This window comes from Prunus mume, linkage group LG6, assembly GCF_029339155.1.
Source record: "Prunus mume cultivar Tortuosa linkage group LG6, ASM2933915v1, whole genome shotgun sequence".
NCBI lineage: Eukaryota > Viridiplantae > Streptophyta > Magnoliopsida > Rosales > Rosaceae > Prunus > Prunus mume.
Genome location: NC_142703.1, coordinates 15,714,890 through 15,998,346, shown reverse-complemented (window position 1 = coordinate 15,998,346; position 283,457 = coordinate 15,714,890). Strand labels below are relative to the sequence as shown.

Sequence of the window (283,457 nt, the reverse complement as noted above, 5' to 3'; positions counted from 1 at the left end):
AGCATTACCTGGATTGACAGGAGGCAGCACAGCAAGAATTTTTCTGGTCACTACAAGTCTCCCAACGTCGGTGGCCGTGATGACTTTCTTCACACCGTGTGCAAGCTCCATCGATATCCTCACTCCCTCTTTACAAATGAATTCAGTACCGAACTACAAAATGTTCACTTAACTTACTCGGATACTATTATATAAAGAGAAATCTGATAGCAGGGTAACCACTTTTAGGAAATGATTTTGGAGTGGCCGTCTTAAAAGATGTAATACTTGTCAAAGATGTGGCCCAGGGAAATGGTAGTTGAGGTTCCATCTCTCTCGTGGGGACTCTCTCTCTCTGATTCTAACATTTGCTTTTGCCTTTTGGGGTTCTGATTCTAACATTTCTCTGTCTCTCATTCTAACATTTGCTTTTGCCTTTTGGGGTTTTCTGCACATTTCTCTCTCTCTCTCTCATTCTAACATTTTGGGGTGCAGATTTTGAGGTTTTCTGCACATTCTGCACATTTCTCTCTCTCTCATTCTGGTTGTCGAAAACTCTGATCGGGACATCCTGAGCTGGATCGGCATGGGGTAGCATCGGAAGCATTGTTCTGGTCACTACAAGTCTTTTAACATCTGAGGCCTTTAACACTTTCTCAAAACGATCAAGCTCCATGGAACTCTCTCTCTCTCTCTCTCTGTGTGACAAAATGATAACCAAAAAGCTTTCAACTTTGATCGTTATATACCCTGCTCTAGTCGGTTGCACGAGTGAATACACTCTAAGAGAGTGAGAGAGGGTGATGAATGGAAAGTAGGACAACCAAAACCTTGCTTTACAGGTTAGACTTTTAGTGTCAGGGCTTGGCGTTTAATGCGGGTTCCATCTCTACTTTTGTTCAAACCACTTTCCTTTCATGCCTTGTTTCTGTCATTTTAACTAGCACTAATTATTTCGATATAAGTTGAAATGTAGAAATATTATTATCATGAGAAATATAGCATTAATAAGATCTGAAGGAGATGTTTAAAATGAGCCTAATATCAGACATATTTTACAACATATACTACTTACTAGTCACCAAAGTAAATTAATCATGCTCGTTTTTTACAACATATACTATTTACTTGAGATATGTTGGGTTCAGAAGTTGAAAACCCAAGCGAAACAGGAAGAGAGAAAATGACAATTCAAGGCATTTACTATCATATTTTATTCGATTGTCTTCATTTTGAGGGTTTGCGTAGCATGCACAATGCACTAGATGCCAAATGCAGAAAATAGAAAGATTTTCCCAGACCAGAGGTTTACCTTTCGGTTTGGTAATCGAGCTCACATATGTTAGTAGGGACACATGCGCACATTAGAAGGTGTTTCTTCCATTCACATCTCGCACGATGACTCATCTCCTCACCTCCTCCTATTGTCTCTTAAAGGCAAAAGGAAATTTTTAAAATTTTAATTTAATACGTACTCTTGCCGTCTCCAAAATGAATTCGGTAACACTCAATATATATATATATATAGATGTATATATTTTGTTACTTTAAAGATAAATTTGGTAACACTCAATATAATGAATTTCCTACAAACAGGTTTTTGACAGAAAATTAGTATCAGCTTGTTGATTAATGTATGGGATTGATCTCAATAATTAAATTTTAACTGTCTGTTGTTAATGCCATTTTCAATAAAAATGGAAACCATAGTGAAGCTCATATCTAAAAGCCAATGATCGATTGGTCATGTACAGAAGAAACAACAGGCCCCACAAGTTCAATTATGATACCCAACAGTGGTTGAGCGCAATTTTGAGCCCCCTTTGGAAATGCTTTAATTTCATGGGGCGAGTTTTTATCTTCTTCAACTTCAACCTCAAAATCACAAAACTTTCTCCTATTTTGCATAATGGCTCAAATTGAGATGAATTATGCCATTCATACATTTACAAATTTACAACATGAATTAACTAATACGGAAGTAAGACCTAGAAAATAATGATTTTTTTTTTTAATACAAACAATAATCTACTTTAAATTCATCTAACATATGGGGAGGGGAATTCGAACTTAAGTTTAACACGATGGACTCAGTGTCCTAGCCCATTCTTCAAATGGATTAATCCACGTTTGATTATATCATTATTTTTTATTACGCTAATATAGGATATGAAAAATAGAAATAAGAATAATTGTAATAGAGTAAAAACATGTGTTTACTAGTGTAAGTTTTAGGATGTGTTGTGGAGGGTAGGTTGTTAAGTCAACGCGCTAAAGCGAGAGTAGGAAGAATTTTCAACTCCTTGAATATTGAGAAATAAATAATAAAATAATGTTGCATGATTGGGAGATGAGAACAAAAATAGAGGACGTGTTGGAAAGAGAGAGGGCTTGGGTTTGGTTTGGTTCATGGTCTAAAATATCGATGATATCGGAAATATTTGTAGTCTAAAAACATGGAAATTTCTATGGAAATATTGGGATATTATCGATATCGATAAAAATTGAATAAAAACCACGAAAATTGTAAGAAAAACTTGGAAATTTTTATTGAAACTTTGGGGAATGTTTATTTAGTCAATTATCTATTATTTTATCAATGAAAATTATAAGGAAATGCATTACGTGATAGATTTAACTGATTTAACTTGATTATACTGCGAGTTGGCAAACATTGTGAGTGTAGAAAATATGTACTAATTAATGAAAAAAATATTAAACACACCATAATTATTTATATATAATGATTTACTACAATATTTTACACTTTATACATTACATGGTAAGATACATGAGTGAATTAGTACCATATAAAGTTCCTATGAGGTTCAAATTTTTCACTATCTTCATCATCTCTATGTGTAGAGTAAGTATATTGTAAAGAGTATTCATCAAATGATAAATCCCCAAAATAGTTTTGCATGTAATTGTTAACATGTCACCCATATAAATATAAATATTTTAGCATATTATCACTAAAACATAAGTAATATATGGTGGTTAAGGTATTGGAGGAGTCTAATGGGAGGGGTTCAAATCCTCTTTGTGTTTTTTTTTATCCCCTTTTTCCCTTCTTTTTTTCTTCTTTTTCCGTTTTTTTTTCCTTATACATCGATATTTTAGCGATATTACACCGATATTTTGACAAAATATTGCTAAAGTGTGAGCGAAATTATCAACATCGATATTTTCCGATATTATCGTCGATATTGTCAATATTTATACGATATGTACATGAATATATTCCGAAATATCCGTGATTCGAAAAACCGAAATATCATCGATATTTCGTCGATATTATCGATATTTCAGACTATTTGGTTGGCTTATCTTGACGATGACGAAAGTGTTGCTCACGCGTTTTGTGTACAACTAATATGATATGCCTAATTGGGAAAGTCGTTTCTGCATTGGCTTTGCGGCGACATTTTCCACACTCACTTATAGTACTGTGCTTGTATTGCTGCTGCTTTCAAAGGTCCATACTTCCCCTTTACATGCCAAATCTAGAAGAGGGAGAAATTGAGAAATCACAAAAGAAATCTTATTATTTTGGTATAAGTTTAAACATAGAAATCTTATTATTATGAGAAATGTACCATTAATAAGATCTTTAAAATGATCCTAAAAATAATTTTTTTTTTTTTTTTTGGTTCATGTGTAGTTATTGTTTTTGAAGATGAAGATTTGAGTATAATTTTGTAAACCAAAATAATTCCTTTTTTTTTTTCCCCATGGACAAATACATGTGTGCGCAAAAGCTTGGCGGCGCACGAATGGACGCTCAAAAGGGAATGATGGATATGGTTCAATCCAAGGTAACATGCGATTGTCTTGAGAATTCGGTAGCAAATGGCATTTTCCTTGTGGTTAAGCGAGATCATTCTTTTGTTTTGTAGATCACGTGGGCAGAAGCATACAAGGTGGTCCTCACTAAAAAGACAAAATGGTCACACATGTTAGAAAATGGTCAGCCTTTTTTCAATAAACAGCTGAAAGGCAAAGGACACAAGTAGACAAACAACATCACAGGGAGCCACCAGGGCATAAAAGAAAAACAAAAGCCACAGGGGTAACGGAAGAAAAAAAACAAGAAAAACCAAAGCAGAAAGTGTTGGAAAAAATGGGTACAATTGCTATATTTTACACAGAAATTCAGAAATAATCATTCAATTCATGCTTAAAAAATTATGTTTACAAACATACACAATGAAAAATCACATAACTTGGATTAGAAGAACCTGAATAATTGAATTGAGGTAAGTGTTGGACACTCTGACCTTAAGACGAATTATACCCCACACAGATGCTTATGGTTACTAGCGCTTGCCTCCCAATATACAACGACTTATGTCCTTTTGAAAGAAGCACTACAATTCACAAGTACTCTTTGAACCAGATTATGTAGGAAACCCTTTCACAGACCATAATCATTGACTATACAAAGACTCTCTGTATTCAAATGGATAAACATTGACTGAATCAATTACCTTATTAATTTGAGGAAGACTACTCTATTTATAGATGATAAAGAACCCTTCCCAAAACGTTGGTTTGAAATTTCATTCACAAAAACTATTTTTCTTTGTATGATTATCTTAGAATGTAAGATATTTTTGTAAATTTTTAATTATGTAAAATTTTGTTTGAATGCTTACGTATTACAAAATTAATTCTTATAATAAAAAATAAATTTAGTCGTTTAAAAATTTAGACACAGAGAGAGTGTGTGTGTGAGAGAGAGAGAATGAGTATGTTTTAGTCTTTTAAAAATTTAGATAACAGAAAATAAATTTAAGAGTGTAAAGGTAAGTTTGATTTACTGGATGATTTTAATCCACACAAACACAATCTCAATTCCCAATCACAAGGACAATTAATCCTTCGTTCAATTGCCCTAATTATTACTTAGAAATGTGAACCCTTTACAATAAGGCAGAAATACAATACGCTTTCAGGGAGGACCCTACAGGACGACCAATTTGGATACTCCTTTTGGATAGTAGTAGTACAACAATGCATATTAACAAGATATATATATATATATATATACTCCTTTTTCTTTTAAATAAGATCAAAGATTTAAAAATTAAAAAAACTAAAAGAAATGAAAGAAAGAGGGTGCAGCCGATCATATTACATCTGTTTTGTGACGCCAAAAGATGTTTTTATGGACCAACTTGATCTTGTAGTATTATTAGTTATTACTGATATAAAATGAAATTTTTATGTTCGAATTCTCCTTCTTGACCAATTTAAAAAGAAAAATGCTTCATGGGCAGTTAAGGTTTTGCAATTTTACATTGGTCAAGAAGAGAGCACCATATTTTACATATTAATCCGCATAAAGAGGGAGAAATATACCACGATTGCTTTTGAAGAAGACGTTCTTTCTTTATACAAATCACAATTTACAAAAATCTTTCATTACAAATATAAGAAAAATTTATGCTCACATGTTAAATTGTGATTGGCCTGAAACATAATAAGTTTCTAAGAGGCAAGCATTTTCTCACTTTTTGTTTCAACTTGAGCTAAAAAAATCTCTAATGGACCCAAGGGTTCTAAATGTCCAAGCCCAGCTGTAGGGATTGAGCAAAGTCCACAGCTGGTTTCAGTCCATGGAACCGAAACAAAGCTAAGCCTGAAATTGAAAGATCCACAAGAAAAAAATATTTTTTTTTATTAATATATAAACCATCCCACTTTGACTCTCTTGTAATTTCGTCTTCTCGGTTCTACTTCCCACTGTGCTTCTAATAAACCTCTAACTTCTTCAATTCTGGAAATGCCCCAAGTTATTATTAGTGAGTCAATTTTGTAAGAAATTGGTAAAGTTTCTCGTTGTTTTATATGTTACATCAATTTAAATAAGAATTTATTTTATTTATTATTAGTAGTTCCAATTTGACACTCTAAGCACAATAATTGGTATCAGAGCTTTTATTGGTTTTGATTGACGAATGATAAATCGGAATTCGAAAGTGTGCATCTTTTATCGGAATCACAAGTTTCACATTGCATCGGTAATAATTTGGTTGCTAATGTTTGCTTTGATGTTCCATGACTTTTTCTATGGAATTAGATGTGTTGTAAAAGTACTGACTGGATTTTGAAGAGTTCTGTGCCGCTGCATTAAGTGTTCATCAGCTCGAGGCACTTGATCATTGCGAACAACATGCTCGATGTGTATAGTTCACTCTTCCATCACAGTAATGATTTACTAGTTTGCTCCACATCCAGAGAAAAAGAAGAATTTGAACTACTGCAGTTAGTAATGTTCGCAATCCTGATTTTAGTTGAGCTCACTGTATGCAATTTCAATGCTCAAATTCGGAAAAATGGACTTGTTATATCATATGTAGGACTATAATATAGGTGTAGTGTAGGTGGCAGGAAAGCTGCATGGCATATGCCCTATACTGACCTTTGACGCCATATTAGTAAACACCATCTGTGACATGTTGATTTGCCTTCTCTTTTAATCCCTTCTTACTTTTACCATTCGAGAAACAAAAAAGAGTTTTAAGGCTCGGTACAATTTGGAATGTAGCAAACTGAGACTATTTTTATTTACGCTCTCTTCAAAATGTGTTTCAGGAACTTGGATTTGGTCCCTCAATCCCGCTTCTTGTGGTTCTCCATGACTGGATTAGGCACACTGATGGGAACTTGGATTTGTTGCATGGCGTGTCCAGCCAGATGTTCGTGAAAGCACAGTGAAGATATAGAGCATTATTTGTGTATGCGTTTTAGCCAAACGAGATGTGCTATGTGTTGATAGACATGGTGCTTGTGCCCGATGATTGAATTTCAAGATTTGGAGATCTGGCAAGATGGCCAATTTACAATCTGCTTTGGCACACAATGAAATGAGGCTTCCCTGCCAATTGGTGGAGAGGGGTTTGAGCTTCCCATACACTACAGGTGCAAGCTTGGTTACCAGTTTGAATTCTGTGTTGTTGATACTCTGAGTGTAAAGCTGTAGTTAGTTTGCCTAAATGGGTAATTACATATTCTTCAATTCGTTAGATGCATTGTACACGTTAAATTAACCTCGTCTCCAACATCTGTCTAGTTACTGTGAAACATGCTTGAATTGCCTCAGTGTTGTAAAACTCCTCTGGGACTTCAACTGAAAACTTGCTTACTTTTCAGAGCGATGCATCTAACTCAGACAAGCCCAAAAGTTATTTTTTCTTAATGTCTTTTTGCTTTCATTTTTGATTGATACGGCTCTAACTACTTGTTTCGACGACTCACCCTACGTTGTCATTTCATGATTAGAATTGTTCATTTTTAAGTAACATTCAAGGATTACTTTTGCAAATGACCTCAAATGCAGGGCAACTAATGAGATTGACCCTATGAAAAACCAAAAACCTAGAGGTGCTAAATTGGATTCCAGCAAAGACACCCACTATACTTTTACCAGCCATCTTTATGCTGCTTTAGCTCAAAGAAAATCAAAACCTACATAGACGACATACTTGAGAGAGGAGAGCAAATTTGCACCTGCCCTTTTTGAAGCAATTGGGACATCAAAGCTTTCGGTGATCATTTTCTCGAAAAACTATGCTTCATCCACATGGTGTTTGGATGAACTAGTGCATATACTGCGATGCAAGGCAAGAGGGGACAGTTTGTTCTACCGATTTTTTACTGCATCGACCCATCACATGTTCGAAATCAGCAGGGAAGTTATGCATATGCATTTGCTCAACTTGGAACAAGTTTCAAGGACAGCACGGAGGGAGTTATGAAGGTGCGCAAGTGGAGAGATGCTTTGAAGGCCGCAGCCAGTATGGCTGGGTTTGATAATTCAAACAAAAGGGGGTAACTAACTCTGCTATTTCTACTTGTGACCATTTAATTCAAACAAGATTCCTTAAGGCTAACTAATTGTTTGTCCTCATAATCATATTTGCCAGGACAGAGGCCAATTTCATTGAGAATATTGTCTGTTGGTGTGTAATCCTTCAGCCGAGTTTTTGGAGCTAAAGGAATTGTGTCTGCTCTGTTTTCATTTCTTTTAGTTGTTTAATTTTTTTTTTCTTCAGCTTTATTGTGCACTCTTGGATCACAGTCCAAGTGTTTTAATCTCTAGCATAGGATTAAGTGACATGTGTAAGCATCTAATAGGATGCTAGAACTTGAGCTTATTGTAAATATGGTACAGGGAAGAATCTCTCTTTTTTTCTTCTCTCTGCCTAACGATTATAACCAAACAGTGGAACAGATATGAAATATACAGAAGCATTTTTCATTCTCTAGAGCAACGCTCTCTCTCAATTTTTCTGTGATTTTCTTCTTTGCTCCCAAAATATCCAAAATATGAAATGCTGAAACAAAGAATTCTAACATGGTATTGCGAGCCAGGTTCGATTGCTTGAGCTGGGCGTGAATCTGTGATTGAATCGAAGAAATTGGGTTTTGTTTGAGCTAAACTTGAGCTCATCTGAAGATCGCGATTTCTCAAATCCAATGTCTAATATGGCAGGATCGAATACCTCTGAGCTGCGAACTCCAATTTTCAATGGAGAAAATTATGAGTTCTGGAGTATCGAATGAAAACTATTCAAATCTCATGGTTTATGGGATCAGTGAGAATGGGTTAAGTGACCTAGATCGAAGAAGGAGAAAGAGGAGGTGAGACACCGAGAAGTCTATGGTGGTTCGGACTACGATGAAGGATGCTCGTGCACTTGGATTGATCCAAAGTCTTTGTTTGAATCGGCTATTTCCAAGGATTGTGAATGAGGAAACTTGAGGAGCTTGGGATATTCAAGTGAATTGGAGGAGATAAGCAGTACGAAATGTCAAATTGCAAGGGCTGCGTAGGGAATTTGAATATACCCGCATGAAGGATAGTGAATCTTTATCTATATATCTAGTTAGGTTGTTTGATATAGTAAATCATATGAAGAGTTATGGTGAGGAACTATATAGAGAGAGAATTGTCCAGAAGCTATTGTTTAGTTTGCCTAAATCTTATGATTCTATCTGCTCTGTAATTGAACACTCTAAGGACCTTGAAACTCTTGAGGTTCAAGAGGTTGTTGCTTCACTGAAGAGCTTTGAGCTCAGATTGGATAGACACACTGAGAATTCTACAGAAAAAGCCTTCTCTAGTCTGAATGTTGGTAGGAAAAACCCTGAAAATGGAATTGCTTCTGCAGATCAAATACCTCAGAAAAATTGGAAATGCAATGATGGAAACAAAATGGCCTGCAAACATTGTGACAGATTTCATTATGGCAAATGTTGGTATGAAGGGAAACCTAAATGCCATGGTTGTGGGAAGCCTGGACATATGATCGAGATTGCTATGGACACAAGAATGTGCAGAGAGTGAATTATGCAAATCGGAGGAAGATTGTGGCACTTTGTTTTATGTGTGTAATGCTGCAACTGATGTGAAGGTTAATCACTTTTGGTATATTGACAGTGGTTGTAGTAACCACATGACAGGAGATGAGGGACTTTTGGTCAATATTCAAAGGAATTTGAGCTCTAAGGTGAAGATGGGAACTGGAGAAGTGGTCCCAATTGCTGGAAAAGGGATTTTGGTGATAAAAACTAAGTTAGGCAAGAAGCACATTCATGAAGTAATGCTTGTACCTGCCTTGAAGAAAATCTGCTTAGTGTTGGGCAAATGATGGAACATGGCTATCACCTTGTGTTTGGAGGAAATGTGGTGAGTGTTTATGACAATCAGTCACTAGAAAATCTGATTGTGAACGTGCAGATGACAAATAACAGATGCTTTCCATTGACAATAATGTCTGCGAGTGAGTTGGTCCTAAAAGCAAGTGTCACACATTGCTTGCAGACATGGCATAAGAGGCTGGGGCATTTAAATGAAAGAAGTATAAAATTGCTTGAGAATCAAGGGATGGTTCATGGCTTACCTCACTTGGAGCAGAAGTCAGTTGTATGTGATGGTTGTATGCTTGGAAAACAGCATAGGGATTCTTTCCCTTTGGAATCCACTTGGAGAGCTTCAAACCCTTTGGAATTGATTCACACAGACATCTGTGGACCAATGAAAACAGAATCACTATCTGGAAACAGGTACTTTCTAGTGTTTACAGATGATTTTACTAGAATGTCATGGGTGTACTTCATCAGAAATAAGTCAAGTGCATTGGAATGTTTTAGAAAATTCAAAGCTATGACTGAGCTGCAAAGTGGGTATAAGATAAAGGCTTGAGAAGTGACAGGCGTGGAGAGTTTCTATCTGGAGAATTCAACAAGTTTTGTGAGGAATCAGTATTCAAAGGCAGCTAACTATGACATATTCTCCACAGCAAAATGGAGTGGCCGAGAGGAAGAACAGGACAGTAGTGGAAATGGCCAAGTCCATGTTGCATGAGAATGTGTTCCCTATGAGTTTTGGGCAGAAGCTGTAAATACAGCAGTCTATTTGCTGAATAGATGTCCTACCAAGGCTCTTAACAAGATAACACCATTTGAACCTTATACTGGCAGAAAACCAGGAATTGCCCATTTAAAAATATTTGGATCTCCTTGTCATGTGCTTATTCCTTCAGCATTGAGGCATAAGCTTGAAGAAAACAGTCACAAGTGTATTTTTGTAGGCTATGGTCTCTATGAAAAGGGATATAGGTTGTTTGATCCAAGTACTAGGAAGATAATTCTGTCCAGAGATGTGCAATTTGATGAAAATGGCTTATGGAAGTGGGAAAATACAAATGAAGAAGAGATGGTAGTCATTTTGCCTACTGAGAATCAAAGCTGTGAACCAAGTCAAAGCTTGGATACATCACTGCAAATGGATGAAGAAGTCACATTACAAGCTAAACCAAGTCAAAGCTTGGATACACAAACTCAAATAGTTGAAGATACCACTCTGCAAGATGAAGGCATAGGTGAAAGTTCTCATTTCTTTGATCACACACCAAAGAAATGGAGAAGTGTAAGTGAAATCATGGCTAAGTGTAATGTGTGTATTGTGGAACCTGAAAATTATGAAGATGCAGCTCAAGATGAGTCATGGAGAAAGGCAATGGAAGCTGAACTGGAAATGATAGAAAAAAATGACACTTGGAAACTTGTCGAGAGACCATTTGCTAAACCTGTGATTGGTGTTAAGTGGGTCTACAAGACTAAACTGAATATAGATGGTACTGTGCAGAAAAACAAGGCTCGTTTAGTGGCTAAAGGCTACTCACAAAAGCCCGGTATTGATTACAGTGAGACTTTTGCCCCTGTGGCAAGGCTAGACACCATTAGGACTTTGATTGTTCTTGCTGCACATAAGGAATGGAGCTTGTATCAACTAGATGTGAAATCTGCATTTCTTAATGGAGTTTTAAAGGAGGAAGTATATGTGGAGCAACCACAAGGATTTGTAAAGAAGGATGAGGAAACAAAGGTATACAAGTTACACAAAGCTTTGTATGGTTTGAAGCAAGCACCAAGAGCTTGGTATGACGAGATTGATGCCTATTTCAACAAGGCTGGTTTCAAGAAAAGTCCAAGTGAGGCAACTTTATATGTTAAGGCAAAAGGTTCAGATGTTCTTATTGTTTCTCTATATGTTGATGACATAGTGTACACGGGTAGCAGCTCTCAAATGATTGAAGAATTTAGGAGAGATATGATAGAACACTATGAGATGACAGATTTGGGAGTATTACACCATTTTCTTGGAATGGGGGTGATACAGTCTAAACAAAGCATTTTCTTGCATCAGAAGAAGTATGGACAGAAGCTGGTTAAAAAATTTGGTTTGAAAGATTGCAAAATAGTGGCTATACCACTTGCAATGAATGAGAAGTTAAGTAAGAATAATGGAAGTGAGGCTGCAGATGAAGGAGAATATAGACAGATTGTGGGCAGTTTGCTCTACTTGACTGCAACTAGGCCTGACATAATGTTTGCAGCTAGCCTCTTGGCAAGATTCATGCACAATCCCACCAAGAAACACATGGGAACTGCAAAAAGGGTATTGAGATACATTCAAGGAACAATAGACTTTGGAATTGTATTTGAGAAAGGAAAAGAAACTACTCTTATTGGCTATTGTGATAGTGACTGGGCAGGAAGTGAAGATGACATGAGGAGTACCTCAGGGTATGCTTTTACTATGGGATCGGGAGTGTTTTCGTGGGCTTCAATTAAGCAAAATACAGTTGCTTTGTCTACAGCAGAGGCAGAATATATAAGTGCTGCAGAGGCTACTTCTCAAGCAAAGTGGCTGAGATTTGTACTTGAAGATTTTGGAGAAGAACAGATTGAAGGAACACAGATAATGTGTGATAACACATCAGCAATTGCTATGGCAAAGAACCCTGTTTTCCGCCAAAGTCAAGGCACATTAACAGAAAGTTTCATTTCATTCGAGAAGCAATTCAAGCCAAGAAGATAGAACTTGTCTCTGCAAAACTGAGGAGCAAATTACAGATATTCTGACTAAAGCTTTGCCTAAGGACAGGTTTGCATACTTAAGGGAATTACTTGGTGTTAAGTCGGCTAAAGGATTAGAATGGAATGTTGGTGTGTAATCCTTCAGCCGAGTTTTTGGAGCTAAAGGAATTGTGTCTGCTCTGTTTTCATTTCTTTTAGTTGTTTTTTTTTCTTTAGCTTTATTGTGCACCCTTGGATCACAGTCCAAGTGTTTTAATCTCTAGCATAGGATTAAGTGACATGTGTAAGCATCTAATAGGATGCTAGAACTTGAGCTTATTGTAAATATGGTACAGGGAAGAATCTCTCTTTTTTTCTTCTCTCTGCCTAACGATTATAACCAAACAGTGGAACAGATATGAAATATACATAAGCATTTTTCATTCTCTAGAGCAACGCTCTCTCTCAATTTTTCTGTGATTTTCTTCTTTGCTCCCAAAATATCCAAAATATGAAATGCTGAAACAAAGAATTCTAACATTGTCGAAGATTTTTTGACCAAATTGAATTGCAAAACGTCAAGTGATTTAAAGGGCCATTATGCTTTAATTCACCAGATGTTTTCACTGTAGGTATTTGGGGCATGGGTGGTATTGGCAAGACCACTCTCGCTGATGCTGTGTATCACCGACTTTCTTCTAAATTTGAAGCTTCTTGTTTTCTTGCAAATGTTAGGGAGGAGTCGGAAAAACATGGACTAAAGCACTTGCGAAATGTCCTGCGTGAGATATTAAACGAAAAAGATTTACGAGGTTGAGAGATTATATTATTTTGAAGCTATCGAGCTCATTCATTTGCATGATTTGAAACATAACTGTACTGAAACATGTTATACAGAGGTATTCAGAATGGTGGTCGATTATGCCGGAGGCATGCCATTAGCTCTTAAGATTTTGGGTTCCATATTCCTTCACTGCGACAACAATGAAGACTAGAAAGATGAATGGAATAAGTTGAAAAAATTTCCCAACCAAGATATTGAGAATATGTTGAGACTAAGTTTTGATGGATTAAACAAAAATGCAAAGGAGATATTTCTTGATATAGCATGTTTCTATAAAGGGATGACAATAGATTTTGCAAAGGAAATGATAGATATAAGTGGTTTATTTGCGGATGGAATTAAAGTTCTCGTTGATAAGTCTATCGTATCAATTTCAAGATGGAACGGCCTAGAGATGCATGATTTGGTTCAGGAAATGGGTAGGGCAATAGTTTACGAACAAGGTATTTAAGAGCCTAGAAAACGTAGTAGGTTGTTCATTAATGAGGATATATGTCACGTTACACGTATTGAGAAATAATACAGTAAGAGCCAAATGCATTCACTTTCTTTAAAAAGAAAATTAACATTTTTGTGAATTTTCTATGATAAGACACCTAGGAACAAACTCATGTCAGATACATACAAATGTAGTTTTGATTAAACTTTGTTGTATATTGCATTATCATTTATACTTTGCTCTTATGGTCGGGGAACTGAAACCGTTCGAGGCATATTCTTTAACAGATCTAAGATTGGAGAACCACACTTGGATTGTGCAGACTTCAAAAAGATGTCTAATCTATGTTTACTCAATCTCGGCGATTCTAGCTTTGGCAACTATTGCCAATTAAAAGTTTCTCTGCCCAATTCTCTTTGTTTATCTTTCCTGGTAAGAATATCCTTTGAAATCTATGCCATCAAATTTTTTTCCAGAAAATCTTGTTGAGCTTCGAATGCACGGCAGCAAAGTTGAGCAACTTTGGAATAAAGACCAGGTATATGCTTATTTCGCTTATTATATAAAATTTAGTGTGATTATTTCTTCTGTCTAAGTTATTAAGTCTTGTCATTTCTCCCTCCCATCATTTGTAAATTGAACTGACAAATTGCAAAAGGTTAGTGCATCTCCCTCCCACCATTTGTAAATTGAAATCTCTTCCCGAACTTGATCTCACTGGTTGCTCTGAATTTGAAGACTTCCCAGAAATTTTGGAGCCGACATGAAGTTTCTTTCATTAAAAGGAACAGCAGTTAAAGAGCTACTCTCAGCAATTGAATGTCTCTTCGGTCTCATTAAAATTGAACTGACAAATTGCAAAAGGCTTGCGAGTCTCCCAACCAGCATTTGTAAGTTGAAATCTCATCAAGAACTTGATCTTACTGGTTGCTCTGAATTTGAAGACTACTCAGAAATTTTGGAGCCTATGTACGAATTTTCTTTCATTAAAAGGAACAGCTGTTAAAGAGCTACCCTCATCAATTGGAAATCTAACTTGGCATAAAAAGTTAGATCTTCTTCATTGCGAGAACCTTGAGTTTGTCCCAAAGAGCATCTACAATTTAAACCGTCTAGTTACTCTGAGGTTTGATGGTTGTTTGAAACTTTATAAATTGCCTCCCTTCTCAGTCGGTTTGCACTCTTTGGAAGTATTAAACCTCAGTTACTGCAGTACATTACAGATCCCTTCTTTGCTTGACCTCATTACGAGATTTAAAGCCAAGTGGAACCATGATTGAGAGCATACCTGCAAACATCAAACAAGTTTCTTGGCTATTTTGGCTGTCCCTGATCAATTGCAAGAGCCTTCAATCTTTACCAGAGCTCCCCTTAAAGCTATATTCTCTTAAAGCGCTGCACATTGCTTAACACAGTGTCAAGCCCAAGGACTGCACTCACACATGGGTTGGATGCACAACTTAGAATTATGCGTTTGGCATTTGCCTCATCAAAGTTTGACAAATTTGAAGTAGCTTCATATGCAGTACTTTCCAAAGAAATTGAAGTAGCAGCAGATGTAGAACTTGAAGCAGAATTTGAAGACGCATCAGATGTAGAATTTTCCGAAGAAATTGAAGTAGCATCAGATGTAGGAGAAATTCCAAATTGGTTCAGCTATCGAAACGAGGGATCTTCAATAAATATCAAGCTTCCTCCAGATTGGTTTTCTTTGGTTTCGCTCTGTCTCTTGTTGTTGGATTCGACAACTATAATGTTAAAGGGAGTTTAGGGTTTGGATGTAAATTCAATTTCAAAGCAAATAATGGAAATAGATGAATTTTTGGCCTAGGATTGAAAAATGAGAAGAAAAGAGAGAGTTGCTTTGCTTTGCGTCAGACACAACGGCGTATAATATCACAAACTATGATCAATTAACCATTGCGGGCAATACCACCACTACCATTAATTATCACAACTGGAATAGTGTTGAATTTGTCCACCCAAATAATCATGGGTAGGGTCCACCTCTTGGCTTGAGGCAGCGAGGTCGGTGGTGGGGTTTTCGTTTTTGCCCATGAATGGAACAAGTTCTGATACCAGAATTGGTAGACTGCACAGAATTAAAAGGGAATATGCGGAAGGAATTGCATTTATTCATTGACTGGTCCAAAGGATGACTTAGAGGACTTGAATCTAAGTTAAGTTGATTCTTCTGTTGCATTTATTCGTTGATAAGCTTGTTGGCCTACAAGAAAACTGAGTTGTAATGATTGAAAGCTTCCTCTATACACACACGCATGCTCACTCACTTGACCATGTTATAATGATTGGAAGTCTTTTCTTTAATATTGCTTTATTGCTTATGTTTGGTCCGAGTAGAAACCCAAAAATTAAAGAAAGAGTTAGGAACCAAAACATTGGCTTGAAATTTCATTCACAAAAAATATTTTTCTTTGTATGATTATCTTATAATGTAAGATATTTTTGTAAATTTTTGTTTGAATGCGTACGTATTACAAAATTGATTCTTATAATAAAAAATAAATTGTCTTTTAAAAATTTAGATAGAGTGTGCGTGCGCATGTGAATGAGTATGTTTTAGTCTTTTAAATTTAGATAACAAAAAATAAATTTAAGAGTGTAAAGGTAAGCTTGATTTACTGGACTCTAGTACTTTATGTGAACCTGCATGTATTAAAGAGGTGGCTAATAATGGCGTCAATGCGTCATATGTGTACAAATAGCAGTATGGAGAGGAAAAGAGAGAGGAGCTAAGGAAGATCGAAGATAGAAAGGCATGGTTATAAAAATAAAATAAAAAAACTTAAAGTGAATAATCAATAGAATATAGGTTAATTAACCAACCAAAATCATACTATCTTTTTTTCAGGACAAAGTTATCTCATTACAGCGACAAGACTGACAGGAATGATTAGGAAAGGAATCAATGTTCAAAGAAATGGTGCTTTTGGAATTTTTAAAAAAGACTTAAATAGAATCAATCCATCAAATTACGCCCTAATGCCAAGTGGTCCAGACAAAATCTCAATTTAATGATTCACAGCTTTCTCTTCTCCTTTTCTTTCTCATTCAGGTTGTGCTTTTTTCTTTTTCTTTTTCTTTTTTCCAAAAGATGGAAACCAATGTTTACATCAGCAGCCAATAAATAAAATAATGCATCCAAGAATTAAGAAGATATATATACTCTTTTTCTTTTTATGCACCAACTTGATCTTGTAGTATTATTAGTTATTACCGATATTAAACGAAAGTTTTATGCACTGATATTAAATGTACAAGTATACGCATTTGGCGTTTTAATCTTCATACTAAGTTTTATTTAATTTTGATCTAATTAAAATTGTTGAGTGCTGAGCTGAGCAAGCTGCATCATCTTCCTTAACACTTTCTTTTTTAATTTTTTCATTTTGTGCTCTTTGACTAACAGAGTTGAATTGATAGTTTTGGATGGTTTTGGGGATTGAAAGTTCATTCATCGCCTACAAATGAAAACTGGGTTTTTGGTCTGGAATTAATGGGAGTTGGTGCAAAAATATGTGGATTGACTGCAATTTGGTTGAATTTGATGGATCAGTTTGCTAATCCAGACCAATCTTTCAGCCGTTGAGGGGACATTGGTCATGTTCGGAGGAAATAACGGGCCCCACATGTATCCAGAACGACGACTCAGAATCTTCTCTCTCTCTCTCTCTCTCTCTCTCTCTCTCTCTCTTCTTCTTGGACTGAGTGCATCAAAGTGAAACTGAAACTTATATCAAGATCTAACCATGAAGCTTGCAACTTTGATCGCTATATGCCCTGCTCTGCTCTGCTAGGTGGCAGGTTATATAGGTGCCAAGAATATTGGCCACCACCAGGGAAAAAACTTACATGGACTAGATGCCAAATGCCGGAAATAGAAAGATTTTGTCAGACCAGAGGTTTGTCCTTTCGGTTTGGTAATGATGACCTTTAGTCATTTGCCTCTTCTCTTGAAAATGCTCGCCATGAATTAAAAAAAGTTAATCAATTAATAATATATAATCACCAGTTGCATGGGAATATAAAAACAAAAGATTGAAGATAATAATATGAAACCCTAACCCCTATCCCATCACTCGCCAGTCATCGCCACTTCTCTCTCTCACCGACCCCAATTTATTTTTCGTCAGTACACTTACAAATCCTAAACTTTGCTTCTCCTTCCAGACCAAGAGGACCATACAAGATAAATACCTATTATGGGTGACAACACCTGATTGGAATTATTAAGGATGAGGGAAAAGATTTGGCTTGTACAGTGCAATGCGATATTGAGTTCCATGTAATAGGCATTCCTCCGCCCAGAAATAGAGCTCATCCCCAGCTTCAATGCCTCTGTCAATGACAAACGCTGTCCATCCACTAGACTGGAAAACTGGCTTTCTACCCCCTTGTCTGCAGGATAATTTGAACTCGTAAACGTTGTGCGTCTGTTTGTCGACAACTCTGATGGGGATATCACGATCTGGATCCACCGGCGGCAGCATTTCAAGCATGGCGGTGGTCACCACAAGTCTTTTAACATCGCTGGCCGTCAACTTTTTCTTAAAACGGTCATGCTCCATCTCCATGTATTAATAATCTGCTCTATAATCCCCTTCTATATATAGAAAAAGAGAGTGTTGATTGCAAGCTTCTTCTCCACACGTGCATCGGGACATTGTCATAATGATTTGAAGTTTTTCTTTAATATTGCTTTATTGCTCACATGTTGTGTTGGTTCGAGCCTCCTCAACAGCAAACTCCAACTACTTTAAACTCCCAGACCCTTGCTTATAATAAACCAGTGATTCCATCTCTAGTTTTGTTCATTTCCTTATCATGCCTCGTCTTTTTTTAATTTTAACTAGTACTAATTATTTTGATATAAGTTGAAATGTAGAAATATTATTATCATGAGAAATATAGCATTAATAAGATCTGAAGGAGATGTTTAAAATGAGCCTAATATCAGACATATTTTACAAGACATACTATTTACTAGTCACCAAAGTAAATTTAATCATGCTCCTTTTTTACAACATATGTTATTTACTTGAGATCTGTTGGGTTCAGAAGTTGAAAAAACAAGCGAAACAGGAAGAGAGAAAATGACAATTCAAGGCATTTACTATCATGTTTTATGCGATTGTCTTCATTTTGAGGGTTTGTGTAGCATGCACTAGAAGCAGGAAATAGAAAGATTTTGCCAGACCGGAGGTTTGTCCTTTCGGTTTGGTAATCGAGCTCTTTTTATTACCGATCTTTCAGCCCTTTGGAGTTTGGATGGGGTTTTTAATACTCATTCTGGCTTTTACGACCAAAATAAAAAATAAAAACTTATTCTGGCTTATAATATATTGATATATTCATATATAATTAATAATAAAGGGGTAGTATAATGAAGTCTTTTATTTTAATCTTATATATAGATGTATGCCTGCTTCATACAGCCGACATATCTCAGACCCCACTTGGAATCTTGAACCGCTACTACTAATTCTTCAAAGTTTCAATTTAAACTCAAAGAATGTCTTAAGTGGCAAGAAACATGATATATCCTTAAAGGTAAGTACAAGAATAGTTTACCAGGGTCGTTTTCAGTGCACACTTTCCACGTAGTAATTATCACATGAGATCTAAAGGAATTATAGGTTGTCCGGCATTTGGGTAACGCTAACTTCATCATTACTTTGTCATGGAACTGTTTTGGTCCCGGGCCCCCTCGTCATTTTAAAGAACTTTGTTCAAATTCTCCTAAAAAACATAAATGTTTGTTGGTTGATGAAGTTATAATTCTATTCAAGGTTTAGGGTTTAAAGAACTTGGTTCAATTTCATTTATACAAAGGGATATTGGGAGAGGAGGGAATCGTCTTTGATACAAGAGTAAATGTTCTTAACCAGATGAACTACAAACTATCATGCCCTTCTTTACAACTTAAGTACCGTCAAAGCTTGTGCTGCGAATTTGATGTTATGGGTTTTCTTTTCGATTTGATCTTGTGAGGTTTCTGCTTTTTTCCTTGGCTCATTCAATAACTGGGATTATTATTTTTACTCAATTGATCAACAATGGCAGCTCTTGTATTGGGTCAGTCCAGTAGTTGAAAACGAAAGCCAAGAGAGAGAGAGAGAGAGAGAGAGAGAGAGAGAGTGTGTGTGTGTGTGTGTGTGTGTGTGTGTGTGTGTGTGTGTGAATGAGAGTGTGTGTGTGTGTGTGTGTGTGTGAACGAGTGAGTGAGTGAGAGGTGTGCATATGCATGTCCAACTAACTAGTTATATGATTGGTGATAATTAACAAGCATGCATATATACTTTTCCCAATGGTATAACAGTGTTAAGGTAAGTTTGATTTACTGGATGATTTTAATCCACACAAACACAATCTCAATTCCCAATCACAAGGACAATTAATGCTTCGTTCAATTACCTAATTATTACTTAGAAATGTGAACCCTTGACAATAGGGCAAAAATACAATACGCTTTCAGGGAGGAAGTACCTAATCTAGCTAGCAAAAGGGTTTGAAAATTCATTCATTTCATAAGTTTGATGATACATTTTCTTAATAACAATAGTATATATTGGTTAATAGTGCCACGATGCCCTTAGATCACACATTGTGACAAAGGGCATGCTAGTAGTGTTCATGCCCCCTACAGAACCAAACCATGATATCTCAATAAAAGTGTTGGACGATGAAAGGCGTAAGGTATGCTAAAACCAGGCGCGGAGGAGAACTGAGTGATAAAACCTGAGCACTAGTGGGTGCATGTCGGCTTCACTCTCTCTCTCTCTCTCTCTCGGGATACATACAAACAAGGCATGTTTCCATAGGATACTAACAGCCGCTCCAAAAGCGACGTTTGGCAGGCAGATCAGGCTTTCAATAATTATGTTAGTCTTTTTAATAAAAAGTAAAAAAGTATAGCCTGAGCATTAGTACTTCAAATTGGTCCATGAGATCCTTAAACAAAAAAGAGTCTTGAGTTGAGTTGATAATATTGGCATTAGATGCTTAAAGAGAGACAGACAGACAGACAGACAGACAGAAAGTTTTCATCTTCACTTTCTCTCTCTCTCTCTCTCTCTCTCTCTCTCTCTCTCTCTCTCGGGATACATACAAACAAGGCATGTTTCCATAGGATACTAACAGCCGCTCCAAAAGCTTTGGCAGGCAGATGAAAAAGTCTTTTAATAAAAAAGTAAAAGGTATAGCCTGAGCATTAGTACTTCAAATTGGTCCATGAGATCCTTGAACAAAAAAGAGTCTTGAGTTGATAATATTGGCATTAGATGCTTAAAGAGAGACAAGTTTTCATACCCAAACCATTTGGGTATGAACTCAAGACTCTTTTTTGTTCAAGGATCTTTAAGCATCTAATGCCAATATTATCAACTCAAGACTCTGTTTTGTTCAAGGATCTCATGGACCAAACCAAAAAAATGTTAATTACTCCAATGTTATGACAATTTAGTATTTCCATGCTTGCGAATTCATAAACAATTAATTCAACTAATAAGAATACGGCCAATATGCTATATGAGTTTGAATCTAAAATTACTGATATACAAGTTAATATCCTTTTTCACTCAGTGAGACTCCGTTATAATTATTCACTTGAAACTTTTATCTGACTAGCCGGTCTACATGCAACCCTCACCACAAAAATAAAGTAGAAGGGCGAGGATAAATTCCCAGGTGCGCTGGGTGAGTGGAGAGCTGCAGTTTGGACATAAGCAAGTGGGCTTCAGCTTTCTTCCAAATGGGGCCCACTTGGTTTCAGGGCATCAAGTTCAACTATGAAACCCAACAGTGGTTGAGCCCAATTTAGAGCCCCCTTTAGAAATGTTTTCATGGGGCGAGTTTTCAACACCTTCAACTTCAAGCTCAAAATCACAAAACTTCCTCCTATTTTGCATAATGGCTCAAATTGAGATGAATTTTGCCATTCATACATTTACAAATTTACAACATGAATTAACTAATACGGAAGCAAAAACCAGAAAATAATGATTTCTTTTTTATATAAGCGATAATCTATTTTAAATTAATCTAAACTATGGAGAGGGGGATTCGAACTCGGGTGTAGAGTGGGAAGCATATCTACTCTAACTAACTTAGCTAAAGCAGTGTCTGCCAAAAAAATAAGGCTTAAATGCAAAAATGATCCCTATGTTTTACTACCTTAGTTAATTTAGTCTTTGTGTTTCAATTTGGCCAATTCGGTCTCTGTGTTTAGGACCGTTAGCCAATATTGTCCATTCCGTTAAATTTGTTGTTAAATACACATAATAAACATTTTTGTGTCTTTTAAAAACCTATAAAACTTTTTAAAATTAATCTAAAGATATTAAAAATTCATGAAAAGTAAATCATAACATGAGAAAACAAGAAACTTGAAGAAAAAAAATGTTGTCGGGGAGGGGATGGTTTGCCCAACGAATGGAGAGGTGGGAAGGAGAGTGATAAGAGGAGGGGCAAGACCAAGAGGGAGAGAAACAAACGAAACCAAAAACTAATACAAGGAAATCCCCACAGGAGACTACCTACTGAAACATTCAGAAACTGAAGGTAAGGATTGTTCTTGAGAGAGAGAGAGAGAGAGAGAGATATATATATATATATATATAGTGAGGTTTGATCGGAGTTGGTGTGGTGGGTTGTTGTTGGGAGAGAGAGAGAAGAGAGAAGGGTGGTGAATTGTGGCTGGGATTTGGAGATGGTGGCTGGTGGGTGAGATTGAAGGTGGTGGCGGTGGTTGGGATTAGAGTTGGTGTCTTTCTTTTTTTGATTTTTTTGTTTTACATTTTTATTTTTTAGTTTTGCTCTTATTTATTGAACTTTAATTTGTATTCAAATAGTTATTTTTTAAAATTAATATTTAAATAGTTTTTAATTCTTTCAAAAAAATTTAACGGAAGGGATAACATTGGCTAACGGTCCTAAACATGGGTACCAAATTGGCCAAATTAAAAATACATAGACTAAATTGGCCAACATGATAAAACACATAGACCATTTTTGCATTTAAGCCAAAAAATAATGAATTTAAGTGATGGAAGTGTAGCATTTATGAAACAAAATAAAACAAAAAAGAGAAAGAGAAACAGACACATTTCACTGAAGACATAAGGCGAGGAGGCATAAGTCTTTCGAGTATTGGATAATTATACACAAAATAATTATAACCACGCAATTCAAGCAAACTAATCAATCCTGAAACTCTTTTTATGTTTTCTTCCCCATATCATCTTTCTAATGATAGTGCGTGTTGAATTGCTTTTCCTCACATATTTGCTGCAATTCGAGCACGGTGATTTTCGAATTGGTGAAGTCACATGAACTTCATTGATAAGGCTATGAACTTTGTTAATTTAGCCAAAGTTTGATGGATTTATGCCTGTTGTGCTGTCATATAACGCAATTTTAGATGCAATAATTAGCATCAATTGTCTGCTACCGAAGAAGCACAAAAGGCAAACAAGGACCCGAAGAAGCATTAGGTTCTATCTTCCTTGTAGAGAAACTGCACATAATCTTTCTCTGCCCTACCATGTTCACTTGGCGGTGTTTTCAGAAGCTGGCATCTCGTGTTGCCTTAATGTATCTTGGGAAGCCAAGGATGTGGATTTGAAGCTGCGTCCGATGAGATTTGAAGGATGAAATGCTGTATATAACATGCCAGTTCTGTGATCAATCGTGAGAGGGAGGTTGTATACAACAGTTGTATACTCTCATATCTCAATTAGATCAAATAGACTGCGCAAGTCTTAACCTATAGACCAAACTAGGTCTGGGATAAACGCTGGCTTGGTTACCTTTGCAGAGCTTCTGTATCCTCACCAGAATTCTGATTGTATTCTTCTCTCAATAATTTGTCTCAGCTGTCCTTCTAATTTCTATTGATGGAAACATGAAAACTTCCAGGAACCTCAAGTCTATGGAATTTGCCATCAATCACGTGCCAAACAGTTCTCCGCGCTCTCTAGCAAACTCCATCATCCAGATTCTCATAAAAGAACACCAGTCTTAACAATGTCACCCATCTTGGAACTTAGACCTTGAACTCTCCTCCTGTTAAGGATAGAAGGCTATGTTTCACTAGCTCAACCAATTATTAGCATTTACTTTGGATTTAAGGAACATCACTGTATAAAGAGTAGTTTAGTTGTTGTTTCAGTATAAGCCTATTTTCGATCAGCATCTTAACTGCTACTTTGTTTCTGCTGTGAGTCATGGAAGAATAAAATCTCAGAAGGGTACTGTTGCTGGCAATGGCATTCCTTCCATTAGTGCTTCTCTACATAACTGGCCACATTGCCAGTGAAACTGTACAAGGGACAAGCACGAAACATATACTGTTATCTGAGAGTTCTGCAAGACCTGAACCCTGAGAGGAAGAGAGTCTACAGACACCAAGAACACAACCATGAAACTATTGAGCCTGGAACTTTCTTGGACAATCAATTTAGCTGATTTAAGCCAGAATAACATTTTAAAAAAGAAAAAATTTCATAAGAAAATGCAAGCAACTAACCCATTATAGTGGATCAAAATTCAAAATGCACCAAAGAAGTACTCTCATCAATCAATATGATACTTTTCAATAGTAATATTGCAATGTTAAGAAGTACACGATTGTAGGTAGACAGATTTCCTGCCAAATAGACATAAAACCACACCGGCTACTAATCCCCTCACCAGGCCCTGCTAAATACAGAGATGAGAAAGCAATGCTAGATAAAACACTAGTGAATTTCCACTTTTTCTACCAATCTTGTAATTTTCATTACCAAGTCAGTTGGTCCCAGCAACTATATGACAGTCATTACATATTAGCTTAATCCAAGTTCTACACCCTACACCTAAACTAAAAGGAAGAACAAAGATAACAAACAGGACATCCTTGCATAGAAATAAAGAAGGGTTAAGAAGCCATCCCTTTACTGAGGAAACATGTCCTATCTCGATGAAAGCCTCTGATGCAAATCATCAGCCAATGCTTGCCTCAAGCTTTCCCCAAAGTAGAAAAACGACTTCTCACTGTCAAGCACCCTCGGTGGCGACCCACTCTCATCAGGGTCCTTCCAGAGCTCCGGTTCAGGCTCTCTCGCAATCTGGCACAAATTATGCAACACACAACAAGCAACAATTGTCTGGGGCACATGATTAAGACCCACATTGAGGTCCTGCAGAATCTTCCACCTCCCTTTCAGCAATCCAATTGCTTCAACCACAACAGACCTTCCCTTCATAAGCATTCCATCGAACAGGTTCTGTGCAGGAGTTCCCATCCCATTTGGGGAAAAGGGTGTCAACAAAAAAGATAGCAAGGGATAGCACCAGTCCCCAACAATGTAAGGCCTCACATGGTGACCCCTCACATTGATCACCTTATCCCAAACAATATCACCAGAAGTCAGCCTATTATACAAAAGACTATCTCTAAAATGGGTTGCGTCGTCTGTGCCTCCTGGAGCTTTACACACACATCCCAGAAGATTTTCTTGTGATCAGCCACAACTTCGAGCAAAACCGAAGGGTACCCATATTTGCATTTGTAGTTTCCAGGCAAGTTGTGCTTGTGGAGCTTGATTGGGCTTCCGTCAATGGCGCCACACATGTTGGGAAGCGATGTGAGCTCCTCGAAAGCCTGGGTGGTCTCGATGAGTCTGCGGCGGGAGACCGGGATCTTGATGAACTCCGGGTAGAGCTTGGTGGCGAGGAGGCGGGTGACCATGTTGGTGATCTTGGAGACGAGGTAAGGGTCGAGGGAGTAGCGGGAGGCGAGGGTTTGCGCGGAGAAGCCATGGGAGAGGCGGGAGAGGACCATGGCGACGGCGTAGTCGGAAGGGAGGGAGAGGTTGGAGAGGGCGATGTGAGGCCGGAGCTTCTCGACGACGGTGGTGAACGGGGTAGGAGAGGCCGTAGAGGGAACGCCACTGGGCGTCGCGGAGAGGGGCTTCGAGGGACCAGATGTGCTCGGTGGCGAGGGCTCGGAAGGCGGAGACGGACATGGCGGAGGCGGTGGCCGAGGAGGTGCCGCCGGAGGTTGAGGCGGTGGCGGGGGAGGGTTTGGGGCGGGAGGTGGCGATGAAGGAGAGGACGGAGGCGATGGTGAAGAAGAGGAGAGGGGCGGCAGAGGAAGAGGTGAGGAGAGAGGTTGGGGTGGAGGAGGAGGAAGAGGAGGTGGGCGAGGGGGAGGAGGTGGTGGTGGTAGAGAGGAGGGAGGTTGTTGGGTCGATGGAGTTGTGGAGGTGGAGGAGATTCGAGAGCATTAGCAAAAACGATTCATCCATTTTTCCTTTTTCTTGGTTCTTGGGTTCAGGGTTTGTGTTTCTTCTCCTGTTCTTGGGTTCTCTCACAAGCTTCTTGGACTGAAGAAAGAAGAGGATCTGCTGCAGAAGGAAGAGAAGAAATGGAGAATTGGGGTTTTGAACTTCGGAGTTGGAGTCAAATTAGATCATTTTCAACTGAACTGGTGAATTTGAGCAAAATCATTGTTTGAGAATTTTTAATTTAGTATTTTGTTTTTTCATGTTTGGTCAGGTCGAGTTATTGAGTTTGAGCCCAAATGCAGATATTTAATGTCAGCTCAATCCCGGCTGACTTGTTTTAATGGACTGGGCTGAAGCTCATAGGCAAAGGTTAGAAAAAGGGCCGGAGTGAACTTATACCAAAACTACCCATTTTGCAATTTTTGTTAAACCAGAACCCATTTTCCATTTTCATCCTGAATTTCAATAATAATTGATGTCGTCCTCTAATTAGGTCCTTATAAATGTGATATTTATGATTGTATTAACAATGATTTTATGTTTAGGTTCATGTTTAGATTAATTGACCAAGGCAAGTATGCTTGTTCTTATGTACCGTAAATTCATCTCCTTTCATATAGATTATAATATTTTATACTCAAAAGACTATCGTTTGTATAAATAAAAAGTGGTTCCCTTTCAAGGTTATGGAGAAGAGAGATGTTGGATAGGCTTGCAAAATTGGACTAAGCTTGGTGGCAAGCCCAAGCCTAACTCTGTCTTCTGGGCTACGGACTGGCCCAGTCTGATATTATGGTCAAGCTCAACCCAGTATGTTGTGTAAATGGTAGAGCTTGGACTTAAACTTTTAAGCCCATAAGTAGAGCGGTCCGACCATTAAGTTAATAAATAATATATTTATAAAATAAGTTAATATTAATTATAGAAAATTAGTTAAATACTCATTCCTAAACATAGTTGTATAAAGAAACCTTATACCATTCAATATATATAAACACACCTAAAATAAACCCAAAAATAGACAACTGTCGATTTTTAGATTCAGTGTCTATGTTGGATTATGGTTTTGCCCTTTTGGTTTGAATTTTGAGAAACCAAAACTCGCAAGCTAGGATAACATGTTTGGCTGCGATGGGCTTAGAAGAATTTTGCTGGTTTAAATAAAAGAAAATATTATAAACAACTATTCCTACAAAAATAGTAAAGGCCCAATAAGAATAATTGGCCTAGTGGGCCTGTAAAATAATGACCGACTCAAAACGTCGTCGGAGTTACAAAACCCGGGAAACCGAATTTCCGTGTCCGCTCCGCGAGATAGAGATACCCTTTTAATTTTATTTTGGGCGCAGAATTTCTTCACACAGTTTTCATAGCTGCAAAGCTCCGATCTTTGCCCTAACGGTCTGATTTTGGGGTTGCCTCCCATCAGCAGCAGAACCACAAATTCGCCACCATGACTGAGGTATCGTCCGCCTGAACTTCTGTAGTTTCATTCAATTTTGATAATCACTTGCAAAAACGATAGCTCTTCTTGATTTTATTGCTTTTTGTTCTTTTATAATTTGGAAGGCTTAATTGCATTGTATGTATGAGTGTATGAATATGGGAATGCAAGAACTGACCTGGGTTCATGACTAATTAGTAAAACCCAACTACATAAGTGACAAGATGTCACCGGGCTTCTTGTTCTTGCCATGATTATAGTTATGGCTCCATTGAGACCCATTTGATGCTAATAGCAAATACTCTCTGTTGCTCATGATGCGATCCCAGCACGTTGTTGGGATTTGGGAAAGAAAGAAGGCAATTTTTGTTTTGTTTCAATTTTACAGAAGAGATAATCCCTGCTTATTTATATCCGAAGGCTTTGGAAGTTTGTTTGATTTTCACAAACATGGTGTTAGTGTAGTTTCTGACTTTCTTCTAAAAAGGACTCTCTTTTTCTCAATCTTCATTACTTTGGAAGATAGTTTTCTTCTCTTTAAATTTTGCATACAATTCGTTTTGATTTCAGTGATTTTCCTGTCTGCTGACCCGACTGATGCCTTTTACATTAGTCTTTGTAACTTTTTCTTTTTCTTTATTTGCAGTATTGGGTTAGCCAGGGCAACAAATGGTGTGACTTCTGCAAAATCTACATATCAAACAACCCTTCTAGCATTAGAAATCATGAGCTTGGTCAACGTCACAAGGATAATGTTGCTAAGAAGCTTGCTGATATGCGAAAAGAGAAAGTTGCAAAAGAGAAGGAAGAAAAAGAAGCAGAACGTGCCCTTCTGCAAATTGAAGCAGTGAGTATTCGAAGGTCATTTCGAAGTTATAAATAGCTTACAACAGTAGTGCATTTACTCCACTAATGGAGGTTCAGTTTATTATTGTAATTCTTTGATGGTAGTTCCTCTCCCATTTAATACAACAGTTAAGTTTACTCCTTGCCTTGTTCTCATCAATACTGCCACTTTGTTAGCAACCCGAGAGTAACTGTTAACTATTCAAAATTTCAAGCCTAATTATATTTACAAAAGACATTAGAATTTAGAATGGCCAATCGGAATTTAAAAAGAAATTGAGCACAGAAATTTGCCTCACTCTATCATTTTATGGATTCCAATTTATTGTTCACAATTTACAGATTTAGGTTTATTGAAAGAGAAAGTCTTCTCTCCTATGAGACACTGACATAAGCAATTTTCCCTAAATGTTTACAGAAAGCTAAGCGCAGCTATCAAAAGGATGTGGCAAGCTTTCAGGAGGCTAGAGATGCCCGGGCATTCGATGTTGAAGATGATGGTCAAGAGAGTAAGTACTGGAAATTTGCGTTTCCAGCATTATTTCAATGTTAGAGCTGCACCATACTTGCAAGCTTTGCAATAAAGCCTATATAATTACACCTCAAGCACGTTGCAGCACATTTTGTTGTTTGCACTCACTTTGGAGAACCCCATCCTAAAATTAAATTTTGACAATCTGTTGCCTTTTTTTTCCTGGTCAAGAGTGTAGTTTTTTCACCTTAGCCATATGGCTTCTAGCCCAAAAATATATTGTAGGTGGGAGTAGGGCTGTTAACTAGGTGAGAACCTTACTTACAGCTCAACTACTTGGGCGACTCATTAAGGACATTTTTTAGTCTTTTTAAGTTGAAGACAATAGAACAATCAGGCTACGTTTATAAACTTTATTCCTCACCACTCTAAGCTTGAAAAACTCTGCTGACTTAGGTTCCTTACAGCTGATGTAAGCGTCAATATGATAATGCCATAAAGCCTTTTACCAAAGAAAGCAGTCTACAATGGAGAAAGAAGAAAGGCAGACATGGTTCATTACAAAGCTAATAAGATTATCTTTTTCCCTTTCTTCTTTTTAATTCTTTTTTTCTAATGAGCGGAAACCCAAATTGCATTTTCAAATTTGGGATTTTGATCAGGAGAGGAAGACATTATGCTAGTAAGTTCTGAAAATGGGTTAGAATGAACTAGACATGTTACGAGAAATGTGTTTTCAGGTTTGATCTCTTGCCACACTTGTCTGGTTTGTTAGTTGGCCGACAATCGATGAGCAAATCAGATTCTTCCAAAAATTAAAATTCTAAAGAAGTATGCCTTTAGGGGAGGTGGTTTATGAATATTATTTGTTAGTTAATGAATGGGCCCTTTATTGCTATTTGAAGAGGCATGCCTTTTTGGTGATTGATGAGTATTTCTTATTTCAACTCCATTATTTACTTTTAAAACTGATTCAGCTCTGATTGATGACAGAATGGCAGTATAACAGTACCTCTGGTTATTACTACAATCAAAGTAACGGCTTTTACTATGATGCGAATTCAGGCTTCTACTATTCTGACGCTATAGGTATTGACTCACTGCACTTCTATTTTAATTATTGTGTTGGCTTAATAATTCTTTCAGAATATATGTTGTAGTTGGTATATTTACATGAAGAAACACAACAGGAAAATGGGTGGCACAGGAAGAGGCATATGCGAACCCGCAGTTTTTATCAAATGCTGGATATAAAGAAACCATTTTGAAAAAGCCAGGGTCAACTTCAGGGGCAGGACCAGCTACAGAAAACAAAGGTGCTGATAAATCTCAAAATGGGCCTCCACCTGGGCCAGTGGTCTCAGCTTCTTTAAACCCTATGAGATCTGTTAAAGGTGCTCGTTCGTCAGTTTCTGTTGGAAAGAGAAAGAGGCAAGAGGAGAAGCCAAGGGCTATATCCGCACAAGAAGCAGCTGCACTTAAAGCGAGGGAGGCTGCAAGGAAGAGAGTTGAAGAGAGAGAGAAACCATTACTTGGTCTTTACCGGCCGCAGTGATTTGGCCGCTCAAGCAAGTTCATATCCTTAAGGACCTTAACACAAAGGGTATGCTTTGAGTTTTTCTTCTTTCTTAATTATTCAATTATTTTAGTCTAAGTTCTAGCGTATAAGTATGCTACTGGGTATGCTGCCTTGAGTGGTTGCTTTATTGAGCTAAAATCTTTCTCCCATCCCCTTCTTTCCCTTTCTTTCCCTTGTCATTCTATTCTGTATGGTCCCCTGCATGTTCTGATTTTCATGATGAAGGGTGTGGGAATTAGGATACTGTTGATGTATTCTAGCGTGTTTATTAATTTGGTCAGTGTTTTTAAAGGTGTTTCTAATGCATGCCTCATAGGGAGGTGAGAGTCGCGAGACCTAACTGCCTGAGGGGTTTAGGTGTTCAGTGATCTGCCAGATAGGCTATCGTTATATTCCAGAGGTGTATGCCTCAGGAACAAGGCACACTATTGTAAATTACAATTGTGCAAAACCTATTTACCCCCAAATCAACCCATCCCCACCTCCACCCCTGGTGGCAATTGTCTTTTTGTCAGAAACCGTTTCGTCAGCAGTATTGTTGATTTACCTACTGTGAGAAGAATCATTGGCATACCTGCAATTTTTTTTCTCTTTTATATCCAATCACATTGCATATACATTATGTGCATGATTCTTCTAATTTTTAGTTTTAAAACTTCTCAACGTTGGTTGCACAGTTGATGTTTTTCGCCTTTTGGCACTGAGAAAAAGTTCGACCAATTTTTTTAAACAGTACAGTTATTGTAGAGAGGGAATGTAAAAGAGTAGTAATGAAATGCCAGGCTGTCATTTCATTAGATCAGCAAGTGCCATTAAAATTTCCAAGTAGGACAAGTGGATGGGAAAAGGGATGCACAGAGGCACAAAAAATTGGCTCACAAAGTCACTCTAGACATAGATGAGATAGCAAGAGGTTAAATGAGGTAACAAGCATGCAATAGTGTGTCCCAATAAATGAGGTAACAAGCACGCAAATAGTGTGTCCTATTGCTTATCAATCAATGATGGAGTTAGTGGTGTCACAATCTCATAGTCTGCAGATATTTCAGGATTGAGGGTACTGATAATTGCACAGTTTGGATTTTGGAGCCACATGTTGTGGGATGTGTGAATTTTCTAAATATCCAACTTCTTAATGTTGAAATCATTGCAGGAAATAAAATGACATACTGCATAACTTAAATGGGGAAAAATTATTTATCCATATATTGTTATTAGAAAGGAAAGCTGGTTTATGGACTTTAATTAATATATCTTGTATTTTGATGCATGTAATTGGAATTATTTTGCAGAAGTCACGAAGCCTTTTGAATACAACTACTCATTTTATGCAATGGCTGGTCCTAAGTTGTTGGTTATATGATCTCGCATTACATTTCAATTGCCAAAAATTGCTTGCTGGCATTGCAAATTTGGTGAGTAGCAGTACCTGATATGTTAATTTGTACAATTTGTTGCGAGCTTATTGAATGGTGGGTTTCATTATGAAAGATGTTAATTATTAGGTTCTTCAAATGATGGGTGTCTGAGCCTTCTTCAATGTGCAACTGCTGGACAATTAGGGTGAAAGTAATCTCATATCCCTAGTACTTCTATTTTTCTTTTACTTCCAACATATGAATATGGCCGATGCAATTCTAGTTACATTTTTCAACAAGGAGGAACGTCATCATAACAAAGAATTTATGAGCTGATATCGGCTCGCAGGTGTGTAGTGTGGTAGTTAAATGTTAGTTTTTGTTAAGCTCTTGTATGACGTTTTGTGTATAGAAATATTAATGAATGTTGTAACTGAGCATGAAATACGGATACCAAGTACATGACTACGTAGTCTTTGTTATTGAGTTCTGATGTTGAGCACATGATTTTATGAGGTTATGATGGGTACGTAGAGCACCCATTTGGTAAAGTTGGTAAAAATGCAATACTGTCAAATCTGCTGCGTTTTATGGTCTTTAACTCCGAACTCCTAAACCATATATCTCTTTTCATTTTTTTTCAGGTGCCTCTTGGAACCACATTAATATGTTGTTTATTGAAAATGCTCTATTGTTAGGCGTGCAAACCATCAATTTGAGTTATTGATAATGTGTGTTCTTGTTTGAACCTGGGGTCCAAATTGATAGTTTGGTAATACAGTTTGATCAGAGAACATCGCCTAACGTTCACATTCTTGGGATGTAAGATGTCTTAACGTTATTCAGCCCAGCTAATTCGAATATTCTGGCTTCACTTCGGGCATTTGTAAGGGAGTTTTTGTTATGTTTCCAAGTGATGCCCATTATTTCTTGGAAAGAGATGATGTTCTAGACATCTGTTTCTCAACGCCTTTACATGTCCAGAGCAGGAAGTGAATATTGTCCTAGAACCTAATGGCCAGAAAATTACCAATTTATGTTTCTCTTTCCTTGTAATTTGACTGAGGCATGAACTTTTTACGTTCAACAAAATTTCAACTCAGTTATACCACTTTTGCATCAATGTTATTGGAGCTAGAACCCGTGGACGACGGGTCTCGAGTCAATGACCCTTCCGAATGCAACGTGTGTCCATTTCTGTTTGTCCTCGCTATAAATCATGATAAATGCCAGAATGTGAACCGTCTCCCATTGTTGTTGAACGTACAACTCATTTCCCATGTCGATTCACAAACCCTTTACCACATCAAAAGATGAATAAATAAAACTCTGTACAGATACATTTCTCAACCACCAGACTCAATACGTACATGTTGAAGCAAATCGGGTTGGATTCTTTGAATTGCCTGAGAGAGAGAGACAGCCATTTAATATATGAAGGAATTTAGGGTTCCAACTACCACTTTGCCGTTCGCACGTGGTGTTTTATTTTCTCTGTGTGACTTGGTCGTCCCTGTGACTTGTAAAAAGGTCATAGATTTCGGCCAAGAATACAAAGACTAAAAACACGAGGGCAATGAAAATAATAATAAGTTAATAAATACTAAACCTATTGAGGGGTTTTGAGGACTTTAAGTCAACAAGGTGGTTCGAAGCCCGTGTTGGGCTTTCTTTGGACATCTGGGGCTTCTGGTTCGTAGTACATACACAAACTGTCAGATCAAACGGGGGGTTAGAGCTTGACACTTCACAATCACAACTCCTTTTTAACGTGTCTGGCTTTCGTTGGACCTCAAGGTTTTCTTATATTTGGCTATACTCGATCAATAAAACATTGACACGTTGTGTTTTAACATTATTGGTCGATGATAGCAATACAATACTATCTTTGTTACAAGAAAGGTTTTTTCGCATCTTTAGGGCATCAACTTGTCTCTATATAAGGAAGCTTAAATACAAACAAAACCAAAACCTAGACCTCTAACTATCTAGGGATGTAATTTCTCATAAGTAGGTTAGGCCAATTATTTATGACTGTAAGTTTGTTTATTTACATTCGAATTCGAATTTTCCTCTCTTTAAATCAAATAAATTAAAACTAATTTAGACTATTGTTTGTATTAAAATATATATATATATATATACACCCAATCACATTTTATCAGTTTAATAAGCTAAACATTTTTGTTACATGCTGATTACTTTTTTAATTTCGTTTTCTATATAATATAAAGGACTAAACCAACAGAGAGGAGGTGGCTTCTTTTTCTCTACTTCATTCACAAAGTAACTTTTGACTCTTTTCAACTTTTTTCAATACTTTATGCTTCATTCCAAATGCTTTTTACTCGACCACAGCCATGCTCACTCACTCACTCTTGGAATTTGAATATAATATATTTCTTCTTTCTACGAAGAAAAAATTCAACAGAGTCCAAACCCTGTGTCCTTTTTTTCCAAGTTATAATATATCAAAATATATATATATAAAGAAGCACGGGTTAGACACGAAAACCATATATGAGTAAATAAAACAAAGAGTTCCTCTCTTTTTTACCAAAGATGTCGTGCCCCATCTTACCAATTCCAAGTATGACGAAGCAGAAACGGAAAATTTCATTCATAACTATAATTATTGGCGACAATAATGCAGTGCGGCCATGGATGATAAACAAAAATTGTCACCAACCAACCACCATGTATACTTGGTACCTTCAAGATCATCATATCATGATCTAGATATTTATCACTTTTGTCATCATCAACAGATATAATATGAGACAATCTCTTAATCTTTTTCTGGGTGTAAAGATTAGGGTATAATGTACATGAAGCATCATCCCATTATCGCATCAACCCCATGCTCCTCCTTTTCCTCACTTTTTCTTTCACTCTGCAAACCAAAGTAACCATAATTATAGGATTTTATGTGGGTCTCCCTTCGTAATAGACAAAACTATTCTTTCAATAAAGCTAGGTTATGCATGCATGGCTTGTTGCCCTTCTTTAACCAACAAGAGCATTGGGAATCTATAAAAAGCAGAGTTCTACAATGAAGAACGATATAGATAGTTACTCACGCGCGCATTATATCAATGGTCTAAACTTGAGACTTTTTCATAAAATGCTTAATGGCTCTTGTTTACATTGCACACCTCATCCAATGTGTATCCTCTTTGACTTATAATTAGGTGATGCATAGTTGATAGAGACATTAGCTAGCTTAGAGTTCGTTTGATAAAGTTTTTATCTTTTCTTTTCCTTTTTCTATTATTAAATTGAGAGAGAAAAGAGGTGGGCAAGGGAGGAAGGAGAAGAGATAGAACGATTTTCTTAAATAGAAATTAGAAATCAATTCCAATGATCATAATTGTTTCATCTAATTCTTGATTCCAATATAGTAAAGGGTGAATGAGTAACCATTAGGATGTGAGCCAATACTATATTGTATTATATTCTAATATTCCTCCTCAACCCTCATGTAGGATTGGTCTTCAAATATATAAATTGTGCCTAATACTATAATATGCAGAAAGAAAAAAAATTGTTAATTAGTGCAGGGATCTTGTGGAGTTGCATCACTACAAGTGATCACTTGTACTGCATTATAGGGTTTTTTTAATAAAGAATTTATAGTTTTTTCCCAATAAAAGATGACAGCCGGAATTTGAACTTCCTTTTCTAACATTAGAAAGAACAGTACCATTAAACTATAACCTTTTCTAATATTAGAAAGAACAGTGCCATTAAACTATAAGTTAGTCGACAAGATTCTCATAACCTTAACTTTTGATTGTAATTAAGTTTGTTAATTTATCAATATTCTTATAAATTTAAAATATATGAGTCTAACAATTAGAACCTTTCTAAGGAAAAAGTAGCCAAAATTACGTGCTGAAATATAAAATTCTTACACAAGTGATCATATTTTCTCATTGTTTGAAACTTCAAGTACAGTAGTACACTAGTGACACCTAATTCATTTTGTTGGATTGCTTAGGCAAAGCACATGCATGGGCCTAACACATTAAACATGGAACCCCCCTTGTTCATCATTGCAGGTTGTGTGGTGATTACGAATTTATGGTTGAAATTCGACAGGAATATCGAAAAGGAAAAGGATTTTTTATGTCCCAGTTTTGTTTTATTTTTAAATAATTGAATGATTCTCCACCTTTTGCTTGATTATTGGTGGCAAAACCGAATTAGACAACTTTACACTGTAAAACATTACTGCTATAATGATTACACATCCCAACAATGATTACGGTGTGGAAAATCTTTTTCTTTGATCTACCCATGTGTCTGTGTGCTGCTGATATCCATCCACCGTCCTTCTTCATCTATTTTCTTATGTAAGTTTATTACTAAATAGAAGATTGGGATTTACCACATTGTCCTATCATTTGCCAATGTTACTAGCTTATAAGTGAAGGGACACTGCTTGACTCATTCCTGCAAGGAGATATTCCTCATTTATATGAATCATAGTTTGGCGCATAAGTAAAAAGAAAAATTTATGCACACATGTAACATTGCTATTGGCAGGAATGTAAGAGCTCCTACTAACATGATAAGGAGGGAAGTGTTTTCCTAAATAAAGAAGGGTTAGTCAAATTTATATAATATTGTTCCGTCTTTTAACTTAGGATTATGATATTGGGAAGTGAAATATCACGAGACTAAGAGTTAGCAATTAATGGTTTATTACGAAGGTAAATGTTTATATAAATCTTAAGGAACTACTCCTTATATATAAATCTTAGGAATGGCGTTTCCTATTTTAATTTTGTGTTGTTCTGCAAGAGGAAAATTAGGTGGTTTTCATGCATCATGCGTTCAAATAGAAAGTGAAAGGGCATGGACAATGAAAAAAGGAAAGTGGGATGGTGACATCTTTAGTTTCTGTTTTCTTCTTTTTCCTTCCCTTTAATTCAAACTAGACAAATACTCTTCAATAACGTTAGATGTGCTCTTTCCTATATCATATATGTCGGTAAATCATTCATTGCCATTCCAAGAGCTCTCATAAGATATATTTTTTTGTAACTGAAAAAACAGATATATTATCTATGAATGAACTCAAATGTAATTTGACATGATTAAGGAGAGGAGAGAAAAAAAAATTAGTTTCATAATTGGTCCCAACCAAACACAAAACGTTGCTTGTAATTTAATCTCTTGTATATATATGTTTCATACTATTCGATTTCATTTCTTGTGATAGAGACACCACACACATGCCCCAACAATCAAATAATCCAACCAAGATCATCAAGTTGATCATCAACCATATGAGCAAAACTCAAACATCCGCATCCCACAACAAAGAAATTTGAACAGAAAAAAATTATATCTACGGCTACAGATCGAGTCATGGTCTGCACCCTCCGCCACGTGTCAAAGACCCAAAAGCCCCTCTGGAAATCTCATGCAACCCGGGGTTGAACCCCAAGCAACCCAAGAGGCCATGCTTGTACGGCAAGAAGGTCTTCCTCCTCATCTCCTCCGTAACCGCCCGGTTCGCGGTGTAATGCAACTCGTGAGGCGAAATCGGCCCTCTCCTCCTCGAGCTCACTGACCCCACGCTGTCGGTGGACCGAAAACTCGAGTTCTTCACATCCTCCGCAATATTACTGCTACTTTTCTTGGGGGACAGCATCGCGTACTTTCTCAACGGGTCTTTTCCAGTTGTGGCTCGGCCTTCTGATGCGCTTCGAAACAACAAAAGATCTTTCAATTTCCACTTTCTACTTACTTTCGATGAAGAGAACGAGATCGCTGACAAAAATGAAGAATATGCTGAAGATGTGGAGGCCTTGTTGGAGTTGGTTGTTGATGAAGAAGCTGTCTTGTCTTCTTCGATGTCGAACATGACGTCCGACACGCGCAGGGGAGACAAAGATCTGGTTCCCTTTTTACGCACGGAAGGAGATCTTTCTCTCCCCCGCCTTTCTTCTTGATTTCCATATTCATACTCGTTCTTTCGGGTCTCATTCATTGCGGCAGCGAAAGGATCATCATGAGCCTGATGGTCCTTTCGGTGATGCCGCGGGGATAGTACTCCCTGAACCAATTTCTTTCCTTGGGAAAGTCTCGACGCTCTTGGAGACGGTGACCTCGGGGAAAAACCGGAGGGACCTGGCTCATCAGCTCCATTGCTCCCAACTTGTAAGCGAGGAGGGGGTTTCAGAGGCCTGATCTTGCCGCCGTCGAAGAGCTCGTCTGCTGGCAAGGAAGCCTTCTCCAACTGCCCACTAAAATCAAACTCAAAATCCTCCTCCAGATGATGACTATGATCACCATTAATGGTAGCTCTGGACTTGGGAATTCCGGGCTTCTCTTCCCACTTGAAAGGGATCGAGGAGGCTGAAAGTCTTGGACCGTTTTCGCCGGAGAGGTCGTTGAAGTGGCTGTAGAAGGAAGAGGCCCGGGTGGGGCTGGTGGGTGCGCTGAAGAAATAGTTGCCAAATCGAGTGGGGCTTGAAGGAGCAGTCATGTAGGGGGAGGAGCAGGCGCTGCTGTCGAAGTTGAAGTCCACAGGGGGCACTGGGTGAGCCACTTGTATCTCCATGACTGGTTGAGCTGAAGAGCTTAAGCTCTGGTTTTTGGGGGTTGGGGATTTAAGGTTAGAGAAACAGTGAGAGAGTATTGAGATATATAGGAGGTTTTAGAGAAAGAAAGAGGAGAGAGGATGAGAGGAAAGGGAGGGGAAAGAGGATAGTGGGAGAAGATTGACTAAATGACTAGAGTTGAGTCTAGAGAGAAGATTGGTCATAGACGCCAACTTTATATTTAAATCAACTCGCTCTTCCATCTGTAGCATTTATTATTCTATTTTCTCTGGTCCATCTCCGTGTGTGGGTGGTTTTGCCTTGCTTGGTTTGTTTTCCCACTCATTTAGTACTCTCTCTCTCTCTCTCTCTCTCTCTCTCTCTCTCACTGTGTTGGATTTAACTAACTTTTGTTTCCGATTTAGAAAAAGGAAAGAAAAATCGATGTCAATAAATAAAAGGAAATATGTTGTTTGGAATTGAGCATCAACTTACAATACTTGGGATATTGTGGATATTTTGTAATACGAATAAAATATCAATAATGTATTAGGTATTGTAAATTGATATTTTATACTAACCAAATACTTTTATCAATGAAATTGTTAATATTTAGCGCACATTAAGATTGTTTAGTTTAGACCATGATAAGTGGCAAATAGCGTAACAATCAGAAAGTGTTGAGTTCTTTAAAAAAATTAGGATATTTTTTTTTTCACAATATTTAATTTATGTGATACGAACAGATCACATGAAGTGAAGTATACGTATGATTTTCGTGAAATAGATTATGTAACTAATTCGATGGTTTCTATAGACAATTCCATTAAAACAACTGGAATATGCTCATTTTATATGCCTTTTTAATGATTTCAGTATGGTCATTGTAGATATGTTTTGTTGGCATAATTTGTGACTTTCCTTGCACACTATGAATTCTCATATTAATTGTAATTGATTTCCTTTTATTTCTGATTTCCTATTGTGAATAGAATTAGTAGTTATTACTTTCATTGGCCTACAATGCTTTCTTGTATTATAAACATGATGTAGTATAAGAAGAAAAATATATAGAATATTCCCACAAACAATATTCTCTCATATTTTAGTATGTTTGTCTTCTCTTTACGCATTTTTTGAGTTAGAAAGAAGTCATCTCTAAAAACTAAATCTGTGTCTTAGCAGGCCAGAGGTTTTGAGAACGATAAGTTGTCAGCATACATTATCCTACAAAGAAATGTGATTATTAATTTAGTGCATGCATAAGGGCGGCCAATTACGTGGCCTCTTGTTTTTGGATCATTTCGTTGAAGGTCTTTAGGAAGCTTTAAAGGGCATGTTGCTTATAAAATTGACAGATGACGGTGATTTTTGAGAAGGTCAGCCACATACATTGCCCTCAGCTGAGATCATAATATTGACAGAGAGATGAGAGATGGCGTTGAGTATTGGACTTAGTGGCAAATAAGGTTTAATCTGGGGCAGATTGCTTGTTTTGGCATGAAAAAAAAACTATGTAATTTTGGGGTAGCCAACTTCGTAACTTAGGCACCACATTCATTGTCATTAGGCAAAACTCTTAAGCTGACAAGTAAACAAGTCCTATAGCTAGTATATTTTTTATAATTTGCAAAATGTCAAAAGAATGCGTATTCACAACAAACCAACTATCTTGCAAGTATGGTATAACTCAGTTGGTTGAGCTCTTTCACCTCCACCCACATGAACAAAAGTTCGAAACCTCCAAACGTCCCCCCTCCCTCAATCGCTCATCTTATCAAATTATATTATAAAATAAAATCATATTTTCAAATTAAAAGGATATTAATAATGTTACTCTCTATTGAGCAAATAAATTTTCAATACAATTTTTTTAAGAATAAAATGTAAATTCAATTAGTACTAGATTATAATATTTCTATCAAATTTTGGTACCATTATGTTTTATTTCCAATTTATAATTTTTCACGTAGCCTTTTACGTTTGTAGATTTTGGGTAGATTAGAGGAGATGTCCTTTTTTCGAACAAGATTTCCCCACTAGGGGTAAAGATGTTGACTTTTTCGACCTCCTTCTCCGGTGCTTGGATTATTCACTTAGATTTTCGACCATTTTGCATCAAATCAACAAAACATGTCGGGGCACACATTTATATGATGAAATTTTTTTAATTAAAAAAAACTCGAAATTCATATTAATAAGTGAATTTCTTACGCACATAGATTGCCCTATCCCAAAAAATATATATATACATATAAGTTTAATAGATTTGGCACAATAATTACTTGTGAAATATTTATCCAGTGAAATAATATTTTCACTTCCAACTAGTTGCCAATTGGCAATCAGTGATGGGATCGGATGCTGTCACAATCACATTAACATGATAGGATTTTATCCGTTTTGACATGCGTATAAGGTGGGATTATTTATTCACGCCAACCGTCCAAATAAAATATACAAACCTCAACGCCTTGTTAAGAAAAGAAAAAAAAAACATTCTTTATTGTTAGATTATCTTGAAATAGTTGATAAACACGAATAATTTTTTAAATTCTAATTATACGTATAATAAGATAAATAAAGTATATAGATTATTGTCGGCCGTGAATATAAGTAGATTTCAAAATACATCAACGATCCTATATGAGCCGCTATAGCATAACTCTATATAATAATCATATAATTTTCACTTGTAGCACACACGTTTTAACAACCTCATCATCTAGAACATAAGAATACATCAAATACGATGGCTACGATTACATCACTGCTTTGTATTGTAAGCATAAAATCCATAATAGTTGCTTGCTTGCAGAAGTTGAAGATTTTGCAATGCCAATTGTTATGTCATAGTCAATAGGCTCATCATCACGGACAAGGATTTACAAGCACCCATTGGGAAGAGTGTTAAAAAAAAAAAACACTCTAACGTTCGCAATGCCACTGCCTCTTGTTTATTTTGATATTTGAAAATCGCTCTCAATGACATGTGGGTTGTGCCCAAAGTCTTAAACACTCTTTTGTCCTATTAAGGATTAGCCCATCTAGTCCACTAGGGGCTAAAAGAAATATAAGATTATTGTTAATTATCTCTTGTACTTCTTTGCATTTGCATGTTGAGATCGGTTGTCTACATATTGAACTAGTTTACAATATGATACCACATATAAATTTGTAATCTAACAGAAGTCATCCAATTTGACCAAGGACATATATATATATAGTTATTTTTTTAATTTGGATGTCCGCACGTTATTATCATGCTGATTCTATTCTAAGCAGTCATGAAAGCCAAAGAGAGATAATACAAAATACATGACGTCAAAGATAATAATGTCTGAATGTCCATATAATAGAATTCTATATATATAAGCGAGAAAATTCATTTAAGGCATGTCAATGCACCTCCACCAATTAAATTATATTAAATGTGTGTATATATATATATATATATATAGTCAATGATTAATCTTTGATATTTGGTTTGTTTTCCTACTCATTTAGTACCCTTCTCTTTTCTCTCTCTCTCTCTAAAAAATTGTTTCTGAACAAGAAAAAGAAAAAGAAAAAGAAAATTGATGCCGATAAATAAAAGGAAAATGTTGTTTGGAATTGAGCACCAATTTACATAACGTGGGATTGTGGATATTTTGCAATGTGCTGTTATATTTTGTAACACAAACACAATACTGAAAAATATCAATAATGTATTGTGTATTGTGAGTTGATATTTTGTACCAGCCAGCCAATTACTTTTGTCAATGAAATTGTGTTTAGACCTAGATTATTTTGACCCTTGGGTGGGCCCAGTTTTAAAACAGAAGGAGTGGGGCCTTCAGGAGTATTTAAAAATGAGTTTTACTAAAACATCCAAATGGGGGCTGAAATTATATAAAAAACTCAACACCAAAAACATTTTATAAACACACCCAAAACCCATCATTACACACACTCAAAACCCATTTATAAACACACACAAAAAATATACAATTGTTGATTTTGAGTGTGTTTCTATGTTTAAATAGTGTTTGAGTTTTTTTATAAGTATATGTCTAGAATTGGTTTATTTATAAATTTGTATATTTAAAATTAGTGGATTAGGCCTAGTCTGTGTCATGCGGAGGAGCAGGCCCAGTTACATAAAGGTTTAAAGAATTGGCCCACACATAACAGGAGGATGAAGACATTGCCCAAGGTGCTACTGACACTTCAAAAAAGGCGCTGATCGAGCAAGCATCATTACCAATTACGTTATACTTAAGGGGGTGTATTCAATTAGGATTCTAGAGCGTTTAAAAAGATTTTGTTTAAGTGCTAGATTTCATAGAACTTGATGGAACTTTAGATTTCGTATAAAACTTGATAGACTTTCAGAATACTTTTATATAATTTTGTAATAAACTTTCTTAAGATTTGTATGATTTTTATTCCAGGCTTCTCTAATTTCTTTAACATAATTTTTTTTTTAAACGAATGCTAAGAGCCAACTAATTAGTCACACCTACAACTAATTAGTCATTAATAGCCAACTGGTAATCTCGATAATATTGACAACCACATGAATAGTATTCAGCAAAGAAGGTAAGAAAATGAGATATGCATACAAAAATTCAACTTCGTCCTCCAAAAGATAAGCAGGCGTGCATGAATGCCACAACAAAACAATCGATCCTCAATGAATTTAAATATAAAACATTATGCACTGATGTTGAGATGTTCTGATACTTGATTTGTACCAAGATGACACTGGTGTTAGTTGAACAACATGAAATAAAAAGCCAATTTCATAACATCTTTTCCTTGAACAACATGAAATAAATTTTTTTTTTAAAAATTATGTTTAACGAAAAGCAACATTTATAAGAAATATAGTGACAAATGTATTACAAATTTGAAAGAAAAGTTTAAGGAAAATATTTAACTTTCATTCATTATCCTTGATTCTCATAGTTTTTATTGTGCCCAGCATCTCTCCACATATCCAAAGCTATACCAACTCTTCATTCATTAGCATTCTGTCGTTGTTTTTCTTGTGTTTAGAAAACTAGTTTAGAATCCCCTTCATTAGCCGGTAACAATGAGTGGCCTGAAAGGGTAATGATGATGAAGAATGTCCGAGTGGTGGATCTTGGTGTGGTGGTTCATTATGATTTGGTATAAAAAGCCTGACTTTCATCATCAAAAACAAAATCTTCTATTCCAACATGTCTATCTTCCACCCTAAATGTTCTTGCATCAGTATCATCACCCAATCCTAATGAGTTTCTTCCAATAGTTGCACTAGTATCATCACCCAACCCTAAAAGTTCTTCATAATGAGTTTGTTCGATCCCTATCGCGTTAAATGGAAGACAAAACTAAGTTATGCTGGGAAGCTTGGTTGACCAGTTCATTGGTTGGGTGTTACTGTTGCAATACATAAGTCAAGCTTGGCGTGGGTCCATATCGGCTAGTTTAGTGGCCCGGCATGAGCCCAATTTAGTTTGATGTGAGTTAGGGCCGTAGACTCGGACCCCGTTTGACGCATCTATATGTACTTCTATCTTGGAATACACATCTTATCCCTAACTAGTAAATTTTTTATTAGTTTAGATTTTTTTTTTTTTAAAAAAAGAAAGGATTTGAAATGAATTTCCAAATTTACCTATGAACTTAAAAGAAACCTTGATTGAATTAACGAAAAGGACCACTAGTGCAACGCCAAACATAATTAAAATATTTGTAAGAAAATAGTGACTCCTTTAATATTAATATTAATATTAATTATTATTGTATTTAATATTTATAAAAGTAAACTAGTATAATAATGATTGCATTTAACATACTTATAAAAGTAAATTAATAGTAATTATAGTTACATTTAATTCATCATGATTGCATTTAATTTATTATCAGAGGCTGATGCGATAGGGACATATAATAAGCTCATTGGCCCGCTAATGAGCTCGTAAGTTCTTGTACTCGGTGGGGCTTAAGCTTAGCCTATTCAAGATAGGACGGGCCTGGCCTAGTTCAACTCTCAGGGCCCAAAAAGCTCATGATTGGTTAAGGTCTGAACTAGCCAACCTATCTCAAGGATTTTCCAGGCCTATTCTATGGTATGCTTTACACCTTTGTATTCTTCGTCCCGATTAATTGAGTTTTAAGTTCTTGTAACCATAATTGTTAGATTACAATAGTTTTGTCCCATATTATATTCCAACATGGGGAAGACCCAACGTCGTAGCTTTTACATTCTTCAACCTTCTGACTGACATGAAGGCCCTTGGATCTTCGACCATGGAAACTAATCAACCAGTCATCAAATAAGTGAGAAGGCCATCCCACCGACAATGAACAAAACTCAACTGCAAAAGCCATAGTTTTGTGGGCTATTGATTCCCATTGAAAGAAAATGAGTGATTGGTTCCTTCAATTTTCATTGCCGGAAAATTCCTTCCTCTAACTCGGACGACGACAACTCGTCTCAACTCGCAGCCATCAACTCGCTTCACCGCGCCGTTCTCTACCCGCCCAACTCGCTCCTCGTTACTCACTCCGCCACTTTTCTCGCAGCTTCTCTCCGACAAGTAAAGCCTCCTCAATTTCACTTTCATTTCCTCTTTCTTTAGAATTGTAATTTGTTTTTTTTCCCTTCGCATTGTTTAGACAAATCCTGCTTGTTGTGTTTGGTTTCTATGGTTGTAAGGAAATTTGGGTGGTTGGAATGGATTGGGGATTTATGGAAGTGTTCGAATCTTTTGGCAGAAATATTTTGTGAAAGGTTTTCCACAATTTACGCCCTTGCATTTGTTATTTTATTTCGAAGTTTGGAACTGGACAATACTACCGAACCAATGGGAACTGGAAGAATGACCTCCTTTCAAGTTCATGGAGTTTTAAAAACTAATCTCCAATTATTATCCTTGCAAAAGTTTGGCCTTCTCCCATTATCTGTGCAGAAAATATTGCAATTTGATGCTCCAATATCTCAGCTGCGTTTGCATCCTAATCACCTTGTAACTGGCAGTTCGGCTGCCACTTATATTTTCTTTCTTCAACAAGTACTGACATCATGTAAGTATGATAGGGTCTTCTGGTGCTCATTTTGTGAACAATGCGGTTACTATTCAATTTCGTTGAGGCACTGAAGAAAAATGTATATAATGCATATGAGGGATCTGCTATTTTACTGTCTGCTACTCATTCTAGTTCCTTACTATTTCGAGCCAACAATAAAGTTTGTGAGGAGTGATTTTCTCGTATATGTAAGCTAATGATGAATTCTGGATTAGCTCTACAATGCCATGATGCTACAATTCAGTATTGTGCTCTGCGTTTACAGGAGCTCAGGAATCTTGTGGCTTCAGCTTTGAATGCAAAGTCTAGGTCACAAGTAACTGAGAACCTCCATAATATCAGGGGCAGATTTTTGGCAGACATCTTGAGGGTTTTACGGCACATGGCATTGACTCTGTGTAAGACTCACGAATCAGAGGCTTGACTTGGCCTGGAAAAATGGGTTTCAATGACACTCTCTCCCTTTCTTGTGGAGGGAAACCAGTCCCTCAGTAACAGTAGGACGTTGGGACCCTTTACTTGGGTCACTGGCTTGTATATCAGGCAGAAGGTAAATAGGAAAGGCTGCTGTGCACTTTATTCACTTGCTACAGACTGAGGAGTTGTTGAGTTCCTTGGGTTCTGATGGTGTACAGCTTGTCATTGCACGCATCATTGAGTGTTATACTTCTGTTTGTGATTGGTAGAATCCTGGTTATCAGAGTTGCAAACACTTCATGCTAAGCATGCTGGGAAGAGTTATTGTGGTGCTCTGACAACAACGGGTAATGAAATTAATGCAATTCATTCCTTGGCATGGTATGATGAGCGTGAATTTCAGGCAGCATGGGCATGCCTTGGTTTGACACCTAAAAGTAGCAGTGAGGTCACACTTGATCCGAAATTGGCCTTGCAAAGAAGCGAGCAGATGCTTTTACAACCCCTGCTTCTTCAGAATGAGGGAAAGGAAAATAAGATGCCACATGAATTAAAGAAGGCCAAGTCAATGCTGGAGGAAACATTGTCTATTTCGCCACTTGATAGGTTTAGAAGAAGCAGCAGCATATGCTATGCAGTTGCACTGCATCATTGCATATGAAGAATTTTACAAGATTAAAGGCAACCAAGATAAACCACGGCAACTTCAGTCAATATTAAGTTCATATGTCTGACTTATGCGTCCACAAATGGGTAGAGTCCTTCAAGATTGTAACACTTGGTTAAAAGTTCTGCTAGTTTATCAAACCATTTCCCCAATTTCTCCTGCTACTCTAAAGCTTTCTATGAATTTGTTGAGCTTGACCTGCAAACAACGAAAACCTACTGTTGGCAAACCTCTGAACTATCTCAAAGATCACACATTGAGATGCTCTGGGGAAAGCCACCGTGACTTTCTCACCTCAAATTGCAGTATGAGGGCATCCTGCTAATGCATGCTGAAAACAAGTTTGAAGACGCTATGACGAACCTTTGGTCTTTTGTGTGTCCTTTGCAGGTTTTCTTCTCCGTCTATAGTTTCTGATGCTGAAAATAGTATTCTGAAGGCCAAGGCATGCTTGAAACTCTCAAATTGGCTTAAACAGAACTATTCAGAATTGAGGCTAGATGACGTTGTTCTTAATATGCGGTCAGACTTTGCGATGGCTGATTCCTCTTCTCCTGGAAGAGGTAGACCCTCATTTGGCGATGAGAGCTTAAGTTCTAAACCACCTTTGGGACCTATCATTGAGGAAATTGTGGGCACAGCTACAAAATTGTCTAATTATCTCTGCTCAATTTTGGGGAAAATCCTGGATTTCTTATGCCTCTTGGTGTTTTAGTATGGCCCGGGACTCTCTCTTAACCCCAAATGAAAATACCCTTCACTCATGCTCCTTTTTACCCATCCTTGTTCATGAAGTTCTGCCTAAGAGATTCAAGCTAACTGAAGATGAGATCATAAAAGTTGAATATTTGATTTTACAGCTTGTCCAGAATAAGGATGACGATGGTTGTAGAGCTGAACTGGGAGAGTCGAACTACTCTCTTGATTCTGCTGAACTGAGAAATGCAACCCTGTGATGGCTTTGGTGCAGCAAGTAGTGAATATTATTGAAGCTGTTTCTGGGGCACCTGGTGCAGAAGATTGCAGTGACAATTGCCTTTCTGCTACTCTAGCTTCTCAGTTGAAGATCTGCTTTCTTTGTGCAAATTTTGGCCTAAATGAAACTGACATAATTTCTGTAGTTGATCATTTGGTTGCTGTTTGGTGGTCTTTGAGGAGGAGAAGAGTGTCACACTTTGGGCATACAACTCATGGCTTTATAAAGTATATTTTGTATTCATCTGCAAAAATTTGCAATCATGGCTTGGCTGACTCTGATTTTGAGCCTATGACGCAAAAAGCTGGCATCTATATTCTGAGGGCTACATTGTATGTCCTACATATTCTTCTCATATATGGAGCAGAGTTGAAATATATGCTTGAACCTGCTCTTTCAACAAATCTTTTGTCACCAACCATGGCAGGTAAGGGGCTCTTCCTTGGTTTGTTTCCTATGTGTTATTTTTATTTTTATTATTTATTGTTTAGTGTGGCTGACTTGATTTCATTCTGATTATAATGTTCATTTCTAGGAAGTAACTCCCGAATTGTTTGCTCGGTTAAGTTCTCATCCCGAGCAAGTGGTTCGGAAGCAGTTGGAGGGCTCACTAATGATGCTGGCCAAGCAATCTCCTTGGTCCGTTGTCTACCCATCACTAGTTGATGTGGATGCTCATGAAGAGAAGCCTTAAGAGGAGCTTCCACACATTTGGTTGTTTGGTAAGGAAATTTCTTTCATTATTTTTATTATTAATTTTTTTTTTTCAGGATGTTGTGCATTTAGTGCAATAAAATTAGACTCAAACAGAATTGACGGAAAGGACAAGCGGTGTAACGCGAGATCTACTTGGTGGGAGGATGTAGCTATTTTTGGAGATTAGGGACGAATCTGTAACTTGGGGTATAATTCAAGGACTGTTGCTACATTTGAGTCATATATTTATGACTGGGATCACATATGATGTAGTATGACAAGGATTGTTTTCAGTCTATAATGATGTTGAATTCTATGATTTTCTACTTTTTTCTTTTGTTGTACTCTGTAAGTGGTTTCATGTCTTGAACAAATTATTTCCATACATCAGTTTTCAACATTGAACTATTTATAGCGTGAAGTTGCTTATGGACAACCATTTTATAACAGTAGCTTATTTTGCTTCTACATTTCATCTGAATTATTTTGTTTTAAGTTCTAGAGATGATAACCCAAGGCTGGGTTTGAGGTTCCTATTAGATATATTTAGCCTTTGCTTCTTTTACATTACGTTTGGTAATGGAAGATAATAGATTCGAGAGAAAATAGGAGATATTTACTTTCCCTTATGTTTGATGTTTGAATAGGTAGAAGAGAATCAGAGAGATTTTAAATAGACATTTTTGAAAAACCAAGCAACACACAAATCTCATATTCTTTCCAAAGCTCTCTCTCTCTCTCTCTCTCTCTCAATGATCAGCCCAGTTAATTCAGTTGTCTGATGCTTTTTAATTTTTATCCACTATAGAATGTTTTTCTTGCACCTTGTTTATGTGGAAAGCTTCGTTTGGAGTTTTCTTACATGTCTTTGGCATATTTCTGTTTTTGCTGTGACATTCCCCACATATAGATGGATGCTTATACCAGCAGACCAACTTTGTGCAGTTTCTCTAGGAACACACTTTCACTAACACCTTACTAACCAAAATCATTTTTCTTGTTTCTTCTCCCCTTATTTGAAAAGAATTGAAAAGAAATAGAATCTGAAGAAATAGATTCTGTTTTGGCTTTAGGATCTAGAAAGTAGTTTCAGTTTTCTCTGTTTTCTTTAATGCCCATGATAATTGAGGGAATTTCCAGTAGGCAGACTCTTGGATTATTGAGGCCCCAAAGTACCAGGTGAAGTACTTGGTGACCAAAACATGAATAGCAAATAGGCTGACGCTTGTTTTGAAGGGTTGCTTTCTGTCCATCCATCTCCACAATGCATGAAAGCAGCAGCAACACAAAGATGAGAGGAAACATTCATTTTATGCTGTCGTCCGATGCATAAAGTTGGCTCTCGCTCCACACCTGCGGCCGAGGAAACTCGCATATTGATCGGTAACTTAATGTTTTACTGACAGATTAACCGTACATACGAACAAAATTAACTGTCTAATGAGAAGTTAATGCTTTTCAAATATCCTTTATCTTGAATGTATCTAACATACACAGAATGAGTGAATAATAAGAAGGCACCAAGTGAGGCCAACCCTTGTTTCTTCTTTTGGTGCAACCATGGCATGAGTTTTTACCACCAAAAGGCGAACCTTCAAAAGATGTTTCGAATATAAAATCTCATTCGCATACATGATGTTCCAAGCCTCAAAATTTTTGGGACCTCGACCCTGATTATAAACTGATAATGTACTGAACAATTGGGAGATTCACTATTATACCTAATATAGGGGATCAAATTATAAAAAAATTCTATATAAAATGGACTTTAGAAACACATTCAAAGCTCATGTATAATATAACAAAAAGACTTTTAACTTCTTATAAATTAAAAAATTGCCATTAATTTCATAAAATAAGCCCAATCCAAAAACCTCATAAAAAAAAACACAAAACACTCAATAGAGCATTAAAATGAGTTAATAATCAAAATTAAATTCAATAAGGTCAGTTTTTTTTTTTTTTTTGAGTTTGTTTATTGAAATTAAATGATGTAGGGTTTATCCATATCATTAGTGCTAAGAATAAATATCTGACTAAATATCTCTAAAAAATTCCCGTTTGTTCTAAGATTGTCAGACAACTCTAGATAAAATACTAAACTCTTTCTCCGAATCCACCTAAAACGTTGCTTGAGAATATACTAATAATATGATTTTCTTACAAAATTTGAAGTTTTAGATACCTTTAGTGCGTCACTATTTTATTTATTCCTATTTATTTTTCAGTACATTAAGTTATCATCAAAGCACTTGATATCTAACGTCTGTAAAACCTTTATCATTTAAATGAAAAGGTCAAACAAGCTTTTCTGTTCACAACAAAGTCAAACTAATTAATTGGCCACACGATTAGATAATTGAAAGTTACTTTTGCTTTTCTCCGTAACTAGAATTCACTTTATAAAGGGACATCACTTTCACTCATATGAGGTGAGGATGAACAAATGTGTATTCTAAGCAAAAACAAAGTCGGCCAAAACCAAAAGGCAAAAACAGAGATTTCAAGAAACAAAAAGTGAGGTTAGTGAAAAAAGGGCATTGACTTATAGATTAGAGATTTCAAATACGAACTTTTATGGCATCGTAGTTGTGGAGTCATTCTATAGTGAGGGCCTTATATATAACATTTAGGTGATATTTTATCTCTTAACCGTTACTAACTAATTTGATCAACCGACTAACTAATATGATCCAGCAGTTAAGAGAAAGGGCATCACCTAAAGACCATTCTCACTATAAAATTCTTGTATAATTGTGTTTGTGCGAGAAATTCTCTAATTATCGTTTGTATTGAAATAAAATAAAAAACGTGAAGCCTATTGACAAATAGTGCATGTGTGGGCTTTAAATAAACCAAACTCATTTCATTTATTTTTGTTTTTAATTTTAATAAATCAAACTTTTAAAAATTTATTCTTAATATCTCACTCCAATAATAAAAAGCATTTTCCGGTCGGGAAACAGCACCAACTACTTGGGAAATCGTCAAACTATAATGTCGTTCCTTCCTTAATTAATGGGTGTGGAAGATTTCGTCCCAAAAAGAAAAGGGTGTTGAAGATCACTCAAACGACGCCGTCACAGCAAAATATTGTAACAAGTCGAGAGAATACGGAAAATCTCTGCGAAAATTCGAAAGGGAAAAAACACACACACACAAAAAGCAAGAGGGAAGAGAGCGTGCAACGGGGCTCAAAGGGGCATCTAAATCCTACTGTTCTTCTTCACGAGAAAAAGCTCAAAACCCATCAAATTTATATTAAACTATCTATACTTCTCTCTCTTGCTTTTCCATTTTTTCATTTGTTTTTGGGTTTTCGAAATTAATGGCTATTATGAGGCATAAAGCTCGACAAAGCTAAAAGCACAAGGAAGAAGAGGAAGAGGAGGAGGAATATTTTGTTGAGTTGCCCAATGCTTTCTTTTTGAGCTTCCATACAATGGCTGATGATCTCTGTTCTTTCAAGGTTTGCTGTTTCGTGCTTTTCCTTTTAGCTCTTCACTCACCATTTTTTTTTCCCATTTAAGACTGTTTTCTGTCTTTTCCTCTTTCTAGTTTTGGTATTTCTAAAATTATATTTGGGTATCAGATTCTGACCCTTTTTTTTAATTTGTGGATTATTTTTATTGTTTGCATGTGAAATGCCCGATCTGGGTGTTGAAATATTTTACATTTTGATTCCCTGAATCCTCGGGTGCTTTTTGTCTATGTATTCAAGCTGAAGCAAACCCAGATTTCCTTTTCATTAGGTTTTGATAGAGAGGGGTCTTAATCATACAGTTGTCATATTACTTAATAACTAGATGTGTTAATAGCTTAATCAAATGAATATATGAACCCTGGTCGTTTGTTTGGATAATTGCAATGAAACCAACGTCATTTATTCTTCAATTCGACTTGAAAGTTTATGAACTTTTGGATAGCTGATCAGTTTGTCTTATAAAGTTTGAACCTTTGTTAGGACTAAATACCACTCATGTCATTCTTATTATGTGTTATTCACCCTTCATTTTGCATTGCCTAATTCATGGTTTACAGGATATATTTCTTATAAAGGCGCCCAAGAAATCTCCGTTGGTGCTGAGGATGATTGTCTTGTTGTTTGCAATGGTCTGTGGTGTCTATATTTGCTCAATTTGTTTAAAGCAAGTCAGCAACCGCACCAACGTTGCCGGGTTTTTAAATGTTCCGGTGATTCAAAAGCCATGCCCACGACCTGATGTTGAGCCTGAGGAAGTTCCTTATGTGCACTACCCAAAGCCCATAACTTATAGCCGGTAGCTACTAATTTACTTGTAGTTTCAAGTTTGGTTTTGTTTGAAAAATGAAATGATATATTTTTCTTTGCATCATTAGGGCTGAATGTGCATGCAATCCTGTGCGATATTTTGCAATTTTGTCGATGCAAAGGTCTGGGAGTGGGTGGTTTGAGACGCTATTGAATAATCATACTAACATAAGCTCAAATGGGGAGATTTTCTCTGTTAAAGTTAGAAGAAGTAATGCCTCAACAATTGTTGAGACTTTGGACAGACTTTATAATCTAGATTGGTTCAGTAGTGCCTCAAAGAATGAGTGCACAGCTGCAGTTGGCTTAAAGTGGATGCTTAATCAGGTGAGTGCTTTTTCATGCATTTTTCCTTTTTTTTTAATTCTTAATTTCTGTTATTTAGCTATCCGCTGGTTTTATGGTGCAAGAGACAATGGCATTGCATTTCAGTACATTTCTTATTTTTCAGCAGATTGTCATATCATATAAAGACAGGAATCTTCTTCCTAGCTTGTTTCTTTTAGATAGCCAGTTATTATTGGTAACAATTACATCATTGGCTCATTTTTCGTGTCGTCTACTGATTTATGAATTACTGAGATTTTATTATACTGTATAGTTTCAAGTCCTGTCAAAAAGCTTGTCTTATAGTTTCTGAGATAAATGCTTACCCTTGGAGAGTGACGGAGGATCTGTAGGATTGGATTGGGTAATTCCTTTATGATCTTGTAGGGTGGTGGGACTGGTTCAGAGATGTCTGGAAATAGGCAGTGTAATACAATTGTTCTGGGCAACGGCTAAGTTTGAAGTTTATATGTTAAACTGTATACCCCATAAGAGTTCAGATTCTTCTACAAAAATTTAAACCTTGAAAAAAGAATTAGTAATAATAATAATATTCAATGTCTTGTTTAGCATTACAAATAGATGTATGGCTGCTTCATTTTGGGCAGCTAGTTATTATTATGATTTGCTTGTCCTCGATGAAACAGAATAACCTATTCTGTCTTGGAAGCCTTCCTTCAAGTAAAGTAATTTGGGGATCCAAGAGCTAAAACAACTTAATTTAGCAAAAATCATATAGATTCCATCACTACTGATGGAATCTGTTCATCAAATTGTTCTATATGAATGAGAGTTGCACGCTCTCTAAGTTTGGTAACCTTATGCTTTGAAGTATAGGACCATCTCACCACAACTAATGAGTTTTTAACAAAGGGGTCGAGTTGACTGAACTTTCAAACTCACTTGGTGTGACCCTTACGTGGATGTCTTGGTCAGAAAGGAATTCATTGCAAACTCGAATTTGGGTTAAATTAGAATGTCCATCCAGTACCTTAATTTGGGTCTGTCCATCTAAATTTTCACCCAGATTTATTTCTCAAGACAGTTGGTCTTAGATTCATTTGCTATCTTTGCTTTCCTGTTGGATTCCTTGTTCTTGGTGGCATTTGGCCAGGTAGGCAATAGTTTGATAACCTTATGAGGATTTTCTGTTGTGCATTTTGGCATTTGGTCTTAAATTCTTAAATGCTATTCTGGTGTGCATTTTTTTTGTTTCATGCATGGAACAGCCACTGAACCATTTTTTGCAACAACTTGTGCAGGGCTTGATGCAGCACCATGAAGAAATAGTGGATTACTTCAAAACTCGAGGTGTTGCTGCTATCTTTCTCTTTCGAAGAAATCTGTTGCGCAGGATGATCTCTGTGCTTGCAAATTCTTACGATCGAGATGCTAAGCCGCTGAACGGGACCCATAAGTCTCACGTGCATTCTCCTCATGAGGTCTCTCCCTCTCTCACATGCAAGATATTTACATGGAAGTCAATTGGTTGTTTACCTTAAAACACTAAAAACTAGTAATTGTTTGATTTGCAAACTTATTAAATGTCATGGTTGCAGGCAGAGATACTTGCAAAATACAAGCCTACAATCAATGCAACTTTACTGATACCTAACCTGAAGCAAGTAGAGGATACAACTACGAAAGCTTTGGAGTATTTCAAGAGCACCCGGCATATTATCCTATACTATGAGGATATTGTTAAAAACCGAACTGTAAGAGAAACTATATGAGCACTGAACTGATCAGTATATTTGTTTTTAAAAAAAAAAAGAAGCACCAACCTCTGAAATTTTCAATTGTGTGTGTTTGCAGAAATTGCTAGATGTTCAAGATTTTCTTAAGGTTCCACAAAGGGATTTAAAGAGTCGTCAGGTGAAGATACACAAAGGCACCTTGTCTAATCAGATTGAGAATTGGGGTGATGTTGAAAAGACACTTACAGGAACACAGTATGAAAACTTCCTCCATGCAGATTATCGATGAAGGTAAACAGCACCGGGGCGATGTACATACCATGCTTTGTTCTTTAACATTTTTTTTTCTTTTCTTTTCCTTAACCTCAGAAGCCAACAGGAGGTTACAGGTCACCTCCCTGTTGAAATTTTGGCGGCAGCTTCTGAATTTCAATTATAGCTTCCTTGTTATTACTCAATTTTTGTTTCTTGGCCACTCTCAATTAATATTCAATTGATTCTTTCATCTCTCTTGCTCTACAAGAAACTTTTGTTGTGGTATTTAAACTAAGTCAATAGAGAAAGTTGATGTTTCACTTGCAATTCTTTAATCTTTGAACAAATTTCAAATGCAACTTGTTATTAGCCATCAATTAGATTCTAATCTCTTACTAATTTAAGGGTTAAATTGAGTAGGTTTTTTTTCTTCTTTGATTTGAGTGTGAACATTTAAAGAGAGAGGAAATTGCGGTTTACTTGTTTTGTCTGGTGAGCTCTCTAGTATAGAACATACGGGATCTTTGACCCGCTTGTATAGGCTGGTCAAAGATTTACAATCCACAGCGGAACGCGTACGGCGTGCTTCCATCAATCTACATCGGCTGCGCTATTAAGGACCGTTGGATAGAACTCACGTATTTTATGGGACCCACGATGGGTATTTTCCTACTTTGGCTAAAATAAGAAAAAAAACTCTCTTGTAATTGCTATTCTGATCAATAACACAACGATACATGGGATCCGATGAATGAGAGCTTCCTAAAATAGAGACAAAGTTTAGAATCCCTCTCCATTCTCCAAAATCTCACTTTTTAACTCCACAAAACTTGAATCTCTACATCTCATGTTATATAAGGAAAATGGTCCACCCCATTTTTGTTTTTGGGGTACAAGATCCAACCTTCCTTTTAAGTGATGACAATGAATTTTTATAATTATTATGGGCAGATATTTGTTTTTATGTATTTATTTAACCAAAAAAGGAAAAAAGAAAAAGAAAAAAGAGATTTCCTTTCGGTTGCCAAAAGTAGCATTTGGATTATCATAAAAAACCTAAAATTAATTAAATTCTGTAAAAACATTGAATATTAAAAACAAAATGACAAGTGCAGGTCAATTAATTAGCATCATGCCAACCCATTGACTTACTAGAGTTACCTTAATTAGCTTTGGTTAATAAAAAAAAAAAAGACAATAATTGTAACCAAGAAAAAAAGAAAAAAGAAAAGAAAAAGAAAGCAGCAATACAATAATTTAGAAATTTTTTTTGTTAACATGCAATCCAGCTCACGGAAGCACCAGTCAGTCTGCATCCAGTCCATGTACATCGGACGAGGCTTAGACCAAAACACTGCTATGGGTCCTACACGTCACGGACGGCAAACGTGACTTAACGGACGTAGCAAACGAGGTCTCATCTCATCTCATTTATATATAAAAAATTAAAAATTAAAAAGAAAAAAAAAAGGAAAAATCTATCGCAACACGGTCTCCTTTAAAACCCCATTTCGTCACTTCAAACCCTCCCTCTTTGCTCTGCGCAGCCTCCGTTGCTCTCTTTTTCTCTCTCTAAGCATCAGACCACTCTCTCTGCTCTCTCTCTTGAAATCCCAGAAGAGAAGTACAAAGAAGACGAAGTAGAGAGAGGTGCAGAGAGAAGAAGAGAGTAAAAAACTCAGACCCCACCACAAGTCCAATATGGCCCAGCAATCCAACGGCGGCGATCTGGGCACTCAGCAACAGCAGCAGCAGCAACAACAGCAGCAGCAGCAACAGCAGCAGTGGATGCATCAGCATCAGCATCAGCAGCAATGGATGGCCATGCAGTACCCAGCAGCGGCGATGGCGATGATGCAGCAGCAGATGATGGTGTATCCGCAGCATTACATGCCTTACGCTGCTGCAGCTGGCCATCCTCATCATCCTCATCACAATCCCTACCAGCAGCAGCCTCAGGGCGTGCCTTATCAGCAGCAGCAGCAGCAGCCGCCGAAGCAGCTGCAGCAGTCTCCCTCTCAGAAACAGGGGCCCACCGATGAGATCAGGACCATCTGGGTGGGCGACCTTCACCACTGGATGGACGAGACTTACCTTCATGGATGCTTTGCTCACACTGGGCAGGTCAGCTCTTTAATGAAAATGGACTTGTATTTGAACCCGTTTCGGTTTTGGTTTGTTTAGAGCATTGAAGTTTTTATGAATATGGATTTAAAATGTTAGTTGATACTGTGGGTTTTAGTTTATTTGACATGATAACAGCTCTATGATTGATTTAAGGTTAACAGTATGGGATTTACTCTATAGTTGTATGTTGGGTGAAGTCATAAGCATTCTAGCTTACCTTGGCAGTTTTTTCCTTTATTCAGAAGTAAAATACTGATTGAAAGAGTAAGGTAAATGCCAACTACCTACTTCTAAAATTGTTCTTGGTATATCAAGATGCCTTACCTGGATAAGGGAAATGATTCAGGTTTTGGTTAGTTGATTGAACTTGTTCAGTGAACAAATTTGCCTCTTTAGTGGCTAAGTTGGGTCAACTCTGTTGATTGTAGATTGGCGGCTGGTTTCCAACCTCTAGCTAGGAACTCATTTTTTCCCTACAGCAGCCTGTCTTCTATTCATCGTGTTGACAATTAGTGATTTTCAGAAAGTTTCTTGCTGCATATGATGACCTTTAACTTAGAAAATTAAATGCATCCTCTTGTGGATGGCCACCATCTTGTTGAGGGTTTGAGTTATTACTGTGTTTTTCCGATAGAGAGTAATAGCAGTTGATCAACTTCCCAATCTGTATTAGTATCATTGCAATGGCCATTCAATGCAAACCATTCATGTGATGTTAAAATCCTCTTCAGCCTGTCTTCTATTCATCGTGTTGACAATTAGTGATTTTCAGAAAGTTTCTTGCTGCATATGATGACCTTTAACTTAGAAAATTAAATGCATCCTCTTGTGGATGGCCACCATCTTGTTGAGGGTTTGAGTTATTACTGTGTTTTTCCGATAGAGAGTAATAGCAGTTGATCAACTTCCCAATCTGTATTAGTATCATTGCAATGGCCATTCAATGCAAACCATTCATGTGATGTTAAAATCCTCTTCCATGTTTTGAAAATTTGTCTTTACTTTAGATGGTTTATAGGTGAGGTCAATTATTGCAAGGCCTAATCCTTTTGTTGATAACTATTTTGGACATACAATTATTTGGTAGTTGTAATTGATTTACGGAAGAGTGAATTGTCTTTTGCCAGCCTGTTATCCTTTCCTGCTAAAGTGCATCAAGTAAATGATACTGAATATTTGGCACTAGTATGTTACCAAGTTGTGTAGTTAAAAGTAGTTATCTCTTGTTTAATTTGTAGATCCTCTTGTTTAGTGTTGCCAATATGTGATGAAATGCTATTGCAATATATTGGCCTCACTTTTATTTTTCTAGTTAGGTTACTTCTTTTTTGGGTTGTTTGACGATATGGAGCCTAATGATTTCCATGTCTTAAAAATAATAAGAGCAACAATAGTGATTTAGAAAGGCAGTAGTTGAGGAACTATTTGCATGGGTCTGTTCTTCCGTATTTGCTTTTAGCAACTATGAGTTATAAAATGCAACTTAACACTGGACACCAATGTACCCCTTATGTGCATGCCCACACATCTCAACCAAACTGGGCCTTACATGTGTAGAACAAAAAAGGTTATGCCACAACTTGAACTGGGTTCACAGTCAACATAAACATGTTACCATATTTATTTCGCCAGTGTGATGGACTCAACAATGTACATCAAGCACAATTTAAGAAGACCCCCTATCTTATTAAAAAAATTGTCTCTTTTATGTATTTTATTGGATATAAACTTTAAATTGCTCCTAACTATGTGCTTTTGGTGTCACAAACATTGCAGGTTTCCACAGTAAAGGTTATACGCAATAAACAAACTGCTCAGTCTGAGGGATATGGATTTGTCGAGTTCTTTTCACGTGAAGCAGCTGAAGAAGTTCTGCAGAGCTATAATGGTGCTGCAATGCCGAATACAGAGCAGCCTTTTCGTTTGAACTGGGCAACCTTCAGTGCTGGGGATAGACGAGCAGACACTAGTTCTGATCTATCTATCTTTGTAGGAGATTTGGCTACAGATGTGACTGATACTATGTTGCAGGAGACCTTTGGTAGTAGATATTCATCTGTCAAGGGAGCGAAAGTTGTTCTAGATGCAAATACTGGTCGTTCAAAAGGTTATGGTTTTGTTAGGTTTGGTGATGAAAATGAGAGGTCAAGGGCCATCACTGAAATGAATGGTGCGTATTGTTCGAGCAGGCCCATGCGCATAGGTGTTGCAACACCCAAAAAATCACCTGCTTATCAGCAACAGTATTCTTCACAAGGTATGATATCATGCTCCTGATTTTTTGTATGATTACTCATGTCCATCATAAGTCCACTCATTTTTGTTCAACAAGCAAAATTGCCTATGCACATTTGATAATTAAAGGTTCTTTTCTTATGTTTGTACTTGTCATTTACACAATTGTGATTTCTCCGTTCCCTTCTTAAAAATATGAGCATACAACAAACCAAGTCTTACTTTTTGGTCAACTCAATTGTATCTTCGACTACTGTGCCTGCTCCTCATTTCCTTTAATTTTTTTTTTCTCTATAATTCATTTAGTTATATATCTACTTCCTTCTCCAGTTACATGTTTTCCTTTACTTACATTGTATTTCTATTTTACATCAAGAAAAATTTAGGCTAGTTAGTGATGCTTGCTTCTTCTCTTGCAATGTAAGGTGTAAGTATTAGGTGGTTTTTGATGTTGTTTTCTATTATTTTTCCCCTGGAAACTTTCATTTTCAAACAGCACAGGAATCTCATCAGATTATGTTCGTCCATTAATATTTATCCCTCTTCAACATCGCTCTTAACTGCTTTGGTGAAAGCAATAAATGATGCAATTGCTGAGCCAGGAATGCGTATACTTAGAATGGAGCAACTTCCCCATTGCGATCTTGAAAAGTTTTTAGTGTTGGTTTTATATATTTGGTAGTTTTTCAAATATTGGGAAATTATCTTCACTACGTTGTGGTATAGAAATTTTAAAATTTTAAAATAGTTGTCAATGTATAAAATTGAGTGGTTCGATTCAAAGTGAGAAGTAAAGCTAATGCCATCACACATGAGTTAGTTTTTCCTTTTTGTTCGAAAGAGTAGGTCTTCACCTAGCTAGTTGAATTTTGACTCAAGTTGTCATTTGGATTCTAACTTAAGTTGTAATTGATGATCATGGAATGGATTCGGTTCTCGGACACATTTGGCCATGCAGGTGGCTTTCATGTAGTAAGCATATTACTAAGTGAGAGAAACATGTTGAGAAATCAGGAGCTAGAATAAGATTTAAATTAAGAAACAGAGACATAAAGTTCTAAAATCTATACTGCTATAGGACTCTTTTGGCCAAACAGATACACTGTTAAATTTATCCCTATCTGAAAGGAAAAGGAAAAATCTGCTCCTAAAACCTATCAAAATAACTAACTACTAACATTACTGTTGAAAATGCAGTGGTCTATTTTGGCATCTTCATAATTTTGAAAGCGATTTTTTAGTAAATGTATTACTTTATTCCCTTTAATTAGCATTGGTATTAGCTGGTGGTGGACATGCATCAAATGGCGCTGTTGCTCAAGGTTCCCAGTTTGATAGTGAGACCAATAACACAACTGTAAGTTCAACTCTTTTTTCTTTTTCCTGTTTCCAGTATCTTTAACCCTAGATAGCTCTTTAATCTATGACTTATTGCAGATATTTGTTGGAGGGCTTGATTCGGATGTCAATGATGAAGACCTCAGGCAGCCTTTTTCTCAATTTGGTGAAGTTGTCTCGGTGAAAATACCAGTCGGAAAAGCATGCGGTTTTGTTCAGTTTGCTAATAGGTACTCTTGTCATTTAACATATATGGGTCCTGTCCTGTCATGTAGAAATAAAGCTGCAATCAGGAATATTCCTGTCATTACAGCTTTAGGAGTAATGGTACTCTCAGTATCAGTGTTTAAAAGAAGTATAATGAAAGCATTTATTAGATATTAAACTGTATATAAGAAGTATAATGAAAAATTGTTGAAGACTGAAGGAGGTACATAGTACCACTATAATCTTATTCTGTGGTGCCCCGTAATGGACTCCTTCACATTGTTTCGGTTTGTAGGAAGGATGCTGAGAATGCAATGCAGATGCTGAATGGAACGGTTATTGGAAAGCAAACAGTTCGTCTTTCTTGGGGCCGCAGTCAGGGGAACAAGCAGGTAATACTTTGTCAACTATGTCATGTTAATTGTATGCGGGTGTTGCAACATTTAGATATCTATCCCTGAATTATACCTATATTTTTCTTGTCATTTGTTTGGTTTGATTTCTTTTATGCTGTACAACATTAAAGTGCCACAAATATCCCCCTTCCCCCTTTTCTTCGTGCAGTTCAATGTTAACAGTTAGTTTTCTGATTGATGTTAGAGTTGAATGATATGTCCCTTCATTAAATTATCCACCATTTTAGTACGTAGAATCCCTGTACCTTGCTTGGCCCCACTGCCAACCTCTCGTAGAGTTGAATGAATTGCCCCTAGGGTAAATTATCTGCCACTTGAGCATGTAGAATCCCCGGACCTTGCTCGCCCTGCCCCAAACCCTCTCTGTCTGTCTGTCTCGCAGTTGGGTTTTTCTCATCGTTAATTACATGTGATTTTGCAGTGGAGATCCGATTCAAGTAACCAGTGGAATGGGGCACATTATGGAGGACAGGGTTATGGTGGTTATGGACATGCTGCGCCACAGAGTCAGGACCTGAGCATGCATGCTGCAGCCGCAGTTCATGGGGCTTCTTAACGGCTATCGGAGTTGCCAACAGCATGTAAACTGAACTTACAAGAGTGGCTTTTTAGATATAGTTTTCAGTGCCTTTAATTTAAGTAGGATTGATTTAGCTGGTTATTTAGCTGAATCTGTAATGTGCCGAATTTTGTTACCGGATTGAATTGATATCTTGAAAACAATGTGTGAGTAATATTTGAAAACTTGGTTTCTCTTTTTCTTTTTTAAAATTGTATTGAAACTTGTTTTTCAACAAGCTATTTATCCAAGTACAGCTCTGCCTCAAATAATGGACTATATAGTTGTGTTATTTTCTTCAGACTTCAAAATAATTTCTGGGTCTCTCTCTCTTTGGCGACCGATAATAGAATCTGTACACAATTGACACACTTTAAAATCGTAAACAAACTCAGATTTCAGTACACACCCAAGATTCAACCCAAAATGAAGAAGAAAGGAAATACAAGTGAAATGAACCTTGTTTGAGCAATAATCAGCCAAGAGGAAAGGAAGATAGAGCTTCTTCAGAACTTAGATCCAGTAATTCAGAAAGGGGGAGTTGTGGTTGCTAGAGAGAGTGATAATTGCAGAAGACGGGTGTATACTGTTCCTCATGTTTTTCCTTTCCAACTTTAAAGAGACTTTGTTTTCGTTTTCACGAAATCGTTTAACGTGTTTTTGTCATACGGCGTACCAAACACAAATTGTTTCTTCAGTGTAGCTTTGCCACCTCTTAGAACATAAGCTCAAGTCAAGCTTCTCTGAACTCGTATTTAGACTCTCAATCTCAGAATCAAGCCTACGGTCTCAGAAATTACTCCAGCTGCCAGTTTGCAGTTCAGACTCTCAACAAGATGTTCATGAAGAAAAGAGTTTTGGCTGCAACAAAGCTCATAATACTTGTAACATCTCTTCAAAGTCCAAAGATGGTATAGTAAAATGTACCACTCCTGGTCCATTAATATCATGGTGAAGGCTTGTGCATATACTATCATCTGTAGTTGTCAAAGCAAATGTTATTGCAGTTTCTTTGAAAACACTGATATTATTTAAGAAGAGGCACATTTTAGCATTTTCTCTCGACTCTTATACCTAACCAATGAAACTACAACAAGAAGTTGAGGCATAACCCTAGCTAAAATGCCCATGTTCAGTCATTTTGTTCAGCGGTCTCGTGCGTTTGAAATGAATACAACTCAATCTTGAAGCACCCAAACATACAAGGAAGACGGCAGGCAAAAGGGAGGCTCTGAGAGGATTTTTATGATGCCGAACGAAGTAAACATACTGAACTGTCGAGCAAAGACACTGGGAGATGGCACCAAGTAATCCAAAAATGTCAAGAACATCACCAAATGGCCTTCGCTGTGGTCTTGTTCTTGCAAATGATCTCCCAGATGCAAGACAGTACAGCAGCAATAGCCAACATCACACCAAATACATACATTAATAATAAGAACCTCAATACAATGATCTTTAACCTTACTTTGCTAATCTTTACAACATCTTGAAAGACCCAAAGATAAAAGAAACATGAAAGGCAAAATGGATAGTTTGATAGGATTATTAGCATGTCGATGGAGGTAATCATACTGAACCCCAGAGCAAATGCATTGAGCGATTGCAAGAACTAGCCCACAAATGTCAGGAAAATTACCAAAAAGCCTGTTTGGTGGATATGGATGATAATACCACCATATCCTTCCCCACTTCTTGAATTCAACTCTTTCTCTGTAACCCTTGTGAATGAGCTCACAGATGCAGATGAGTACGGCCGCAATAGGCAACAACATACCATATAGTGCATAGTGGGGCTTACTCGGGGATGAAAGCTGATCAAAGAAGCTGAAATAGTCTCTAGCCCCAGGCTAATGAGGAAAAAGATCCACTTCTCTGAATAAGTAGACTGCAAAAGAAATGAAGCGGCCATTTATTATTCAAAGATATCTTATCTAGCAAGAAATATAGCAAATCAAAACAATAAGAATGAGTTTTGGAGCAAAACTTCTCCTCGTGCGACCGATAACGGGAGGAGGTGGCGTGAGGAGAGATAGAGAGAGGGGGATATGCAACCGATGTAGGTGATATCACTACCTTTGTCCTGTGCTTTGGCTTGTTATGGTCGTCTACTTGTTTTTGTAAGCTAGACATGATGTCCTTGTTCACATCCTTTGGCTGCTACAATATGTGAAAATTGGGAGAGAAAATATTAATTGTTCAGCTATTGGGTCATGTAATTCTCACATGCATGCACCCAAATAAGTAAGTGTTAGCTCAAAACCTCTGCTTTTTGTTTTTTTATTTTGCCAATAGCTCAAAACCTTTGATAAGGAATGCTCAATTTCTTTGAGAAGCAAGAATAAAAAAATCATGACATAATCACGCATTCATTATAGGATTCCTAGTTGGAGTTATTTTCACTCAAGTATTTTTATGTTAATCTTATTTCTAATAAGATTAGATTTTATCTCTTGAGATTACTTTCCTAGTTCAACTCTATTTTAATTGAAGTTAAAATATTATCTTTTCCTATTGTGACTTTGCACGTTGCTTACCTCTTAGTTAATTTGGTTTAAAGAGAGAATCAAATCTCTTATTGATGATAGGTTGTGGTGCAATAGGAAGTTTAATATTCGTGGCCTATTGGGTTTCTCTCCCATGAGAGAGAACAAGTCTTGTATAAAAGATCATGTGCCATTCTTTTATTTGCACAGCTTTTGAGATATTTGTTTTGAGCATATAGAATTCTAAGAAAAGCTGTTGTGCGTATATTTGAGATAAATCATCAAATGTTCAATGTTTACTTGGTGATTTATCAAACACTTTAATCATTCATATTGCATTCATATGCATGTCGGTGACTCATACGGTTGAGGGCACCAAGACCGTGGTGGCTGTTTTCCTCCGGTGAGCTTGAAGCAATCGTGGCCAGTATTGCGTTCAACATAAGAAGTGTCGAAGATCATCCCGTGACAGAAGTTGAGTTACGAAGAAGTTGGTAAACATTATATAGAATGTGTCTAGGATAAGTGTGTGAGTACTTCTTGTAATCATCGTTCTATAGTGGATTTGTGTTGGACTGAGGAGTCCCGTGGATTTTCCCCAGAGGTGGGGTTTTACCACGTAAAATAATTCTCTGCGTGTTCTTTTATTTTATGCCCAACACGTTACAGGATTGATAAGCTATATCAATCCTGCTACCGAAGTTTATTTTTATTTATTTGATTAGAATCTTAAATTGGCCTATTCACCCTCCTCTAGGCATTTTGAGTCATCTTGCAGGTATTTTCAAAGATCATGGGCGCAATTTCAAAAAGAAAATGATTGAAAAATCATAGTTCAATCGCATAACCTAAGGGTCCGTTTGATAACCATTTTAATTTTAGTTTTTTTTGGGTGCTAAAATATAGAGGAAAATGAGAGGGAGAATGGAAGTGAGGATGAGATTGAGAGAGAGGATGAGAGTGAGGAGTAACAAAAGTGAAAACAACAACTTGAAAGTGAAAACAAATTTCAAATGGATTTTAGTTTTTAAATTTTGTTTTCACTTTTCTTACTCCTCCCTCCCATCTTCCCCTCTCATTTTCCCTCTCAATCTCATTTCCACTCTCATTCTCACTTCCATTCTCCCTCTTTTTCCTCTATATTCTAGCACAAAAAATAAAAAATAAAAAATAAAAAAAAATGGTTATCAAACAGACCCTAAATTTATTGAAAGTCACAATAAGAAAGACTTTAAATAGAAAAATTCTAAACTCCCAATCGTAAATCCTAAACTAACAAATAATCCATTAGAATCATGCTACACTCTCGTATATAGACTCTAATCATGACCGTTAAGAATTCATTAAAGGCAAACCAAGACCGTTCAAACCGTCGATAGACTAAACATTAAAACACAATAGTTTAGTTTAATCCTTATAATTCAAACGTTAGAGTGCGAAAGAAACCATAAATTAAGACATGCAAAACAAAAAGCTGGTGACAAATATGCATGGTTGACTTTGAATAGTTTTGACCAGTACTAGGTATACCTCTGGTGGCCTTAGCCTGTGGTAGGCATTGTAGTCCACAGTAGATGGGCTAAGAAATCGGGTGTGCCTGGGCTCCTCATCGTGGATGCTAACCACATGCGATCCGCTGGAGCCCGATCCACTGGAACCGGGTTGACCTTGAAGCTCAAGCTCCATTGTTTGTGAAATTCTCTTTTACAAATAGATAGATACAAGGGAGCTTTCATTTTAAGACACTATATAGTTTACTAATTTGGAAGATAGAGATACAATTTACCTAATTAACATAAGGCCAAAGACAAAAAACTAATACCTACTTTTACCAAAATCATATCAAAGAACATTAAAATTACAACATGTCATTTATCATTGTTATCAAATTTCAGTATTTAGTTTTAAACCAAAACCAACAGCTGCCAAAACAACATCAAAAGACCCAAAAACGACAGACTCAAATTGAATCCTAAACCTCTTCATGTGACCTTTCATCTTCACATTCACAAACTGTTTCAACAGTTGAGACTTACCCAAAAATCTCAGGTGATCGCTACCACCAATGGCGACGACCACCAATGAAGTCGATTCTTCATTCTCTCTTTCGACAAAAGAAGGTAAGGAAATCAACGCTCTAATACGGTACCTACTGTTCATTCTTTCAACTCTCAAATAGACCACCAATATTGACGAAAATATAAGAAACTCTCTTTTTCTTCGTCTATTTCAGAAACTACATTGCATATTCTACACCCTACATAACAGTTTTAGGTACCTTCTTAGATCTGAATGGGTTTATGCTTGCATGCTTCAGTTTTTTGGGTTAAGAACTAATTTTAGTTGGACATTTCAACAAACACATAGAAGGAACACTAATTTTGGTTGGGCATTTCATGCATTGTAGTTTATGTTTTGGGTTTTGATTTTGGTTTTCATTGTAGTTTATGTTTTGTTCATTTTTCAACCTCCATTATGTTTGGTTTCATTCAAGTTGCTTTATAGTTTCTGACTTCATTAAAATGAAAGCTCCCTACAAAAAATAGGTAGAGAAATATTTCCCAGCCAAGATTCTTTAATTGAGTTCAGAAGTCGGCGTAGCATATCGTGGTTTTACAAGAATGTTAACCATGTTCTATCAGAAAATACAGTAAGTAAATATATGTATACCATATGCAGAATAAATTTTCTTATTGAAATTTTAAAGGAAAATAGTTCTAGAATTATTTGAAACACTTTCACTATTATTTGACAAATAACTTGCTCTGTTAATGCTTTTTTTTTTTTTTTTTCATACTAGGGTATAAATAGAACTGAAGACATTATGGTAAATTTGCGTGTACCGGATGAGACATTGAGCGCTAAGGTAAAATGTCTTCAACTTACTATACAACACATTTTTATTCTTTTATTTTATTTTTGAGACCGCCTTATTAGCCGCAATCTTCTTTTTTTTTCTTTTTTTTCTTTTTTTGGGTCAAAGCCGCAATCTTTGTCATCGAGTTTCAAACTATTTGAAAGTACATTCACTCGTGGTTATTTTCAAGTGTGTATATTTTTGGAATTATGTTGTAAATTTTTTAAAATCTTATCATTTGGTCATTCCTTAGCTTTCTAGTTCGAAGGGTCTAACCGTGTAGGATTGGGGCTGCACGTGAGGGAGGTGTCACTTGATATACATTGTTGACTTATTTTATGACAGCTTAAGTTTTTTGACGTAGTGTGACGAGGACAATAGATTGGCAAAAACTTTAGCCTAAAACATGTAACTCTGGAATTCACCAAGAAGATATGAGGAAACCTCATGATTTATTTGATTAATTGGAATATAAAAAACATGACCCTAGTCACAGATAAAATCTACTTAAATATTCCTAGAAATTCTAGGAATAAACAATGAATTAAAATAGGAAAATAATAAAGTTTTCAAAAAATGTAAAAAGTTTAACACTGGATTTCGGGCTGCTAAACGATCTCAAATGCCCGAAAAAGCCGATACATCATAGCAAAGTGATGTGTTTTGCCCAATTTACCCTTACGCACGCGTCTCTCCAGCTCCTCTTCAATTGCTTTCCCCATCTGTTCTACATCATTTTTCGAGCCTAATGGTTTTTGAATAGTCATAACTCATGATCATAGTTAACCTACATTTTCTTTTGCATTGTTCTTGCTTGTTAAGTTTTAGTTCATTGTATTACTGATTTATTTGTAGGCTACTTCAGCAAAGTGGATCTTTTTACTCATTGCCCTGTGCCTAGAGATTTTGTCACTTGCTTTCGATCAGGTTTCCTCCCCAAGGAATCCCCAGTATGCTGTATTTGGTGTGATGTTGGCTATTGCTGCTGTACTGACTTGCATCTGGGAGCTCATTTACAAGGGTAGAAAGGAAAGAGTTGAATTGAGGAGGTGGAGAACGTTGTGGTGGTTTTATTATCCAAGACCCCAGCGAAGGCTATTTGGTGATGTTCTTGATATTTTTGGATTACTTGGTGCCATCTCTCAGTGTGTTTGCTCGACAGTTCAGTACGTTTACTTCATTCGGCATCATCAAAATCCTCTCAAAGCCTCCCTTTTGCCTGCCACATTCCTTATATGTTTGGGTGCTTAAAGATTGAGTTGTATTCAAACGGACAAGACCGATGAACAAAATGCATGACCATGGGGATTTAGCTAGGTTATGTCTCAACTTCTTGTCGTAGTTTCATTGGTTAGGTTTTAGTAATTGTAATTATTTGAGCATAATCTGAATCTTTTATTGGATGAGAGAGCTATTTCCCCACGCAACTCATGCTGAGTTTGCTGAGAAAATTCTAAAATGTGCCTCTTATTAATATCAGTGTTTTGAAAGGAATTGCAATAACATTTGCTTTGAGAACTACAGATGATAATATGCACAAGCGGCTCCACCATGATAATTAATGGACTTTTTGATCTGGGCCATTTACTTTGAGAATTAAAATACGAGCCATTACAATACCATCTTTGAATGGAGACTTTGAAGATGTGGAAAATCATAGTTAACTTTATGGCATGTTTAGTAATCTGTAATTGGATTATGAGGAATTGAATTGAGGATGAATTGAATTGATGAGGAGTTGGATTGAGGAGAATTAGGGCCCGTCTGGTAACGTTTTCGAGGAATGTTTTCTGAGAATATTTTCAGAAGAATGAAAACAAGAAAACAAATTTGCATTTTTAGGAAATAAAAATGCGTCTGGTAGATAATTAGAAAACATGTTTAGAAAACAAAAACAATGAAAACGTGTCTGGTAGTACAATTGTTTTTCATGTGTATTTTTACTAATTTCAGTTCTACTTTTTTTAAAATTCTGATATTTTTAGAGGCTAAAATTATTATAAACAATGAAAATATGTCTGGTAGTACAAATTGAGAATAATATTATGTGAATTATTTTTCAAGGGTATTTTTGCTAATTTCTGTTTTGAAAAAATATTTTTAAAAATGTATAATTTAACAAATGAAAAATTCTATTGTTTTTTAAAAGATAAAACTATCTTTTTTCTCCTTTCTTTTTTCTTTTTTCTTTTCTCCTTTTTCTCCTTTTCTTTCTTTCTTCCTCTATTCTTCCTCTTTCCTTCCCAGACCCGTTCCTTTTTGTTTCCTTCTTCCTCTTCTCTACTTTCTCTCTTCTTCTTCCTTCCCTCTTTTTCACTCACTCCTCCTTCCTTCCATTACATGAATCTCATCAACCCATCTCTCCGGTTCCACTAATTAATGGTTGTGGTGGTTAGATTGGGTGGTGATGGTGGTTGAGCTGGGTATGTGGTGGCTGGTTTCTCTCATCTCTCCTTCTGCAACTCTCTCTCTCTCTCTCTCTCTCTCTCTCTCTCTCTCTCTTCTTTCCCTTCTTCTCCCTCTTTCTGATTCTTTCTCTTCTTCTTCTTCTTCTTCTTCTTCCCCTTCTTTTTCTTTCCTTCTTCCTCTCTGTCTTTTTTTTCTTAGTTGCAGATTTGTGTGATTATGAGTTTTTTTTTTCTAGAAGTTTTGGGGCTGATTATGGTTGGAAGGAGGAGATTTGATTGTTTTGGATATAATTTGATTGGATTGTTTGCTCAAGTGACGGAGGAGAGTTGGCTTTGATTCGGAGAGACTGAAAACAAAAACGCCAAAACAAAACGACTTTCTGGCGTTTTCAACATTTACTCATACTTTCATTTTCATTCTCATAAAACAATTTCAGCTTGTTTCTCAAAACAACCCACCGAACACGTTTTCACGTGAAAACAAAAAACAAAAACAGAAAATGGCCCTTGAAAATGATACCGAACGGGCCCTTAGATTCCGAATTCCTAATGAAGTTGTTTACTAAACCATATGAATTGAGGATAGTTAGATTCTGGATTCGTATTGAAGTTGTTTACTAAATCATATGGAATTGAAGTAGAAGTGGTGCTAATTACTAAAATGTCCTCGTTGTTTGGTTAAAGTAGATGACATATTTGGAATTTTGAAAATTGTGTGAGGATATAATGAGAAAAAAAGATGAATTCCTAATGGGTTACTTTTCCATGAATTAGAATACCATCTCCCACCCAAGAATTAAATTCCTCCAAAATCAGGAATTCAATTCCTAATTTGTGTGGACCCCTCCTTAATGTGAAGTAAACGCAGAAATTCTCCATAAGTGGAATTCAATTCATGATGGGAATTACAATTTCTGATTAGTAAATACACCATTACTGTTGTTTGAATAGAAAAATAGAAACACAAAAATGAAGAAAAAAAACTATAAAATGTCAAAAACTAATTCAAAATATTGAGTGAATGACATAATAAATCATGTATAAAAATGAACCCAACACCTGCATGCAGAAGATGTGGTTTTGAGGAGGGTTTGGATTCCATATCTTCTTCTGGCTCATATTTTAATAGCCAAATAATTATTTGTAAACAGTTTTAGAAAATTTATCTGAAACTAGAATGGCGACTAACCAAAAGTCTTTTAGAATCGTAATATTTATATACATTATTAATTCATTTTCTAATAATTAATTTTGTGAAATTTAATATTACATTGTTGGTCGGTTTTATTATTATTATTAAAAGCTTAAACTTCTAGAAAATTTGGTTGTTTTATCAACACATCGTTTTATAAACCACACAGCTCCACACGCACAGTACACGGACAAACTACAGACAGAGTATAACTAAGAGTCAACTAAGAATAGGAGAGACCTTTTTCCATTTCAATTTTAAAACACATGTTGACAAAGTCTCATATGTCTCAAAACCCGCAGTTTCTTGTTATTTTCTGTTTTATATATTTTTTACTATAAGAAGCTTCAAATATTCGATTGAGTCAGTCGGGACCCAACCCACACACCATTTGGTTACCCAAGTCGTGTGGCAGTTATCCCATTTGTTCAAATACACACCATGTTTCTGAGTAGTTAAAAGGTGAACGGTGTTGCATGAGAGAATTGCGGTGGAAGATTATGTGGAGAAGTTTTAATACAAATTTATAAATAAACCCAATCCTAGACATGTATTTATAAAAAAAACCCAAGCACTATTTAAACATAGAAACACACCCAAAATCAACCCCAAAGTCAACTTTTTGGGTGTGTTTATAAATGGGTTTTGAGTATGTGTAATGATGGGTTTTGGGTGTGTTTATAAAGTGTTTTGGGTGTTGGGTTTTTTTATAATTTCAACCTCCATTTTGGGTGTTTTAGTGAAACTCCCAAGTTTTAATTTGTGTGTGAGGTGTCTTTGTTTTGGTTTTTAAGTTTTATTAATATATTTTGGGATTTTTGTAATAAAATAACCTTTGTTTATTTTTTTGCGTAACTGATACATAACGTGTGCATGTTAACGAGGTATTATAAGGTTTTTAATAAGAGCTGGAGCGCTAACTGGTTAGTAAATTAATGGGACACTAACCGTTCAAATGATGAAATACATTGAGGAGTTTGTCCAAATAAGTTGTTCACACGATATTAACCTAGTAACTAGTTAGTATATGATAGTGACAACTACTACATTAAAATTATTTGTCACCTTCAAATTATTTAGCATTAAGGGAAACTTAATAGTTCCAATTTTATCGGAAGAACGGAAGTTCAAAAGAAACTGCAGTGAAGTTGCTGACCGCATGCACATCAACTGGTCGGACGCGTCCATCAATTTTTTTTTTTCCCATTATGAAAAGAATAATATCCGGGAAGTAAGGACGCGTCCTCTCTCTCTATATAAAGATTTATTAAAAAGGTATAATCACCACAATCAGAATTTTGGTTCTGCATTTCTGGATCTCTCTGTAAGCTCATCTACTTCTCCCTTCTTCAGTATCCCAAATCTTCTTTCCTAGCCTTTTCTTTTTGTGTTTGATTTGTATCTAAGAAAAATTAGGTATTAGACATAATTAACTTTACTAATTAGTATGTGAGACATTGAGTATTTTAGTTTGGGTTTTAATACCTAGGAAAGAATTGCTATTTTAGATTAGGCCAAAGAGGCGGCCCAAATTCGTTGGGCCAGATCTAAGTTCACAAATTTGAGATCAATGTAGCAGTATATTTCGTTTATTTATATATGAACTCATTACAAGTTCCATTGTTTATAATAAGTATGATATCGTCAATGTAAAATGTTCCATTATTTGGCAACCAAATTTAACATAATTTTTTTCTTTTGATGCTAGTACATGTGTTGATGCCCATGTATGACATGTAGGCTAGACTAGGAGAAAAACATAGTTGCAAAAAGGATAGCACTGTTTTCCTATATCAGACCAATAATGCTATGCTAAGTAAAAGTGTTATCACATGTGTCATAACATTATTGGTCGAAGATAACAAAATATTATCCTTATTTCATGGAGGTATTTCTCCTTAGACTAGATGATTGTAAACCTATGCTAGGGTACAACAACACCGAAGAAATCTTGTCTAACTGCTTTCCAATTTTATAATCTCATATTCTCGTCTCTCCTTCCCATTTCGATTCTTTTTACTTCTGATTAATTTTTATCTTGATTTCTTGTTATGTAATAATGTGTGAGCAAATTTGTTAAGTACTAAAATGCATGAATTTTTTTTAACAAAATAAAGAAATTAGAAACAAATAAATAAATTAAATAATAGAAACGCTAGTAAGTGGTCCTTAGAAATATAACCGTCCAAGAATCGAACGTATATTAAAGATCAATACACAACAAAGACTCAGTCATTCCTCCAAAACCTCCTATGTTTTAATTCCTCTTCGCGCCTATTTTCCCATACAAGTTACGCAGCACAAATGTTGTGATGCGTTGGTTGGTGGTGTGCCCTATTTTTCTTTTTGTTGCAGGCTTTTATTAATGGAATATGTAGGGCCGTCAAATTTAGAAAGAAGAACTTGGACCACGTCAGTAGTCTTTCGTTAAAAGAGGCCTTTCTTCGTATGGATGCCCAAATCAGGATCCTTTTTTGGCTTGTGCTTCTTCTGGAGTTGGTCCGTTTTTGGGGACATGATCTATGGAGGTCAGCTCATCAATCCTGATTTCTGTCTTGTACCTTTTATTGGCAATTAGTTTGCGAGCAACCAAACACCCAAGAAAGATGACGGGCAGAAGGTTTACTTTGAAAGGGTTCTCCATGCCGTTACGCGTGCACACAAACCTAGCTATGGTGGATAGCCACTGAGAGATTCCACAAATTAATCCCAAAATGTCTGGAAACATTTCTAAACGCGGGCTTGAGCTTTCTTTTTTTTTTTTTTTTACACTTGAGAATGAGTTCGCAGATGCAAACGAAAAGAGCCACAGAAGCCAACCACAAACCACTGAGTGCAGACTGGGGATTTCCTGGGGAGAAAAACTGATCACAAATAGCTGCAAGGATCTCCAGGAAGAAGGTAATGATTAAAAATATCCACTCTACTGTATCGGCCTGTAAAAAATATAATTAGCCACACAGTCAACAAAATCTTCTCCGCTGAAGGAAAAATAAGACAGTTGAACATTTTTTACCTCTAATAAGAAGCTTTTAATAGTAGTACTCCAACATGTATTTTCTACCACGCCTTCATTTGCTTTCGGTTTGGGTATGAAAAGGCAATTGCATTAACAAATTATATATATATATACAAAAAGGTTTTGTTTGTAAATTTGAATGCATATGTGTATTAACACATTATATATATAATACTTACTGTAACATCGTCAATTTGGTCACGTAGCTTTTCCAATTTTTTAGTATCGGAGCCTTCAGTTGCATTTACTCCCTATAGTATGAAAAAGCAATTGCATGCGTAAATAAATAAATATGAAAATAAATAAAAGGAATTTTCTTGACAAATTGAATAAGATAATACATGTGTGTATATATTAGACTCACTGTGAAATCCTCAGTGTTAGGAATTCTTCCTCGAGTTGTTTGTGTTTGTAATGCTTGAGTGCCGGAGAATGTCTCATCACCTTCAGTCAACTTCTCACAATCGTGCTAGAAAGATCCATAAAATTAAAATATTAGACTAAAACATTTGTCCAATCCATCAAACACAACTTCATATGTAAGAAACTTAGCAGCACTCATATTAATATGTAAGCAACTCACTATCACATCTTCAGTTCCAAGAATTTTTGCTTCAACTGTTTCTACTACTTGAGTACTTGTGCTTTTAGCTTCACTTGGCTCCTGTTTTAAGATAACACTACTACATTTTCCCCTTTGCGCGACGAAAGAACTTTTGTCGCGCAAAGTACAATTTCATCGTGCAAATATCATCGCAACAAATAATTCGTCGAGCCTATATCGTCGTGCAAAGATTGTGAAGAAAGACTTTGCACGACAAAGTTTTCCAATTGGTCGCGCAAAAATGACCGACGAATGCATTCGTCGCACCAAATATTCTGACGACAGCGTCCTTGGTCTCGAATTATTTGCGCGACGAAAACATTTGCGTTGGCGAAATTTCAGCGCAATGAAAAACATTTGTGTCGGAAAAGTTTGCGCGACGAAACAAAGCCGTCGCGCATTTCGTCTCACAAGCTATTTCGCGACCAAACATTTGTGTTGGTGAAATTTCAGCGCGACGAAAGACATTTGGGTTGTAAAATTTTGCGCGACGAAACATGGCCGTCGCGCATTTCGTCTCACAAAATATTGCGCGACTAAATATGCGCGACGGAACGTGTTGGTGTCGTAAAAGTTTGTGTGACGAACCGGTTCTTTCGTCTCACGAGCTATTGCGCGACAAAAAAGGGCCGTCGCGCATTTCGCCTCACCGTGGATTGCGACAAGTTTTGTCGTGCACTTTCTTTTCGCGAGATGAAAGTTTTGTCGCGCCAAGAAAAATAATCCTTGAGATGAAAGATTTTTCGTCGCGCAAATTTAAAATATATTTTTCTGATTTAAATTTATTTTTTTTGTTTATTTTATTGCAATGAAAAAAAGTAAAAAAATGTTTATTTTATTGCAATAAATGTTCACCCGTCCCCGCTCCTCCATCCTATAGGAAAATGGTGGAGAAGAGTCTTCTTCGCCCTATTGCCCTTATTTGCTTTGGCCTACTTCTGTGATAAATAAAAAAACGTATTAGTTGAAATTTAAATGAAATATTAAAAATTAAACAAACATTAGTAAAAAAACGTGTAATAATTATCAACTAGCGATAAGAAATTACCACAAAATCGGCCTCCTGAAAATGACCGCAGAGCCACTCCCAACTATCTTCCCGCCCCTCAAGCTCCTTCGGGCAACCCTCCTGAAGAGCAACTTGCGGATCATCATATGAGTGAAAATGGTGGTGCAGGTCTCTCTTCCACTGCTTATGCCTCTCAACAAAAAGTCTGTTGATGTACGCCAACATCTCGTCGTCAAGGTCCTCCAAATTGTAGTTCGTCTGCAATAAATTCATTACATACATGAAGTATTAAAAATATATAAAATGTGAAGGGAAAACAATTCAAAAGTAAAAACATACCGGCGGTTGGGAGTGCACCGCTATCCGCACCTCGTCGGCATGGCCTTCCAAGACTTCCATTTCATCGGGCAATGGGTCCGAACGACGTGACCAATGTTGTTGGTGCAGCCGATGCCACTCGTCGTATCCGATGTTGATACGATCACCGGGTAACCTTTGCCGTCTTCAACTGGCGATAAGGTTCCCCCAGTGTGCTTCTTGGTTGCAAAGAAATATAAATGTAACGTTAAATAACAAATCGTACTAAAATCTTGGTATGAAACAATCGGAGTTGAAGAAAATATTTACCTGGTTGTGACTCCGACGCACCAGCAGCGGAGGTCGAAGTGGTGTCGGTCATGTTAGAGGCGGTGGCGCAACAGCTGCGCCACCGACGACGATAGCGCCGGTGCATGGGGACCGGGACAAACCGCCATGGCGTGCACTGTCTTTGGAGCGATGGGTGACGCGTCGAGGGAGGCAAACTCGTCGATCTTCACCGCCTTACGACTTCGATAAGGTCTGACATCTGCAAAACTGAACAAGCATTCAAAGTTAATTCAAAAATACAAATTTATTTTAAAAATAAAAATAAAAACCTCAATAACTAATGAATAACAAATTCAATATATATTCAATCACCAAAATACCAATAACTCACTCTCTCATCTCTCTTCCCCCAACTCAAAAAAATGCTACAATAATTCAAACACCAAAACTAAAACAGCATGTGAAAACAGCAAAAAAATCACATTGAAACACATAATTCAAACCACCACAATAACTATCACTCTCGATTTTTTCAATTGAAACATAAAACCCTAAACCAACCATCAGACTAAGCAATCTCAACAGTTAACAAAATAAATACATAAATTCAAACAGAAAAAAAAATCACCAGAATAAGCAATTTCAACAGTTAACAAAATAAATACATAAATTCAAACATAAAAAAAAAATTTCACTCGAATATATTTAAAATTGAAAAAAATACAAAATAAAACCCTAACAAAAAAATACAAAATAAAACCCTAACCAAGCATCAGACTAAGCAATTTCAAAACTTAACTAAATAAATACATAAATTCAAACAGAAAAAAAAATTTCACCTGAATATATTTAAAATTGAAAAAAAAAATTAAAACCCTAACAAAAAAATACAAAATAAAACCCTAACCAAGCATCAGACTAAGCAATTTCAACACTTAAGTAAATAAATATATAAATTCAAAAAGAAAAAAATTCACCCGAATATATTTAAAATTGAAAAAAAAACAAAATAAAACCCTAACAAAAAAAAATACAAAATAAAACCCTAACCAAGCATCAGACTAAGCAATTTCAACACTGAACTAAATCATTCACATAAATTTAAACAGAAAACAAAATAAACCCGAATATCATTCACCAAGGCAAGGCTGAGCTGGGTTTTGGGTTTTGTCCATTGGAGCTCTCCTTTGCTGCCGTACTGCCCTTGCCGTTCGGCAAGGGTTGGTTGAAAGGTTTTGGAGGGCCTGTTCGTGCTTCGGCAAGTGCAGAGAGGTGGAGAGTATCGGAGCTGGGGCTGGGAGCTAGCGTCGGTAGCCAAACCTCTTTTGTGATTTTTCAGAAGCCTTGGGGTGTCATCCCAAAGCCACGGATCAGTGTGTTCATTCTTGGATCGGGAGTTGCTCCACTCCTACCGTTCGGCAAGGTGGCTCGGTAGGACTCGGTTCCGTTCTTGCGCCTCCATTAGCCAAAGCTCAGCCCTTGTTGTTCGGCAAGGGTTGATTGGAAGAATTTCAAAGCCTCTCGAGTTGTCGGCAAGGTGTGGGCTCGGTGAGCTTGGTTGTTCGGTGGAGGCTAGGACGTGGTCTGGCTCAAAGCTGAGGTTAGCTCGGTTCGGTTGCGGCAGGAGGATTGGGTCAGCTTCCTTAAGCAAGAGATTTGTGAGTGACCCGTGACCTGGGCTTTCACTTGGGGAACTTTCCTCCTCTCTGTTTTTCACGGCCTTTGCCGTTCGTCAAGGGTGGCTTTAGGAATTTTGTTTTACTGTTTGGTTGCTGCAGCAAGGGCTTGGAGTTGAAGCACCAGTTTTGAGGAGCTGGGTGCCTAGAGAAAATTTTGAATTTTTTGCAATGTTATCGTGAGATGTGACTTGGGTACATGTTGGCAGATTCGGGATCTTTCAAGTGTATTTGGAGCTGAAGCTGTTTTCGTTGTGAACTTGTTACAAGTGGGACTTGGCATTCTAGTTTCGGCAAGAGGGACCTGGGGTACCTCCCGCTTCGGCCAGGAGACTTGGCTTCGTGAGCTGGGTTTCTATCTTGGGTGCTGGCAGATTCGGCAAGTAGGGAGGAGCTGGGCACCGAGGGTGTAGGCCCTTAGTGGTTCGGCATCTTTGCGTTTTGGGTGTCTTAAGCAAATCGGAGCTGGGGCTGGGTGATTGAGCGAGCCGGGACCTCTTTGTGCACTGGTGTGTAGCTTGGGTCACGTTCGATAGCTGAGCCCTTGGGCTTGGCCTTTGGTGAGCTTAGGAATTTGCGGTTGTCTTTTTGTTTTTAAGCTCAGTCGGATCCGCTTGGTGCTGGAGCATTCGGCAAGCAGAGATTTGAAGGTGCCTTGAGCACTTTGGTTGAGCTGGGCACTCGGGTGTCTTGATCAAATCATGACTCCTCCATGAAGCTTGATGAAGCTGGGTTCGCAAGTGCTAAGAAGGTGAGTCTATATTTTTGAAGGCCACCATTTTCATTGCTGCATAACCCTTGTCGTTCGGCAATGGTGGATCCAAAGTTGTTTGTTTGTTTGTTTGTTTGTTTTTTATCCTTGTTGTATTTTAGCAGGTTCTGGAGCTAGACCTCAGGTGAGGAGGACGTGGGGCCGTGTAGCTGGGCCTTCGGTATGAACGAGTTTGTCGTGAGCTCCATTTTGCTATTGCCCTTGGGTCTGGGTATTTTGGCAAGAAAGGATATTGTGGACCCCTTGGGCTAGGCCATTCCGTGCGTGACATGAAGCTGGGACTTGGTGGCTAGGCCATTCGGCAAGCATTTGAGGCTGGGCAAAAGCTGAATCCTATGAGCTGGGCCTTGGAGAATCGACAAGGACATGAGCTTTTGGCAATCTCCGTAGCCAGGCGGTGAATCGAATGTCCACGTCCAGCAAGCTTTGGGCTAGGCTTTTGGCAACAAAGTATTGTTTTGAGGCCCCCAAATACATTTGCACGCTCCTTGCCGTTCGGCAATGGTGCTTTGGATTTTCTGCAATCTTGGTGAAAATTGTCTCGGGTCTGAGAGCTAGGCCCTCAGCAGGGCTGGGTCTTGGGAGCTGGGCCATCTGCAACCTGGGTCGTTGCTGCCTATTGTATCTTTTAGCTAGGAACCGCAGCTGGGTTCGGCAAGAGGGCTAGGAAGCAAGGGTAAGCCGGGTCTTGTTTTCAGCTAGACCTTCGGTGGGTATCATTTGGAGCTGGGAATTGGGTTACGGCTGCAAGGAGGTAGTCCCCCATTAACTTTGGCTCAACCCTTGCCCAACGGCAGGGGTTGATTGGGAATATTTTGAGGCCACCTCCAAACTTGGCTTTGGCAAGGAGGAAAGTTTGGAGCTGGATCTGCAGTTAGAACCCTTCGTAGTGGAGATTCGAGTTGGAGCTTGGGGTGGGCTGGGAGCATTGGAGCTAGGAGCATAGGGGCTGAAATTTTGGAGCTTAGGCCCTTCAAAGGTTTTCATGCTCTCTCTTCAATTTTTCCAGCCTCTGCCGTTCGGCAAGGTGAGTTGGGATTGTGATGATGTGTTAGCTTCAGCAAGTTCGGATGCCTTGAGGAATTTCAGCATGAGTGCCGTTGAATTTTGAAGCTGCTGAAGCTCATTTGTTGTAGACATGCATTTTCCAATATGGTGAAAAGCATGTAAAAGACGAACAAATATAATAATGGGGTGGTGGGCTGCACTTGTGGTGAGTCAACACGTTCATAAAAATAATAATGGTGCTTGCATTATTCTAGTTGTTCTAGGCGATAATGGACAAAGATAAAAGTCTTATCTTTTTGCACAGAGTAGACATCTTTATATTGAAGTTGGGTCTGCTCCTTTCGCCATGCCAAGTGACTTTGACAGATTTTTTATTTTTTTTTGAAGGCTGAGCACTAGGATTGCACTAGTTCAATGACACAGCTACGACAACTTTGGTTTGGCCTTCGGCGAGCTTAGGCCTTTTGAGTTTTTTTTTTTTTTTTTTTGGTCGGCGAATCACGAGTCCACCGTTCAGCAAGCTTGGCTGCTGGTGATTTTAGGTGCTCGAGAAAAAGCCAAGGTCCTTGCCGATCGGCAGGGCGAAAGACCCTTTGTGACTTTGTTTTGGGGCTGAGCTGGTCCCTAGGCAAGTGGTTTTGAGCAAGGGTGTCTCCAGAGCTAGGCCATTTGAAATTTGGCAGGGCTCGGAATGACTGTCTTGCAGACTCATCATTGGGCCATTTGAAATTCGGTAGGTGGGTATTTGAAAGGCTGGATTTTTGGAGTCCTTCATTTCTTCTGCATGCTACATGGTTTATACTAATATTTTAATGAAACTTGACATGCAACATTCCAAATAAAATATATTTAAAAGAGATGTGGTATGGTTCACTTATCTCTTGGAAGTTTCGTGGGCTCTGAGACTTTCAATGTGATTGAAAGGTGGTTTCTTGGGCTGAAATGGTGGCTAGGCACGAGGGTGCCGAAGGCGATACAAAGCTTACATGTCATAAGCGATGTGGCTGGGCACAGAGGTGCGAAGGCAACACAAAGCTTGCATGTTGCAAGGCGATGTGGCTGGGCACGGGGGTGCCGAAGGCAACATAAAGCTAACATGTTGCAAGGCGATGTGGCTAGGCACGAGGGTGCCGAAGGCACAAAGCTTGCATGTTGCAAGGCAATGAGGCCTAGGCACGAGGGTGCCGAAGGAGACACAAAGCTTGCATGTCGCAAGGTGATGTGGTTGGGCACGAGGGTGCGAAGGCAACACAAAGCTTGCATGTCGCATAGCGATGTGGTTGGGCAGGAGGTGCCGAAGGGACACAAAGCTTGCGTGTCGCAAGGCAATGGGACTAGGCGAGGTGTACCAAGGCAACAAAATCTTGCATGTCGCAAGGCAATGTGGCTGGGCATGCGGTGCCGATGGCGACACAAAGCTTACGTGTCGCAAGGCAATGTGGCAGGGGGGTGCCAAAAGCGACACAAAGCTTGCATGTTACAAGGCAATGTGGCTAGGCACGCGAATGCGAAGGCAACACAAAGCTTGCGTGTCGCAAGGCGATGTGGCAAGGCACGGGGGTACCAAAGGCGACACAAAGCTTGCATGTTGGAAGGCAATGTGGCTAGGCACGCGGGTGTCGAAGGCGACACAAAGCTTGCATGTCGCAAGGCGATGTGGCTAGGCACGGGAGTGCGAAGGCATCGCACACGCTGAATGATGAAGATTGTACGGGTGCGAAATCTATTAAGGCGCAAGGAGGTGCAGCTGCAGAAAAACCATTAGCTGCTTCAAATTGCCCTTTGCTCAGTGGTGTACAGCATTTTCAACATTTAAGTAAATGTCTTTGTTTTTACTTTTATTTATTTTTATATTACTCCATTTATTTAAGTTTACAATGTAAATAAGGAAGTACCCCCCATTTGGATTCAAATAAAAATACTAGAAAATCAAATTCCCACCAAATCAAAATATGAAAATTCGGTTTTAGTGCAAAATACGATTTAGGCTAAAAATGATGGCTCATTAAGTCAATATATACTTCATACTAAAATCCCATAAAATCAAGTTTTCTTATTTGATGATTAAGGAATAAAAGCCTCCAAAAATAATCTTGAGAAAATGATTATTCCGAAAAACTATTTTCATACTTAGTCAATATTGCACCTCCGCTAAAAAAATTCTGGGTCCACAGAAGCGACATAAGCCTTTGTATCATTCCCACAGACGCGCCAAGTTGATGCTCTTTTGGGAGGTCAACTTAGAGAGCGGTGATAGTGAATGATGGGTGAAGGTGAGGACCTTCAGCATGTGTGTGAAGACTTGGGCAAGTGATAAATGTAAAGAAGACAAGATATACGTGGTTCACCCTTAATGAATGGGCTACATCCACGAAGAAGTATGTTCTCATTATAATAATGTATGATTACATTTGTACATGAGGTTGGACCCGAATATAAAGATGACAAATGAGGTGCCCAGGCCAGGGATCTAGAAGAGAGTCCCCGGCCTAGGGTGTAGCTCTGAGACCCGGATCCTTTTCTAAGTGGAGAGAAGTAGTTCCTTTTCACATGGATATTATTCCGTATTTATAGGGAGGTGAAAGTGTGAGGTTTGCATAGAATTTCAATGTGGGACTTTGTGCAAGTCGCTGTGGTGGTGACAGGTGTCATGGCGTTGATGCTCTTGGTGCTAGTTGCTTTGATGTTGGATATACTCGGTTGATTATGGTGTAAACAGGGACTGTGTTGGTTGGTCTGGTGTAGTGGTGGCATTTGTGGGTTAGGTTGGTGTGGTGAGATCGGGTGGGTTCACGGGGTGATTGGGTGAGGGTGATATTGTTATATAGTCGAGTCTGGGGTGTTGGGCTTGGGCCTTATTAGTGGGGGTTGGGTGTTGGGTGGTGAGATATTCCAGCGGGTGGAGGAGGAGAAGAGGTGGCTGATAGATTCCGTTGGGTTTTGTTGCTGGGGATGCGAGGAGGGTGATGAGTGCTTTGTTTCTTTCTAATAATTACCTTTGTTAATAGAAATTTTATATTCATTTTTTATGCGAGGAAAATGCTGGGGATGAAAGCCTCATAACCATAAAAGTGGGACATACATCTGCATAAATTAAAATAAAATTCACGTAGGCATTTAACAGTTCAATTAACTGTCCGATTAATGGAGGATGATTTACAAAGTTTATAACAGTCCAATTAATAGTCCTAATTAGGAGAGAAGTATTTTCATTTAAATTTATCAATAGATTATGTTAAAAACAACATAAAAAGTAGAAAATCCTCAAATATATATATATATAGTTCCCTTCTATTGAGGGATCCCTCAAATAATTTTATTTGAGGGACGCCCTTTAGGGTACCCTACAATTTTTTTCTCAATGATTCAAACCATCTATTTTTTAGGTCTTCATTCATATATCATCCTTACAAAAAATTAGACAAATCTGAAACCGTTTCGACATCCAATTGTGTTTTACAAAATCAATGAACATGGTACTTCAATAAAGTACTAAAATTTCAATAACTCAATTTAGTGGTCAAATGATATCAGATTCAAGTGATTTTTTGTAGAGATGATCTTTGAATGAGTATCTACAAAATAGACGTTTGGATTAGTGAAATACAATCCGGAGTGGGGCCTACAAGGGGTGTCCCTCAAATAAGCTTATTTGAGGGATCCCTCAATGGAAGCTCCCTATATATATACAGCCAATAAGTGGTTAGAAAAATACCAATCTTTGTGTACAACCATCCCAGACAACCCTGGTGCTTCCAGAAAATCATCGGGAAAAAGTGGAAAATTCTCAAATTCATCAATAAACGACTTTGTTGCTTCCGTAAGAGCCGCCCTCCATCGCGACACCTTCTCCAAATTATCCTTGAATCTATCTTCATGTTCAACAAATGCTCCACCAAAAGTGCCCATTTGGTCTATTAAATATGAGGGATTCACGTTGTAAAAAATCGGCAGAACAATTTGCTGCTGTGAATTCTTACATTCAATGATCTTAGCAAGCTCGTCCAAGCACCAAGTTGAGGAGGCATAGTTTTCAGAGAATATGACGACAGAAATCCTTGACTTTTCAATTGCTTCAAAAATCTCTCTTGGTATATCTCCTTTTTTGAATTGATCTTCATCCCAGAATGTGTCAATTCCCCTGTTGAGCAAGCTACTTGTACTAAGGGTCTACAATCTGAAGCGTGTATCCGCACTTCTAAAACTAAGAAAGACATCATATTTCCATTGATCGTTGGAATTGCCCATGGTGAAGACAATGGAGTAAAACCCTCAAAAGTTTCAAAAGAAAATGAAGATGTAAATCACGAGCCACCGGATCGGTGCTCTGATACCATATGAAGAATAAAAGAGATAGAACAATAGGTTCATTTATTGATATCTTGTTGTACATAATACTAGACTTTATATACTAGGTTTACAATCTTCTATTTTAACATAATTCCTAATTAAGGCTACAATCCAGGTTTGACCCATAAACCTTGAGGTTTAATACAGAAAAGACAATTACAATATTTACAATGCTTCAATTACAAGATTTGATTTCCAACACTCTTCACGCCTATTTTCCTATACAAGTCCCGCAGCACAAATGTTGTGATGCGTTGGTTGGTGGTGTGCCCTATTTTTCTTTGTGTTGCAGGCTTTTATCTATATATAGAGCAAAATGGCAGAGAATGGTGAAACATTCAAAATACCAGAAAATGTCATTGGTTAATTCAAACATAAAGAATTGAAATTATTAATTAAATGAGAATAATGTGGTAAATTCACTTTTTCATATTAAAAAAAATTAAAATTAAAAACAAAATCAAATATAGGTCATACTTTTATGAAATATAACTACTCCATATTATCTTTTCAATTCTAAAAATAAAATAAAAAAGAAAAAAGAAAATCAATTGGCACATGCGTGAGCATGTACAATAGTTTATAGAATATGTAGGGCGTCAAATTTAGAAAGAAGAACTTGGACCACGTCAGGAGTCTTTCTGTAAAAGAGGCCCTTCTTCGTATGGAGGCCCAAATCAGGATCCTTCTGGAGTTGGATTAGTTATTGCAGACATGAATGGAGGTCAACTTAATGCTCTTTTCTGTCTTGCAACTTTGATTATAGGCAATTAGTTTGCGAGCAACCAAACACCCAAGAAAGATGACGGGCAGAAGGTTTACTTTGAAAGGGTTCTCCATGCCCTTAAGCGTGCACACAAACCTAGCTATGGTGGATAGCCACTGAGAGATTCCACAAATTAATCCAAAAATGTCTGGAAACATTTCTAAACGCGGGCTTGAGCTTTCTCTATTTTTACACTTGAGAATGAGTTCGCAGATGCAAACGAATAGAGCCACAGAAGCCAACCACATACCAGTGAGTGCAAACTGGGGTTTTCCTGGGGAGAAAAATTGATCACAAATAGCTGCAAGGATCTCCAGGAAGAAGCTCATGATTAAAAATGTCCACTCTACTGTATTGTCCTGCAATCAAAAAAATCTTCTCAGCTGAAAAAAGGAAAAAAACCTGACAAGAAAGAAAGTTGATTATCTTTTACCTTAAATAAGAAGAAACAATTGCATTAAAATATAACACAAAAGATTAAAAAGATTTTGCTCTTGTCCATTGAAATCAGAGGACACATATGTCATATATCCTCAATCTTTGAAATGAATATGCAGATGAAATCTTAAGTATTGTTAAAATTTTGACCAATACATTGGTTATGTACATTCAACAAAGCTTAACCAAGGCATCCAACAAAAAGATTAACCTCAACTAAATTTTATGAATTTTGACCACCATATTGGTCTTGTAATAGATGAAGAGGCTCGAGGTTTTTGAACATTTATACAAGGCTTCCCCTTTCAGGCGTGGAATAAACTCTCAACAAACTTAACTTATACAGTAACTTGAAAAGAAAAATAAAGGATAAAAACTCTCAACTCATCAGGTTGACAAGCCGCTTGATCTCTTGAAAGTATGCCTTACAGTCTTTAAAAGACAGTAGAAAATTTTTACTTTAAATAAAAAACGTTGAAGATTTTTTTACCTTTGGGTTGCCGGTATCATTGTCTGCCGGGTGTGGTTCTTCTTGTTCCTGGTATGAAAAGGCAATTGCATAAACAAATTAATATAATAGAAAATAAAAAGGTTTGGCTGAAGGTTTTCTTCTAGTCCGATACTATTGAGGGATTCTTTGAATAATTTTATTTGAGGGACATCTTATAGGTCCTACTTTAATTCTACTTCAATGGTCCAAACCGTCTACATTTAAAGTCTTCACTAAGAGATCATCCTTGAAAACTATCAAGACTGTATAGTTTCATTAAAAAATTAATATAAAAATAGGTAAAAGAATATGGTTGTCAAATTGCATAAGACATTTATGTGTGTGTGTGTGTATATATATATATATATGTTAGTTATTTATTACTTTGTTTTATTTTATTAAAATTCAAAACTTATTATTATTGTTATATATTTAATAGTAATAGTTATTTATTTTAAGAGTCATATTTGTTGACTAAATAGACGTGACTCTATAAAAGGGTGTCTGGAGTCTTATAAATAAAGAACTCCTCATTCATAACAGAGTACGAACAATTCTCTGTTACTCTCGTCCTCCATATCTGAATCACACTCATCATTCTCCATCTCCTACAATTCTCTTTATCTATTTCCTGGGCAATCGATCAACACTTGGCATACCCGTCTGCCGTTGGCGTGCATAACGGACCAGACATCCTGTGAGGCCTTTGGGTTGTATCTTGGAGTTGTAGAACACCGCCATAACCTGCAAGTAGGAAGGCGTCTACGGCTTTAGGACAGCGGTTATCGTGCCTCTCTTGGGTTCACAGGCCAGGACTTTCTTTTTCCTTTAATCTACCTATTGTTAATTGTGATTTGTTTTAATTGGATATATTTAATCTGTTTTATATTTACACAAATCTGCATTTATATTTAACATTCTAAAGCCGTATATTTGTCTTCTGGTTGTTTGTGTTTAATTTGTTAGTTTGTGTAAATATTTGTTATTATTATTGCACTTCTGTGTTTCGTCACTTTAGAAACAGATTCATAGAAAAACTGTAAGATTAAACTGTTTCTGGAAAATATAGGTTTTGATAATTGTTAAAGTTTCTGTGTTATCTCATAATTAGCCATTTAGATTATAATACATCTGTCTGTAAATTTGATTTCTGTCATATCTAAGTTTAGAATAAATTGCTTGTAAACTAGTGTGTGACATTCTGTTTTATTTTATTTTTATAGTGTCATAGCAATCTGATCTCTCTCACTTAATCTTAGAAATTAGTTTACCAAATGGCAAACTTAGAAGAAGCCAATAGTGTTAAACCTGCAAAATTTAGCGGTCATGATTTTCGTAGGTGGCAAAAACAAGTGAAATATTGGTTAACTGTCCTAGGACTAATTTCTGCCCTTGAGGAATCACAACCAAGTACAGAGTCATCTTCTTGGCTAAACCCAGAACAAATTGAATACCATAGTTATAATAGAATTTTGAGTGCCCTGTCTGATCATCTTTATGATGTGTACCATGCTACTACATATACTGCCAAAGAACTCTGGTAGGCTTTAGAGGCCGAATATGGAATTATGGATGCTGGAATTGATAGGTTTATAGTATCTAATTTTAATAGGTATAAAATGGTTGAAAACAAGTCTGTGGGAGAACAAATTCATGAGTATCAAGAGCTATTAAGAGGAGTAGAAAAGAAAGGAACCAAATTTAGTGAAGATTTTAAGGTCTCTTGTCTTATTGATAAGTTACCCCCATCTTGGGATGAATTTGCTAGAACCTTAAGGCATAAACAAGGAGAACTTACTTTGGTTCAAGTAATAAATTCTCTAAGAGTTGAAGAGAAACATAGGTCAAGCCAAAAGAAAGAAACTGAGAAACCACCAACTGTGAACTTAGTTGAGAACAACAGCAACAAAAATAAGGATAACAAGTCTAAGTTCAATACCCGGAAAAACAAGAAGAATTTCCAACCAAGGAGAAGGAACTTTAAGGATAGACAAACCAACCAAAATAGGAATTTTGAAAAGACTAAGAATCAAGAAAGAGAGAGGATTTGCTTTGTTTGTGGAAGAACCAATCATGTGGATTCTGTTTTCTTAGGTTATGCTCATAATAGCAGTGCCAATAGGTTCCTAGTCATAAATTCTAAAATAAGTGAAATTTCTAATAACACAATTTTGGAGTCAAGGGATGCAACTTACTTTGAGGACATATTTCCTTTCAAGACTAGAATTCAGAAGCAAGTAGTAGATAGATCTAGATCTAATATAATTTCTGATAAAGCCTCCACTAGTACTAGTCTCCCAGTTGTAAATGAAGTAGAGCCTCTAGCAGAACCTAGAAGGAGTAAGAGACCTAGAGAAGAAAAAGGTTTTGGAGATGATTTTTATACATTCTTGGTTAACGGAGATCCTACAACTTATAGAGAAGCTATGATCTCAATAGATGCTCCGTTTTGGAAAGAGGCAATAAATAGTGAGATTGAATCTATTTTACAAAATAATACTTGGGAATTAATAGATTTACCACCTGGGACTACACCAATTGGTTGTAAATGGGTGTTTAGGAAGAAATTGAAGCCAGATGAAAGTATAGACAAGTACAAGGCTAGATTAGTAGCCAAGGGATTCACTCAAAGAAAGGGTTGATTATTTTGATACTTACTCCCCTGTCTCTAGGATCACTACTATTCGGACCCTTATAGCATTAGCCTCCATACACAACTTAGTAGTTCATCAAATGGATGTTAAAACAGCGTTCTTGAATGGAGACTTAGACGAAGAAATCTATATGGAGCAACCTGAGGGATTTATTGTGAAAGGTCAGGAGCATAAGGTATGTAAGTTGGTTAAATCATTATATGGACTTAAGCAAGCTCCTAAACAGTGGCATGAAAAGTTTGACAAAGTCATTTTAGAATATTATTTTAAGATAAATGAGCATGATAAATGTGTTTACTACAAGGAGTGTGATGGAGATTGTGTTATATTGTGTCTTTACGTTGATGATATATTATTATTTGGAACAAATCTGAAGATTGTGAAAGATGTGAAGTCTTATCTATCAAGGAAGTTTGATATGAAAGATGGGAGAAGCCTACATTATTTTGGGAATGAAATTAGAAAGAACACAAGCTGGCTTTACTTTGGATCAATCTAGTTCAATCGAGAAAATGCTCAAAAAGTTCAACTATTTTACTAGCAATCCAGTTTCAACACCCTATGATCCTAGTGTGAGCTTAAAGAAAAATAATGGTGAGCTTGTGTCTCAACTTAAGTATTCACAAATGATTGGATCTTTGATGTACATTGCCAAATAAAACTAGGGCAGATATAGCCTATGCTGTAGGAAAGACTGAGCAGATATACGCATAACCCAAGTAGAGATCATTGGAATGCTTTAGAGCGAGTGTTCAAGTATTTGAGAGGAACTTTGGATTACTCAATATGTTATAAAAGTTTTCCTTGTGTAGTAGAAGGGTATAGTGATGCTAATTGGATTACAGATAGTTCTGATGTAAAGTCTACTTCAGGATATGTATTTTTGTTAGGAGGAGCAGCTATATCCTGGGCATCCAAGAAACAAACAATAATTTCAAGAAGTACAATGGAGTCAGAACTTATAGCTCTTGATATTGCATGCTGAGGTTGAATGGATTAAGATTTTTGCTTGAGATACCCCTTATGAACAAACCCATACCAGCTTTTTCTATTCATTGTGACAATAAGAAAATGAATAGACACATTCAAGTTAGATATAAGTGTGAGAAGCCTATTAAATAAGGAAGTGTTTGGGCCAAAAATTGACACATCATTGTAGCCCTATGTAACAAACAATTTGGTTTGGGCCTCACAGGCCCAACATAATAGGAAGAGAAGTCGACGGAAGAGGAACAAAGACATGCACCTCTACGGGATAAAAGTCACAATGGCGGTAGTCGTGAGGGGATGAAAAGTCACAAAGGAGCCTACTGAATGAAAAAGTCAGCAATAACAGCTGGCCATAGAAGAAGTATGAAGGTTCGACATCAAGAAGAACTCAAGATTAAGTCCCCATATATATGTATATACAGAGATTTTTACTGTCTTTTTACAGAGAAGGTAAATCTCCCAAGATAGATCGCGAGGGTTACAATCTCGAGAAGGATAAGCGGGAGGGTGTCGGAAGGGCTAAAAGCAAGTGATCACCTATCGAAAGCCTATCACCAGAAAAGAGGGAGGAAAAGGGGAAATATCTTTGCCGCCAATAAAAACACAATCACCTACCGAGAGAAAGCAGCGGTTTTCTATAAATACAAGGAGAGTGGGCGGGTAGAGGACACTCAAAACCAGAAAATCAATCAAAAACAAAAACTCAAAATGACTTCAAAACAGGCGAAAAGCTCATTGAGCCAAGACACAAACAAACAAATCAGCGAAGCTCACTTAAATTCCAAGTGAAAACCGAGCTTTAGATTAGAATTCCCAAGGTTGGACTTAGAAAATAAGTCATTCAAATTTCCGAGTCGATCTAGCCCTAGAAATCTCGAGAATGCGACCACTACGCCCAAGAAGCCCGCGATTCGCCCCTCGAAACTTCACAAAAGCTTAAAGTACATTGAAGCTTGCCCAGAACCAACCTTTGGTATCGATTTAAAGTTGAAACTTAGCAATCGAGTTGTCAACATTCGAGTCCGGCCGGACATTTCCAATCGGCGGGCAGTTCGATTAGGTCGGCCGGACATTTCAGTCCGGCCCAGCAGAGCCTCCCATCCAGCAGAAATGGAGTTCCAATTGTATCTTCATCTCTCTAGCATGAGTATTTATTGTTATAGTTTTGTAAAAAGCGATTAAAACGATTCAAATTCCATCGATTACGCAAGCGGTTTAAATCCCATGATTCTGCAAAGCATTTAAATTCCATCAACCATTACGCGAGAACGACTTTTATCTTGAGATAAATTGTTAAAGTCCTCACCCGTAGGCAGAAAAGAACTTACTTGGGAGATATTCCTCACCCAAATTCACAATCGTTTGTTTAAATCGGTAACTTGGGGCGCAAGTTATCTACTCAAACTAAGTCTGCTAGAATTTGTTTTGCTAGCTGAAGTGCGCTCGCACACCAAAGAAAGCTGACTTGTCAGCGATCTGTGGTTCTCAAGGCGGTAGAGGAACTTTGCCCTTCCATCACAGAGTGAGCAAAGCGGGCAAACAATTTGCGCCAGGTGGGACTTCTCGGTATACATTGTTCTTTACCCGATCCATGAATCTGGAAGCTCTAGCAACCACACACGACATGGAAATAAACCAAGTGGCCCTCGGGAAGGATTGGAATCGGGAGTGATGCCGGCATTGACATGGCGCGACAGAAGCGGGAGGTCGGGGCCCAGCTCGGAAGGATGAACGTCACGAGGACTCGTGTTCGACAGGAGGTCACAACACAAAGGAGCCAAGACCTAGATAATATGGCACCATGATGCAATGGCAGTCGACAGTCGGGAAGGATCGGGAGGTGCCATGGCGATTCCCAATCCTAATGAGGTGAGTCGACAACTAGACCTTCCCTATGGTCCCCACGGATTGGCATGGCCATGTCAAGAGAATCCTCTCGGTGCAGGGTAGCGAGGATGCGGGAGCGGGAGAAATCGGTGGACCGGACGGGGAAGTGGTTAATCGGCCAGAGCGTATAAGGCTGTCCCAATCACGCGGCCGAAGTTCTGCGCGGAGACAAGTCCCAGCGAATCGGCCAGAACCACGGCATTGTTCGCGACAAGCGGCCACAAGATCTCCTGGCAGTGCACTGAGCAGGCGGCAATATTACCTACAGACCCGGAAGGATGGACCCCATCCATTCCCTCCACTGCAAGAGAGAAGGAGGCGGGAGAGGAAATTATCCTTATGCCAATAACGCGAAAGCAGGCGAGGGGCAAGCGGAGAAACCACCAAGGGGCCTGGAAGAGTAAGGTTACCTGGGGAAGAGTTGCCTAGACCATATAGGGCAGTAACCACGATTTGCTCGGCCCGAGCAGGGGTTTGCTCGGCGGAGCAGAGGGTTTGCTCGGCGAGCAGGACAGAACCTCCTCCCGTTAATGCTCTAAATGACGTGGGGCATTGCAAGAATGATCAGGGAGATGATGGAGCTTCGAAGCCAGGAGGGGGGAAAGGCCCACCTATAGAAGCCATATCCACCTTACATCGATCAAATACCCTTGTCCCGGTTTTAAAGTACCAAACTTCACTTTATTCAATGGAGAGGATCCTCATGCTTCATCAGATTGAGCATGTAGGCGATTTTCCACCCAATGCATAGCCATAGAGAATAACCCACTGTTAAAGCTAAGACTTTTGGGAACTCTCTCTCTGGACAAGCTTTCACTTGGTACACTAACACTGCCAAAGACAAATTCTATTCAGACTTAGGAGCAAATGGAGAGTGTCTTCCATGACTACTATTAGAGATCCAATGTAAGTCACCATCAAGATCGGTGACCTTGTCTGCTCTCAAGCGATTGAAGATGAACCCTGCCCAAGATTTTATAAACGAGTTCAGAAGCTCAAAATGAAGTGCATCCCCATCGAAGAATTACACTTCATCAAATGGCTCAGCCGCTCAAAATTTCTTTGAGGAAAAGATTTGATGGGATGTTGTTTGGAGATCTGCAGAAGGCTAAGGCGGACAGCGACCAAGTAGGAATTGCTCGGGAGGAACAGTGAGAAGAAGGAACTCTTCCAAAGGCACGTATTACAAATCCCCTTCTTCCTCAATACATATGATTGAAGTGGAGTGAAGAAGATGCAGAGGAATCGGAGGAGAGAGAGGTTGCTATTGCGGAAATGGCAAGATTAAAGCACCCCATCAGTTGTAAAACCCTTACAAAGCCTCCAAGGATCAAAAGCCGCCACCATTCACAGGAGGGTTCGTTCCAAACAAACCCATGCAGAACAAGGTGTATTCTTTCGATCTGACCAAAGTAGATGCTTTGTTTGATGAAATGTTGCTACAGAAAGCAATAGAGATGCCTCACAGAATGCCCAAACCAGGAAGAACTCAAGGGCGAGCAGTATGCAGATGGCACAATTCTTGGAATCATTCTACCAATAGTTGTGTTGTTTTCAGAGATGTTATACGAGAAGGAATATGACGGCGGAAGGTGAAAGCTAGCGAAAAAGCCTCCATCCGTCACCACAGATCCTTTTCCCCGCCATACAAATTAATATGGTCAACCTAAATTGGCCGAGACGAAAGAGGGAGTAGCGACTCTGAGTGGCCCGGTAGAAGCGAATAGTTTCAAAAGAGACTATGGAAAGACCAAAAGCAACCATTTCAATGGAATAGTGCTCTGCAGAGAGTGCAAGTGTGAGGCTGTGCTAGAGGTGACCTGGAAAAACAAGATCTGCCCACTCCAAGTGTTTTTGACCGGATTGGAACCACGCCCGAGATAAGGCGACGCGGAAGCTACCTAGGCTGTCCATCCAGTGAAGAAACACTCGGCGGCCCAAGGAAGAAAAATCAATAAGGTTGCCCAGTGATAAACCTTTGGCAGCCATCATTGAAGCGGTGGTATTACAGCCGGAAAAGTGGCGAGCCAACAATGGGTGACGAAACCCAAGGAGGAGGTTGAGAGCGATCTTGCACATTCCTCAATAACGAGAAAAGCATGGAGTGCTTCCAAAGGCCAGTGCCCAAAGGAAAGAACTGAGATATTTCCCAGACGAACAAGCGGTCTCTCAAGCCGAAGTTGGAAAGAGCGAATCCTCGAAGAAACCTTATCCATTACCGCCTCCGCCTCGGAAAATCTACTTAAAACTCCCGGCCGGAGGAAAAATCAGATCCTATTCGGAGAAGAAGGGCAAGTGGCTGGATTGAGGAGTATGAAGAGGAGCAAATGGATTATGAACCATCTGCAGATGACCAGAATGCGCTCCTCGGAGCAGAAGAACTAGGAGAATGGACGGAGGAGTATGAGGAGAGAAACAGATGGATTATGGCGGAGGGTGGATCTGGCCAGGCCTTGGTGCGAGGCGGAGGACTTGTTAAGTCTTGACCTAGGCATCAATATGGTGTTCATTGCGAGAAAAGTTACAGGCGATAGAAGGACAGGAGAGCACCTGGATGGAGGCGTATTTTCCCAAGAAAGTTTTGAGTGCGAGTTGGCGAAGGCGAAGAGGGCGAGGCGAGCGGCGGTCCGGAGGCGAAGGAACAACCCACAGGTTGGCTCTGATCGCTTTGCTTCTCCAAACCAACCAAAGAAATGGCAAACCACCTCGGACCCTTGTTCATAACAGCAAACTTTGGAGGTGTTCCTATTCCCAAAACTATGGTAGATGGAGGTGCAGCCATCAACCTACACCTCCTGAGAATCTTTGAGTAAAATGGCGAGCAGAAGGGACTTAATTCCAACCCGCGGCCGTCACCAATTTCGCGGAGGCATCACCAAAACCCTTGGGATCTAGATGTGGATGTTGTAGTAGGAAGCAAGAAATGAAGGTTGCATTCTTTGTGGTAGAAACTACCTCTACCACTTACAATGCATTACTTAGCGCTGGATTCACCAGAGTCTATGTGTTCCTTCCACTCTTCATCAACAATTAGCTTTATGGAATGAAGAAGGCTACATGGAGATAATAGAGGCGATCCACGGCCATTTCTACTCTGCCATGTGTTGTGAGGCAAGGTATTATCATGATGACCTTGGTCCTTTCACCTTCTTTGGAGTCAACGAGCAGCCGCCCCCATGGTGTCACGGCCTAGAGGCTCATTGAAGAAGGTCTAACCAATTCCTTGGAGGATTGGAACAGACCTTTTGTTCTAAATTTCCATGGCACTAATGTCTAGTCCCAATCAACTTGAGGAAAAGGATCGAGCTGCAACAATCCGGTCCATTACAAAAAGATTGTTGATATCTGGGAGGAAAGAGAAGTTTTTTGAGCGAAATTCAGCCATCAATATGGCGAATTCACTCATGAAAGCCGCGGAAAGCCGGGAGGAGGAGAAGAACTACGGAGGAAAGTGCTAGATTTTGCACCAGCCAGCCTGGATGACTCTCTGCGAGGTAGAAGATCCTTTGCGAAATAAACTTAGGAGCAGGGGAGGATCCAAGGCCTACCTTTATCAGTGCACTATTGAAAGAGCCACTTAAGAAGGAACTCGTTGCGCTACTGCAAGAGTTCAAAGATTGTTTTGCTTGGCATTATCGCGAGATGCCGAGGATTAGAAGCAGAGGACTTGGTAGAACACAAGCTGCCAATCAAAGAGGGATACCTACCAGTCAAGCGAGGCCAGAAGGAGGATGTCCATGGACCGCAGGCCCGAAAGTCAAAGAAGAAATAGAAAGGCTGCTCAAGGCAGGATTCATCAGGCCTGCCATCTATCTGATTGGCTAGCTAACATTGTACCGGTTCTAAAAAGGAAAAGCTGGGGCAGTCAGAATCTGCGTGGATTACAGAAACCTAAATGAAGCCTCTCCCAAGGATGAGTACCCTATGCCAATGGCAGACATGCTAGTAGATGGAGCTGCCCACAACCAGATGCTATCTTTTATGGATGTAGCAACGAGTTACAATCAGATCATGATGGCGAGAAGAAGATATCCACAAGAGCAGACCTTCATGTGTCCAGGGCATATAGGTGCTTTTGAATATACTGTAATGCCTTTTGGCTTGAGAAATGCAGGGGCTACCTATCAAAGGGCAATGAATTCTGTTTTCCACGATATGATTGGACATTCCTTGGAAGTTTATATTGATGATGTTGTGATTAAATCACCAGAGGAGGGAAACCACATGATAGGATCTAAGAAGAGCATTCCTAAGAATGAGGCAACATAAACTGAAAATGAACCCAAAGAAATGCGTTTTTGGAGTTCAAGCGGAAATTTCCTAGGATTCTTGGTCCACCAAAGAGGCATAGAAATCGACAAAAACAAAGCAAGATCCATCATGGAAGCCTTGCCACCTAGGAACAAGAAGGAATTGCAAAGTCTCTTAGGAAAAATTAATTTTTTGAGGAGATTTATATCCAATTCTGCAGGAAAAATTCCAGCCTTTCTCTTCTTTGTTAAGATTAAAACAGGAACAAACCTTTAAGTGGGAAGAACAGCACCAACAAGCTTTTGAGGAAATCAAGCATTACCTCTCAAATCCACGAGTTCTGTCCCCACCAAGGAGAAGCAGACCACTCAAGCTCTATATATACATCAGAAGTATCCATTGGAAGTTTATTGGTTCGAGGATAACAAGGAAGGGAAAGGAACAGGCGGTTTATTACCTAAGCGAGAACTCGTGAAGTGGAAAGAAAATATTACGCAATTGAAAGACTTTGCCTAGCCTTGTACTTCTTCTGTAAAACTTCGGACATTACATGCTTTGCCATTACACCATCTATATCATTGCCAAAAGCAGATCGATCAAATACATGCTAACAAGACCAATCTGGAGAAGCGGGGTGGAAAATGGACCTTGGCCTTGTGGAATTTGCCTTGGATATGTTCCTCAGAAAGCCGTCAAAGGACAAGGCTGTGGCGACTTCCTAGCAGATCATCCCGGAGAGGAGATTGAAAATATGGACTCTCTAGACATAGCAAATGCAGATCTATTAACCAGAGCTCACACCTGCCTCAACAATCCTATCTACTCAGTTCATCTTGCACCTTGGAAGTTATACTTTGATGGATCAAAAACTGATATAACCGAGGCAGGAATTGTCTTGGAAGAACCACTTGGAATCAGACACTGCTATTCTTTCCAATTGGATTTCCAATGCACCAACAACAGGGCAGAATATGAGGCTTTAATCATTGGCTTGGAAATACTGGTAGAACTAGGAATTCAATACTGTGGAAATTCTGGGAGATTCCATGCTAGTTTTGAAACAAATTGCTGGAGAATACAAGTGCCTAAGCCCTTCTTTGGCTGTCTACTTGGTGGCGAGCTAGGAATCTTCTGACAGAAATCGGAGAGAGCCACTTGGGAACATATCCCAAGGGAAGAAAATTTTGCGGCCAATGAGTTGGCCCAGGTGTAACAGCAACAGGTGTACAAATGCCTAAGGCGTGTGTACAAAGAATCATCAGAGGGTAGGAAAGAAAAGCCTACCATCTTTTCTGGCCAGAGGGATGGAGATAGATGTCAATTCTGCCACAATTACTGAAGATGATTGGAGAAATCCTATCATGACCTATCTACGATATCCAACTTTGCCCTCTGAAAAGAGAGTCAGAATCATGGCTTTAAACTACCTTATGTGGAATGAAGATTTGGTCCGAAAGAGCAAGGATGAGGTGCTTTTAAGGTGCCTCGGAAAGGAAGAATACATGAAAGTTATGGGAAACCCATGAAGGAATCTGTGGAGCACATCAAGGTGGGAGAAAAATGTGCTGGTTAATTAGGAGATATGGCTACTTCTGGCCAACCATGATGAAAGATTGCATTAACTATTCCAAGGGGTGTGAATCTTGTCAAAGACACGGTCGTCCAGCAGAGCTCCATCGGTTCCCATGAATCCAGGTGGTAAAACCATGGCCCTTTAGAGGATGGGCAATGGATCTCATTGTAAGATCTATCCAGCCAGCGACAGCACTTTGCTTTATCATTGTTGCCACAGACTATTTCACTAAGTGGGTGAAGCCAAGGCTGTAAATCTACTACATCTCAAGAGATCATCACTTTCATAGAAGAGCAGATTATCCAAAGATTTGGCATCCCAGAATCAATCACAACTGATAGAGGATCTTCCTTCATATCGAGAAATCTTGGACATGGCGAGAGGCATTCAAATTCAGAGTTGCTCCAATCCACTCCTTATTATGCCCAGCCAATGGGCAGTGAGAATCAAGCAACAAAGTGATCATCAACATTATCAGGAAAATGCTTGAGAAGAATCAAACAATGGCATGAGAAGCGTCGAAACTCAGTGGCATATAGAACTTCAAAAGAGAAGCGTGGCATGACTCCTGTCGTTAACCTACGGTCATGATGCAATTCTGCCTATGGAGATATTGTTCGATCCCTCAGAATTGCTCACCAACATGACTTAGTAGGAGAAAACTACTCCCGAGGCTATCTTTGCTGGGCTGGAAGGATTGGATGCGAGCAGAATAGACACTCTCAACAAACTCTGGCGGAGAAAGTATCAAGGGCCTACAACAAGAGAGTCAGGACAAGAGTTTTGAAGAAGGGAGATAGTGCAGGCGATTACGCCCCTCGGAACCCATGTGGTGGTTATGGAAAATGGTCACCTACATGGGAAGGCCCTTTCATAATCAACCAGATCCTCGGAATGGGGGCATACAGGTTGCGGATAGGGATGGAGAAGTTCATACGGCCCCAATCAATGGCAAATGGTTAAAAAGTTTTATCCAACCATGTGGATCAGGGTACAAGCAGACCGGGATAGACACAAGATTACACTAGAAATCTTTTGGTTCCTTTCAAAATTACCCTTGTTTCTACTTCATGTCTTTTAAGTTTGTCCCTTTTTGTTGTACTTCCATACATCTTTAAGTTTACCTTGTTTCTATACATCTTTTAAGTTTGTCCCCTTTTTGTTGTTCTTCCATACATCTTTAAGTTTGTCCTTTGTTTCTATACATCTTTGAGTTTGTCCTTTTTGTTGTATTTCTATTCTTTTTAGTTAGGGGAATTTACCAGCGCAATTTAATGGCCATGTTATTTAAGTCGGCAAACCGTTCCAAAAGCGATTCAAACTTAAGGGGGCATTGTTTGGGCCAAAATTGACACATCCCCAAGGCCATCGAACAAACAAAGTGGTTTGGGCCTCACAGGCCCAACATAATAGGAAGAGAGTCGGACGAAAGAGGAACAACAGACACATGGCGACCTCGGATAAAAGTCGACAATGGCGAGTCGTGAGGATGAAAAGTCGAGCAAAGCGCGACCTCTCACGAAATGAAAAAGTCAAATAACAAGCTGCCATAGAAGAAGTGGTGAAGGGTTCGTGACATCAAGAAGAACTGAAGATTAAGTCCCCCTTATATATGTATATCTGAGAGATTTTTCTCTGTCTTTAGAGAAGGTAAATCTCCCAAGATAGATCTGCGAGTTACAATCTCGAGAAAGGATAAGCGAGGCGAGGCATCCGGAAGGCGGCTAAAAAGCAGTGATCACCTATCCAAGCCTATCGGCGAATTGAAGAAAAGGAGGAAAAGGAAATATCTTTGCCGCCAATAAAAAAACACAATCACCCTACTCGAGAGAAGAGCAGTTTTCTATAAATACAAGGAGGAGTGGGCGGGGTAGAGGACACTCAAAAACCAGAAAATCAATCAAAACAAAACTCAAAATGACTTCAAAACACTGAAGCACCAAAGCTCATTGAGCCAAGACACAAACAAACAAATCACGAAGCTCACTTGAATTCCAAGTGAAAACGACTTTAGATTAGAATTCCCAAGGTTGGACTTAGAAAATAAGTCATTCAAATTTCACAGATCTCTAGCCCTTTGAAATCCTCGACGAAACGCCATACGCCCAAAGCGCGATTCGCCCACTCGAAACTTCACAAAAGCTTAAAGTACATTGAAGCTCTGCCAGAACCAACCTTTGGTATCGATTTAAAGTTGAAACTTAGCAATCGAGTTGTCAACATTCCATCCGGCCGGACATTTCCAATCGGCCGGACAGTTCAGTCGGCCGGACATTTCGATCCGGCCCGAAGCGAGCCTCCCATCCGGCGAAATGGAGTTCCAATTGTATCTTCATCTCTCTAGCATGATATTTATTATTATAGTTTTGTAAAAGCGATTACGCTAAAAACGATTCAAATTCCATCGATTACGCAAAAGCAGTTTAAATCCATCGATTACGCACAAGCAGTTTAAATTCCATCAACCATTACTGCGAAACGGCTGTTTATACTTGAGATAAATTGTTAAAGTCCTCACCGTCGAGGCAAGAAAAAGAACTTACTTGGGAGATATTCCTCACCCAAATTCACAATCGTTTGTTTGCAGAAATCAGTAACTTAGGGCGCAAGTTATCTCTCAAACTAAATCTGCTAGAATTTGTTTTGCTAGATGTACGCTTCGCACACAAAGAAAGCGACTTGTCAACGATCTGTGGTTCTCAAGCGTTGGGAACTTTGCCCTTCCATCACGAGAGTGAGCAAAAGCGGGCAAGCAGTGGTATCCTTGGATTTTGTGAAGTCTGAAAGAATATTGCTGTCGAGTTGACCAAAGGTCTATCTAGAATCAGTCCTAGATTTGTCGAGGGGGATGGGCCTAAGCCCGTAAGGAAGTCACCTGGGAGGTAATTAAAATCTCCTGCTCATCCCTATGACATTAGTCCTGATGGATGTGACATTAAGGAAGGACATTATCCTGAATGAGTTTCGAGGCGAGCATACTCTCGCAGGGTACGAGTCACATGTACTCTTGAAGGACTCACCTGTACTCTTGGAGGACTCACCTAAGTGAAAGTAGTCGTGAGGCCGTGACTGTGAGAATTGGGTAGTTCTCTAATAACTTTCATGAGAATCAAGATTAAGCGCATGGCCATTAATAGTGCTAACGGATCGGTACCGTGTGTGTAACATGTTGTAATTTGAATCAAAGGGGTCTAGTTCAAGACATAGTTCACTATGATTCCTTCGGATGAAAGCTGTTCACACTAAGTGTAGGTTCAAGTCCGGAAGACACCTACACCCATTGCACGATATACAAATTGCCCAAGTTTCCTTATCTTTACTTGTTTTTCATCTTTACTATTCCTTATGAAGTTTTGGATTTTGTGGGGGATTGTTAGTTATTTATTACTTTGTTTTATTTTATTAAAATTCAAAACTTATTATTATTGTTATATATTTAATAGTAATAGTTATTTATTTTAAGAGTCATATTTGTTGACTCAATAGACGTGACTCTATAAAAGGGTGTCTGGAGTCTTATAAATAAAGAACTCCTCATTCATAATAGAGTACGAACAATTCTCTGTTACTCTCATCCTCCATATCTGAATCACACTCATCATTCTCCATCTCCTACAATTCTCTTTATCTATTTCCTGGGCAATCGATCAACACTTGGCATACCCGTCTGCCGTTGGCGTGCATAATGGACCAGACATCCTGTGAGGCCTTTGGGTTGTATCTTGGAGTTGTAGACACCGCCATAACCTGCAAGTAGGAAGGCGTCTATGGCTTTAGGACAGCGGTTATCATGCCTCTCTTGGGTTCACAGGCCAGACTTTCTTTTTCCTTTAATCTACCTATTGTTAATTGTGATTTGTTTTAATTGGATATATTTAATCTGTTTTATATTTACACAAATCTGCATTTATATTTAACAATATTTACATATTTATTATACTTACATCGACGTCATCAGCTTCAGACTCGACAGCTTCAAGCATGTCAAGGCTTCCAACTTCGTTTAGTCCCTATTTTATGGAAAAACAATTGTGAGAAAACTTAATATATACAACTCATTGTCGCATTGTAAATACTAGATCATTAATATATACAACTCACGCTCACATCTTCTTCATCTTCTTCATCATCTTCACCTTCTTCATCTACTTCATCTTCTTCATCATCTTCACCTTCTTCATCTTCTTCATCTTCTTCATCATCTTCATCTCTAATTAATCTCTGTTGTTTGAAAAAGAAATTGCATTAACAAACTAATATATAAAAGAGTAAAAAAGGTTTCTCCAGTCAAATATTGAAAAGACAATACATGTTGTGCGTACCCGAAGAAATTGCAAGTCATGCTCCTCCTTAGTTATTTTGAGGATTTCGTGAATGTCTGAGGCAGGAGCTCTTTCGTACCTTTCTAATATAGAGGGCCATTGATCTATACTTTTCTGATGTAAAAGTGAACCCATAGCTGTGAGGACTAATGGATTCCCTTGAGCATAGTCTACGAATCTACGTGCGAGTTCTTGATAATCATCCGGAACTCTACTTGTTCGGAAGGCATTAGAACTGAAGAGTTCCAAAGCTTCATCAGATTGTACCTTCTTCACTTGGTACGTGAACGGAACTCCATGAGCATGAAGCAAATCTTCATCCCTTGTTGTTATGATAATTCTACTGCCGGCACCAAACCAATCAGAGCTTCCAGCTAAGTATTTTAACTGGTCCAATTGATCCACATCATCAATAATTAGGAGAATCTTTTGGCCGTGCAACCTACTCTTAATGATATTGACTCCTGAATCAACATTTGTGACTCTCGGTACATTCAGCCCGGGAATGTCATAAAGAAGACTCTTTTGTACATCGACTAAGCCTCCTGGTCCCTTGGAATTTTCTCTAACATTTCCCAAAAAGCAGGAAGCTTTAAACTTATGGGCAACTTGATTATAAATAGCTTTAGCAAGTATTGTCTTACCCATTCCACGAATCCCCGATATACCTACCATGCGAACAGCATCTACTCCAACACCTAAAAGATCATTCACTTCTCGCAGGCGAGAGTCTATTCCAACTAGATAGTCAGTCTCATATGCCAAATAGGTACGCTTTAATTGTCGTAAAATCTTTTCAATGATTGCATTAATAAATTTGTATCCATCATGCCTGCCAATTTAAAAACATCTTAATCAATACATGAAATCGAATTTTGCTATATAAATGTTTAAATAAGACCAAGAACATATAATCCCACAAAAAATGGAAGATTTACTCGATTAAAAAGATGACCTACCTATATCTAGAAGGTTACGTTTTTTCTAAAAAGTTGTTATTAGTTTGTCCATATGGCATTGGTTGATTTTTGCCAACTTTTGAAAGATTGGGACCCCCAAAAAAACAAAAAAAACAAAGAAAGATAGGGAACAAACTGTTATGGCCCATTTGGTAATGTTTTTGAGCTCGTTTTCCGTTTATGTTTCTTGTTTTCCGGCAAATACACGTTCAGTGGATCGTTTTCATTTTCCCTCAAAATGTTTTTTGAAAACAAATCCAATTTTGTGAACAAAAGTTGAAAACGATAAAATGTTGTTTTCAATTTCAACGTTTTCATTTTTTGAAGATACACAAATTCATTTTATCCCTATCTCTCTTTCTCCAGTCAACTAGGGAGCATCACTGTGGAAACCATCTCCTCCGACCTAGACCCATCTTCGTCAATAGCCACTGTTGAAGAGAGACAAGGTAAGAGAGAAGTATGGTGTTGGCAACCATGGGGCTTGGCCTGGGGTGCAGAGAATTTGGAGTGGGGATATTGCCACATCAGCAGTTAATAGACTTATTAACAGAAAGATTGACGGTATATATGAAAGTGGTAAAAAAAATTAAGTTTGTGTATGCGACTAAAACAAAAAAAATTGATGCATAGAACTCTAAAAATCGATAAACTTTACCGTAATAAAGTAAAAATTACCCTAAAAATATAATAGTGACCACCCAAACATCCCAGATCTAATACATCTAAATGTTGTGCGGTGATTTTGTCACGTTCTGTCTAAAACTTCAATAATGAAATATCAATGAGCGATTTTTAATTGTTTATTTTCAAATTTTAAGGTTTATTATATCGTGTGGATGAAAGACAACATAAAAACAACAGTCCTGATTAGGAGAGAAGTATTTTCATTTAAATTTATCAATAGATTATGTTAAAAACAACATAAAAAGTAGAAAAATCCTCAAATATATATATATATATATAGCCAATAAGTGGTTAGAAAAATACCAATCTTTGTGTACAACCATCCCAGCCAACCCTGGTGCTTCCAGAAAATCATTGGGAAAAAGTGGAAAATCCTCAATTTCATCAACAAACGACTTTGTTGCTTCCGTAAGAGCCGCCTTCCATCGCGACACCTTCCCCAAATCATCCTTGAATCTGACTTCATGTTCAACAAATGCTTCACCAAAAGTGCCCGTTTGCTTTCTTACATCTGAGGGATTCACGTCGTAAAAAATCGGCAGAACAATTTGCTGCTGTGAATTCTTACATTCAATGATCTTAGCAAGCTCGTCCAAGCACCAAGTTGAGGAGGCATAGTTTTTAGAGAATATGACGACAGAAATCCTTGACTTTTCAATTGCTTCAAAAATCTCTCTTGGTATATCTCCTTCTCTTTTGAGTTGATCTTCATCCCAGAAGGTGTCAATTCCCCAGTTGAGCAAGCTGCTGTACAAAAGGTCTACAATGCTGACGCGTGTATCCGCACCTCTAAAACTAAGAAAGACGTCATATTTCCATTGATGGGTGGAAGGAGAAGAGGAAGAGGCTGCTGGTTCAGTGGTGATATTGTACTCCATGTAGTTTGATAATTGGATGCGCCTCTTGCTTAACCTCACAGTTGCTCTCGACTGATAAAATCGAAGCAAATGTGAAAAACTCTGTCAAGAGTTGGGAACTCTATATAAAGGCTACTAATCAACTTTCTCATGGCGGCCTCTTGCTTAGTCGTAGTTTCCTACTACCTGCAGTGGAAACGAAGCCATGTGAGCGTACCTGCAGATTATACAGCGTACCGCTGTGTGAAATAATTCAAACCATGTGAAAGCATCCGATGCAAATTTTGAAATTTTTTTATAAAAGGGAGGGAAACAGAATTTTGCCTATATGCCAAACAAGCCCCTGTCTCTCCTTCAATGCATCACGCAAATAAGATATTTGCCAAGCAAACTCAGTGGCGCTATTGTGAATTCAAGTAAACTCAGCGGTATAATCATAAATTCAGACAAGATGGAGGAAGCAATTATTGGCGATGCCAGGCAATTTCTGCGAAACACCAAAAATGAAATTTGAAAACAGAAAATTCGTCTTCCTATTTTTTGCAACAAAAGAAAAGAAAAGAGAAAATTCGTCTTCCTTTACTTCAAAAGTAGACAGTGAGCAGAAATTTTTGAGTGGAAATTAGCTAAAGTTATTAGCTTTAAAATTTAGTGATTATTTTTTTTTTGGTACTTACAATTTCTATAGTCTTTCTAGAAATAAAAGTAAACATTAAATCATATAAACCAAGCTAGTTCATAGCTCCATAGACTAATTTTCAATAAGTTTTAACATAAACCAAATAGGGTTTAACACCATAGTGGATTGAACATCTAAGATTTTTTTACCTAGATTGATCTTAGGTTCTTTCATGCATTCATATCATAGATGAAAAGTTATTTTATGTAAAAATATTGACTAAGTATGAAAAATGGGTTTTCGAAATAATCATTTTCTTAAGATAATTTTTGTGCGGCTTTTATTCCTTACACATCAAATAAGAAAACTTGATTTTATGAGATTTTAGTATGAAGTATATATTGACTTAATGAGCCATTATTTTTAGCCTAAATCGTATTTTGCACTAAAACAGATTTTTCATATTTTGATTTTAGTGGGAATTTGATTTTCTAGTATTTTTATTTGAATCCAAATGGGGGGTACTTCCTTATTTACATTGTAAACTTAAGTAAATGGAGTAATATAAAAATAAATAAAAGTAAAATGACAAAGACATTTACTTAAATGTTGAAAATGGAAATAAGTAATCAGTATTTGATTTATCTGAAAATAAGTTAAATATATATATAAGTTTTATATTTTTTTCTTAAAAAACCACTGAATTTCTGCTTTAGCACTTAGTGTGGTTCCGCCTGAAAGTAGAGTGTATATTTTTATGAGACAAATTAATCTACTCCACTGTCTCTCTATTATGAGACAAATTTTTGTTTAATATACAAATTTGTGTTTATTAACCAAACTTGATATTAGAACACTTCATTTAATAAACCCTAAAAAACGAAAATACCAATTCCAGAAATATATATATATAAAAGGAAGAAATATCCTGTCAGCTAAAATCTAGCATCCGGTAGGGCCCAGTCTACATCTGGTACATCCCACACTTTAAACATGTTCTCTTCTCCTTCTCCCCCTACACCTCCACCGACACTCCCCTCGTAACTGCTCATATCTACTACGTACACCCACAATATAATTACACAGACCATAGATTTTTTTAGATTTTTTCAGTCCCAAAACCATGTGCCTGACACACTGTGACAGGGAAGTTTTTCTATGTTGTCACATTCACTCTTATGTTCGTTTCTTCTTTTCTTTGTGTTTGTAAAATTTTGTGTGGCAAGATCCTAAACATGCTTCATCAATTTCATAATTGTTCATTTCAAAATATTAATTGCTCAGCTATTGGGTCATCTAATAAATCCTTTAGAATCATGCTCAAGCATGCTCTAGCACACTCTCATATTATAGACTCTAATCCACCGCAAAATACATGGATAAGATTAAAAAAAATCATGACCATTGAAAAGGCATATTCAAGGCAAACCAATACTGTTCAAACCGTCGATAGAGTAAACAATATAAACACAATTAGTTTAGTTTAGTTTAATTCTTATAATTCAAATGTTAGAGTGCAAAAGGTTTCGAGTGTTATGTAAAATTGTCCAATCTTAAGAATAAAAAAGAAAACATAAATTAAGAATGCAAAGCAAAATAAATGTGTGGGTCTCAAACACTGGTGATTCATGATTAGATTGAACACTTGCAAGGATTGACAATGGACATTAACAAACTAGATCAAAGAACTGAAAGTCAACGAATTATTTGAATTAAATGATGGGTGTTTCTGTTGGGACCCAACACTATTCCTCTCCCCCAACCCAACAAGTTTTAAAATCCCTATTTTACCCCTAAAATAAAAGGTCTCAAGCTCAACCCGTCGGATTGGTGGACGTGTTTGAGACGAAAGAAGATAATTATTGCTTTCAGCTGCTCAACCACCCGATATACCGACATAAGCCTCTGGCCTTAGCTGCCAAGAAAAATCACAAGTCTTTCAGTTTTACACAACAATTCTCATTTCTCATCTGCGATGGACCCAAAATCCTCCTCAACCGAAATATCAGTCGAGTTCCCGACAATCTTCAAAATCTACAAAGACGGCCGCGTCGAAAGACTTACAGGCACCGATACCGTCCCGCCCTCCACCGACCCGGAAACCGGGGTCCGATCCAAAGACATCGTCCTCTCGCTCGAATCCGGACTCTCCGCCCGCATCTTCCTACCCAAACTCCCCGATCCGACACGGAAGTTCCCCCTCCTTGTTTTCATCCACGGCGGCGCTTTCGTCATCGAGTCCCCCTACTCTCCTCTCTACCACAACCACGCCGCTTTGCTAACATCCGAAGCAAACGTCGTTGTCTTGTCTGTGAACTATAGGCGTGCCCCCGAGCACCCACTCCCTGTTGCGTATGAAGACTCATGGGAAGCACTCCAATGGGCCGCGGCCCATTCGAATCGTAATGGGCCCGAAACCTGGCTCAACGATTATGTTGACTTTGACCGTGTTTTCGTGGGCGGAGACAGCGCCGGGGCCACCCTTACTCACCACGTGGTGTATCGGGCCGGAATCCATGGGCTGAGCGGGGCGAAGATAGTTGGGATGATTTTGTTTCACCCGTTTTTTGGGAACGAAAAGCCCGATAAGCTGCTCGAGGTTATTTTTCCGGAGTGTAATGGGCTGGACGACCCGAGAGTGAACCCGGGGAAGGATCCGAAATTAGGGGAGATTGGGTGTGGGAGGGTGTTGGTGTTTGTGGCTGAGAAGGACTTTTTGAGGGACAGGGCCTGGGCTTACTATGAGGCGTTGAAGAAGAGCGGGTGGGGTGGGGTGGTTGAGATTTTGGAGAGTGAAGGGGAGGACCATGTGTTCCATTTGTTCAACCCAAGCTGTGACAAAGCTGTGGCTTTGGTCCAAAAGGTGGTTTCTTTCATAAATCAGGACTAGGTTGGGTTTGTGCTAGGTGAGTTTGTAATTTCAATGTCGATCATAAGACTTGTGTAATAGAATATGAGCATATTATATTTGCAAAATATGTATCACGTTACCGTAACACCACCGTAGTATTCTATAATCACTCATTAGATAGGAATGCCCTTTGGGCCTTCACAATCTCTGATTACTTTTTGTTTTTTTGTTCAAAAAAGTGGATTACTTTGTTTACAAATAAAACCTGCCAAAAAAAAACAACACAACCACCTTATCTAAACCTTCAAATATACGACAAAAACAGAAAAGATGCCCCCCACTTTGCAAGTTGCATTGCTACATTTTCCTTTTAAGTCATCCATTGTCTGAGCCTCCCTCTACCATAATCTTCATTCCCCCCCATCTAATTGAATTCTACCACCTTCTTGTTTTCTCTGAAAATGGAGCCAATCAACAACGAAGTCCTTCACGAATTTCGCTTCTTTCGGGTGTACAAAGACGGTCGCATTCAAAAATTCTACGACACCCAAAAAACCCCACCATCCAATGACCCGATCAAGGGTGTCCAATCCAAGGACGTTATAATTCAACCCAAACCCGCCGTTCCCGCCCGTATTTTTCTACCCAAGATCCACGACCCGACCCAAAAACTCCCCGTCCTCTTCTTCCTCCACGGTGGCGGGTTTTGCATCGAGTCCGCCTTCTCTCCAATTTATCACAACCACGTCTCCCGTTTGGCCGCTGAAGCTCACGCAATTGCAGTGTCCGTTGAATACGGGTTGTTCCCGGAGCGACCCGTACCCGCTTGTTATGAAGACTCATGGGCTGCGCTCCAGTGGGTCGCGTCCCATGCTACCGGGGATGGACCCGAGTCGTGGTTAAACGAGTATGCTGACTTTGACCGGGTTTTTATAGGCGGGGACAGTGGTGGAGCGAACTTATCACACAATTTGGCAGTTCGGGTCGGGTCGGTCGGGTTACCGGGCGTGAAGATTGATGGGGTGGTTCTGGTGCACCCGTTCTTTGGGGGCTTGGAGGAGGATGATCAAATGTTTCTCTACACGTACCCAGATAACGGTGGGTTGCATGATCCCAAGCTCAGACCGCCCGCAGAGGATTTCGCAAGGCTGTCGTGCGGGAGGGTGTTGATATTTTTTGCTGCGGACGACCATCTGAGAGAGGCGGGGCAGATGTATTATGATGACCTGAAAAAGAGTGGGTGGGGTGGGAGTGTTGAGGTGGTGGAGCATGAGGGTGAGTGCCACGTGTTTCACTTGTTCAAACCTGAATGTGAGAAGACTGTAGAGATGGTCAAGAAATTTGGATCCTTCATCAACCAAAAGTAGGTTGGTGGGTGACTGAACAAAACAAAAAATAAAGTACCCCTTCCCCTCATAAGAACAAGTTGGAACATCTTAATTTCATCAATTTTCTTTGGTGTGTATGATCTCATTCTCATACAAGCTACAGAAAGTTAATATGTTTTCATGTAATATGATCAATATGCGGTCCAATAATTTCAAGTGTCAGTATATCAATCGACTAAATTATTTGCCTAATAGTGTTTTTCTTTTAATTATCAAACGAGATCTTAAATTTGAATATTCCTCTTGAACTAATAAAATAAGAAATGTCATATGACCTTGACCTAACTTCAAGTGTAATAAGTAATTCTATTACTAGTTGAAGATTTCTGATCAATTCGTGAGTCTTTTAACTAAGATTCTGCTCTTGTTTCCTATCGTTACGATTGAGTTGTAGATTAATTAGTTTGATTATCTATTTTACACATCTTATAATATTTGTTCAATACAATATATTTTCCAACAAAAGAAAAAAATTATGATCAAGCTTGAACAACACATTCATCATATCATTACCTATGGCTTTTGAACTTCATATAGTATCCAATTACATAAAATTATGAACAATGAAGAGTTCATACACAAAATACACAGATGAAATAGCAAGTAACATAACAATGAATGCCGTTCAACATTAGACCAAACCAAACCCACGAGTAACATAACATTTGAGAAAGGAAAAAAAAAACATTAATTTGCTTCATGAAAAAAGTGATTGCCTTTATTAAAATTTAAAATAATCATTTACGCACGACCCCGACAAATATAAAAAATGACCAAAAGAAAAGGTGGGTCCACTCACTTTGTTTTCTTTTCAAGTTTCTGCTTTTTCTTCCTTAGATCAAAACCCACTCTAAATTGTCTTGGTCTCTGCTCCACCATCTTCTCCCTCCCACTGTACCAAATTCCTCTCATTTCTGAAAATGGAGCCAACCAGCAATGAAATCGATCGTGAATTTCGATTCTTCAGGACATACAAAAATGGTCACGTCGAAAAGTTCTACAGTACCCACAAAATCCCACTTTCTAACAACCCCGTCACCGGGGTCCAATCCAAAGACATCATAATCTCACCCGAACCCGCTATTTCCGCCCGTATCTTCCTACCCAAGATCCATGATCCGACTCGGAAACTCCCCGTCCTTTTCTACATCCACGGCGGCGGGTTTTGCTTCGAGTCAGCCTTCTCCCCGCTCTACCACAACCACGTTGCCTCACTGGTCACTGAAGCCCGAGTTGTTGCGGTGTCTGTCGAATACGGGTTGTATCCGGATCGACCTATACCCGCTTGCTACGAAGATTCATGGGCCGCTCTCAAATGGGTCGTGTCCCATTCGGCCGGGAATGGACCTGAGCCATGGTTGAACGAGTACGCTGACTTTGACCGGGTCTTTATAAGTGGGGACAGCGCTGGAGCGAACATATCGCACAATTTGGCGGTTCGGGTCGGGCCTGATGGGTTATCGGGTGTGAAGGTTAAAGGGATTGTTCTGGTGCATCCGTTCTTTGGGGGTCTGAAGGAGGATGATGAGATGTGGCTTTACATGTGTCCAGAGAACGGTGGGTTGCAGGATCGTAGGCTGAAACCGCCCGCAGAGGATCTGGCAAGGATTGGGTGTGGGAGGATGTTGATATTTTTTGCTGCTGAAGACCATCTGAGGGAGGTGGGCCAGCGGTACTATGATGAGCTAACGAAGAGTGAGTGGGGTGGGAGTGTTGAGGTGGTGGAGCATCAAGGTGAGAACCACGTGTTTCATCTGATGAAGCCTGATTGTGAGAAGGCTACAAATTTGATCAAGAAATTTGGTTCCTTTATTAACCAAAATTAGGCAGGTATTTACCAACTTACCCACCTTAAAAAAAAAGAAGTTGAAATTTTCAACATGCATTGTAATCACATCCATTTACTTTACCTTGTTTGCTTGCTTGCTATAATGCTCTCTGATTCTCATACATGCTTTGTTCACTAGCCAGGAACAACTATAATGTGAACTTTGGAGATAAATTTAAGAAAAATAAGACTTTACTCGAGTATTATTCAATTTTGTTTGATTAGTATGCCTAGATTCTGAACACGACACGATTAATAAATAGATTCGATTAACACGGTTGAGTAACGAAATTCGATTACTAACATGAGTTTTTAATGACAATCCATTTAGAATTTATGTACATGACTTATTTCAGTGATACCATGTGCAAACTAAAGTAATAATTCAGTGACATTGAAGTGGTCCTTGGGACCATGCAAAGTATATGGCCCTCTTGATTATTTCCGTAAATTTTGTCAGAAATTTTGGCTTTCTTCTAAGATGATTTTCATAGGACCAGTTATCTCAAGATTTGGCTCTTGTATCAGCCAATCAATTGCAGACTTTGTTTGTATTTTTCTCTACCTTTTTGGGGGATTCCAATGAATTGGAACATCGACTAAAAAAATTAATTGCAATAGCAACATTCCAAAAATTATGGAAAGCAGATGCCAGGGACAACCATATAATTCCGAGATTTTTATCCATTTAATGTATCAGTACACCCGTAATATCCCGTGACATATTAATGTGGTAGTACACCCGTAACATCCCGTGACATACTAATTTAACATACGCCAGATGTTAAAATGCCAGACAAATCACTATAAACTTAGGATGATGGACTGAAGTTGGCTTATCTCATGTTATTCTGGATAATTACTTAGTTTATTTGTAACAAGTCCAGTCATTTTTCAGACCATGAAAAACATGGGTTCAATCCAATCTGTAGAAGTCCAAATAAGCCAAAATTGTTACATTCCCAAACTATGAAGGAACCTCTGACGTAAATTTCCATAGCCACAGAAGACATTTTCACTGGCTAGCAAAAAAATCTAGATGCTGGAGATATTGTTCTGACCTTTTATCATTTGCTGGTTGGTTGGGAAGGCAGAGATCGATGGGAACATGTTGTGTCCTAACCACGTCTTTATGGCCAAAACCAAAAAATCCCACGTGCTTTGGGAACCTCAAATTGAATCTGCCCACTTCATTATTCACACCTCTCTCTCTTCCACACAGAAAGTCCTGCAATATCCGCTTGTACTCATCCTCCTCTACCTCCATGGATGCAAGCTTGAGCAATGAAGTAGCCAAAGACTTCTCTCCCTTCCTCAAAATATACAAAGATGGTAGAGTGGAGAGACTTTCAGGCACTGATATTGTTCCCACCTCGCTCGATCCACAAACCGGTGTTGAATCCAAAGACGCCGTGATCTCACCTGACACCGGGGTATCAGCCAGGCTCTACATCCCCAAAACCAAAATCACCATAAACCCAACAAAGCTTCCTCTCCTTGTGTACTTTCATGGAGGTGGCTTTTGCATGGGGTCACCTTTTGTGCCTATTACCATAGCTATGTGACATCTTTAGTTGCTGAGACAAATGTTGTTGCTGTGTCTGTTGATTATAGGAAGGCCCCAGAGAACCCTCTGCCTCTAGGGTTTGATGATTCATGGGCTGCTCTCAATTGGGTTCAATCTCATTTTGAAGGGCAAGGCCCTGAAGAGTGGCTCAATTCATATGCTGATTTTGAAAGTGTGTTTTTTGCTGGTGACAGTGCTGGGGCAAACATAGCTCATCACATGGCCTTGAGATTGGGGCATGAAGGTTTGGTTGGTGTGAAGCTTAAAGGGATAGCTTTGGTGCATCCATATTTTTGGGGGTCAGAACCAATTGAAGGGGAGACTCATGTGGTTGAGAATAGAGCAAGGGCAGAGGGTATATGGAGATTTGCTTGTCCAAGTAGTAGTGGAGCCGATGACCCGCTTATAAACCCAGGTAAGGATCCGAAACTGGCAAAATTGGGGGCTGATAGGGTCTTGGTTTGTGTGGCTGAGCAGGATGTGCTGAGGCAAAGAGGGTGGTATTATAGTGAGTTGTTGAAGAAAAGTGAGTGGTGTGGGGCTGTGGAGGTTGTGGAGACAAAAGGGGAGGATCATGTGTTCCATTTGAACAACCCAACTGGAGAGAATGCTGTGGCTTTGCTCAAGAAGGTTGCTTCCTTCATCAATCAGGACATATGAATTCCTGAAATTGGGTTCTCTGTTTCTAAATTGATGGTTGTCTAAATAAGTCTTTAGTTCTGTTACAAAGCAAGCATTCAACTTGAACTTGCTGTATTTATCAATTCATGCCCTGTAATTCAGAGTGATCACACCTAATGGTTATATTGGATCCCAATCTTGATTCATTGGGAATTTGGTACTATAACATGTACGTTTCTGTGTTTTTTTTTTTTTATATCAAGGTTCAGAAATAAAATAGGGAAGATGATGAAAAAGTACTCAAAATTTGATTTGAAGTGAGTTGATGCATGATTTGTGGAAAATTAGTTTGTGTTTTAGATTTAGTAAACAATCTTTAATCCCATCCATCCTCAAGGCAGTTTGCTTTATTTGACGAAGAAACATAGAACATAGTAGCAGTACAAGGCATAAAACAGATGAAGAAAAGAAGAAGCTGATAGAAATTACAACAATGGAAAACCATCAACCTGGCTTCATAACACAGTTCTGATACAATGGAAAAAATAAAACTAATTAATAATAAAAGAAACCATCTTTTTTAATAAGGCCACAGCATTGTCACAAGTGGGATTGAACAGATGGAACACATGGTTCTCCCCCTCTGATTCAATCACATCCACAGCCCCTTTCCATCCACTCTTCTTCAGTACCTCACTATAATTCCATCCCCTATCTTTCAAAGCATCTTTCTCAGCAACACAAACCAGCACTTTCTCACACCCCAATCCCCCGAGTTTCGGATCCTTACCCGGGTTGAAAAGCGGGTCATCGGATCCACTAGTCGAAGGGTAAGCCAAACGCCACAAACCAACCATGTACTCTCTTACCACTGGGGGCAGAGCTTGCTCTGCCCCAATGGCTTCACTGCCCCAAAAATATGGATGCACCAACACAATCCCTTTTGGCTTAACACCACCCAACCCCTCAGAGCCTACTCTCAAGCCCACGTTGTGTGCTATGTTAGCCCCGGCGCTGTCCCCAGCAATAAACACACATTGGAAATCTGCATGGCGATTTAGCCAATCTTCAGAGCCCTTTCCATCAGAATGGGAAGCAACCCATTTGAGAGAACCCCATGCATCATCGTAAGCGGCAGGCAGAGAGTGCTCTGGGGCTAGCCTATACTCAACAGAGACAGCAACGATGTTGGTCTCCGCGACTAAGGCGTTAAGGTAGTTGTGGTAAATGGAAGAAGAGGCGTGTTCGACCACGAAGCCGCCTCCGTGGATGTAAACAAGAAGAGGGAGCTTTTTGTTGGGGGAGTTGGTGGTGGATTTTGTGGGGAGGTAAAGCCTGGCAGATAATGCTGGTTCTTTTGAGATCACAACGTCTTTTGATTCGACGCCGGTTTGGGGATCTAAGGATGGAGGAAGGGTTGTTGTGCCTGTGAGCCGCTCAATTCGTCCATCTTTGTATATTTTGATGAGAGGAGAGAAGTCATGGGCTAGTTCATTGCTCATGCTTGGATTCAATGAAGACAAGTTTATTTCCTTAATGAAAATTACAAAATAATAAAAATGAGAAAACAGAGAATTAAAAAAATTTGTGTGAAGAATTTAATTTTGCTCACCACCTTATGGTGTTGCATTACAAATGGCACCCAACGTGGAGAAATTTTTGAGTGTTACGTGTCACATTATAATTAATTATAATTAATCGTAATTAAATGTGTGGTTATGTAAGGCATGGCTCCATTATTTTTGGGTAACAAGGGAGCTGAAGCCCCAAAAATAGGAAAAGGTATTGTATGGATCAAAACCGAGGACCAGTAGAGCCATAACTGCATGATTGGTCAATCTCACTTTGATAGCAAGGGTACAAACGAGAACTTAAAAATAGGGTGTTTTCATAATAATTTGGGACTAATGTGACTCAAATACATAGGGGATAGGGAGGAGATAGACGAATCGGGAATCGAAGATCTCAACTCGTTATAAGACTTTAAATATCCTCTTGATTTCTTTTCTTTTCAATTTTATTTTATAAACATAGTAAAGTAACAAAACAACAATCTTCCCAAATCATCAAAATCGTATATAAAGTACATTCATATTTCCTTACAAAATGTTAAAACACTCTTGTGTTGGCACATGAAGTGACACACAGGTATCCTCCTAACTTACAGAATGATAACACTCTGCAGGGAAACATTATTTACAAAACTAGAGGGTACTTGCACAAAACAAATAAGAAAAAGGTGAAGCCACCAGTTATATACACCTGATTACACCTAAGATGTTTTCGCTTTGGAGGCTATGGAAATCAAGACTGATGCAAGAAGGAAACAATCTTCTCAAGCATGGCCTCAGAATTCTTGTTAGGGGGACTGAACAAATGGAAGACATGGCTCTCCCCCTTTGTTTCAATGACCTCCACAACCCCTTTCCATCCACTCTTTTTGAGTACGTCACCATAATACAATCCCCTATCTTTCAACGCATCTTTCCCCGCAACAAAAACCAGAACTTTCTCACACCCCAACTCCCTCAATTTCGGATCCATAGCCGGGTTGAAAAGCGGGTCATCGGGTCCAAAACTCGTAGGGTTCACAAAACGCCACAATGCAGTCATATACAAGCTCACAACTGCAGGCAGAGTTGCCTCTGCCCCAACTGGCTGTGACCCCCAAAAAAATGGATGCACCAACACAATTCCATTCAGCTTAAAACCATTCAATCTCTCAGAGCCTAATTTCAGAGCCATCTGGTGTGCTATGTTAGCCCCAGCGCTGTCACCAGAGAAAAACACACGCTGTGGATCTGCATATCTACTAAGCCACTCCTCGGAGCGGTTTCCACCATCAAAATGAGAAGAAACCCAATTGAGAGCAGCCCATGAATCTTGATAAGCAATAGGCAGAGGGTGCTCTGGGGCTAGCCTATAGTCAACAGAGACAGCAACAACGTTGGCCGCGGTGACTAGGGAGTTGAGGTAGTTGTGATATGTGGGAGAAGAGGCATGTTCAACACAGAAGCCACCTCCATGAAAGTAAACAAGAAGAGGGAGTTTGCCTTGGGTTGAGTTGGTGGTGGAGTTGGTGACGGTGTTGGGGAGGTAAAGCCTTGCAGATATGCCCCTTTTTCGAGAGATTGCAACGTCTTTAGATTGAACGCCAGTTTTAGGATCAAGCGATGGAGGAACGCTTGATTTTCCTATGAGCCTCTCGATCGTCCCGTTTACATATATTTTCACGAGAGGAGAGAAATCAATGGCAACGGTATGGCTCATGGGAGAAGATAAATCAGGGGCAACGCCCTGGCTCATGGTTGGAGCCATGGAAGAGAAGAGAACAATGAACACAATTATGGATAACATTGTAGGAATTTTTCTTTCTTGGCATATGCATCTATTGGCAACATTAAGGGAAAACAATCTTGTCGTATATATAGATTTTAAGAATTTGTAGAATATTTAATAAAAGCTAATTTTACTCACTATCTTTAAATACCATGTAGTATTATCCTCCCACTTTGCGGATGGAGCAAGATGATGGACTCTCCTCCGACCCTTTTTTTGGTTGAGTCTCCTCACTCCAACTGTTGGTTTTGAAATATCTTACGAGTATGATGACCCACCGAGAGAGATTTTAGACCTCAGTTTATCTTCTTCCTCCTTACAATTTGTGCCTGGACCACATAACTATAATTATACCCTATTCAGTTCTCCATATTCAGTTTATCTTAACCACTGGTTTTTGTCTGATGAAACTGGGACCTTACCACTTTCACAATCCTGAAAACCAGACATATGCTGTCAACGCTCAATGTTCTGTTAATAGAATGCCCATAAATTGGAAGATTTAAAGAGTATAGCCGCTCGGCTCTACGCTTTTAATATTTGGAAGATTTAAAGAGTTAATAGAATGCCCATAAATTGGAAGATTTAAATATTTCACGAGTACAGCCGCGCGGCTCTACGCTTTTAATAAATTCGAATATTTAAATAGTATAGCCGCTCGGCTGTAACGGTAGAGCCGCGAGGCTATACGCTTAAAATAAATTCGTATATTTAAAGCGTATAGCCGTGCGGCTATACTATCTAAAATTCAAAAGTGTATTATTTTCTGTTTTTAAATATAAAATTAGTTTCTTTAAGTCAATAAATATTTTTTTATTTTTATTTTTTGTAGTTGTATCTTAGCCTTATTTAATTATTTTCATTAGTAATTATAGTCTTGTACCAAGCTACATGACTATACATCAATTCCAGACATATCATCAACCTTTGCAGTGAAGAAAATTATGAAGTTGCATTGGTCCAAACCATCATGTCGACATTGCGAAGAGATGGGCAAGGCATGTAGATCAAAGATTAGTGAATATAGTCTTGCACATGTTCAGTATATATGTAAAATCAAATCTGCTGTAATTTCCAGTCGCTTATTTTCTTAGTTTCTTTCATGTCTTGTACTACATAACTTATTTTATTGCGTTGTGTCTTTCTTGGTTACATGAAACTATTATAGGGGAGGACGGAATATGTTGAAGCATTTGATAATTGCAAGAGTTATTTACACTAATATACTTTTCTTGATGATTTCATTAAAAAAAATATTAAGCGAATGACAAATTTAACCTCAATGAATAAAAGATCGTAAAAGATTTCCCATAACTTGCCACATAATGAAAGAGAGAACAAAAAACAACCTTCGACAATAGTTGAAAAAGGAAGTAAAGGTTTTCTCTTTACGAACGGGTGGCGTATCAAGTTTTTCTTGCTCATCTCAATTCTCATATGTTTGGCACAATATGTATCACACCTAAGATTAGAGAATACAATTGGTCTCTTTTCTCAAATAAGAAAACAAAGTATATAAAAGCATATTGATAAAAATTGGAAGTAAAAAAAAAAAAAAAAAGGGGTGCTAGAAGGAATCATTGTATCTATCTAGGCCGAAGACATATTACCAAAGTAGTGCAGTTTGGGCCTTGAATCACTGAGTTCTTTAGAATGGATATATACAATTTTTTGATATTGTTGATCTTGTTGCCATTGTTGTTTGGGTTCTTGAAATGCAGAGAGCCAATGCGAAGAAGAAGAACTTGATTTGGTTAAACTGAATGCGTATTTCCTATATTATTTCATGTTTTATTTTTATCTTTTAAGATAATGTGTTGTCAATGTAACCCCATTTCTGAACATAGATATTTTGAGTTTGAGTAGCAAACTAAAACTTGAAAGTTCCCCTTAGTTTAGATTTCGTATGCTTCATCAATACTTGACAACGCAGTGCAGAAATTCCAAACATATCACAAGGTTGACTACCGACAACATATCTCCGAAGATTATTTATTGTATGATCACACTACTGTTGCATATCGTTGGGGGTTATGTTGCTCGGTACAAGTTATGGATGGGATGCCACAATCATTTACAACTTAAAAACAGGTGATTACTACTAATTTCACCGATTCCTTTTTGAGTTAAAATCTCAAACCCGAATAGGTTCAATGGCCTTAATGAACCTCCTTTGTTAAGCTTTTGACAATATCGGGGCAATCTTGGCCAAAGTAGTGGCCCTTACATGTCTTACGGTTTGCAAAAGCCAGTAGGCACAGTTGACTTATTGCCATTATTTCCCAGGAGGTGAGAATGACTTGTGTGGTTCACCTCTTTCTTACATGAAGTTTGAGAGTTCAAAATATCCCCTCTTTCTCTGATAAACATGACAAAGTGCAACCTATCCAAGCCAGTCGATCCCACATACTTAAATTTACAGAAGAAAGAAAAACAACACCAATCATAAATATAATCATACTTGTTTGATCACCCAATCTTTTCCTGGTGCATATCATAACACCTAGCTTCTCTAAATTAGGTATAAAATGGTTTTGCAAGAAAAAAAAAATCATATTTCACATCAGATGTTTTATTTTTTAAGCAAGAAACATACATAAAACATAATACAAGGCATAAAACAGATGAAGAGAAGAACACAACAAAGAAGTACAACTACTAACCAGGCTTAGAGACTATGGTCATATTACTAAGCACACCAAAGTTTCAGGCAAATTATTCTAATTCAAGAAAGCAACAATCTTTTTCTCCATGGCCACAGCATTGTCACAAGTTGGATCTTCCAAATGGAACGAATGCCCCTCCCCCGCTGCTTCTATGACCTCCACAGCCCCATTCCACCCACTCTTTTTCAGTGTCTCACTATAATGCCATCCTCTATCTTTCAACACATCTTTCTCAGCAACACAAACCAGCACTTTCTCACAACCCAATTTACCCAATTTCGGATCCTTAGCCGGGTTTATAAGCGGGTCGTCGGATCCACTAGTAGAAGGGCAAGCAAAACGCCACACACCAGCCATATACTCTCTTGCAGCAGCCGGAGTAGTTAACTCGGCCCCAACTGGTTCTGTGCCCCAAAAGTATGGATGCACCAAGACAATCCCAATCAACTTAACACCAACCAATCTCTCACACCCCAATTTCACAGCCATGTTGTGCGTTATATTAGCCCCAGCACTGTTCCCAGCTAAAAACACTCGTTGGAAATCTGCAAATCTATTTAGCCAATCTTCAGAGCCGTTTCCATCGGAATGGGAGGCAACCCATTTGAGAGCAGCCCATGAATCATCGTAAGCAACTGGCAGAGGGTGCTCTGGGACAAGCCTATAGTCAACAGAGACGGCAACAACATTGGCTTCAGAGACTAAGGCGTTGAGGTAGTTGTGATGTCTGCGAGAAGATGAACTTCGAATGCAGAAGCCGCCTCCATGAAAGTAAATGAGAAGAGGGAGTTTGGTTTGGGGTGCGCTTGTGGTGGTGGTGGCGGTGGTGGATTTTGGAATGTAAAGCCTTACAGATATGGCTGGTTCTTGTGAGATCACGACGTCTTTTGATTGGACGCCAGTTTTGGGATCTGTTGATGGAGGAACTCTGTCTGTGTCATTGAGTCTTTCAACTCGACCATCTTTGTATACTTTAATCATCGGAGAGAAATCATAGGCTAATTCTTCGTTGCTCATGATTTGAGTTGAACAAGGAAGAGAAGAGAATAAGAAACAAGCAACTATGGAGGGCTCTGTCTCTTCTCTGTTTTTCTTATGCAGATAGCAGGGTTCAGAGCAGGAGCAAAATTTGTGGTTATGATGTTGGGGAATTGAAGGACATTTTTGTCAAAAAGGACGACAAGACAAGTCCTTTCAGATATATTGATTTTAATTTGAAATAAGTTATTAAACAAAGTACTACAATGTTACCATATTATTGTAGTACTAGCCCCTTGGCACATGCTCACGTCATCAATTGATTTTCTTTTTTCTTTTATATTTTATTTTTAGAATTAAAAAAATATAACATGGGTAGTTATGTTTCATAAATGTATGATATATTATCTGATTTTTTTTTAATATGAAAAAAATGTAAATTTAGCATATTATCCTCATTTAATTAATAATTTCAATTCTTAATATTTGAACTAGCCCCTTAGCACATGCTCACGCATGTAAATTGGTTTTATTTTTTATTTTTTTATTTTTAGAATTAAAAAGATAATGGGTAGTTGTGTTCCATAAAAATATGATCTATTATCTGATTTTTCTTTTAATTTTAATTTTTAATATGAAAAAGTGTGAATTTACCATATTATCCTCATTTAATTAATAATTTCAATTTTTAATGTTTGCATTAACCAATGGCATTTTCTGGTATTTTGAATGTTTCACCATTCTCTGCCTTTTGCTTTATATATATATAGATTAACCAAGGACATTTTTTGGTATTTTAAATGTTTCACCATTCTCTGTCTTTTGCTTTATATATATATATATATATATATATATATATATATAGGTTATATAATTTCTCCTATCGCAGGAGCTACCTTTGATAAATATATGAATAAAACTCATTTAAGTTAATATCCCCATATCTTATTTTTTAAAATAATAAATAAATAAAGTTAAGATCCCCATCAATTGAAAATTCTTCTTGATTATTCAAAACAGTTATGCCATAGAGGAAGAAGAGTTCCAAAGACCGCATCGACGGAAAAAAAAAAAGAAAGAGAGAGAAACCTATGAGACCTAGAGGGATTATTATTAGTTTTGAGCAAAACTTGTTCAAAGAAAATTGAACAGGGATTTGATTCAAATCTTAAAACAAAAAAACAAAATATAAAATTGAAGTACTTATTCACATGCATGGTTATATAGGTTTAATATAATGTGTAGTTTTCTTTTTTACTGGTATTATATTTGTTCCATAATGTTAAACACTCTGTATTTGTTCCATAAGGTCTGCGTTTAAGATTCTAATTATATGGTCTGTGGATCTCTAATTTAGTTTTTATCTTATAAGAAATTTCCTACTTGAAATGTGTATATATGTGGTTGTGAAATAATTTCGAATAGAAACTTAAGGCATAATGACTTGAGGTTCCATGGGACGGCTGAGAGAGATTTCTGGTTCTCGTGTTGCTGAGCAGGATGTGTCGAAGCCAACGGGATCGTATTGCACTGAGCAGGGGGCTGTGGAGGTCGTGGAGGGCAAAGGATCCATTTGAACAAACCCATTTCCGAACATGGGGAATTTGAGTTTGAGTTTGAGTTACTATGATATGATCATACTATTGCTGCATATTATTGGGGTACAATCATGAATGGGACGAATATAATCTCACATCAAGTAGGTGGGCTACTACCAATTGCACTGAGGTCTTGGCCAAAGTGAAGGGCCCTACAGGTCTGTTACACAAAACATGTTTTTGCAAGGGCCATGGATACACCCAGCAGGCACATTTGACTGATCGCCATTGTATCCAAGGGGCTGAGAATGACTTGCGTGGTTCACCTTCTTATAAAGTTTGAGTGTTCAAAATAGCTCCTCTTTTTCTGATAAACATAACAAAGTACAAACCAGCAATCTATCCAAACCATTTGATCTCTCATGCTTAGCCGAATATTTTTATCCAAACCATTTGCGTGGTTTCCCATTTTTCTGTTTTTTAGCCGAATATTTTTTTTTAAATTATTTATACAAATGACAACTAAAATGTTATTTTTTGGGCTTAAAAATTCACAAATGATCCAATTTCATGCAAAAAGAGATGTTTGGGTCTAGAAAAGAGAGGTACTTTGAAGTTGGGCTTGGGGAAATAATAATTATAGGATTTTTTTATTTTTATTTTATTTTTTTGGTCGAATAGTAATTATAGGATTAGAAATTTAGCATTGGACTTAAATAATTTAAGTAAATAAAAATACGTAGCCCATCCGGTCTGGTTTTGTGAGGTATGAAACCGACATGCACTTAAATTTACAGAAGAAAGAAAAACAACACCAATCATAATCATACTTGTTTGATCACCCAATCATTTTTTGGTGCATATCATAACACCTAGCTTCTCTAAATTAGGTACAAAATGGTTTTGCAGGAAAAAAAGAAAAAGAAATTCATATTTCACATCAGATGTTTTATTTTTTTAAGCAAGAAACATACATAAAACAGATGAAGAAAAGAAGAACACAACAAAGAAGTACAACTACTAACCTGGCTTAGAGGCTATGGCCATATTACTAAGCACACCAAAGTTTCAGGCAAATTGTTCTAATTCAAGAAAGCAACAATCTTTTTCTTCATGGCCACAGCATTGTCACAAGTTGGATCTCCCAAATGGAACGAATGCTCCTCCCCCGCTGCTTCTATGACCTCCACAGCCCCATTCCACCCACTCTTTTTCAGTGTCTCACTATAATGCCATCCTCTATCTTTCAACACATCTTTCTCAGCAACACAAACCAGCACTTTCTCACAACCCAATTCCCCCAATTTCGGATCCTTAGCTGGGTTTATAAGGGGGTCGTCGGATCCACTACTCGAAGGGCTAGCAAAACGCCACAAAGCAGAAATGAACTCTCCTCCAGGTCCAGCTGCAGGGGAAGTTGATTCTTCCCCAACTGGCTCTGTGCCCCAAAAGTAAGGATGCACCAACACAATCCCAATCAGATTAACACCAGCCAATCCCTCACACCCCACTTTCAAAGCCATGTTGTGTGCTAAAGTACCCCCTGCACTGTCCCCATAGAAAAACACACGCTGGAAATCTGCTAAACTGTTTAGCCAATCTTCAGAGCCGTTTCCATCAGAATGGGAAGCAACCCATTTGAAAGCAGCCCATGAATCTTCGTAAGCAGCCGGCAGAGGGTGCTCTGGGGCAAGCCTATAGTCAACAGAGACTGCAACAACATTGGTCTCAGAGACTAAGGCGTTGAGGTAGTTGTGATATACGGGAGAAGATGAACTTTCAATGCAGAAGCCGCCTCCATGGAAGTAAATGAGAAGAGGGAGTTTGGTTTGGGGTGAGCTTGTGGTGGTGGATTTTGGGATGTAAAGCCTTGCAGATATGGCTGGTTCTTGTGAGATCACAACGTCTTTTGACTGGACGCCAGTTTTGGGATCTGTTGATGGAGGAGCTATGTCCGTGCCTTTAAGTCTTTCAACTCGACCATCTTTGTATACTTTAAGCAGTGGAGAGAAATCGTAGGCTAATTCTTCATTGCTCATGATTTCGGTTGAAGAAGGAAGAGAAGAGTATAAGAGCAAACAATAATGGAGGCCTCTCTCTCTCTCTCTCTCTCTCTCTCTCTCTCTCTCTCTCTCTCTGTATTTCTTATGCAGATAGCAGAGTGGAGAGTGGGTGCAAAATGTATGGTTGTGTTGTGTTGAGGACTTGATGGACTTTTATGCACCATTTAAATTAATTCTAAAAAATGCAAATTGGTTGTTGTTGGACATTTTCGTCTTCCCTAAATGCATCTAGTTTTGGCAAATAGAAGGACAGACAAGTCCTTTCAGATATTTGATTTTGACGTAGAGGTATCGACAAAAAATTCTACTCCATTTATATCATATCAAGATTATATGAGATTGTTTGCTATCGAGTAACAAATTAACAAACCAGAGTTGATCTCTCATATTTAATATTGACTAAAGAAAGGCAAATGACTCACTAATGTGGTGGCTTGGAGCAATTACTTTTCCAGAAAAGGTTCGAGATTAGTCCTAACATCCTTGTAGTATGTGTGAATTTAGTATACTTAATTGACCTAGGAGTTGTTTCCGGGCATCCTAAGAAAAAAGGTTATTATACATCCCAACCCCATTCCTTGGAAAGAAAAAGGTAGCACCGAAAAAAGGAAAGAGCGAACTGCTCTTTTCACTTTTCCAATAATCACACAGCGGAACTCTTCTTTCATGAATATCATACCACGTTTTTTTGGGTGGAACATGCTTAAACTATGTGCATAAGGAGGGCAACTGGGAATCTTACAAGAGCAACTCATTTGGTTTAGGTGGCAATTGATGATGTGGCTGCCGGTCAGGTGAGGAAGGGAGGTTGGGTTGGTTGTCATGTGGTTGGGTGGGTAGTCTGGGGGTTGTTTGCTAGGCTCTTTTATTTATTTATTCTAATTTTCTGTTTTTATTTGTACTTTTATTTTCTAACAGTGTTAACTTAGAGTTAAGTTCTTAACAGTCATTTTACAACGGGGTAAATTTGCCTTTAAAATTTTGAAGATAAGGTCGGTGGGAAAATAAAACAAGGGGGTGGGAATAGCAGCATTCTTATTTTAACCCAACAAATTTTCCCCTTTTCTTGAGTTAATTTATTTTAAAAAATTAATCAAAACAATAGAAACTAAAAAGGCACAGGCGTTCTTATGCCCAAAAAAAAAAAAAAGGAGTCCCTTCAATCGATTTTATAGGTTCTTGATTATCCACTATTCGAGTGCTCATATTTGATTATCCAAGAGTGCACTGTGCACTGCTCGACAATTGCATGCTTCCTCCGTTGTGTTCAAGCGAAAGATAGGTAAATAAACTTCCTCAGCAGCACACCAAAACAAATTCATGGCTGATCTTGTTAAACACTCTGTATTGACATGTGACAGTTTGGCAACTTATTATGCAGAACTTGCACAATTTCACTTCACATCCAGTAGTAGGTATGAAATCTTTGAAACAATCCTACCCTAAATTAGCCATAAATGCATTTCTTGATTTTGCAGGACAAAAAAAAAAGTTCCATATTTAACATCAGAATGTTTTATTTGACCAAGAAACATAAATAAAACATGCAAAAATGGAAAACCACAAATCTCTAACTACACCCAAGTTTCAGGCAAACTATTATAATTCAAGAAAGCAACAATCTTTTTCTCCATGGCCACAGCATTGTCACAAGTGGGATTGATCCAATGGAACACATGCCTCTCCCCCTTTGCTTCTATGACCTCCACATCCCCTTTCCACCCACTCCTTTTAAGTGTCTCACTGTAATGCCATCCTCTATCTTTCAACACATCTTTCTCAGCAACAAAAACCAGCACTTTCACACAACTCAACTCCCCCCAACTTCGAATCCTTACCCGGGTTGAAAAAGGGGTCATCGGATCCACTAGTCGAAGGGTAAGTAAAACGCCACAACGCAGAAGCCATCTCTCTTACAGCTGCAGGGGCAGTTAACTCTTCCCCAACTGGCTCTGTGCCCCAAAAGTAAGGATGGACCAACACAATCCCAATCAGATTCACACCAGCCAATCCCTCACACCCCACTTTCAAAGCCATGTTGTGTGCTAAATTACCCCCTGCACTGTCCCCAGAGAAAAACACACGCTGGAAATCTGCAAAACTGTTTAGCCAATCTTCAGAGCTGTTTCCATCAGAATGGGAAGCAACCCATTTGAGAGCAGCCCATGAATCTTCGTAAGCAGCCGACAGAGGGTTCTCTGGAGCAAGCCTATAGTCCACAGAGACGGCAACGACATTGGCCTGATCAGAGTCAGAGACTAAGGCGTTGAGGTAGTTGTGATATGTGGGAGAAGATGAACTTTCAATGCAGAAGCCGCCTCCATGGAAGTAAATGAGAAGAGGGAGTTTGGTTTGGGGTGAGCTTGTGGTGGTGGATTTTGGGATGTAAAGCCTTGCAGATATGGCTGGTTCTTGTGAGATCACAACGTCTTTTGATTGGACGCCAGTTTTGGGATCTGTTGATGGAGGAACTATGTCTGTGCCTTGGAGTCTTTCAACTCGACCATCTTTGTATACTTTAATCCCTGGAGAGAAATCGTAGGCTAATTCTTCATTGCTCATGATTTCGGTTGAAGAAGGAAGAGAAGAGTAAAAGAGCAAACAATAAAGGAGGCCTCATATATACGCGCATGCCGACCGGACTTTTTTCGTGGTTGATAAGATACTTGTTTCATAATTAATATATTTCTTTAAATATTTATATGTTTTATATTTTTATATTTAATATAAAAAACAAAAACAAAAAAAGAAACAGAGGTGGAGAGATGAAGAGATGAAGGTAACTCCCACATCCTAGTGGCTTTTGTTTCTTATTTTGTTTTAATTTTTTTTAATAAAAGCGACAATCTAAATTACTTTAAATTAATCTAATTAAAGAGAATGGGGATTCAAACTTGTGTTGCAAAACAGTGAGAGGAAACTAAACAAACACAATTCCCTTTATTATATTTATTTTGAGTACAAATATATCAGAGCTCAAGGCCCGACAAATTTCATGTTTAAATTTGCTTTCCCCAGTCATACAACTTCTTATAATCATCGTGCTTAATCATGTATAAGTATATTCCATCCTCTCTCGCACTCCATATGCAATGCACTCCACCACAATCATTAAGAAGAGCCTCGTCGTCATCTCTAAATGCAATAATCATAGCATGGTAAGTTGAGTACCTCAGGTCACAATTGAACTGAGTCGTAAACCCGAGTCGAAATCCAAATTCGAACTTTGATCCAGCGGTAGGAAGACTGCGATTGATTTAATCATCACCAGATTTACAACTGCAGTCAAGTGGTTTGTTGTCTAGATCGTTGACGATACGCACAAAGTACTTTTTCCCAATTGACAAAGTACTGGAGCAGGAACTTGGCTTGAAGGTTAATGAAGCCAAGAGCAGAAAATAGTACAACACCCGTAAAGTTTTTCCTTTCATTTTGGTTATCCTTGATATGATTTGATTCCACTATGTACACTCTAGCTATTTATATACATCTGTTCATAGAGCAAGAGAACAAATGTATATAAATATTTATTTGGTTTTTTTTAATAAGGTAAATATCTATTTGGTTGGTTAGTTAATTCATTTCCGTTTTAGGGGAGAATTATGATTTTTTTTTTTCAATTACTGGATGACGAATGTGGATAGTTTTTCAAGTGAATTCATGTTTTGATGAGTAATGGTATTTAAACACACTTAAATTGACTACATTGGATGATGACCAACGGACCTAGCAGCTATGTCATGTCAATTAATGAAATTGGCTAACCGAGGTTTGATATGTATATTTTTTTTTTTTTTCAGATTTATTATCTCTTTCTCTAAAGAGTGTTGCTAATTCCACTATCTATTTCTCCACCTTATCTTTACACCCACCATGTAAATTTGAAAAAACACAATCATATCTTTGCTTCCATCATTTTTTGAAGCTTTTAGCCGGACACCAAATTCATGTGGAGCATATATTATACCAAGCATGCAGAGAAGAGTAGACCATTTCCTAATCAATTATGCCTCAATTTTCTCCATTAGTCATGATTTTTGAGAAATCTGATAATAAGCTCAACAATTCCCTTTATATATTAGGCCTTAGAGCATTTCCACCTATGCTCCTTTGTTATGACAAAGGGGCCTAGGCTCCAAAAACAACCCCCACCAAGGAAAATTTGTTATGACAAGAAGTGGGCCCATGAAACTAGGCAAGCCCAAAGAGAAGACTTGCATGGGCTTCTGCCTGGGAGAATCTGACGTTAGTGTGACGTCATGCTAATGACAGTGTGACGTAATGTTGTCTCATTGTTTGAGGTAGTTTGTTGGCAATCATAACAATTGGTACATTTCTTTTCTTTTTGAATACTCTTGCATATTTTGAGTCTAATCTACATTCTTGTCCATCAAGTACCTTGAGAACATCGGAATTGAAATCGGCACTATTCAACTAGTGAGATTCTGTCTAGTTCGGTTCGGTTTCTACCTCACATCGGAATCGGAACAGGTACTATTCAACTAGAGTGATTCTGTTCGGTTTTAGTGAAATTTTTTTTATGAAACCGGCCAATCCAGTTTGAAACTGGTTTTGGTGAGGTTTCCCATTTTTTCCGTTTTTTAGCCGAATATTTTTTTTAAAATTATTTATACAAATGTCAACTAAAATTTTATTTTTTGGGCTTAAAAATTCACAAATGATCCAATTTCATGCAAAAAGAGATGTTTTGGTCTAGAAAAGAGAGGGGCTTTGAAGTTGGGCTTGGGGAAATAATAATTATAGGATTTTTTTTTATTTTAATTTTTATTTTATTTTTTTGGTCGAATAGTAATTATAGGATTAGAAATTTAGCATTGGACTTAAATAATTTAAATAAATAAAAATATGTAGCCCATCCGGTCCGGTTTTGTGAGGTATGAAACCGACATGTACTTAAATTTACAGAAGAAAGAAAAACAACACCAATCATAATCATACTTGTTTGATCACCCAATCATTTTTTGGTGCATATCATAACACCTAGCTTCTCTAAATTAGGTACAAAATGGTTTTGCAGGAAAAAAAGAAAAAGAAATTCATATTTCACATCAGATGTTTTATTTTTTTAAGCAAGAAACATACATAAAACAGATGAAGAAAAGAAGAACACAACAAAGAAGTACAACTACTAACCTGGCTTAGAGGCTATGGCCATATTACTAAGCACACCAAAGTTTCAGGCAAATTGTTCTAATTCAAGAAAGCAACAATCTTTTTCTTCATGGCCACAGCATTGTCACAAGTTGGATCTCCCAAATGGAACGAATGCCCCTCCCCCGCTGCTTCAATGACCTCCACAGCCCCATTCCACCCACTCTTTTTCAGTGTCTCACTATAATGCCATCCTCTATCTTTCAACACATCTTTCTCAGCAACACAAACCAGCACTTTCTCACAACCCAATTCCCCCAATTTCGGATCCTTAGCTGGGTTTATAAGGGGGTCACCGGATCCACTACTCGAAGGGCAAGCAAAACGCCACACACCAGCCATATACTCCCTTGCAGCTGCAGGAGTAGTTAACTCTTCCCCAACTGGCTCTGTGCCCCAAAAGTATGGATGCTCCAAAACAATCCCAATCAACTTAACACCAACCAATCCCTCACACCCCAATTTCACAGCCATGTTGTGCGTTATATTAGCCCCAGCACTGTTCCCAGCGAAAAACACTCGTTGGAAATCTGCAAATTTATTTAGCCAATCTTCAGAGCCGTTTCCATCGGAATGGGAGGCAACCCATTTGAGAGCAGCCCATGAATCATCGTAAGCAGCCGGCAGAGGGTGCTCTGGAACAAGCCTATAGTCAACAGAGACTGCAACAACATTGGCCTCAGAGACTAAGGCGTTGAGGTAGCTGTGATATTTTGCAGAAGATGAACTTCGAACGCAGAAGCCGCCTCCATGAAAGTAAATGAGAAGAGGGAGTTTGGTTTGGGGTGAGCTTGTGGTGGTGGATTTTGGGATGTAAAGCCTTGCAGATATGGCCGGTTCTTGTGAGATCACAACGTCTTTTGATTGGACGCCAGTTTTGGGATCTGTCGATGGAGGAACTCTGTCTGTGTCATTGAGTCTTTCAACTCGACCATCTTTGTATACTTTAATCATCGGAGAGAAATCATAGGCTAATTCTTCGTTGCTCATGATTTGAGTTGAACAAGGAAGAGAAGAGAATAAGAAACAAGCAACTATGGAGGCCTTGTCTCTTCTCTGTTTTTCTTATGCAGATAGCAGAGTTCAGAGCAGGAGCAAAATTTATGGTTATGATGTTGGGAACTTGAAGGACATTTTTGTCAAAAAGGACGACAAGACAAGTCCTTTCAGATATATTGATTTTAATTTGAAATAAGTTATTAAACAAAATACTACAATCACCATATTACTGTAATATTATATAATTTCTCCTATCCTTTGATAAATATATGAATAAAACTCATCTAAGTCAATATACCCGTCTCTTTTTCTTTTTTTTAAAATAATAAATAAATAAAAAGTTAAGATCCCCATCAATTGAAAATTCTTCTTCATTAAAACAGTTATGCCATAAGGAAGAAGAGTTCCAAAGACCGCATCGACCGAAAAAAAAGAGAGGAGAGAAACCTATACCTAGAGGGATTATTATTAGTTTTGAGCAAAACTTGTTCAAAGAAAATTGAACGGGGATTTGATTCAAATCTTAAAACAAAAAACAAAATATAAAATTGAAGTACTTATTCACATGCATGGTTATATAGGTTTAATACAATGCATTATATTTGTTCCATAAGGTCTGCGTTTAATATTCTAAGGCATAATGACTTGAGGTTCCATGGGACGGCTGAGAGAGAGTTCTGGTTCTCGTGTTGCTGAGCAGGATGTGTCGAAGCCAACGGGATCGTATTGCACTGAGCCGGGGGCTGTGGAGGTCGTGGAGGGCAAAGGATCCATTTGAACAAACCCATTTCCGAACATGGGGAATTTGAGTTTGAGTTTGAGTTACTATGATATGATCATACTATTGCTGCATATTATTGGGGTACAATCATGAATGGGACGAATATAATCTCACATCAAGTAGGTGGGCTACTACCAATTGCACGAGGTCTTGCCCAAAGTGACGGGCCCTACAGGTCTGTTACCCAAAACACGTTTTTGCAAGGGCCATGGATACACCCAGCAGGCACATTTGACTGATCGCCATTATATCCAAGGGGCTGAGAATGACTTGTGTGGCTCACCTTTTAGTTTATGTTCAAAGTAGCCCCTCTTTTTCTGATCAACAAAGTACAAACCAGCAATCATCTGGTAGTGGCTTACCTTTTCAGATTTGATCTCTCATGTTTAATATTTACAGAAGAAAGAAAACCGACGCCAACACCAATCATAATAATACTAGTTTGATCACCCAGTCTTTCATATTTCACATAAGATGTTTTATTTATTTAAGCAAAAACCATACATAAAACAGATGAAGAAAAGAAGAGCCCAACAAAGAAGTACAACCACTAACCTGGCTCAGACTCTATGGTCATGTTACTAAGCACACCAAAGTCTCAGGCAAATTATTCTAATTCAAGAAGGCAACAATCTTTTTCTCCAGGGCCACAGCATTGTCACAAGTTGGATCTTCCAAATGGAACACATGGCCCTCCCCCTTTGCTTCTATGACCTCCACAACCCCTTTCCACCCTCTCTTTTTCAGTGTCTCACCATAATGCCATCCTCTATCTTTCAACACATCTTTCTCAGCAACACAAACCAGCACTTTCTCACAACCCAATTCCCCCAACTTCGAATCCTTACCCGGGTTGAAAAACGGGTCATCGGTTCCACTAGTCGAAGGGTAAGTAAAACGCCACAAAGCAGAAATGAACTCTCCTCCAGGTCCAGCTGCAGGGGTAGTTGATTCTTCCCCAACTGGTTCTGTGCCCCAAAAGTAAGGATGCACCAACACAATCCCAATCAGATTAACACCAGCCAATCCCTCACACCCCACTTTCAAAGCCATGTTGTGTGCTAAATTACCCCCTGCACTGTCCCCATAGAAAAACACACGCTGGAAATCTGCGAAACTGTTTAGCCAATCTTCAGAGCCGTTTCCATCAGAATGGGAAGCAACCCATTTGAGGGCAGCCCATGAATCTTCGTAAGCAGCCGGCAGAGGGTGCTCTGGGGCAAGCCTATAGTCAACAGAGACTGCAACAACATTGGCCTCAGAGACTAAGGCGTTGACGTAGTTGTGATATACGGGAGAAGATGAACTTTCAATGCAGAAGCCGCCTCCGTGGAAGTAAATGAGAAGAGGTAGTTTGGTTTGGGGTGAGCTTGTGGTGGTGGATTTTGGGATGTAAAGCCTTGCAGATATGGCTGGTTCTTGTGAGATCACAACGTCTTTTGACTGGACGCCAGTTTTGGGATCTGTTGATGGAGGAGCTATGTCCGTGCCTTTAAGTCTTTCAACTCGACCATCTTTGTATACTTTAAGCAATGGAGAGAAATCGTAGGCTAATTCTTCATTGCTCATGATTTCGGTTGAAGAAGGAAGAGAAGAGTATAAGAGCAAACAATAATGGAGGCCTCTCTCTCTCTCTCTCTCTCTCTCTCTCTCTCTATTTTTTATGCAGATAGCAGAGTGGAGAGTGGGTGCAAAATGTATGGTTGTGTTTGTGTTGAGGACTTGATGGACTTTTATGCACCATTTAAATTAATTCTAAAAAATTCAAATTGGTTGTTGTTGGACATTTTCGCCTTCCCTAAAATGCATCTAGTTTTGGCAAATAGAAGGACAGACAAGTCCTTTCAGATATTTGATTTTGACGTAGAGTTATCGACAAAAAATTCTACTTCATTTATCATATCAAGATTATATGAGATTGTTTGCTATCGAGTAACAAATTAACAAACCAGAGTTGATCTCTCATATTTAATATTGACAAAAGAAAGGCAAAGGACTCACTAATGTGGTGGCTTGGAGCAATTACTTTTTCAAAAAAGATTCAAGATTCGAGTCCTAACATCCTTATAGTGTGTGTGAGTTTAGTATACTAAATTGTCTTAGGAGTTGTTCCTGGACATCCTGAAAAAAAAGGTTATTATACATCTCAATCTCATCCCTTGGAAAGAAAAAGGTAGCACCTAAAAATGGAAAGAGTGAACTGCTCTTTTCACTTTTCCAATAATCACACAGCGGAACTCTTCTTTCATGAATATCATACCACATTTTTTGGGGTGGAACACGCTTAAACTACGTGCATAAGGAGAGCAACTGGGAATCTTACAAGAGCAACTCATTTGGTTTAGGTGGCAATTGATGATGTGGCTGCCGGTCAAGTGAGGAAGGGAGGTTGGGTTGGTTGTCATGTGGTTGGCTGGGTAGTCTGGAGGTTGTTTGCTAGCTCTTTTATTTATTTATTCTAATTTTCTGTTTTTATTTTTACTTTTATTTTCTTGACTTAATAGTGTTAACTTATTAGAGTTAAGTTCTTAAAAGTCATTTTACAACGGGGTAAATTTGCCTTTAAAATTTTAAAGATAAGGTGGGTGAGAATAAAAACATTCTTATTTTAACCCAATAAATTTTCCCCTTTTATTGAGTTAATTTATTTTAAAAAATAAATCAAAGCAATAGAAACTAAAAAGGCACATACGTTCTTATGCCCCAAAAAAAAAAAAGAGTCCCTTCAATCGAATTTATAGGTTCTTGATTATCCACAATTCGGGTGCTCATATTTGATTATCCAAGAGTGCACAGTGCACTGCTCGACAATTGCATGCTTCCTCCGTTGTGTTCAAGCGAAAGATAAGGTGAATAAACTTCCTCAGCAGCACACCAAAACAAATCCATGGCTGATGTTGTTAAACACTCTGCATTGACATGTGACAGTTTGGCATCTTATTATGCAGAACTTGCACAAGTTCACTTTACATCCAGTAGTAGGTATGAAATCTTTGAAACAAACCTACCCTAAATTAGGCATAAATGCATTTCTTGATTTTGCAAGACAAAAAAAAAAAAAAAAAAGTTCCATATTTAACATCAGAATGTTTTATTTAACCAAGAAACATATATAAAACATACAACAATGGAAAACCACAAATCTCTAACTGCACCCAAGTTTCAGGCAAATTATTCTTACTCAAGAAAGCAACAATCTTTTTCTCCATGGCCACAGCATTGTCACAAGTGGGATTGATCCAATGGAACACATGCCTCTCCCCCTTTGCTTCTATGACCTCCACATCCCCTTTCCACCCACGCCTTTTCAGTGTCTCACTGTAATGCCATCCTCTATCTTTCAACACATCTTTCTCAGCAACAAAAACCAGCACTTTCACACAACCTAATTGCTTCAATTGTGGATCCTTACCCGGGTTTAAAACCGGGTCGTCGGATCCACTAATCGAAGGGCAAGCAAAACGCCACACAGAGCAGCCATAAACTCTCTTGCATCTGAAGGAGCAGTTAACTCTGCCCCAACTGGCTCTGTGCCCCAAAAGTATGAATGCACCAAAACAATCCCAATCAACTTAACACCAACCAATCTCACACACCCTGATTTCACAGCCATGTTGTGTGTTATATTAGCCCCAGCGCTGTCCCCAGCGAAAAACACACGCTGGAAATCTGCACATCTATTTAGCCAATCTTCAGAGCCGTTTCCATCAGAATGGGAAGCAACCCATTTGAGAGCAGCCCATGAATCATCATAAGCAGCTGGCAGAGGGTGCTCTGGGGCAATCCTATAGTCAACAGAGACAGCCGCAACATTGGCCTCAGAGACTAAGGCGTTGAGGTAGCTGTGATGTGTTGAAGAAGATGAACTTCCAATGCAGCAGCAGCCTCCATGAAAGTAAATGAGCGCTTGTGGTGGTGGCGGTGGTGGATTTTGGAATGTAAAGCCTTGCAGATATGGCTGGTTCTTGTGAGATCACAACGTCTTTTGATTGGACGCCAGTTTTGGGATCTGTTGATGGAGGAACTATGTCTGTGCCTTTGAGTCTTTCAACTCGACCATCTTTGTATACTTTAATTATTGGAGAGAAATCATAGGCTAATTCTTCGTTGCTCATGACTTGGGTTGAAGAAGGAAGAGAAGAGAATAAGAACAAAGAACTATGGAGGCCTCTCTCCCTTCTCTGTCTTTCTTATGCTGATATCAGAGTGCAGAGTAGGAGCAAAATTGATTAATAGGTCGTTGACTTGGTTGTTGTTGGTCATTTTTTGCCTTCCTTCGGGTCAGGTTCGGTAGTCACTGGGTTGGATCCGCTGCTAACTGATTTGGTCAACAAGTCACTCATTTCATTCGTAGGAGTTTCACTAAAACACCCAAAATGGGGGCTGAAATTATAAAAAAACTCAATACCCAAAATACTTTATAAACACACCAAAAACCCATCATTACACACACTCAAAACCCATTTATAAACACACCCAAAAAAATATACAATTGTTGATTTTGGGTGTGTTTCTATGTTTAAATAGTGCTTGGGTTTTTTTATAAATACATGTCTAAGATTGGGTTTTTTTATAAATTTGTATTCATGGGTATCATTGGTTAAGAGAGTAGGTTTGATTGTTAGAAGGGTAGGCTGGGAGGTCAACGAGAGAAACACTTGTGTGTTTCACCCATCCAATCATGACATATCATACATGATAAATTTTTAACGTGGCAATCTGTGATTGGTTAGTAATAACAAAACAGTGTTATACAAGTTTTTTTACAAGTGTGTGAGTCTGACAGTGATTGTAGGATGGTCAAGTTTTTTTTTTTTTTTTAATAGTTGGGGGACCATTTCGGTCAATAACTCTAATTAGTATTTATAAAAAATCTGGAATCTAAAAGTACCTCCTAAAATAAATAAAAATTACTTGGATTTTTGTATAAAAAGAAAGATTAAATACTCGTGATCGACTTAGAAGCTTTTCTAATTTATCTAATATTTGTCCCTTTTGTCAACAACATCCTGAAACTTATAATCATTTATTTGCTAATTGTTCCTATACTTCACAACTTTTGGAATCAACTTTCTCCTTTAGGCCTTAAAGCACCCACTAATAATCATGATATTATTGGTTGGCTTTGCTCAAATTGGTCCAATTTTTCTTCTCTTCTTTTAAAAACAAAAAAACAAAACAAAACTCACTCATATTCACTTTTTTGGTCTTCAAAACAAAACTCACCCATATTTTTCAAAATGAATACATAACAAAGTAACAACCCAGCAATCTCTCATACTTAATATTTTACAGAAGAAAGAAAACCAACACAAAACATATTCATACTTGTTTGATCATCCAATGCTAAACACTCTGTATTGACATGTGAAGTGGCATACACTAGATCACTACCAAATTTAATTACAATTTGGTATTTTTCTGACCTCGAGTGGGTTGCCTTGTTGACATCTTATTTATGCAGTAATAGGTATAAAGTCCTTGAAACAGAAGCTTTTACTTCAACCAAAAAACATACAAGGGATGAAATCATGAAACAGATGAAGAAAAGAAACCAAAACCACAAACCTAGCTTAAAGGGTATTGTCATATTACTAAGTACACCCAAGTTTCGGAAAAAAAAAACATTCTAGTTCAAGAAAGAAACAATCTTTTTCTTCAAGGCCACAGCGTTGTCACAAATTGGATTGAACAAATGGAACACATGGCCCTCCCCCTTTGATTCTATGACCTCCACAGCACCATTCCACCCACTCTTTTTCAGTATCTCACTATAATGCCATCCTCTATCTTTCAACCCATCTTTCTCAGCAACACAAACCAGCACTTTCTCACAACCCAATTCCCCCAATTTTGGATCCTTAGCTGGATTTATAAGTGGGTCGTCGGATCCACAAGTCGAAGGGCAAGCAAAACGCCACACACCAGCCATATACTCTTTTGTAGCTGCAGGTGTAGTTAACTCTGCCCCAACTGGCTCTGTGCCCCAAAAGAAAGGATGCACCAAAACAATCCCAACCAGCTTAACACCAACCAATCTCTCACACCCCAATTTCACAGCCATGTTGTGTGTTATATTGGCACCAGAGCTGTCCCCAGCGAAAAACACACGTTGGAAATCTGCAAATCTATTTAGCCAATCTTCAGAGCCGTTTCCATCAAAATGGGAAGCAACCCATTTGATAGCAGCCCATGAATCATCGTAAGCAGCCGGCAGAGGGTGCTCTGGTACAAGCCTATAGTCAACAGAGACTGCAACAACATTGGCCTCAGAGACTAAGGTGTTGACGTAGCTGTGATATGCTGGAGAAAATGGACTTTCAACGCAGAAGCCGCCTCCATGAAAGTAAATGAGAAGAGGGAGTTTGGTTTGGGGTGAGTCTGTGCTGGTTTTGGGGATGTAAATTCTTGCGGATATGGCTGGTTCTTGTGAGATCACAACGTCCTTCGATTGGACGCCATTTTCTGGATGTGTTGATGGAGGAACTCTTTCTATGCCCATGAGTCTCTCAACTCGACCATCTTTGTATACTTTAATCATTGGAGAGAAATCATGGGCTAAGTCTACGTTGCTCATGGTTCGGACTGGAGAAGGAAGAGAAGAAAATAACAACAAACAACTATGGAGGCCTCTCTCTCTCTCTCTTTCTTATGCAGAGTAGCAGCAAAATTTGTTGTGTGTTTATGCTGGCGCCTTGGTGGGTTTTAATAGAGAAATTTTTGTTCTGGTGCTTAAAAGGCTCCCACTGTAAAACCCGTCCACGTATTATGATATAGGGATGACTTTTCACTCGGCGAGACTAGTTGGCTGATATTTCCAATTTTTAAGATAGATTTTCTTTATATTATAATAGGCGAATGAATTACACATTGTGACTATATTCTAATTACTCATTTTTTATGAAAACTTTCAAATTAATTCTAATAAAACAAATTAGTTGTTGGACATTTTTACATGCTTCTAGTTTTGGCAAAGAGAACGGCAGATAAGTCTTTTTATATATTTAATTTTGTCTTTGTTTTATTTAGGACGCCAAAGAATTTCAATGGCCACTGCCCAAACTGTCTACATTCACATCTAAATTCACACACACACACACAAAAAAAAACTATTCGTTTTATTTTGTTTTCCGTGTTAATGCATGCTACTTGTCTTATAGGCGGCTCCAAACTTTACTTTTCTCGTCTTCTTTTTCATGCTCTTTTGATTTCATCTGCGAAATCTTTTTCCTCTATTTTTTTTTAAATTAATATTTTTCCTGTCATCTAGTTATTTGTTTACATTATCTCTTATCAAATGTTTGAAAGTTATCATCCATTGTTTTGAGAAAGCTAAGTAAACATTATTAGTGTATCAACATAACAATAATACATAATTTATGTCAAATCAAGACTACATCGAGATAATATTTGATATAATGAGGTTGCTTGCCACAATAACAGGGTTATTAGAGAGCATTTACTCTCCTTGTACTCCGTAGCATACATCATGCATGATGCTATAATTTTTCTGCTCTGCATGTGAATGAAACTTTTCTCATCCTCAGTTGCGGATTTTGAATTGAACACGTGCGGCTAATGTTCATCAAGAAAGGTTTCTAATTGTTAAACTATTAGACAAATGACCAAATGCCAACCCCCGTGGAATATTCGCATCCAAAAAAGAAGAAGAAAAAAAAGGACACTTTAAGTTGGTCCATGGATGATCAAATCTTTTCCTTAAAAAGAAAATATTAACGTGTTATAATTTGAGTAAATTTGTAACGTCATATGATCGCTATAACGCAATAAGTGGTACGTGACCCAAAAATAAAAAAGAAATGTTGAATGGTACAAATACAGATAAGTCAGTCACTGTGTATGTAGTTGTTGAAATATTGACTGGTACACAAGAAGAATAATTAATTTAATTTTATCCATAACACTAGTGATCAGAAGATAGGCTCGTCACATGTGAGTATATCATATTGGCTCGTCACATCATCACATGTGCATGTTTTAGAGATTTTGTATTTTTAAATTTAAACCACAGGAGCTCACACACATCTAAGATACTATGAGAGTTTGAATATGAGACATCTAATCTAGATATCATGGGAGTTTGAACATGAAACCTATAGTGTGCAAATCAATGCTCTTTCACATTGGGTTAGACCTCATTGGCAGTTTAGAGACTCTTTAATTAGTAAGTAGTACTTCAATTTTCTAGTATGGGGATTTTCATTTCCCTTCCCATGCTTAGGTTTTTGTTGGATGGTTAATTACGTTTTTTATTCACAATGGAGCTAATGACTTGGAACAATACTTGGGTTCTACCTAATATCCCACATATTCATGAAACTGTGAATGACGTCCAAGGAATAAGATATAAAACCTAATATCACAAAGTGGGCCTTTATAGAATGTTGAAAATGAGCATGGAGGATAGAATGATGGGTTATTGCGAGGGGTTATAATGAAAGGGTTCTTAATAGGCGTTTGATTGAATATAGAGTTATTATTGGATTATTGGATTGAACCTCCTCATTGTATACCATCAACATAGCCTTGTTATAGAAGCTCCCTAAAATGAGATTGAATAGACTGGGTCATTGGCGTCCAAGCCTCTTAGGATGATGATTGATTTATAGATTCATTAGGTCCCTCAAATGCAAATGTTGAACATTAAATTTGAATTTGACAACTTACATTTTACTTGATATGTCAAATTAAAATATTATTTTATTATATATTGTTTATTGGTGTACAATCAAGGCACATTAAAATAATAATACGATAATGAAATAACATCACAAAGTGAAACAATCAAAAATAATAGCAAGAGAGAGAAATGTTATTTCACTTAGGATTTAATTTCACTTTGAACATTTCGGTTGGAGTGAGAAAGTGCCACTTTAACATCTCCCTTAGAAAAGAAACAGATAAAGGGATGAGTTCTTACTGAATCAAACTTGTTTCTAGCCAAAAAAACAAAAAACAAAAAAAGAAAAAAAGAAAAAAAAAAGGATGAAATCATGAAACAGATGAAGAAAAGAAACCGAAACTTACATAGTATACCAAAGTTTCAGAAAAATTATTCTAGTTCAAGAAAGAAACAATCTTTTTCTTCAAGGCCACAGCGTTGTCACAAATTGGATTGAACAAATGGAACACATGGTCCTCCCCCTTTGCTTCTACGACCTCCACAGCACCATTCCACCCACTCTTTTTCAGTATCTCACTATAATGCCATCCTCTATCTTTCAAGCCATCTTTCTCAGCAACACAAACCAGCACTTTCTCACAACCCAATTTCCCCAATTTCGGATCCTTAGCCGGGTTTATAAGCGGGTCGTCGGATCCACAAGTCGAAGGGCAAGCAAAACGCCACACACCAGCCATATACTCTTTTGTAGCTGCAGGGGTAGTTATCTCTGCCCCAACTGGCTCTGTGCCCCAAAAGTAAGGATGCACCAAAACAATCCCAACCAGCTTAACACCAACCAATCTCTCACACCCCAATTTCACAGCCATGTTGTGTGTTATATTAGCACCAGCACTGTCCCCAGCGAAAAAGACACGCTGCAAATCTGCAAATCTGTTTAGCCAATCTTCAGAGCCGTTTCCATCAAAATGGGAAGCAACCCATTTGATAGCAGCCCATGAATCATCGTAAGCAGCCGGCAGAGGGTGCTCTGGGACAAGCCTATAGTCAACAGAGACTGCAACAACATTGGCCTCAGAGACTAAGGTGTTGACGTAGCTGTGATATGCTGGAGAAAATGGACTTTCAATGGAGAATCCTCCTCCATGAAAGTAAATGAGAAGAGGGACTTTGGTTTGGGGTGAGTCTGTGCTGGTTTTGGGGATGAAAATTCTTGCAGATATGGCTGGTTCTTGTGAGATCACAACGTCCTTCGATTGGACGCCATTTTCTGGATTTGTTGATGGCGGAACTCTGTCTGTTCCTGCGAGTCTCTCAACTCGACCATCTTTGTATACTTTAATCATTGGAGAGAAATCATGGGCTAAGTCTTCGTTGCTCATGGTTTGGACTGGAGAAGGAAGAGAAGAAAATAACAAGAAGCAACTATGGAGGCCTCTCTCTCTCTTTTTCTTATGCAGACAGCAGAGTAGAACCAAAAGTTCTATTTATGCTGGAGTCTTGGTGTTTCTATTTATGGTAGCCAATACGCTGAAGCAGTAAACCCGGTACAAGTGCTATAATATGGGTGAATTACATGATTTATATTTCCCACATTTAAGGTAAGAATGTGACGGTAATCCAATACCACATTATAATTATTTCTTTTTATGGAACCTTCAAATTAACTCTAATAAAACAAATTGGTTGCTCTTGTTGACATTTTTGCCTTCCTTGGTATATGCACGCATCTAGGTTTGGGAGGCAGGTAAGTCTTTTAATATATTTGATTTTGAGGTCTTTAAAGAATTTCAGTGGCCAAACTGTCTAAGCTCGCATCTAAATTCAAAGTCCTCTCTTTTTTTCACGAGATTTGTTTTCCGTGCTAATGCATGTGCTACTTCTCTCAACATTACTTTTCCAGTCGTCTTTTTCACGCTATATTGATTTCATTTGCGAAGTCTTTTCCTCTAATTTGGTCCCCTTCATTAGTCAGTTTGATTTAATATTGTAGTTTTTAAATAGCAAAGTTGTCAAATAGTACTATTAGGTCTCGTTTGATACGGATGATTAGACTGAACTAGCCTAGGTTAACTAAATAACTACATTTTACGTGCAATTTCGGTGGGATTAAAAAGGACAACCTTTCATGAATAGTGCATTTTAATCCTACAAATTTGAAGATAATATTCATATTCTTTTTTACTTGCAAATGAAACTTAATCATTTAACTAATCCAGTCTAATCCTCCGTATCTTTTTACTTGTCATTTAACTAATTCAGGCTAATCCTCCATATCAAACGGGATGATTGATTTTTTTCGTTGAAGGCACTCAAAATCATTTATGATTATTTAATTGAAAAGTAAATACGTGCAAAGTTTTTCTCTACCTTGTGGCAAGTGATGTGCATCATGCATGACGCTAAAAATTTTCCTCTCTCATGCGCATGAAACCTTCCCCATCAGTTGCGACATTTGAATTGAACACTTAGGGCCGATGCTTTCAACTTGCAAGAAACGTCTCTGATCGTTGAAAGAATATTATAGCAAATGACCAAAATGCCAACCTGTGGAATATCCACATCCCAAAAATATTATTATTTTTATTTGAAAAAAAAAAAAAACCAGTGCAATTTGAAATATGGTAAATCACTTGACAGACACGTGAGCTTTGAAAATGAAACCCAGCAGTGCATTATAAAATTTAAGTTAGTTAGTCGTATACGATGCCAACACCACGTGACATACCGTGCATCCAGTTAATTAATTACAACCCTAAATTCTAAAACTTAAATCTAACGTATGCTATATTATATTTTAAGTGAATTCATTAGATTTAATGTATTATAATTTGAATAAATTCATAACATCACCGTCGCAATAAGTCGGTCAGTCACTGTAGTTGTTGACATATTGAATGGGGGACACAAGAAGGCTGTTGAACAAGACTGCTCGAAAATTAATAAACTTCGTCCATAACAGTAGTGATGAGAGGATAGGGTATGATGTGAAATGCCGTCCTTGTGGGGATTCTCCTTCCTATCTTTTTCAAAGTGATCCGAAGAGCATTCAATTATGAACAGAGATTTGGTGTTCCATACATGATCCCAAGCGACCAGGACAGTTTTGAAAAGCACTTCCCAGATCATCCACTACATCAGTCTTGATAAAAGTTCATACTTCTGCTGGTTATATATTTGTAAATCAATCTAAATATGTAAAAGATTTGTTGCACAAAGCTGGTATGAGTTCTTGTTGACTTGTTCTACTCCCTGCAAAACCTTACATTCAGGTTTTGAAAGATGCTGATGAAGATGATCCCAACTTTAGAAGTATATTGTAACCAAGAAGTGAGAAACCTCAAACTAATCTGAAAGTTTTTGCGATCCACTGAGACAGATCTTTAACTTCGCCGATCAGAGTCTATTTTATTTCCTTTTTTAGCTCCACTTGTTTTAAAATCTAGATCGTTTTATTGAGTACCATTTCTTCCAGATCTTAACATCCACAGGTTCAAGTCCTCTCATTGCTGGCCAAAAATGAATTGTAAAATGACTTGTTTAGATTTTTAATTCAAAACACATCCCACGATTAAAATTAGGAAGATCACTAGACCTAGGCCTTAAACTCATCACATTTAGAAAAACAAAGGTGATTTACAATTTCCTAATACATAATACCAAACTAAGTACACCAAGATTTTCAGGCAAATTATTCTAATTCAAGAAGGAAGCAATCTTTTTCTTCATGGCCACAGCATTCTCACAATTGGGATTGAACAAATGGAACCCATGTTCCTCCCCCTTTGCTTCTATGACCTCCACAATCCCTTTCCATCCACTCTTCTTCAGTACCTCACTATAATGCCACCCCCTATCTTTCAAACCATCTTTCTCAGCAACACAAACCAGCACTTTCTCGCAACCCAATTCCCCCAACTTCGGATCCTTTCCCGGGTTGAAAAGCGGGTCATCGGATCCGATACTCAAAGGGCAAGTGAAAAGCCACAATGCAGCTATATACTCTCTTATAGCTTCAGGGATAGTTAACTCTTCCCCAACTGGCTCTGTGCCCCAAAAGTAAGGATGTATCAATACAATCCCAATAAGCTTAACACCAACCAATCCCTCACACCCCAATTTCAAAGCCACGTTGTGTGCTATATTAGCTCCAGCACTGTCACCGCCGAAAAACACACCGCGTAAATCTGCAAATCTGTTTAGCCATTCTTCAGAGCCGTTTCCATCAAAATGGGAAGCAACCCATTTGAGAGCAGCCCATGAATCATCGTAAGCAGTCGGCAAAGGGTTTTCCGGGGCAATCCTGTAGTCAACAGAGACGGCAACAACATTGGCCTCAGAGACTAAGGTGTTGAGGTAGTTGTGATATGTGGGAGAAGATGAGCTTTCAATGCAGAAGCCGCCTCCATGAAAGTAAACGAGAAGAGGGAGTTTGGTTTGGGGTGAGCTTGTGGCGGCAGATTTTGGGATGTAAAGCCTTGCAGATATGGCTGGTTCTTGTGAGATCACAACGTCTTTTGATTGGACGCCATTCTCTGGATGTGTTGACGGAGGAACTGTTGATGTGCCTAGGAGTCTCTCAACTCGACCATCTTTGTAGACTTTAATCATGGGAGAGAAATCATGGGCTATTTCTTCGTTGCTCATGATTTGGATTGGAGAAGGAAGGAAAGAGAATAATAACAAACAAGTATGGAGGCCTTTCTCTCTGTCTGTCTCTTTCTTGTGCAGACAGCAGTCTGCAGAGTAACTGCAAAATTTATGTTTTTATTAGGCCTTGGTGGGTTTCCGTGGGCCCTTCAAATTATTTCTATAAAAAAACAAATTGGCTGGTGTTGGACATTTTTGTCTTCCTTCCTTTGGAATTTCATGCATTTAGTTTTGGCAAAGAGAAGGGCAGGTAGATCTTTTCATATATTTGATTTTGAAGTCTTGGTTTTATTTAGGTCGGCAAACAAATTCAATGGTTCATATCTTAATCCAGATATCATTTTTTTATTGACGAGTTTTGATTGTTTTTGTTGCGTTTTCAGTGCTTATGTATGCTACTTTTGTCTTCTTTTTCAGGATACATTGATTTCATTTGCAGTCATTTTCCTCTAAATTATTCTTACAAAACTGATTAGCTAATAATTCTGTCCTCTTCATTAGTTAGTTGATAGCCCTATCACTTATCAAATGTTTGAAACTTCTGATCACTGTGAAACTAATTTAAGGAAATACAGGTAAATACCACTATTACTGTAGTAAAATTCCCAAAAGACATTATTCATGTAGCAAATTAACAATATTCAAGATTTTAGGAGATTATTTGCTATTGAAATAATAAGACATTATTGACAATATATGAAGAGCATTTCCACCCTAGCAGCCTAGCCTAGACAAAAGGCCCCCTAGGCCCGAAAAACCATTTCCAGCGCACCAATCCAACTCAGGTAGATGGTGGGCTCCACAAAATGTGAGGGCAATGACATCATCAACGTAAAAAAAATGAATATTTTTTTATACATACCTAGCAATTATTATTATTATTAATCTCATATTTATATGAAATTATTTACTACGGTAATAGTACTATTTGAAAAGATTGCTGCACCATTAGTTATATTTAAATCTTTTTTCACATAAGTTGCTCACATAATTTATGATTGTTTGATTAAGAAGTGTATACGTGTAAAACGAGCGGCTACCCTTCATCAATTGCACGAAACGTTTCTGATCATTGAAAGAACATTAGACAATGCTCCAAATGCCAACACGTGGAATTTGAAGAAGTTAGTCGATGGATCAATACCTTTTCCTTTAAAAAATATATTCCCTACTTGAAATGTGTAAGCAGTTCTACATGTTACTAGGGGTGGCATTTTAAACCGAAAAATCGAAAAACTACAAAAATCAACCTACAATTTGTCGCAATGAAATCGCAATGCGCATTTGCGGTATTAAGAACCGAACCGCATTTGCGGTTGCAGTATTAATTTTCAAAACTTGCAATAGCCACGGATGATGAAGTTGAATTCTACAAGGAAATGAAACATATGACAACTTGTAAGTAATTAGTTTATTTATGCTAATGTTATTTATGCTTCTTTTTATAATAAAATTAAAATGTACTAAACTATATTGTTTTATTTGTAGATAACATTGGTGCTCAAACAACACAACATGGTTCTTCAAATCCACTCACCACCAACACATGAGTTTGTAACATTGGTGCATTGCATTTTCCTTTTAGTTTGTAACTTTAGTTAACTTTGAATTGGATTTTTCTCTTTGGTTGTAACTTTAATTCATTTTGCTTTGCATTTTCCTTTTGGTTTGTAACTTTAAAGGATTTGCAATTTGAATGCTTGAGAATTTTAACTTTAATTGGAATACTTGGAATTATAACTTTAATTTTCTTAGGTTGTGAATGCTTGAGAAGTTGAGGAGATTGTGAATTTATATATGCTTGAGAAGTTGAGGTTGTGTATTTATTTATTTAGGTTATGAATTTATATTTTTGTGAATGCTTGAGAACTTGCGATTTTAAACCGCTAATTAATCGACCGCATTTGCGGTTTACCATTGCCGTAAACTCGGTTTGCGGTTTCAAAATCACCAAACCGCAAATAGTCGGTCGGTTTGCGGTTTGAGTAAAATTTTACCAACCACAACCACCCCTACATGCTACATGGTTTCTTACGTGAATTTGAAAATGTGAACATATGCAAGGAATTTTGCCTCCCTTAGTTGTCCATGCGATGATAATACTACGTGACATGAATTTACTTAATTAATTTAAATTTAAATTCTGACATTGAAACTTAACATGTGCTGTATTATAACGTGAATGAATTATTTGTAGTGGGGACGGATCCAGGAATTGCAAATCGGGTGGGCTAAATTTATCTTAAGTACAAATGTATTAAGAAAATTTGGTGTATGAGTTTTGTGGATTTTGGTTGGTTTTTGTAGATTTTTAGGCTTGGACAATAGATTTTAGGAACTAAAAACTAGAGGTAACCCACAAGGGTGAATTATTTATTTTTTTTGGGTAAATCATAAGCCCTAGTTTGTTATATTTTTATTTTATATAAGCACTCTTTTTTCAGTATATTTTCTTCATCGTATTTAGAACTTTTTGTTATTATACGACATTTGAAATAGAGAAAATGTTGGAATTATTGATAATATTGTTGAAATATTTGGAAGGGATTGAAGGGAAACTAAGAAAGAAAAAAAGAAGAAGATATTTATAAGGAATTAAAGTTAAAAAAGAAAGTAATAATAAAATAAAAACATCCCATTTTGTGGGGCAGTGCATCTAAGAGCATCCACAATGATGCTCTCTATTTCTTAGCTAAAATTTGGCTAAGAATATAAGAGCATCCGCAATGGACTCCCTAAACCACCTCCTTAGACAAATTTTAGGGAGGAATAATAAAAAGGGAGTTTCACTAAAACACCCAAAATGGGAGTTGAAATTATAAAAAAACCCAAGCACTATTTAAACATATAAACACACCCAAAACCCATCATTACACACACTCAAAACCCATTTATAAACACACCCAAAAAGTTGACTTTGGGGTTGATTTTGGGTGTGTTTCTATGTTTAAATAGTGCTTGGGTTTTTATAAATACATGTCTAGGATTGGGTTTATTTATAAATTTGTATAATAAAAATGCAACTCCAACCACGCTCTATCCACCTCCTAAAATAGGAGTTCTCTAGGAACTCCTAAATCTGAGTAGAGAGAAATGACTCTAGTGGCTCCATAATTTAATGTTGCTTTATTTAATGAGTATTTCAAACCTTTATTTAATGCTAACCATTTTTATTTTATTTTTTAATGTAGATGGACCAATCAAAAGAGTTATAGCATTTATGACTCTCAAATTATGGAGTATGGTTGGAGTTGAATTTTTTTAGAAAGCTCCTAAAATAGCTTTCTTATATTCTTAGCCAAATTTTAGCTAAGAAATAGATAGCGTCATTGTGGATGCTCTAAGAAAGCTATTTTATGAGCTCTCTAAAAATTTCAACTCCAACCATACTCTAATTTGGAAAATCATAAATGCTTTAACTCTTTTTTAATTGGTCCATCTCTATTATAAAATAAAATAAAAAAATAGTTAGCATTAAATAAATGTTTGAAATACTCATTAAATAAAGCTTAATCTCTCTCTCCTCTGAGAACTCCTATTTTAGCTTTTCTGATTCTCCCTAAAATTTGTCTAAGAAGGTAGTTTAAGGAGCCCATTATAGATGCTCTAACAAAATAAAAACACATATCTCCCCCCTCTCTTTTTTTTTATTATATTTTCTCGTCTCTATCTTTTTTAATCTCTCCCTCTCTTTTTTTTATTATTCTTTTTTCCTCTCTTTCTCTCTCTCCCTCTCCCTCTTTCTTTATTTTTTTTCCTTCTTCCTCTCTTCTTCTTTTCTTTCTTCTCTCTCCGTCTGCTCCATCTCTCTGTTCTTTCTTCTTGCAGCTTTGGGATGGGCTATCTCCATTAAGTTTTTTTATAATCTTAAGAATACTATATGGTATATGGTATTACAAATACAAAAAAAAAAATTTGTATGGGCTGTAGCCCAGACAGCCCACTATGTGGATCCGTCCCTGGCGCCATATATAATGTACCACACAATAAGTGAGTGACGGCATTGTTCTTGAGATATTGAATGATACAATTTACAAATGCAGATATGTCGGTCATTGTCTAGTTGTAGAAATATTGAATGGGACAAGAGGGAGGCTGTTGATGAAGAACCTGTCCCCTAGCTAATTAAGATAAATTTTTATTTTATTTTCACTTCATTGTATTCTTTGTAAGAGAATTGCTTGGGAACAACAATTAGATGCTATATGATATCTCATGGAGAAAAACCATAAGTACCAACAAAAAAAAAAAACGTGTAAGATCAATTAATTGTCTCCCTATTTATTTTGAGAAATTGTCGTATGTTCCGAGTACACCATTTAATTTTTATAAACAAATTTTTAAAAAAAAACCCTAAAAATGACAGCTTACCATATTAAATAAAGTCTTTGAAAACAGACCTACCCTCAACTACTGTAGCTTCCCTTAGGCATAAAATGATTTTGCAGGACGAAAACATACAAGGGATAAAACAAATGAAGAAAAGAAACATACATGAAACAAATGAAGAAAAGATGCCAACAGAAATTACAACCATGGAAAACCACCAACCTTGCTTAGAGCCTATGGTTGTATTATTAAGTATACCAAGATTTTCAGGCAAATTATTCTAATTCAAGAAGGAAGCAATCTTTTTCTTCATGGCCACAGCATTCTCACAAGTGGGATTGCGCAAATGGAACACATGTTCTTCTCCCTTTGCTTCTATGACCTCCACAACCCCATTCCATCCACTCTTCTTCAGTACCTCACTATAATGCCACCCCCTATCTTTGAAAACATCTTTCTCAGCAACACAAACCAGCACTTTCTCACAACCCAATTCCCCCAACTTCGGATCCTTTCCCGGGTTGAAAAGCGGGTCATCGGATCCGATACTCAAAGGGCAAGCGAAACGCCACAATGCAGCTACATACTCTCTTTTAGCTGCAGGGATAGATAACTCTTCCCCAACTGGCTCTGTGCCCCAAAAGTAAGGATGTATCAATACAATCCCAATAAGCTTAACACCAACCAATCCCTCACACCCCAATTTCAAAGCCATGTTGTGTGCTATATTAGCTCCAGCACTGTCACCGCCGAAAAACACACCGCGTAAATCTGCAAATCTGTTTAGCCAATCTTCAGAGCCGTTTCCATCAAAATGGGAAGCAACCCATTTGAGAGCAGCCCATGAATCATCGTAAGCCGCCGGCAAAGGGTTTTCCGGGGCAAGCCTGTAGTCAACAGAGACGGCAACAACATTGGCCTCAGAGACTAAGGTGTTGAGGTAGTTGTGATATGTGGGAGAAAATGAGCTTTCAATGCAGAAGCCGCCTCCATGAAAGTAAACGAGAAGAGGGAGTTTGGTTTGGGGTGAGCTTGTGGCGGCAGATTTTGGGATGTAAAGCCTTGCAGATATGGCTGGTTCTTGTGAGATCACAACGTCTTTTGATTGGACGCCATTCTCTGGATGTGTTGATGGATTTACTGTTGATGTGCCTAGGAATCTCTCAACTCGACCATCTTTGTAGACTTTAATAATGTTAGAGAATTCATGGGCTATCTCTTCGTTGCTCATGATTTGGATTGGAGAAGGAAGAAAAGAGAATAATAACAAACAAGTGTAGAGGCCTTTCTCTCAGTCTCTCTTTTCTTGTGCAGACAGGAGATTGCAGAGTAACTGCAAAATTTATATTTTTATTAGGGCCTTGGTGGGTTTCCATGGACCCTTCAAGTTATTTCTGAAAAAAACAAATTGGCTGGTATTGGACATTTTTGTCTTCCTTCCTTTGGAATTTCATGCATCTAGTTTTGGCAAAGACAAGGGCAGATCGATCTTTTCATATATTTGATTTTGAAGTCTTGGTTTTATTTAGGACGGCAAACAAATTCAATGGTTCATATCTTAATCCAGATATCTTTTTTTTTTTTTTTTTTTTTCTGGACGAGTTTTGATTGGTTTTATTGCGTTTTCAGTGCTTATGTATGCTACTTCTGTCTTCTTTTTCAGGATACATTGATTTCATCTGCCGTCTTTTTACTCTAAATTATTCTAACAAAACTGATTAACTGATAATTTTGTCCTCTTCATTACTTAGTTGATAGCCCTATCGTACTTATCAAATGTTTGAAAGTTCTGATCACTGTGAAAATAATTTAAGGAGATACAGGTAAATACCACTATTACTGTAGTAAAATTCTCCGAAAAAACATTACTTACGTAGCAAATTAATAATATTGACAGCATCTACGGACTATTTATAATTGTCATATCAAGATTATGAGAGATTATCTGCTCTTGAAATAATAAGACATTACCGACAACATATTAAGAGCATTTACACCCCAGGGCCTCAGAAGCCATTTCCAGCGCAGGAATCCAGCTTGGGCAGATGGTGGGCTCCACTAAATCTGAGATGAAACCTAACATGTGCTGTATTATAATTTGAATGAATTATTTGTAGCACCATATGTCACCTACCACACAATAAGTGAGTCACGGAGTTGTTGAGATATTGAATGATACGAATGGCAGATATGTCGGTCATTGTCTAGCTGTCAAAATATTGAATGGGACGAGAGGCTGTCGAAGCTAGCTAATTAAGATAAATTTTTATTTTCTATTCACATCGTTGGATTATTTGCAAGAGAATTGCTGGGAAGAACAATTAGATGTTATATCTCATACAGAAAAACCCCAAGTACCATCCAAAACGTGTAAGATTAATTAATTGTCTCCCTCTTTATTTTGAGAAATTGTTATATGTTCCGAATATACCAGAGTATATTCACAACATATGCAAAAATTACTCCTTGATTTGAATGCAAAAGCATAGAATTATGATGACAGATTTGGGGATGCAAGTGAACAGGAATAATTTAGAATAAAAACAAATATTTTTAAAACATTTCCCGGACATCCACTACCTTAGTCGTTAATTTTTTTTTTCAAGTACTTTTTTTAGTAACTTCATTTTGGTTTTTTAGGCTCGGTTTAGAGACTCTTAATTAGTCAGTACTACTTCAATTTTCTAGCATGGAATTTTCTTTTGCTTTTTGGGACTCTTTTATATATGTTGGGGGAGTCAACTACAACAAACAAATAACATTTTACTTATTGAAAAATCCAAAGTGGATGTTATTGATCTGGTGCAAGTCTCTTAACATATTTTCAATTTTATTTTGTATTGCTAACACCGTTCTTTGAAGTTTAAAAACTTAGTCGTGGCTGAATTTAATGCTTTTACAATTTTGTAGTAGATACTTACTGCAGAAAAGCTGAAATTACCTTCTCGGCAACAGTCATTGCTGGAGTGGATGGAAGACTATAATCTAATAAGGTTCCAAGAGCCCCCAAAGAAAAGCTAAAATTACCTGTAGGATAACTAAGAATGCCGAGAGATGGTGAATAAGCCAATTTAAAAATATAATCAATAAATAAAAATAAACTTCAGTAGCAGGAACATGCAGAGTATAAAATAAAAGAACACACAGAGAATTATTTTACGTGGTAAAACCCCACCTCTGGGGAAAATTCATGGGACTCCTCAGTCCAATACAAATCCAATATAGAATGATGATTATAAGAAGTAATCACACACTTATCCTAAACACATTCTAGATAATTTTTACCGACTTCTTCGTAACTCAACTTCTGTCACGAGATGATTTTCGACACTCCTTATGTTGAACGCAATACTATTTACGATTGCTTCAAACTCACTGGAGGAAACCGTCACCACGGTCTTGGTGCCCTGAACCGTATGAGTCACCGAATATGCAAATGAATGCAATACAAATGATAAAAGTGTTTGATAAATCACCAAGTAAACATGGAACACTTGATGATTTATCTCAAATAAAAACTCAGCTTTCTAAAGTTTATGGACTGAAAATATGATTGTGAAAGCTCTACAAACAAAGAAGATAAATGTCTTATTTTATAGACTTTTTCTTTGCAAGAAAGAAAATACGTTGAAAACCAAATTACTTGATTTGCACGATTTGAATCAAATCAAAAAGATATTTTCCTATTCTAATAATGATCACCGTAAAGCCCAAAATCAATGGGAAAGTAAAAACCCAATAAAGGAAATTTATGATAATCCCACCGTTAAAGGAATCCTAATATTCTTAGGTCAATTACCAAGAATATCTCAACACCTTTAATAATGTGAACTGATTAAAAATTGATTTGAAAGTAAATTACTTTAAAAGATAAGCTCAATCCTGCAGATCAAATGTCTCAACAATTCTGAAATTTGGGGATTGCTGAGTTGTTTCAATCCTGCAGTTTCTGGAAATGAGAGACAACAACATTGCTTCAACCCTACAGCTAAATGACACTTCCAAACAAAAGCTACTAGCTCGTCCATTGATCATTATGGGCTTTGATGTTAACAACATGATAATCGTAATTGTCAAAATGTTGGCGAACCTCAAACTCCAAATGATTGAGTACTTCTAAAAAAGAGGAGGTGTGCCGCTACCAATTTATAACCAATTTTTAATTGAAAGTTTATCTGCTCATTAAAATTGAAAGATCATAAGACATCAACCTCAAGGCAATGTTGATTTATAATTGGGAGCTTTAGTAATATACCCGAAATAGGACTTGAAATTATAAAAAAAAAAACCCTATATGGAATAGACTTTAGAAACATATCCAAAAATCATTTACTATCTAAAAAATGAGTGTTAAAGTTCCTATAAATTACATCTCTGTCATTTATTAACTTAAAACAAGCCCAATACAAAAAACTAAAAAAAAACCCAAAATAAGCCTAGCAAACCCGAAGTACATTGTTAATACTATGTCATAGAAGTGTATTGTTAATACCATATCATAGAAGTGTATTGTTAATACCATATCGTAGAAATACATTGTTAATATCATATTATAGAAATACAATGTTAATATCATTTCATAGAAAAACATTGTTAATACCATTTCATAGAAAAACATTGTTAATACCATTTCATAGAAATACATTGTTAATATCATTTTATACAAAAAAACTCAAAAAAATTCAAAAAAGCCCAGAAAAATATTCGATATCCTTTGCAAAAACTACCTCCAATTGTCCATAGTTTCACCAGAAGCAATCGTAAAGGCCCTCAACAATAAGGAAAAAAGTACATTGTTAATACTATGTCATAGAACTATTTTCCTAGTGAAAATCACATTATGCATATCATAAACTTCAAGTGCACAGTTATATGAGCAAAATATAAAGCATGATTCGTTACTGAAAATCTGTTAATACTATGTAATAGAAGTACACTGTTAATACTATGTCATAGAAATCAACTCAATTGTAGGGTATGAATAGTATAACAACTGTTCATACTACTTACTGGATATAAAGACGCAATCCAATGCCTTTTCAATGAGAGACAAACAATCAGTTGGCTCTAGATCCAATGCCATCAGGATATAAGGACGCAATCCAATAAACTTCCCATCAGTAACTTAACAACCAGCAACAATGGTGAAGGCAATATTCACAAATTTCATAAATAACAATAAAGACAGACTGCATGGATAAGACATTGAAAATATAGAATTAAATGCACCAGGAAGTGAAGAGTGATACAACTTTAAGCAGATTTAGGACCACAGCGGCATACATGCATAAACAAAAGATACTAACCTGACCTTGGTGAAACAAAGCCTTAACATTATCTTCTCCATCCCTCATTGCAAAGTTGGTGTCTAACAGTGCTCCTTTTAGGTCCCCAAATTTCAATTTACAAGCCTAGAACAACATACCAAGCATGGTAAGTAGTTAGACAAAATGCACTAGAAATACAATAAAAAAATGAAAGAATTTACAGTAATGGGATATGCTTTTAAAAAGCAAAAGAAGGGCATAAGAACTTCATCACTGCAATCTGTTCCCCAAACAAAAGAAAACCATTGATTTAAGAAGAGTAGTAATGAGTTATGTAACTAAGTTGGAAGGTTATGTACATATCATAACAGTTTAAAGTACAACATATATCAAGTTCAAGCAATAATCAAGTCCTGCCAACCTTTTATATTTGCATATAAACCTTTTTTAAAATACCCTATTTTTTACATTCAAAATTCAAATAGATAGTCATTCTAGAGAGAAAATTACTTTCATAATACAATTTCAACTAAAATGATCAATATATTATACTATAAAACCAACACAAAAAAGATAACTTACAGATCTGGTTGTGAAAATCTGTGACTTGGTCTTTCTCAAACTTGAACTCCTCTCTGTAGAGTCGAAGGGAAAGTGAAGTAAATCATGAGATAGAAACTTGTTGTGCAAATGCCATATCAAAGCACAGAAAGATGACCATATGCAAGTTGTAAATCATAATAAATGACACAACTGAAAACGAAATGCTATACTTGGAGGAAGGGATTGCTTCAACTTGTCGGCCTTCTCCGAATCAAACACGCAAAAAGTGTAAAGGTACTTGGAGCATCGAACCTTAAACTTGACAGCATCTTTGCTCCTCTTGATTTTGACAAAGCGTGCATACTTCCTTCTTACAGTTAGAAGGAAATCCTTAATCTCGTGGATTTGTTTCGGCTGTTGGTACAGAGATAGAGTACATACATTAACATTCTCAAATTTAAAATCAACAAGGCTTGTATGTTCACATGTTTTAACATCTACCATCCATCACTTAACACAGCTATACTAGATTATTAGTGTGTCAATTACTTCTTCTTCTTTTTTCTTTTCATGAGGATTAAATCCAATTTGCCAGAAAGATACAAGAACAATGGGTGGGACACTAGGAAAAAACATTATACAAACCATGGCTAGACATACTTCAAATGAAATACATAGGCAGTTGTTCATTTTCCAGAATCATAACTGTATGAACCACTGCTTTTGTATTCACCTCCAAAACACAAAATCATTAAGGCCCATTCTAAATTGGAACACAAAATCAGTAAAAGGTGTTGATGATCAAACTTAGAAGCTGGTTGCTCTCATGGATCAAGACATCCGAGTTGAAAATCGGGAACATAGGACGGATCTTGGCCATTTTGGAATATATCGTCGGTGGAAATCGTCTTCATCTTCTTTCTTCTCGCAATCACCACCGGCGTCGGCGTTCTAAACACCTTCATCCGACAACTGACACCTCAAATCTACAGAGTAGCCACAGAACTCCTTAAGCTTAACCATTAGCTCTGTTCATATCGAAAAAATAGAAATTAGCCCCAAATTCAACAAAGAAACTGAAATCAAGTAGAAATTCAAGTAAATTAAGAAAAAATAAAAAAGAAAATAACAAATTGAAGCAGATGGAACAAACCTGCAAAGGAAATGGAGGCATCGGCGGCGAGAACACATGTGAGGCCACCTATGTAACGGAGATTGTCATCGGTCTTGTGTTGGTCCATGGCTTTGAGACTGTTTGGTTTACTTTGAAGGCATAGAGAGGGAAGAAGGGAGAGAACAGAGGAGAGATGGTGGTTTGAAGCAGGAGAGGGGCTTGAGGCTTCAAACCTGAGGGAGGCTTCAAACGAGATCCAAAACTAATTTAATGCTAAAAAGGGTAATAAAGATATTTCATCTTATTAATTAAATTAAAAAATATACAATTGTTGATTTTTGGGTTTATCTTGGGTGTGTTTCTATGTTTTAAATAGTGTAGGATATATTTATAGTTTCATGTCTAGGAATGGGTGTTTCACTAATTTTGTATTTATAATTTCCTTATGCATAATACTAAACTATATTTTCAATTTCCTCCAACATCTTGATATTGTTTATAACATTTTCATCCCTATAGCTTTGTACTTTAATCTGGATCATATGACTACCAATGCATTAAAAGAAAATTGTGCAATATATGAGAGCCAACAACAACAACAGTTAACACTATATGATGAGAAAGTTAATTCGAAAAGCATGATGGATTGAGTTCATGCAGATATCATCATATTTATATAATAATCTCTCTGTCTTTATGTGGGGCCAAATCATTTCGTATTCATGTAAAACAGGTGTCACGCGCCTTAAACAATAATCTGATGATTGTTTGGGTAACATAAATTTCATGATTGTCACGCTTTGAATAACTTTTTTATGTGGCACTATTTCACACAAGTTTTTCTGCTGCTTGAGGCATCTTGCTCAAGTCTAATTTTGTACTCTTATAGGGTTTTGGTTTCCTAGCCTCTTCTTGATCTATGTCTACTATTTAAAGGGTTAAACTTCACTCTTGAGATATTAAACTTGTTTAAAAGAAAATAAGAATGCTAAGGTGGGCAAGAAACCACCCGAACCATTTACGTCGCTAAATCAAATCAATTCAAATTGTTTGGTTTGATGTTATACCAAACAAGTGTAATTTTGAACCGAACCAACCAATATAACAAGTATGCAATGAAAAAATCCAACAAATAGATATAGGTGCAGTTTTAAATCAATCAAACTAAACATTCATGCATGTCCAAGAATTCTATAGTGAGGGTTTTATCTAAGGTCCTTAGATGATGCCCTATCTTTTAACTGTTAGATCAAATTGATTAGCCATTGAATCAATTTAGTTAGTTTGATCCAACGATAAAGTGATAAAATCTGATCTAAGAGCCTCATTGTAGAATGACTCCATGCATGTCTTTCTACTTGTACGAATTAGGCCCATTACTTGGTTTGGGCTTTTATTTGCTTGGTCCACTCAACACAGTTGAACATGAAATGCCCATTTAACCATCGAGCCTCTGTTATTTCTAAACACTCCACTGTTGTTAATAGTCATACATGATTTTAAGAAGATTTAATTTAATTTTAACGGGTAATATTTATCATTTGATATTCGAAAATTCGTTTGGAAAAAAAAAAATTTCATTCAAAAATTACAATACAATTCTTTTTACTAATTTGCAACCATACAGGGACTTGATTTAATCATGGGTCGGAAATTGGAACGAGAGCCCATGGTGTTATTAAAAGCATAAAAATAATTTTTTTTAATATGTAAAACAGATATCACGCCATGAACAATAATTAGATGATTGTCTATGGAGCAATCAAATACATGCCAAAACCACACACATTCAATCTCTTGAATTACTCTCTTATAAAACGTTTTGGTTTTCTACACTCTTCTTGAACTATGTATATACAAAGGCCAAATTTCACACTTGAGATATTAAACTTGGTAAATTAGTGGTTTAACAAAATAGTAATAAAAATACAAGGGGTGGGCAAAAAATCACTTGAACTAATTAAACCGCTAAATCATTTCACTTTTTTTGGTTTTTCTCATCTTAACTTAAATTTATGAGTTTTCACAATGGACTAAGATTTTCTTCTAGGTATTAATCTGAAGCTATTAAACTGTACAATTGTAAGTAAAACTGCAGTTCAATTCAGTAGATGTCAACTATTGAACAACTGTTGTGGATGCACTAATTTATAAACCAAAGTTTTGCTTATGTCAATTGTTCAAACACGCATGTGAACTATTAACTCAAGAAACAAAAATTTTAAAATTAAATGTAAACTAATGTAAGACTTACTTAATCAACAACTACAATAATTACATTTCACTTTCTTTTGGTAGATACTGTTTTTTTCGCTTGTCGACCAAGAAAACTAAATTGAAAACAAAGGAAAAAAAACTTTCTTGGTCCTTACTCTCCCATGAAAAATTGAAGGGCAATAATCTTTCAACTTTCTAGGCAAGAAAGCAAAGGGAAGGAAAAACAAACGTTGCTACTTCCCACACCACCCGATATACAAACTCCAACTCCATACGCTTAACCCTCACAGATATTTCCCTCTCAATCGAAAAATCCAAAAACGCCATTAAAATTCAAAACCCATTTTCTCACTCTTATCAGCTAAGCGACACTCAGGACACCACTGAAAAATGATGGAGGGAGCAACTCTGCTTCGCTCTTCTCTCACCTGCAACAGACTCTTCTTCTCCTTCCGCTCTGCTCGCCGCCTCTCTGGTTTCGCCTTACCCTCATCTCGTTCTTCGTCTTCTTCTTCAGCTTCTGCTATCCGAAACCACCGCCACCGTCGGATTCTGAACCCCAGCAGGCGCTCCCCGCTCCGCCGCAGCAGCAGATTGCTCCCCTCCTCTGCCCCCAACTCTACTAGAAGAAGCTTCTCATCCCTCGCCCCACGCGCAATCGCCACCCCCTTCACTCAGTCTCCTTCAGGTACATTTCCGTCTCAAAACCCTAGCTACCCTTTATGTAATTTTGTGTTTTGATTGAGTTTTTATTATTATAGAGTTTTCTGGGGTGGAGGATGAAGTTGTGGAGAAACTCGGATTCGAAAAGGTCTCTGAAGAGTTCATTGGAGAGTGTAAATCCAAAGCTTTGCTCTTCAGGCACAAAAGACCGGTGCCCAAGTCATTTCAGTGTCCAACGATGATGAGAATAAGGTGTTCGGTATAGTTTTCCGGACCCCACCGTGAGTATTTTTCCCAGAAAATCTCTCTTTTATGTAATGGAGCTTAGTATTTACCAATTGGGATACTGTATTTTCTGCCGATTATATGTTTGCTTGGTTGAGCTACAATAGACTTTAAAATCTATATAAATCAAGTTGTTTGAAGTGAATGCAAATTCCCCTTGTTTGTTTTGCTTTGATAATCTAGATGTTGAATGTTCTTTTATCTAATTGTTGATGCAGGAATGATTCCACTGGGATTCCACACATACTGGAACATAGTGTATTGTGTGGGTCTAGAAAGTACCCTTTGAAAGAACCGTTTGTTGAATTGTTGAAGGGAAGCTTGAACACTTTTCTGAATGCATTCACATATCCTGATCGGACTTGCTATCCAGTTGCTTCCACAAATACGAAGGTAAAAACGAGTAGAGAATTGGGAAGGAAATACAATGTGATCTATCTTGTATCTACTCTCTATTCTAAACTAAATCATGGTTGTCATTTTATATCAGGATTTCTATAACCTTGTTGATGTATATCTGGATGCTGTGTTCTTTCCTAAATGTGTGGAGGACTTTCGGACTTTCCAGCAGGAGGGTTGGCATTATGAGCTCAACGATCCTTCCGAAGATATATCTTATAAAGGTTGCCCACTTAATAGATGTGCCTAGTTCATAAAATGATGTATCATGGTTATAAATTCCATTGACTCCAAATTATTAAGCTAATGTCTTATTTCTTCTTAAATGATTTTTGTTCTTAATTTCAGGAGTTGTTTTCAATGAGATGAAAGGGGTCTACTCCCAGCCTGATAATATACTTGGGCGGGCTTCTCAACAGGCAAGTTTTCTTTTATTTTTCTGCCCAATTGTTTCTTGTTTATGTTTTAACAGTTGGCACATTTAGCTTCACCCATATTTGACTCAATTATTTCCTAGGGAGTCTTAATGATTTGCATTAGCCCCAATGGGCTTATGATTTATGTGTCAAATATTCCTGCTGAATTCTCATTTTCTCTTGTTGATTCCAAAATGAATTGTACTTAGCTGTTCTCTCTCTCTCTCTCTCTCTCTCTCTCTCTACCCCCTCTATAACAATATGAACCGTCACCTGAATTTGTTTACTTTATCGAGTTAGGTTTTTTGTTTGAACTTACTGTAGCAGGCTTAATTCAGGGCAACCATGTTAACTAGTTAAGAAGAAAGTCATGGTGGGCTTTAGTTTAAACGCATTAGTTTCAGCTAAATGTTTTGTAAAATCATATGCATACGTACATCATTAAACATTAGCAGTGACAATTATTTATGGTTATCTTCTTAATACAATATTATCTTGCTTCTGGCTCCATATCTATTTACCAGTGTGCTTGTAGTGATACTAATTGGAGTCATGAATGCTGGAGTATGTTGGTAATTTATTCTTGGTATACCTAGCCATCCATATTGATAGGTTAAGATTTACAGTCATCTGTTATCGTGGATGATTATAGCACTTGAACATTGAATGGCAATTAGCTTTTGTGAATGACTAGAGTACTTGGTTTTTATGTTTACCAAGTATCTCCTTTTTGTTTTATTATTTTCTTCAGAATACTTTTGATATAGTACATCTGGTTTCCATTTGTAACTGTTTCATGCACATTTGTTACAGGCTCTTTTTCCAGACAATACCTATGGTGTTGACAGTGGTGGTGATCCCAAAGTCATTCCAAAACTGACATTTGAGGAATTCAAGGTTTGTTGTGTTAACTAAGGACGAATACTCTTTGTTTAGTCCTTCAGAATATTATAATAAACTTAGTTGTGATTGTTTATGTGTTGTGACCATAGTATATATATTTCTCAAGTTTTGGTCTAATTGATCTCTATGGTGCTTCTGTTTGATGAAAGTTCAACTTTTTTATTTGTGGACTTAGAATATTATTCTTTTGTAGAATTTAGTACATTATTCATGTTATAGTAGCACATTCTGGGTAGCTTTTTAAGTGTTCTGGAAAATTTCAGCATGTTGCCTTTACTGTTGTCAGCTGACCATCAGCTGAAGTTGATGTAGTAGCTCGTAGGTATTAGATTAAGCACTCAAACAATAGAACATAGAAGAATATAAGAGATCGAGGAGATGAAAGAAAGGGCAGAACAGTAGAACAAGAAGAATATCGGAAGTTGAGGAGATGAAAATATAGATCGAATGGACGAAAGAAAGGACCAAAATCAGAGAACCGAGAAGGAAGGACAGAAATCACATAGTTTTAAGAGAAGGTTTACTCAATATCCAAATCTGCATTTTAAAGAACTACATGGGGGTATTTATAGCAAACTAAAACCTAGACATAATAGGATAAAAATCCCTTGCTTAAACAGAAATCATAACCCAAATAAAATAGGAAACTTCAAACTAGAAATCTGGAAATCTGGAAAAGTAGAAATCCTACTAGAATTTGGAAAACTAGAGTATCTAGGAAACTAACAAATACATTAGGAAACTAATAAATTTAGGTCCTACGCGTCCTGCATCAGAAGTTCTGAGCCATTTAAAGGATGCATTCCAATGCCATCTGGTTGCACAGTAGTTAGGGTTGTAATACAAAATGGTTTTGGACAAAAACTTTTTGTTGTTTATGAGAGCATTGTTGTCCATCTGGTACAGTGACTTCTAGTAGCATTATAAGTTTTCAGCTTGCTTCAAAGGAGAATGTGCTGCCACATGCATTAAGGCTTTTTAGTGTTTGTGCAGCATGCTATGACACTGTCTTTTTTGCAATCCTCCCTCCCACCCCCCTTCTTTCTCATGCGTATGTGTGTGGCCATCTTCCTGCCAAGTTACCTGATTCTCGTGTTTGAGTTTATAAATATTGAATATGCTTTAGTTGTATCTTAAATGTTTATAAATATTGAATACGCTTTAGTTGTATCTTAAATTATATTTAACAAAAGGACTTTTCTTTCTAACAAAAAATTTACAGGAGTTCCATCGTAAATATTACCACCCTAGCAATGCCAGAATCTGGTTTTACGGAGATGATGATCCAACTGAGCGCCTGCATATTTTGAGTGGTATTGCTTTAGATCTCTGCTTATACATACATTTGAATTACTTTTTGTTTTCATGCGAACTAGATTATGATGTAAGTCTCTTTTGGCCTTTTCCCTTAAAAGGTCGGTGAGTTTTCCCAAAAGATGATTTATGAGGAGGTTCTAGAAAGAAACTGTTGAGGATACTAATCTAGCCATTTAAACCATGAAAATTAAATTCCAGTTAAACTAATGGACCTTGTTACTGACACTTTATGCTATCATTTCTTTTAGTGGTGTACATGTAACACTAAATATTCCCTATTTTAGTTTTTATCTATTTTGTTTCAAATAACTAAAATGCAGGTTACTAATTTAAGAAAACTGTATGAACATCAGTTACAGCAAAGCCAAGGATGACTTGTGTTTCATTTTTGTCATTACTTTTCATTCTGATGACTTAGAATTTCAGATAAATGATATAATTTCAAAAGTGTGGAAAATATTTTGAATGTCTAGTATCTTACCTCTTTCTCTCATCCCCTTTCACTCTCAGAGTACCTAGATATGTTTGATGCAAGTTCATCTCCAAATGAATCAAGGATTCAAGCTCAAAAACTATTTTCAGAACCAATTAGGATTTCTGAGAAATATCCTGCTGGTGAAGGTGGTGATTTAAGGAAGAAAAACATGGTATGCCTCAACTGGTTGCTCTCTGACAAGCCCCTAGACTTGGAGACTGAGCTTACACTCGGGTTTCTGGATCATCTTATGTTGGGAACGCCTGCTTCTCCATTGAGGAAAATCTTACTGGAGAGTGGCTTGGGAGAGGCCATAGTTGGTGGTGGGGTTGAAGATGAGCTCCTTCAACCTCAATTTAGTATTGGGTTGAAGGGTGTTTCAGAAGATGACATTCAGAAGGTAGAAGAAGTAGTCGTGAGTACACTTAAAAAATTAGCAGAGGAAGGCTTTGATACAGATGCTGTAGAAGCATCCATGAATACGATTGAGTTCTCTCTCAGGGAAAACAACACGGGATCATTTCCTCGTGGCTTGTCCCTCATGCTCCGATCCATGGTATGATATATCTTTCTTTAGTCTAGTTTTCATCTCTATGCTTTTATTTCAAATAAAGAGCACCTTTCTTGGCCATTTCTTCTTAATCAGAGCTTAATATAATTTTTCTTTCTAAAGGGTAAATGGATATATGATATGGATCCCTTTGAGCCATTAAAGTATGAGAAACCTTTGCTGGCACTGAAAGCCAGAATAGAAGCGGAAGGCTCTAAAGCTGTTTTCTCTCCCTTAATAGAGAAATTCATTTTGAACAATCGCCATCGAGTTGTGGTAGAAATGCAGGTAATCAATTATATATTTTTTCCCAAAACGTTTTTGCCCTGTTTATTACTCCTAACAAGTAACTTCTGTGTCAGCCTGATCCAGAGAAAGCTTCTCGTGATGAGGAGGCTGAGAAACAAATTTTGGAGAAAGTTAAAGCTGGTATGACAGAAGAAGATCTTGCTGAGCTAGCACGTGCTACACAGGAGCTGCGACTGAGGCAGGAAACTCCTGATCCACCAGAAGCTTTGAGAAGTGTTCCAAGCCTTTCTCTGCAAGACATTCCTAAGGAACCTACTCGTGTTCCCACAGAGGTTAACATCACATGAAGTTTCTTATGTTTTATTTATTTATCTACTTTTTTTTTTTATGTGAACTTCCTTTTGGGCTAGTTTCTATTGAACTACCGTGTCTGTTAAATGCAGGTTGGCAATATCAATGGCGTGAAAGTTTTGCAGCATGACCTCTTTACAAATGATGTACTGTACACAGAAGTTGTGTTCAATATGAGTTCACTAAAGCAAGAGCTTCTTCCTCTGGTACCTCTTTTTTGGTAAGATGTTCTTTCCAATGAGTCCCTGATTTCTTCATTATTTTGGTTTCATTGTGAATGTAACATGAAGCTCTCCAAATTACTTGTTCTTCAATATCATATTTTCGTGTGAATACCCTGTGACTTTTGAATAAGACACTCATGCTCATGTCGTCCACTATTCATTGCCGTCAAATTGTACTTACGAAAGGGAAGACAGTAATATATAAGTCTTAATGGCAGAGCATCAATAGGAGTAGTAGTTGTTGCAGCAGCAACAGTGGTTTGCAAATTATGCACATGCTAATAAACTGCTTCTTACTGACAACAATAGTGTAACAATGGTGTTCGAATTATCAATTGAGCTTTACAAGTTGCTTCTTTTAAGAATATTATTTTTCTGAAGTAAGATCCTTCAAAAGCAAATTATTTTGCATTCTTGATTGTATCATGATGTTCTTTTGACAGCCAATCATTGCTTGAGATGGGTACAAAAGACTTGAGTTTTGTGCAACTTAATCAGTTGATCGGGAGGAAAACTGGAGGAATATCAGTTTATCCAATGACATCATCTGTACGTGGCAAGGAGGATCCCTGTAGCCATATAATTGTTCGAGGCAAAGCCATGGCAGGACGTGCTGATGACCTATTTCAACCTGGTATTTTTTTTTTCCCTTTTCTTTTCAGAGTTAGCAAATGAGTATTTCCAGTTTCATTACTTTAGGAATAATTTATATGAAGTGGGCTTCATGTACTTGTGTGTGTTTCAAATATTATGTTGTTATTATTGCTCTTAACTTCTCATGAAGTTTACCGTGAGTTGACAATATTTTGTAAATTCTTATGCACTTGAGGTGTACACCTGCACAAAATTTGACAATAACTGAAAAGAACAAAATTTGATTGATGAATGAAGATATCAATTTTCCTACTCATTACAGTTATTATTTTATGCCTTTAGTAAGTTTTCCTACTTTTGCCTTTTCAAGATAGGAAACAAGAATTTGTTTGAAAAAATAAACGAAATTCAAAAGGAGCATGCAAGGAGTCCATCCAGGACAAGCCAAGTGCGAAACACATAAGTGAGAAGCTAACAATTATGCAAAACTCCTGCCTAATTCGAAACATAAGATAACCTTTTTTCTAAAGAAAAAGGAGAATTTCCTTAGTTGAGGCTATTGACCAAGTTAGTGTGGAAAACTTGAATCATTGCTTTCTCTTACATTTTATCTTAGTGGATGTGAAAATTATAGATTAAATCAATTCTTGCCATTTGAAGGACGGATACTTTAATTTGAAATGCATCCCATGCAAAATTTCAATTGTTCTGCATTAATTCATAAAAAGTTTAGGATCTTTTTAAGAGAAAAAAAGTTTGATTGGTTATTCTTTCTTTATTAGGATTCCATTCACTATGAACAAACTATGTGACCCATCTCATACTCTTCCCTTATATTTTTTTCCCTTTGACTTGGAGGGAGGTTCGCGATTTGGGGGCCATTAACTGTATAATTATCTTTTTCCTCTATATTAGTATTTTAATTGTAGCATATTGCTCAAGTTGTTACTGCAGATATTTTATTAAGGTTTTCATGCATGTATTTTATGTTATTGCAGTTCAACTGTGTTCTTCAAGAAGTCCAATTTACAGACCAGCAGCGGTTTAAGCAATTTGTTTCCCAAAGCAAAGCTAGAATGGAGGTATATTATAAATCTCATCTGGACAAGTTCAACATAACTGATCCTTGACATTATCAGAGTGTAGAGTTTATGTTATGTCATTTTCAGAACCGATTGAGAGGTAGCGGTCATGGGATTGCTGCTGCAAGGATGGATGCAAAGCTAAATGTCGCCGGGTGGATTTCTGAACAAATGGGTGGTGTCAGGTTGGACTGAAATTTACAAGTGATTTGTCTTTTGTGTTAATCTTGCATATTCTACATTTCCTGTGTATACTCTTGTCTTTGTGAAGTGCACTGTAAGAAACACGGACAATATCATTCATGATTAAATTTTATGAAAATATCATTCATGATTTTGAGCTTGCATTGACATTAACATTAAATACATCTTATTTCTTGCTGTTCAATATACATCTTATACAATGATTTGCAGATTTAGGTTCATTTCAGGACCTTGCCATTTAACTGTGTATATTCTGTCTGCTTAGTTACTTGGAGTTTCTACAAGCTCTTGAAGATAAAGTTGATCAAGATTGGGATGGAATTTCTTCATCTCTCGAGGAGATTCGCAAATCCTTACTTTCTAGGAATGGTTGCATAGTTAATATGACTGCTGAAGGGAAGAATCTTACCAACTCTGAGAAGTTTGTTAGCAAATTTCTTGATTTGCTACCTAACTCTCCCGTTGCTACTTCTACTTGGAATGCTCGACTACCTTCATCAAATGAAGCCATTGTTATACCTACTCAGGTTAGAATAATATTCTTTTTTGGCATGGTTCCTTTTTGCATATTTTGTGGAGGAATAATTCTAAGCTGTTACCTTCTGCAGGTTAATTATGTTGGAAAAGCTGCTAACATTTACGACACTGGTTATCAGCTTAATGGGAGTGCGTATGTTATCTCCAAATACATATGTAATACATGGTTGTGGGATCGTGTTAGAGTTAGTGGTGGGGCATATGGAGGCTTTTGTGACTTTGATAGTCACTCAGGTAAAAAATTGCGCTGTTAAATGTTCGCATGGAGTTTCAGTTGCTTATGTTGTTACCTAACGTTCTGAAATTTTCTGTAGGAGTATTCTCCTTCTTATCTTATCGCGACCCCAACTTGTTTAAGACACTTGGTGTATATGATGGAACTGGGGATTTTCTCCGACAATTAGATATGGATGATGAGACTCTTACAAAGTCCATTATTGGGACAATTGGCGATGTTGATTCGTACCAGCTTCCTGATGCCAAGGGTTATAGTAGGTATGTACACATCTATCAGTTCTTGGTTTGTAGGAGAGTGAAGATATATGTAAGGGTCACTGTGAACCAGAAGGAATCGGGAAGAGGAAGGAAATGTTTTTCCTTTTAATGATTATTGTTGGAAACAATCCTGTGTATGCCCCTCATAATTCCACATCTAATGTATTGCATACAACCTGCCACAATAGCTCGTTGGTGATGTCACATTGGTTCTGAATTTGCTTCTTATTTCCTGAAACGTATGAATCTTTTCTCCTCACTCCCTCCTTTTTTTCCTCCTGCAGTTTGTTGCGGCATTTACTGGGAGTCACAGAAGAAGAAAGGCAAAGGAGACGAGAAGAGATATTGTCAACAAGGTAAATATTCTGTTCATTGGTTGATGAGTTGACTTGATATTCAAGTTGTAAGGCATACCAAGCATATGACACCACTAAGGCTGTGCTTTTGAAGAAACAACCTTTGTTGTTATCCCGTCTTTGTCATCTTGATTACTGCCCTTTCAACGATTTTCAAAGGGTACTTACGAAAAAGTTAGATTAGAACCATAGAAGGAAACTTGAATGTTCTGCTAGCCAACGTGCCTTAGTTGATTAAATGTATAACTTATATTTTTCCATATGAGGTATCATCATCCTCATAGCTGTTCCATTTTCATTTTTGGGCGATAGGCAGCTCACGCGATGCCACCTTTATTATACGTAATGAGTATTTTTCCTAGTTCACTATTTTTACTCATTATTCCTTTGTCCTGCAGCGTGAAGGACTTCAAGGAATTTGCAGAGGCAATTGATGCGGTAAAAAACAAAGGGGTTGTGGTTGCAGTGGCATCTCCAGATGACGTTGAAGCAGCACATAAGGAGCAAAACAACTTCTTTGAAGTAAAGAAAGCCCTCTAAGCCCTCCCAGAAAATGCTAGAGATATAGGCTTTTCTGTAACCCCATTCCCCCATTATACAGCAAGGGACGCTCAATTTATTGTTCCATTTTTACCCCGTTTTACACAAAGCAATACATACAATGCAATCATATTAGATTAGCAAAGAAATTTTGAAGCAGTGTACCACCAATTCCTTTGACTCCTTAAATGTGAGTTAAAAGTCTTCATTTTTCCGTCTCCTTTATCCTCTTTTACAGTCAATTTTATGCCGGTAATTTGTCGATAAACTCGTGAAATTGCCATCGCAGTTTCATTTTGAACTGAACATATATAAATATCAGCTTAGAATCGATATTTGACAGAAAATTGAATTGATAAATATCAGCTTAGAATCGATAAATAACAAACATCAAATTTAAATATCAGCTTAGAATTATACAACTTACACTCCACTCGATATGTTAAATTAAATTATTATTTTATTATATTTTAGTGTTGATTTATTTTTAATTAAAAAGAAAAGTAGAAAAAATAATAAAATATTCATTTGACATCTTGCTTTTGGGATGTCAAAAATATCTCAACATCCAATTCATTCCACATCATCTTTGACACATCAGTTTGAATGATGTAAGATGTCATTTCTAGCTGTTAAATATCTATATGACATTTTTGACATATGGGTTGGAGTCTTGGAGATACTCTTACTACTGAAGAATTTTGGCTTATCTTGAACAAGTGGATGTTAAGCTTTGTAAATGTTTTCAAATAGCCGTCTGGGGCTGTATCAGATATGCATGGTTTTCAGCAGCCGCCTGAAAGGGTGAAACTTGCCATAGATGGTTGTTATTTGTCTCATTTCCCCAGCTTCAGTCCTAGCTTTCCCATTTAGCATAACAAGGTTCAGACCAAAAAGTAAAGTCAGGTATTCATAAGATGGGCAAGTTGGTCTGCCCAAATGTTTAAAATCACTGAATGCAAATGGTTAAAATCATGAACGAGCAAAATAGGATCTAAACTACGAACATTTTAAAATTGGATGGAAATTCTTTGCTCTGAAAAAATATCAGAAATTTGAGGAGGGTCGAACTGGTTCAAGTATGTTATTCTTGAAGTTAAACTCCCATAATAAGTTAATTAAGAGTTTTCTTAAGCTACAATACATATTGGTTTTGTCAATTGTCCACGCGCTTTTGGGTTTGTTATCAACCATTAGTTGATGTAGTATCCTCATAATAACTATATGTCCATTGCTTCCATTACGTGGTGATCGCATACGTTGCAGGAAAATATTACTCGTTAATAAGTTTATTGAAATTCAGCATTACTATTTCCAATTGATAACTAAGAGGATATAATAATAAATTCTGAAAGACAGAAATGTTTCAACTATGGAGTATACTTTCCTCAACTATTAATACTAATAGAGTTAACAAAAAATATAAATTTCTTTTTGTTGCTAATTCTCAATTAAGATTTTCTTTTATTTTTATGATTTAATATTAAATTATGCCAAACTTTGAACTCAAGCTTGGCTCGTCCCAAATGGGAGCCAAGCTTAAAACTCTTGTTCTATTCTACAACAAACTAGCCATATTTCAAACTCAGCTCGGCTCGTCCCTACCAAGAATTTTGAGCAAAATATTTCCCTCCCTAAACCATCCCCATACCTTGACCATAAACACAAAACCATCCCCATACACACAAATTAATGACAAACGCCAAATCCATACGTTAAGTCTCGAAAATTTGCTGGACAAAACGAAAGTGCTTTTCCGTACGGTCAGCTCTGTATTGTTCTCAGCACCGCTACCTGCCCGTACGGTCAGCTCTGTAATCACACAGGCACGTCGCGCTTCTCCATATAAACCCACGTCTCTCCATTTCTAGAAACCCAAAAACCCCATTTTGAAGACATTTGCATTTGCTCCTCCTCTTCTTGTTACCTTCTTCCCAGTCCCACTGTTTCACTCAGAGACAGTGAGACGCCATAAAAATGGCGGGGGCTACTACTCTGCTTCGTTCTCCTCGCCGAATCTCTCGTTTTGCCTTACCATCATCTTCATCTTGTTCTTTCTCTTCAGTTTCTGCTCCTAGAAACCACCGCCACCGTACGATTCCGGACGTCCCCACCGCACCCTATCTGCTCCGAAGCCACATAATATTACTCCCCTCTTCCTCCCACCCCCATGTCACAACCCACTTCAGGTGCCTCTCCTCACGAGCCGTCCCCGCTTCTTCTGACACTCCACCATCTGGTACATAACATGACTATGTTCCACTTCAAATCCCAAGCTACCATCTTTTTGTTATTTTGCGATATAATCGATTTTTTTTCTTGTGGGTACAGAGTGCCCGGAGGTGAAAGATGAAGTTTTGGACAAGCTAGGATTCGAGAAGGTTACCGAAGAGTTCATTGGGGAGTGCAAGTCGAAAGCTTTACTTTTCCGGCACAAAAAGACCGGTGCCCAAGTCATTTCTATGTCCAACGACGATGAACAAAAGGTCTTTAGCATTATTTTCCGGAACCCACTGTGAGTGCTCTTCCAAAATGTCTCCTTTCCTTTTCTTTTTGGTAAAATGAAGCTGTCCATTTATGCATTTTCAAGAATCATATATATATAATGTTTTGGAACGAATGGGAAAAGCCTCCTTGTTTATCTATTTAATCTATTTTCTTTTTTTTGGGTTAAAGCCTCCTTGTTTATTTAACTGTTGATGCAGGAAGGATTCCACTGGAATTTCACAAATACTGCAACGGAGTGTATACTGTGGGTCAAGAAAGTACCCTGTGAAAAATCCATTTGAGGAGGTGATTGGAGGGACCTTGGGTAATTTTTCGGAAAAATTCATATATTCTGATAGGACTTGCTACGTAGTTACTTCCGCACATACAAAGGTAAAACGGGTTGTGAAAGTTAAGGAAAAGGGTCTCTGTTGTATCTACTCTGTATTCTAACAACAAGGTCGTCATTTTTATATCAGGATTTTTATAATCTGGTTGATATGAACCTCGACGCCCTCTTCTTTCCCAAATGTGTGGAGGACTTACAGATTTTCCGGCAGGAGGGTTGGCATTTCGAGCTCAACGACCCTTCCGGGGACATATCTTATAAAGGTTGCACATCCGATTGATGTTCCCAGTTCTCTTGTGTACTGGTTTTTAATTACATTTCCTTTGGCAAAGTTCCATGTTTCTGGCGTACAAATTCCATTAATTTCCACGTATGAAAATGTGTTAATTTCTTCGTAAATAATTTTTTGCTTAGGAGCTGTCTTCAATCAGATGAAAAAGTATTATTCTCAGCCTGAGCCTATAAGTATATTAAAGAAGACTACTCGACAGGCAAGTTTTCTTTCTACTTCCTTTTTGTCCAATTGTTTATTGTCTATGTTTGTGACATTTTGGCAGGTTTACATCAGAACTCAACTGTTTCTCTCTCAGTTCATGTCCATAGGAAATCTTAAGAGCTACACAGTCATCTTTTATCATTGATGACTAGAGAGCTACCAGTTTGGTTATTATGTTTCCTTAGTGTCATCTTTTTTGTTTTCATTATTCATTTCGATGTATGTTTAATATATCTGGTTTCCATTTTGTACAGGCCATTTTTCCAGAGACTACATATGGTTTTGACTGTGCAGGTGATCCAAAAGTTATTCCCCAATTGTCATTTAAGGAATTCAAGGTTTGTTTGTTCACTAAGGAGGAGGATTAGCTATTTTGTACATCAGAATACCATGATAAACTTTAAAACTGTTACTAACTTTTTATTTTAGATTCTAGACTCTGATTTTCTCGAAGTGTGTAGTACGTTGTTGATGTTATATTAGCACATTAATTCTCTGCAATTTTTTGGGGAATGCCCCAGAAAATCATCCTAATTTCTGAATCATTTGAAGGACACATTCCAACTACCATCATCTCATTTGGTTGTATAATTATGGTATTTAGGATTTTATTACAAAAAGGTTTTGAACAAATAATTCTATTTTAATGAAGTCACAGTAACTTCTAGTAGCATTACCTCCTTTTTTTAATCTCTAATATTCTGATTAGTCTCTCTCTCTCTCTCTCTCTCTCTCTCTCTCTCTCTCTCGGGCTGATGCATATGCCTGGTACCATCTTCTGCCAAATTGTCTGAATGTCAAGCAAGTTATCTATAAACATATGATTCTTCTCTATATATATGAACTGTTTCGTAAAGTTTATTTAGTACTAGTTATTTTCTTTCTGAGTTTCTGACGATAAAATTACAGGAGTTCCACCGTAAATATTACCATCCCAGTAATGCAAGGATATGGTTTTATGGAGATGATGATCCAACTGAGCGCCTGCGCATTTTGAGTGGTATTGAAATAGATCCCACATGTGACTACTTTGCCTGCAAAGCATCTTGTGGCTATTTTGGCCTTTACCTTAGAAGAGTGGGGAGTTTTCTCATATCAAATGGCTACTTTGATGCATGACTGTTATGACTTATCAACTTTACTATATCTTAAAGAAGGTTGTCAAACCTGTAAATCACAAATATCCCTCCATTTCCGTTTTGCCACCAACTTGTTTTCAAGAACTGAAACAGAGTTTACTTAAAATTCAGATAAGGAAATGAACAGCTGTTAGAGCAATACAATGGTCAACAATGTCTTTTCTTATGTAATTTTTTTTCCTTGTGATGATTCAGATGAATGACATAAGTTTAAGATTGTCAAAATTAATTTTGAAACTTATATCTGAACCATCTTACTCTCTCTCAGAGTACCTGGATATGTTTGATGCAAGCTCAGCTCCAAATGAATCGAGGATTAAACCACAGAAGCTATTTTCAGAACCAGTTAGGATTTTTAAGAAATATCCTTCTATTCCATTTGCTGATTTAAAAAAGAAAAACATGGTATGCCTCAGTTGGTTGCTCTGTGATGGGCCTCTAGACATGGAGACTGAGCGGACGATTCAGGTTTTGCTTCATCTTATGTCGGGAACTATTTTTTCTCCACTGAAAAGAATCTTGCTTGAAAATGGCTTTGTAGATGTTTTTATTGAGGTTTCTGTTGATCTCCTTCAACCTCTATTTAGTGTTGGGGTGATGAGTGTTTCTCATGATGACATTTTAAAAGTAGAAGAATTAGTCATGAGTACACTTAAGAAATTAGCAAAGGGAGGCTTTCATTCAGATACTCTGGAAGTATCCTTGAATGGGATGGAGTTTAATCTCAGGGAATACAATGATGAACCATATACTCGAGGCGTGTCCTTATTGGTTCGATCCATGGTAAGATATACACTCTTTAGTTTTGTTTTCTCCTTTGTTTTTTTTTTCTTTGTCGATAAAATGCCTGGCATGTATTATAGCGATTTATTCTTGGTCATGAGCTTAATATTTATTCTCTATAGGATAAATGGATATTTGATATGGATCCCTTTGAGCCATTAAAGTATGGGACATTTTTAACGGCACTGAAATCCAGAATACAAAAGGAAGGCTCTAAGGCTGTTTTCTCTCCTCTGATAGAGAAATTCATTTTGCACAATCCTCATAGAGTTGTGGTAGAAATGCAGGTAATCAATTAAAGCATTTTGCATTAAACTTTGTGGCCATGTTTGTTATTCCTAACCAGCTACTTCTTTGTCAGCCCGATCCACAAAAGGCTTCTCGTGCTGAAAAAGCTGAGAAAGAAATTCTGGGGAAAGTTAAAGCAAGCTTAACAGATAAAGATCTCGCTGGCCTGGTACGTGCTACACAGGAGCTGCGACTGAAGCAGTCAACTCCTGACCCACCAGAAGCTATGAGAAGTGTTCCAAGCCTCTCTCTGCAAGACATTCCAAAGGAACCTACTACTGTTCCAAAAGAGGTGATCTTTACCTTAAATTTCTGGTTTCTTATATATGTTTAAGTTTGATATGAGTTTCCTTATGGGTTAGTTTCTGCTAGAATAAAAAAATAAAAGCGCATCTGTTATATGTAGGTTGACTATATCAATGGAGTTAAAGTATTGCAGCATGATCTCTTCACAAATGATGTCCTTTATACTGACATTGTGTTTGATATGAGTTCAGTAAAGCAAGAGCTTATCCCTTTGGTACCCCTTTTCTGGTAAGATGCTATCTTCAATATAAGTAACCTAATTTGTCATTACTATTTGGTTTCATCGTGAACACGACACGACATGATGATGAGCCAGAGACTATGTCATTGTGTTCATTTTAATTGCCTGTCATTAATTAAGAAACTAACAAGGCTAACCTTTATCCTCATTCCTGACCACCTGACTCAATACCAGATTGATGCCAACGCCCTTTTTTAGTTGAATCTTTTTGTTCCATTAGACTTTCAGAAACCTATGCTCAGCTCTTAAATCATGTCATCCTGAAGGGCAATGTCGTAATTTTTGTAGAACACCTGAGTATAGTGATAACTTTACCTTAAATTACATTTGGAATTGTGCATAATAATAGAACTGCATGTTTGTTTTTTTTTTTTTTTCACAAGAAAGTTGTGATTACATTCACTTTCTGTTAATTCCAATGGTTATTCTGCATGCAACACTCATGTTATAGTAAAACTGAATATTTCTGTGGATATCCAGTGATTGTTGAATAAAACACTAATTGTTTCGGCTAATTATACTTACAAAAGCAACGAAAATATTCTTTAACATCTTAATCGCAAAGCGTCAATAATGGTAGTAGTAGTTGCAGCCCCAGTATGACAATTATGCTCGCCGTAGTAATGAACTGATTCTCTACTTACATCAGCAGTGCTGTATGTTGATAATAATTTTGAACTAGCAGTGAACCTCTACATGTTTACAAAGAAGAGTCTTATTTAGAAAAACAAAAAATTGTTTTAATCCAAATTTTTTTTTATCCTTTGTTGACTATATCATGCTGTTCTTGACAGTTACGCATTGCAAAACATGAATACAAAAGACACATGTTTTGTTGGTCTTCGTCACTTGACTCTAAGAAAAACTGGTGGAATATCAATTGAGTCAATGATACGGTGCACGGAAGATCCCTGTTGCCATATAATTGTTCGAGGGAAAGCCATGGCCAAACGTGCTGAAGATCTATTTCGCCTGGTATTCTTTTCCCTTTTCTTTTCATAGTTAGCAAATGAGTGTTTCTAGTTTCCTTTTCTTCATATCCGATCAACCGGGCAGAGGGAATTCGAACTTGGGTGTGTGTGTCTAAATAATTTTGTATGCTATTAGTACTTATTGGTCTTCAGTTAACTTCCTCCATCAGTTGACAATAGTTTTTCTGATATGGGCCTGCCTATGCACGTAGGTTTACATCAGAACAATAACTGAATGCTGATTGAATCCATTTTCCCACACATTGTAGTAGTTAATCTGTCGACTATAAATTAATTATATATATATATTTTTTACGAACGCAATGCAAAAGCTGATGGCATGTTGTTGCAGATAAACTATCTTCTTCAAGAAGTCCAGTTTACAGACCACCGGTGGCTTAAGCGGCTTGTTTCCCATGCTATAGTGCAGGTATTATAAACTTTTATTCGGAAAAGCTCAACATTGCCGGTCCGTAACTTTAACTATTAAAGCTTGGGGTTTATATTGTGTCATTTTCAGTACGAACAAAGTGCTGAACTTAAAGGTCAGAACATTATTGCGTTAAGGATGGACGCAAAGCTAAATGTTTTTGGGTGGATTCGTGAACAAATGTGTGGTATCAGGTAGGACTGAATTTTTCAACTGATTTGTCTTCTGACCTAGCCTTTGCATATCCTAACTGTTCTTGTGTCTATTCCTGTCTCTGTGAATTGTATTTTTCAGGAACTTGGAGCTATTGTTTATGATTTCCAGTTTGCTAACCACTTTGTTCTTGCTATTTATTATACATCTTTTAAACTATGTAAATATTTAGGTTCATTCCAAGACCTTGCCATTTTAACTTTGTTATGCATATCTCTTTGAGATAAAGGAACAATTTATGTCTGTTGAGATCTTAGCCTATATTTGAGATGAATAACTGGAAACCTTTTAAGTTCTGTGCAATGATTTTCTTATAGTATGGATAATTCAGCATTTACTACGGAAAAATGATGGGACCAATACAGTTTCTCATACAGTTTGTATATTTTTTCTTAGTCACTTGGAGTTTCTACGAGCGCTTGAAAAGAAAGTTGATCAAGATTGGGAAAGAATTTCTTCATCTCTCGAGGAGATTCGCAAGTCCTTGTTTACTAGGAAAGGTTGTATAATTAATATGACTGCTGAAGGGAAGAATCTTACCAAATCTGAGCAGTTTGTTGGCAAATTTCTGGATTTGCTGCCTGGTAACCCTCCCTGTGCAACAACTACTTGGAATGCTAGACTACCTTGTGTAAATGAAGCCATTTTAATACCTACTCCGGTTAGAACTGAAATCATTTTCTGCTTGGTTCCTTTCTGTATATTAAATTATTTGTGGGGAGTGATTGTCCTTAACTCTTACGTTCTACATTTTTTTTTTGTTGGTCTGATACGTTCTACAGGTTAACCATGTTGGAAAATCTGTTAACATTGATAACACTGGTTATCGGGTTAATGGAAGAACAGATGTTATCTCCACATTTCTTGTTTGTGCACGTACATGGTTGCCTGATCGCACAGTAATTAGTGGTGCAGTTTATGCCACTTATCGCTCTGATAATTACTTAGGTAAAAAAAATTTGCATGGATTTTTAATTGCTGTTTTAGAACCTCACTGACAAAATTTTATGCAGGAGCATGCTCTTTCTTACCTTCTGGTGACACCAACTTGTTGAAGACCCTTGACCGATATGATAACACTGGAGATTTTCTACGACAATTAGAAATGGATAATGATACTCTTAAAATGGCCATTATTCAGGCACTTAAAAACGACTCATGCAAGTATCTTGATCCCAAAGCCAAAGGTTACAATAGGTATGTGAACATCATGTTTTGTAGGAGAGTGGAGACATATAAGTGTCACTTGATTCAAAAGGGAACAAGAAGAAAGAAAGAAATATGTTTCAGCATAGTTTATGAACTGCTTCCCATCATTTTCTTTTTCTTGTAGTTTGGAGCAGTACTTAACGGGAGTCACAGAAGAAGATAGGAAAAGGAGACATGAAGAGATGTTGTCAACCAGGTAAAGAGGCTGTTAATTGTTTGGTGGTTTTAGCTGATAAAGTTGTGAGGCAGATCGTTGCCATCTTGACTAAATTTTGAACAATTTTTAAGCGATGCTTCGGCAAAAACTATATTAGGACAATGGAGAAGGGAATTTGAGCATTCTACTTATTGTTTGTCTGACCTTAGTTGATCATTATTTACTACTTATATTTGTCCAATTGAGGCATCATTATCTGAATTGTGTACACTATTTCATTTCCTTTGGCCATAGACAACTTCCATGATGCTTGTAAAAGCTAAAATAACGTTGATTAAGGCTCATACCTGTGAATATTTTACGACGTCACAATATTTTTACGTTGTTATACGCCTTTGTGACGCAGCTTGAAGGACTTCAAGGAATTTGCAGATGCATTTGACGCAGTCAAAGACAAAGGGGTTGTTGTTGCAGTGGGAGCACCAAATGATGTTCATGCAGCACTAAAAGAGCGACCTGACTTCTTTCAAGTAAAGACACCCTTCACCCGTGCAGAATTTTAGGTTGCCTAGGATATGGGTTTCTTCTGTTTTGGCCTTTCAAGTAATTAGACTTATATGCTCAGAGCCGACTACCTTTTGCCAGTTCTTTGTAAACAATGAGTAGAATCTTTGACCGGATGTTACGTACCTTCAATTGTGGACATACTAATGCAATTGGTGTGCCAGTCCTGAGATTATCTTTTCCTATATATTACTATTGAAACTGTAATTTGATGTTCAATACTTAACATAATCAGGGTTAGTCCAAATTTTAACCCAAAAAAATTAATATATTGTTAGATGGGTGGCAATATATTTCTTTATCATTACTATATGTGATAAAGAAAATTGAAATTAATGCAAATGTTGGTTAGGTTAGTTGGCCAAGGCAGTGTGTTCGTTCCATTGCACCTGAGTTCGAACCCCCTTCCCATACATTAGAATAGTTTAGAATATTGCCACTGTCAAGGAAAAAAAAAAAGATAAAGAAAATTGAAATGATATATTGGACAATAGCATTTAATTTAAAGCTCAAAACCGCTTCTAGTTTTGTGCCTTGGTCATATGGCTTGAGTCTTGTTGATCTGTTCAAATGTTTGCCTTCTGCAGTTATTCACAAAGTACCTGTGACCCTTATATAATAAGAACTGCATGCAGCTTCTGCCATATCCATAAACTTGTGTATAGTACATGTTTTCTTAGGTATTAGTCAGAGGTTTTTTTTCTTTCTTCCGCTGTGAATATTTATGCCCGTATCCATAAATTTGTAAAATGGGTCATATCATCTCTTTTGTTTTGTTTGTTACCTTCAACCAAGGTACTTCTGTTGCTGCTTCTTCTGCTTGGCTAGCTGCTGGTACATGTGATATATAACATTGCTGATGTCAAAAGTGCTTGCATGCCATCATAACATTGTTAACAACAAACTTAATTAAGCCTGCAGGGGGATAAAAATCCTCTGCTAGCTTCGTCCCGGGTCCTCTTCCACTATGTACCTGCCGTCGAGTGTATAAATCCCTCACCGGAGAAGTCAAGTCATGCACCTCACTATAAAAGATTATGAGCATCTTATTGTCAATTGATTTTGAATTGAATACTCTAATTCTATAATTATATATTCGTTTTTCGGCCATAAACCGATGATTATTGCTAATGACTATCGTACGGCAGCCTTATACTTGTTTTGTTTATGTAAGAATGCGTAGACCGAGGACTTGCATGGTGGTCCACTGGTCCAGTCCCTATTATAGGGTTAGCTATACATAAATACATACATACATACATATATAAATCTTTTTCAATTTCTCACCCAACATTCCTGCAGACCTGATCCTAAGTATATATAATCAGCTGGCATATGACACGGACCTAATAATTTGTCCTACCCTAGCTCCTTAATAACTAATGACCATCACTCAATCAGCTGGCCCTTGTAGCAGAGGAAAGGATTAATAGTCCTAGTACTAAATAGTCCCTACCTCTAAATTTCCCTTGAAATAAGACAAGAGGGTACGTTCCTCTTAAACTTAATCTGCAGTTTGGTTGATCAAGGAGCAACCATTTATAATGCCATAATTGGCATTTGAATTTTTTTGAACTTGTAATTATTGCTAGATCTGCACTAACATGTTTCAAGAAGGGAAGTCAAGTGATTGCAAGTAATTAATTGTATCCCTCTACGAAAATGTAAGCATGTTAGGTCGATTACATGGTGGCCTTATATGGTCCTTTATTTATATACATTTGGGCAAACAGAAGACAATATATGAGAGTCCTCCCCTTCCCAAGTTAGCTATATACAATCACAATGACATGCATCTACACATGTGTACAAAAGACACACATAAATCCACACATAGGTGCAGTGGAGGACCTATTAAGGCGCAAGGAGGTGCACTACACCTCCTCTCGCTTGAAAAGTCATCATAGGTGCTATATATTGCACCTCTGCTCAACTTGGGAGGTGCACTCTTGGTGTTTGACGAAAAGCCTAAACGAATTCAGTCTGATGATGCACTGTGCTGTGTTGTGTTGCGCAACGCGCTTGTCTTTATTTATTTTTAAAAATCCTAGCTAAAATTGCACTTCCCCTTAAAAAAATCTTGAGTCCACTATACGTACATCGATACATGACAATAAACACCTACAAACTAGACTAGTACCAAGCAGGTACTACAAGTACATTAAGATTTGAACATGCAATTGATTATTTGCACCATTTTGTGACATCACTATTAGATGAATTTACATTGAATTCTTATACTAATATTAGCATTGTAGTTTATATTTTTATACAGGCGATAATGAGGAAGGGGAGAATCGAACCTAAGACCTCAAGTGTAGGGGTAAATGCTCTTATGAAATTTAGGTATTAGTTAAAAGTTGTGAGAAAGGGAAGTAAACATTTGGTACATAATAGGTTTGTTGATACCTATACCTATATAGTGTGGTGTAAAGTAAAATTTGGCATAATGTATCACTATCTAGGCCAACTTTTGGTCCCATCACTTAAGTCCCATGCCTTTTGTACTTGTGGCAACATCAATGAGAGAAGAGTGTTCTTACTCCATTTTCTTTTTGGCTGTTGTGGGGACGAAATTGGGTTGGTGCTCACTCATTTTCCAATCAATTCACCCTACGAAACTGAGTCGTACCAAAAATTTGGGAAAAATGTTTTGTTTGCAACCCTTTTTCTCGACTCTCTTTTATTTTTTTCTTTTGCTTTCTCATGAGGTGGGGATGTGATATAGTCACTTGAGATTCACTTCATATGAGAGAGAGAGGAAAAATAATTGGATTCTAAAACATTTTGGTGAAAAAGAAAATGTAAATGACTCATGTAGGGTCAACATAGAAGATTGAGTTTCTTCTTTACAGGGGTAGATTTTGTCCCAATTCAAGCCAATCATTCACTCAAATTCATATTGGTACCAGTTCTAAAATTTGAAAAGTTTTTTTTTTTCCAACCGTTGTGGATATAATCAGAAATTGAAAGAAAAACAAGTAGGAGATTGGTTTGGTTTTGAAGACCTCAAATACTAAGATTGTTTTTATATATAGCAAATATATAAAACTTCATGAACCCGACCCTTGGCCAAGACCTGAGGTACTAATAATTAGATCTACAAAACATGCGATAAGATTAGGCCATAGCATTGAGTTCGTACCAAACTTAAAAGAGGGCCAAAATAAATAAATGTACATATAATCCAAGTAACTAGACAGAGTGAGAAAATAAGTTATGATCAATTAGGATAGATCGAAGATTATCCGTTCTAATGTAACAACCCGAATTTGACATTACAACCAAAATTCCTCACTAGCTACAAGAAAAATGAGCACACAACAAATTCAAAGTACAAGAATTACTAAATTTAAAACCATATATGATGACCAACACCAAAATCACATAAGTAAAAGATAATATTTCTTCTTGTTGAGCATTTATCTTACATAACTATATCACAGTAAGAAAAGGTAATTGAAACTCAAATATTTAAAAAATAATAATTTATCAATAGGGTATAAGTCAGTTGATTGAACTCTTCCACCTTCACCCATGTGGACAGAGGTTCGAAACCTCAAGACACCCAATGAATATTTGTGTAAACCCCCCTTCTTCAATCGTTTCTACTAAAAAATAATAATAGTTTAGAGAGAAAAAGAGAGGACCAATTAGACGTCATGTTTTTGTAAAGGTGGAATATTATGAAAATGTACCATTTCAAAATTTTAGAGTGAAAATAGCGTCACATAACTATAGGAGTTGCTCTCACCATAAATTCTTCTAATTTTTTCTGGTGAACTCCCACTATTTAATTTATGAATAGTTAAAGTGAATTGTTATGATATTAACTGGAAAAAAAAAAATTGGTGGGATGATAGGAATTACACAGAGCAGAGGGTGTACAAATTTGGGTAATAATTATTCAATGGCAGAAGAGTGACATTTAAAACGACATTAAAATCTTGCGCTTCAGCTCCACAGACGAAGAAGCGGATGTAGTTTGTTTCTAACTTTAGACTTTAACACGCCGGGATCTTCGTAACGGCACCGTTGCCGTTCTACTGTCACCCTTTTACCCATTCACCCCAGAAGTGAGGACCACAAACACAGTGACACTGTAAAAAGGTAAAACGGTAAAATCAAGCCAAACCCCACCCCGAAATTTTATTGATGTTTTCGTTTTTCTGTTGCTATAAAACGAAATCTGAACCGTCCAACAAATCACTTCCTAAACATCGCTCTTGGATCTCCCACTTTTCTCTCTCCTCCCTTCCTCTCCTTCAAAATCAAAACCAAAAATAGCAAAAAGAAAGAGAGAAGCACACACTCTGTGCGTGTGTGCGTGCACTGCTCTAGCCTTCTTTACACAGAGAGAGAAGAGAGAGAGAGAGGGATGGGGGACTGTAACTGTAAGCGAATGGCGGCCATGGACGACTCAGCCACAGGCGTGTCGAAGAGGAGAAAATTCCGAGCTTCTTCATCTCCGCACAAGCAACGCTTCTCACACTCAGAGGCGCCATTGCCGCCAAGTCCACCAATGCTTCATCTCCGCCCCTCTCGTTCTCCTCAGCTCCTGAATTCCTCCGATTCTTGGTCGAGCTTTTGCTCTGATCACTCTCCTCCTTCCTCTTGCTGCTCCAGCAATGAGCTCAACGACGTCGTCGTCTCCCACAGCTCGCCGCTCCTAGATCTGGAGGTGAATCTCCATTCCCTAGCTCGTACCGAGCTTCCGATTTTTCATTGTTATGAAATGATGGAACAAAAAAAGGAGAGAGAAACTAGCGGACGAAAACAGTGCTTATTTTTCTTGTTTCCGTTAGGATTTTCTCAGCAAACAAACAGACGCTTCAAATTTCTCTCTCTTTGCTTTCCTTTTTTTCGTTCAATTTTACGTTTCTCTTCCGATTTTATTGCTTGGTTCAATTAATTCGAATTTAAATTTCAAATTCATTTACGCCACTTTTCACCTATTGCAGGCCAAGAGTTTCGAAACCGTCCACCCCAACTCTCCTTCGGTCAACAATAAATTCAGGTTTCACTTCACATTCCTTAATAATTTTCCTCTTCAATTCCTCCAAAAAGGAAACGTTTTTCTTCTGCCTCAGGTTAATTTCTGTTTTCTCAGAACTCTATTTTAACAATTTTTTTGGTTTCGTTCTTCAGCAGAGAAACGACGCCGTCCAGCGAGCTGTGCTTAGGCTCCGACGAAATGGAATCGCAGGCGCCGGCGGTGTATCTCCGACGGGGACAACTCCCGGTGAGCGAAGCTCCTCCGAGTGATGAGATCGAAGAGTTCTTCGCCATGGCCGAGAAGTACGAGCAAAAGCGCTTTGCAGAGAAGTGAGTACTTTTTCCTCTCTTGTTTTATTTCTTTTAATTTTTTCTAATAGTGCGCAGCATAAGCTTGTACCGTTTCGTGTACTCTACCCAAGGCGCATTTTAGCAGCTGGGAATCGGAACCCTAACAACTAACCAACAACTTTCCTTTTTCTTCTCCATTTGGCTCAGGTACAACTATGACATCGTCAAGGATGTGCCTTTGGAGGGCCGTTACCAGTGGGTTCGTTTGAAGCCATAAGCAAGCAGCATTCAGTTAGCTACGCGAGAGAGAGAGAGAGCAGAAGAGAGAGAGGGAAAGAATAAACTGACACTAGGTAGGACAGAAAGTTGCATGCAACTTCTAATTTTATGCTTTCGTTTTGGAGCTATAGAGGTCTGGGTTCTAGCATATATGCACGGAGGAGGGTTTGAATTTAATTTGGGTTTTTATTTGTACAGCTGCTTCTCTTTTCTTTCTACGTCTCCATGGTGTTGTCATTGTGCACACCAAATGGAAGCTTCTAATTCTTCTGCAAATCCCCAGCTTTTTAATTCAAATATATTTTGCAACAATTTCCACATTTGGAGAGCCCCTCTCTTTCTCTCTACAATTGACACATTAGTAATTTATTTATTTTGTTCTTTTTGGGTTTTTAGTTTTGGGTTTTGGGGTTTTCCTCTTTGGACAAATGCAAAGACACATTGAATAACAGTTTTGGTTTTGTGCTTGGAAAAAAGAAAAAGAAAAAAAAAAGAAAAAGAGAAAGGGTTTTTTGTTTGGGTCTGTTTTGGGTTTTGTGGCGGTGTGTGTGAATCTCTCCATCTTTCTTCTCTCTTTTTTTTCTGATCAGCTTTGCTTTTTTTAATTGCTGGCTTTTACTGGTTTACTCTGCCTGCCTTTTTCTTATCCTTTGTTTTTTTTTCATCTTTGCGTTTGGGCCTTTTTCCTTTCCGAATATGCTTTTTCATGTAATGGTAATGATTCGTTGTGTTGCTTGGAGTGGGGACCAACCAAGTAGCTAGCTTAGCTAGCTAGGCGCCACTGGGAAAGTAGAAAGTACCCAAATATTGTAATGCAAATTTGGCTTCTCACTTTAGAAGGCAGGCTTATGTGAATTTTCAATTAACAAAGTAATTTGTTGCAATTTTTTAAGCCCGAGTAGAATGATTAAAGATTTGGAATCTTTCAAGATATACTATGTCTAATTTTAAAAGAGAAAAAAAATGATTCAATGTCTTAAACCACTCTAGGTTTTTAGATATTGAATCTAAATTCTAGGTTTGGTTTCTCCATTAACAGAGTTCAAAGATGAGCTAGTACTACTCTATTTGCTACTCATTTTATCAAATTGAATCGAATGAAAGGATAGCGATTTGAGCACTCTCAGCTAGTGTGTATAAATGAAATTATTGAGGGTGCATTATTGTCCTTTGACAACACTTTAACAACGTGCTTGAATAACCCGTAAAAAAAGACAAAAAAAGAATAACCCGTAAGTACTTTTAAATTGTTCTACCAAATGAAATTAAACACATTTTTAGCAATTTCAAAAATACTACCAAATAAAAGAAGAAAAGTTAACAATTTGATCAATAAAGAAAAGAACACAGGACAGGAGAGGTGTTTAAAACGGTTTTTGAGGAAAGTAAGAGACGGCTGGCTCCTTTTGAAAAGCTGGACAGGAAATATTCGCAATGAGGTAGAATCAGTCGCAGACCGAGTCACTCTGGCACAGGGGCAGAGGAAGGGAGGAGATAAGAAAAGGGTGGCAGAGGGCATTGTCGGAAACAAAAGCAGCAGGTTACATGCATTTTGACATGATTAAACACGTGTCAAAAGGCAATCAATCCACTCTCAATCCCATGTGGGGTTTGTTACTTGGTTGCTTCAGGATCCCACCCGTCTAGCTTCTCCTCTCCTAAGAAGTACCCAGAAAGATGTTGAACAAACAATAATGCTAAAACTTACTTTTCCCAACAACAAAAAAATTGAAAATTGAATATGCTTTAAATAATGTAGTACAAAGAATATGCTTTAAATAATTTCTTAAGTAGTAAATGGCTTGTAGGTTAAGAATATTTGCTCCTGCGAACAAGGTTTTAGGTTTGATTCTCTCATCTTTCAATATCGCTTGTATAAGATTTTTTTGACAATATTCTCACATAATTTGAGACTTATGAGATTGTGAGATCACATAATTCACAAATAACTAACTCTAGATGAAAGACTTGGGGAAAAAAGAAGAAGATATATTTAGTCATATATACTCATTCTTAGCACTAAAACTATAAATAAATATTACATCATTTAATTTCTATAAACAAACAAAAAAAAACACAAAATATGATAGGTGACCCTATTGAATTTAATTTTGATTATTAAATTACTTTGATGCCCTATTGAGTGTTTTGAGTTTTTTTTTTATTATGAGATTTTGAGGTTGAGTTTGTTTTAAGAAATCAATGACAATTTTGTAATTTAAAAGAAGTTAAAAACTTTTTTGTTATGTTGTAAATGAGCTTTGAATGTGTTTCTAAAATTCATTTTATATAGGATTTTTTTTTTTATAATTTGGGTTCCTATATTTAGTATAATAGTAAATCTCTCCAAAAAAAAAAAAGTGTGTACAGTGTAGTATCGTTTGCTCCTCAAGATGTGGCTAGTGAGGGAATTACATGTTTTTCAGAAGGTGAAATGGGAAGTAGAGTAGAAGAGGGCCTCACATGCAATTGTGGAGTGAGGGTCGATGCATTGGTTGGTTGGCTTCGGATCTGATGCACATTAATTTTAATGCAAAGTCAGAGAGAGAGAGAGAGAGAGAGAGAGAGAGAGAGGTTGGGATGTGGGGGGGTAAAAGAATGTTGCTTGCTTATTAATGAGGGACGCTGGTTTCGATTTTGGTGTTTCTTTCTTTTACCTCTTTTAAGCGTTCACATTTGAAGATTTCAGTGTTAGTTTTGGGTAAAATTCAAGCCCCCACACACCACCTCTCCTTAGACATTACTTTTTTCTTTTTCCTTTTCTTTAACAAGTTCTGAAATTCTGAAAAAGTGGCAACCACATCCTTTCTAACATTTTAATATTAGTGTTCTCTATGCCATTCATTATCATTATGCATGTGTGGGTGGTCCTCAATCAATTTAACTACTAATTCATTTCAATTTGTGGGTTAAAAGGCGGATTGGAGAACTCGTCCTTTTGAGTGTAGATAAATTATCATAGATTAGAATATTAATATGCGATGTCATCAGTTCACGTGTTATAATAGAATGAAAAATTACTCATGTTTTTAATTTGTACACTACTTGTAATTTTATTGGTGATTGAAAACTCGTTGTGAAGTCTGTATGCGGATAACCTTGTGTTACTACCACTAGCTAGTTTTTTATGATTGGCCAAGTAAAATTGCTATCCTTGCAATCGATCGATTAATTTTTTGTACGATCAAAGTTAGAAGAAAAGGTGGATGACAGAGTATCTGAATTCTATAAAAGGTTCATATAATTTTCTTGTAGCTTCCTCGTCTTTCATGCAAAATGAAAATGGTGAAGTCTCTGTCTTCTTTTCCAAGTAGTTATGTCTCTCCATGATCTGTTAGGTTTCCATTTATGTTATCAGAATGAGACCATTCAAGGTCGTTAGGTTTTCTTTCTCTCCCGTTCTTGATGAGCTAGCTAATTACATAAACACAGATACGTCAGGTTTGCAGAAATGTTTAATTTGGTCGCGACCCAACTGCTTTTTAGGCCACCAAATTAAAGCTGGTTATTTAAACTTAAAACGTTACCAAGGTGTCCAAAGCTTAAGAAAATTAAAACAAAATACAAAATTAGGTGCCCTATAGGGTGCCACAAAAACCCCAATTTGGGTTGGGCTTGATTTCTAGATTTTCTAGCTCCTTTGTGGATGAGGGGAGCTTTTTCTTTGGGCTACGTTTCTTGGTTAATTGTGTTTGATTCTCTGAGCCGATGATCTTTTGGCCCTCTGCTCCTAAAAAGATAACAAAAGTGGAATCAAAAGTATGAATTACTAAACAAAGAATGGTCAACTTAACGTTAATATTCTTCTTTTTGGCAGGAATTATCCGAACTTTTTTTTTAAGGACATTTTCGCTCACCACGTTAATTGGCGGTGAGTATTATCATCACATTAATCGATGTTGAATGAGTGTGATATAATTTATCTGCTATTCGAATCTCAAAAATTAAACTTAATCAGCAACAATTAACGTGATGGTAATGCACACCACCAAATAAGGGTGGCTGGTGAACAAGAATGTTCTCTAATAGCATAGCTTAATTAAATAATTGACACTAGCTACATAAAGTGGACATCATCATAAAGCAATTAAAACTGTTTGAAAACGGTATAACTTTTTCTTGAACAAATAAGTTGAAAGAGAGAATATTGCTAGAAATTGAGAAGAGAACATAGGAAAGAAGTTGAGAGAAAAGAGACGATGGAAGACTTTGTAGTGTATGTGGACTCATCACGTAGGATTTTGGTAAAAAGAAAAGTATACTTTAGACGTAGGAAAAAATAACTTCCATCTTTCTTTTCTGTTATTGTTTGGTGTAATTTTATGTTTGCATTCGTAAAAGTTATTATATTTTTTTTTAGTATAAGCAATAGTCTAAATTACAAAGGAGGAGGATTTCTCGCATATACATACAACTATAATGTTGTGAGGATTCGAACCTAAGACCTCTGATTTGCAAATTAAGACTATTTTTCACTAAGTTAGACCTCGTTAGGATATCATATCTTTTTGGCTTTATTGACAATTTGATTTCTAAGTCACATCAATTGTCTATATCTGATATACATGTGAGAAGCATTAAAACATTTTATAAGAAAATTTGTGTACACACCACAAACAATGTTGAAGCACTTAACATGGGACACTATAATAAGAAACATATCATATTAAAGTGATGGCAATCCAATTTAAAAGAACAAATTGTTAGATCACTCAAGTAAATGGTATATTTTTTATTATGTTAAATTAATCACCACAACTTGTTTGATCACGTTAGTTGTCCCATTATATGAACAATTATATATTATGCAATGTCATTGACGCGCTCACCTCCTAAGTACGAGAAATCATACTAGTACGATAATGTGATATAGTTTGTATATGTATTATAACATGGGTGGACATAATGGTTGATATTTCCTATTTTTTGGGAATAATATTAATAAATATCCACTTATTTTATAACATATGGACAAGTTATACCATATACCTATACTACCGTACTACACTATAATTATTCACTAAATTCAACCTTTCAACCATATTGATGACATATTTCGAGAAGAACTAAGTGGAGAACTTTTCTTGTTACTATTACTTTTTCTTTTTTCGTATCTTGGGTTAAAGCGTAGTTTTTCTTTTTGGTAAAGATCTTAAAACTATACGTATAACTAACATGTCTCTTTAAATTGCCCTTTTTTTTTTCTTCTTCTGGATCAAATATAAAGTGCTCAGGTTGAATAACTTCACATAGTTTTCCCTAGTACATGCGTCAAACCCACATATCAAAGTGTTGTTAAGGAATAATGCAAACAATAGCACCCAAAAAAAAAAAAAATTGTTGCAAGCCAAACACAATAAAAGAAAAGTTTCCAAAAGTTTCATAATAGAATTAGTGGTTATTTAGTTTAAGAGTTTTTCTATTTAAACCCCGTACTTCTCTTGTTCACCTCACATTCTAAGTTCATCCCAACTTCTAATTCAAATTTTCACAATTTTCTAAGAAAACCTCACTATCTTCCCAAACTACCCCTAAATACACACCCAACAGAAAAAAGAAAACAAATTTAAAAAAAAAAACTCATCAACCTCACACCCTACACCCTGCTATCTTGTCCCTCACCACTCTAAGTTCATCTCAAACTCACATTACTTAAAGAGATAAAAATATTGTTGTCAAATGTGTAGTAGCATTGAGAATGAACTGGGAGGTTTTGTGAAGAGAAAGTAAGAGTAGTAGGGTTCTTGAATTGAAAGAAAAGAGTAATCTGACAATAGGGTGTAGAAGAGTTTGTATTTTTCTAAAACTTAATATGAAGAGTAGTGGGGTGTGTGTATAGATGTATTAGGGTTAAGTATTAAGTTAAATGACATTTTTTTATTTTTTTTACACAATAATAAAACTTAAGAACTTAATGATTTAAGTATTGGGGTGAACAAAGAAAAGTGTGGAGTTTAAATTGAAAAACTCTTTAGTTTAACTCATGCAAGTACCTATTTTGTTGGCATGGATATGTAAAGGCCTTAGGCCCAATAGTGATTGTAGAGCATCTAAAATGGGTTCCTTAAATCACATTCTCAGACAAATTATAGGCAAGAATTGGAAAAATACAACTACAACTGTACTCTCTATCCACCTTCTAAAATAGGGAGATCTCTATGAGCTCCTAAATCTGATGAGAGAGAAATGACTCTTAGTAGCTCCTTATAATTTAATGTTACTTTGTTTTATACATACTTTAAACTTTTAATTAATGCTAAGTATTATATATATATATATATATATTATAGAGATGAACCGATCATATTGAATTAAAAAAATAACTATAGTATTTATGACTCCTTAAATTAGGGAGTATGATTGGAGTTCAAATTTTATAGAGAGCTCCTAAAATAATTTTTGTGTGCTTTTAGCTAAATTTTAACTAAAAAATAAAGAGCATGATTGTAGATGCTCTTAGAGCATCCATAATGGACTCCATAAACTACCTTTTTAGAAAAAATTTAGAGAGGAATTGAAAAATAGATCTCCAACCATGCTCCTAACTCCTAAAATAGAGAGACCTCTAGGAGCTTCTACATATGAGGAGATAGAAATGACTTCTATTGGCTCCCTATAATTTAATGTTGCATTTATGACTCTCTAAAGTATGAAGTATGATTAGAATTCAAATTTTATAGAGAGCTCCTAAAATAGTTTTTGTGTCTTTTTTGCTCAACGTCAACTAAAAATTAAGGAACATGATTGTAGATGCTCTTATTGTCGTGATTAACTGACCTAATCCACTAAAAAAACTTGTAACGAAGATATGACTATTTTGCTATATCTGTTCAATAATATAATGACACGCATAATAATTACTGTTATTACGTTATTGGTCAAAAATAACAAAAATATTATTCCGATTGCATGAAAGTTTCTGTCCTGATTCGTATTTGCCAGCAGGTTTCCAAAGTGGCTGGGCTTATCCTAAAATGCGCGTGGTGCGAACGGTCTGACGTGGCGGCGGCCCCACCCCCCCGGTTCATGGTCCATGAGCGTCATGATCAGCAGCCCCTATCGTTTTCTCTTCTCAGAGTTTGAGATTTCACACAAGAACACGAGTGGCTCTAGCAAGCCAACACCTCTCCAACCACTATTTCGCAATCTAACAAATCCACAAAACCCTAGAATTCCAAAAAATTATTCCCCCAAATTCCCAAAATTCCAAATTCCCCGAGTAGCGGAGAAGCTAAGTTATGTGGGGTGGGGGAGGTAGTGGCAGTGGTGGTGGTGGTGGCGGCGGTATCTTCTGGGGACGAAAGGAAGAGGTCTCTGATTCAAACGGAATCGCTGTCATCTTCGCTTGGGTTTCGATTCACGAGAGACACTTGCAGAATTACGTGGATCTGTATTCGTCTCTCGGTTGGAATTCCCTCGTTTGCCATTCCCATTTTCTCCATGCGTAAGTGGCTTTTCTCACATGTTCTCACCAGTCAAACACAGCATGCATAAGTTTTTTATTTGTCCTTGTCCTACGTCCTGGGATTCTTTGTGTATTGGAACTTTCGTTTGTAATTGGTAGAAATTTTGGTTTGGGATTCATGGAAGGACTTTAAGATTGGATCTTTATTTCATTTTGCTTCATTTCGAGCTAATTTGTTCCCGTTATAATGAAATCATGTGCAGATTCGATCCCGAAAAGGCCATGTCGTCCGCCTTTGTTATTCTCAATGAGCTTGTTGAGGTCTGTTTCCGTACTAGTTTGCCAATTTTTAAATGTTTCTTCTGATTTGATGCGTAGTATGGAGCTATTGTGCGATGCCTGGCTAATGACTGTTTGAGTAGTTGTGTATGTGTTTTACACCTACGCAAAAAATGAAAAACCCAACTTCAGTATGGTGTGGGATCCCGTTCCATGCGAATCTTTCATCTGTTTTTAATCTGGGATAAATTAGGCATCGGTATAGCTTTTAATATTGCTCAATTGTAATCTGTTGAGTACTTATTCATTTATGTATTTTGGGTTTGCAGGAGCTAAGGATTAAGCCATGCCCTGTAGTGTTTGTGGCTCTTTCTGCTGGTACAAAAGCGTGTATGTACAAGGTTTTTCAGGTAACTTTCATAAATGATAGATAACCAATTTTGTATTTGATACTGATAAACTTATTTCAGGAATTTTTTTATTTATTATTTGCAAGTCTTAACTGGTCTTTACTGATTTCGTTACAATGGTGGTACTGTGTAATGACTTTAGCACATGTAAATGCAGATTATTGAGGGAATTTGTGAAGGTCAGCTCTATCCGGTATGCATTTCTTTTGTATTTCAGTTAAAACTTCTGGACTATATTTTTTTTGTTAATGCCCATTTGATCCAACAGATTCATTCTAGACACTGATTCTTATTAGTTTCTTTAACTTTTGTGAAGGCCGAATATCGATTGGTCAGAAAGTGTATTACCGGACACATCTATGATTCTGGTCCAGTTGATTTTACGAGTGATCTGGGCACTCAATATGGACTACACCCAGCCATTCTAAAGATGCCTGGATCATCAAAACTGGTTTCTTGGCTAGCTAAAGGCATTGCTTCTGGTCTGGATGCTTTGTATCTTACTAGGTTTGAATCCCAGTGCGCTGAGTATTGGCAGGCTTTGTTTTCCTCTGTTGTAAGTTCTTATTTAGCCTTTACCCACTTGTTGTTTGTTGTTTGTTTCTATTAATTAATGCAATAATTACTTTTTCATGTAGAATTTGGGTGCTCCATTTCTCGTTTTATGCTCTGATAAAGATGATCTGGCTCCTTATCATATTATCTACAATTTTACTCAACGTTTACAAGAACTTGGAGGAGATGTCAATCTTGTGAAATTGAATGGCTCCCCTCACCTAGGTTTGTTTCAAAACTCTTTTTATTTTTTATTTTTTAGCTTTTTTCTTTCTCTGTTATTAGTATCCTGTGTGGATTTTCAATTTCTTTTTTGCCCACTACCTTTAGAAGTTATATTGCTCATCAGTGATGTGTTAAACTCTAAACATAGCTTAGCACTGGTTCTTTAACGTACTTTTTATAATACTTCGTGATATTTAATGAAATATCTATGTTCTTTTTTGAGTGAAATTATGCCGTGTTGAGGCAACACTCTTGAATAGCAATTATTGTAAATATCTTCTTAACTTTTTGTGAAACCTTGTGGGCACCATCTTATCTTGGACAAACAGAAAGTGTAAAAAATAGGAGAAGTAGATTTTGGGGACTTGCATTCTCTTACTTGGAGGCTGTTATTCAATGGGTCTTGTACCGTTAAACACATGAGCTTGCATATTTTATGCCAAGATTATTATACTGCAAAATGAGTTTGCAAAATTGCAGAAATAGTTCCCAGAAATGGATAATGTATAACTTTAGAGTTGTCAATAAAAAGAGGTTATTGGAGGGTTTTGTCTTCCAAGATATTGCAAGAAAAAAAAAAACTTAGGAAACACTAATAGGATATATGAACAGTGCATAGTATTTTTCTCATTGTCAACTCTTGGTTTACTTCCATGCTTATTGCACATAAGAACTAAAATATCATAACTTTATTTTCATTTCAGGTCATTATAAGCATTATCCAATACAATACAGGTCGTCTGTTACTCATTTCCTTGAGAAGGCAGCTATGGTTTTTTCTCAAAGAACTCAAGAACTTGAAGGTCAAAATGCTAGCATGGAAGGCATGCACGATGAGATATCTGAACTAATATGTGATCTCCGGACAGTAGCTGTAAATTCTAACCAGAGCCTCAGAAGAGTTGCAGTGGAACCAAGCGACCACTTCTTCTTGCCAAGTTCAGCAGAGAATCATAATGTTAGGGACTCTGGGTCATTGCAAGATGAACAGAAAGAAAGATCAATCTCTCTGCCCAAGCCCCCAAGCATTAGTGCACATAGTGTACTCGGCCAAGTCCTGTTTGATGTTTGTGTCCCTAAGAACGTCGAGGGTTGGGATATCAAATTTTGTGGGTCTTTGAATGGGCAGCCATTTGCCTCTGCTCGTAGGAATTCACCACCTCATGGTCTCAAAAGCATTCGTCGCTCGAGATTATGACTTTTCTTACAGGTTTGCCTTTGAAGGAGATCTGTCTCGAAGAATTAGCGGTAGCAACCCAAGAGTTGGAGGTGAGGTCTGCCTTTTCAGACACCTTCTGGGGTATCCGGCGTACATTATTTGCATGCTCATTCCAACTAGTTGGTCCTCTGGCATGAAGTGCACAGAACGAACGATGGATAATCGCATGTATATAACCACGTATATATGTTTAAGACAGATTTTGTCCATCTGACGAACCATCGGAATGTATAGATCACTGATCTTGATGGTAGATGATGATACATATCACCAGGAGTGGGTTGCAAAGTTGGTTTGCATAAGCTAATAGTCTGTATGTACTGTAGGTCCTTTGTAGCGCGGACGCAATCTTTCGTTCAATTAACACTACTAGATGCGTTGCTTGAACGATCCTGACTGTAAGATTTAATCGTTGTAAATATAGGAGGAAAAACAATTGCTAAGTTCTTCTCAATAAATATAGATGTATGTAAATTTTATATTATAAAACATGAACAATGGCTCATTTTTAAGGGAGCTCGAATTTCATAATTTGTCATAAATAAAATTGGAAAGAAATGCATAAATTATATGAATCTGAAATATTAATTGAACTATACCCAACAATTTTCAACCATCTATATATATATACACACACACACACACACACACACACAAAAAATGGTCATGCAGTGCAGCGTTGAGAAGTTACCTACTTTTACCATTTCCAGAATGGTGTGCCGTATTGTCATATTATTAATACGAAATTATGAGTCTGAAAACCAGCAATTAGGCAAGGTTCCTTCTTTAACAAGATATCACTAACACTAGTGAATGCCTATTGACATAAGAGAAAAAGAAAGGCAGTGACCAGTGAGGTGACAGAGAGCTGAGGCTGAGTGTCTGTCAAATTCCAATGGCGATGACCCACGAGTGGAAACACAGTCAAAACTTCATGCTCACCATGAATGTCAAGGAAGAAGAACTCTCTGACCCTGAGTATGTTCCACAAGAAAATGAAGAAGAAGAAGAAGAAGAAGAAGAAGAAGACTATTTGAGTGTTTCCCAGTTATCTCTCCGCAGCCGCCGAAGAACCCATCATTCTTCCCCTTCGGTATACATATATAACTCTCTCTCTCTCTCTAGATTGTGAATTTATTTGCTCAACGGTAGTTGTTCAATCGCAGGTAAAGCAGAGGGAGCCATGGAAGACCAAGAAAAATGTGCTCAACACTCGGAGAAGTCCTTTAAGTCCGACCCATATGACCAAGCGAGTGAGAACCATTTTCATTGTCATTTATTTGCACACCAAAAGTTTATGGTTGCATCTTTCTCACTGATTAAGATGATTTTTCTGATATTCAGTATGATATTGAGCTCAGAGAACCCATGTGCTCTGCTTTTTCTTTTCTGTTTTTGCATTTTTAAAGATATTTTCCATTTTGCTCTGTTTGGCATGTTAAGATGGTATTGCATTCTCTTTGAACTTGGTCTGCTTTTCTGTTGGGTGCCTTAACAATCATATGGGAAACCAAAAATATACCCGCCAAGAACAGGCCCATTTATTGTCTTGTACATGTTTGATAAACTGACCCAATGAATTGTTATTTGCAAATTGATACCTTGTAGTCACATTTTTTATACAGCCCTTGTACATTTATCTATGCTACTGTGTATTATGCTGCATGTCATGGCTCATATACGCAGTTATATGGATGATAATGTTGATGGTAATATTTTCTTCAATAATTCAATAAAGGATTGAAGGGAAAATTCTTATGGTTTTTTAACAGAAAGTTCCTGGGGATCCTCGGAAGCATGGAGGGTAGGTATAGTTTTTTAAAATGTTTTGTTAATTAGCTTCAACAATTAATTGCTTTAAGTATCTAACGTTGATTGTTTATTGACCGACTAGCTGTAAACGAAAGAGAACCATGTTTGATAAGTTTAACGAACATGAAAAGTCTTCTGCCAGCACCCAAGTTGAGGAGATCCAGGCAATTCTTGGAGCTGAATACCCCATCGTTGTTAAGTCTATGATACATTCAAATGTTTCCTCTTGGAATTGTCTGGTAAGTCTTAACTTTTGTGCCAAGTTTAGAAGGACTGGACTTGGAGCCATGGACAAATACATAACTAATTATGCTCTTAATTTTTCTATTTGACAGACATTGCCGAAGCAATTCTGCCATTTGCATTTACCATTGCATGATACAACATTAACCCTGGAAGTCGAAAGTGGGGAAAAATATAGAATTATTTTTCTTGCTGGAAAGAGGATACTAAGTGCTGGATGGAAAAAGTTTTGTACTGCACACAAGTTACGAGTTGGTGATCTCTTAGTTTTACGTTTGGTCAGGCCTTTGAAGTTTAAGGTATTCCACTGTTGTTTCCTGGGCACATTTTTTGTGTGCAAATTTTACAAGAGCAGCTTGGTTCTTAATACCCATTTGTCCACTTAATTTGCATTTCTTGCTAGGATGAGGCTTATCCATCTGCCCTTGCATGTGGGTTTAGGGTCTAATTTCTTGATTTCTATCCCCATGGGGTTCTAATTTCTTGATAATGTTGATCTCTACACAATGTTACAGGTGTACATAATGGGAAGACATAATCTAGCTGAAGTAGATGCAGCTTTTAGCCTCTTGAAATTGAATGCCTGCGCCAAACATGAAGTGCTTGGTATACTCTGTCTGTCTGTCTGTCTCTCCCTCTGTCTCCGTCTCTCTCTGTCTCTGTGTCTCTCTCTCTGTCACTGTCAGTCTCTCTCTGTCTCTCTCTCTCTGTCTCTCTTGTGTCTCTGTGTCTCTGTGTCTCTGTGTCTCTGTCTCTCTCTCTGTCTCTCTGTCTCTGTCTCTCTCTCTCTCTCTCTCTCTCTCTCTCTCAGAAATTATGAGATCACGGCATGTAGACTTGATATGTTAACTTGGTGAAAAATTATGCAGAGGAAAACCATCCAAAGCCTCTTTCAAGTGATGTTTGCCAAGGCATCATTCGAAAGACAACTCTGATGTTAGATACTAAGCCTGAGCTTATAGATAATCAAACTGAGAAAGACAATGAGGAATTTGTTTCCAAATTTCCAGGAGGCATTAGATATCCAGTACCAGCAGCTGATTTCGAAGATGTTAGAAGTATTGAGAATTTCACCATTCTTGTGAACGGTGTGACTATAGATTCTTGGCTTTCCAAACAGCTCAGGACTAACTATTACGATCTATGCTGCTCACGAGGTTCATTTCTGCATGATCATCTCCTCAAAAGTATTAACAGTAAGTTGGCTGCTGAAATAATAACTGAAACTACTAACATTGCTAATGCCATTAGAGCTCGCAAGCTGTCCGCCTCTCATGCTGATTACGAAATGTGGGAGAAGACTTTAAATGCCTTTGAGCTGTTGGGTATGGATGTTGGATTCTTACATGCTCGACTGAAGCGGCTTCTGAGTGCTTCCTTCAGATCAGAAGAGGCTGTGGAATTAAAGAGGATAGAAGATAAAGTTGAGCAAATTTGTGCAGGGGGGAGATGAGAGCTCTTGACTCAAAGCTTTTGGAATTGAACGAGATGATGGTAAGTTTTGATGCCAAGATAGAGGCTTTAAAAGAAATTTACGAAAGGCTTGAGTTTATCTTCCAGGAAGAGGTTGATGCTCCATGGTGAGTAGAAGTATACTTTAGCTACAACTGGCATATAGTTTTAGGACATGACCTGCAGAATCGAAAAAGAAAATACAAACACACACACACACACACACACACAAGACCCTTAGGGTTTGGAAGAACACTTTACCTTGCTAATGCTAAGATGTTTTTTTTGTTCTTGAAGAAGTAGATCTAGGGATTCCACATAAGTTGGTTGTAATACATATGCCTAGCATTATAATCAAATCCTTTGCTAATTTTTCTTTTCCCAAAGAATCTTCTTGGTGTAAATGTTTCTTATTTTTTCTTCCCCTTTTAACTTAAGTGCAAGCTTAAACAAAGGATCTTTACCCTCATCCTCTAGCAATCACATGCCACTTTAGTTATATTGCTTGTGGATACCATATGGTCAAGTTCTTCTTCTGAGACCCATATGTTAAATACAAGATTTACACTACACAGTCTTGAATGATTCATGAACTGCTGCTGAAGACAATATTCAGATGTGAGCAACATTCGAAGTTCCAAGTTTCATGAATGTTTGCCATGTACTCAAGTATGATATCATTTCAATGCACCCTTATCTGAGCATAAGATAAAGTTGCATTGCACCCGCGACACGGAAGTTATTTCCCTCAAGGAAACGAAATAGAGATATACAGCATGGGCATTCGTGGGTTGAGGACTGAACTCTTGGGTAAACATTAATTTTTGGCCAACACTTTCAAAGAAAATAAATTTGTCATAAATACTCTTGGATACTATCACATTGCATCAGTTAATAGTTGGAGTGATAGTTGGTGCATCTAGTAGTACGCATGTTCTAACGAAATCACTTTGCTGAACACGCGTCATAATTATACAAAATAAATATAATCAGGTTGAGTGAAACGGTAATGTCACACGATGATTAAAGGTAATAAATGCCAATTTTATGAAGGCAGGAAAAAAAGGGATTCTTGCAACTCACTTGGTTGCATCTGTTGCCTCTAAAATGTAACACAACTTTTGTATGGGCTGGTTTTCGGTTACTGGCCACCCTAGAGCTTGATGTCAATGTTTTTCATGAAGATGAGTACTGCTTTAACTTTTGAAATTGGGATCCACACCACATTGGATTACTCTTGTAACATCAAGAAGATAAATATTACCAGAATAAGTTCTAATGTGAAAACTTCTCAAATAGGATTATTAGTGTTAAAAATCGATAATTTCAACAGAATATCGATACTTTATTTATGTCATATCGAAACTATATTAGGCTATTTATATTATCGATATAATGGAATAATATTGACAAAAACATATCGAAATGACATCCATATAATAGATCTATTTGAGAAGAGTGCTACAACAAAAGTCCTTTTTCATAGGTTTTCCCAATTCTAGTTGTAACCGGTGAGCCATTTTAAGTTGATTTCCAATCAATAATGGTAACTTTTTTGGTAAATAAAGTAAATATTTTTCTGGGGGGAAACGAGTACTTTGTAGCCGCAGGGTCAATATCCAAACTGCCCCTCGTATTTTTGAAAATTGGCTCCATTTTAGAAATAAAAAGATTTGAAATCCAACGGTCTTTTCATCCTCCCCTTTCTCATACATCCATATTTAAGCCTATTGGCTCGCTCTTGACCTCCATAGGACCATAACCAATGGCAACGAGGGAGCCAATGGCTGTTCTTCAAGATCAGAACCGGAACTTCTCTTACCCACCATCCGAGGTCCACTCTCTCTTCCTCTCTTAGATATGATTTATGGGTTTGCTTGTAATCCGAGTATGTAACTGTCTGTTTACTAATCATTTGCAGAGCATGAAAATGGAAAAGCTGTTTGGGCAAAAATCTTCATGCCTCGAACTGATGGCTTTAAGCAATGTGAGAAGCACTATTTTGTATTGGGTTTTTGTTATTTCCGATTTTGAAGGAGACGCCGACATGGTTTGATGATTACCATCGGTCTAAAATTTATCGAATAATATTAATCTTTTCAAGTTACAAGCTTTCTGAAATGGGTTTTTAGTAGGAAGCGTTTTCGAACAAACAGTTTTGGAAAATTTCGTAAGCATGAGCCTTTTTTAAGCATCTGCAGATTCCCTGCAGAAGACAAGTTTTCAATTATATTCATGGTCTGAAGTTTTGACGATTAAATGAAAAACAAAATAAAGAAAAAGAAAAAAGGTTTTTGAATTTTCCGTTTCTTATCAATAGATTGAGATTCAGATACTGAATAACCAAAAAATCTTGCAACTTCTTGAATGCAGGTAGTCGATGTTAATCCCATTATGTCTCAAAGGTCAGTGTGTATATTTAATTTACTTTCTAATCTGCTTTCACTCATAAAACTTATTTGTTTTAGTTTTAAACTAACACTGGACCCTTAATCTTTTTACCAATAGTCATAAACGAAAGAGAGTTATTACAAGAGTGAAGGTAGAAAGCTTATATGATAGTTCCGAAGCTCAGTCTTCTGTTATGGCAAGAGCAAAGGAGGTTGAAGCAAGCCTAGATCCTAGGTTCCCTGTCCTGCTCAAAGTTATGATGCCATCACATGTCACTGGAGGATTCTGCCTTGTAAACCTACTCACTCTCTTCACAATCTGTGCATTTATCTAAAGGCATGGACTATTAGGATGATATATTAATATGCGCTATCTTTGATTTGGCAGAATATTCCGAAGAAATTTAGCTGTCAGCATTTGCCAAAACAAGATACAATGATTATTTTGGAAGATGAAGATGGGAAGGAATTCGAAACGAAATATCTTGTGGAGAAGGGTGGACTGAGTGGTGGATGGAGAGGGTTTTCAATTGCTCACAAGCTACTGCAGGGAGATATTGTGATTTTCCATGTAGTGGCGCCTTTTAAAATTAAGGTAACTGATTGAACCACTTGAAATTTTTGTGTGGATCCTTTGTTAATATCTTGAAATTGTTGGCTTGCAAGTGTCAGTAAACTTGATGAGTTTGCAAACCGAATCTTGTAAATCAAAGTTGTTCTGAATGTGAAGTATATATAGAAGATAGATTCTAGGGACGCAATTATGATAGTGACGATGATGAACATGTTTATCCTGTGATTTGACGAAAAGGGTAATTTGGTGATTGTAGATTTTTTGAGTTTGTCATATTTCTTCAACTTTAGGTAGGGTATTTTAAGAGAAAAAATGATAAGATTGATTGTCCTTAGTGAACAATTCCTAATGCTTGGCTATCAAGCATAGAAAATAGGCATTTTACTGTTTGAGATGGTACTTCTGAAAGCATATGAACCACTCAATTCTTTTGCTGCCTACTTTCTTAGGTGTATATTGTTAGATCAAACGGTTTAGATGAAGTGGACTGCGTTCATGGCCTTATGAGGTTAGATGCTTGCACTAAACAGATTGATGCTGGTAAGTAGTTTCAAAAGTAGTTTCAAAATTCACCAAGTTATTTGTGCTAAATTTCTTGGCAATCATAACTCTTACCTTTTCTGATCCCCCTGTGACGTCATTCTATAATTTAAATCATGCAGGACAGATTATTCCATATGAAACCGAAAAGTCTGGTCCGGTATCAGATCAGTCTGAAAATGATAGTGAAGATCTTGGTTTTGAATTTATGGATGGACTTAGACTTGCAGAGTCTGATGTCACTTTCAAAGAAGTGAAATGCATGGTGAACTTCACTGTTGTCGTCAATGGTTTAGTCATAAATTCTGAGTTTTCGAATTACATTCTGACCAAGTATTATGAGCTTTGTTGCAGTCAAAAAGCATTCCTTCATGAACATCTTCTTGAGGGTCTGAACTGCAAATTGATAGCTGGAGTGATTTCTGAGACAGTCAACATTGCAGATGCCATCAGGGCCTGCAAGATTACTACCACCGAAGGTGATTTTTCCACTTGGAGTAAGACTTTGAAAGCTTTTGAGGATTTAGGCATGAATGCCGGGTTCCTGCGTGCCCGGCTGGACCGGCTTGCAAGTCTTGCTTCAGAATCAAAAAGATTGAAGGAGGCTAGACTTGAAAAGGACCATCCAGAAGAAGAGATGAGGAGCTTGGATGCAAATCCTTTGGAAGTAAAAGAGACCATAAATATGACTTCAATTCTCGAACTTACATTCCAAGAAGTGGCTAAAGCCCCTTGGTGATGAGAAAACTTCAATGTCTCTGGTTCTTTTTTGGTGTAAGTTATAGCTCAAGCGTTCTAGTTCAGAACCAGAACTGTGCCAAAGCTCGTGTCTCATGATAATTGTGCTTTTGTTGTATAGGAGATGATGTACTTGAGCCCTGCAGTTGTCTTACTGCAGAGATTTTGGGTAACTTCAGTATAGAATTATGTCCATTATTGGAGGTATCACAAGCTACCTACCAAATAGGGAGGAATGTTGTTCCTTGTGGTTCTCTCTTTTGCAATTTCCAGCTATCAATGGAAGATTTTTTATTGAACCAATTGCCAATATCCTCTCTTACGCAAAAACACAAAAGCACAAGTTTATGTCAGATCCAATAATGCTGTCTTCTTTTTTCCTTATTTAAGGAACTATTACATGCTACTTGAGTTTAAGGAATCATTCTTCCAAGTGCGTGATTCTTGATTTAGCTATTACTATCTAACGCACAAATAATTGATTGATCTGGCCATAAATTTCAATATCTAGCCATATTGGTTATAAAGAATGAAAAACCTACCAAGTTTCCGGTGAAACACATGGTCTCATTAATTCACTTATATTATATCACGTGTGTGTTCATTAATATTATACCTGATACGTGTTACCTACGTGACCGTATAAAGTATATTTTCACAAATAAACTTCAGACAGGAGCTAATAAATTCAAACTTCCAAGCGTCATGAATCTTTGGCAACCAACAGCGCTACTCTCGTGGGACATGTACTCAACAGTTTTTAAAGACTATTTTTTTCGCTTAAAAAAAGAGAGTAAAATGTGCGCTGCATATTTTCGGCATAACAATGTCACTTTACCCAATATTTATAATAGGCCAAATTGTAGTAAAGGACCCTGGCTATACCCAAACTTTACTTTTCATGTCCTTCACGTTGTTTTGTTGTTATCGTGGTACTTTAATTAGATTTTATGTTGCATCATTGGTCTTTCCGTCAATTTAGTTAAATTTTCTGTTAAAATTAAGGGCAAATTGGGAAATTCATAATATTTCTCTCTCTCTCTCTCTCTCTCCTCTACGCTCTCCCACTTCTCCGATGATTTCTTCTTTGGGAGTTTCACTAAAACACCCAAAATGGAGGTTGAAATTATAAAAAACCCTAACACCCAAAACACTTTATAAACACACCCAAAACCCATCATTACACACACTCAAAACCCATTTATAAACACACCAAAAAAATTAACTTTGGGGTTGATTTTAGGTGTGTTTCTATGTTTAAATAGTACTTGGGTTTTTTTATAAATACATGTCTAGGATTGGGTTTATTTATAAATTTGTATTCTTCTTTTCCCCAACCCCAGAACCCTCTACCCTAGCTCGCAAGCCCAGCACCCATGAACCCGGAACCCCAGCCCCCATTCCTCCACCCCAGATCTGATCAGAGAAGCGGAGGCATCTTTTCTTTTGCTTCTGGATTTGTGAAGAGAAATTGGTTCAATCTTTGAAGGAGGCTGAAATGATGGTTCATAATGACATTCTTCCCAAATTAATAGTCTGCCATTGAACAAATTGCAAAAGCCTTATCATTGAACAAATAAAAGTCCTAAGAACGGAAAACCATCAAAAGAATTTCTCTCTCCCGCAACCCTCCACTTTCTTGTTTACTTTGGATTTGCTAGCTTCTTGGTCAGGTGTATTGATATGCTAAGAGAAGTTGGTCACTTCCTATAGCTATGTGTTTATGTATTGGCAGAACTGTAGCTATGGGTTTGTGTGGGGGGGTTAATCATTCTCTCTCTCTCTCGCTCTCTCTCTCTTTCTCTCTCTTGCTTCTGGGTTCAGAGTTCGGTGGGGGGAGAAGAAATTTGGGTGAGAAATCGTTGGGGAAGAAATTGGGGCTGGAGAGAGAGAGATAGATAGATTTAATTTAATTTTATAATTTGTGTGAAAAGACATTTTTGCCCATGTTAAAGTAGGACTTGTCATTGCCATATCATCATTTTTAATAGAAAAGTTGACAGAGATGATGAAATAATGCTTTTTTGAAACTGAATGCATAATTAAAGTACCACGGTAACAACAAAACAATGAGGACAAAAAGTAAAGTTAGGTATAGTCCAAAAACCGTTGCTGCAATTTGGCCTTTATAATAATAATGACAGCAAAATAGAAAAGCCTCTGGCACAAGGGTGAAAACAATTAACTATATATATTTTTATTCATTACACTATAAAAAAAAAGTACAAGAAAGTATACGTACACTCAACAAAATAATAGCAAGAAGAGACAAGTAGATGCTTAATCAATTCATATCCTACTTCAAAAACATGCATCTTGAATTAAACCCTTGCTCTATTGTTAATGGAATACTTCCCTCCTTTCTCTGTAATAACTCCTACATTCCTGTTAATACTATTGTTACATGACCTACTTGTAGCAGTTTCATTAGAAAAGATTGAGTAGGCCATGTTTATTTCTTTGAAATGGGAGAAGTTGGGGAGACGAGGAATAAGTATGGGGTCAACTATTCCTTAGCAATCTAATTCTTGATTTTTTGTGTATTAGATTACGGATTATAACGTGAAGCCTACGTAGCTTTTGATTTGTTAATGTTAGTAAATGAGGTGGAAATCAAGAACTAGACCAATTTACTAACACAAGGAAAGTTTTAAAAAAATTGAAATAATGGAGCCAAACCCAACATAAAATAGAAATTAAACGATTTTTGTTCTTTTTGTTCGTAATTTTTTTTTTGGGGGGGAAGTGGAAATGGGAAACATTACTGAAAAAAGCCCCTTTGAAACCAAGCTTGTATTGGGGAGTCTTACAAAATTTGCGTATTTACATCTTTCCATATTTTCACCAATTTGAATCAAACAATGAAAACCAGGTCCTCCTCTGAGGGCTGGTAGTGGTTTTGCTTGATATGGACTGAGGGTTTTCAAGCAATAAGGGAAGACTCAAAGAACAAGGAAAAGCTGTTTAGCAAGTCTACTGGTGAGGGAGATACTGTGATGGTTTCCGGGATGCCTAGTTTGTAAGCACTTTTCCTTCATTGTCAAAGCTATAGCTCCAAGGTAAATGATACCTTCTTTCTTGATATGTTTGTGTGGATTCCAATTGTGTTAATACATCTTTAAATCAGATTGAAGCAAGCCTGATTCCCATCACATGTTACTGCAAAACCTCACCGTGCGCACATCCTTTGTTCATTTGCCAATACAATGATCTTGAAATTGAAACCAAATTCTTGCGGAGAAGGTAGGGCTGAGTGGTGGATGGAGGGTGGTTCCACTACTGTATTGTGAATGTAGTCATCCTGGTAGATAAATATGTTTGTGTGGATTCTCGATTTGATTGCAAGTGCCAAGAAATTGTTTAAGTGCCATTGAAACATTGATGAATTCTTCAATGCTTAAAAAAAACTTGGTCATCGCTCTGCACACCAAATCCTGTGAATCAAATATGTTCTCAATGTAATGCATAAATAGAAGATGCTAGGCAGGCCATTGTGATGGTTATGATGTCGATAATTTTTATCCTGCGATTTGAAGAAAAATGTAGGAATAATTTGGTTCATCGTAGATTTTTTCAGCTTGTCAATATTTTTCTTGACTTTAGGAGGGTTTTCCATTGAATGGAGATTAAAGATAAAGGATAAGATTGATTCTCCGTAGTGAAGATTTCCTAATGCCTCTTGAATGGAGATCTTGCATAGGTGCTGTGGAGCATAGATTATAGACATTTACTGCTTTTAGATGCTACTTCTGAATATGCAGATGAACCACTTACTTCTTTTTCTGCCTACTTGTTTAGGTTTATATTATTAGATCAAATGGTTTAGATGAAGCGGATTGCGCTGTTGGCCTCATGAGGTTAGATGCTTGCATTAAGCAGATGGATACTGGTATGTTGTTTAAAATTCACCAAGTTATTTTGCTTAATGGTTTGACAGTTATAACTCTTGCTTTCTTTGATCTCCCTGTATCATTTCTGTAATTTATAATTATATCATGCAGGACACATTATTTCATGTGAAAGGGAAGAAAGTGGGAATTTGGAACCTATTCCAGAGGACCATGCAATAGCCTTTAATACAACATCTCGTCCGCTATCAGACCAGTCTGAAAATGATAGTGAAGATCTTGGTTTTGAAGTTCTGGATGGACTTGGACTTTCAGAGTCTGTTGTCCCATTCAAAGAAATGTACTGTATGGATAACTTCAACGTCTTGGTCAATGGTTTAAACATAAATTCCGAGTTTTCGAAATACGTTCTGAACAAGTATTACGAGCTTTGCTGCAGTCAAAACTCATTCCTTCATGAACATCTTCTTGAGGGTCTGAACTGCAAACTAATAGTTGGAGTAATTTCTGAGACAATCAACATTGCAGATGCCATCAAGGCCTGCAAGATTACAACCTCAGAAGGTTACTTTTCCACTTGGAATAAGACTTTGATCGCCTTTGAGGGTTTAGGCATGAATGTCGGGTTCCTGCGTGCTCGGCTGGACCAGCTTGCAATTCTTGCTTCAAAATCAAAAGGATTTATGGAGGCTAGACTTGAAGAGCTTAGAGGCAAAGGTTTTGGAAGTGAAAGAGGCCATAAGTAGGCTTGACTCTGAGATTGAAATACGAGTTCAGAGAAGCTTGAACTTTTGTTGACCAAGCTACATGAGGAAGAAGAGGCCTATCTCATGATCATTCAGCTTTTTGGTAGTTTGGAGGTCAAGGCACACAGTTGACCATCTTTTGTATAGAATTATGTCCATTGTAGGGAGGAATATTGTAGATATTTCTGGTTCTCTCTATAATTATCTAACGCACAAATGACTGATTGATCTGGCCTTGGGGTTGCATTTTCCTCTATCATAAGTTTCAATATCTAGCCATGTCCTGCTTACAAAAAAACGAAAAGACCTGTCCAAAACACTTGAATAATGAGATTTGCTCATAATTTGTGCCGAAGACCATTTTCAGACGTAAGAATAAATTCAAAGTTCCAAGTTTTATGAATGTTTGCCATGAAACTCCAAGTATGAAATCATAACTAGAGGTAACTATATGCTATGGTGTGTGTGGAAGTTATTGGAAGTTACAATATGATAATAATGGTGATTGTGGTAAATGGTTGTTTAGTTATCATATTACATTTATCTACTTTTAATTATGAATATATATATATATATAGTTCTCTTTTATTGAGGGATCTCTTTTTGAGAAGGAGAATTCATTCATAGAATTAAAGACATACAAAGAACAACATGATACAGTTGTCTCGTTAAAACTTTCCTAGGACAATCTCATGGGACAAACCCCAGGGGAGGAAAGAGTATCACACATGTCATGGACTAATAAGAGAGTCTGATTCATGTCATTTTGGACCATTGCAATAATAGAACAAATCAAAAACGAAAACTAACACATAGACCTCCGACGAGAATCGCAACTATAAACCAACACAGTAGACCCTAGAGAACTGCATAATATCCCAACTATCAAAAGAAGCCTTATATGAGCAAAATCATAGTCCTTTGACACCCACACAAACTACAAGGCATACCATAGCAAAAATCAGGAGAGAACACGAATGAGGAACACATAAACAACAGTAAAAGGACCCCTGAGAAGCACTCAACTTCAATTTAGAATCGGACAAAGAAAACCTCATATGACAAGCATAGTTCTTTGGTCGGCATAGAGTAGAGAAGAGCACCACATCCCAACAACTACCACTAATGTCGCTGATGCCGCCGTTGTTGAAACAGAGACGAAACATTAGCCACCAAGTCTCACAACTCTCCCGAGGAGAGACATAATCCAACATCACTACTATCACCGCCGTTTAGACAAAGACAACACCAGCCACCTAAAACATTGTAAAAATAATCAAACAAAATGAACAGACAAAGATGGGAGAAAAAGAAGGGGAGATGAGGAGAGGAAAGGGAAGATGGGCAGAGAGGAGGAGGGATAGTGGCCACCTCCCTCCTTAGCTTCCTTGCGGTTGGTTGTCGGCAAGGAGAAAGGGGACCAAAGTGCGGCTATGGTTTTTTCAGAGAAGATAAAAATAAAAAAAAATATTGAGGGATCTCTTAAATAATTTTATTTGAGGGATGCCCTTTAAGGTACGCTAAGATTCTTTTTCAATGATCCAAACCATCTATTTTTTAGGTTTTCATTCATAAATCATCTTTGCAAAAAATTAGACAAATCGGAAACCTTAATTTGTCCTACAAAATCAATGAAACACAGTACTTCAAGAAAATACTAAAATTTCAATAATTTAATTAAGTGATCAAATGATATCGTATTCAAGTGATTTTTTGTAGAGATGATCTTTGAATGTCTACAAAATAAACAATTTAGATTAGTGAAATACAGTGAGGAGTAGGCCCTACATCCCTCAACAGAAACTCTCTGTGTGTGTATATATATATATACACACACATAAATCATGGGATACAAATATCAATTATAATTGGAATAGTTAATTTTTTTAAAAAAAAAATTATTTATTTATTCTAACATTAGAAACAGAAATATCAGTACACGAAACATGCTCAAAAAGGTGATGAGATAATTGGAAATATATATATATATATATATATATATATCACCACACTAAGTATTGGTGAAGAAAAATATCACTAGATTAGTTGAGGAAAAAACCTCTAGCCTAAAAAATAAAAAAATAAAAAAAAAAGAAAAGGGAAAAGAAATATCAGTAAACTACCAAATTAACGATGATGTCAAAAGGCAAAAGCAGCTGGGGTCACATGCTTCACCAAAAAAAAAAAAAAAAAAAAAAAAACACAACTAAAAATAAAAATTAGTTGATTTGAAATTTACATTCAGATTTCACAAGGATAGTATTGTAGATTGAAAAAAGCAATAAAACAAATATAAAATTAGCTAAAAAAAAATCTACCCATCATGCAATTCCTTAGAGTACCTCCATTGCAAGAGATGTAAATTGGAGGTGTAAAGCCACATTTACATCTCCTTTACACTTATGGGAGATGTAAATATCATTTTTTTTTCTCCAATGTGATAGATGTAAATTGGAGATGTAAAAAGGACATGAAAGGAAATGATTTTATATCAAGCTAAAGCAAAATGATATTTCTGGTATTTCGGTAGCTATCTCACCTTTTATATGTTTAGAGCCTACCACTTTTGCATTATCTCTTCTCTTTTTTCAGCATATGGGGCCCAGCAAATGGAGATGTAAAATCAAATGTAAATGTCTCAAAAAATTTATATTTTCTGGCCAAATGCTATATTTGCACTCATTTACATCCCACCATTAGAGCAACTTCCGACAACTTTGGTATAAATGTCTTTCACATCTCCCTTTACACCCTTACAATGAAGATGCTCTTACAGTTTCTTACTTTACTTTCAACTTTTTAGGAATCTCCTCTTCTTCTCCACCTTTTGAGTCCAGTTCGATATCCTAGAAACTGGAAGGTAATCCCCTTTCTTTTTTGGTATTTTATACTTTTGTATGATGCATTGTGGTTCAATATTGAGTCATAATATTCTTTGATTCTTGAAGCATAATGTCAATTACTTGCTAATTTGATATTGACATCAATTGACAACAAAAGAGTGTGTTGCCAACTTTGAGAAATATCCTCCCCTCTCGTTCTTTTTCTCAATCTCATCCTCACTTTCATTCTCACCTCATTTTTCTCTATACTTTAGTGCAAAAAAATAAAAAATAAAAACTAAAATTGAGCTATATTTGTATGTTCTTCTTCTAAGACACATTTGATTATAAAATGCTATGTAACATGTTTGAAATGCGTGATCAAGGGATTGATGTGTAGTGCTACCCACACATTAATTTCTTTGTGTTAGAAGTTTCTGTCTCAACTCATTGCGCACATTTGCTCTGCAAAATTATTTGGTCTTCTTTCCTTAATCATGCCTCTCTTACTCTCTCTTTTTTTTTTTTTTTTTTTTTTTGTGAATTAAGCATGTATTGTACTCTTAACAAGGTATTATATATTACAAAGTTGTAAAAATATTTAAAGAAATTATTTTCACATCCATACATCATGACGTAAATTTATCTATATATATATAAAGCAAAATGCAGAGAATAGTAAAACATTCAAAATACCAGAAAATGTCTTTGGTTAATTCAAATATTAAGAATTAAAACTATTAATTAAATGAGAATAATATGGTAAATTTATTTTTATATATTAAAAAATTAAAATTAAAAGAAAAATCAAATAATGAATCATATTTTTATAAAACACAACTACTCATTATTTTTTTAATTCTAAAATAAATTTAAATTTTATAAAAAATAAAAAAAAACCTCTCGTTCCACGCCAGGCTAGTAAACATAATAAAAGAAGACTTGCCCATACTGAGAAGTTAGTAATAGAAAAAAGTGGTGATAAAATTATTTTTTATCTGCATTGTCAAATACCCAAAGAGCCCCTATTTTTTTTGAAAATTGGCTCCATTTCAGGCAAGCTTCTAGGCCCTTGAGGGTCTGACAGAAATACAAATTTAAATCGAACGGTCTTTTCATCTTCCGTTCCCTTTCTCGTCATACATTTCTTCCTACTCAGACACCACCCAGACCCCCACCACCCCAAAAAAAAAAAAAAAAGTCTCTCAGTGTTTTACGCCTTTTGACTCTTCACTCTTGACCTCCAGAACCACAAAGTGAGAGAGCCAAATGGCTGTTCTTCAAGACCGGAAACAGAGCTCCTCTGACCTACCACCGCCCAAGGCCCGCTCTTTCTCTCTCTCTCTCTCTCTCTCTAAGATATGTTTATGGTTTTGCTTGCAAACTGAGTATGTGACTGTTTTGTTTACAAATGATTTTGCAGAGTAATAGGCGACGACCACCAAGGAACAAGGAAAATATGTTTAGGAAGAAATCTTCATCTCTCACTCAGTCACAGACGACCAAAAGCATTGTGAGAAACACTATGCTCTGTTCTCTTTTTCTTTCTTTCTCTCTTCCCCACAATTCATGGGCTCTATTTATTCATCTTTCTATGTTGAACTCTACGTATCTTTAATCTTTTCAAGTTGTAAGCTTTCTGAAATGGGTTTTTGCTAGAAACGAATTAGAACAAAAAGTCTTGGACAATTTCATAAATATGTTCGCCGTATGCAATTTTGATGATTCAAATGATAAGAAAAAAAATTAGGAAAAAGGTTTCTTGTTTCAAACCACTGGACCCAAAAGCTTAACCCAAAATCCCTCATGGGCTGAGCTATATTTTTCTTATTTATTTCTATGTATTTTCTTCAAAACTGGGTGTGCTGTAGCCCAGCCCAATATGGAAAAACATTGTGCTTACTTTGTAAAAAGAAGAAATGCCATGACTAAAAAAATGAAGAAGAAAGTTAAAAGGCATGGGGCCCGCCACTAATTAGGCATTGAAAGGAGGACAATGCAAATGGTAAATGAGGGGGTTTACACTTGTCAAGTTTCAGCATTTTTGTCATTTTAGTGTGTCAGAAATCACATCAAAACTAGAAATTACGTGCTCTAGAAGGTTATGGAAAGCAATGATAGCTTGCCTGTGTTAGGTTCAACATTAAGTGCCTGTAAATTGTATAAAGATGCTTTTAGATGCAAGTGAAGTGAGTTCTCTGTTGTCTTCTTCAGTAAAGCTTTTCTTTCCTTCTTCTCAGTTATGTAAAACTGTAGAAACATGATTTCATAACTGTGATTTCATAACTTTTGGTTGTATTTTGAATTGGTGACCAATTTAGTTTCTTTACTTGTTTGCAACTATCTCTTCTCTTCTTTGTCAATAGATTCAAACCCTAAATTAACTGAAAAATCTTTTAAATTCTTGAATACAGGTAGTCAGTGCTAATCCAATGATGCCTGAAAGGTCAGTCTGTAATATATTTAATTTACTTTTTAATCTGTTTATTTTTTTTTAACTTTTAGTATAATTGTTTGATATAATTAGAAAGTGACACTGGACCCTCCCTCAATCTTTTTACCAATAGTCATAAACGAAAGAGAGCCACAGTGGAAAGCATATATGATACTTCCCAAGCTCAGTCTTCTGTTCTGGAAAGAGCACAGGAGGTTGAAGTAAGCCTAGATCCTAAGTTCCCTAGCCTACTCAAAGTTATGCTCCCATCACATGTTACTGGAGGATTCTGGCTGGTAAAACTCACTCACTCTCTTCACAATTTGTACAATTATCTCAAGGCATTTGAAATCACATTTATTACCCTTCACTATTAAGATGATATATCTATATGCACTCACTTTGGTTTTGCAGGGTCTTCCTAAGAAATTCTGCTGTGAGCATTTGCCAAAACAGGATATAATGATTGCTCTGGAAGATGAAAATGGGGAGGAATTCGAAACAAAATATCTGGCGGATAAGGTGGGACTGAGTGGTGGATGGAGAGGGTTTTCAATTGCTCACAAGCTAGTGGAAGGAGATGTTATAGTTTTCCATCTAGTCACTCCTTCGAAATTTAAGGTAACTGATACCTTCTTGAAATTTTTGAGTGGATCCCTTGTTAATATCTTGAAATTGTTTGGCTGAGAAATGCCATTGTGTAACATTTAGTTAAACTTGGTGAATTCATTGAAGAATTCAAATATTTGGTCATTGCTTGCCTTGCAAGAGAAATCTTGTAAGTCAAGGTGTTGTCAGTGTAACATATGAAGATAGATGCTAGGAAGGCCGTTATGACTGTCAAGATGATGAGCAGGGACGGAGCTAGGATTTTAAGTGTGTGTGGCAGGGAACATATAAAGCATAAGTTCAAAGAAAAGTAATGTTACCACTGTACTATAAAAAATAAAAGGCACGAAATAATTGAGTACTCAATCATGTACTAAAATGGGGTTGTCCTTTTTTTATATCTTGAACATTTTCTATGATTGAATCTATATATGCATGTATTAAATATTGAATGTATAATAAAACAAAGGCAATAAATGACTACCAAGATAACTTCATCTTACTTGTAAAAAGATAAAAATCTTGAAGCAAGACAGTAATAAAAGGATGAATTGAAGCCCATGTATAGAATTTTTAGAAAATATTGCAGGGGGCTAGGGCCACGTCAGGCCTTAGAGTGGCTCCTGATGATGAGAATGTTTATCCTGCAGTTTGAAGAAAAATGGTATGAACAATTTGGCTGATTGTAGATTTTTTAAGTTTGTCATAAGTTATGCTTAGCTGTAGGTAAAGGATACGATTGACTTTTCTTAGTGAAGAATTCCTAATGCTTCTGGGCTGACGTGCATAGATTACAGACATTTTAGTGCTTTAATATGCTACTCCTAAATGCACGCTAACCACTCAATTCCCCTTGTTTAGGTGTATATTTTGAGATCAAATGGATTAGATGAATTTGATGGCGCTCTTGGCCTCATGAGATTAGATGCTTGCAAAAAAATGGACACTGGTAAGTTGTCTCAAAATTCACAAAGTTATTTTGCCAAGTGGCTTGACAGTCATTTTTCTTACTTTCTTCAAGGCAAAGCGCGCATTATGAATTTAGTCTAAGTCTTAAATCATGCAGGAGACACTATTGCATGTGAAAGGGAAGAAAGTGAGACTTTGGAACCCATTTCAGAGGACAATGCAATAGCCTTTGATACAAAATCTTGTCCAATATCAGACCACTCTGAAAGTGAAAGTGGAGATGTTGGTTTTGAAGTTCTGGATGGACTTAGACTTTCAGAATCTGTTGTCACATTCGAAGAAGTGAAATGCATGGATGACTTCAACGTTCTGGTCAATGGTTTAATCATAAATTCTGAATTTTCGAAATACATTTTGAACAAGTATTATGAGCTTTGTTGCAGTCAAAACTCTTTCCTTCATGAACATCTTCTTGAGGGTCTGAACTGCAAACTAGTAGCTGGAGTAATTTCTGAGACTGTAAACATTGCAGATGCCATTAGGGCGTGCAATATTACAACCCCAGAAGGTAATTTTTCCACTTGGGATCAGACTTTGAAAGCCTTTCAGGGTTTAGGCATGAACATCGGATTCCTTCTAGCCCGGCTAGACCAGCTTGTAAGTCTTGCTTCAAAATCAAAAAGATTTAAAGAGGCTAGACTTGAAAAGGACCAGGCAGAAGAAGAGATGAGGAGCTTGGAGGCGAAGCTTTTGGAAGTAAAAGAGGCTGTAAGTAGGCTTGAATCTGAGATTGAGACTCTAAATACGAGTTCAGAGAACCATGAGCTTATGTTCCAAGAGGTGGCTAAAGCCTCTTGGTGATGAAAAACTTAAACGCCGGCTGCTTGGTTCTTTTTTTGGTATAACTCAAGCTTTATAGTTACAAATCAGAAACGTGCCGAAGCTACACTGAAGAAATATTTTGTGTCATGATCTTTGGGCCCTTTTTGTGGGGTTACAAGGACATCAATTGGCAATATTTTGTATAGGAGATGATGTACATGAGCTCTATTAGTATAGAATGCTGTTCATCGGAGGTCTCAGTACCTACCAAGTAGGGAGGAAAATTGTAGCTTCTGGTTCTCTCTTTTGTAGTTTCCAGCTAACATTGGAGGATACGATATGATATAAGATTGAATCTCCTTCTCTGCTGCACAAAAACACACACACAAGAGGTTTATGTCAAGATCAAATAATGCTGTCAATTCCAATCTTTAAAAATTGTATCTACAGAGGGTTTTGAAAACTCAATTCTTTTTGGTAATCGACAGCTTGTAAAAGGTAGATTGAAAACGTATGAATTATTTGCCCCCATGCAGGATCGAACTGCAGACCTTCAGTTTACAAGACTGACGCTCTACCACTGAGCTATAAGGGCATTTGTGACTTTACTATGAAATGTGCTTATTTAGTGGTTTGAAATAGATTTCACCTCATTATTTTTTAACATTACTTATCTATAGCTTCCCACTAAAATTCAAACCTGGTCGTGAATCCCTAGTCGTCTGTGCAATTATCTCTATCATTAGTTCAGGTTAACATATCACATATATTCTATAGAAAATTAAAAAATTAAAAAATTTTGCAAAAAAAGAAAAATTAAATTTAAAAATAAAGCTTAAAATCAAATATAGTACCGTAATTATACTTTACTTTCAAATGGCTCACTCTCAGTTTTTCCAAACACGCAGCTTTGATGCAAGGGACTTGTAACTCAAGTTGCGTTAAGAGCATTTACTGACCCCAATATCGCTTGTATAATTAAAAAAAACACATACAATACTCTAATCTCAATTAGTGTATCAATTTCAAAGTACTATTTGTTGAAGGACAATCATAAAATAATAAAGCAACATATAATAAAATACACGAAACCTATATATAATTAACAATTAAATATAGAACAATTGTACAACACAAATTAACTATTTTTAAATAGAATTTTAACAAGTTAATTAAAAGAAGTTAGTTTGGCTGATTTAACAATATTAACTTTATTAATTTTAATGCAAAATTGGACACAATAGAGGGTGACATTGATGTTAGAACAAGAAAATGAGGATGATATCAATCGAATTTGAAGAATGAAGACTAATATGATGTTTTCGGAATATATGGACCAATTGCGACAAAAAGCCGTGTAGTGTATTCATTAGTGCATATATGTCATAAGTGTACCATTTAATCTTTTTATTTTAATTTTCTTAAAATTATGAAGAAAAAAAATTATATGTTGCATTTTGTAGTATGTGATTAATGAAATTATATGGTTTAAGTATATTAAAAGCAGTCGTTATCACAATGTTAGATGGTTGCTTGGTGTAGTATACTAGTATTGGGTCTAGAGTTTGAACTCCATATACTTGGTGTGTGGGTCCATTGGGGCACGTCACCTGTGTTGGGGTGCCACTTCTCTTGGTGCGTGCGTATTAATTCTTTACTATATGTTTTTTTTAATAAAGAAAGAAAAATTACAACACAAAATCACGAGGGTAACCAACATCTAAGGAATTAGAAACCTAAAAAGTTATCATTACATTTATTTTTTCATTCATGTATTCATGTATTGTTGTAACTTTTAGAAAATGACTAAAATAACGAAATATTGAGGATATTATCATTTTTTTTTTCCCGGTTTAGGATATTTTGGAATATATTCATACACATATCGTATGAGTATCGATAATATTGGAAAATATTGACGTCGATAATTTCTCTCACACTTCAGCAACATTTGGCCATTTGGAATATATTCATATACATATCGTATGAGTATCGATAATATTGGAAAATATTGACGTCGATAATTTCTCTCACATTTCAGCAACATTTGGCCAAAATATCGCATATCGATAATATCGAGATGATGAAGACAATGAAGAATTTGATGAGTTATTTACACTAATACCCCCTGAGGATTCTTGTGTTTTCACAAAACCCCCTTAGGTCTCAAAAATTACACGAACACCCCATGAGGTTTCAGTTTGTTTTCACAAAACCCCTTTTCGTTGATTGTTTGTCTAAAAATTGATGATTTCATTGAAAAAAAACTTACGCAAATGACTAAATTAACCTCAATGAAGTATATGTAATCTAATCTCAAAGGCAAACTTTGTCATTTGGAGAATTTTTTTGGGTATAAAATCATCAATCTTTGGATGAAAAATCAATGAAAAAAGGAGTTTTGTGAAAACAATTTAAAACCTCATAGGGTGTTCTTGTAATTTCTAAAACCTCAATGCGTTTTGTGAAAAGGCTGAAAACCTCAGGAGGTGTTAGTGTAAATGACTCAAATTTGAACCTTATAGGAACTTTGTGTGGTACTAAATCACTCATGTATCTTATCATATAATGTATAAAGTGTAAAATATTGTAGTAAATCATTATAAATAAATGATTATGGTGTGTTTAATCTTCTTTCATTAATTACTACATATTCTCTACTCTCGCAGTGTTTGTCAGCTCGCTGTATAATCAACGTGAATAAATTAAACCCATCATGCAATGCATTTCCTTCTAATTTTTTGTGATAAAATAACAGATAATTGATTAAATAAACATCATCCAAAGTTTCAAGAAAACTTTCCAAGTCTTCTTACAATTTCCGTGGATTTATTCAATTTTTATTAATATAATATCCCGATATTTAATTCCATCAAAATTTCGTTATTTTTGAACTACAGATATTTTCAAAACCATCGATATTTTAGACGTTGATTATTAGTTACCAGAAAATGACATGTTTGCCTTTTTTTTCTTTTTCTTTTTAAAATTGTTCTTACAAAAAATAAAATGAAACAAAAGTAAAAGTAATCCCACGCCCTGGATAGAAATTAAAGCCCCGCAAACCAAGACAACCAGAAACATCTTTGTGCCAACATTTTGCGAGATCGTTATATAGGGTTTAGGGACCTTACGCGACGGCACCACTTACACAACCTCAGGACTGCCCCTGAATACAACCATACCAAAAATTATAATAAAAATACTAATATAGGCTATTACGATGGTTAACATTTTCTTCGCCATACCCTGATTAACCCTGGCCATAATAAAATAACGATGGAAAGACATGGCCATTTTTTTTCTTGTTTTCTTCGTCTATCTTTTCGACGAAGGACCATAGGTCAATCGTATCCCCGTTCTTAAGTTTACTCCTTTTCACAACTTCATCCCAACCTTGTTCAAAAGAATACGTCCCATTGTCGTACTTTACCAAATTTAGCATTTGCAAATATTCCTCCTCGGGCTCAGGGCCCCGTCCGAAAAACTGAACTACTATTTTGTGTTTAGCATTCAGTGTTTCTTTCTCTTCTGGATGGAGAATATCGGCGTCAAGTCGCTTCCCCGACATCTGTATATGGCCGTAGAAAGTCAATGACAGTCGGTCGATGAACGCTCCATCGGAACCTTCAAAGTTATGAATTACCTCCTTTATATTTTCAGGTAATGCCGAGTCCATCTCTTGAAGCTTTGATATTGACCTTGTGAGATTGAGAGATCAGTGGGAAAGCTAGGTTTTGCACCCTGCTGGATCCATCAGCTTATATATATGGTACATTAGGACACTTGGATTCCAAGAACTTTCAATACATGAATTTGGAAAGATTGGCAAGCGTGCTAGCCTATAATTTACTATAATTTAATTGCATGGACATGTTCCAGAATGCTATAGTCTTAATTGCATGGCATGCATATATATTTAAAGGTTGTGCATGTTCCGTATTTTCTTCATTTGATCCATTATAGTAATCTAAGTACTTTAAAAATGGCTCGTCGAATGTAGTATAGAGTTTAATTTCTCTTAATTTGATTGCTCACTCTCTTCCTCATCATGATCAGCTCCCACACATGTTTCCCTTTATTTCTCCTTTATTCTTTCTTTCTGTCTTTCTTTCTCATAAATTATTTCATGTAGATTAGGAATCAGTGCGCTTCAATTATTTTTTGAGAAGTGTTGTTCATGTAGAAACCAAATAGGGGTTGTGGTATAGCTTTATACATATATAAGAAAGAGAATAACAACGGATCAAGCGAAATGATATTTTGAATTGCCTTGCAAACAAACGAAAAGATTGATTCCACATACAATTGAGAAGAAAGAATTTATGAGAGTGAGGGAAGAAAGGATAAATAAATATGGAGGAGGAGATGGAGAAGCTGATCAACAGTGGAGAGATTGAGAGAGATGTAGGCTAATGTTGATTAGTTGAGAAAAAAATTTTAAGGGCCGGTTTGATATCCCACTAAAAAAATAAACTTAAAAATCGTGATTTTTTTTATTATTTAAAAATGTGATTTTTCAAATACTTATTTTAGATCTAAAAACTTGTTGGGTATTGAACTCCAAACTATTTTTAAGATCTAAAAAAATTGAAATAAAAAACCCTATATTCCCAAATTGAAATTAACAAAGAGAGAGAGAGAGAGAGAGAGAGAGAGAGAGAGAGAGAATGCAGAGAGGGAGGAGTGAGAGAGACCGTGGAGAGAGGAAAAAAAAAGGGTAAAACCTTACATTTTTTGTTTTTTAAAATTGGCCTTTTTTGAGTTGTTTTTGGGTTGCATTTTTGAAAAATGGGCTTTGAACTCAAAAATTATTTTGAATTTAAAAAATGGGATCCAAGTAGGATACCAAACAAGCCCTAAACTGTCCTCTCTATTTCTCCTTTCTTATTCTCTCTTCATGTCACAAATATTATTTCTTGTGAATTGAGAAATTAGGCTTGTTATGCCATTAACAACCCCAACAACTATCCTTATAGAGGTCATAAAAACCAGGTTAGAGGGACTTGTGGGTTTTGATGTAAAACAAAGAAAAGAAGACTTGGCTTGCTCTTCGGATCTGCGTGGTTGGGTTTAACAATACCCATCTTCAATTACTACGAATTGAGGGATGGAGAGGGGGAGAGAGGGAGGGAGGGGCGGGTCGTGACACGTGTAGAGAGTTAGAGAAGATCAACTAAAATAGTTTATATTCGTTTTGATCCAGCCAAACAATTTTGTTTTTTCGCTTTCACATTTATACACAAAATGTTGAAAAATTCCAAAAATACTTTTAATTGTTTGCTCTCCAAAGGGTAGGACTATAACCTTTGACCCTGTTTGGTGGGCTGGACTGGATAAGATTTTTTTCATTTAAAATGGACATGAGTTCTGGCCATTGTTTGATGGGCTTAAAATGCATCATGAACTGGATGTAGTTATTAGATACCAGTCCATAATAACACCGTCTCTAGAACCCATCGCTAAGAACAAAAAGAACAAACAAGGATGACCAATTCTTTATTTAGATATTATTTTTAAAAACTAAAATTTAGTCTGAAATACAACCGTATCAAAATATATATATTAGTGGGTTCTAGTTAACCTTTTTTTCCCAAATTACCCTAGTTAACCTTAGCCATAATAAAATAACGGATAAACTTAGGCGGGCTATTTTTTCTCTCTTTTTCTTCGTCCATCTTTTCGACGAAGGACCACAGGTCAATCGTGTCCTCATTCTTAAGTTCCATCTCATGCACAACGTCATCCCAACCTTGTTCAAACGAATACGTCCCATTTTCGTACTTGACCAAATTTAGCTTTTGCAAATGTATATCACCATTAGACTTGCATCCGAGCAACCTGACTTCCATTTTGTGTGTAGCTTTCAGTGTCTCTTTCTCTTTCGGATGGAGAATATTGGTGTCAAGTTCCTTCCCCTTCATCTGTACACGGCCGGAAGTCAAAGACAGTCGGTCGACGAACGCTCCATCAGAAAGGTCAAAATCATCAACTACCTTCTTTATATTTTTAGGTAATGCCACCATGTTTTGAAGATTTGATATTGACGTGAGATTTAGAAGATCAGTGGGAAAGCTAGGTTTTGCACACCCTGCTGGATCCATCGGCTAATATATATATATATATAGTACATTAGGGAACTTGGATTCCAAGAACTTTCAATATATGAATTTGGAAAGATTGGCAAGCGTGATAGCCTATAATTTAATTGCATGGACATGTTCCAGAGCATGCTATGGCCAAAATTAATTGCACGGGCATGCATATCCATGTAGGATCTCGAGCCTGCATTTAGACATTGCACATTTTCTCATTTTTTACTATATTAATTTGAGCCATTCTAGTATAATCTAAAGGGTAATTTGAGCCAAAATTTACTCTTTGTGCCTCACATTCTTGTTTCTAATTTGCAAACCTTGCTCAATTCCAAAGGGTCACTATCTAGTCGAAAACCTTTTTTTGAACAAAGATAACTAAATTGCCTCATAACATTTTTTGTATTGTATCTCTTTTGTCCCCTCCGAACACTAAATCCAACTCTCATAGCATAATTGTTGTAGAGATTATAAGCTTCCTCTTCAGTGGACACAACCTTTCCAAGCAAATCTTCATCAATATTAATTTTCTATATGGTTAACAATCATTGGATCTTTTTCTCTAATGTTTTCTTCATCACTTTCAACATCAATGAATACTGGCACACGCCACAACATCATCTTATCAAATATATAAATAATATATATATATATATATATATATATATATATAAGAGAAACAACCTGCATAACCTGCAATGGAATAAAAAAAAACTGCAGCAATCGAGAAATAAAAACTACAGTAATCGAAAAACTGCACCAATCAACATAATCTTCATCAATATTTTCTACATAGTTAACAATCATTGGATGTTACTTATACTTCTCCATGATTCTTCTGGCTTCTTCTGGACTGTCCTCCATCCCCTCCTCCTTTGGTGTAGAGGTAGTGCCTCCACCCCCCTTTGGTCCTTCATCCTTATTGAAAGCTATAAATGTAAAGTATACAAGTCCCATCGTAGCCTGTTATCATACAATGCTTAGTTCATTACAATCACATAATATTTATGTACTTAAAAAATAAGGACTATCTATACAAGAATAATGCTCTCTCACTGACAAGAGGAAATTTACTTGTCTACATTGCATCTCATTTCCTTATAGAAACTAGTAACGCAGAAAAAGAAGTTGATTTTAAAACAAAAACACACAAATGATAGCACAAGCATACTTAATATACATTTTGGAAAAAGCAAGTCAAAATAACATCATCGATCTACTGTTCTTGCAGGAGGAGAGAAATAGAAACATACCAGCACAAAGAAAACTGTAGACAGTAAAGACTTGAGTACAAAGAGTGAAAGAGCCAACGCAACTACCGTCAAAGAAACCCTTGCAATTGATCTTGGCACAGAATCCTAGCATCCAAACACAAAACGCAAACAGAATATAACAAATCTTCAATTTGTACTAAAAGCAAGAAAAACACCCTGCATTGAAATTGCACAATCGATAAAAGTTTGAAAGGGTAGACTAAACATAACTTATCGGCACAAGATTGGTTCCTGCCTCAATTCCATCTCTCCCAACCTTCCAAACTGTTCGTACAACTATTTTACACAATTCAAACCAGTAGTCAACACAAATGTAAACATAAAACTCAAGGGTAAACTATCTGCTCTCTTGTATGAGCAGGAAAGCAGCAAAAGTAATTCATGTGATGCAGAAAGGTAGAAAAACAGTGAATATTGGATGTAAACAACCATTGTCGTCCATATATAATGCAACTCAAAATCTCAACCAGAAAATTAAAATATTATCCTAACAATTCAAAATTCTGACTCAAAATTAGCCTGCATGAAAGGCTCGTACTTGAAAAGACTTCTTGGCCTACTTTTCATGCATAAGAAAAACAAATTTAAAATAACAAAAATTACCCTGAGAAAATCACACTTGCTGCACATGGCAGCACGTCAGCTAGGTTTCACCCACCAAATGGTAAGTTCCCATGGATTATGGTATGGATGATTAGCCAGTTCTCTTAACTACCCGATTAACGGGTTATCACTCTTTAAGTCTTTAATGTAAGAAGATCCAAGCTTTTCTAAACGGTTCCATTCTCTAGTTACAGCTTCACTGCTTCTACAAAAGTGCCTTTACTTTTCATGCCTGATTGAAATCTTTGCAATAGCTTTTTATTTTTTGAGGCCAATCATTTACAATTTCATTCTACTAACCACTAATCACCGGAGTTCCAAAGCACTGAATTGAAATCCACAATCAATTTTAAAAATTGCCAGGCGGTAGGCGGGCGCCTAGGCATTTCTTTTCAATTTATAATTATTTTGTATTAATCGCGGCCTGGTGGTGGTCGTCGCGGGTGGAGGCCTGGTGGTGGTCGTCTGTCGTGAGAAGAGAGAGAGAGAGAGAGAGAGAGAGAGAGAGAGGCAGCGTTAAAGTCAGGAAAAAAAATATATATATTTTCCCGCCTAGCCGCCTAGGTGGCCGCCTAGGCGGATTTTTCGAACACTCGACAATTTAACGTTAAAAATTGTCATAATCTAACAGAAATTAACATGCTTTCGACAGATATTCACCAATACAATGCTATTCAGTTGCAAAAATACCTTTTATCAAAATCCAAAAACCAAAAATATAAAAACACGATTCATAAAATAGCAAATTCGACAAACCCACGAAACAACAATGTTCAGGGATCATAAATACTAAACAGAAGAAGAAGAAGAAGAAGAAGAAATGCAGGGAAGTGCAGCTAGCTAACCTTTTAAGAAATTGGGCTGTGCAGCGAACACAACAAGAACAGAGCGATACCTCCCAGTCCTCTGCCTCTTATTAATTTGAAGAGCTGAGACCAAAGACTGCTTCTTTAACCTTAAAAATGACTTAAAAGAGAAGAATTGAGAGTGGGTGAAAGCTAGGGTTTGATTCTTGTAACATCTTGTAGAGTGTGGGCCCGGGGTTATGTATAGGCTCTGGAACATAACTGAGCCAGCCATCAATATCTTTCTCCAATTTGATTACTTTACGCATACTAATTGAGAACTGGAACCGCCATTTTAGCTTTCACCCAGTGAGTCTCTCACTTTCTCTCTCAGTCTCGCAAGCAGCTATCGCTAACCTAGTTATGGCTGAATTTGTTATTGATTTGCAGAGCTTGGCCATTGTTTGTGCAGTTGGGAGAGAGAGAGAGAGAGAGAGAGAGAGAGAGAGAGAGAGGAGTTTTAGGGCGAGGGTGGGATAGGAGGGATGGATTGTTGTGGGCTGTGGCCTTTTGGTTAGGAAGGGGACTGTCATGAAGGAGAAGGGGGAACGGGGAAGGGGAGCTTGTGGGATAATTAGGTTGAAATTTTTTTGTCTTTTTAATTATGTTAGTTTTAAAACCTTTGGCCCATCGAATGTAGCGTATAATTCAATTTCCGTTTATTTAAGGAAGTTTTACTAAAACACCCAAAATGGGGTTAAAATTATAAAAAAACTCAAACACTATTTAAACATATAAACACACCCAAAACCCATCATTACACACACTCAAAACTCATTTATAAACACACCCAAAAAGTTGATTTTGGGTGTGTTTCTATGTTTAAATAGTGCTTGAGTTTTTTTATAAATACATGTTTAGAATTGGGTTTATTTATAAATTTGTATTTATGTTTAATTCTCTCTCTCTCTCACTCACTCTCTCTCTCTCTCTCTATTATAAATATTCATAAATATTACCCTTCGTTTGAATGATGGAATTAAAATTTATATAAAATTCTTAAATGATAGAATTTAGATCTCCATCGTTTAAATTTCCAGTAGTTAATAATTTCAGTGTTTTGATTTATTTATGTCGAATTTTATAAATGACATATATTACAGTGAAAAGGAATTTCTGCTTTTTTTTTTTTTTTTTGGTTTTTGGTTTTTTTTTTTGTTTGTGTGTGGAGAAAAGATTGTATTTTATTAAACCAAAAAGAACTTTATATAGTAAAAATTAGCATGTTAACGGCGGCCTAGTTAAAACATTTATAGAGAAAACAAAATCCTGGGGTAGGAAAGAGTACCACCCATGCTATTGACTAAACAAAAGAGTCAAGCAGCTTATATGAAACAGATAAACTTAACACCCAACCGCAAAACCCTTAAAACAACATCTCATCACTACGTAGGTAGTTGATTATGCAGTATATTCCTACTGAAGAACAAGTAGCATACATCTTCACAAGGGGATTGCATGGTCCTATTTTCCTGAGATATTGTACAAATTTGCAACTTAGCAGCTCGGCTGAGTTTGAGGGGGAATGATAACTGTATTGTCCAGGTCCTTAAGACTGTTATCAGATATATAAGCTATAGCTTTACATTGTAATCATCAATTAAGCAAGATCAATACACAATTCTGAGCTTTTCTCTGCTTTCTTCTTCCATCTTCTCTAAAACTCCTCTACTGTTATCATAATCCACCACACTAAACTCGTCATTTTTGTCATCTGAGTTATGCACTGATATTGGAGGGGACTGGACAGAAGGATGTGTTGGGACAGTATAGTCTACCCCAAAACTCATCATTTGAGTTTTGCATTGGAGGAGATTGGACTGGAGGATGTGCTTGGAGGAGTACAATCCGCGTTAGACTCTTCTCCTTGGTCCTGTACTGGAAAATATTAATTCACACTTTTAAGCATTCAACCTTGAAAGAAAATGTGAAGGAAAATTAATTACTATTTTATTTGTATATTTATTCATTATACCCACATGGATGGCCAGTTGCTGAAGATCCTTTTAGTACTGCAGCAGGGCGAATTCCTTGGGCCGAAAAAATTGGATATGTGAAGCTCAAAATAAGACTATATATATTTCATTTAGACCCAAAAAAGAAAAAAGAGATATTTTCATGGCTATGTCTTACCTTCAACATTATGGCGGTGAAGGAAAAAGAGAACAAGGAAGACAAATGTGCAACCCGTTTTCTCACAACTTTAGAATTTTTTAATCTAATAAGCTTGAGATGTATATAGTATAGAAAATACGAGTGAGGAGGAAGGGTATTTTTGTGCATGTATATAAACACAAGTATGTATGTGTGCACGGACCTAATTAAGGATAGAAACCATAAATAAGCTGTCAAATTATTTCTGTCCTTATTTTATTTTATTTTCGTGGAAAGATATTCAATCCATTAGAAGGGAGAATATAAAGAATTTGACTAATTAGAAGTGGTTAGAAAAACATTAAAAAAAAAAAACTAAACATGTGGATTAATATTATTTGGAATAACTAGAGTGAATATAATTTATTAGTTAGTACCGAAAATAAACTACTATATTCATTTGTAACTAGGGATGGGCACGGTATGATTCTCACCCCAAATTGGACTTTAAATTGGCATTATTCATTTTATTCGGTTTTGACAAAACAATTATCCGGTTTGGCTTGCCCGTAAGTCGGTTAGATTTTTGGTTTTGGACTGGAATTTTTTTTTTAAATTTTGAATTTTTTAAGTACAAAATCCAACTAAAATTTTATTTTGGCGATTAAAAATTCACGAATGCCCAAAATTTATGCAAAGGGAGGTGATTGAGCCTAGAAAAAAGAGGTGATTTGGTGTTGGGCTTGGGAAAAGATTAGTTATGGGTTTAAAAATTTAGCATTTGAGTTAAATATTTTACTAAAAAATTAAAAAACATATAGCGGGTTTGATTTTTTCACTACACGAATTGGAACCAGATGTTTTTGGTGAAATCAATTTTTTCAGCCCAATTTGGCGTGGTTTTTCGATTTGAATACCCACCCCCATTTGTAACTGAAAGAAAATTTACTAGGTGCAATGAATCATTTGAAGTCCTTGAATTTTTATTATTATTTTGTTGTTGTCAAAGTTAAGGGTTGGGGGGGTTACACATGTACTATGGGGGTTTGAACCTAGGACCACTTAGGAGCACATCCAATTCAACTAACACCCCATTGATTTTCTTCCATTTCTTCTACTAATAAAAACTTAAGCATAAACATTAACAATAAATACAAACTTTGATACATCGCTAACATATTATGTTCAACACAACAACTTAACCATAAACATTAAGAAACTAGTTCTTTGTATTGAAAGCGGTCTTTAAAAAAAAAAAATACAAATGATATTCTATTTAATTTAATTTGTACTACTGGGAGAGGAATTCAAACTCGGGTACAAAGTGAGGAGCACATCTGATATACTTGGCTATATTTGCTATTGAAAGAGGTCTTAAATTCAAATTTCCCCACTCCATTAATAATTTTATATATTTATAAAGTGGACAAAAATCCATAAACTTGAAATCTCACAATTCAAATATGGATCCGCATTTAAAATGCAAAATAATAATAAAAATAATAATATTAAGTATCAATATAAATGTTTCTATATATAGGAGCCCTTCAATGTAAACAAGGATGGCCAATTGCTTATTTAAAAATTATCTTTAGAAAAGTAAAATAATTTAGTTTGAAAAACAACCATATATATATGTATTACCCTAGCTAGTCAACCTTGGCCAGAATAAAATAACGAACCGTTTCGGTGTTCTCAGGCGTAATTTTTTCCTCAACGACGAAGGACCACAGGTCAATGTTATCGCCATTCTTAAGCTTATATATTTCCACAACGTCATTCCAACCTTCTTCTTCAAAAGAATATGTCCCATTTTCGTTCTTGACAAAAACTAGACAGCGCCAAGTCTCAGCAAATAAGTAGCGTCCGACCAACACCACTACCAGTTTTTGTTTAGCATTCAGTTTAGCTTTCTCTCTTGTATGGAGAACATTGGTGTCAAGTCGTTCCCCCCGAATCTGTATGCGGCAGTCGGAAGTCAAAGACAGTCGGTCGACGAACCCTCCATCGGAACCCTCCATAGTACGAATTAGGTTTTTTATGTCTTTAGGTAATTCCGAGTTCTCCATCTTTGAAGATTTCATGGCACGATTGACCTTGTGAGATTTAAAGCTAGGTTTTGCACGCCCTGCTAGATCCATCGTCGGCTTCTATATATATAGTACATTAGGAAACTTGGATTCCAAGAACTTTCAATATTTGCATTAGGGAAAGATTGACAAGCGTACTAGTCTATAATTTAATTGCATGGACATGTTCCAGCATGCTAGCCTAAACTAATTGCATGGGCATATCTATGTAGGATTCGAGCATGCATTTTTCACCTTTTCACTACATTTGAGATATTCTGGTAATTAATCTAATGACTTAAAACACACGCCGAATGTAGCATAGAGTTTAATTTATGTTTATTTGATTCTCTCTCTCTCTCTCTCTCATCTGATTTATGATCATGATCAGCTCTCCCATCTCTTCTTCTTTATTCTTTATTTCTCATAAATTATTTCATTTTGATCAGGGTCACATGCTCTAATTATTTTTGAGAAGTCTTGTTCATGTGGAAACCAAATAGGTATATAGCTTTTTTTATTTTATATATAGAAGGAATAACAACGGATCAGGCGACAATGATATTGTGAATTTCCATGCAAACAAACGAAGAGAGTGGATTCCAGCTACAGAAGAATAGCCTATGATTCTGTGAAAGAAAAAAACCTAATTCCCCTATTGAGAAGAAAGAATTTTCTGAGAGTGAGGGAAGAAAGGAGAAATAAATAGGGAGGAGAAGCTGATCAAGAGCGGGGAGATTGAGATAGTTCTCCCTCTCTATTTCTCCTTTCTTATTTTCTCATGTCACAAATTTTCTTTCTTGTCAATTGAGAAACTAGCTAGACATGTTATACCATTAACAACCACAACAATTATCCTTATAGAAGTCATAAATACCGGGTTAGAGAGACTACCTATGCAATAATAGTGCATGCATGCCATTAAAATTTCTTCTATGTTGAAAAATTCCAAAAATTAGTTTTAATTGTTTGCTTTTCAACGAAAGAGTAGACTACCTATGCAAATTTCATGCTTAATATTGGATTACAAGGTGACAAAAGCTTATAGTTAATAAAGATTTAGGGGACCCTACTATTTTTTGATGGCGTACACCGCATAAAATATTAATACGAAAAGAAAATTTATCTTAACATAAAATCATTAATTATTATATACTTTTATGGTGTTCTAATAAAGCATATCTTCTAACCCAAAAAAAAAAAAAAAAAAAAAAAACCCTCCCAATCCCACTTTCATAACCCACCATCTCTTTTTCAAGGTCATCACATACTCATATTCCATTTGTTTACAATGTGAAGCCTAGCATGCACATTACAGGTTCGAAATCTCACAAATTGATGAAAACTGTGTTTTTTTTTTAATGATGAAAAATGTGTTTTTTTTAAATGAATAAACAAGAGTAATGCTAGGCTTACCACATTTTTCATACCACAATTGTACCACCTCTCTAATAGAGGTGAGATGAAAAATGTGGTAAGCCTATCATTTTCCATGCAAACAATAAATCCTCACTTTGGAGCCTTCAAATGAAGTATGGGTTGAAAAAATTTCAATTCCATTGGGCTGGTATTCCTAGGCCAGGGTCCGAATGCGACGCGATTTGTTATTCCGTGCTCTACTTTCTATTTCAAGTTTTGAGAGTAGGAACAAGAACTGTAGAGATATATCATTCTTGGATTATGAGAGCATCTTACTAGAGGATCTCATTGGCAAATGTTACAAAAATTCTTTCTTTTAGCCTTTATTTACCTTACCAACTCAAACATTGCTTCGTATACTTTGGGACATATCCAGAAAATTGCAGCATCAGATGCGGCAGACTAATTCGACAATGGATCGCTAAAGGCTTTATAAAGGAGCAGAGAACGAAAAACATTGGACGATGTTGTAGAGGAATACTTGACAGAGCTTATCCAAAGAGGCCTAGTTCAAGTGTCATCGGTTCACTATCATACTGGGAAACTCAGAATGTCAAGTCCATGATGTCATACGTGACTGTCATCCTTTTAAAGACGAGATCTGAGCTTTTCTCCATTTCTCAAAGAAGATTCAAGATTCGCAATAATTTTGTAAAGACAAATCTAATCATATTTGTAATGACTAATAATAATAATCAAAGTTTATAGCCATAGATATGTCAGCCATCCCGTTAATAGTTGTAATTAGGCTTTATCTAATCATAATGTACAAGGGTCTCATTTCGATTCCCATTCAATCTTGAAGCAGCCAAGCATATAAGAAAGATGGTAGGCCAAAGGGATATTTTGATAGGATTATTGACACGGCGACAGAAGTAAATATATTGAATTGTCGAGCAAACGCACTGAGAGATGCCCCAGCTAAGCCATAGATGTCAGGGAGGGTACCAAAAACTGTGTAACGAGGAGGTGGATAATAAAACCACCATAGCATTCCCCACCTCCTCAATACGACTCTTTCTTTTATACCCTTGTGAAGGAGCTCACATATGCAAGTGAGTAGAGCCCCAAAAGCCAACAGCATACCGAATAGTGCGTAATGTGGTTTACTTGGGGAGGAAGCCTGATCAAAAGCAGCTGATAAGATCTCCAAGCCGAGGCTTGTGAGTAAAAAGAACCATTCTGTCCCTGAAGTAGTCTACAAAAGAAACTAGGAATAAGTTCAATACAAAATTAAAGAGAACTAGCAAGAAATAAGATGAGTGTGTACATGAGAAGACCGTCAATCTGGACCAGTGATCAAGTTGGTTCTTGCATGAATATATAGCCCAAATTCAGAGTCTAGCAACATAAGTATAATAAGACAGCATGACCCTAGTATATGGTTATGTGTTTCGATCACTACCTTTGTCGCCTGCCTTGGCTTGCCATAGTAAGTGTTCTCGTGGCTTGGTTGATCATGATCATGTTTCTGCTCATGCAATATTGGCTCTTCATGGTCGACGTTGTCCACACTGGAGCCGATGCCAGGTAGGACATCTGGAGTAATGCTAAGCAAAGGCGCCCCACCGCCCAACTCCTAAAACATGCAAAGATCAGGGGAAAGCCAAAGCCTTGTAACTCGAAATACAATGTCTTGCAAATGCAGAGACATGTCATATGCCAATCAAATTACAATGAAAGTATACTTCAATTAGAACTAAACCATCTAAAAATAAATAAAACTTTTTAAACATAACTTAATAGGGATGAAACCACCAAATTAAGAAAATTAACCAAAAATACGAAATTTAATGTTTGGAGCTTATGCCTCTATAGCAGTGAGAGCGCTTACCCACACACTCCTAGAAAGACTTTGATTCATGTCCTTCCTTTCCTGAAATAACATAACAAATTAAAATTTCAGTTATAAATTGAGTTGCAGCCTTCCAGTTGAAACGAAGGTTGCAGATGCCGCTTCTCCTACAATATGCAATGATAGTGTGAAAAGCGACAAGCCCTGTATCTGGAATACGAAGCTGTAATGTCTAATCATCTATTAAGCATGCACACTCTTGACCAGTATAATTCAGAGGTTCTGAATTCTCTTCTCTGTTTATAACTGTATTTCCAGCCGTTCATATTTTCTTTAGCATTGTACGAAGCCAGAACCCTCTTTGTCAAAGGTCACAGATGAAATCCATGGCCACCCCAACAAAGGTCACAGATCATCCATTGCCTTTGCATCATTTTTAGTGAACATAAAAAAAAAAATAGTGTCAAAAAATAAAACCTCATGGTTGTGAGTTCCCCTGTATGCTACATGAGTAATCTGTCCATCCAGTGATCTGCCCACCCTTTTCTTTGTTTTGCAATAGGGATATGTGCACATGTAATAACTCGTCGAGCCTTCATTACCTTTCACTCCTTTTTGTCCATATTTTCTCCAACTGTAACCATCTTCTGATATTGGTACCAATTTGGATTCTGCGGCTCCTGTCATCTTTGTTGAGGAATAAACTTGCCAAAAGTTTTTTTTGAGACGCGGTGCTCCCTGTTTGCTTTCAATTGTTTCTTCCTGTCCCCAAAGAATGAGGTAGCCTCAGAATAAGATTCAAAACTAGGTAGAGCACGGGGACACAAGAGATTTATCAGGAAAATGTCATGGCACAAGCAAAAGAAAAATTCGATGGGAGATAACTCCATCAACAAATATTACATGATGACAAAAGCAAAATAAAAATTTATGAGGTATATTTGTGTTTGACCTTTCCCTTTGTGCTGGTATATTTGTGTTTCTGTATTGTTCTGGGGCTGTTTCTTCCCCTCCCCGTTCGTTGGGGTTTCAATGAACAAAACCCACGACGTCAATCAATTCCAACCCAAAATCCCAAATTTCTCAATTAACAACCCATTTTTCGTGTTCAAATTCGTGCAATTGGACTCATCAACCACAAAAAAAAGGGTGGAATTGGAGCCACCAAGCTCCAACAAGAAAAATCCAGGAGAAACAGAGTCATCGGATGACAGAAACTGGTGAAATCACCGTCGGAAAAATCTCAACCTCTGCCACGCACGGCCGACGACGTTCCACTCGTCTCCTCGCGACACTGCCACCACCAAAGAAACCGGCGAACTCGGATCTGGCAGATCCCCATATTATCCGGTCACGCCGTTGAAACCGACATTCCCTCCCTGGTCAAATCTTTCCAACATGCTCAATGGTCTCTATGATGATTGGTGGATGATATTTGTATATTGTTTGTCCATATCTCATTGTAATTTGTAATATAATATAAATGAGTGGAATGCAAACTGACAAAGTCTCAAACAATAGATTATTTGTTCACTCTCACTCTCTCATACTATTTACAAAAAAGAATAACGTGGGAGATAGCAAAATTGAAGAGAAGGGAGAGGTGAAACCTGCATAATGCGCTGAAGATCACCGACGACGACAGGCGGTTCGTTGGAGTTCTGCAGCATGGCACATAGCCTCTTCCAGTTTTCCATTATAGTCACCGAAGAGTTGACTGCCCCAAAGTTGTTATTTAGATGCTCATGGCTCTCCATCGCTTGCTTCACTTGTAAAAATAAAAATTTAAATCAGACTCTTCAAATTCCTAACTCAGTGGTGAAGGTGATTGATTGTAATAAAAATCAAACTCATGTTACTTATATATTAGGTAACTTGCTTACTCCGCGTCATCTTTTCGAAGCAGTTTCCTGTCACTAAAAGCCAAATCAACGCGATTTGCATAATTTCCTAGCACCTGTGTTTTTTCTTTCCAAGTCAATGTGACTTAACTGAAATATTTAAGGAGGCGGATCGTGGCATTATATTTTTGACACAAGTTCCGACACAAAAAATTTTGAATCATTAAATTAAAATAATAATCAACACCGGGCAAATGGAGATTTTTTGCACATCCAGGCTATGGAGGAGATTACCAACGCTAGGCAGGGAGGGAGAGAGATGTAGAATTCGGGGAACTGTGCAATTCATAATAATTAAATTAAAATAATAATAATTTGAATAAATGTATTATTTCAAAAATAAATAAATTAGTTGTGAGATTTAATTTGAGCCAATGCCTAAATTTAATGACAAAAACAAGATGCCATGGGTCTGAAAAAGTAAGAGTAAGAGATTAAGTTACTTCCATATTTAAAAATAAATAAAGAAGTCCCTTTATGAGAAAATTACATAACCTTGACCATGGGGGCAATGCCCAAAAGGTCAAGGTAAAAGGAGCTAACAATAGAAAGAGGAAGACTATCTACCAAAGCTTGGAAGGGGTCAAGGAGTGTCCTAAGGAAGGTAAAGCATAGCAACCGAGTTTGACTCCTTGAAAGCATGCTGGAATTTAATCAAATTACAAAAGGAGGCCAAGTGTGACACATCTTGGAGAAGCTGCATAATACTCCAGGGGCAGAGCATTTCTTGTTAATAGCATCAATGACCAATTTGGAGTCACCTTCAATTATGATATTGTGCCAATCATGATGAACTGCATGGGCTAGACCATCCCTCAGAGCAAGGCATTCAGCCACAGCAATGGAATTGTCTCCAATTTTTTTAGCACCAGCGAGAAGGGTGTGGGCGTTGTCATCTCTAATTACAAATCCTGTGGTAGCAACTCCATTTTTGACTAATCCATCGAAGTTGAGCTTGATCCAACCAGAGGAGGCATCCCTTTGATAAGGGGAATAACCTGTTTGGGTTTCTTGAGCTTGTGATTCGCCTTCCAATAGTCCAGATGAATGAGACTGATAATAGAGAGGACTTGCGCAGGATAGGTTGCCATATCCTTAAAAATGAGGTTGTTGCAAGCTTCCCAAATCTGCCAGCAGATAAATAAATGTTTGCAAAAATTATTAAAACCTTTTGATTATCAATAGTATTTAAAGAAGATAACCAGGCAAGCAATATGGCCCCCATAAGCAAGATTAGGAACTACAGAACCATGGACACAGTTCCAAACTGACTGAGCAAAATTACAAGGAATGAACATGTGGTTAATATATTCAGGTTGATACTACCACATTGTTCGCTCCTTTTACCTTGACCTTTTTTGGGCATGCGTGCCCCCATGAGTCTAGGTTATTAATTTTAAAGTTGACACATGTTAGATTTTGAGTGGGAGTATCACATGCTGACGTGATGATACCATATTACTTTATAATTTCTCATGCGAACTAGTTAGTATTAATGGCAAAATTATGAGGTGAACTTTGTTTTGATTTGACTAGGGATTCAGGCTAATGGAGTACTAATGGTTCTAATAAGGTCTTTGGCGGGATCCGGGCATCACAAATGTGTTTTTATTTTTTTATTTTTTTTTATTTAGGCTTTTCCATGCACGACGAGCAATTAATTAACGAAGCTCGATGAATAGCATATTTCCAACTTCCTACATACGATATGCCAATTTAAATTGAATTTTTATGTGAAAAATGACTTATAGTTTAAGTGGTTAATTATTAATAATATTTAACTCGGAACTCGACATCTCATGTGTTCGAGATTTGGAGGCGGAGTTTATGATCTAATCCAAGTTTCAAATTTGTTGCCCATTCCATTTCAAATTTTCCTTTTTGAGGATACCAACCAAGGAAATTATTGATTGTCATAACTTTTTCCCAATTATTGAATCCAATTTGTTCATCCAAACACATTGTTATTGTAAGCTTGCCATCGGACAAAAAGGTACATGTAAAGTCAAAACAATCATGCTTAACATTAGGTTAATCAACAACAGAAACTCACAATTAACTGAAAATATTCATTATGACATAAGAGGATAATACTTAATAACAACGGGATGAACCAAACAACAAAAGATCGGCCAAGTGCTTATTGCATAATAGTAAAACATCATCTTAAACAAAGCTAGAACTTTAGTAAGAAAACGGTGCACATCAAAAGCCTTAGTGAAGATACTTAACCTTAGTCTATGACGGTAACAGTATTAGCAGTAGCCTGGTTATTGAGGCCATGCACGTACTGCATAACAAAAAATCGTGTGGACTCACCATCCACAAAGGACCAAAGGTCAACCGGAACTTCAACCCTAAAGCGGTTGCGGGAAACAACATTTTTCCATTCGTCCTGAGAACCAAAAACATACATCCCGTTTCCCTTCTTGACCAGCTTGATCAAGCTAGTAACGCCCTCAGGCTCTATAAGCTTTACAGGGATGGAATCTCCGTCATTGGCCAGCTTTTCCTTCTCCTTGGAGTGGAGAATGAGGCTGAGTAGCAGTGCCTGGGGTATCATCAGATACTCACTGCATATGTCACGTTGGAACTTCAAAAACAATCGGCCTACGAGCTTCACATCCTTACCCTTGAGTTCACGGATCTTATCTTTTGTATGTTGGGCCAACACAAAGTCTGCCATCTTCGAAAATCTTGGTATTCAGGAGATGACCTAGTGAGGAAACTAAGAACTTGTGCCCTATGATAAGCCTCTATACACGTATATATAGCTGTAAATAACTAGTTTAGGAAACATGTTTTTCAAGAATTTTCGATATTTGAATCTTGAAAATGACCAGCGTTCTAGCCTATATTAGTTGTTAGGTAGGCATGCATATCCATTTGGAATTACCTTATAACCATAAAGATGTGAGCATGCATATAAGGATGGATATTTGGAGCCACTAGGCTTTAAAATAAAAACATTAGAAAATTAGATTATGATGACAGATTAAATCCTAAATTTTGCTCCTAATTTATACCCAACTCACATGAGTTTTCCTTATATCACCTGATTAGTTTGCTATAAAAATTTGTTTTATTTATTCCTAAAATGCCATTTTTTTTCTATAATCCAGCGAACAATCATTGCATCAATTTAATTTTGAAAATATAGGTTCACCTTATACCAAATGTGGGTACTAAAGTTCATGAATCTACCACCAAATGAGTAGTTAAATATTCAAAAAAAAAAATTTGAGTAATTATATATATGTATATATGTAAAGGTTTTCATATGTTGGCCTCGCAGATTGGGCACTTAAATTCACTTGCCATATATAGGCATATGTAAAATATAAATTCTATTGCAGCTCAAGTAGTTAAGAGTATTTATCGTTGAACTTGATATCCTGTGTTCATTTCCTGTCTCTCCTCATATCGCTTGTGAAAAAATAAAAATAAAAGACATAGACAAGTATCAAATTTCAAGTAAATTTTTAGTCTTCTCATTGTTGCAGAAGCAAAGAAGTTTTGTGGTTTGTTTATGTACAACGACTTGTATGTATCTATTTTTATGCGTTCGTGCTATAATAATCATTTGCAAGGGGCTTATAGCTAGTGGTTAAAAGCATTTAACTCTGCACATGAGATTCTAGGTTTGGTACCTCTATCTTCTAATATCGTTTTTGTATTTTATTTAAAAAAAAAAAAGCATACCTCCAATCACTTGGATCATTGAAATACATAGACATTTCTTTTTCCAGCACGCCCTAGAATAACGAGCACACTCCTTTTTTTGGGATGAGTTACAAGTTGGTTTACGAGCAACCAACCTTACATAAGTTTTACGAAACAACTAAATCTCAACAACACCAACCCCTACGAATTCTTAAATATAGAGACTGCAAGCTTGAAACATGACAAGGTTTTAAAAAATAGATAATGTGGTTGTAAACGGACTTGCCATGATAAAACCAGTAGTCGGGCTAGAACCTCGGACCTAATAAGATCCATGAGTGTTTGCTCGGCCACAATTTAAAGTGTTTTTCGTTTAGGTGCACAGTACATATTAATAGTTGTCATTTTTGTATTTTCTAGAAACACCATGTGATCTATTTTATTAGTCACAATATATATACAAGAGATATAATTTTAGTGGGTATGGCTCGAATCACCCGTGGGTGCATAGCATATAACGAAGCAACGAGTGGATTCTTTGTCTATGAAGGTCCATAGGTCAAAGGGAACGTCGACCTTAAAGGGACTCCTTGACACCAATTTCACTTTAACCTCACTATTTTTCTTTACGTCAGGCACTTTCACCAGACTTATCAACCCACAATGGCCCTCGGGTTTGAAGAGCTTCGCCACCAGTTTACCGTTGTTGAGCAGCTGCACCTCACCAGGCTCGTCAAGGATGGAGTCAAGCACTTGTGGCCGTATTGTCAGATGAATGCCGGGTTCAAACTGCAAGTTCAGTCCGGAGGCAACGTGCTTTATGTTTTGACCTCCCTCCCGACTAATTAGGGTCTTTATATTAACCGGCAACACAAAGTCCACCATCTTAATAGAGTTTAAGGTTTAGAGTGTAGGAGGCAAAAGCTTGTGAGATTGAGAAGTTGAAGGAGAAAGCTGAGGTAGGCTAATTTGCACTACGCTCGATCAATCTCGGCCTATTTATAACGTTTAGGTTGGTTTTAAAGAACTTAGCATGCTAAGTCTAAATTAATTGGATCGGCATGTGCAGGCATGCGTGCATATGCATTGCGTATTTCTAATAACATTAATTGGGGGCGCTATGCGATGACACCACGTTACTGTATGTACGTATGTGTTTTGCTTGCTTATACACAAACACAGTCACTAAAAAAACATTCAGAGAGTCACAACGTATGGATAAATCTTATAGAGAAAAAGTAAACCTCAATTACCAGATAAGATATGTTGATATTGTTACAAATATATTCCTCTAGCAAAACCGAAGTTTTTTTTTCCCCTTCTTTAGAACTTGTTCTCAAACACGATAAGAATGGTTCCTCAGTAAAAGCCTCGTCTATAGCCACGTTTGAGCTAAAACAAAACACATGTATGCCTTATTCTCCCACCACGCGTAACTCTGCATGCAAGTTTGCAACCACCTTCTCCTGCGTTAAATTGGCTTTAAGCAGTGCCTTTCAAAACCAAAACCTACCAAACAAACAGCAATGTCCACGGCTCACACACAAGTCCCAGGCGAGCCAACCCACACGGGCACCTCGCTCGTCGAAACCGCTACGGCCGCCATCCAACACTTCGGCCCGATCAACCAAATCCACCAGCACCTCTGCGCCTTCCACTTCTACTCCCACGACATGACCCGCCAGGTGGAGGCCCACCACTACTGCGCCACCAGAACGAGGAGATGAGGCAGTGCCTCATCTACGATGGGCCTGAGGCTGATGCAAGGCTTATCGGCCTCGAGTACGTCGTGTCAGAGAATCTCTTCCTGACACTACCGGACGAGGAGAAGCCACTCTGGCACTCCCACGAATACGAGGTCAAGAGCGGCGTCTTGTTCATGCCCAGAGTGCCTGGCGTGATCGAGAGGCGGGACATGGAGAAGGTGTGCAAGACGTATGGGAAGGTGTGGCATTTTTGGGAGGTGGACAAGGGGGACAACTTGCCGCTTGGGATTCCGAGGGTTATGATGGCGTTGACCAGGGATGGTCAACTGGATGAGGGTTTGAAGAAGGGTGTGGAGGAGAGGTATGGGGTGAGCTTTGACAAGGAGAGGGTGAATCGGGCGTATATGAGTGGGCCCGAGCACGGGGTACATCCCCTGGCGAACGGGGCAGGGAAAGGGTTGAAGACTGAGCTGAGAGAGACTGGTTGCGTTAAGCCTCCTGCTGATTCTGTTTCTCCTGTTCTCAGGGCCTCTGTTTGATTGTGTGTGGATGGGAAAATTAATCAGTGATATATCAAACAGGGCTTTTCTAGATGTGTGTTTCTTAAACCAGTAGTTGTATTACCATTTGTTATTTTTGTAATTTTGAAGTTAAAGGTGTGTGCAATCTAATCTTTGAAGTCAGCTTTTCGAACAGAAAATTAAGGAAATGAATTTTGTGAAAACAATTTGAAAAACACGAAAAATTCAATGGGTGTCTGAATTTCTGCTAGCACAACTAGTGATCCAAAATCTTTTTTATTCAATTAATGATACAAAAGAAGGCATAATGTGGCTCATATATATAGTCATACATGACAAGATGACCCAACAAGAAAGTTTACTTTGCACCTGCAATACCACCACCTTCTAAGCAAAATAGTTTCATTCTCTGTATGTGTATTTGCAACCGGGAATAGTTTTATTCTTTTGTATTTGGGCAAACACAGCCACAAACTAGCTCATGTAAAAATGATCATCGTTCTTGAAAATTTTCACCATTGTTTCTTTCTTGTGTAAATATATTTTTCTATGACAGATGAGTTGCTTTGCTAGCCTTCTTGAACAAGAGCTGCAAATGTAAACATCGGTGCTCTTTCAATCTTCTTTTCTCTGTTTATTTTTCAGAAAGGAAATAAAACATGCCTGGGAAGCTGCAAGGCAACATCTGCTCATAATCTTGCCGTTTGTTGGCTAAAGGTAGGATCAATGCAAACAACAACCTGTAACAATTTTACAGCAAGGAAAAGGGCATTTAGGAATTACCATTCTGAGAGTGAGAGAAGTTCAAGATATGACAGAGGAATTACCTTCCCTACACTTTTACCGGAATGGAGATACTCCACGGCATCTGCAACCGAATGTACACCCAAAAACTGTTTTGGGTCTAAAGAAACCTATAAAATTGAAGGCGGCATACAATCAGAACACCGATGATTCAAGTTCAAGAAGTTCGTGGATAAGAACTAGCAGTAAATTCAGTTGGTGCATTATGTAGATATATTTACCTTCAGCTTTCCCATAGAGAAAAGATGAAATAGTTTATCCAGATGTTCTTGCCAGAAGTGACTGTATTGCACTAGGAAGAAACCAGCCTGAAAAGATTGGCATTGTTATATCAACTAGTTTTTGATTTATTGATGAATTCTCCAAAATATAGTTGAATGCAGAGTCAGTTCTCAAAACTAGGATGATGAATGTCAAGAAACTTATTTTGTGGGAAGTAGGACGAAATGATGGCCGATTATATGAGGACCAGTTTAGTATTTAGAGAGCTACATACCACAGTTTGGCTTTTTGCTAAGAGCTTTTCGCAAAGTCCTGGGTAGTTTGATGGCTTCCACCCATGCTCTCCTTGATACTGTGTTCAGAATGGATTATGTTATTGGAATAAACGAAAGCCAACAACGTCAAACCCAAGAAATTCCAGAGCAGACAAGAAAAACTTCAAGTGAAATACTAGTTAGTGTTCTTCAGGGCACGATATAATAGAATTTAAACAAAATTAAGTTAAAAATAAATTTGAACACATCAGGAAAGTATGAACCTAACAAGGAGAATATATACAGATCCATAGCTGAACCTGTACTACATCCTAGAAATCTTATACCAACTCTGCATGGTTAGGACTGTTAATTGGAGCTTATATTGATTTCTTTACCAATAATGAGATAGACATATTATTATCACAGATAAAATATAAGTTTTTAAAATTTTACCAAGATGGTTGCTAGATTAGAATTGTAAAACTAAAACACAACAATGATGCCAAATCGGAAAAACATAAAAAATGGATTCTAACCATTTTCTATACTTCAACAATTCTATTCAACTGTCAACATATCAAGTGTCAAGAAAGACAATCATAGGGTAATAACGTTTATGCTTGCATGAATACACAACCTGAGAAATCATTCCAATCACTATGAGTCGTCCATAAACCGCAAGAGCATTCAGACACAAATCGAACATGTCACCACCTACAGACTCATAGATAATGTCAACGCCTTTGGGAAACTCCTTCTTTAGAACCTGGAAAACTGGAAGTTATCAATAACCCCAACTTTATACTCAAATGACTTTAGAATAAAATTATTGCATTGCTCCTTAAACTGAATCAGATTAAAAGCCATTTAGTTCGTACTGTGAGTGTTCCTTTATCCATCCAACATGTGTCCATATTATAAAGTGACACTCCAAATAGTCCCATTTAAACCTAAAGAGTATGGATGACAAGATGTGTTTCAACTTAGTAATTGTTCAGACTGCATTCTCAAAATGCGTTTCAGTGATGATATAAATTGGACAAGGAAAAACTGATAAAATAGGAAAGCTATACAAGCAGATAACTCAAAGGTTACTTCAACAAAATGCAAAAACTAGATTTGCGATTAACCAGTGCCAGCTTAAGATTGACTATGAGTCAGTGAATTTTACTAAGATTAAAGACATGCACATGACCACATACTTCAAATTAGATATTGATCTGTGGAGTCTTTGAACGAAAAAAAAACACTAAACAATCAGTATAAACAGATGTAGTCGATTTTAAGAGCTGAAATCTGGATTAACTGACATATTGCATCACATCAATGAAGTCATGGGTCCATTTTCACCTTACCATTCCACCAAATACAACTAAGAAACAATTTCGTAAATCAAGGGGAAAGATTCAAAAGACATACAGTCTTGATATCTTCAGCTTTATAGTCTATGACTCGATCAACCCCCAATTCTTTCAAATGCTTTGCCTTTTCTTCACCTCCACAAGTTGCAACCACTGTATTTCCAGATAGCTTTGCAAGCTGTGCATATAAAAGACTACTAAGAATATTTCCATTCAGGATGCTCGAGAGAATAATATCGTTGAAACACTATTCCAATAGCTACAAAATTTTGTTAAGAAAAAAATTGCCCCAAAGACCCACGGATTCCAGTCAATATTCACCAAAGTTTTGGTGGGCTTTCAGAAGATAAAGGAAATAAGGTTTTTTTTGTCTCAGCTTTCCATCCCCTAGTTGGTGTCAGTGGGTTTGACATACGGAATTGTCGTGTGCATCAGCCAACATTTTAGACAGTAAGAGCAGTGCACTCACAAACAGCCGTACACCCTATGGAATCAGATAAAAAGCAAGCATGTCATAAAGAGCTATTCCTATATTTGAAAGCAAACCTGGACTGCAAATTGCCCAGTCCCTCCAGCAGCAGCAGTAACAAGAACTACTTTTCCAGATTCCAGTTGTCCTGCCCCTGCCTAGAGGTTCATAATAAAAGAAATTGTAAGACAAGTAGAAATGTGGTGTCTCAGTGAATAATCTAACACAAACTATTAAAAACAATGAAGGCTACAGAACAAAAAATATAATGCACAATGGCTAGAAAGTTATTTAAAAGAAGGCACGACATTATCATCTGAATGTGACCACCAAGAATTCAGCAAAGGAAATAATATGCAATTCTGATACACAAATACATATATGTGCACTAACAGTTTTTGGACTATTATTTTCCGACTACACATACACACACATTTAACCTTTTCTAGAGCGATTGATGCAGTCAGTCCTGAAGTAAGCATAGCAACAACTTCTGGATCTGGTCTTTCCACAGGAAGGATGTGTTTTGAAGGCACCTAACTCAAGTGCAAAGCTCATCAGTTACTAAACTAGTAATGGATATTAAAAATAAACAAAAGAAAGATATCGAAAAATAGAATAGAATCATTTGGTGTCATGACTAATGATTACTGTAAACTTGGAAACATTCCTGACATTAAATATGAAAGCAATTCTTAGTAAACATTGAAAGAAAAAATGAACAGTATTCTTCAGACAGTGTACCATCGTGAATTCTGCATAACTACCAAAAGTCATGATTGCTGCTGGAGTACCAACTTTCAAGTTAGTGACAGATTCCCCAACTGCTGCAATTATCCCCACAGCCTGCAACAGTGCAACAGACTTTATCAACTAGGCATCATAGATAGCAATAACTTTATAAACCTAAAGGCCCTCAACTGCATGAGCGATTGTAAGAATGTCAAAAATTATATATTGTCCTGCACCTCAAAACCACAATCAAATGGAAGACGGGATTCAAGATCTTTGTTGCTTCCACCAAAATAACGCCCTGAGCTGTAAATTTACCTACCAAAAATAAGTCCCTGTTAGAGCATATATTAATGAAGAAAAGTCATTAAATTCAGTCTAGTTCTAAATACCATGCCAGATAATTTAGATTTCATAAAATAAATATTAAAAAATGTATGTCATAAAATGAAGAAAAGTGAGAGATGTAAACCAATAAAACATGTGATGGCATAATAGAATCCAGGAAAATAAAAACCCTTAGGATGAATATTTCAAGGGGAGCCATAAACTTACATCACTAGCATTTACGCCAGCATATATGACTTTCACAAGAACGTGGTTTGGTATAATGGGTAATCTCAATGGTGCGCGCACTGTGCCGGTAGCATTCGAAAATTGTGACTCAAGGTGTGAACAACTCTGAAGAAAAAGAACTAAAATTAATTACCAAATACTAAAAACAAAACCATGCTTTATATTGAGCATTTTACACATAAGCAACGTAATAACAGGTAGAAAGTTGTTCTATCACAAAGATTTTGCAATAAAAGGATTTTGTCAAGTCAAGCGAGAAAAAGTGGACTACAGTGAACAGATTTATGTAAAGGCTCTTGAAGAAATGAAAAGCTTCGTTTTCAGCCTATACCAACAAAAGTAATAATCTGTCAGATTTTTTTCTTCAACAAAAGAGTTAATAGTGGATACTATAACATCATTACTCAAGACCATACTTCTATTCTGCATATGCTAAACGAAATCAATTTATGGGTTCACAATAAAAATATATCCAGTCATATATTAAACGGTCAAGAATTACCTAAGAAATTGAACTTGTATCATACTCATAAAGGAAGGAAGAAAAATAATGTTTGATGTATTATTACTAACAATTTCTCAAAACTTTGTGGAAGTTGAAGATTCAAAGGAGCTTGGAATGGAGCTTTTGCCCCAGCTCTTTTCCTCTGGCTAACCAAGTATTTTACTTCTTCTGCGGGAGTTGGCCAATATTCCATGCCTCTTCGAATTGTAATCCATAGGCATGAACCAGCTTTACTCTCATCAGTAATAAGCTCAAAGGCACCTAAAATGCATAACAGCCTTTATTCAATAAACATGGTGGGTTAAACAATATATCCAAGCTCTATTTCAGTGATATAGTACACATCTATACAATCTAAAAGAAAGTAGAAAACCTATCCAATAGCCATTCTGAATGCTTAGACCCTTTCACTACATAGAGTTGAGTAGCAAAGAACTGTGTCTTTGCAAGGCACTGGCAATAGATAATTTCTCAAATCACCACCACCCACATGTTGGGCCAAAATACTATTCAAATCCTAGATAATTAAAATTTTGACCCAAAAAAAAAGCCTTCATTCAATGAAAGCCTTCTACACGGGCCTCATCATTTATAATGACAAATGGGGACATCAAAATCATCATTCCCATAATACAACTGTTTACGCCAATTAGGTATAGTCTCTTGATGTCCTTTCTTATGTACTAGGATATTGTATCAAGACAAAAAAATTCTTAACTATGAAGTCCAACAATCGTATCCCTATAATTATAATTTGTCTCCTCACATAATTACTAGAATTACAACCTTCGTTAAAGAAAAGAGAAAGATAAAGCATACCTTTCACTACCATTTCCATAGGGACAAAGCCATCCGTTAGGCTAACAATTTTAGAACCCACCTTTGAGCCCATGTCAGTTTCAACAAACTGCATCAAAGAAGTTGGCAATAATTTGTTTCTTAAGTATTCCTTTGAATTGTAGTCTTATTTCAGTTGGATTTAAGTTACAATCTTACTTCAGGACAAAGCACATTGATGCGAATCCCTTGACGCTTGTAGAGAACCAGAGATCTAGTAAATTGAACAACACCGCCTGCAAAAACATGATTCTATGATCATCAATTTATCTATGAAAGTGGCACTTACAAGATATCTCTGCACATGTTAGGTGTACTAAAGTTTATCTGTATCCATGGATGCTCCAGAAAAAAATTGCAGACTGACAAAAAAACAGTTTCAGACAGGAAATCAGAGACAAAGCTACTGCATAGAGCAAACCTTTTGAGCCAGAGTAGATTGGATCAGAGTACAGTGGGTAAAGACCTGAAGCAGACCCCATATTGATAATTACGCCAGGCTTTTGCACAGATTGCATGGTTTTAATCTGTTTGAAACATAGTTGATTCATGAGACACACTAATGTAGTCAACAATAAATAAGTTCAGAAGCATAATAACAGAGAGAAACTAATAGAAGTGGCTCTAAGTAATCCTCAACACAAAACATTTTTTCTCTTATTTCTTACAATCTAATTTCACAAGCATGACTGGTATATATCAATTTTCAACACTACTTCCCACTGGGTATGATTCAAAAGTTTGGAATTCTGAGTAACATCATAAGCAATATTTTTCTTTCAAAAGATCAATTAACCAAGAAATAAGAAGAAGAGCAGTTTCTTATCCACTTTCAGAAGCCCAAATTGATACGACTAAAACATCAGGAATGACAACATATTCTCACTCACCTCTATGGACTAAACTTTGATAGGCAATGGCCCTGAATAGAACTTTATGGTTTTGGGGGAAATCATTGGAGGTCGATTAAAATGCAGCACATTCACATTAGCAGATATGGAAGGTACAGGTATATCAGAAAAACCTAGTCAAAATCCAAACGTACCGCAAGGCGAGTGCAATCAATAATTGCAATCAGATTCACATCTACTGTTAGTCTCCATGAGCGAGTACCGTCTGTTTGATCCTTATTGAATGGTATGGGATTAATGATGCCTGCACTGTTAATACAGATATCCAATCCTCCAAATGTTGCTAAATGTTTCTCAAAAGCAGCAGCTATATTACCTGTCCATCACATAAAGAATAACATAATTATCTGAAAGGTACCATCTAATCCACAAATTAGTAAAACTGCACATATAGAATGAATGAGAACCAAGCCTCTTCAAATTTCTAGTTGTGAGTATGAAATGCAGATACATGTACATATTTCAAATCAAACATGACTGAAAAACAAATCTTTTGCCTTTTTCTTCTTTTCTATGTCCAAATGTTTTTACTCATTGAAAAATAAGACTTCTGTAAAATATGTATAACTTGTAAATAAACACATTTTAGGGAGAAAAACAGAATATTTAATGAAAAGAAGAAAACCGAGAATTTAGAATTCATTCGTAGATCAGTCTTACGTACAAACAGTTCACTTACTTGTATCAGTCACATCGCATTTCACAAACAACGCAGATGGAAAACCTAAATTGGTATGGAACTTGGCATTCTCCTTCTGAACAAGGGATGCAACTTCCTTTCCCTTTTCTTCAGAGAAATCAACAACCGTCACAAATATTCCCTTCGCTCCAAGAGCCAAGCTGAGAGCTTTCCCTACATAGCAACACCCCAGAAAGTCACTAATATTTATTTACAGCCAGCAGCCCCAATCATAGAGTCAAAGAATCTACACATCTACAATTTAAATTGTCTATGCATTCTCCTAGTGATTTCATTAAGAATCTTGATTGGATTTGATTTGAAAGTTTTCAATTCTAGAGCAAACTGTTTGGCCAAAGTAAAATGGATTTGGAAATTTCAAAATCAAACCCAGTTCTTCGAAAATCAAAACCAAACACAACCTGACTGATGCACACCAGCCACCATTTATGTACAGCGATTTTCATTTTCGTTCTTGTTTTTGAAAATTCGAGTTATATATGAATTAAACACGCATAGCAGAACCAGTGTTCTTGTTGTTCAAGTTTGATGAAAAAATTGATAGAGGAAGATTAACAGAGCAGTGGACGATGGTTTACCAATTCCAGAAGCTCCACCAGTAACGAGAGCTGAAAGGCCTGGTTTTAGTTCCATTTCTGTGGAAATTGACCGTTGAATTTGAAGGTGGTGATGATCTTCGCGGTGGTTGACAACGGTTGAAGGCGGAGAGAGATACGCACAAGGGCGAGCGTAATAAGCCAATGCCGAGTGGCTTCGTGCCGTTTCGTAGCTTTTGTGTCGTCGTTAGTAATGGCGCGATTTGATCGCTAACAGAACGAAGGGGATGGCCGGCCTCAGGAAGCAGGAAATGGCTATTTTGTCCAGTATGCTTTAATCCGAAATGTCGCATCAGTATTTCTCGGTTTATCCAATTTTTATTCTAATTTCATTTAATTGTTTTATTAGCGAGAGAGACAAAATAAATTAAAATATAAAATATCTTAAAATCCTAGAGGACTTTCTGAATAAACATCTCCAAACGTTTTTTTTTTCCAACATAATGGAAGTTATTTCAAATTTCTTTCATTCTTGAAAACAAATGGTTAGTTGCTCTTTTCATATGGATCATTGACGATGGGTTCGCATTTCATATTTAGCTTAATTAATGGTTGTAGAGATTTTGACAAGAAGAAAAAAATATTTTATTTTGAAGCTGTGGGAGCATAACCATGTCATCTTGAAGCTATGGGTACAGTTCTTCTTTGAGTTTGCATAGTTTTGATGTCTTTTTGTTGGCGAGATTGTTAGGATTTTAATTCCTCATTATGTTAGGATTTTGGTTACTTACCTATTTATCTAGTCATATTATAATTGAGATTTATTTTCTATTATAATTTAGTTTATTTCCTATTTTATTTAGGATTATATTCCTTATAAATACCTCCATATTGGAGAAGAATACATATCTGAGATAACTGAATATTTACCCTACTTTGTTTGACATAGGCATCAGAGTCTTGGTTTTCTTGTGACCTATTCTTGAGTTCTCCTTGCAATTTAAGTGTTCTCTTCCCTTTCTCTTCAAAGGGGGGAGAGGGAGTGAAAATGATATGTTTATCTTTCCCATGAAGATATTGCATATTTCTTGACTACGACAACCCTTTCACTTCAAGGGGGAGATGGAATGAAGAGAAGTTGTGTTTGCGTGAATTAGGTATAGTAGATATGGAGGAATTCTCCTTCACTTAGGCTGTTGTTGTCGTTGCCTTGGCCGTTGTTGCCATCGTTGATGTTGCCTTTTCTTGCTTCGCTTTCCGTTGATGTGGTCACTGTCATTGTTGTTGCTTTGTTTGTACCCTTTACCTTCGCTTTGCCTTCATTTGCCTTGCCTTTTTTGCCTTGCCTTTTCCATTGATCTTGTCTTGCCTTTCTTTGCCTTGCCTTACTTTGCTTTTATTTGTCTTTGTTTTTACCTTACTTTGCATTGCTTTGCCTTTATTTGCCTTTACTTTGTCTTGCCTTGCTTTGCCTTGCTTTGCTTGCCTTGCCTTGCCTTGCCTTGCCTTGCCTTGCCTTGCCTTGCCTTGCCTTGTCTTTGCCTTGCCTTGCCTTGCCTTGCCTTGCCTTTGCCTTTGCTCTTGCCTTATCCTATTTTTAGGGTTTGGTTTTGCCTTGCTTTTGTTGTGTGCACAAGGTTTTTGTGTTCTTTGCCTTGTCTTTATCGTGTTCACAAGGTTTCTGTGTTCTTTGTCTTGTCTTTGTCGTGTTCATAAGTTTATGTGTTCTTTGTTTTGCCTCTGTCATGTTCACAGGGCTTCTATGTTTTGTCTTATCTATTTTTAGGTTTGGTTTTGCTCTTGCCTTTGTTTTGCCTTGCTTTGCATTTGCCTCTAGTATGGTGTACCATGCCTTGCTTGTCAAGTTGGGCATGTGAAACATATTTTAGAAGTAGAATATTTTAAAAGTATAGCCACGCGGCTTTACTCTATAAATAGAATATTTTAAGAGTTTATTGCTCGACTTTACTTAATAAATAGAATATTTTAAGGGTATACTTGCTTGGCTATACTCTATAAACAGAATATTTTAAGAGTATACTCGCTCTAGAAATAGAATAGAATATTGTAGACGTACAGCCGTGCGGCTGTACTCTGTAAATAGACTATTTTAAACGTATAGCCGCACGGCTATACCCTTTAAAGACAACACTTTTGAAGTATAGCCGACCGGTTATACTCTTTAAATACCATAATCTTGATTTCTCTTTTCTAATTACTTTATTTAGTAGTTATATTTTAATTATTAATTACTTAGTGAATAATTAGTATTTAAATGTTTTATTAAATTAAATATACTAAACTAGTATATAAAATTTTTAAATTAAAAAAAAAATACACAAAACCTCCCCCGACGAAATTTCACAAGATAGATCTATCCTGGCGAACGTTTGTCGGATTAGAGTTCTCCCGACAACTTTTCGTCTGCAAAGGTTTGTTTCGTTGGGAGAGGTCTAATCCGACAAATATTGCTGGCATAGATCTGTGCCGACAATATTTTATCCGGACAAATTTTCTTGCCTTTATATATATATATATATATATATATTTGTATTTGAATTTATTTATAAATTTTAAACATATAAAATTAGTTTCTTTACTTTTATTCTTTGGCCAACATCTTTAATTTAATCTATGTAGTTAAGCAATATCTTAGCCTTTTTTTAATTGCTTTTAATTAGTAATTGTGTTTTAATTATTATTTGATTGTTGAATATTTAAATATTTTACCCATTTTATAAATTACTTAATAAGTAGTAATTAATTATTTTGAATTATTTTTATGGACTATGCTTTTTATTTTATTTTTATACAAAATTAGTTCGGGATAAATCTAAGTTCCACTCTCCTAGGCCCACCTTGCATATAGCACGTGTCGGAAGACTCCCACTTGTAAAGAGTTGATACATTCTCTTCTTTTCCAATGTGGGTCTCAAGTTCCTGTATTTCAATCAAACGCCAACAAGCAATTGATACTATCGAATCACGTTGTGACTTGGATTTAAGTTTCAAGACTAAAATCTATTTTTCGAATACTAAAATAATTGGGTACCAAAACTAAATTTCCAGGATTTTTATTAAATTATTTAATACTAATTATTCACTAAATAAATAATAATTAAAACACAATTACTAATTAAAGTATTTAAATAAGGCTAAGACATTATTTAATTACTAAAAATCAACTTTTTAAACAAATGTTAAAAATTATATTTTAAGAGTATCGCCGCACGGCTATGCTATTCCAATTAAGAAGTTTAGCCGAGCGGCTGTTCTCTTGAAATACCGTATTTTGCTTTGAACATAATATTTTAGAAGTATAGCCGTGCGGCTGGACTCTGTAAATAGACTATTTTAAAAGCCGCTCGGCTATACTGTTTAATTACAATACTTTTGAAGTAGCCGCCCGGCTATACTTTGGCCCAAGCCATCTTTTTGACTATTTAATATACAATATTAAATGCCCAAATCAAACTTGAAGCCCAATTTACTTTTACTTTGGCCAACTTCCATTTATAAAAACCTCATTTTTCCTTCTTTGTACCAATGTGGAACAAAAGTCCTTAAATTTCATTCAAACTTCCAACACTAACCCAATAATAGATTTTGGTTCACCTCTTTTGCAATTGCAAACCTTACTGTAAAACTATGGAGGACCCTGGCACAGGACACTGACATGTAAGATTAGGGGTTTAACGTTGTTAATAGTGGCACGCTCGCAACTCACACATTCATTCTCAAGCCAATTCTTGGGTATGGACATTTTCAGTGTAAACAGAAAGGTTCCTTAGTAAAAGCGTCGTCCATGGCCACGTTGCGTATGCCTTATTCTCCCACCACGCGTACGCATGCAAGTTTCCAACCACCTACTCCTGCTTTAAATTGGCTTTACGCTGCATCATGGCCTTACAAAACCAAAATCCACCAAAGAACCAGCAATGTCCACGGCTCACACACAACAGTACAAGTACCCGGCGAGCCAACCTTGACGTACACTGCCCTCCTGGAAACCGCCACTGCTGTCATCCAAGGCTTCAGCCCAATCAACAATTTTGTGAAAACAATTTGAAATTTAATCACCGAGTGCTAGTGTAATTTCCAAAATCTCATGATTTTATAGAAACACAAAAAAAATTCATGTGTTAGTGATTCTGAGCTACACAACGTTACTAGTGATACTTATCCTTCCAAAATCCCCTTTATTCAAATAATGATACAAAAGAAGGCATTCAATGTGGCCCATATATATATAGTCATATATGACAAGATGACAGAACAAATAAGTACCTTCTAACCAAAATAGTTTTGTTCTCTCTGTATACTTGCAACCGGTAATATAGTTTTATTCTTTTCTACTTTGTCCTTGAAAAGTTTCACAATTGTTTCGTTCTCGTGTACATATATTTTTCTTCTTTCTCACTCTTAAGTGTTTATTATTGAGAAAGGAAAGAAAATACGCCTGGGAAGCTGCAAGGCAACATCTGCTCATAATCTTGCCGTTTGTTGGCTAAAGGTAGGATCAATGCAAACAACAACCTGCAACAAGGTAACAGCAAGGAAAAGGGCATTTAGGGGGAAGTTGAGTGGCCACGATCACCATAGTGAGAGTGAGAGAAGTTAAGGATATGACAGAATAATTACCTTTCCTACACTTTTACCAGAATGGAGATATTCCACGGCATCTGCAACAGAATGTACACCCAAAAATTGTTTTGGGTCTAAAGAAACCTATAAAATTGAAGGCGGCATACAATCAGGAACACCGATGATTCGAGTTCAAGAAGTTGGTGGATAAGTACGAGCAGTAAATTTAGTTGGTGCTTTATGTAGATATATTTACCTTCAGCTTTCCCATGGAGAAAAGATGAAATAGTTTATCCAGATGTTCTTGCCAGAAGTGACTGTATTGCAAGAGGAAGAAACCAGCCTGAAAAGATTAGCATTGTCATATCAACTATTTTTCGATTTCTTGACGTTTAAACTCGAGGGGATAAATGAGGTAAATAACGGCCTATTAAATGACCAATTTAGTATTTAGCAGCTACATACCACAGTTTGGCTTTTCGCTAAGAGCTTTTCGCAAAGTCCTGGGTAGTTTGATGGCTTCCACCCATGCTCTCCTTGATACTGAGTCCAGAATGAATCATGTTATGGGAATAAATGAAAACCAACAACGTCAAACCCACGAAATTCAAGAGCAGACAAGAAAAACTTCAAGTGAAAATACTAAAGTGTTCTTCAGGAAAGTATGAACCTGTACATACATATCCATGTGAATGTGATCAATCCATCCTAGAAATTTTATATAACCTCTGCATGCATGGTCAAGACTGTTGATTGGATCTTATATTGATTTCAATATTTTTCTATATTTCAATAATTCTATTCAAATGTCAGCATATCAATTGTCAAGAAAGATGATCATAGTGTAAGTGTAACAACGTTTATGCTTGCATGAATACACAACCTGAGAAATCATTCCGATCACTATGAGTCGTCCATAAACCGCAAGAGCATTCAGGCACAAATCGAACATGTCACCACCTACAGACTCATAGATAATGTCAACGCCTTTGGGAAACTCCTTCTTTAGAACCTAGAGAACTGAAAGTTATCAATAACCCCATGATTTGTGCTTAAATGACTTTAGAATCAAATTATTGCATTCCTCCTTAAACTGAATCAGATCAAAAGAAGTTCTTACTGTGCGTGTTCCTTTATACATTATGGGTCCATTTTCACCTTACCAATATTCCACCAAATACAACTAAGAAACAATTTCGTAAATCAACGGGAAAGATCCAAAAGACATACAGTCTTGATATCTTCAGCTTTATAGTCTATGACTCGATCCACCCCCAATTCTTTCAAATGCTTCTCCTTTTCTTCACCTCCACAAGTTGCAACCACAGTATTTCCAGCTAGCTTTGCAAGCTGTGCGTATAAAAGACTACTAAGAGTAATGTTTGAGCAAAGAAAGACAAGGTTGACATCATATGATGTCAGAATTCAACCGGCAAAATTAAACAAATTTTTTTATATTAAAAAAAAAAGGATGACAATCCTTCTCGAAGGGAACTAGGAAAGAAATCTAGGTGGTCTTTTGGATTACAATCTTAGGACATAAGGAATACACCTTTTATTTTCTAAATGTAGTTGGAAAAAAGTCATAGTTTTCTAGCCTTTCCAACGCTGTTTAAATTCAATCTCCAAATGCACCACAAACTAGGTTATAACTTTTTCCTGAGTGATTGGATTCCATAATCTTTAGGAAACTGAGGTTGAAGTGGATTTTCTGAAAGAATGAAAGCGGTAGCCTAAATTAAATGCCCTGCTGGTGCTTTTGTGCCTACTAAAATCTGGAAAACTAGAGAACCTAGGAAACTAACAAATAAATTGGGAAACTAATCATTTCATCTACCCTTCTTCTTCTTCTTCTTCTTCGTCTTCTTCTAAGCATGCATGTCATAAAGAGCTATTCCTATATTTGAAACCAAACCTGGACTGCAAATTGTCCAGTCCCTCCAGCAGCAGCAGTAACAAGAACTACTTTTCCAGATTCCAGTTGTCCCGCTCCCGCCTAGAGGTTCATAATAAAAGAAATTGTAAGACAAGTGGTGCGTCTCATTGAATAATCTAACACAAACTATTAAAAACAATGAAGGCTACAGAACAAATAATATAATGCACAATGGCTAGAAAGTTATTAGAAAAAGGGCATGACATTATCATCTGAATGTGACCACCAAGAATTCAGCAAAGGAAATAATATGCAATTCTGATACACAGATACATATATGTGCACTAACAGTTTTTGAACTACACATTATTTTCCAACTACACATACGCACACATTTAACCTTTTCTAGAGCGATTGATGCAGTCAGCCCTGAAGTAAGCATAGCGACAACTTCTGGATCTGGTCTTTCCACAGGAAGGATGTGTTTTGAAGGCACCTAACTCAAGTGAAAAGCTCATCAGTTATTACACTAGTTATTGATAGTAAAAATAAACGAAAGAAAGATATCAAAAAATAGAATAGAATCATGATTAGTGTAAACTTGGAAACATTCCTGACATTACATATGAAAGCACTTCTTAGTAAACATTGAAAGAAAAAAAGAACAGTATTCTTCAGACAGTGTACCATCGTGAATTCTGCATAACTTCCATAAGTCATGATTGCAGCTGGAGTACCAACTTTCAAGTTAGTGACAGATTCCCCAACTGCTGCAATTATCCCCACAGCCTGCAACATTGCAACATACTTTATCAACTAGGCATCATAGATAGCAATAACTTCATAAACCTAAAGGCCCTCAACTGCATGAGTGCTTATAAGAATGTCAAAAATTATATATTGTCCTGCACCTCGAAACCACAATCAAATGGAAGCTGGGATTCAAGATCTTTGTTGCTTCCACTAAAATAACGTCCTGAGCTGTAATTTACCTACCAAAAATAAGTCCTTGTTAGAGCATATATTAATGTGCTTTACAAAAAGAGAGAGAAATCTTCAATATCATTATACTTGGTAACAATTATCACATCATAAACTTACATCACTAGCATTTACGCCAGCATATATGACTTTCACAAGAACGTGGTCTGGTTTAGTGGGTAATCTCAAAGGTGCGCGCACTATGCCAGTAGCATTACGAAAATTGTGACTCAAGGTGTGAACAACTCTGGAGAAAAAGAACTAAAATTAACTACCAAATACTAAAAACAAAACCACTTGAAACAAAAGTTAGTTTAGGCTTGCTTCTGCCATATAATGTTAAGCGAAATATGAGAACCGTTTGAACAGATAATAAATGAAACATGAATGGAAGAGGTGTCGGGACTACAAGACCGAAGCCATACTTTATATTGAGCATTTTACACATAAGCAATGTAATAACGGTCAGAAAGTTTTTCTTTCACAAAAATTTTGCAATCAAAGGATTTCGTCAAGTTAAGTGAGGAAAAGTGGACTACAGTGAACAGATTTATGTAAGGGCTCTTGATGAAATGCAAAGCTTCATTTTCAGCCTACACCAACAAAAGTAAAATTCTGACTTTGCTAAACAAATTAAATTTATGGATTGACTATAATATATATCCAACCGTATAAGAAAATGAACGTGTATCTCCTCATAACTTTGTGGAATGGGAGGAAAATAATGTTTGATGTATTATTACTAACAATTTCTCAAAACTTTGTGGAAGTTGAAGATTCAAAGGAGCTTGGAATGGAGCATTTGTCGCAGCTCTTTTCGTCTGGCTAATCAAGTATTTTGCTTCTTCTGCGGGAGTTGGCCAATATTCCATGCCCCTTCGATTGGTAATCCATAGGCATGAACCAGCTTTACTCTCATCAGTAATAAGCTCAAAAGCACCTAAAATGCATAACAGCTTTTATTCAATAAACATGGTGGGTTAAACAATAAACAATAGCATCTATACAATCTAAAAGAAAGGCTTCGACCCATAACTATGAAGTCAAACAATCATATAATTTGTCTCCTCACATGATTACTAGAATTACAACCTTCATCAAAAGAAAAGAGAAACAGAAAGCATACCTTTCACTACCATTTCCATAGGGACAAAGCCGCCCATTATACTAACAAATTTAGAACCCGCCTTTAAGCCCATGTCAGTTCTTTCAACAAACTGCTCAAAGAAGTTGACAATAATTTTTTACTTAAGATATTCCTTTGAATCTTATTTCAGTTGGGTTTAAGTTACAATCTTACTTCAGGACAAAGCACATTGATCCGAATCCCTTGATGCTTGTAGGGAACCAGAGATCTAGTAAACTGGACAACACCGCCTGCAAAAACATTATTCTATGATTGTCAATTTATCCATGAAAGTGGCACTAACAAATATCTCTGCACGCACATGTTAGGTGTACTTAAGTTTATCTCTATTCATTGATGCTCCAAAAAAATTGGTATAGATTGACCAAAAAAAAAATTTCGGACAGGAAATCAGAGACAAAGCTACTGCATATAGAACAAACCTTTTGAGCCAGAGTAGATTGGGTCACCATAAAGCGGGTAAAGACCTGCAGCAGAACCCATATTGATAATTACGCCAGGCTTTTGCACCGCTTGCATGGTTTTAATCTGTTTGAAACATAGTTGATTCATGAGAGATGAGACACACTAATGTAGTAAAAAATATATAAGTTCAGAAGCATAATAACAGAGAGAGAAACTAATAGAAGTGGCTCTGAGTAATCCTCAACACAAAACATTTTTTCTCCTATTTTTTAACAATCTAATATCACAAGCACGACTGGTATATATCAAATTTCAACACTACTTCCCACAAGGTATGATTCAAAAGTTTGGAATTCTGATCAACATCATAAGAAATCTTTTTCTTTCTAACGATCAAGTAACCAAGAATTAAGACAAAGAGCAGTTTATTATTCACTTTCAGAAGCCCAAATTGATACGACTAAAACATCAGGAATGACAACATATTCTCACTCATCACTATGGACTAAACTTTGATAGGCAATGGCCCTGAATAGAACTTTATGCAGCAGACTCACATTAGCAGATATGGAAGGTACAGGTATCAGGAAAACATAGTCCAAGTTCAAACGTACCGCAAGGCGAGTGCAATCAATAACTGCAATCAGATTCAAGTTAACTGTTAGTCTCCATGAGCGACTACCGTCAGTTTGATCCTTATGGAATGGTATGGGATTAATGATGCCTGCACTGTTAATACAGATATCCAATCCTCCAAATGTTGCTAAATGTTTCTCAAACGCAGCAGCTATATTTCCTGTCCATCACATAAAGAATAATGTAATTATCTGAAAGGTACCATCTAATCCAAATTAGTAAAACTGCACATATAGAATGAATGAGAACCAAGCCTCTTCAAATTTCTAGTTGTGAGTATGAAATGCAGATACATGTACAGATTTCAAATCAAACATGCCTCAAAAACAAAATCTTATGATTTTTTCTTCTTTTCTATGTCCAAATGTTTTTATTCATTGAAAAATAAGACCCTTGTGAAATATGTACGTAAAGGAAATAATATTTGACAGCAGGGGTTTGTAATAAGTATTATTTTATGGGATTTTTGTAGAAATGTCACCTGAACTTATACCTCAGTTTCAATTTGTCACCTTAAAGAAAAATTTATGAGAAATGTCATCTTAATTTTTCAAAATCCATGATTTGTCATCTGACTTTAAGACCATCCAATTTTCCATCCATTTTTAAAGGTACTTTAGTCTTTCCATTTTCAAGGGAAAAAAAAAAAAAGAGACCTCTCTCTTTCTCCCCCACCCGCCCCAAAAACACATCGCACAGGACCCCCTTCCCCCCTCTTCTCTCTCTCTCTCTCTCTCTCTCTCTCTCTCTCTCTCTGAGCATGTATAAATTTTTTTATGGTGTTCATTGAGCATGTTTGAAGTTTTCAGATACCTGATTTAAAACTACTTAAGCTTCCCACCCAAAATCCAACCCCTTTCTTGTCTTCATAGTTTCATTAACTTACACCACTGTGTTTTTGTTGAAGGATCTAAAGTTTGCTTGGTCACTGGCTACCGAGTTGTTGGTTTGGTAGATGTCCTTCCACAAATTTTTAATATGCAAATGGAAAAATACCAAAATGAAAAAAGAAGAAGAAAAAGGTGGACTCGATTTGGGTGGGTTGAGAGAATTTGTGTGTGGAGGGTAGGTGTTCCATGGTAGAGAGAGAAGGAGTAAGGAGAAGAGGGAGAGGGGAATGGAGAAAGGGGCTGTGAAGAGGGGAATGGATTTCAAGGTGGGTGGTTGGAGTCGTCGGTGGTGCATAAGGGATGGGGGAATGTGAGTTTTTTTTTTTTTTTCAATTTTAATTGTTTAAAAGATATACAATTTTTTTATATGAATTTTCCATTTTTAAAATACCCTTGAAAATTGAAAGACTAAAATATCCTTAAAAATGGATGGAAAATTGGATGGTGTTAAAGTCAAATGACAAATCATGGATTTTGAAAAATTAAAGTGACATTTGTCTTAAATTTTTCTTTAATGTGATAAATTGAAGCTGATGTATAAGTTCATATGACATTTCTACAAAAATCCCTTATTTTATTATTCTAAAAATCTATAGGTTCGGAGGTCTAACCCGGCCTGCATGAACCAAGTGACAATTTCCAATACAACCCAACTTGAAACCCACATGGAAAATTAGCCGGTCAATCCGCTAAATTAGCCAGTTATTAAATTTTTGTGTCATTTTCAGGTCAACCCACCATGACCTATTTAATAAATAGGTGAGTTTCAAGTCAACCCATCAACCTGCTAAAATACATATGTAACTCGTTTAATAAACGGGTTGTGTCATGTGTCAACCCGTGTAATACCCATAACTTGTTTCTATGTTTCTTCTTCATTTTCTTTATTTTCTTTAAAAAAATTTAATTTTTTCATTTCTCTTTCTCAATCTTCATACATACATAGGTAAATGTAATCACAAGTTTTTTTACATTAAAAAAAATAATTAATAAAATTGCAATTACTTGATTAGATTATCAAAATTCAGGTTTTTTATTTGTTTTTTGATGACCTTGTGAATTTGAGATGTAGGCCTTTGTTGTTTTTGGGCTTTCTTTCTTTTTATTTGTTTTTACTTATTGCCCAATACTTAATTATGCAAGTGATTCTTGTATGGGCCATGCAAGTTATTCTTTCTTTTTAGGAATTTTTGTACAAATGTCACCTAAACTTATACTTCAATTTCAATTTGTCACTTTTCTTTAAAAGAAATGTCATATTAATTTTTCAAAATCCATGATTTATCATCTGACTTTAACACCATCCAAATTTCCATCCATTTTTAAGGGTATTTTAGTCTTTCCATTTTCAAGGAAATAAAAAAAGGAGATCTCTCTCCCTTTCTCCCCCACCGGCCCTCAAAACACATCGCACAAGACCACTCGTCCCCCCCTTTTTATCTCTCTCTCTCTTCGAGCATGTATACATTTTTTTAGGGTGTTCATTGACCATGGAAATGGAAAAATACCAAAAAGAAAAAAGAAGAAGAAAAAGGTGGACTCGGTTTGGGTGGGCTGAGGGAATTTGTGTGTGGAGGGTAGGTGTTTCATGGTAGATAAAGAAGGAGGAAAGGGATGTGAAGAGGGAAGGGGGAATGGATTTCAAGGTGGGTAGGGTTAGTTGGAGCCACCGGTGGGGCATAGGAGATGGGGAAAGGTGAGAAATTTTATTTTTTTCAATTAAATTGTTTAAAAGATATATAAAAAAATTATAATGAATTTTCCATTTTTAAAATACCCTTAAAATGGATGGAAAATTGGATGCTGCTAAAGTCAGATGACGAATCATGGATTTTGAAAAATTAAGGTCTTAAACTTTTCTTTAAGATGACAAATTGAAACTGAGGTATAAGTACATGTGACATTTCTATAAAAATCCCTCTCTTTTTATACAAATTTATAAATAAACCCAATCCTAGACATGTATTTATAAAAAAACCCAAGCACTATTTAAACATAGAAACACACCCAAAATCAACCCCAAAGTCAACTTTTTGGGTGTGTTTATAAATGGGTTTTGAGTGTGTATAATGATGGGTTTTGGGTGTGTTTATATGTTTAAATAGTGCTTGGGTTTTTTTATAATTTCAACCCCCATTTTGGGTGTTTTAGTGAAACTCCCTTTTATTTGTTTTTAATTTTTACCCAATTATGCAAGTGATTTTGAAAAAATAAAATAACATAATAAACTTATTTGGTCTACCTTTTTAGCTTGCTAGTTACTAGTTGCTAGCTACCACTTATTGACCTAAAAAAAAAAGAGCTACTAGTTGCTATCACACATATGCAGAATATAAACTAGAGGCATGTCATCAATTCAAGTCTATATATATATTGCAAGGCTTTAGAGAACATTCTTATTTTATTCTGAAAAGAATTACTTTTTTAGTTAAATTATGATAAGAAATCAAATATAGCAATCCTGATCATTTGTTAAACAAGTCATTAATTAGGTAACTTGTTGAATAACCTACTTAACACGACTCGAACTCAACACGACATGTTTATTAAATAGGTCGAATTTGAGTTGAGCATTCTTAACATGTTTATTATCCTGACACAACACGACCATTGCCACCGTATATGTTGTTAATTACTATCTTTATACATGCCTTAGGTACTTTTTTGTCTCCCTGTACAATGACTGGTGTGCACAGTGGTATTCATTCCTAAATCAGTCTTATGTACAACCAGGTGACTTACCTGCATCAGTCACGTCGCATTTCACAAACAAGGCAGATGGAAAACCTAAACTGGTATGGAACTTGGCATTCTCCTTCTGAACAAGGGATGCAACTTCCTTTCCCTTTTCTTCAGATAAATCGACCACCGTCACAAATATTCCCTTCGCTCCAAGAGCCAAGCTAAGAGCTTTTCCTGCATATTAAGAGTCAAAGCAGAACCAGTCTTCTAGCTGTTCAAGTTTGATGACAAAGATTAATATAGCAGTAGATGATGGTTTACCAATTCCAGAAGCTCCACCAGTGACCAGAGCTGAAAGGCCGGGTTTTAGCTCCATTACTTTTCTGCGGAAATTGACCGTTGAATTTGAAAGAGCTGATGATGATCTTAGCTGTGGTTGAGTTTTGTTGTCCTTGGAATGGCTATTTTGTCCAGAGAATTCTAGTTGCTTCTTGAGTTATGTTGTCACCTTGGAATTCAAGGCTATTTTATCCACAGAATTTTTAGTTGCTTCTAGAGTGATGTCTGACATGAATATGATTGATAAGATAGTGTTGGGTTCCGGTAATTTTTCTTTTCTTTTCTTTTTTTAGCTGAAGCACCTTCGTGTTTCCAATTTTTATTCTAATTTCATTTTTGTTTTATTAGGGAGACCAACCTTAGAAAGGACATGAATATTGAGAAGCTGCATCGACGGTTGCTCATATACTTGAATCTACATTTGAGAATAGGAACTCCTTGTGATTGATAACAGTCCTCCACATCTTGTGTCTAATTGGAAGGGCATGAATCCAATTAGGTGAACATGGTACAATTTATTCACAGTTTTAAATACAACTGCATAAACATAGAGGACTTGTTAGCCAATTTGCTTGAATTTCCGTTGAAACTCTTTGTAGAACTCTTTTAAAGTGTTTTAATGATTAATCACTTGCTTGCATGAATAAAACAAAGCAAGGGTTGGTGAAACATCACAATCAAATAATACAAGTGTCCAATATGACAACAAAAAAACAAAGCAAGGGTCCAGCTTAGCTGAAACGGTGTCAAATTGAAACGACCTTTTGGGAAACCATAAAACAATAATGATAACGAGCAGCCATATGGGGAAAAGTAAATAAAGAAATGGGAGTGTTTATAACTGGGAAATGTATCTTTTAATCTATACCAATATAAACAGAGAACTTTACATGGACAAACCAAAAGGGATTACACAATATGCCATTAACTGGCAAGCTTAAAAGCATCAATGAACAAACCGTAAGTGAATCCCATTTTGAAGTTGTTGAGAAGAGCAACAGGGAATGTTACTTTTGGTCGACTGTAATAAAATTTGGTCACATACTCTGTCAGGAGAACACACACTACTGAAGCAATAACGTCGTTGACTCCTAAAGCTCCAAATGACAGAGATATTGTTTGTGCAACATAAAAGCCACCCAACAAAGAGATTCCCCCAAAGAGAGCCCTACGAGATGGACTTCGAAAATAGTTCCTTGAGAGCTCTGGCACATTTCTGATGATATCAACTAGTCTCCGAGACCCTCCAGTCTCCTGCACAGCCCGAACACGAAGAAACCCTGGTGAGGGTCTCAAAGTAAAAACTCCATATTTCCTATGTGATGCTCTGTTTTGAGGACTCAATCCAAATTTATGGAGACCTGTAGAGACCAAACTCAAGGAATGTGCCATTTTCTGATTTAGATTCCACTATCAAAACCAACCAAAATGCCTGCAAAATGAAATGGAAGCAACACTTGACAAGGCAACCCCAGCAGAAACATAAACAAGACATGAAAAAAGAATCATTTCATAGCACAAAAGGAGAATGTGGTTCAGTCAATAGCAATAGTCCAAGGACTCCAATGTGAATTCCTACCTACTTTGTTTTCTCAAAATTTTCCATAAAAGAAAATTCCTCACATAATTTGTTAACCATTGATTAGTTAATATTGTCATGTTTGAGTCACATCTATCTTAATTGGATTGATTCAAATACTTCCCACATCTTGTCGATTTTCACTATCAACAATCAATTACGTGTTACTGTATTCATTAAACAAAGCATAACATACTTAAATCTGTCCAAAAACAGCTATACACATATCCCTCTAGCTCCTTCTGTATTTTCTCATTTAAAAAATAAAAGCTTAAAGCTGTCATTGACATTGTGGAATCACATTCTGTCAAAACCACTATTGCACTAGTTCAATAGGATCCAAAATTCAGAAACCACAAAATTAGTTTGATGTGCAGGAACTACAAAGACTTCAGCATCCTATAGAGGACTGTCAAAAAATGAATTTCATCATCACTGTAGTGTAGCTTAAACCCCACCACCAAAAGCACTAGACTTCTCAAAGAACAATGAGACGCATGCTGGAAACAGAAGAATTAACCAAACTCAATGCTTCTGATAACAGGGCAAACTTCATCAAGGAATTATCTACCAAAAGCATGCTGGAAACAGAAGAATTAACAATTTTTATGGATCCATACAAATCCAGGCCTAATTATCATAACATGTGCTCCAAAGAAACTATATATACGTGATCAAAAAAATTAAAAAACTTATCAACATACATCCACACTATCTGATATTTAGAGCCTACATGTAGGTATAATGCTGACAATATTGCAATGAGCAGCACTTGGAAGCAAACCATACTTCATATAACCATACATTAACATGAGAATACCAAGCTCATAAATACGAGGAAAATGGATACGTTTTTATGATAATGGTAAGTTGCAGGAAAGATGACAGCGGCAGTCTCACAACACAACTTTGACGACGATTAGTTGCTGTCTCTAAGTTTTTACTTCCAAATACTAATGCACTACCATTCATCATGCCCAGAAAAGCAGACAAGTTCATCAAATAAAAATTTAATGGTAATACCAGAACACATAGGCTGTTACCTCAGCTAAAAGCAGCGGCCAACCAATAAAACAATCAAAGTCCAGAAATGTTGATATTATTGACAACCCATCATAGACTTCACAATTCTAAGTAAGACCCTATTGGGTTCCATGGATTTGGCATCGCAAGACCTGAGCTTGACATGGCCCTTGCAATGGCAGATCCAAATGTGCCCCAATATCTTGGGGCTCAGACTCAAAATTCAAATATCATTTAGCTGATGGTCAGAACCAAATCTACTTACCCAAGAAACCTCCTTTCAATCTCTACGGCGATGGCAGAGCCTGAAGCCGCCCAAAAGGTATCGTTGTCGCTGAAAGGCCCTAACCCAATAATAGATTTTGGTTTTCCTCTTTCTCTATCTCTCTGCAACTGCAATCCCTACTGTAAAACTATGGAGGACCATGGCGCTGGACTGTGATATGTAAGATTGTATACGCTCGGAAGTTCGGAGGAGACACTCCGCAACCAAAGCCTCAATTGTAAATTTTGGGTTTCCACCGCTACTTCAAGATCTTATCGTCAGTGTAAAACAGAGTACTTTGCTCTTTTTATCTCCACTTATGCTCATTTTTGCTTTTTAATACTTTTTAATCAATTTTGTTCTTTCTCTTTCCTATTCTACCCTTATCCTTGGCATTTTAAACCAAAAAATTGCAAAAACCAACCGACAATTTACTGCAATAAAACCACAATCGCGTAAACCGAACCGCATTTGCGATATTAAGAACCGAACCGCATTTGCGATTGCGGTTGCGGTATTTGATTTTCAAAACTTACGGTTACCGCAAACCGCAAAGTATAGTCGTACGGATGATGAACTTGAATTCTACAAGAAAATGGAATATATGACAACTTGTAAGTAATTAGTTTATTTATGCTAATGTTATTTATGCTTCTTCTTATAATAAAATGTATTAAACTATATTGTTTTATTTGTAGATAACATTGATGCTCAAACAACACAACGGGGTTCTTTAAATCCACTCACCACCAACACTTGAGTTTGTAACTTTAGTTTGTAACATTGGTGCATTGCATTTTCCTTTTAGTTTGTAACTTTAATTAACTTTGAATTGAATTTTTCTTTTTGGTTGTAACTTTAATTCATTTTGCTTTACATTTTCCTTTTGGTTTGTAACTTTAAAGGATTTGGAATTGGAATGCTTGAGAAGTTTAACTTTAATTGGAATGCTTGGAATTGTAACTTTAATTTTCTTAGGTTGTGAATGTTTGAGAAGTTGAGGAGATTGTGAATTTATATATGCTTGAGAAATTGAGGTTGTGTATTTATTTATTTAGGTTGTGAATTTATATTTTTGTGAATGGTTGAGAACTTGCGGTTTTAAACCGCTAATTCGCGGTAACCGACCGCATTTTGCAGTTTACCGCAATGCGATAAACCGCAAAACGAGGCCGGTTTGAGGTTTCAAAAATCACCAAACCGCAAATAGTCGGTCGGTTTGCGGTTTGAGTAAAAATTTGCGGTTACCGAACCGCAACCACCCCTACCTTATCCTACATTAATTTCTTTTTACTTCACTTTTATATTAGTTCTTTTTCTTTATTTCACTTTTATATCCATATTTTATAATTGAAGGATACGAAGGGAAATAGAAACAGAAAAATGAAAAAACAAAAAGACACGTCCTCAAGGAAAATCTGATTAAGAAGAAATTTTTTTTTAAAAAAAGTAAAATATCCCCACACGTTAAAGGACAGCACATGCCCTTCTCTATACAAAATAAATGGGAGGGAACGTTCGTTATATCAGTTACAGCTCAGAAAAAATAATCAATTCTTGATTGCCGGTAGACTCCTTTCTTTATCAAACCATCATCTTTTTCACAAAACTCGAGGAACTCGCTTTGCTCTAATGGGGGACTCGGCGGAACAAATTCTTCAGGATCTTAGTGAAAGGAAAAGGACGTGGGGGAGTACACCACCACCTCATAATCATTTCCGACCAGCTCTGGAAGTTCCTCATCCTTGGGTGGTCAGTAACTTCCTTCTAAGCCATTGTTTAATTTCCAAGAATGTCAGAATTTCATACTTTCTTCTAAGTCATTTGTTCAATTTTCAAGAATGTTAGGATTTCATAGGTTTTTAATTCTTTTGTCACAGGATGTGCTCAACCATAATAATCCTATTCTTATGCATCTAGGTGGGCATATGCTGCCGCCTCATGTGAGTTTAAGGCCAATGGTTATGGTTAGTCTAATTCGATTGTAAACCTTTTTTTTTTAGGGATATGATTTCCCCACTCCGTTTTTCTCCACTTACACTCCTTTTCGCTTCTTAATACTTTTTAATCAATTTTGTTCTTTCTCTTTCCTATTCTACCCTTACCCTGCATTAATTTCTTTTTACTTCACTTTTATATTAGTTCTTTTTCTTTATACTTAATTTTTCAACTTGCACTCCATTTTCAGTATTTTTTTTCCTTCAATCGAGTAAGAAATTAAGGGTTTTTTTTCCCCTTTAATTGAGTAAGAAATTAAGTTTTATTTTTTTTCCTTTAATCACATAAGAAATTAAGTTTTTTTCCCTTTAATCGAGTAAGAAATTAAGTTTTTTCCCCTTTAATACTGAAAATGTAGTGTAAGTTGGAAAATTAAGTATAAAGAAAAAGAAATAATATAAAAGTGAAGTGAAAAAGAAATGAATGTAGGGTAAGGGTAGAATAGGAAAGAGAATAAACAAAATTTATTAAAAAGTATTTACAAGCAACAGGGAGTTGAACAAAATTGATTAAAAAGTATTTACAAGCAACAGGGAGTTGAACAAAATTGATTAAAAAGTATTTACAAGCAACAGGGACTGCAAAAGGGAGCGTAAGTGGAGAAAATGGGAGTGAAGAAATCAGCTCCCTATTGAAGTTGTGGTAAGTAAATGTGGTGCAAAATAAATATTAGTACCCAATTTTTTAAGCATTTCCTTGTCCAAAATATATATTAATAATATTTAGATATTCGTGTTGTCCAATTATCTTATAATTCAAGGATTTATGAGTGATTATTTGTGCATCTGAAGTCTTATGTACGATTCATCTCTCTCAAATTTTCCTTGTATAAAAGAAAGGGTAATAGAGACTTGAACCAACATCAAAACTATTGCAACAGTGTATGTGCACACAAAATTACAATGTATGGAGACAACTATTAACGTTAATGATAAATGTGAAAACTTTCGTAGAGAATACATGTATGTAAGCATTATTTTTGGTCAAGAGAAAAATTGACACACCACAACTCAGCCTCACACGTTTTCTGATAAAACCAAGTGCTTTTAACATTTGAATTGAACCTCATTTGTTGTCCTCCTACAATGCCCCTACTATGTAATATTATTAAAAGGGTATTTGATTTCCCAGATTCTCATGATTAATTTTTCTGTTGTGGACATGACAAGCCTGAACTACATAAGTTGTACTAGTTTTTGCTTGGAGAGCAAGAACTTGAATTTTTTTTTAATTTTATGTGGTTTTGGTGGTCACATGACTTGTAGGGTTCCTGAAGAGGAGAGCAGTTGACACTGAGAGCCTTACAGAGCAAAACCAAAACCATATCTCGATGTGGACAAGAGTGTAGGTTGCAGACTTTGCAGCAATAACAGCCTATCATATCCTCTGATCATGTCAAGTAAGAAATTAAGTTTTTTTTCCCTTTAATCGAGTAAGAAATTAAGTTTTTTCCTCTTTAATACTGAAAATGTAGTGCAAGTTGGAAAATTAAGTATAAAGAAAAAGGAATAATATAAAAGTGAAGTGAAAAAGAAATTAATGTAGGGTAAGGGTAGAATAGGAAAGAGAATGAACAAAATTGATTAAAAATTATTGAAAAGCAAAAGGGAGTGTAAGTGGAGAAAATGGAGTGGGGAAATCAGCTCCCAAAAAGAAAAGAAAGTAAAAGAAAATATTCTTTTTTTTTTTTTGGGGGTCAAAATAAAAGGCAGTATTCTGTTATTGAAAAAAGTTCAAATTATCATGTAAACAAAAATAACATAATAATATTAAATTGTTTACAACAAGATACGAAACATCGAACTCATCACAAGTATATAATAAAATTAACCTAAATCCTAATATATGTATATCGTCAGTCTCAGTTAAATAAAGACAACTTCAACTAAATGAAAGGTTAGTTGGTAACTAAATGAAGACAACTACTACTAAATATATGATACTAACACGAGCAATTTGATGTAGGAAAAAAAAATGTGAACATGAGGCCAAACTAAAACTTTCTTAGTTCGAAAGCTATAAATATGAAAAAAGCTTGATTTATCTTATACATGTGGTTTCGAGAAAAAAAAAATAAACGTAAGAAACACACTCCAAAAAGGATTAGAATTTTTTTTTAAATCCTTCTCAATTTGAATATATATGTTTTCTTTGGGATGAATTAGGGGGGTGGAAACCTCAAAAAGTAAAAAAAAAAGAAGAAGGCTACATTATCTATATATGTAAAACAAGAGGCAGAGCATGGTGAAAAATTCAAAATACCAGAAAATGCCTTTGGTTAATGCAAGCATTAAGAATTGAAATTATTAATTAAATGAGGATAATATGGTAAATTCACACTTTTTCATATTAAAAAAATTAAAATTAAAAGAAAAATCAGATAATGGATCTTATTTTTATAGAACACAACTACTCATTATCTTTTTTAATTCTAAAAATAAAATAAAAAATAAAAAATAAAACCAATTGGCACATGCGTACATGTGCCAAGGGGCTAGTATTTATTAAGAGCATCTCCACCCACAAGGGCTAAGTCTAGGGTAAGGGCAAGCAAGGGCTGCCACTATTCACGTGAATAGTGTTAGCCTTGCCATTTGTGGTTCCACCCATGAGGGCTAAGTCTAGGGCAAGTCTAAGGCAATTACTATTCACTTAAATTTATTTTTTAATTTTTTATTCTTAAACCATTGATTTTGATAAACTTTTCGGATAAGATTTTCAATTCCCAAGTGTTAATATTTATCATAAAATCCTCACCTAAAAATCAAGATAACATTTTCCGATAAAATTTTGAAATTAAATTGGTGTGGAAAGTGAATAATATTGGTAGGTATGTATAGAAAAAATTTCCAGAATTTTTTGATATTTTTTAAAAAATTTTGATATTTTTTTAATTTTTTTAAGCCAAAAATTGGACAACCGTTGGATTGTGCAAGATTTTTTGATCGGAGGCTCCAGGAGAAGCCACATGGCATGTAATCATTGGGCAATGTGGGTTGATGGGTCCAACAGTAAAATAAAAAATAAAAATCAGCGTCACAGTTTTGTGCCCAGGCAAGATTAGCCCGTGGGCTTGCAGGCTGGTGGGACCCACCATTTGCCCGGGCTCATTGCTGTGTGCTGGAGCTGGAAATGGGCTGCCAGGGGGGCCTTTTGCCCAGGTTAGGTGCAGCGGTGGACATGCTCTAAGCGAGTTGTAGTAGCCCTCGACGAGTCATCAAGCAACAGAAGTCCCAGCCATTCAGGACTATCATAAAAAAACCAATAACCCAGTTCCAGATTGTGACTCCAATCAGCCAAACGATTAGTGGTAAAGCTCATCTCCCTATAAATATGATTAAGCCTAATCCATCCAATTTGATTCATTAGCCCCTTGCAGTTGCTAACCAAACCACTAGTAGAATGACAGCTGTTCATCTCAATATTATGCATAAGCATCGCAGCAGTAGTTGAGTCCATCTCAACAACAACATCAAATAAATGTTTTTTGACAGCTAATTTTATGCCAAAGAATAAGCCCCATAACTCAGCTTCAAGAATTTGCCCATGCCTCAAGTTGGCAGAATAGCCAACAATCCAGTGACCCGCATGATCTCTGATAACTCGTCCAGCACCAATGCTTCCAGTGATGCCTTTACGTGACCCATCCACGTTTAGCTTGAGAACCCTAATATCTGGTGGAGTCCAAGCTAACATGATTTGAATTTTACCAACTCCAGGATGAATATTAGTAGTAGCCTTAACCCAATCTCTAGCCGCATTAATGATCAATTCAAGAGAATTAAAAGGTAAGTCTGCTGCATTATTACAGATAAAATCATTCCTCCACTTCCAAATGTACCAGCAGATGAAAACAAACATCAATCTCCAAGGGATCTGGGCAAACTGGTTTTTGGAGCAAAGGTTGTTCAAAAGCCAAGGGTGCATCTCAGCTTGGAAGAAAGGGTTAGTTTGACTGGTGTTCACAAACAGCTTCCACACTCTTTTAGCTCTTGGGCAATCACGCAGTATATGCAAAGTAGATTCAGTAGGCCAATCACAGATGTTGCAAGTAGGATCAGAAACTAGATGCCTACAGCCCGTTGCTCATTATCAAGATTTTTTCCTGAAAGGTTAGCCAAAATAAGATTTGAAGCTTGGGAGGGATTTTAAGTTTCTATATCACTTTCCACCAATGGATCGACTAATCAGCTCTCTTAAACATCATATTGTAAGTAGACTTAACAGAAAAAATCCCATTAGAAGTAGGTTGCCAAATCTGGCAGTCTTCCAAAAGACCCCAAAATCAGCTGGGCAACCAATAACTTTATGAACCCACTCTTCTGGAAGCACACCTCTAAGTTTCTCCATATCCTACCAACCGTTGGCAAAAAAAAATCAAAAACCATAGCATTCAAATCAATTTCTGGAGCAATATCAACCTGGTTCATGAGGCGCACAACATCAATCCACTTATCCTTCCAAAATTTAACCTTCTCTTCTTTTCCGAGCCTCCATACAAGACCTTTATGAAGCAACTGAGCACCAAACATAACCCCCTTCCAGGTAGGTGAGCACTTTTGCCTAGGAGTCAAATTAGGTTCACAAAAGAAGTGATCCTTGAGGTATTTTCTTTCAAATATCTGAGCCTACAGGCCATCATCCTTCCTTGATAATCTCCAAAAAACTTTAGCTAGAAGGGCTTGATTCATATCATGAATTTTTTTGAGACCCAAACCACCTTTACTCTTAGGCCTGCAAACAAGATCCCATTGGCCAAGATGAATTTTCTGCTTCTTATCACTTCCACCCCAAAGGAAATTAAGATTTAATCTGTCCAAATTCTCATAAATGCTTATAGGAATTTTAGCAGTTTGCATCGCATAGACAGGAATAGCCGAAGTGACGGCCTGAATCAAAGTTGCTCGACCTGTAATAGAAAGAACTTTGCTCTTCTATGATGCAAGACTAGCATGGACTTTATCCATCAGCTTGCTATAAGTAGTCTTCGTGATTTTAGAATGTAAAAGCGGCATCCCCAAGTATTTACCTAAGTTATCGGTGAAAGGTGATCCACAAATGCTACTAATATCAGTTGCCATATCCTTGCCAGTGTTGGGGGAACAATAGATTGCTGACTTATCAAAATTGACGATTTGGCCAGAGACTTTACAGAAGAGCTCCAAACACTGTTTCATCAGTCTAGCTTGGCAGGGGCTAGCTTCCGCAAAGAGAATCAAGTCATCAGCAAAAAAATAAGTGGGAGATAGTAGGGCCAGATTGTGAAGATTTCACGGGTTTCCATTTATGCTTCCCAACAGCATCAACAATGATATGCGAGAGTTTTTCAATACATAGCACAAAGAGATAAGGGGATAAGGAATCACCCTGTCTAATACCATTTCTTGGAGTGAAAGACTCAATGAGTTGCCCATTCACACAGATCTGATAAGTGACACAGAAGACACACTGCATAATTAATTGGAAAACTTTCAAGCCCAGCTCATTAAGAACAGTCCTGATAAAGTTCCAATTCAGTTTGTTGTAAACTTTAGAAAGATCAATCTTCTAGGCTATAAAACCCTTCTTTCCTTTAGAATTTCTGAATTTGAACATAAGCTCTTGAGCAATCAAGATATTGTCTGTGATGTGCTGCCCAGGGACAAAACTCACTTGGCGACTGATAAGCTTAGGCAGAATAAGCCGCAATCTAGTAACAATCAGTTTAGAGATAACCTTGTAGAGAGTGCAGCAGAGACTAATAGGTCTAAAGTGCATCGTAGACGATATAGGGTTGTCAATTTTAGGCACGAGAGTTATCAGTGTAGCACTCAAACCAGTTGGGATTCTGCTTTCATAAATCTCATTACCACATAAATGCCGTTGGTTTTGATAGAAACACGCTGGAAACCATCCACACCGGTGGTTTTCAGACCGCCAATATTGAATAAGCTATTCTTGACTTCACTAATATTAACATTAGCTATCAGCGAAGTCAAGTCATTTGCCATGATTTGAGGAAACATATTAGGATGGGGGAACTGTTGTAGTCCCTTTGAGGCATAGAGAAGAGATCAAGGAATTAACTCACCGCCAGCTCTTTGAGGCCATTAGAATTATCCACCCACTCACCACTATCATTTTGAAGTTTTTCGATTCTATTTCTTCTTCTTCTAACAATAGTAGTAAGACGAAAGAATTTAGTATTTCGATCCCCTTCTTGTATTTCACCATAATATGTATGTTTAACTTCTCCTTAGTATTTCTCAAATTATTCTCCAAATAGTGAACAATATACTCCAACCAAGCCATCCCTAAATGTTTTATGAGACTCTCCTCAATTGATCAACTTAAATTGGACTCTTGAAAATAAAATAAAATAAATGTAAATAGATTTTTTAAAAGAAGTATACTCCACTCTAACTTTTTACTAGAGTCCAAAAAAATACAAACTTTATCTAGAATAATATTCTTCACTTTAACTTTTTACTAGAGTTTATGATGGAAAGGGTTTGGGAGACGGGACCGATATATAGGAAGCGAAATTAAAAACCACCGGGAGACGATGACGCGGAAAGGAAACAAAAATTGAAAATAAATAATAAAAAAAGAGAAAAAAGAGTCTTCGGCGTCATCGTCGTTTCGTTCTATTCCCACCCAACTTCTCTTTCTGTTTCCTTTTCACGCCTTATGATCAAATCAGAAGCTCGAAACAATCTTTATAGCGCTTCTGAATCTGTGAGGGCTCGACCTCCAGCTACCAACCTCAATTCGAAACGCACCGTTTCGGCCTCCTGAATTCCCCAAACCCTAAATTCCACCAAATTCCACTCAATTTCACCGAATTCCGAATTTGTCTGTATCGTTGTTGCCTTCGGCGGCCATGTTTCCGTGGAACATCGCGAAGTCGGCGGAGGCGATGTTCTCGCGGTGGGCCGTGAAGAGAGTGTGCAAGTTCTTGTTGAAGAAGAAGTTGGGGCAGTTCATACTGGGAGATATTGATGCCGACCAGCTCGATGTCCAGCTCTCCGAGGGCACTATTCAGCTCAGCGACCTTGCGCTTAACGTTGATTTTCTTAATCAGAAGGTACGCGTGCTTTTCTGTACTTGGTTTCGGAATTAGCTCGTGTTTGGCTGATGAGAAAATGAAGGAAAAATGTATATTTTACCCCTGTTTTCTGTCTAGAATGTGAGTTCTGGGTCGGTTGTGCTTAGTTTAGACTGTAATGGCGTTTTTCTCGTCCGTTATTCAAAATTGTAGGGGATACTGGAATTTGAAGTAGCCTGTCTGGGGATAAAAAAATGAATTAGTTTTTGTGAATTTTGTAATAAACACGAACCTATAGTGTGTGATTATAAATAACTTTTGTTATGAGAAAAATATGAATAGTTTGTTAACTGGATGTTAAAGACCAATTTTTTATTGTTGTTAAAGACCAATTTTTTACTGTTGTGCGTAAGCTAAGGTAATGTTGAGCTTTGGTGGAGTTTATACCGCTATTTACTTTTGTTAACTGCGTCTTGAGTTTGACATTTAATTTATAGTTCTGGAATTTAATTGCTTTCTTATGGCCAATGTTTTTCCAGTTTGGCGCAGCAGCATCAGTGATAATAAAAGAAGGATCTATTGGGTCCCTATTAGTTAGAATGCCTTGGAAGGGCAAAGGATGTGAGGTTGAAGTGGATGAACTTGAGCTTGTGCTAATTCCCTGTGCAGAGAACAATTCACAAGGTAGTGCTGAAAGTTGTAACCTTGATAAGGATGGTAACCCAGTTAAGGTAGATGGTGACATGGGGGAAAATACCGCAAAATCTTCTTCCAGGGATGTGCATGAAGGTGTTAAAACAATTGCAAAGATGGTAAAGTGGTTTCTAACGAGCTTCCATGTAACGATAAAAAGGTTGATTGTTGCATTTGATCCTTGTATAGAAATGGATGGAAAGACATCGGGGTGTCGCTCAACCTTGGTGCTTCGAATTTCAGAAACAGAATGTGGAACATGTGTTTCTGAAGATGATCCTCAAAATGCTGATGCAAGAATTGAGAACTTTCTCGGGATTAGTCAACTAACAAACTTTGTCAAGTTTCAAGGAGCAGCACTTGAATTGCTCCAAATGGATGATGTTGATAATCAAACATGCATTCCATGCGAGACAGAAAGCACATTCACTGAATTTTTTTCAGGGTCCCGTTCACCAGGTGCTACCACGCCGATATTGATTGGGAAAAGAGGTGGATTTTCAGGGAATTTAAAATTAAGTATACCTTGGAAGAATGGGTCTTTAGACATTCGTAAAGTGGACGCGGATGTTTCTATTGAACCTGTAGAATTAAGATTTCAACCCAGCACAATTAAATGGCTTTTGCTTGCTTGGGAAAAATATAAAAATCTGGAAAAGGACGGGAGTAGTCATAAGTCAGCAGATTCTGTTTTCCTTGATTCAGCCTCTCACTGCATTTCACCAAGGTCCGTTTGTTCTGCAGCGGATAAGGTGATGCCAATTTGTGGTAGTTTTCCCACAGAATCCTCTTCTTTGACACTGCAAGATTCAATGACTGAAGGTCTTCTACCTGGGTCACATCTTATATCAGATTGGGTACCCTTTTTACTTCATAAAAATAAAGAGGATGCTATTGAAGAACTTGATTTTGGTGCAAGGTTAGTATCTTTTTCTGCTATTATCAAGGAACTACTGTTGATACTCTTGCCAGAGACTTCTAGGGTTGTTTAGTTCATTAATATATTAACTATTTCTTTTTCATGTGGTGATTATGTTGTTGCATTGATGATTGCTAGCGTAACGTATAAATTGAGCAATATTTTTCATACTTCACATCATCTTGTTTGTGTGTATCTCCTGTTCTTATATGCATTGTTTTGGTGTTTGTGCAGTGTGGACCAGTTTTTTGAATGTTTTGATGGAATTAGAAGTTCCCAATCAGCTTTAGGGAGCAGTGGGGCGTGGAACTGGACGTGTTCTGTTTTCACTGCTATCACAGCTGCATCCAGCCTTGCTTCTGGATCTTTGCATATTCCCTCTGGCAAGTGCATTTCGCCCTTATTAACCTAGAATATCTAATGTATTAACTGGCTAATTCATTTTGCTATTGTTTCTGGAAGTTATTTGCATCAAAATACTGTATTAATAATCCTTGAAATATCAGGAATGTCTGGTGTCAAGTTATTATACTCATGCGGGAAAGAAATTGTTGAACTCAGTTTGACGCTTTACATTAAAATATGATTGTGTATTTTTGCACTTTTAAATCTAGGATATCTTGCATTGCCATCAAGGAAGATCATGAAAGAATGTTTAAAACGACAAGAAAAGATAGTATCATGGAAGAAAGTTAAAATAAATGAAGAAGAGGAAAAATAGTTTATGTCCTGGAGATATACACGGACTCAAGTTGTTGAGTCCTCAGATGCTTTTAGTCTTTGATATTTGTTTCCTGATAATAAAGTTTTCAAACTATGATCCTTATTTCCTTCTAAACATTTTTCACTGTAACTATGATTTTAATGTGTACAGAACAGCAGCATGTTGAAACCAATCTTAAAGCAACTTTAGCTGGGATTTCTGTCGTGTTTTCATTTCAAAATGAAAACCAGACACATTTTTGTGATACTAAGGGCGCTCATTCAGCTGTTCTATACCTAGGAGCAGAATGCCGAGACATCCTTCTTGTTACACAGGTAATACCTGTGCTTGGGGAACATCTTGTCTTTTGAGTTTGATGTCTATGCTATACACTTGTTGGTTCTACATGATTGTCACCTACACTAACTTGAAACATTTGATAAGGTCAACAGGTATGCCCCCAAGAAATAAGGTTTCAAGGAACAATGGAGTACATTGAGGTTGCTAATTACTCAAGTTACAAAGATGATACCTTTGTGTTTGGCTTTCAAGGGTGTAATAACAATATTAACAGCCAAACTCTTTCGGTTCTACATCTTCAAGCTGATGTTCAAAATGCTCTTCCTCTGTATGTCTCATCTTCTGAAGATTTGGATGAATCAAATGCTTTAGCTGGTGAAGATTTTCCGTTTGGGTATAAGGATGATGTAGTCAGAACTACATTGCTTAAAACTTCAGGTGTTACTCACTGCCAATTTACTGTGGGTTCGAGTTCATCAAATGGGAGTTTATCTGGGACAACATCATTTTCACTGAAACTGCCACATTTTGTTTTCTGGATGGACTTCTCTTTGCTAAATATGCTATTTGAATTGGTGAAGGAATTGGAAAAGCCTGTCGAAATGAATAACAAACAGGCTGAGGTTCCTTCTGAGGCCTCCAATAAGAAACATGGTTCATCTCATGGGAATCTTAGAAGATCTTCTAGCTGTGTTACGACCTTGTCTTCAACAGAAAGCCTGCGAGGTGATATATTGATCCCTAGTGCGAGGATAATTCTGTGTTTTCGTGCTAAAGGGGGTGAAGATGTTAGAGGCTTCTCTTCCTGGGATCAGTTTATTGCACTTGAATTTTCTTCACCATCAACTTTTAACAAAGGTATAATTCAAGAGCATGGTCCAACTTCAGATGCAAGGTCAGATAAAAGGTTTTCTTCAACAGCCACGCGTTCTTTACATTTGAATGTTGGTAATCTTGATGTTTTCCTCGTCAGTCCTGCAAGTAAGGATGATGCTGGAATAAGATCTGGGAACATGCAGAGGCAAAAATTTACCGCACAGAATATAATGTCCGTGACCGACAGAACAGGCCGTCTTTCTGTCATTAGTATGCTTTGGCAGGAGGGTTATGTGACTGGTCCTTGGATAGCAAAGAAAGCCAAGAACTTAGCTGCTTTTGAGGAATCAAGGAGCATTTCTAAATTTGTCGGACAAGATCATGAGTTTGCTTCTGTGTCTACTGTGAAAGATCTACAAGATTTAAACTCCCACACTCGACAGGAGATTATTTTGAGCTCCGCTTTTTCCCTGCATGCTTGTCTACCTTCTGTTTCAATAAGTCTAGGCAATACTCAATATAAAGGGTTATATAGTCTTTTAGATCAGATGATAAATGAGTTAAATGTGGCTTGTGGTTCAGTCAATGTTAAGGAAAAATCTTCTGTGTCTCAGACATCTATCCTTGTGGGCTGTGATTCTGTAGAAATTTTGATTAGCCTAGATGCAAAGGAGATTGTCAAAAGCTCGATGCAGAGTGAACTTCCTGGGGCGTGGCATCAGCTAAAACTGAAAGTTCAGAAACTAGAAATGCTCTCTGTCTCAAATATTGGAGGTATAACAGGTGCCAATTTTTTCTGGCTGGCCCATGGGGAAGGCAAATTGTGGGGTTCTATCACTGGTATTCCTGATCAGGAGTTTCTTCTGATCGCATGTAGCAACTCAACAATGAAGCGTGGTGATGGAGGGGGCTCTAATGCGTTATCCTCTAGGCTGGCTGGTTCTGATATTGTACATCTGTGGGATCCCAAGACTTTTCAGGGTTCTACATCTATAACTGTCCGATGTGCCACAATTGTTGCAGTAGGCGGTCGCTTGGATTGGACTGAGGCAATATGCTCCTTTTTCGTTATTCCTCCTCCTGAAATTGAGCAAGCAGTGGACATCGAAAAGGGCGACGTTAATTCACCTCATGGATCGTCTTTTGTTCTTAACTTGGTTGATGTTGGATTAAGTTATGAGCCCTACCTGAAGAATGCAATGGTCAGGACTGAAGCTTTAGATTCGGAGCCTATTTTTTCATATGTCAAAGAAGACGAGGAACATGTTTCTTGTCTTTTGGCTGCGTCTTCCTTGAATCTTTCAAATTCAACCACGGAAGATTCAATGGAAAGTGTATACAGAATTAGAGTGCAAGATCTTGGGCTTCTTCTCCGTGTAATGGCAAAGCCTGAGGATGTTGGTGGCATTTATAGTGTAGAACATCTTCACAAGATTGGGTATGTTAAAGTTGCCAGAGAGGCACTTGTTGAAGCAACGTTGAAAACTAATTGTAATAATGGCCTTCTCTGGGAGGTAGAATGTTCAAAATCTCATGTTTATGTGGAAACATGCTATGACACCATGTCTAGTCTGTTTCGTTTGGCTGCCCAACTTCAAAAGTTATTTGCCCCTGACATGGAGGAATCAGTCGTGCATTTGCAGACTAGATGGAATAAAGTACAGCAGGAGCAAGAGAGCAGAGGTTTCAATGATGAAGCAAGTAACTCTGGCAGCAATTCTTTATTGCCAACTTCTCAAGTGCACACTTTTGGTGCGGTTACAGAGAGTGAAACTCGGTCAGTTGGGTTAATGGATGAGATATGTGATGATGCATTTCACTTAGATAAGGATCAGACCTGTCAATATGATACTTCTGAGTCACAAATTTGTATTTCGTTTGATCAAGACCTTGGAGAGGCCCGTTACTCAAGTATCGAAACTCCTGAAATTTTCTCTCCTGGTCCATCTTTTGATGGGTCAATGCCTGTAGCGGAATTAGAAAATAATCAAACATCATTTCTACAAGAAGGTAATGTTCTGGAGTTAATAGAAGGGTATTGTTTATCTGAGTTACGACCTCTCTCGGAATTGTCTGCCAACAGACAATCACCGCATGAGATTCCGAAATGCAAGACCAGGAATGTCATTAACGGAGATGTTGGAGCAGAAAATAATGGATGGTATGGTACATCCGTAAGAATTCTAGAAAACCACATTTCTGAAGCGAGTGAAAGTAGTATGAAAGAACCTGTTGAAGACAAGCTTCCTTCTATAGAAGGTACAAAATGCAATGATTTTGGAAAGGCCATTGGATGTGTACTTCTTAAGAACATTGATGTCAGGTGGAGAATGCTTTCTGGGTCTGATTGGCATGATTCTAGAGCAACTGATCAGCGATCAGTGGATTGTAGTGGAAGGGATGCTACTGTTTGTTTAGAGTTTGCACTGTCTGGGATGGAATTTCAATATGATGTTTTCCCTGCTGGTGGAATAAGTGTATCTAAGCTTTCTCTTTCAGTTCAAGATTTTTATCTATATGACCGGAGCAAAGATGCTCCTTGGAAACTGGTAAACCTTTCATACTTTAACACCAAAATTTAATTTTTGGGCTTTACAAAATTGATTAAATTTCTTTTTCCTTCTTGGTTGGAAGGTACTCGGATATTATCATTCAAAGGATCGTCCTCGGAAATCATCTTCAAAAGCATTCAAGCTGGACTTAGAATCTGTCAGACCGGATCCCTTAACCCCTCTTGAAGAGTACCGGTATTCCTTCTTTTTATACTATAATTAGTGTGTTAGTTAAGGTGGTAGTGCAAATCTGTTTTGGGCTGTCATGCCCCAGGAAGTATAGATGGTGGTATAACAGTGTTCATTGAGTGTTGGTCTTCATATTTTCTCCCTTGTAGGTTGCGTGTCGCCCTCCTTCCCATGCTATTGCACCTTCATCAGTGCCAACTTGATTTTCTCATCAGTTTTTTTGGGGCAAAGAGCTCTTCAATCGACCAGTCTCCAGGGTGTCATCAAGATTCAGATGGTTCAAAATTCTTGCCAGCCAAAAGTAATAATCTTGCAGGGCCTACCATTGAAGAGGAGGCATTTCTTCCCTACTTTCAGGCAAGTTGTTTCCCCTCTTCTCCCTGGTGTGCCTTGAATTTTAGCTTTCATCCTAGGCACAAATGTGTGTTTGCATTTTCTAGAAAGTGATAGCATGTTATATAAAGAACATAAAGGGATCACCCTGGTGCTGGGAATCAGCCTAGCTTAATTAAGCCTTTCCCAATAAATTGGTTTCAGCTGTATGATCCTATTTTTTGAGACTACTGAGGTACTCGAACTTCAAACATTTATTACTTTAGGCTTAGCCGTGTTCAAAGCCAGTCTTCATTATAATGATTTATCTCTTCTACTTCCCTGAGAGAGAAAAATGAATGGGAAAATGGGAAATACAAACAAAAGAGTGGGATAAAATATTCATGCATAATTCTTAGAATCCACAACTTGTGGTTTTCTTAAATTAACGTGCTTCATTTTTTTTCCCGTAATATGTGGATTTTAAATATGCAAATCCATGCACTGATTGCTTCAGTTTCCTTTTTTTCTCCTCAGAAGTTTGATATATGGCCTATTCTTGTTCGGGTTGACTACAGTCCCAGCCGTGTTGATCTGGCAGCATTAAGAGGCGGGAAGTATGTAGAACTTGTAAATCTTGTCCCATGGAAGGTATATTGTTTGCTTCTTATGCTTTATGAGATATACAAGTAAAGGAAGAAAAAGGTTTTACTTGTTACTTTTTGTCCCCATAGAGCTGATTGTGAAAGGATACAAAATTGGTCTATGATCTCATGAATCGTATGCTTTCCTGGTATCCATTCCCATGAAATTTGCAGAAGACTTGGTTAACATCAAACTTCTGACCTTTTTAGTTACTGTCCAGTTAGCAGATTTAAAGTCTTTCTTGTGCTCCGGTCTATTATCTTATGGTTTTTGTCTTATGTTTGCTGTCGTCCTACTTAATTGAGTTGAGAATTTGGTGTATTCCTCGTATTCCTTTAATGACAAGATTAGAGAATATGAAAATATGTATTAATAGTTACTGGAGGTCTAAATCTGGAATGAGTAAACAGCAGGATTGCCTTTAAACGAGGCTCACTGTATATATATGTATACTTACACATGCACAATCACATACATGTGTGTATAACTTTACAAACTTCAAATACCTGAGGTGATGAGTTATAATTTATAAACAAGGTAGGGCTGAATCTTTTCCTCGTTCTGCTTATTTTGTATATGTCTCGATAATTGATGTTCGTATTGGTTACTCAGGTGCTTTTGTTATTCTTGGTTATGTATTGTCTCCCAAAATCTTGTTGTAACAGAAATTAAATTCTATTTGTGTTACTGAATTTTGCAGTCCTGATAACTATCTGATCTCTACCTTCCATTGTTTGTATTTAAACTTTTTTTTTCTCATTGAGATTGACAAAGGAACTTATTGGCCATACTTTCACAAATAAATGCAGGGGGTTGAGCTACAGCTTAAGCATGTTCATGCAGTTGGTATTTATGGTTGGGGTAGTGTATGTGAGACAATTGTAGGGGAGTGGCTAGAAGATATTTCTCAGAATCAGGTTTTGGAATTACCTGCACTTCTTTAGTATTCTGCCCCTTTGCAAATACTATTGTGTGTAACAAGTTATTGTATTTTCACAATGTAGATTCACAAAATATTGCGAGGTCTTCCTACAATTAGGTCATTGGTAGCAGTTGGTGCTGGTGCTGCAAAGTTGGTTTCTTTGCCCATTGAGAGTTATAGGAAGGACAAAAGAGTACTTAAGGGAATGCAAAGAGGTACGTTGAATTCATTCAACTGTCTCCCTTTTGGGAATGTGCACATCCATGTCAGTTTTTAGGTGTTCCTTGACTCGAGTTATATGTCTTATTGAATCTCAATTAACCGAGTTTAGATAAATGAGGCCTTTATCATTAATTAACAGTGTATAATAAAACCATCTGTCTCCATATCAGATAATATTAAATTGGAAAGAATAATCCTTGGTATTCATGATTGCACTAATTCCTTTCAGGTACAATTGCATTTCTTAGAAGTATTTCTCTTGAAGCTGTTGGACTTGGAGTACATTTGGCCGCTGGGGCTCATGACATTTTACTCCAAGCAGAATATTTACTTACAGGAATTCCTTCTTCTGCACCATGGTCGGTACCACATAAAATGAAAACCAATGTCAGATCTAATCAGCCTAAAGATGCACAACAAGGAATTCATCAGGTGAATATTCCAACCTGGGGTAATTGCTTGCACAAACTTAGAAATAGTTGTCCTAAATTCCTAATACTTTGGGCCTTAAAAATGATTTCTTTCAAAATCTGAAAATTCAAACCAAAGCTGTTGTTATAAAATTTAATTTTGAGAGAAACTGAGCCTGAAAAATAAGTATTTAAGACTCTCAGTTGATTTTTGCCCCTCCCTCCCTCCCTCTCATTGGTTCTCTTCAAAGGATTAATTCTGTACAAAATTTAGTTTTAGAAATTCTTTAGTGTGGACGTAAAAATTGTGTTTTACTATGTATAATAATCAAGTGCTACCTATTTTGGGCGTGGGCATGTGCTCTTTTATTTTTCTTAAAAAGTTAATTTTCTTGCTTTGACAGGCTTATGAAAGCCTCAGTGATGGCCTGGGGAAATCTGCCTCTGCTTTGGTCCGGACTCCCCTTAAAAAAATACCAACGTGGGGCTGGTGCAGGATCAGCTTTGGCAACTGCTGTTCGGGCAGTTCCTGCAGCTGCTATAGCTCCGGCTTCGGCTTGTGCTAGTGCTGTACATTGTGCTCTTCTTGGCTTCAGAAATAGGTTAGTTGAATTCTTAATTTTGTTTTGTATATTTTGACAATACACAAATCATCACAGTATATATGAGGACATTAATCTCTATGACCAAGGCTAACTGGTTGTTCATGTGTGCAGCCTCGATCCTGAGCGCAAGAAAGAGTCCATGGAGAAATATCTGGGCCCCCCTCAGCCATGGGAACAAAACTGATGGTTCGATCACATAGTTACATTTCAGTTGAATATTTCTTGCATTTCCATGACATAGCACATCCCAATTTGATAACTGACTTTTTATTGTCGGATATTTTAATGCAGGTGATTAAACCATGACTGAAATTTTGAACTCTTGCATGCCTCGGGAAAGGAGATCATTACTGGGCCATCTATTCCCGTTAGAACTTATGTATCATGTGAGTTGAACTTCTCCGTATCGGCTTAAACAAAGGTTTTTTTTGGGGGTGGTGTGGGTTGTGGGTTTGGCGTTGTTAAACATGCTTGTGTGTGTGTATGAGTGTGCTTGTCTCAATTGGTAAGCTTCTGGGGAATGATGGGTTGGGGAGGATAATGATGCCACGTGCTCATGATTTTAGCCTTTATGATGCACTATATTTTCGGATGGGTTTTTATTGATGAAGTATCACATGATAGCGCAAAACCTAGAACTGCTATAGTAAAAGTATCTCTGTATTTTCATCGGTTGCAGGTGTACAGTTACCGGGATTTTCACCGGATTCTTTCCATCAGAAACATCAGGTAATTTTGTACAAAAATGTATATGGATAAATACCGCTCAAAGGTTGTACCATACCCACAAACGTTGTAGATTTAGCATCTGACTGGCATAGTTAGTTAGATAGCCATTGTTATTCTTTCAAAAAACCTCAAGTGTAAGTTTGCATTTGTTTGCTGTAAATATTTATTCAAAACATTATTTCTCAATCAGCAGTGTTGGTAGTCAATCGATTTGTTCTGGCTTGTGAGTACATGCAACGTGCATAATATTGCTTAGAATATCTCTCTTGAATAAATAATAATTTCTTCGACCATTCAAGTTAGGAAGGACATCAGACTGGATGCCAATTTCACCACACAGGACAGAGAGAACTAAAGCTCCAATGTGACTGCATAAATGCTTTATTATAAGCATGTTGAAATTTTTATTAAAAATTCCAGTGCATCCTCTTTTATAACCCAGAAGCACTTTAATTTTCTGCCTAATGTGTTCAAAAGCACTTTGGGTAATAAACTAGACAATATTTCTTTGGGATATTTACTATTATACCCTATATAGGGGCTTAAATTATAAAAGAAAAAAACCTATATGAAATGGATTTTAGAAACACATCCAAAGTCTATTTACAACTTAACAAAGAGGTTTTTATAAATTATAAAATTGCCATCAATTTCTTAAACAAACCCAACACCAAAACTTTGTAAAAATACTTAAAAACACTCTAGGGCATCAAAATTTTAAAATCAAAATTAAATTCAATAAGGTCAACTGTTATTTTTTGGGTTTGTTTATAGAAATTAAATGGTGTATGGTTTATCTATATAATTAGTGCTAAAAATGAATATATGATTAAATATCGCTATTTCGTTTAAACGACAGCCAAAATTTGTTTGATCAAATGTTGAAAAGAATATAAAATATAAAAAAATTATGAAGATGAGTAATATTACATCTACATGTACTAAGATTAACCATTGAGCGAGATTAATTAGTGTTAGTGGATTTCATTTTCGTAAGAAATGGTTAAGCAAATATAAAGCATGTAATATTGTTGATGCAAGGTTGGTTGGAGTGGAAGGTTCCCAAAGGAACTTAAAAATATGAAGGATGGATTCAATCCTGTTTATTATTTAGGAAAATCCATATGTTCCAATGCATTTCGAGTCGGTGAAATTTTGATTGCAATATGTGTTGGGTTGATTAATTCTTTTTTAGTATAAGGATTGTCTAAATTATAAGGGAGTGAGATTTCTTACACACACACAACTATAATGTCGTGGGAATTTAAACTTGAAACCTATGATTTGCAAGTCAAGACCATTTTAACTGGATTAGACCCCGTTGGCAGGTTGATTAATTAAGGGACCCTAAATGACATCCAACTGTTGTTGCTTTAGCGGTTTCCAACGGTGGTCAACTTGCTTCAACCCAAAGTGATCCTTGGTGAATGAACGGGTCACTTTCAAGTTTCAAGCTCACCACAAGCTACAGATATATATGATCTAGAAAATGCATTTTTTGAACCAGTCCCACTACACCTAGAATTGCAATGTAGGCCAATTTTAGTACTCAGCCGACACAAGAGGATTTGAAGTCTAGTAACCATCAAGCATTGAAAAGGATCTGTCGTCTTAAAATATAGGTGATGGCCCTTTCCTCTTGTGACTCTTCCTTGAAGAGAGTGGTCATGGTCATTTGGCTTGCTGGAAAGTTCAGCAGCAGCAGTACCCATTTGGGAGATGTCATTGTAGCGGTATTCCACACACTATCATGTGAGAAAATTAAAACCCATGATAGTGCGTGATCAATTTGGAATACTGGTATAGTGACATCTCAATATAGGTAAGTTGTTCTCCGTATTGGGGTGGGGGATTACAAGAAAAGGATGCCTATGGGTTTAACACCACACATTCAAAGGACACTCAGATGATGTGGGGTGGGACTAGGCTTACTAACCTTTAATGCAATGTTGCTATTGATTTGGGCAGTAAAAAGATATTTCAGGAAGATGAAAAAAGAACAAGATTTTAACAATGAGAAATTGGTGTTAGCAAGCAACAGGTTGACTGAATTGATAATGTGAAATGAATATATAGTGGGAGGATCAAAATCTATATAGAACCACACAAATCATAATAAGATAGATCAAACACAATAGATTTACATAAACTCATAGAACCTCTTCAACTGCAAACATTTGTACAAAATGGAACAGCCAAATACCTTCTTCTTGTTGATCATCATCATCTTCTACTTCTCTGAAGAAGAGGATGGGGATGTTGTCTAGAATTAAATGGACAAAAGAACTGGAAAGCTAAGCCAAGCCCTAAACACACACTCACAGAAGCCACTCTATCATACCTTAATAGTTAGCAGAAATATAATTCATTCCTCTTGCAATAAAGATGAATAGCAACCTTTGCATCACATTCCATCATCTCTGCAACTTAACCCTCCTCCAAATAGAAAATCCTGCAAACAATAAATCATTCAAGACTTTGCTCTAAATGTGTCCATGCTTGCAATTATCTTAAGAGTTTTCAATTTCCATGTTACCTAGAAAAACCAAAGGAAAACAAAAAACAAAACAAAAAACAAAAAACAAAAAACAAAAAAAAGAAGAAGAAGAAAGACATCTTACCTGGCTTTCCTTGCTAATAAGCACAGCCTCATGAACAAACACAGGCCTCCTCTCTTCAGCTATCCTCTCCAGAACAGAATGACTTCTGTCAGCTTTTTTGGGAACAACTTGAGCCCTCTTGAGGCCCAAACGCTCCTTCCACCTGCTTAAACTCTTTGGTGCCCTTGGCAATACATCCCCATAATCATCATCAACAAGCAGCTCATCTCTCAAAGTAGTAGTCTTCCCTAGCTGGTTGGCACCATTATCCTTCAAGGGCAACAATGTGCCCTTGAACATGATCTCATCCGCCGAGATCATTCCAAAGTTGTTCACTGAGAATTCGAAATCGGAGGAAACGGGAGCTTCTCTATAGCTGGTTTCATGCTTGATGGCTTGTTGAGTGTCTGCAAAGTCATTGGAGAAGGAAATCCTAGGATCCATAGAGAGAAAGAAGTTGTTCTTCTACTTGCAAGTTGCAATGCAAAGGGCTTGTTGCTATTTGTTAAACATGTTTAAGCATGCCATGGACACACAAACCAAGCCCTACTAAACCCTTTTAAATTTGTTGATTTACTTGCGCAGTTAGAATCCACATGGAGATGTTTGCATTTATATTAGGAGGAGCTTGTTTTATGCGCATGTCTGGTAGACATCTCATGTTACTCAGATTTGTCACCTTTTAATTAAAAATGCAAGTAAAACACTTTGATCTCTTTTTGCATAACATAATATTCCACAGAGAGTAACACCTAATAATTAGTAATCAAATATTTATTCTTCCTAGGGTTGGCCAATCCCATTCACTTGTGAGAGAGAGAGAGAGAGAGAGAGAGAGGATGAGTGGATGGCAGCAATTGATGGCAAAAAGTTTCCTTACCACAATAGTCAAATGTGGCAGAAACTTTTTAAGCTATTTTTTTTCCCTTTCTTTTATGGAAAATGGTTAAATTTTCTGTCCGTCCAAATAAGGAGCATGTGTGACAGTCACATGTCATGATATGGGTGAGATCGCAATTCCCATATGATCTTTCCAACGCAGGCCTTCTCTGTTTGATTGGTGGTAGGAACAAAAGGAAAAAAAAAAAAAAAGGAAAATGCTTAATCTCCCAAGTTTCCCAACTATTTTTCTCAATATTTTTTTTTCCAACTTAGTTGTCAAGTGATTTGTACTCTACACCATTGAATTAAAAATATAGCAAACTTTGTATACACAAATGTGAGAATGCCGCTTAATATGAGAAAATATTGCTTTGTTTGGAATCGTTCTAAGAAAAATTGTTAATTAATATCATGTGGTTATAGTTGTAGTTTTAGTGGTAGAACATTCATTTGGTCTTACACCTCTGATCACAGTTTGATTTTTGTTTTTATCTTTTCATGTATCAAAAAAGAAAACTAAATATTATTGAAATCTTATCACAAATTTTCACGATGAAATTAAAATTTGAAATTCAAAATATCATCGCACTTCTTGAGATTTCCTATTTAGTTTTGACATATTCTTATAATGGTTATCCTGTATTTTAAGTCGTTCCATATATTGGTGATGAGTGCCAATGAGAACTCCTAATTAGGTTCATGAGGACTTGAGGCTAGTCTCAATTTTAGTCAAATAGTATACACATCAACTTTTTCCACTCTTATCAATCCAATGAAACTAGCTTCAATCTAGGACCTTGGATTTCTGTAAACTGTACTGGAAGAATAAAGTTTCTTTATTCCACTCTAAAACTGTAGAGGAAGAATAAAGATTCTCACTCATATCCTAAGTATAGGACAATTGACCTTCACAGTAGTTGCACATGGTTTACCCTAATCTAGATTGAAATGTCTAGGACTTGGCCTAATGGGTTTTTGACAAGTGGCTGATTCCCAATTGACAACTGTGACAACTTTAGCAGATACCTGAAGGGCATTGCGATTAGCCTCATAGGTTAGAGGAAGAAGAAAACTTGGTCAAAGGGCACTGTCTCCTCTTTTGGTCTCCCATCTTGTTAGCAAAACTTGTCTTTTTGCACTCTTGTTTAAGGGCTTCCTTCTGTCTTTATCTTGAAATTAACAATAAACAAATCCACATTTCAAGGCTCATTTTACAATGTCAGATCAGGATTTAAGCTCTATTATGTTGGGTGCTTTGAACGGTACCCTAAATGTGTTAAGACTAATTAAACCCATCTTT

The 283,457-nt window shown here is 37.0% G+C and overlaps 22 protein-coding genes, 2 long non-coding RNA genes, 1 other non-coding gene and 19 pseudogenes across 54 annotated transcripts; 21 read left to right on the top strand and 23 right to left on the bottom strand.

Annotated features, from left to right (window-relative positions):
- Nucleotides 1-8,839: 8,839 nt before the first annotated feature.
- LOC148916248 (uncharacterized) lies at nt 8,840-9,638 on the top strand. Its single transcript, XM_089055085.1, has 2 exons — nt 8,840-9,321; nt 9,428-9,638. Exons 1-2 carry the CDS (start codon nt 8,840-8,842, stop codon nt 9,636-9,638), a joined length of 693 nt encoding a protein of 230 aa, XP_088911211.1.
- Nucleotides 9,639-14,397: 4,759 nt separating this feature from the next.
- On the top strand, nt 14,398-15,044 carry LOC148916247 (TMV resistance protein N-like; annotated as a pseudogene).
- A 12,179-nt stretch (nt 15,045-27,223) lies between these two features.
- LOC148916246 (zinc finger protein ZOP1-like) lies at nt 27,224-32,741 on the top strand. 6 transcript variants are annotated; one of them, XR_016127980.1, is made up of 8 exons: nt 27,224-27,383; nt 28,012-28,212; nt 28,630-28,720; nt 29,677-29,772; nt 29,874-30,286; nt 31,555-31,677; nt 31,768-31,831; nt 32,265-32,741. XR_016127980.1 is itself a non-coding variant. In XM_089054726.1 (6 exons), the coding sequence occupies exons 1-5, from the start codon at nt 27,375-27,377 to the stop codon at nt 30,236-30,238; spliced, it is 762 nt and encodes a 253-aa protein (XP_088910852.1). In that variant the 5' UTR covers nt 27,224-27,374; the 3' UTR covers nt 30,239-30,286; nt 31,555-32,065. The 6 variants fall into 6 exon arrangements, 1 of the variants encoding a protein (XP_088910852.1); XR_016127981.1 differs by lacking the exon at nt 31,768-31,831; XR_016127979.1 differs by having other exon boundaries at nt 31,555-31,831.
- A 4,041-nt stretch (nt 32,742-36,782) lies between these two features.
- On the bottom strand, nt 36,783-38,486 carry LOC148916245 (uncharacterized). Its single transcript, XM_089055365.1, has one exon. It carries the CDS (start codon nt 38,192-38,194, stop codon nt 36,995-36,997), a length of 1,200 nt encoding a protein of 399 aa, XP_088911491.1. The 5' UTR covers nt 38,195-38,486; the 3' UTR covers nt 36,783-36,994.
- A 5,891-nt stretch (nt 38,487-44,377) lies between these two features.
- LOC148916244 (uncharacterized) lies at nt 44,378-48,397 on the top strand. Of its 2 annotated transcripts, XR_016127631.1 has the most exons (3): nt 44,378-44,746; nt 44,925-47,723; nt 47,832-48,397. It is a non-coding gene; the product is annotated as an uncharacterized LOC148916244 (long non-coding RNA). The 2 variants fall into 2 exon arrangements; XR_016127630.1 differs by having other exon boundaries at nt 44,378-47,723; nt 47,832-48,340.
- A 2,723-nt stretch (nt 48,398-51,120) lies between these two features.
- Nucleotides 51,121-54,882, top strand: LOC103335393 (uncharacterized). The gene is made up of 6 exons (XM_008238398.3): nt 51,121-51,461; nt 52,034-52,272; nt 52,352-52,610; nt 53,873-54,052; nt 54,170-54,325; nt 54,426-54,882. Exons 1-6 carry the CDS (start codon nt 51,435-51,437, stop codon nt 54,594-54,596), a joined length of 1,032 nt encoding a protein of 343 aa, XP_008236620.2. The 5' UTR covers nt 51,121-51,434; the 3' UTR covers nt 54,597-54,882.
- Nucleotides 54,883-56,092: 1,210 nt separating this feature from the next.
- LOC148916243 (polyadenylate-binding protein RBP47-like) lies at nt 56,093-61,736 on the top strand. Of its 2 annotated transcripts, none has more exons than XM_089053924.1 (6): nt 56,093-56,686; nt 58,466-58,946; nt 60,208-60,281; nt 60,362-60,492; nt 60,765-60,861; nt 61,307-61,736. In XM_089053924.1, exons 1-6 carry the CDS (start codon nt 56,264-56,266, stop codon nt 61,439-61,441), a joined length of 1,341 nt encoding a protein of 446 aa, XP_088910050.1. In that variant the 5' UTR covers nt 56,093-56,263; the 3' UTR covers nt 61,442-61,736. The 2 variants fall into 2 exon arrangements, with proteins under 2 accessions (XP_088910050.1, XP_088910049.1); XM_089053923.1 differs by having other exon boundaries at nt 60,196-60,281.
- Nucleotides 61,737-63,056: 1,320 nt separating this feature from the next.
- On the bottom strand, nt 63,057-65,647 carry LOC148916242 (uncharacterized). The gene is made up of 3 exons (XM_089055084.1): nt 65,461-65,647; nt 63,521-63,604; nt 63,057-63,332 (listed from the first exon to the last, which is right to left on the bottom strand). The coding sequence occupies exons 1-3, from the start codon at nt 65,614-65,616 to the stop codon at nt 63,057-63,059; spliced, it is 516 nt and encodes a 171-aa protein (XP_088911210.1). The 5' UTR covers nt 65,617-65,647.
- Nucleotides 65,648-83,995: 18,348 nt separating this feature from the next.
- On the bottom strand, nt 83,996-103,627 carry LOC103335371 (disease resistance protein RPV1-like). 5 transcript variants are annotated; one of them, XM_089055455.1, is made up of 8 exons: nt 103,505-103,627; nt 102,734-103,473; nt 100,785-101,616; nt 100,564-100,683; nt 100,407-100,472; nt 100,126-100,209; nt 85,108-85,155; nt 83,996-84,538 (listed from the first exon to the last, which is right to left on the bottom strand). In XM_089055455.1, the coding sequence occupies exons 2-8, from the start codon at nt 103,306-103,308 to the stop codon at nt 84,113-84,115; spliced, it is 2,151 nt and encodes a 716-aa protein (XP_088911581.1). In that variant the 5' UTR covers nt 103,309-103,473; nt 103,505-103,627; the 3' UTR covers nt 83,996-84,112. The 5 variants fall into 5 exon arrangements, with proteins under 5 accessions (XP_088911581.1, XP_088911584.1, XP_088911582.1 ...); XM_089055458.1 differs by lacking the exon at nt 100,126-100,209; XM_089055456.1 differs by having other exon boundaries at nt 102,734-103,581.
- A 2,076-nt stretch (nt 103,628-105,703) lies between these two features.
- Nucleotides 105,704-106,902, top strand: LOC103335374 (putative carboxylesterase 12 pseudogene; annotated as a pseudogene). The gene has a single exon (XR_016128275.1). The product of XR_016128275.1 is annotated as a putative carboxylesterase 12 pseudogene (transcript).
- A 138-nt stretch (nt 106,903-107,040) lies between these two features.
- Nucleotides 107,041-108,337, top strand: LOC103335375 (2-hydroxyisoflavanone dehydratase pseudogene; annotated as a pseudogene).
- A 627-nt stretch (nt 108,338-108,964) lies between these two features.
- LOC103335376 (2-hydroxyisoflavanone dehydratase pseudogene) lies at nt 108,965-112,387 on the top strand (annotated as a pseudogene). The gene has a single exon (XR_016128277.1). The product of XR_016128277.1 is annotated as a 2-hydroxyisoflavanone dehydratase pseudogene (transcript).
- Nucleotides 110,966-112,387, top strand: LOC103335377 (putative carboxylesterase 5 pseudogene; annotated as a pseudogene).
- A 166-nt stretch (nt 112,388-112,553) lies between these two features.
- Nucleotides 112,554-113,763, bottom strand: LOC103335378 (putative carboxylesterase 12 pseudogene; annotated as a pseudogene).
- A 466-nt stretch (nt 113,764-114,229) lies between these two features.
- On the bottom strand, nt 114,230-115,930 carry LOC103335380 (putative carboxylesterase 12 pseudogene; annotated as a pseudogene).
- A 2,102-nt stretch (nt 115,931-118,032) lies between these two features.
- Nucleotides 118,033-119,423, bottom strand: LOC103335381 (putative carboxylesterase 13 pseudogene; annotated as a pseudogene). Its single transcript, XR_016128270.1, has one exon. The product of XR_016128270.1 is annotated as a putative carboxylesterase 13 pseudogene (transcript).
- A 2,160-nt stretch (nt 119,424-121,583) lies between these two features.
- Nucleotides 121,584-122,868, bottom strand: LOC148916241 (putative carboxylesterase 12 pseudogene; annotated as a pseudogene). The gene has a single exon (XR_016128272.1). The product of XR_016128272.1 is annotated as a putative carboxylesterase 12 pseudogene (transcript).
- Nucleotides 122,869-124,106: 1,238 nt separating this feature from the next.
- LOC103335300 (putative carboxylesterase 12 pseudogene) lies at nt 124,107-125,504 on the bottom strand (annotated as a pseudogene).
- A 2,271-nt stretch (nt 125,505-127,775) lies between these two features.
- LOC103335301 (putative carboxylesterase 13 pseudogene) lies at nt 127,776-129,220 on the bottom strand (annotated as a pseudogene). The gene has a single exon (XR_016128273.1). The product of XR_016128273.1 is annotated as a putative carboxylesterase 13 pseudogene (transcript).
- A 933-nt stretch (nt 129,221-130,153) lies between these two features.
- LOC107880135 (putative carboxylesterase 12 pseudogene) lies at nt 130,154-131,411 on the bottom strand (annotated as a pseudogene). The gene has a single exon (XR_016128271.1). The product of XR_016128271.1 is annotated as a putative carboxylesterase 12 pseudogene (transcript).
- Nucleotides 131,412-132,345: 934 nt separating this feature from the next.
- LOC148916240 (putative carboxylesterase 5) lies at nt 132,346-133,952 on the bottom strand (annotated as a pseudogene). Its single transcript, XR_016128269.1, has 2 exons — nt 132,879-133,952; nt 132,346-132,606 (listed from the first exon to the last, which is right to left on the bottom strand). The product of XR_016128269.1 is annotated as a putative carboxylesterase 5 (transcript).
- Nucleotides 133,953-135,170: 1,218 nt separating this feature from the next.
- On the bottom strand, nt 135,171-136,422 carry LOC103335302 (putative carboxylesterase 12 pseudogene; annotated as a pseudogene). The gene has a single exon (XR_016127652.1). The product of XR_016127652.1 is annotated as a putative carboxylesterase 12 pseudogene (transcript).
- A 2,108-nt stretch (nt 136,423-138,530) lies between these two features.
- Nucleotides 138,531-139,870, bottom strand: LOC103335299 (putative carboxylesterase 12 pseudogene; annotated as a pseudogene). Its single transcript, XR_016128268.1, has one exon. The product of XR_016128268.1 is annotated as a putative carboxylesterase 12 pseudogene (transcript).
- A 2,067-nt stretch (nt 139,871-141,937) lies between these two features.
- Nucleotides 141,938-143,137, bottom strand: LOC103335320 (putative carboxylesterase 12). Its single transcript, XM_089055454.1, has one exon. It carries the CDS (start codon nt 142,986-142,988, stop codon nt 142,038-142,040), a length of 951 nt encoding a protein of 316 aa, XP_088911580.1. The 5' UTR covers nt 142,989-143,137; the 3' UTR covers nt 141,938-142,037.
- A 4,358-nt stretch (nt 143,138-147,495) lies between these two features.
- LOC103335319 (putative carboxylesterase 12 pseudogene) lies at nt 147,496-148,760 on the bottom strand (annotated as a pseudogene). The gene has a single exon (XR_016128266.1). The product of XR_016128266.1 is annotated as a putative carboxylesterase 12 pseudogene (transcript).
- A 3,304-nt stretch (nt 148,761-152,064) lies between these two features.
- Nucleotides 152,065-154,858, bottom strand: LOC148916239 (uncharacterized). Its single transcript, XR_016127958.1, has 4 exons — nt 154,284-154,858; nt 153,361-154,158; nt 153,170-153,222; nt 152,065-152,731 (listed from the first exon to the last, which is right to left on the bottom strand). It is a non-coding gene; the product is annotated as an uncharacterized LOC148916239 (long non-coding RNA).
- Nucleotides 154,859-156,724: 1,866 nt separating this feature from the next.
- On the top strand, nt 156,725-166,320 carry LOC103335297 (presequence protease 1, chloroplastic/mitochondrial-like). The gene is given in 21 exon segments (XM_008238309.2): nt 156,725-157,149; nt 157,223-157,324; nt 157,327-157,405; nt 157,628-157,802; nt 157,900-158,032; nt 158,157-158,227; nt 159,038-159,121; nt 160,350-160,440; nt 160,955-161,475; nt 161,593-161,757; nt 161,832-162,050; nt 162,162-162,289; nt 162,737-162,917; nt 162,919-162,927; nt 163,886-163,969; nt 164,057-164,154; nt 164,439-164,700; nt 164,782-164,944; nt 165,025-165,205; nt 165,490-165,561; nt 165,960-166,320. Coding segments are annotated over 21 exon segments (3,258 nt in total). The 5' UTR covers nt 156,725-156,851; the 3' UTR covers nt 166,102-166,320.
- A 1,648-nt stretch (nt 166,321-167,968) lies between these two features.
- LOC103335318 (presequence protease 1, chloroplastic/mitochondrial-like) lies at nt 167,969-176,111 on the top strand. The gene is made up of 19 exons (XM_008238330.2): nt 167,969-168,340; nt 168,433-168,616; nt 168,807-168,981; nt 169,068-169,200; nt 169,352-169,428; nt 169,688-169,771; nt 170,343-170,433; nt 170,841-171,355; nt 171,478-171,642; nt 171,717-171,935; nt 172,050-172,177; nt 172,985-173,165; nt 173,514-173,591; nt 173,682-173,785; nt 174,201-174,465; nt 174,587-174,752; nt 174,818-175,001; nt 175,138-175,209; nt 175,577-176,111. Exons 1-19 carry the CDS (start codon nt 168,079-168,081, stop codon nt 175,731-175,733), a joined length of 3,240 nt encoding a protein of 1,079 aa, XP_008236552.2. The 5' UTR covers nt 167,969-168,078; the 3' UTR covers nt 175,734-176,111.
- Nucleotides 176,112-179,940: 3,829 nt separating this feature from the next.
- On the top strand, nt 179,941-181,619 carry LOC103335296 (cyclin-dependent kinase inhibitor 7-like). 2 transcript variants are annotated; one of them, XM_008238308.3, is made up of 4 exons: nt 179,941-180,415; nt 180,696-180,751; nt 180,886-181,059; nt 181,228-181,619. In XM_008238308.3, exons 1-4 carry the CDS (start codon nt 180,113-180,115, stop codon nt 181,295-181,297), a joined length of 603 nt encoding a protein of 200 aa, XP_008236530.1. In that variant the 5' UTR covers nt 179,941-180,112; the 3' UTR covers nt 181,298-181,619. The 2 variants fall into 2 exon arrangements, with proteins under 2 accessions (XP_008236530.1, XP_008236529.1); XM_008238307.3 differs by having other exon boundaries at nt 179,942-180,415; nt 180,883-181,059.
- Nucleotides 181,620-188,371: 6,752 nt separating this feature from the next.
- On the top strand, nt 188,372-191,881 carry LOC103335294 (peptide methionine sulfoxide reductase (Protein of unknown function DUF829, transmembrane 53)). Its single transcript, XM_008238305.3, has 7 exons — nt 188,372-188,743; nt 188,968-189,025; nt 189,313-189,393; nt 189,551-189,586; nt 189,710-189,949; nt 190,032-190,173; nt 190,878-191,881. The coding sequence occupies exons 1-7, from the start codon at nt 188,538-188,540 to the stop codon at nt 191,369-191,371; spliced, it is 1,257 nt and encodes a 418-aa protein (XP_008236527.2). The 5' UTR covers nt 188,372-188,537; the 3' UTR covers nt 191,372-191,881.
- A 106-nt stretch (nt 191,882-191,987) lies between these two features.
- LOC103335316 (B3 domain-containing protein Os01g0234100-like) lies at nt 191,988-195,278 on the top strand (annotated as a pseudogene). The gene is made up of 7 exons (XR_016127891.1): nt 191,988-192,485; nt 192,559-192,645; nt 193,165-193,196; nt 193,287-193,443; nt 193,540-193,746; nt 193,963-194,053; nt 194,317-195,278. The product of XR_016127891.1 is annotated as a B3 domain-containing protein Os01g0234100-like (transcript).
- A 1,339-nt stretch (nt 195,279-196,617) lies between these two features.
- LOC103335315 (B3 domain-containing protein Os01g0234100-like) lies at nt 196,618-199,446 on the top strand. Its single transcript, XM_016794954.2, has 7 exons — nt 196,618-196,733; nt 196,821-196,886; nt 197,273-197,304; nt 197,408-197,582; nt 197,678-197,884; nt 198,313-198,403; nt 198,526-199,446. The coding sequence occupies exons 1-7, from the start codon at nt 196,665-196,667 to the stop codon at nt 199,140-199,142; spliced, it is 1,257 nt and encodes a 418-aa protein (XP_016650440.2). The 5' UTR covers nt 196,618-196,664; the 3' UTR covers nt 199,143-199,446.
- A 2,901-nt stretch (nt 199,447-202,347) lies between these two features.
- Nucleotides 202,348-204,090, top strand: LOC103335313 (B3 domain-containing protein Os01g0234100-like; annotated as a pseudogene). The gene is made up of 3 exons (XR_016128132.1): nt 202,348-202,422; nt 202,940-203,030; nt 203,143-204,090. The product of XR_016128132.1 is annotated as a B3 domain-containing protein Os01g0234100-like (transcript).
- Nucleotides 204,091-207,668: 3,578 nt separating this feature from the next.
- LOC103335293 (B3 domain-containing protein Os01g0234100-like) lies at nt 207,669-211,667 on the top strand. 2 transcript variants are annotated; one of them, XM_008238304.3, is made up of 7 exons: nt 207,669-207,880; nt 207,981-208,070; nt 208,972-209,003; nt 209,125-209,287; nt 209,406-209,612; nt 210,462-210,549; nt 210,667-211,667. In XM_008238304.3, the coding sequence occupies exons 1-7, from the start codon at nt 207,827-207,829 to the stop codon at nt 211,368-211,370; spliced, it is 1,338 nt and encodes a 445-aa protein (XP_008236526.2). In that variant the 5' UTR covers nt 207,669-207,826; the 3' UTR covers nt 211,371-211,667. The 2 variants fall into 2 exon arrangements, with proteins under 2 accessions (XP_008236526.2, XP_088909870.1); XM_089053744.1 differs by lacking the exons at nt 207,669-207,880; nt 207,981-208,070 and adding an exon at nt 208,734-208,796.
- A 187-nt stretch (nt 211,668-211,854) lies between these two features.
- On the bottom strand, nt 211,855-211,926 carry TRNAT-UGU (transfer RNA threonine (anticodon UGU)). Its single transcript has one exon. It is a non-coding gene; the product is annotated as a tRNA-Thr (tRNA).
- A 6,225-nt stretch (nt 211,927-218,151) lies between these two features.
- On the bottom strand, nt 218,152-220,744 carry LOC103335292 (uncharacterized). The gene is made up of 4 exons (XM_089053846.1): nt 220,149-220,744; nt 218,906-218,976; nt 218,680-218,784; nt 218,152-218,389 (listed from the first exon to the last, which is right to left on the bottom strand). Exons 1-4 carry the CDS (start codon nt 220,381-220,383, stop codon nt 218,240-218,242), a joined length of 561 nt encoding a protein of 186 aa, XP_088909972.1. The 5' UTR covers nt 220,384-220,744; the 3' UTR covers nt 218,152-218,239.
- Nucleotides 220,745-226,377: 5,633 nt separating this feature from the next.
- LOC103335291 (uncharacterized) lies at nt 226,378-229,365 on the bottom strand. Of its 3 annotated transcripts, XM_089055386.1 has the most exons (6): nt 229,136-229,364; nt 228,003-228,287; nt 227,565-227,606; nt 227,136-227,309; nt 227,001-227,040; nt 226,705-226,928 (listed from the first exon to the last, which is right to left on the bottom strand). In XM_089055386.1, exons 1-6 carry the CDS (start codon nt 229,280-229,282, stop codon nt 226,858-226,860), a joined length of 759 nt encoding a protein of 252 aa, XP_088911512.1. In that variant the 5' UTR covers nt 229,283-229,364; the 3' UTR covers nt 226,705-226,857. The 3 variants fall into 3 exon arrangements, with proteins under 3 accessions (XP_008236523.2, XP_088911512.1, XP_088911511.1); XM_008238301.3 differs by lacking the exon at nt 227,001-227,040 and having other exon boundaries at nt 226,378-226,928; nt 229,136-229,362; XM_089055385.1 differs by having other exon boundaries at nt 226,705-227,040; nt 229,136-229,365.
- A 5,187-nt stretch (nt 229,366-234,552) lies between these two features.
- Nucleotides 234,553-235,386, top strand: LOC103335290 (oil body-associated protein 1A-like). The gene is given in 2 exon segments (XM_008238300.3): nt 234,553-234,793; nt 234,796-235,386. Coding segments are annotated over 2 exon segments (717 nt in total). The 5' UTR covers nt 234,553-234,615; the 3' UTR covers nt 235,335-235,386.
- Nucleotides 235,387-235,576: 190 nt separating this feature from the next.
- Nucleotides 235,577-239,825, bottom strand: LOC103335312 (uncharacterized). Its single transcript, XM_089054064.1, has 11 exons — nt 239,717-239,825; nt 239,398-239,467; nt 239,174-239,275; nt 238,870-238,965; nt 238,507-238,587; nt 238,019-238,138; nt 237,237-237,365; nt 236,617-236,694; nt 236,342-236,428; nt 236,144-236,230; nt 235,577-236,056 (listed from the first exon to the last, which is right to left on the bottom strand). Exons 1-11 carry the CDS (start codon nt 239,725-239,727, stop codon nt 236,006-236,008), a joined length of 912 nt encoding a protein of 303 aa, XP_088910190.1. The 5' UTR covers nt 239,728-239,825; the 3' UTR covers nt 235,577-236,005.
- On the top strand, nt 239,772-242,221 carry LOC148916238 (uncharacterized; annotated as a pseudogene).
- A 5,356-nt stretch (nt 242,222-247,577) lies between these two features.
- NQR (ARP protein (REF)) lies at nt 247,578-256,936 on the bottom strand. 2 transcript variants are annotated; one of them, XM_008238299.2, is made up of 18 exons: nt 256,749-256,935; nt 256,488-256,661; nt 252,834-253,015; nt 252,237-252,342; nt 251,968-252,044; nt 251,794-251,884; nt 251,415-251,607; nt 250,788-250,914; nt 250,598-250,678; nt 250,374-250,475; nt 250,087-250,182; nt 249,726-249,806; nt 249,041-249,160; nt 248,694-248,822; nt 248,276-248,353; nt 248,067-248,153; nt 247,868-247,954; nt 247,578-247,762 (listed from the first exon to the last, which is right to left on the bottom strand). In XM_008238299.2, exons 1-18 carry the CDS (start codon nt 256,801-256,803, stop codon nt 247,712-247,714), a joined length of 1,917 nt encoding a protein of 638 aa, XP_008236521.2. In that variant the 5' UTR covers nt 256,804-256,935; the 3' UTR covers nt 247,578-247,711. The 2 variants fall into 2 exon arrangements, with proteins under 2 accessions (XP_008236521.2, XP_088911010.1); XM_089054884.1 differs by lacking the exon at nt 249,726-249,806 and having other exon boundaries at nt 256,749-256,936.
- Nucleotides 256,937-257,584: 648 nt separating this feature from the next.
- NPQ6 (YCF20-like protein (DUF565)) lies at nt 257,585-259,774 on the bottom strand. The gene is made up of 2 exons (XM_008238298.2): nt 259,634-259,774; nt 257,585-258,198 (listed from the first exon to the last, which is right to left on the bottom strand). The coding sequence occupies exon 2, from the start codon at nt 258,156-258,158 to the stop codon at nt 257,691-257,693; it is 468 nt and encodes a 155-aa protein (XP_008236520.1). The 5' UTR covers nt 258,159-258,198; nt 259,634-259,774; the 3' UTR covers nt 257,585-257,690.
- An 8,569-nt stretch (nt 259,775-268,343) lies between these two features.
- Nucleotides 268,344-278,881, top strand: LOC103335286 (autophagy 2). Its single transcript, XM_089054568.1, is given in 16 exon segments — nt 268,344-268,697; nt 269,198-270,270; nt 270,505-270,653; nt 271,145-271,308; nt 271,426-274,638; nt 274,724-274,836; nt 274,980-275,187; nt 275,680-275,793; nt 276,597-276,704; nt 276,792-276,924; nt 277,161-277,363; nt 277,746-277,802; nt 277,804-277,943; nt 278,058-278,132; nt 278,238-278,332; nt 278,626-278,881. Coding segments are annotated over 14 exon segments (5,952 nt in total). The 5' UTR covers nt 268,344-268,493; the 3' UTR covers nt 278,131-278,132; nt 278,238-278,332; nt 278,626-278,881.
- A 1,886-nt stretch (nt 278,882-280,767) lies between these two features.
- Nucleotides 280,768-281,956, bottom strand: LOC103335285 (uncharacterized). Of its 2 annotated transcripts, XR_016127680.1 has the most exons (3): nt 281,297-281,956; nt 281,017-281,127; nt 280,768-280,913 (listed from the first exon to the last, which is right to left on the bottom strand). XR_016127680.1 is itself a non-coding variant. In XM_008238296.3 (2 exons), the coding sequence occupies exons 1-2, from the start codon at nt 281,717-281,719 to the stop codon at nt 281,080-281,082; spliced, it is 471 nt and encodes a 156-aa protein (XP_008236518.1). In that variant the 5' UTR covers nt 281,720-281,951; the 3' UTR covers nt 280,768-281,079. The 2 variants fall into 2 exon arrangements, 1 of the variants encoding a protein (XP_008236518.1); XM_008238296.3 differs by having other exon boundaries at nt 280,768-281,127; nt 281,297-281,951.
- Nucleotides 281,957-283,457: the final 1,501 nt, after the last annotated feature.

Excerpts from the sequence above, each read along its gene's own strand:
- LOC103335293 (XM_008238304.3), top strand. The coding sequence starts at position 207,827 with ATGGCTGTTCTTCAAGACCGGAAACAGAGCTCCTCTGACCTACCACCG. Across the intron at positions 208,071-208,971 it reads CACAGACGACCAAAAGCATT|GTAGTCAGTGCTAATCCAAT; the intron begins GTGAGAAACACT and ends TCTTGAATACAG. Across the intron at positions 209,288-209,405 it reads TTACTGGAGGATTCTGGCTG|GGTCTTCCTAAGAAATTCTG; the intron begins GTAAAACTCACT and ends TTGGTTTTGCAG.
- LOC148916242 (XM_089055084.1), bottom strand. The coding sequence starts at position 65,616 with ATGGAGCTTGAGCTTCAAGGTCAACCCGGTTCCAGTGGATCGGGCTCC. Across the intron at positions 63,605-65,460 it reads ACAGGCTAAGGCCACCAGAG|CAGCCAAAGGATGTGAACAA; the intron begins GTATACCTAGTA and ends CACATATTGTAG. Across the intron at positions 63,333-63,520 it reads AGCCAAAGCACAGGACAAAG|TCTACTTATTCAGAGAAGTG; the intron begins GTAGTGATATCA and ends TTTCTTTTGCAG.
- LOC103335320 (XM_089055454.1), bottom strand. The coding sequence starts at position 142,988 with ATGAGCAACGAAGAAATAGCCCATGATTTCTCTCCCATGATTAAAGTC.
- LOC148916246 (XM_089054726.1), top strand. Across the intron at positions 28,721-29,676 it reads TGAAGATGATGGTCAAGAGA|AATGGCAGTATAACAGTACC; the intron begins GTAAGTACTGGA and ends GATTGATGACAG. Across the intron at positions 29,773-29,873 it reads CTACTATTCTGACGCTATAG|GAAAATGGGTGGCACAGGAA; the intron begins GTATTGACTCAC and ends GAAACACAACAG.
- LOC103335296 (XM_008238307.3), top strand. The coding sequence starts at position 180,113 with ATGGGGGACTGTAACTGTAAGCGAATGGCGGCCATGGACGACTCAGCC. Across the intron at positions 180,416-180,695 it reads CGCCGCTCCTAGATCTGGAG|GCCAAGAGTTTCGAAACCGT; the intron begins GTGAATCTCCAT and ends CACCTATTGCAG. Across the intron at positions 181,060-181,227 it reads CAAAAGCGCTTTGCAGAGAA|GTACAACTATGACATCGTCA; the intron begins GTGAGTACTTTT and ends CATTTGGCTCAG.
- LOC103335285 (XM_008238296.3), bottom strand. The coding sequence starts at position 281,719 with ATGGATCCTAGGATTTCCTTCTCCAATGACTTTGCAGACACTCAACAA. Across the intron at positions 281,128-281,296 it reads TTATTAGCAAGGAAAGCCAG|GATTTTCTATTTGGAGGAGG; the intron begins GTAAGATGTCTT and ends TATTGTTTGCAG.
- LOC103335393 (XM_008238398.3), top strand. The coding sequence starts at position 51,435 with ATGGCTGATGATCTCTGTTCTTTCAAG. Across the intron at positions 52,273-52,351 it reads AAGCCCATAACTTATAGCCG|GGCTGAATGTGCATGCAATC; the intron begins GTAGCTACTAAT and ends TTGCATCATTAG. Across the intron at positions 54,053-54,169 it reads ACGTGCATTCTCCTCATGAG|GCAGAGATACTTGCAAAATA; the intron begins GTCTCTCCCTCT and ends TCATGGTTGCAG.
- LOC103335318 (XM_008238330.2), top strand. The coding sequence starts at position 168,079 with ATGGCGGGGGCTACTACTCTGCTTCGTTCTCCTCGCCGAATCTCTCGT. Across the intron at positions 168,982-169,067 it reads TTACTTCCGCACATACAAAG|GATTTTTATAATCTGGTTGA; the intron begins GTAAAACGGGTT and ends TTTTTATATCAG. Across the intron at positions 169,201-169,351 it reads CGGGGACATATCTTATAAAG|GAGCTGTCTTCAATCAGATG; the intron begins GTTGCACATCCG and ends TTTTTTGCTTAG.
- NQR (XM_008238299.2), bottom strand. The coding sequence starts at position 256,803 with ATGGAGCTAAAACCCGGCCTTTCAGCTCTGGTCACTGGTGGAGCTTCT. Across the intron at positions 252,343-252,833 it reads TTGATTGCACTCGCCTTGCG|ATTAAAACCATGCAAGCGGT; the intron begins GTACGTTTGAAC and ends TGTTTCAAACAG. Across the intron at positions 247,955-248,066 it reads TCTCCATGGGAAAGCTGAAG|GTTTCTTTAGACCCAAAACA; the intron begins GTAAATATATCT and ends TCAATTTTATAG.
- NPQ6 (XM_008238298.2), bottom strand. The coding sequence starts at position 258,158 with ATGGCACATTCCTTGAGTTTGGTCTCTACAGGTCTCCATAAATTTGGA.
- LOC103335312 (XM_089054064.1), bottom strand. Across the intron at positions 238,588-238,869 it reads CATCAATCGCTCTAGAAAAG|GCAGGGGCAGGACAACTGGA; the intron begins GTTAAATGTGTG and ends ATGAACCTCTAG. Across the intron at positions 236,057-236,143 it reads CCGGTAAAAGTGTAGGGAAG|GTTGTTGTTTGCATTGATCC; the intron begins GTAATTCCTCTG and ends AAATTGTTACAG.
- LOC148916243 (XM_089053923.1), top strand. The coding sequence starts at position 56,264 with ATGGCCCAGCAATCCAACGGCGGCGATCTGGGCACTCAGCAACAGCAG. Across the intron at positions 60,282-60,361 it reads GTGAGACCAATAACACAACT|ATATTTGTTGGAGGGCTTGA; the intron begins GTAAGTTCAACT and ends GACTTATTGCAG. Across the intron at positions 60,862-61,306 it reads GCAGTCAGGGGAACAAGCAG|TGGAGATCCGATTCAAGTAA; the intron begins GTAATACTTTGT and ends GTGATTTTGCAG.
- LOC103335371 (XM_089055455.1), bottom strand. The coding sequence starts at position 103,308 with ATGGAGTACAATATCACCACTGAACCAGCAGCCTCTTCCTCTTCTCCT. Across the intron at positions 101,617-102,733 it reads ATGGTTGTACACAAAGATTG|GCATGATGGATACAAATTTA; the intron begins GTATTTTTCTAA and ends TTAAATTGGCAG. Across the intron at positions 85,156-100,125 it reads TGCACGCCAACGGCAGACGG|GAACAAGAAGAACCACACCC; the intron begins GTATGCCAAGTG and ends TTTTCATACCAG.
- LOC148916245 (XM_089055365.1), bottom strand. The coding sequence starts at position 38,194 with ATGGAGATACAAGTGGCTCACCCAGTGCCCCCTGTGGACTTCAACTTC.
- LOC103335291 (XM_008238301.3), bottom strand. The coding sequence starts at position 229,282 with ATGGAGAGCCATGAGCATCTAAATAACAACTTTGGGGCAGTCAACTCT. Across the intron at positions 227,607-228,002 it reads GGGGAACTCACAACCATGAG|GAAAGGAAGGACATGAATCA; the intron begins GTTTTATTTTTT and ends ATGTTATTTCAG. Across the intron at positions 227,310-227,564 it reads GTCTTTCTAGGAGTGTGTGG|GAGTTGGGCGGTGGGGCGCC; the intron begins GTAAGCGCTCTC and ends TGCATGTTTTAG.
- LOC103335294 (XM_008238305.3), top strand. The coding sequence starts at position 188,538 with ATGTGGGGTGGGGGAGGTAGTGGCAGTGGTGGTGGTGGTGGCGGCGGT. Across the intron at positions 188,744-188,967 it reads CATTCCCATTTTCTCCATGC|ATTCGATCCCGAAAAGGCCA; the intron begins GTAAGTGGCTTT and ends AATCATGTGCAG. Across the intron at positions 189,394-189,550 it reads GTATGTACAAGGTTTTTCAG|ATTATTGAGGGAATTTGTGA; the intron begins GTAACTTTCATA and ends ATGTAAATGCAG.
- LOC103335315 (XM_016794954.2), top strand. The coding sequence starts at position 196,665 with ATGGCAACGAGGGAGCCAATGGCTGTTCTTCAAGATCAGAACCGGAAC. Across the intron at positions 196,734-196,820 it reads TCTCTTACCCACCATCCGAG|AGCATGAAAATGGAAAAGCT; the intron begins GTCCACTCTCTC and ends AATCATTTGCAG. Across the intron at positions 196,887-197,272 it reads AACTGATGGCTTTAAGCAAT|GTAGTCGATGTTAATCCCAT; the intron begins GTGAGAAGCACT and ends TCTTGAATGCAG.
- LOC148916248 (XM_089055085.1), top strand. The coding sequence starts at position 8,840 with ATGAAGGATAGTGAATCTTTATCTATATATCTAGTTAGGTTGTTTGAT. Across the intron at positions 9,322-9,427 it reads ATTGCTATGGACACAAGAAT|TGGTTGTAGTAACCACATGA; the intron begins GTGCAGAGAGTG and ends GTATATTGACAG.
- LOC103335292 (XM_089053846.1), bottom strand. The coding sequence starts at position 220,383 with ATGGCTGGCTCAGTTATGTTCCAGAGCCTATACATAACCCCGGGCCCA. Across the intron at positions 218,977-220,148 it reads ACAGCCCAATTTCTTAAAAG|TTGTACGAACAGTTTGGAAG; the intron begins GTTAGCTAGCTG and ends TGTGTAAAATAG. Across the intron at positions 218,785-218,905 it reads ATCTTGTGCCGATAAGTTAT|GATTCTGTGCCAAGATCAAT; the intron begins GTTTAGTCTACC and ends TTTGGATGCTAG.